We start from the raw sequence: 284,676 nt of genomic DNA on the forward strand, positions 1-284,676 counted from the left end.
AGCAGCTGCGCCGGCCCCTGCTGGCCCCCCGACTGTCACGGATTATCACAGGGACCCTGGGGACAGGGGAGGGCACATCTGGATCCTGTTACAAGGCCTGGCTGGGGGTCTGGGGGCGGGGGTGCTAAGGCAGCAGAGCGCAGGGCCTAAATGAGTTTCAGAACCCCAGCGGGGCCCTCGAGTGGGCTGCTGAGGGGCTGAGGGGCTGCAGGCCCAGGCTGAGCAGGAAAGTGGGATCAGAGCCGGGCAGAGAAGCCTTCCTGAGCCGCCGGGGCCAGGCAGGAGGTAGGATTATGGAATTAGTTCAGGAGGGAGCGCTGGGCAGGGCTTGGTGAAGGTGACCCCAGGCGGTGGCCCAACCAGGCTCCATCCCCAGCTCCCCAGGGAGCATGGGGCACCGGGGCCTCCGCAGGAATATGGTTTGGTTTAGGGGCCAGCCCCGCAGAACAGGTCAAATCAAATTCAGCTTGAAATTCCAGGCCAGTCACGGCAGCCCAGGTGAGGGCCACGTGCCAAAGTCAACAACGAGGCCGGGAGAGGTTGTGCAGGGTGCAGGCGGGGGTCTTTACCAGACAGCATCCTAGGGGCTTCACTGCTGTTCAAGGCGGTTCCTCGGCCTGCGCTGCTGTGTGCTGGGCGACCAGAGAGGGGGTCAGGAGAGGACGCCCCATAATGACGGTTTTCAAAGTCCTTTCGTGCTTGGAGAACACCCAGTTGTTATGGAAACCCCCAAAGCGGGCACATTGGACCCATGGGAAAGCAGAGGCTCAGGGAGGTCAGGTTAAGGGACCACTTCCTGGCGGAGGTGAACCTCAAGCTGGAAGGGGGAGAAGGCATTGCAGGCAGGGGATTCAGCAAGAGCCACGCCACCAAGGCAAGACAGGCCACGTGTGGGGTAGGTGCCTGTGGGGAGTGGAGGGCTTGCCTGGGGCCATGTTAGGGTCCGCTAGGACCAGGAGGCCGAGGACTGCTTGTGAAGGGTGTGAGAGCCAGGGTAACGGGTTAGGTCTCCGTCTTGGAGACAATAGGGAGTCACTGAAGGTTTCTGGGGACGGCATTGAGAGATTAAGAGATGTGATCTCAGAAGACTTATCCAGGCAACTCCTGTGAAACAGGTTAAAGAGTGAATACGGCAAGGCAGGCAAGCAAGTACGATGTCGGCAGGGCCCTGACTGCATGGGCCTCAGGGCGGAGATACCTGAAGAGAAGGAAATAAACTAATGCTTCTTTTCATTTTAGCTCGATGTTTCCTGGGGTCTGCCCAGTGCAGACCGCAGTTCTGAGCACACGTGGTGCCTGCACAGGAAGTGGTATTATTATGCCCATTTTATAAGTGAGGAAACTGAGTCACAAAGGGGCCATTGGCCAGAAGGTCCATGTAAGCTAGTAATTGGCCGAGCCAGGGCCTGGGGTGAGGATTTCTCCATTCTCTCAGGGTGACCCCATCGATCACACTGCCTCCCCGCAAGTGCGTGGCGGAGATGGCAAAGCCAGCGGTGAGGTTCAGGTAAAGGGCTCTGGCACCTTAAGGGTCAGGGCTGGACTCCGAGGCTCTGACATACGCCTCCTGGCCTTCCTCAGCCTCCATGGGCTATGCCTGCCCTCCAGATGCTCAGCTCTCAGTCACGGCCCTGAAAGCTAACGCTCAGAGTCTGTGCAAGACACACCTCGGACCGCGGGCAAGTGGTTCAGGTGATAGCAAGGGGGTGAGGTATTAATTCCCGCTCTGTTCTTTCATCTGGGAAGGCTTCTTAGCCCAGGAGACGTTCCAGGGCAGGAGGCAGAGATGGGGAGGTGGAAGGGAGGCCGTGCTGGACTATGGTTGAGATCATGGGCTTTGGAGCGAGACCCCGGTTTTGCATCCAGGCTCTTCCTTGTACCCGCTGTGTGACCTTGGGCAGACTGCTTAACCTCTCTGAGCCCCAGTTTCCTTGTCTATCAAATAGGAATGGTGATGTCTTCCCCTCAGGGTCTTTGCAAGCCTTGCATGAGGTAATACACAAAGGAGTCATCCCCAGGACTCGGCACACAGCAGGTAATTAACGGATGCTCCTCTGGTCAGGGCCTGATGAGGGCGGTCACCGCGAAGGTGGAGGAGGTGAGGGCAGTGGAAGTGGTGAGGGAAGAGGTCGTGATGGATGACCACTGTGACGAGACCACGGTGGAGCCGGAACCAGAGGGTCGCCCCACCCCTCCTCACGCTTCTTCTAGAAAAACCTCATCTTCATTGAGCATCACGGTCACCGTCCTGAAAGTGTTACATGTTGGCACATTGGTCCTCCCCAGATCCCTATGAGGGATCATCCCCATTTCACAGCGAGGCAGCCAGGCACAGAGAGGTAAAGTGGCTTGCTCAAGATCACACAGCTCTAGGTAGCAGATCCAAGATTCCAGCCCAGGTCTGCCTGACTGCAGGGCCCACACAGCTCACACTGCCTCCCAGCCCCCGGTCCATCCAAGACTTCACACCAACTCAGCTCAGGTTTAGGAGTGGAGTCACAGGGAGCGTCTCAGTGTTCATGGGTCCAGAAAGATGGTTTGGCTGGCTCTGCAGAGAGGGCCCTCATGATGCTGTCTGCCTTTTTATGAAGTCCTATCAGAATGGCAGAAGAGTCTTACAGTTAAGAAGCTTCATACAGAAGCCAGATGGTGGGTTCAAATCCTACCTCTGCCATCCACTGCTGTGTGTTCCTGGGCAGGTTGCCTAAGCTCTCTGCGCCTCTGATTCCTTCCATGAGGAAATGGGGTACATGATAATACCTACCTGACTCTCCAAGAGAGTTCCCTGTTAAGTGTGCTTTAGTGTTTTCAGTATATTTGCAATATTGCTTGGCAGATGGCAAGCCTTCAATAGATGGATGCTCTGGCCTGGGTCCCAGCATGATATTAGGGTTCTGTGGCTGTGGGGTGGGGCGCAGTTGCCTCTTGCCCGAGGAGGAACCATTAGGGAGCTGAGACCCGGGCCATCGCTAAGGCACTGTCATCTCAGCGTCTGCACTTTCCCTCCACACCCCCGCTCCATCCTACACAGCGTCCAGGAGGCCACCCAGGCCTGACCACACCTGAGATTCCCAGAGAGCCCCAGACTTGAGGCCACACCCTGACTGGAGGCCTGCCACCCTGGAGGCCTTTCTTCCTGGGGCCCGCCTTGAGTGGCCATGGCTGGGGCGGAACCTGGTTCACTGTTCTGTGCCTGTGGGCTGATGCCCTACTGTGCACCAGGCACTGTCCTTGGTACTGAAGATCCAGTGGAGCCCAGAGTCCCTGCTCTTACAGAGCTCACATCCCAGGGGAGCTGTGAACGAACACGACGTGGGGTGAAAGAAAGCATGTGGCGACCTGACAGGCGCAATGAGGAGAACAGGGTGGGCCAGAGCGGGGAGAGCGAGGAGGGAGCTTCCTGGAAAAGAAGACTGATTGCAGGCGTCTGGGAAAAGCATCTTGAAAACTAGCCCCTTGTACTTCCCCTAAACATTTGCTCAGTAAAGTGATGAAACTACACAGGTTCACAATGAGCATAGAAACTGAATTCTTGGTAGGCAACATTTTACAAAGCCAAGAATCACTTGATAAAACGTCCTTGCCCAGGAACCCGCCTAAATGACGGCCAGCTGGGCTCTGCCTTGGCCTGCCTTGCTGAGCCCAAGATGAAACCCACACGCTGACAGACCTCGGTTTCTCCAGCTGTAAAATGGGGCCATAACCTCACCAGGCCACCTGGTAAAATGGCTCGCTATGCACAAGGGAGCCCATAGAAAGCCTTCAGATAGCTCACCCCCAGCCAGGCAGTCACTGTGCAGGAAGCAGCGTTGTTGAGCACCTGCTGGATATACCACATGATGCTCACCACTGAGTCAGCTTCCGGGTGCCCCGTCCTCACCCGACTCTGCCACCCTCTTCCAGGTCCCGGGCTGCAGGGGCGCTGGACTCTCAACCAGGGCTCAGCCCCTCAGCCGCCTGGCTGGGCATCCCCAGGCAGGAACGGGCAGGCGGCTCCTTTAAGGCAGGCCCCAGCTGGGCTGCCTGGATATTGGAGCCGATGAGATTAGGCGGCAGAGGCGCAGGCCGGCCAGATGCGCCTGAGCGGGGCCTCGTTATGTATTCATGAGCTGTGAGGAAAAGAAATAAAAGGGTTCATTATCGCCCAAACTGTTACTAATGACATGTACCTGGAGCCCCAGCACCTCTGGAAATCTAATGCGACACACTCGGAGAGAAGATATATTCCCGGGCCCTGCGCGCCGCCGATGGAAAACGTCCCCTCCCCACCCTCCCTCATTGCCATTCACTGGGGCGACATTTACAATTCTTCTGCCATTATGTCTGACCAGGGCCTCTCAGCCTCTGTCACGACCCGCACATTAGCTGAAAATTGGAAATTCCACAGCGTGGCCGTGGCCGTGGTGGGCTGGGACGCAGCGAGGCGCGGGGACCAGGCGCGCCCTGGACTGGGAGAGTGGGCACCAAGGGGCAGGGGCTCCAGGGACCAGGAGAGCAGCGCGCCAGCCTCCGGGGTCCTGCTGGCCCTGATCTGTCCCCAGCCAGGTCGGCACCAAGCCCAGCCCGGGGCTGCCAGAGCCCTCGGGGGCCGGGGGATGATCCTTGCCCCATTGACATATCTGCTCTCACCCCCATCCTGCTGCGAGCCTGTTGAAGCCTCCTGCATAACCATCCCAATCCTTTGTTCCCTCAAAGGCTCAGCAAACAGCTAGGAGCAGCAGACAGGAAATGTGAGTCCAGACCTTAGTTTGCAGGAGGAGTGTGTACTGGGAGCACTGCGTGGCCACCGTCGCACTCGCCCTTCACCAGCACCCTCGGAAGTGGGCTCTCTGTTGAGCTCCATCTTACAGGCAGGAACATCCAGGCTTGGAGAGGTAAAGTGTTTGCCCAAGGTCACACAGCTAGGAAGGAGCATACTGGGGATTTGAACCGGGGCTAGGGTGCTTCTGGGAAATCCCATGGACAGAGGAGCCTGGGGGGCTACAGTTCATGGGGTCGCAAAGAGTCGGACAGGACTTAGAGGCTAAACCACCAGGGTGCCTCTAAGGAATTGGACCTTGCTCCAGCACCACATGAAAACCCCAAGTTCAAGGCTAAGAAGTTTTCTCAGGCAGACCTCAGCTCACCATGATGAGACATCTGGGACGGGCACCTCTAGACTGCCTGGACCAGCTGTCCCACGTGACAAACCACGGGCTTCTGTTTAATGCACGTTCATGGAAAGAGGCAGCTGCCTGTCCTGACGGCTATGCCCCAAGGAGCTGGTGCCCCATCGCCTGGGTTTTCTGCATCCTCTGCAGTGTTTAGCACGCCTGGACGACTTAACTGTCCCATGGGCTTCGGAGGCAGAGCTAGAATGGAATGAGAGACCCAGAGAAGACTGGTGTGGGCCCTACCCAACGTAGAGTTTTGAACAGGAATTACAGATCAAATGAGTGCATCATGAGAAACGCTGGGCTGCAAGAAGCACAAGCTGGAATCAAGATTGCTGGGAGAAATATCAATAACCTCAGATGTGCAGATGACACCACCCTTATGGCAGAAAGTGAACAGGAACTAAAGAGCCTCTTGATGAAAGTGAAAGAGGAGAGTGAAAAAGTTGGCTTAAAGGTCAACATTCAGAAAACGAGGATCATGGCATCTGGTCCCATCACTTCATGGGAAATAGATGCGGAAACAGTGGAAACAGTGTCAGACTTTATTTTTGGGGCTCCAAAATCACTGCAGATGATGACTGCAGCCATGATATTAAAAGACGCTTACTCCTTGGAGAAAAAGTTATGACCAACCTAGATAGCATATTGAAAAGCAGAGACATTACTTTGCCAACAAAGGTCCGTCTAGTCAAGGCTATGGTTTTTCCAGTGGTCATGTATGGATATGAGAGTTGGACTATGAAGAAGGCTGAGTGCCGAAGAATTGATGCTTTTGAACTGTGGTGTCGGAGAAGATTCCTGAGAGTCCCTTGGACTGCAAAGAGATCCAACCAGTCCATTCTGAAGGAGATCAGCCCTGGGATTTCTTTGGAAGGAATGATGCTAAAGCTGACACTCCAGTACTTTGGCCACCTCATGTGAAGAGTTGACTCATTGGAAAAGACCCTGATGCTGGGAGGGATTGGGGGCAGGAGGAGAAGGGGACGCCAGAGGATGAGATGGCTGGATGGCATCACTGACTCGATGGACGTGAGTTTGAGTGAACTCCGGGAGTTGGTGATGGACAGGGAGGCCTGGCGTGCTGCGATTCATGGGATCGCAAAGAGTTGGACACGACTGAGCAACTGAAATGAACTGAACTGAACTGATAGTATTTCAAATAAACAAAGAATTACTTTTGGTATGAGTATGTCCCAAATATTGTTTACCTGTAATTCAAATTGACTGGATGTTCTCTATTTTTATTTGTTAAATCTGGCAGTTCTTGCTTTGAAACACCGCAAACTACCCCACGAGGAGCCTGCTTTACCTGGGGCATACAGAGTTGGCACCCCAAACCACTAGTTCCCAAGTTCTTAGAAATTTCAGCTAGAGATTCTGTTTCCCAGACCTCCTTGTGGTGAGGTCTTGTCACACAAGTTAATTCTGGTCAATGGGATGTGAATAAAAATGACATTGAACCCTCTGGGTGACGCTTTAAAAGGAAAGAACAGACACTACTCTTGCCCTTTCCCGTTTCCTGTTTGGTTGCAGATGAGATGGCAGAAGCTGCAGCAAGCATTGTGGACCCAGAGGTAAAAGTCACATGCTAAGGGCGGCAGAGCTGCCTCAGCAGGGCTGAACCACTTATTTCTGGAGTGCTGCTGCCGCTACTGCTGCTAAGTCGCTTCAGTCGTGTCCGACTCTGTGCGACCCCGTAGACGGCAGCCCCCCAGGCTCCCCCGTCCCTGGGATTCTCCAGGCAAGAACACTGGGGTGGGTTGCCATTTCCTTCTCCAATGCATGAAAGTGAGAAACGAAAGTGAAGTCGCTCAGTCGTGTCCAACCCTCAGCGACCCCATGGACCGCAGCCTTCCAGGCTCCTCTGTCCATGGGATTTTCCAGGCAGGAGTACTGGAGTGGGCTGCCATTGCCTTCTCCGTCTGGAGTATTACTCAAGGTAAAAAAAAAATTAAAAAAAAAAAAACTAAGTTATTTAAGCAACTGTATTGCTGGGTTTATTTTTTTCTAGTAGCTTAGCCTATACCCCAACTAATACACTCTCTCAGCAAGATGCCAGACCCCATGAAGGAGGGACTTAGACTTATTCATTGTTATCACACCAGTGTGTGTCACCAGGCAAGTCGTTAATAAATATTTGTTTCACAAGTAAATGAGTGAATAACCTGGATGACCTCTAAGGGTATGTTAACAAATAGTTGATTAATCAATTAGCTACAATCATTAACATTTAATGAAAGCTTACTAAATCATTTTACATATGCATCGGCTCCTACGATCCTACCCTAAGAGTAAGATCCCTACCCTTTGAGGTAGAACCATTTACATTCCCCGTTTCACACATGAAGAAAATGAGGCAACTTCTCCAGTTCAGAGAGCAGATGGGTGGTGGAGCCAGGGTGGAGTCTGACTCTGGGGCTCCCTCACTTGACTTCATCCTGACTCCTGTTAGAGAAAAAATGAGCAAATGGGTCAGGGACCGGGCAACCGCATAACGTTATTCATACATTTACTCCTTTATTCAACAAATATGTTACCAAGTGTGTGCCAGGTACTGTTCTAGAAGCAAGGGACTCAGCAATGAGCAAGACAAACAAAAAATCACTCCTACAGGTTTAGTCGGGGGGACAGACAATGAACAAGATAAATAAGTGAAAAAACATCGTGCTGCTGTAGGATTCCATCTATGTGAAGCTGAAGAACAGGCAAAACTAATCTATGGTGATAGGAATCAGAACAATGGTCGCCTCTGGTGGGAGGGTTGGCTGGAAGGGGCGTGAGGCAGCTTTCTGGGGTGATGAAAATGTTGTATATCTTGACTAGGGAGGCGATAACATGGTTGCATACATATGCCCAAACTTTTCAAACCATGCGTGTAAGATCTGCACATTCTACTGTACATAAATAAAGTCTCAGTAAAGAATAAGTAAAAACTATATGTGGATGGATGGGTTCCCCTGGTGGCTCAGTGGTAAAGAATCTGCCTGCAGTGCAGGAAATGTGGGATTGATCCCTGGGTTGGGAAGATCCCCTAGAGAAGGATCAGTATTCTTGCCTGGGAAGTCCCATGGACAGAGGAGCCTGGCAGGCTATAGTCCATGGGATCGCAGAGAGCTGGACTTGGCTTAGTGACTAAGCAGCACAGTATGTATGGAAGATACACATGATATACGGCGGCTCCAAACACTAAGAAGAGACTAAAGAAGGAAATCGGGGCTGGGGGATTGGGGTCTTACATAAAGGTGTCCGTGGAATGAAGGAAAATAGAAGGAAAAGAGGGAGGAAGGAAGTGAAGTCAGGGAGATGAAAGTGAAAAAAGAGACAGATGGGGGGATGGGGGGATGAACCAATGAAGAAATGAGAGAATGAGAGCCATGTGTTGTCCAAAAGGGGTGTTCACAGTGGACGTTCACCACTGCATTTTCCAGAGCTTTGGGCAGTCAGGCTCCAGCGTGGGAGGGGCAGGGGCAGCTGCTGTTAACAGTCGGGAACAGCCTCTGGCATGGGCTTCTGACAAGGAGTAGGGTGAGGCGAACCCCTAGGGCCTGGGGTCTAGGAGAGAGACATCGTGGGACAGAGGCCCCAGGACAACTGCTCTCTAACTGGGGAAAGGCGCCCCCCACCCCGCTTACCCAGCTCCCCTAATCCCACTGTTTCTGCAAACACCCTGCCCCACATCACCTCCCCAACAACAAACAGCACTGGCCCCACTGGAAATCCATACGGAAAAAAAGTGACTCCTGGGCTTCCCTGGTGGCTCCGTGGTGAAGAATCCACCTGCCAATGCAGGCGATGTGGGTTCGATCCCTGAGCTGGGAAGATCCCGCATGCCGTGGAGCCGCTAAGCCCATGCATCACCAGCACTGCGCCTGCGCTCTAGGACCCGGGAGCCCCGGCTGCTGGCGGCTGCGTTCCCTAGAGCCAGTGCCCTGAAACGAGACAATCCACCAGAGTGAGAAGCCCGTGCTCCACCACTAGAGAAAAGTCTGTGCAGCGAGAAAGACCAGGCAGAGCCAAAAATAAAAATAAAGAAATAAAACTGAATTAAAAAAAAATGATTCTTAAACCCTTCCTCACACTATGTGCTGTCATCTGCATGGACTGCAGCTCTAAGGGTGAAGGTAAAATCATGAAAGTTTTACAGGAAAGGGGAGACCACGTCTGTGGCTGGACGCAGGCGTAGCTTCTTCAACCTGTCACGAAACGTACTAACCATCAAATAAGCAAGTATAAACCAGACTATGTTAAATCAAGAACTTCTGTTCATCAAACGACACATTAAGAAGGTGAAAAGCAACCGACAGAAAGGGAGAAGGTACTTGCACATATTAATATTTGACAAAGGACCCATGTCCAGAAGGTTAACTTTTTCTACCAATAAATAAGAAATAGAGAAACCCATATAAAAATGGCCGAGAGACTTGAACAGAGCTCTCCAAAGAAAATGTCCATGTGTCCTCATCACAGCAGTTGCTTGTTTCCCAGAAAGACTAAGTTAAAATGCTGTATTTCTCACTACTAAAGCCTTTTTAAAGATTCTCATTTATTTCTGACTCGAACACAAGTAGAATTAGCTTGCTACGTGGAAATGATTAAGAAGTAGATCGTTTTTTTCAAAACCAAACGTATGGTTCCCAAAGGGGAAAGGTGGTGGGGAAGGGGTAAATTAGGAGTTTGGGATTCACACACACACACACTACTGGATATAAAATAGGTAATCAACAAGGACCCGCAGCACAGCACAGGGAAGTCCACTCAGTGCTCTGGGACAAGCTGTATGGGAAAGGAAGCTGCAAAGGAAGGGCATGTGTCTGTGTACCGCGATCACTGTGCTGTTCTCCTGAAACTAACGCCATCTGTGAATCAACTACTTGCTGTCGCTGTGCAGTCGCTCAGTCATGTCCCACTCTGCAACCCCACGGACTGCAGCCCGCCGGGCTCCTCTGTCCATGGGATTTCCCCAGCAAGAACACTGGAGTGACCTCCCAGAATATTGTAAATAAAAGCAAAAATAAACAAATGGGACCTAATTAAACTTAAAAGCTTCTGCACAACAAAGGAAACTATTAGCAAGGTGAAAAGGCAGCCTTCAGAATGGGAGAAAATAATAGCAAATGAAGCAACGGACAAACAACTAATCTCAAAAATATACAAGCAACTCCTACAGCTCAACTCCAGAAAAATAAATGACCCAATCAAAAAATGGGCCAAAGAACTAAATAGACATTTCTCCAAAGAAGACATACAGATGGCTAACAAACACATGAAAAGATGCTCAACATCACTCATTATCAGAGAAATGCAAATCAAAACCACTATGAGGTACCATCTCACGCCAGTCAGAATGGCTGCGATCCAAAAGTCTACAAGCAATAAATGCTGGAGAGGGTGTGGAGAAAAGGGAACTCTCTTACACTGTTGGTGGGAATGCAAACTAGTACAGCCACTATGGAGAACAGTGTGGAGATTCCTTAAAAAACTGGAAATAGAACTGCCTTATGACCCAGCAATCCCACTGCTGGGCATACACACTGAGGAAACCAGAAGGGAAAGAGACACGTGTACCCCAATGTTCATTGCAGCACTGTTTATAATAGCTAGGACATGGAAGCAACCTAGATGCCCATCAGCAGATGAATGGATAAGAAAGCTGTGGTACATATACACAATGGAATATTATTCAGCCATTAAAAAGAATACATTTGAATCAGTTCTAATGAGATGGATGAAACTGGAACCTATTATACAGAGTGAAGTAAGCCAGAAAGAAAAACACCAATACAGTATACTAACGCATATATATGGAATTTAGAAAGATGGTAACAATAACCCTGTGTACGAGACTGCAAAACAGACACTGATGTATAGATCAGTCTTATGGACTCTGTGGGAGAGGGAGAGGGTGGGGAGATTTGGGAGAATAGCATTGAAACATGTATAATATCATGTATGAAACGAGTCACCAGTCCAGGTTCGATGCACGGTACTGGATACTTGGGGCTGGTGCACTGGGACGACCCAGAGGGAGGGTAGGGAAGGGAGGAGGGTTCAGGATGGGGAACGCGGGTATACCTGTGGCAGATTCATTTCGATATTTGGCAAAACTAATACAATATTGTAAAGTTTAAAAATAAAATAAAATTTAAAAAAAATGTTAAAAAAAAAAAAAAGAACACTGGAGTGGATTGCACTTCCTTCTCCAGGGGATCTTCTCAACCCAGGGACTGAACCCGTGTCTCCTGAATTAACAGGCAGATTCTTCACCGCTGAGCCACCAGAGAAACTCTACTATACTCCAATGTGAAATAATAATTAAATTTTAAAAATATGAAAATTGCTCAATGTCATTAATCCCACAGCCAGTCCCTCCCATCGGGAAGCTCACACAAGCCTCTTATCCTCATCCATTGGAAGGCAGACAGAAGAAGCAGGAACTACAGTCCCAGAGCCTCCAGAACAAAAACCACAGTCACAGAAAGCTAACCAAAACGATCCTAGTCGTCAGGGAAACAGTTAAAAACAGCAGCACATGAGTGGGGAAGAGAACAAAGTGTTGTCGAGGCTGTGGACCGGCTGGAACACTTGGACTCTGCTGTCCAGGGTGGAAACTGGTCAACCGCTGTGGAAACTGTCAGGCATTCTCCATGGAGCTAGCCTCAGTTAAGTTCAGTCACTCAGTCGTGTCCAACTCTTTGCGACCCCATGAACCGCAGCACGCCAGGCCTCCCTGTCCATCACCAACTCCCGGAGTTCACTCAGACTCAAGTCCATCGAGTCAGTGATGCCATCCAGCCATCTCATCCTCTGTCGTCCCCTTCTCCTCCTGCCCCCAGTCCCTCCCAGCATCAGGGTCTTTTCCAGTGAGTCAACTCTTCCCATGAGGTGGCCAAAGTACTGGAGTTTCAGCTTCAGCATCATTCCTTCCAAAGTATACCCAGGGCTGATCTCCTTCAGAATGGACTGGTTGGATCTCCTTGCAGTCCAAGGGACTCTCAAGAGTCTTCTCCAACACCACAGTTCAAAAGCATCAATTCTTCGGCACTCAGCCTTCTTCATAGTCCAACTCTCACATCCATACATGACCACTGGAAAAACCATAGCCTTGACTAGACAGACCTTTGTTGGCAAAGTAATGTCTCTGCTTTTGAATATGCTATCTAGGTTGGTCGTAACTTTTCTACCAAGGAGTAAGCGTCTTTTAATATCATGGTTGCAGTCACCATCTGCAGTGGTTTTGGAGCCCAAAAAAATTAAGTCTGACACTGTTTCCCCATCTATTTGCCATGAAGTGATGGGACCGGATGCCATGATCTTCGTTTTCTGAATGTTGAGCTTTAAGCCAAGTTTTTCACTCTCCACTTTCACTTTCATCAAGAGGCTTTTTAGTTCCTCTTCACTTTCTGCCATAAGGGTGGTGTCATCTGCATATCTGAGGTTACGGATATTTCTCCCAGCAATCTTGATTCCAGCTTGTGCTTCTTCCAGCCCAGCGTTTCTCATGATGTACTCTGCATAGAAGTTAAATAAGCAGTGTGACAATATACAGCCTTGATGTACTCCTTTTCCTATTTGGAACCAGTCTGTTGTTCCATGTCCAGTTCTAACTGTTGCTTCCTGACCTGCATATAGGTTTCTCAAGAGGCAGGTCAGGTGCTCTGGTATTCCCATCTCTTTCAGAATTTTCCACAGTTTATTGTGATCCACACAGTCAAAGGCTTTGGCAGAGTCAATAAAGCAGATAGATGTCTTTCTGGAACTGTCTTGCTTTTTCCATGATCCAGCGGATGTTGGCAATTTGATCTTTGGTTCCTCTGCCTTTTCTAAAACCAGATTGAACATCTGGAGGTTCACGGTTCATGTATTGCTGAAGCCTGGCTTGGAGAATTTTGAGCATTACTTTACTAGCGTGTGAGATGAGTGCAATTGTGCGGTAGTTTGAGCATTCTTTGGCATTGCCTTTCTTTGGGATTGGAATGAAAACTGACCTTTTCCAGTCCTGTGGCCACTGCTGAGTTTTCCAAATTTGCTAGCATATTGAGTGCAGCACTTTCACAGCATCATCTTTCAGGATTTGAAATAGCTCAACTGGAATTCCATCCCCTCCACTAGCTTTGTTCGTAGTGATGCTTTCTAAGGCCCACTTGACTTCACATTCCAGGATGTCTGGCTCTAGGTGAGTGATCACACCATCATGATTATCTGGGTCATGAAGATCTTTTTTGTACAGTTCTTCTGTGTATTCTTGCCACCTCTTCTTAATATCTTCTGCTTCTGTTAGGTCCATACCATTTCTGTCCTTTATCGAGCCCGTCTTTGTATGAAATGTTCCCTTGGTTAGGACCCAGCAGTCCCTCTCCTCAGTACGCATTCAACAAGAGTTCTTGCATTCCCAAAAGCCATTGGCCAGCATGCCTTTGGCAATACTATTCATAGTGGCCCCAAACGAAACTACCCAATGCCCACTGACTGTGGAGCAGATAAATAAGTGGATGTCCATCCACGCCACAGAGTAGGACACTTCCCAGCCGTGAGAATGAATGAGCGGTACAGCTGCACACAACAGTTGATCAAGTAGAGCGTCAAGGAGAAACCAGGCAGAGCCGGTGTATACTGTGCAATCCATTTCTGTGAAAGTGGTTCCCCTCCCAGACGGGAGGGGTGACTGGCAGGGGCATGAGGGGGGCTTCTGGGCAACACTCTGTTCCTTGATCCGAGTGCTGGCTACACAGGCGCGCTCAACCTGAGGAAAACCCTTCCAGCTCTACGCTTATGATTTACACTCTTTTCTAGGTCCTGTATCAATAAAAAGGTGTTTTTTTAAACTTTAAAGTCACAATTTGGCTACTTACGGCCAGACTCAGCCAGCCAGCCCCTTGGTACCTTGAGATGGCATCTACTTTTCCAAACATTCTGAGGTTTCAGTGACAACTGGCTTTCTTTGTAGTTGCTCAGTCACGTCTGACTCTTTGCAACCCCACGGACTGTAGGCCGCCAGGCTCCTCTATCCATGGGATTCTCCAGGCAAGAATACTGCAGTGGGTTGCCATTCCCTGCTCCAGAGGATCAGGGATCGAACCTGGGTCTCCTGCAGGGCAGGCAGATTCTTTACCATCTGAGCCACAGAGAAGTCATTCTTCTTTGTAGTTAGGGGTATATTTTTCCAAGAATGGCTTTCTCCTTTTTTTGTGGTTTTTGAGAGGGAAGCAGAAATGTCTGGTGACATAGGGTCGGCGAGAGGCCGTGGACACTTCTGGCCAAGGAAGGGTGTGTGGGGCTCCCACTCTACATCCCCTGCACTCTGGGACTCACTAATCTGCTGTTATCCATCCAGTGCTTCTTACCCTTCTGTCCTGGGAGCCCATCCCAGTACTTGGTTCAATAAATGAACAAATGCGTGTAAACATAAGTGAATGAATGAAACAAATACTCCGTTCATAGCGCCTCTGATGCTGGTTACGCACCCTCAGTCACGAGGCACTCATTCCCTCTGGAGGGTGCGATCACCGCAGAGCTCCAGCTATGCGAAGCCTGCCCTGGGATGAAGCCCCCACCCCCTTCCCATCCTCCTTCCATTTCCTCAACCTCTCCCCCAGCATAAACCTCCTAAACCTCCCCTGGGTTCGGGAGTCCCAGCCACCTCCCCGCACACGCCACCTGTCAAAACCAAGGAAGAGGAGGGCTTGCTCAGGCCGGGGGTGGGAGGAGGGTGGCGGGGGTTCAGAGATCACCACGGGCATTCGTTCACTCTCTCACGTCATCACCCGTTCATCAGACCTCCTCTGGCCGTCATTCCTGGCTAGACCCTGAACCAGGCATTAAGAACAGAGATGAATAAAAATCGATTTGCCTTCAAGAAGCTCACAGTTCAGTAGGGATGAAGCTAACAGGTCAAGGTGCCTGTGCAGAGCCTGGCCACACTGGGAGCTGGATGGGTGGTTGAAGGGAAGAGGGTACCTGGAAATGCCAGTCTAAGGGGAAGAGAGATTTGTAAACAAGCGATCCCATCCACCCTGAGCTTGCAGTCAGCCCTCCCCCTCCCCCAAGGGGAGCCGCTTTCGTGTTACTACTTACTACTCCCACTGACAGCCGCGCCCTAAGCGCTGTGCGCTTATCATCCCAACTCATCGTCCATCTCACAGACGAGGAAGCTGAGATGGTAAGTCACTTTGCTCGGGACAGACGCTGCTACCGAGTGGGGAAAACGGGATTCAAACCCTTAATTGTCTGAACTAAGAGCCTAGACACCTCCATGCGAGTGGAAGAATCTGGAGCATGGAGGAAGGACATCTGCACTGATCTTGGTGGAGTCTATGGAAGGCTTCCTGGAGGAGGGGGCCCTCGATCTTGCTCCTGAAGGATGTTGAGAGACTGATTGCACACATGCAACAATGCCAGGAAAAAGGAGCAGGCTGACCTGCTGTGGGCCTGCCCAGGAAACCAACTCTGTGTGCATAACAAACAGCCCAGGAAGTCAGCCTGCTCCAAGTCGGCCTCCAGGGAAACTAGCCTGCCACCTGGAGCGACAACTGGCGACACTGAGCAGTAACTTGAAAGCAGTCAGCCCCACACGGCCAGGACCTGATTGATAACTGGCTGCTCCCTCACGCTTGCCCTCACTTCCAGCCTAGGAACAACCGAGCGTGTTACGTCTCTTCAGTTGTGCCGGACTCTGTGTGACCCCATGGACTGTCGCCCGCCAGGCTCCTCGGTCCACGGGGATTCTCCAGGCAGGAATACTGGAGTGGGTTGCCATGCCCGCCCCCAGGGGATCGTCCCGACCCAGGGATCGAACCTGAGTCTCTTAGTCTCCTGCATTGGCAGGCAGCTTCTTCACCACTAGCGCCACCGGGGAGGCGCCTAGGAGCAACCAGAGGAGGCCAAGCGTGCACCGTTGACCCTGGCGCAGGACGCCCTGCTTCTGATCAGTTCTTCTGCAGACTCCCTGTGCCAGCAGCCTTCAATCTGGACACACCTAAAGCCTCCCCTTTCTCCCCGTTATAAAGCTCCCCCGCTTCTCTGCTGCCTTTGATTCTCTGCCGAAACACAGTGACGGTGGCTGCTTCCTTGCTACCGCAAGCTAAGAATAAATAGCCTTGGTTTTTCTCCTTGGCTGTGCTTGCTTATTTCCACCATGTGCAGGACTTTGCCGGGTGGCACAGACAGGAGTATGTGCAGGGCACAGAGGCGTGAATCAACCAGACACGGAGGAGGGGGAGACCAGAGACGAGGGACGAGGGTGGGAAGGAGCCAAGAAAACGCCTACTCAGCTAACAACGCCCAGTGCAGGAGGCCTCCTCTGCCCTCACACGAGGAGTACCTCTGGGGTCTGCAGAGCCCAGGTGGACCCGCTCAGCGCATGCTCCCCTGGGAGACCCGGGGGCAGCTTACCTCCCCGGGGGGGATGCATGGTGGGCAGCCCTGTCGCCCAGCTGCGGATCCCGGGCCCAAAGTCCTCCCTGCTCCTGCCCAGCGCTGCACCCCACGCTCACGTGTCAGTCCCGTCTTCTCTGCTCTCGCTGCCCTTCCTGGCTGTGCTAACAGGCAGCGGCTGGCAGAGCGCTCTGATTTAATCAAGGCTGGAGACAGATCCCCCCGCTGCCACTGCTTGTACTGCCCGAGGCCCAGGACGCTCAGATTAACTCCCAGGATGTCACAGACACTGTTCCGCTGTGTTTGTCATCTTCCCCAGCCAGGTGTGAGGTTTCCCAAGGCCCTGGACACGAGGTCTCAGCGTCTGGGCCCAGAGGCGGCCCCCCACCACCGCTGTCTTCACGTAAACCTCCCCCAGTTCAGGTGGACAGGCTGCGAGACTCATAGACTAGATGGGGGGCCTTGGGCAGGACTCTGATCCGAACGTCTGCATCTGGGATGGGGAGGGGCTGAGAGAGACAGATGGGGCCTGGGAGACGAAAGATCTGGGTTGGAGTCTCAGCTCCACCCAGGGGGTTATTAAGCTCCAATTTCTGCCCCCAACAAGTGTCACCTGATCGTGCACTGCAGGCCAAGGACGGGGAGGTTGCTCCAGTGAATAAAATGAGGCTGGTTCCTGCCTTTAGGTCGGCACGGTTCTCTGCGCCTTGTTTCCCTCATCTGCAGAACGGGGCACTGTATCTCCCTGGACCGCTTCACAGGGCCATTGTGAAGATCCTGGGAACTTGTGAATACGGCCATGTTGGGGCAGCAGCTTGGAAAGAAGACCCAACATGGAATCATGAGGTCTGGGTTCAAGTCCTGGGCAGCCACAGCTAACAGGAACTTGGGAAAAATCTCTGCCCCTCCCCGAGCCTGTCTGACCAGCTGCAAAGCGGGGAGAGTACAAAATAAGAGCTATTCACTACTACATGCCTGGTCGAAGCACTTCACAGGTATTCAGTTCAGTTGCTCAGTCTTGTCTGACTCTTTGCCACCTCATGGACTGCAGCACTCCAGGCCTCCCTGACCATCACCAACTCCTGGAGCTTGCTCAAACTCATGTCCATCGAGTCGGAGATGCCATCCAACCATCTCATCCTCTGTCGTCTCCTTCTCCTCCTGCCCCCAATCCCTCCCAGCATCAGGGTCTTTTCCAATGAGTCAGCTCTTCGCATTAGGCGGCCAAAGTATTGGAGATTCAGCTTCTGCATCAGTCCTTCCAATAAGGCGTGCTCTGCAGGTGTGAGGCTCTTTAAGTATGCGTTTATCCAGCTGTTCCAGGTCTCAGTTGCCACCCACAGGAACTTTAGGTTATGGCGTGTGAACTCCTCATGGCAGCGTTTGGGATCTAGTTCCTTGACCAGGGATCGAGCCCAGGCCCCCTGCGTGGGGAGAGCGGAATCTCAGCCATTGGACCATTAGGGAAGTCCCTACAGATGTAAATTATTGGAAGCCCCACCACCTCCTATTTTACAGATGAAAAAAGCTGAGACTCAAGAGGCCAAACCCTGGCAGCTGCTGGCACTAGGTACAAAGCCAGGCCATCTGGCTCTGAAGCCCACTCCCTTCGTCTCTCATGTCCCACCACCTCTCACCTGAAGCCACATCCCAGGTCCCTGAGCAACTGGCCCTGAGGACCAGGCGTCCCTACGCCTGCCGCAAAGTTCACGTGAAACAAAGCCACCAGCAGGGCTCCGCTGGGATCCGCAGCAACCAGGCCTGATTTCTTTCAGAAGTTTCTTGGTATGCGTCTTTTCCATTTGTTGGTTTGCTTGTTTTTTTTTAATTAGACTAAGAACTCTTCCAGAGTCAGGGCTCTGTCTCCACCATCAAACAGCTTTCTCAGGGCAGGTCTCTCCCATGAGACAGGGAGTGCCTCAAAACAGGGCCTGTATCTCCCCATCGTTCTGGGAGTTCCTGGGGTGAGCAGAGCATTGGTTCTCAGCTTTGCGCCTGCCCATCCTTAATTGTTCCAATTTCCCATTGAGGGGGCAGCCATTCCTGGAGACATCTGGTCTACCTCCTCAGGAGCCCCCACCTGCTGGGTGACCTTCTCTAGGCACCCCAGGGAAATGAAATACCCTTTCCTAAATTACTGCCAGAGTTGGTCAAGTCTATGAAAACTGGAGCTAGGGGCATTGGCTGTGAAAGTGCTAAGAGTTAATTCAATTAGTTAGAACGTGTGAAACTGGGGTGTCCGGCTTTCCGGCAGCCACAGCCTCACAGGCTTCTGCTGGACTTTCCGCACCTCTGCCAGAGCTGCCCAGCTCCCGGATGAAATCCTAGCTTCTCTTCCACCTCCCTCCCACTCCCTGTGGCCCCCGCAGTTTCTATTTACACAGAAGTGAAGGCTAGGAAGGATGAGCAGGCGCAGTCCTATCAGGAGAGCCACGGCCTGGCCCAAGGCCAGCCAGCAAGTCATGGATCCTGACTCCCAGTTCCAAGTCTGCATTTGAGTGTGCTGTCCCCTGCCTGGAGTGCTCTTCCCCCAGATCTCTGCTTGGTTCCCTCCTCCTCATCCTTCAAGTCCCTGTTCAAACATCGGCTTCCCTGATCACAGCATCTCAAGCACAGCCCCACCTGCTTCCCTGCTTCACTTTCCAAGTGCACTTGTCACCAGATGACACAGTCCTGTCTACGCACTTCCCATGATTCTGCTCTGGACTGTCAGCTCTGGGAAGGCAGGGCGTGGCTGCCTGCCGCTTGTCCCTCCTAGTGGCCATCATGCCACAGCACCTGGCATTTAGTTGCCTCAATAAGTCTTTGTGGAGTGAATGAAGGGGGTCCATGAAGACCCTATCGCCTGAGACTTGGGCCTCTTCTGCGGATGTGGCAGGGGGGTACCAGGGGCTGGCACCACAGGCTTCATCACGTGGGCTTCCCACGGCCCAGCTGCGGCTGAGGCAGCCTCTGATTAGGCCCCAATTAGCAGAGAAACCTTTCAGCCATCCGCTCCCATTATTTGGTCAGATTTTAGCTGTGAAGTCTGGCTGATGGCCAAGAAGGTGGTCTCCAGAGAGGCTGCTGGGGGAGGAAGCCTGGGAGGTCTCAGTGACATGACTGTCAGAGCTCTGGCAGAAAGGCTGGGCACGGTGTGGGGAAGGGGTGCAGCAGTCAGGGGCGAGGGGGGTCCACAGCCTGGGATGTCGCCTGGCCCTCTGTCACAGGACCAACCGTTCACGCATCCCCCCCCCGCCCCCCGCTTCCTTGCTCAACTCTGCCTCTGTCACCACCATGCTGTACGGCCTGGGCTGGTCACTTGCCTTCTCTCTTACCTGCCTGATTGCAAAGTGAGAGGAATGCACACTTTAGGGGCTCCTCCAGCTGAGGAATCCCGAGATCGCATCCAGCTGCAATTCACACTTGGTTTGGACATACAGGGACGTCCACCACCCCCTGCCTCTTCCCCTCTCTCTCTGACCCAGCCTCCACCCTGCAGCCAAACTCAAAAATCTGTCTCCTCTGCTGCCTCATCTCGCCACCAACCCACCCGTGTCTCCTCCTCCTTCTGCTGGGAACGCCCGCCTCCTCCCCGCCTGCTCCCACCCGGGTCGCCCCCTCACCCCCCTCCTTAGTTTGTCTTCAGGGCTTTCCCCAGCTCCCCTCAGCTTTCCCCCTGCTCCCCAGATCCAGACGAAGAGAGGCGCTCCTCCCCTGGGTTCCCAGAGCACTTTGTTTCACCATCCACACAACCTGATCCCGTTGCTCTCGACTCTTATCTTGAGCACATCTAGCGTTGGGCTCCAGCAGTTTTGTAAGCTTCAGAAATTCACTCTCCGCAGACTATTTGGGTTTCAATCGCAAGTCGGTAAATAACATAAATAAATAATGCGGTCAGTGGTTCCCAAGCAGAATCAGACAGTGTAGCTCACTGCTCCCACGACAACAGTCTGAACACCGCCTGCCTCCGCGGCCCCGGTGCTCAGCAAAGGGCCCGACAAATGACGACGACGCTGACAGCAGAGCGCGTGGATTTGCTGAGCGTCTTCTCTGTGCCAGGCGCTCTGCTCTGCTCTTCATGTGACTGTCTCCTTCAGCCCTCACAATAACCCTATAAGAGAAGATTCGATAACTACCCTCATTGTAAAAGGAGGCAAGCGGGACTCAGAGAAGTTAGGTAACTTACCCAAGGTCACACAGCAAATGGATGGCAGGGCCAGGGTTTAACCTCTAAAAGCCTGGCCACAGGAGATGGTCTCTTTCTGAGAATGTTATGTGCTTCCCTGTGCTCTAAAACACTGTAGTCGTTGCCAAAGAAGTACGGATGTGCTGCTGTTTAAATACTCACCTATTGAAGGACATTTTGGTTCTTTTAAACTTTTATTACACATGAACATTCATGTACAAGTTTTGTGTGGACATCCGTTTTTATATCTCTGGGCTAAAGACCCAGGATGGTAATTGCTGGGTTGTATGCTAAGTATATGCTTAGTCTTTTGAGAGACTGCCAAACTATTTTTCAGAGTGGCTGTACCACTTACACATTCCCACATGAAAGCTCCTCAACATTCAAAACCCTAAGATCATGGCGTCCAGTCCCATCACTTCATGGCAAATAGATGGGGAAACAATGGAAACAGTGACAGATTTTATTTTCTTGGGCTCCAAAATCAGTGCAGATGGTGACTGCAGCCATGAAATTAAAAGACGCTTGCTCCTTGGCAGAAAAGCTATGACCAACTTAGATAGCATATTAGAAAGCAGAGACATTACTTGGCCAACAAAGATCTGTACAGTCAAAGCTATGGTTTTTCCAGTAGTCATGTATGGATGTGAGAGTTGGCCCATAAAGAAAGCCGAGCACCAAAGAATTGATGCTTTTGAACTGTAGTGTTGGAGAAGACTCTTGAGAGTCCCTTGGACTGCAAGGAGATCCAACCAGTCCATCCTAAAGGAAATCAGTCCTGGGTGTTCATTGGAAGGACTGATGATGAAGTTGAAGCTCCAATACTTTGGGCACCTGATTTGAAGAGCAGACTAGTTGGGAAAAGACCCTGATGCTGGGAAAGATTGAGGGTGGGAGGAGAAGGGAACGACAGAGGATGAGATGGTTGGATGGCATCCCCAACTCAATGGACATGGGCTTGAGTAAACTCTGGAACATGATGGACACGGAGGCCTGGCGTGCCACGGTACATGGGGTTGCAGACTCAGACACAAATAAGCGACTGAACAACAGCAGTGAAGTTATGGGGAGACTGGGGAGGGCAGTATGAAGAAGCCTCCGTGAGAGCAGCTCAGAGACGTGCAGCGAAGCCTCAAAGATGGTCCACGCTCTTTGATCCAGGAGATCTGCTTCTGGGAATCTGTTCCAGGGAAGTGGTGTATTAAATGGGCCATGATTTATGCACAATGATGTTCATCGAAACCTTATTTATAATAATAGGGAGAACAGGAGAACGGTGAAATTAATTATGATAAGGGGCTATGCAGTCATCACGAATAGTATTTATAGAGAGTTGGCAATAACACAGGAAGCAAGGCCTAATGGTTAGTGCTCGGTAAAAATATCAGGATTCAGGACAGCACAGAAGTGCATGAAAAGATGCTCAGCATCACTAGGTATATAGTTCAGTTCAGTTCAGTCGCTCAGTCATGTTTGACTCTTTGCACCCCACGGACTGCAGCATGCCAGGCCTCCCTGTCCATCACCAACTCCCGGAGTCCACCCAAACCCATGTCCATTGAGTCGGTAATGCCATCCAACCATCTCATCCTCTGTCGTCCCCTTCTCCTCACACCTTCAATGTTTCCCAACATTCGGGTCTTTTCCAATGAGTCAGTTCTTCACATCAGGTGGCCAAAGTATTGGAGCTTCAGCTTCAGCATCAGTCCTTCCAGTGAATATTCAGGACTGATTTCCTTTAGGATGGACTGGCTGGATCTCCTTGCTGTCCAAGGGACTAGGTATTAGAGACACGCAAATTAGGACCACGATGAGGTATCATAATTAGAACAGATAAAAATATATAAACAGTGACATGAATACTGGTGAAAAGGATAAGAAGCTGGAGCTCTCACGTGGGAACGTAACGTGGCACCGCCTCTCTGGGTGATAGTTTGTCAGTCTCCCAAAACACTAAGCGTGCGCTCCCCATGCTGTATGCTGCTTGGTCAGTCGCTCAGTCGTGTCTGACACCGTGCGACCCCGTGGACTGTGGCCCGCCAGGCTCCTCTGTCCATGGGATTCTCCAGGCAAGAACCCTGGAGGGGGTGGCCATGCCCTCCTCATGCTTACCACACAACCCAGCAATCACTGTCCTGGGGATTTAGCCCAGAGATACAGAAGCTGACGTCCACACAAGACCCTGCATGTGAACATCCATGTGTGATAGCAGAACAACCAAAACGTCCTGCAGCCGGTGACTGTCCAGTCAGACAGTGGCACATCCACACCGTGGAATACTACTTAGAAAAAGGAGCGGGCTGTGGGTACAGTCAACTGCTGGATGAAGGTCTAGAGAATTTTGCTGAGTTAAAAAAAAAAAAAGAGCTCAAAAGGTTACATACTGTATGCCTCCATTTATACACCATTTTTGAAATGACGAAATCATAGAGATGGAGAACAGACTCGTGGTTGTCGGCTTAGGGCTGTGGGTGAGAAGAAAGGGGGTGCAGAGAGGGGGAGGCCCTTGTGTGCCGTATCTTGATCGTGGCTGTGATTAGGCAGTCTACGCCAAGTGATGAGACGGCAGAGAACTAGGCAAGTCCATGTCAACTTCAAGGGCAATGTCAACACATCAATTCCGGGTTTTGACATTCCACTGAAGCTAGGGGAGTTGCAACCACGGGGTGAAGGGTAAATATTTCAATTTAGAAAGGTTTTAAAAAGCAGGATTCAAAGTTTACGCGGCTTGGTCCTTGTGATGGAATGAGAGTTGTATGGAAGGGAGAGTCACCCTCCCATAATAAGCTGGTCAGCTTCATGAGCTCTGACCACTGCTCAAACATTATCTTACTCCCGCCACCTCATGCAAAGAGTTGACTCATTGGAAAGGACTCTGATGCTGGGAGGGATTGGAGGCAGGAGGAGAAGGGGACAACAGAGGATGAGATGGCTGGATGGCATCACTGACTCAATGGATGTGAGTCTCATTGAACTCCGGGAGTTGGTGATGGACAGGAAGGCCTGGCGTGCTGCGATTCATGGGGTCGCAAATAGTCGGACACGACTGAGTGACTGATCTGATCTGATCTGATAATCGTCTCATGACAGTGAAGGGAATTTTTATCCCCATCCTGCAGAAGGGGAAACTGATTCTCAGGAATCTGAGTGCCCATCCCAGGGCAGAACAGAGATATGAACCCAGATATGACTTTCGACATCTCCCCACTGACTCCACCTCAGGTATGGTTTATTTTCTTCTTTATATGTCTCTATATTTTCTCTAATAAGCATGTCTGACTGTAATAATCAGAAGAAAAAATAAGCAAACACTAGAAAGTGTTCCTTGGTGGGTTGCCTGTTTGTTCTGGAGCCTGTAGACCGCAAGTCTACAATTTCTGTCTCAAAGACACTCTATTCCGGCTGCTGGCGCGATGAGACCCACCTCAGGGCACTCTGGCCTGAATCCCACCCACTTCCCCATTGGAGACTGTGGGATCTGCAGGCAGAACCCTAGGTCTGCTCCATACCAGCTAGGAGCCCTCGGGCACAACAATAACCTGGGAACCTCAGTCTTCTCATCCGCGAAATGGGAATCAGTGACAGTTACCAACTCACAGCATTGTTACAAAGCCACAGAGGAATAAGATCAGACATTGTGTACCTACTGTGCAAGAGCATTCAGTTGTTGGGAAAGTGGAGCCCAGATTTAATGAACTGCTCAAATGCAGCCTGCAGCACATTGGGATAGGGAGAGCTAGGCAAACCTCAGGGATTGTTGCTGTTATCATCTCTGTCTAGCTGGCCCCAACACTGTGTATCCAGACGGGTGCGGTACCTTGGAAACTGGGTGGACCCCGGTGGGATGGAGCCTCCCTGGGAATGGTAGGCCCCAGAGGGCCCAGAGGAGCAGCCACAGCCCACAAGCTCAAAAAGACCCCAAAAGACCCTGCTTCATCCCTTGGTTTTCCGCACTGAGAATCAATTTTCAAGGGTGTTTCCCAGAAGTGGTCTGGCCTCGCTGGTGTCATTATTCATCTTCCCTGGCCTCCAGCCGTCTGCTGGCCGAATCCTCCTCCCCTGCTCCCCGCCTTACCACTTCTTGCATTTGGGGCCTGAAGCTGGGAGGGCAGCCGGGCAGGAGGCTGGTTCCTGTAAATGCCCCCGCCACCCCCATGGATCTGGAGGCCGGCACCCCACCCTCCCACCCCATATCCTGGCCCTCACGGGCTGAGGCCCTTGGCAAGGCTGGGCCAGGAATGCCATGCTGGGGCCAGGAGCGCCTTTCCCAGGCTGGGGCTTAGAGGAGAGTGGTCTGGGCCAGGCAGTCAGAGCTGGCGGGGAGAGAGACTTCCTGCCCCCGCGGGGGAGAGGGGACCCCTGCCAGCTTCCCATGCCCATCCTGGTTTGCAGATGTTCTGGGGGGGCATCCAGGGGAAGCACAAGGATTAAGGCAGAGTTGGGGGGTGGGTGGAGACGTGGCCAAGGATGATACAGGGAGAGCCCTAAGAGGACACAGTTACGGAGGACGCACTGTGGGGCCCCCGGTCCCGAGCAGCCCTCTCTGGGCGTCACCCCGCCATCTGCCCCCCAAGAGTGGTGCAAAAGGTGGCTGGCTTCACAGTACTTGCTGAGCATCTGCTCTGTGCTGGACCCCAGGGGCAAAGCCACACAGGAAAGGGGCCCCGCCCTGTGCTCTGGGAGCTGATGGTCTGCAGAGAAGGCAGGCATCAGTGAAGAGTGTGGGACCAGCAATGAGAAAACATGACTGACAGAAGGCAGGACCACCCCAAGGGAACAGGGAAGACTTCTCTGGGGATCAAGACTTGGCCTGGAATCCCAGAGGAGGGAGCAGCATGGGTGGGACAGAGCCTGCCACCCTCCGGGACAGCATCAGCCGGGGCAGCTGGTGGGTGTGTTGTGATTGCTGTTCAGTCACTAAGTCACGTCCCACTCTTCGTGACCCCATGGACTGCAGCACGCCAGGCTTCTCTGTCCTCCACCATTATGGTCCATTGAGTCAGTGATGCCATCCAACCATCTCATTCTTACACACACACAGCTGGTGTCTGGTGAGCGTCAAAGGCTGCCAGGGCTGGACATACCAACCTTCTGTAGGTCAAGGTGAGGATTTTCATCTTCAAGAACAAGCAGTAGCCACGGAAGGTGAAGGCAGGATACAAGCGGAACTTTGAAGTTTCGACCCAGAACCTGAGTGGGTAGGTCAGAAGAAAGAGGCGCTGCTGTGCCTGAAGCTGGTGCCTCTCAGCCCTCTTCTCATTCCCAGGGGTGCCTCAGTGGAACACCAGGGTTCTGAGGAAGCTAGCTTGGGAACCACAGGGCTGACCACCCTCTAAGGGCCCTTCCTGCACTGACATTCCAGGCTCTGTGAGGATTTCTAAAAATCCCCAAGTGGCACTCTAGACCATGATAACATCCACAAGTAAGGCTTTGACTAAACTCCCACCAGACCCCTCATCCCAGGGGGCAACTCACCAGCCCGTGGGTGTGAGAGCTCCTTCAAGTCTTAGAAGATGGAGCTGGAGAAGTGGGGCTGGGTGGCCCCCGTAAAGGCTGCTCCTTCAACTGTGGGCATGTCTCCCTCCCCTCCTGTTGGTGACCTTGTTGGCCCTTCAATACCCAGGTCGACTGTCATCTCTTAGTAAAGTGTCCCCAGCCCCTCAGGCAAAATACTCCCTCTCTTCCTCCCTCGGGCTCCCAGAACCCTGAGTGCCACTCCTGCAGCTGCTGGTCATCTGCCTGCCAGTGAGCCCCTGAGAAGTGGGCATTTGCCTGTATGTTCATTCATTCACTAGTCCAATAGGAGCTTCGAACACTGCGAGGAACAAGTTAGACAGACTCTGCGCTCTCAGGGGACTCACGGTTCTCAATGCGTTCTGCTCACGACGGTAAGACAGGGTCCCACACAGGGCCTGGCCCCATGGGTCCCCAGTGAGCCTTTGCTGGATAGCTGAATTGAAGAATGAAGGACGGTGGATAGAAAGAGGGAAGGAAAAGAGGGTCTGGGGGCTAAAGGGAAGGGGCAGAATGGAAAAGCCTTCATAGGGAACGTTTCGTGGGCCCCACCTCCCCTAGTCTCACCTGCCCCACATTGTGCCCCTTATTCTTTCCAACCTTGCCAGACAGCACAATCCCCTTCCTAACCCAACTGAACTGTGGGCAACCTCTTCCAGTCTGGCTGGAGTTTTCAAAAGGAAAACAAGGACAGGCACAGGCAAAACTCACGGATGTGTCTGCACGGCACAGACATCGTAAGGACAGTCTGGCTGGAGGAGCTGAAGAACCATCAGCTGTGCCATCATTTCAGTCCAGCTCAGTGAGTGCTGGTCCCAGGGAACAAGATCATCCACCAAAGAGCACCACCACCAACACCAGTGACAATGTTACCCCAACATCAACACCACTCCTCATCATGTCAGCACAGTCAGCACCACACCACCAACACCACCAGTCAGCATGTCAGCACTACCACCATCTCATCGCCAATAACACCCATCAGCATGTCAGCACTACCACCATCTCATCACCAACAAAACCTGTCAGCATGTCAGCACTACCACCATCTCATCACCAACAACACCAGTCAGCATGTCAGCACTACCACCATCTCATCACCAACACCACCAGTCAGCATGTCAGCACTACCACCATCTCATCGCCAATAACACCCATCAGCATGTCAGCACTACCACCATCTCATCACCAACAAAACCTGTCAGCATGTCAGCACTACCACCATCTCATCGCCAACAACACCCGTCAGCATGTCAGCACTACCACCATCTCATCACCAACACCACCAGTCAGCATGTCAGCACTACCACCATCTCATCGCCAACAACACCCGTCAGCATGTCAGCACTACCACCATCTCATCACCAACACCACTCCTCATCATGTCAGCACAGTCAGCACCACACCACCAACACCACCAGTCAGCATGTCAGCACTACCACTGTCTCATCACCACACCACCTGTCAGCATGTCAGTACTACCACCATCTCATCACCAACAACACCTGTCAGCATGTCAGGACTACCGCCATCTCATCACCACACCACCTGTCAGCATGTCAGCACTGCCAACATCTCACCACCACCACCACCTGTCAGCGTGTCAGCACTGCGACCGTCTCATCACCACACCACCTGTCAGCATGTCAGCACTGCCATCTTCAACACCCACACCAAAAGACACATATACGCCATGTTCATCGCAGCACTGTTTACAATCGCCATGACATGGAAGCAATCCAGATGTTCATAGACATGAACGGGTAAAGAAGTTGGGGTACCTGTATACAGTGGAATACTACGCAGCCATAAAAAGGAACACACGAGTCAGTTCTAATGAGGTGGATGAATCAGAGTCTATGATACAGCGTGCAGTAAGTCAGAAAGAGGAGAACAGAAAATGTATATTAACACATATGTGTGGAATCTAGGAAGACGGTACTGGTGAAGCCACCTGCAGGGCCACAGCGGCGATGCAGACACAGAGCAGAGGCTTGTGGACACAGTGGGGAACGGACCGGGTGGGACGAAGGAGAGAGTCGCGCGAAGCATCGGCATGTCTACCGTATGTAAACAGTAATTACCGTATGTAATCTTACCATGTGTAAACAGAGAGCCAGTGGGAACTCACCATATGCCCCGAGGAGCTCAGACCCGGCGCTCTGTGAAAACTAGTGGGTGGCATGAAGTGGGCGATGGCAGGGAGGTTCAGGAGGGTTGGCATGCATACCTGTGGCTGATGTTGTTGTATGGCTCATGTTGTTGTATGGCAGAAACCAACACGGTATTGCAAAGCAATTACCCTCCAATCAAAAAGAAGTAAATTCAATTTTAAAAAACACCCACAGCAGTACCAAGAACAACGTTAGTGCCAGCAAAGCAGCAGAAATCTTTCTAGCACCACCACCAATACTGACAGCAACAGTAATCATGAAAGCACCAGTAATCATGTCAGGACTAACCTGCACACCAAGAGCACCAGTATTCACGTTAGCATCACTCTCACCACCACCGCGCCAGGAACAGTGTTAATACCACCACTGCCGACAGGAGCAATCACGTTTGTACCACCGGCACCAACACCACCAGCACCAGTGATCGCTTCAGCACCGAGACTGTCGTCACTGAGACTGATACCATCAGCAACACTGTTTACACCAATACTGCTGAGACAGCTGATTCTTAGATAGGTGAGATAATTCTTAGGTCCTGGAGGACCAAAGGCGGGCTCTCAAGAAGGAGAAAAGGACAAACGTTTTTTTCTACCTTGCTTTGTCCTAGTCACATAAGTCATTTTTCTTAAAATCTGAGTTGTTATGACAACAATCTTTAAGACTAACTTTCTTTAAGCCCAGAGCTAATAGCTCAGTTCAGTTCAGTCTGTGACCCAAGGATATGTATTTCCTTAAGCTCTGTTCAAAAGATCATATAACAACAATGAACCTTGCTTGAAGGCTTGCTTCTCCTTCTCAACAGGAACCTCTGACTAATCTTGTTATCTTAAGAGGTATGTTGTGGGGGTGGGTCTGGTAAGACCTTTCTCTTGCTAGTTCTAATCTTGTTGATTTAAGATGCACGTTGTGGGAGTGGGTCTGGTAAAAGTTTATAGGGCCTTGATAAGACTGGTGAGGGGCACTCTCCACCCCCTTCTGATGTCTGTGTCAGAGGCTTTCTCTCTCCCTTTCTGTACTTTAAAAAACTCTGCTACACAAAAGCTCTTGAGTGATCGAGTCTGGTCCTTGGCCCCAAAGTTAACCTTCTTCCTAGGAGATCACATCCTTCACTGCAAGCTCTCACCACCACCCTTAACACCAATATCACTAATAATATCATTAGCAGCAACACCATTAGCACCACCAGTGATCACGTGAGCATCACACTCTCAGCACCAACACTGCCAGAAATGCTGTCGCACCAACACCAGCAACATGAACACGACCACTGTCAGTAACAGTGAAAACAACAACCTCAACACCAACAACTTCAATAACACCGATAGCAGCAATGCCATTTAAAAGTACAATACGAGCCCCTGGCCCAACCCCAATATCACCAGTCAAACCATTAACACCACCATCAATGACAAACTCAACACCAACTCCAGTTCCACACTGCAGACACCAACGAAGCTATTCCTCTCTAACAGCCACCAGTAACCACGTGAACACCGACACCATTGGTGTTAACCATCCCTGCCCACAACATCGACAACAGGAGCATCACCAACAGTACCACCAATTACACCACCAACGGCACCTCCAACACCACGTCACCACCACCACCACCAGCAACAATGATCACAACGACAGTCACACTGACAACGTCAACACTAATAGAAAAGCCAACAACGCCATTAACACCAACACTACCAACTGCCTGCTAACAGGCCGCCACTGACGGCACTCACCTGCGCCACGCCTCGTGGCCGGTCCTCACACACACGATCTCAACCCGTGCTCGTCCCAGCACCACCAGCGCCTGCTGTTTCCACCCGTTCTTTACCGACGAGACTGAGAGACTTAAGTGTGTTCAGAACAGAGTGTTGGAAGGAAACTGAAGCTTAGAGAGGTGAAGTCACTTACCCAAGGTGAAGAACATTGAGCAAGCAGTGGAGCTGAGATCTCAACCCCAGCAGTCTGGCTCCAGGGGCTGTTCTCTTAAACACTATGTTTTTTATATTAATGTATTTTAGTTCGAGGATAATTGCTTTACGAGCGTGATGGCTTTTGCTGTGCACCCACACGCATCAACCACAGGGGCACACGTGTCCCCCGTCCAGAGCCCCGCTCCCTCTCCATCCTGGGCCTCTCGGTTGCCCCAGAGCACCGGCTTCGGGCACCCTGCTTTAATTCTACTGCTTTCTTTGTCAATTGCCATTTTGGCTCACTTTCTGGGATGCTCACTCTTTTACCTTTTAAAAATGTTAACAAAACATTTTCTCAACACTCTAATCTTGCAATTAAGGTTATTGTCTATTTTATGTAAATGATCAAGTAAAACAATCTCTGTTCTGTAGAAAACACCAAGATTCAGGTGGATCTTCCATATGAGGGGCCGACCAAATAGGTGAATGTGAAATTTCTCTAAATTCCCATGTAGCTTGTGGCGTTGTGAATTCGTGGATTATTGGAGCATCAGAGGTTTTTGTGTTTTTTTTTAAGTATCAGGGAAGACTTAAATAATAAAGCATAACTTGGCACGAAAAGAACGAAGAAAGAACGCTGGCTCCTGACTCCCAGCCTCATAGTCTTCCCACTGTCTTCACGCCTGTTTCCTCTGCCTGGAAATCCTCCCTGAGCCCGCTCCGTGAGCTTGGCCCAAAATCTCTTCTCCCTGGCACTTCCTGGCCTTGAGACCTAGGTGAGTCTCTACAGACCTAAGATCTTTCTTTCCTCGCCCGTCCAAATGCAACAGTAAATCAGCATGTCTGAGTGTGATGGGCAGACTCCCAAGACAACGTATGTAAGTCGTCAGGCCAGGCCCCCGACACCCAGAAAGGAAGGTGTGAGTAGCAGCTGTTATTCTTACTGGGGTTGGCAAGAGAAAAAAAAATGTTCTCATTCTGTAGATCCGGGCCCACAGCATTCACAGGGTGTTGGGAGCAACGACCACAATGGTAACAGCCAGCGCTTGTGGGGGCCCCCTGCCCCGCCGCTGTCTCCAGTGCAGCCCTGGAGGACTCTGAGGTTCAGGAATGATAACTGATGAGCAGACCTGGGAAGCGGCAAGGGTGAGATCTGAACCCAGCAAGTCAGCCTCAGCCTGTGCTCTTAATCACTGGCCTGTATCCCCTTCGGTAACATAATTAGCATCTGCTGAGCGTACACTCTGTGCTGGTGTTTCCCCATGTTTTATCTCTAATCTTCACAATAGCCTTGCAGAGTAAACACTGACCCTGAAATGACCTTGAACTTGGGCTCCCCACCTTGGCCAGTTCCAAAGAAGGGCTCTCACCTCCACTGTCTCCCACCTCCCCGCCTCCAGGCCTGAGGCACCCTGACTACCCAGGAGTAACCAGTGCTCCAGGGGCAACGCGCGTGGGCCCCTACCCCACACACGTCTACCCCAGACGCGGTTCAGACTCAGAAGATGGTGGATTCTAGGTCTGCTCCTCTGGCTTCCGGGCCGCCAGGGGTCCACATAGCCCGCTTAACCCGGTCACAGCCTCAGGGGAGCCCAGAAGCCGGCCGTTGGGCTTTTGGCATCCCCACCAGCAGCTGCCCAGGCAGAAGGGTTTCATCTTTCCAGGCTGGATGGGAGAATCCTGCCCCCACCCCTGTGTTCTTGTTCCCAGCGAAAGACCTTGGCAGGACCCCTGATCCTTCTCCTTCTCTGGGACGGATGGCTTCCAGCTGCCTGCTGCCTGGCCTGGGAAAATTCCTCGGAGCTCTACAGGTCCCGGGATCTCTGAAACCTGAGTGGCCCCTCCGGAGCCCCAGCCTTCTCGCTCCGCCCCACCCAGGGCTCCCTCGGGCACCATTTTCTTTCAAATCTCCTGCCCTGTTCCCCCAGCAAACCCCCGATGAGAGCTGTCCCAGAGACAGAGCGAGTTCACCCTGGGAGGGGCTCAAAGCACACGAGTTCTCCATCCTGCTTCACCGAGTGTGTTGCCAGGCCCGGTGCTGGGCACCTTACAAACTGAGAGCTGATGCTTCCAACTCACTTGTGAGTTTGAGGCTTTACCAACAGGGAAAGCGAGGCTCGGGGAGGTGAGAGGCTCAGTCCCAGTGCCGATCATCGGCACATCTGGGGAGCAGCTTGGCTCGGTCCAAGGTCCTCCACCCCTTCCCTGTCCAAGCCCCTCACCACACAGTTTGGAAAACAGGAGAGGTAGCTTGCCGAGGGGACAACAGTCAGGGGTGTCTAGGCTGGGCGTGAGCCCAGGGACATCTGACGTAGGCCCCTCAGTTCCGTTTCAGTTCTCAGCTCTGTCTACCTCCCCGCCAGCAAGTTAAAACGCATCTCTGGCCTCATGCCCCTTGCCCTGCACTCTATTCCATCTCTGCCTCGTTTTCCACCTCCAGGCCCTCCTCCACCCTGGAAGCAGAGCGGTTCTTTGTGGAATGCAGGTCTGGGCTTGTCTCCCTCCTGCTCTAGCAACCTTCAGTAACTCCCATCGTTCTCAGGACGAGTCCAGGTGCGTGGTCCTCAGTGGTCGAGCTCATCTTCCACGTGCGGCAGAATCCGCATCCCTGCCAGCCCCTTCCCCTGTACAAAGCTCCCCAAACACACCCAGCCCGCCGGGGCTCCAGGCCCTCAGCCTGGTTTGCCTTTCTCCTGCTGTCTGCGGCCCACATTTCGCTGCCCCCTGTCCCGGTTCCCCCCCACCAGCCGGGGCGGCTCCCTTCCCCTCTGCAGATGCTCCAGAACCCACCCACCACCCTTCCCAGGAGGAACACAGTGGAACACCGCCCCTGAAGAGCCCAGGCCTTGGGCAGAGCCCGACTCTCAGGGCAGCCTCGTCACCCAGGCAAAGTCGGTGATGCTCAGAGTCTGCTCGGGGACAGAGGTCCACCCCGGGCCCTCCCCCAGCGCGGCCTCCGTGGAGGACGGGAGCATACTCTCAGGGAGAGTGAAGGCAACAGGTGGCAGCCCCGCCAGCAGGGCCGTTCCCACACGCGGCCGCCAGCTGGGGAAGACGGATGCGCCCTCCCTGGCCGTGGAGCAAGGGGGCTCATGTCACCGGGAGCTTCACATCCCGGGCTGGAAAGGGCCATAAAATGCTCTGGAGCCAGACACGGGATCCGGGCCATTTTTCCAAGTCGTGGGAGATCCAGGATTTTTTTTTTGGGGGGGGGGGGTGGAGCAGGGGTGGGAGGGAAGAAAAAAGAGAGAAAAAGGAGAAAAGACCTTCCACAGTGCTGTCTCCTCTCCCTTCCGCTTTCTGGTCCCCAGGCACGGCCAGGAGACACCCAGGGCTCCCCGAGGCGACGTCCTGCCCAGCGTACATCGTGGCTTGCTCTGTCTGTCTCGGGCTCTGTCCGCCCTTGTCCAGGCAGAGCTCTCTGGGCCTTTACCTGCTTATCTGCCAAGTGGACCCAAGGGCCCCAGACCTCTAAGAGAGGCCCCTTCCAGCTCTGTTCTTCTACAAGCCTGGACTTATCAAGGGCAGGGGCGGGGTTCCAATGGAGTTGCTAAAAAGCTGAGTCAAAACCAAAGAAGAGAAGTGGGTTTCTCCCCCACCCAGGTGCCATGGAGTTGGGCACTCAGTTAAACATGGGGTAAATGCGGGACCTCTTCCTGGGACTCACTTTTCCCTGCTGAGATATGGGTATGAATGTGCCTTTGATCCTTGAGAGCTGGGTCGCTGAGCGCTAAGTGCTGGACTCGATGCCTGCTGAGGGTTCACACATGGATCTCTGCATCTCTGTTCACAACCCCCTGCAGGGTCACAGATGGGCTGTGAAACGGAGGTTAACAGCTTGACCCAGGGTCACCCAGAGGGAAAGGGGTTGACACTCTCAGGCCAGATGCTATGGCCCATCCTGTGTCCTCCCAAAAGAAGGGACTCGAGCAATGCCAAAGGCTCCGAGCAAAGCCAAGGGGGGGTGGGGGCGACTTGGGTCCAGCAGGAGGGACCGGTGGCCCCTGGCCCTGCAACCAGGGCTGAACGTCCACTTGGCCGTCGCAATGCCCACACTTCTTTAAAGCCCTGGGGGCCGAGAGGCAGAGGCCCACCCCGGGCCATCCCCCTCAGCTCTTGCCTCTCATCCCCTCGCCCCTCATTCCACCTGGCGCCCCAGGCCGCCTCCCTCCTTCCCTCCTTTCTGTGGCCTCTTCACTGCTTCAGAATCAAAGTACTTTGGTAACACACACACCCCCATCTCAGCTCCTTGAAGATAAAGACCTGTCATTGCTTTCTCGGGCCTCCAGAGCACCTGCCTTCAACCATCGTTAACTGAGTACCTACTATGTGCCAGGCCCTGGAGACGCAATGCGTCTCCTTCAGCCCAGCTCCTTCCCTTATGGAGCTCACATCCTGTTGGGAGGGATGGGCATGGATAAAGCCCCTGGGACTGTGCCGAAAACCAGAGAAAACTGACCAGGACGCTAAGGATGGTTGCCTTAGGGTGCTTGGAGGGGAGGGGCCGTCTCTGTAAAGAGATGATGTTTGTGGAACTTCCTGGCAGTCCAGTGGGTAAAACGCTGCGCTTCCAATGCAGGGGCCACAAGTTCAGTCCCTGGTCGGAGGGATCCCTGCACGCCATGCAGTGTGGCTAAAACTAAAACTGAAGAGATGATAGTTAAGCTGAGACAGAAAGTATGAAGAAGAGCTGGCTCATCAGTCCCCAGGACACAGCGCCCGTGGGAAGCGAAGCCGACTCCAGGTTTGGGTGGCTCGACCCTCCCACCAGGGCTTGGTTTCTTCTCCTCCCCAGGAGCCCAGGAAGGGTCCAGGGGAGGGTCTCGTAGCCTGAGGCCCAGCCCAGGAGAGAGGCAGGGCAGGTGACCCCTGGGAGGACCTCTGCAGCTGGGGGAGGGGTGCTGCCCCCCACCTGCTGGGCACAGAGCCCCTCCCTGTGCCAGTCCAAGGCTCCCCGAGGCCTGCCTGCCCACCGCACTGACTGGGCTTCAGAAAATCGATTTTCTAACAGCCATCCATCAAACAAGCACGTCCAGCTGCTGGTGTGACACCCGCGTCCCCAGAGCCTCATCCACCTGAGGAAAGTGCCCCAGCCCCCCGGCCCCCACCTCGCACAGCCCCCTGAAACGACCTCTGCAACTCCAGGAGCTGGTAACTGCACACCAGACAAAGCTCCTCCCCTGCCACCCCGCCCCCACCCCTCCTTCCATCAGCACTGAAAAGGGCCTTCGGGGTCACCGAGTTCTCCCCTCCCCACCTCATGACCATAGTCTGCTAGAATACCCCTCAGTGACGGGGCACTCAGCCCCTATGGTGCAGCCACAGTGATAACAAACGGGGAGCATCTGGGAGTGTCATCATTTTAAGCTTCAAGATAACTAGGCAAGGTGACATTATTCTTCTCTTTCCAGGGACGAAAAAGCAGGCTCCAAGGTCACCCAAGCCACATTCCACCCCAGGGCCGGCTCACCAGGGCGGTGACACCAGGCCTCTTTCGTAATGCCAACAAGACTCTTCACCCTGGGTTTCTGCCACCAGCCTCGGGTCTCCAGGAGCCTACATGGTCTCCTTCCCAGGTCATTCTCAAGGGCTCCAAGTTGGAGCAGTGCTTCAGGCCACCTCCGAGCCTCTCCACTTCCTCCGCCAGGGTCCACCAGCTCTGCACGGTCTGTGATCTGGGAGGATGGAAACTCCTCTCGGGGCCTTAGCTTCCCTGCCTGTAAAAGGGAAGTTGAAAGAGCTCAGGCTTTGAAAGAGCTGCTGCTGCTGCTAAGTCGCTTCAGTCGTGTCCGACTTTGTGTGACCCCATAGACGGCAGTCTCTTATTATGGATAAACTATTCCATGGGTCTAGGAAGGACCTTGCTATAAAGATGGTGGGGCCCAGGGCCAAGAATCGAATTTCACCCCTGTTAAAGACGCTAGGGTAACCCCTAACAAGGGAAGCAGGAAGCTGTTGGGATTCCCAGATTTGAGCTGATGAGTAAACCCAGAGAGGGGAGGCACCCTGCCTGAGGTCACACAGCCACGAGTGCACAGACCTTGGGTCGGAACCACCTTCTAATCCACTGGCGTTCCTGCAAGTTCCTGGGGGCCGTCAAGACCCCAGTACGCCCACCCACCTTTCCATCAAGTCCCTCCATTACCCCTCGAGGGATCTAGTCTGGCAGGGTTTTCGGGAGAGCTGTGCCCACCACTGGCAGGAACAGGATCACAAAGGGTTAAGGCTCTGCCCGGGTCTGCCTTGATCCTCCTAAGCAGGCAGGACCCCAGGCGGAGCGGGGGCTTGGGTTTCATGCCACCCCTCCCTGGCCTGGCTATAAAATATGATCGTGTCTTGCTGCTGATTGATGGTCTGGGGGGAACCTTGGGGAGGTGGGCTGGTGTGAGATCAGATTTTCAAGGGCTCAGCCACTGATATTCTATCCGAGGACTTCTGGAACCCGCTGCGGGCCCACATCCACAAGCCCTGTGAGTCTTGGAGGAGGCTGGGGAGTGGAGAGGCCAGACAGAGCATCCTCCATGGCCAAGCCACAAGGCAAAGGGTCCCTGGGCCCAGCACCGGCCCTAGAATGGCCCACAGGGTCCCCTCCAGAACTCCTAGGAGGACTGGTCCAGGCAGCCATTCATCCCTTTGTTCATTCACCTATTCGTTTCTCAAATACCTACTGCGCCTGGTGAAGAGGTCCGAGAGGTGAGCAGAACCAGAGTCCCTGCCTCATGAAGTGTTCCTTCTCAAGGCCCTAAAAGACCAGCTCTGAGATTTCATTTCTAGGCACGGCGTGCAGGATTGAGGAGCAGTTCAAGGGTGGAGTATGGACTAGGGCTTGGGCTCTGCCTCCAGGCTGACCTAGGCTCAAACCCCAGCTCTGCCACTTAGGAATTAGCCTTTCCATGCCCCATCTGTAGGATGGGCATGCTAACAGTGTACTGGAGTTACGGTGGGAAGCAAATGAGGTCATGAATATGGATGCTAAGACGCTTCCGTCCTGTCTGACTCTTTGTGACCCCATGGACTGTGGCCTGCCAGTCTCCTCTGTCCATGGGATTCTCCAGGCAAGAATATTGGAGTGGGTTGCCATGCCTTCCTCCAGTGGATCTTCCGGACCCAGGGATTGAACCTGAGTCTTACATTTCCTGCATCAGCGGGTGGGTTCTTGACCAGCAGCACCATCTGGGAAGCCCTGGTAATGAATGCAGCGCTTAACAGCAGGCCCAGGCACTTCCCTGGTGGCCCAGTGGTTAAGAATCCACCTTCCTACGCAGGTGATGCCGGTTCAATCCCTGGTTGGGGAACCAAGATCCCACAGGCCACGGGGCAACTGAGCCCACACACCACAGCTACTGAGCCTGAGCACTCTGGAGCCTGCACGCCACAACTCAAGAAGCCCACGAGCCACAGCAAAGACCCAGCACAGTCAAAAATAAAAATACAAAAGGAGACAAGCATACACAAAAAGGCATATCGGGCCCGGCATCACGAGTAAATAGTGTTGCCCCTGATGCTCTCGGATCTGGAAGAGTACTCGGCCCTCTGTGTGAATAAATGAATGAATGAATGCATGCATGAAGCTGACGGGCCAGGCTGCACAGGGTGCAGGATATCTCATTTCACTCCCACCATGAAGACGCAATGCAGAGAAACAGAGTCTCGGACAGCAACGTGCTGATGAAGGGGAAGAAAGAGAGAGGGAGGGAGAGAACAGGGGGGCTCTGCAGCCCCAGGGACATTCTGGGCATAGCTCAGAGAGAAACAACCTCCACAGACCATCGTGAGTCCTCTTTTCACGCTGGGATGTCAGCAGCCATGGGTGCCTAGAACCCAGCATGGAGACACCTAGGTCAGCGCCTGAAACACAGGGCTTGGTCTTCAGAACAGCCCCGCTCAGGTCTGCCTCCAAGGAACCACGCTGGGAGAGAGATGTTCAAAGCACAAACCAGACCCCACTGAAGACTCCCCAGGATCCCCCAGGCCTCACTGAAGCTCAGCAGGACACCAGTGCCAGCTTTCCTGGGGAGCCCCTCAGGGCTACACTGACCACCCGGATCCCAGGCCACACCCCCTCGGGGACATCCATCGCGCTCATGTTCCGCCCGCCATGTTGCTCCATGTGTTGCTGTTCAGCTGCTCGGTCATGTCCGACTATTTGCAACCCCACGAACTGCAGCACACCAGGCGTCCCTGACTTTCACTGTCTAGCGGAGTTTGCTCAAACCCACGTCCATTGAGTCAGTGATGCCATCCAACCATCTCATCCTCTGTCGTCCCCTTCTCCTCCTGCCTCTAATCTTTCCCAGCACCAGGGTCTTTTCCAATCAGTCAGTTCTTCACATCAGGTGCCCAAAGTATTAGAGCTTCAGCTTTAGTATCAGTCCTTCTAATGAATATTCAAATAGGGTTGATCTCCTTTAGGATGGACTGGTTGGATCTCCTTGCAGTCCAAGGGACTCTCAAGAGTCTTCTCCAACACCACAGTTCAAAAGCATCAATTCTTCTGCACTCAGCTTCCTTTATAGTTCAACTCTCATATCCTTATATGACCACTGGAAAAACCATAGCCTTGACTAGATGGACCTTTGTCAGCAAAGTGATGTCTCTGCTTTTTAATCCCTTGTCTTAGGTTTGTCATAGCTTTTCTTTCATGGAGCAAGCATCTTTTAATTTCATGGCTGCAGTCACTGTCTGCAGTGATTTGAATGTGCAGGTTTGAGAGTCTGGCTGCCCGGATTCAAATCCCACCACCTTACCTAACAACCTTGGTGAGTCACCGCCCCTCTCTGAGCCTCACTTCCCCTCTCTGTTAAGCGAGGATAATAATGGTGAAACAGTGCAGACTGTTGGTTCCGTATTTACCCTGGCACATAGGAGGTGCTCAGTTAGCCTCTGCTGACTGTATGAGTGATTGTCACCTCCGTATCTGAGCACATCCCCCACAAACGCACTAAGAAGGCAGACGAGCCCCCAGCCGCAGCTGCCCCTCAGCCCACCCCCAGTTCCTCTCTTCTGAGCACCCCCAGTCCCCCGGCCCCCGGGTCCCTAATCCATCCCGGAGTGACACGGAGCAAGTGCTCCACCCCAGCGTCTGCCTGCTGCAGGGGGCCGGAGGATCACACAGGCCTGGAGAAACCCAAGCCCCTAGACCCAGCGGAATGTCAACAGCAGATTAGACCTCCTGCTGTTCCCAGGATCCAGGAGAGGAGGCGGGGCTCTCTCCCCCGAGTTCTCCCCCCACCTCAGGGGAGGGACAGGTGTCCAGCCCACCAAAGCCTAGAAAGCCAGAAGGCTTGATAGAGCCTCTTCACTCATGTCACGGACGCTCAGAGAGGGCAAGGGGCTTGCCCGAGGTCACACAGCGATCTCACTCAGACCCAAGGCCAGATCTCAGCTTTGTGTTCCCAGGGCTCATCATCTTTCAGTCGCAACCTCATTCTATGACGTGCTCTGACCGTGACTTTCAGCAGGTCAGCGAAGATTTTCGCCCTCCTTAACCCATCAGTTAATGTCCTCTGTGCCTCAGATATCCTAGACTGATGCACTCCCAGCCCCGCACTCCCCACCCCAATCTCAGAGGGTCCCCCCAAGTCTCTTTGGCCAGGTGTTCAGGAAGGGTTTGAAGACTGGCACCCTCAGGGACCCTGGGCATTTCTTGGGCAGGTGAAGGGGTTCTCGTCCCTTAGCTGTGGGGGGGTTTCATATTAAAACCCGTATTTCTGGCCTCTCTTTTGAAAGTGCTCAGAGTGCATTGCTCCCCAGGACCCACGCCACCGCTTTGCCCCTTCATGGGAGCGTCACAGTCTCCTCAGGCAAGTCAGCCTGCTGGCAGCCTCTTAAGGGCAGGGCTTCCCAGGGGTAGGGGAGGGCTGGACTAACAAACGAACCTTTCAGTTCAGTCCAGTCGCTCAGTCGTGTCCGACTCTTTGCGACCCCATGGACCGCGGCACGCCAGGCCTCCCTGTCCATCACCAACTACCGGAGTTCACCCAAACCCATGTCCATTGAGTTGGTGAAGCCATCCAACCATCTCATCCTCTATTGTCCCCTTCTCTTCCCACCTTCAACCTTTCCCAGCATCAGGGTCTTTTCAAATGAGTCAGCTCTTCGAATCAGGTGGCTTCAGCTTCAGCATCAGTCCTTCCAATGAATATTCAGGACTGATTTCCTTTAGGACAGACTGGTTGGATCTCCTTGCAGTCCAAGGGACACTCAGGAGTCTTCTCCAACACCACAATTCAAAAGCATCAATCCTCTGGCACTCAGCTTCCTTTATAGTTCAACTCTCACATCCATACATGACCACTAGAAAAACCATAGCTTTGACTAGACAGACCTTTGTTGGCAAAGTAATGTCTGCTTTTTAATATGCTGTCTAGATTGGTCATAACTTTTCTTCCAAGGAGCAAACTTCGTTTAATTTCATGGCTGCAGTCACCATCTGCAGTGATTTTGGAGCCCCCAAAAATAAAGTCTGTCACTGTTTCCACTGTTTCCCCATCTATTTGCCATGAAGTGATGGAATCGGATGCCATGATCTTAGTTTTCTGAATGTTGAGCTTTAAGCCAATTTTTTCACTCTCCTCTTTCACTTTCATCAAGAGGCTCTTTAGTTCCTCTTCACTTTCTGCCATAAGGGTGGTGTCATCTGCATATCTGAGGTTATGGATATTTCTCCCAGCAATCTTGATTCCAGCTTGTGCTTCCTGTAGCCCAGCATTTCACATGATGTACTCTGCATAGAAGTTAAATAAACAGGGTGACAATATACAGCCTTGACGTACTCTTTCCGTGATTTGGAACCAGTCTGTTGTTCCATGTCCAGTTCTAACTGTTGCTTCCTGACCTTGATACAGGTTTCTCAGGAGGCAGGTCAAGGTGGTCTGATATTCCCATTTCTTGAAGAATTTCCCATAGTTTGTTGTGATCCACACAGTCAAAGGCTTTGGAGAAGTCTATAAAGCAGAAGTAGATTTTTTCTGAAACTCTCTTGCTTTTTCGATGATCCAATGGATGTTTGCAATTTGATCTCTGGTTCCTCTGCCGTTTCTAAATCCAGCTTGAACATCAGGAAGTTCATGGTTCACATATTGTTGAAGCCTGGCTTGGAGAATTTTGATCATTACTTTACTAGCATGTGAGATGAGTGCAACTGTGCAGTAGTTTGAACATTCTTTGGCATTGCCCTTCCTTGGGATTGAAATGAAAACTTTTCCAGACCTGTGGCCACTGCTGAGTTTTCCAAATTTGCTGGCATATTGAGTGCAACACTTTCACAGCATCATCTTTTAAGATTTGAAATAACTTAACTGGAATTCCATCACCTCCACTAGCTTTATTCATAGTGATGCTTCCTAAGGCCCCCTTGACTTCGAATTCCAGGATGTCTGGCTCTAGGTGAGTGATCACAGCATCATGGTTATCTGGGTCATGAAGATCTTTTTTGTATAGTTCTTCTGTGTATTCTTGCCACCTTTTCTTAATATAATATCTCCTGCCTCTGTTAGGTCCACACCATTTCTGTCCTTTATTGAGCCCATCTTTGCATGAAATGTTCCCTTGCTATCTCTAATTTTCTTGAAAAGATCTCTAGTCTTTCCCATTCTATTGCTTTCCTCTATTTCTTTGCATTGATCACTGATCTTGATAAACTAATCTTTATTGAGTGTTTAAAGGCTGTGCCAGCCATTGTTCTGGGCTCATCACATTCATTAAGATCTTTAGTCCTCAGAGTAATGGGAGCGCCTGTCATTCTCTTGATGAAGATTCCAGACTCAGAGCCATCTGGCGCACAAAGACCACAGTCCAGGAATGGCGGAATCGGAACTCGTGTCCAGCAGCTCCTACCAGCTCTTGTTCACGGCGCTGAGGCTACCGCTTCCCGGCACGTTCTCCCCCTCGCACCATTTCTCATTGGCCTCTCCTGTCTTGTCCATTCCCCCGAAGCCCTGGAGGGCCGCTGAGCTTAGGGAAGACCGCCTCGTCCCACTGCCGGCATCTGATCCTGGACCGATTTGCTAGGAAATTTCTGGGGTTCGACTTCTACCCCACATGTCCTTTGTCACCCCACTGCGTCCCCGTGATGCTAAGACAAATGACAAGGGTCTGGCCAGGCCATCTTCTCCCCTCATCGCCTTCCTTCCTCCCCTAAGGCGCACAGGAAAGCCACTCCCTTTGCCCCGACTCTCCCACACTTCCCTGCCTCCCACCCCCGCTCGCTAGGCCCCTGCCCAAAAACCCCTCCCTGCCCACTTCCCCAGGCCCACACCTTCCCCTCCCAGCTGCTGCTGCTGTTCAGTCGCTAGGTCGTGTCCGACTCTTTGCGGCTCCACGAACGCAGCACGCCAGGTCTCTATATCCTTCCCCATCTCCCGGAGCTTGCTCAGACTCATGTCCATTGAATCAATGATGCCATCCAACCATCTCATCCTCTGTCATCCCCTTCTCCTCCCGCCTTCAATCTTTCCCAGCATCAGGCTCTTTTCCAATGAGTCAGTTCTTCACATCAGGTGGCCAAAGTACTGGAACTTCAGCTTCAGCATCAGTCCTTCCAATGAATATTCAGGACTGATTTCCTTTAGGATTGACTGATTAAATCTCTTTACAGTCCAAGCGACTCTCAAGAGTCTCCTCTAGCACCAAAGTTGGAAAGCATCCATTCTTTGGCGCTCAGCTTTCTTTACCGTCCAACTCTCACATCCGTGCATGACTTCTGGGAAAACCACAGTTTTCCCCTCCTAGGCTCTGCTCAGGTACATCCTTCCCATTCCGATCAGACTTGACCTCCCACTCTCTCACAGACACAGATTTCGGAGCAGACAGACCTCAGTTTGAGCCCAGCTCTGCCACTCACCTGCTGCGTCCCTTCATCCTCAGCACGCCTCCCCTCCCCAGCTGTCACCCGAAAGTGAGTCCCGACTGTGCTGGGATTTTGTGAGGATTCACCCCATCCTCCCTTTAACAGCTCCTCATTCCATGAGGATTCAATGTAACAAAATTTGCAACATATCCACCACACACTAGGTGCTCAAAAAAAACTTCCAAGCTTGTTAACCTTTGTCTGCCTCTCTTACCTTACGCATTATGTTTTAAGCACCCTGAAGGCAGGGTCTTATTTTTGTTGCCCTTTTTTGCTTCTGGGCCTAGCAGGCCACCTGATGCATAGCAAGGAGTCCATAATCTGAATATTCATAGAGAAGCATGAGTCCCAGGGCCCCAGGGTTTGGACCCAAAGTGTGCTTTGCTGTCTGACAGCACCAGGGAATCTGGGCAAGGGGCCCCAGTCTGGGAGTCAGTGTCAGAGTCAGGTAGGCTGACAGAGGAGATACTCCACATTCGGGCTCCCAACAACTTGCTCACATGTGCGTGCTGAGTCATTTCAGTTGTGTCCGACTCTTTGCGGCCCTCTAGGCTGCAGCCCGCCAGGCTCCTCCGGCCATGGGATTCTCCAGGGGAGAATACTGGAGTGGGTTGCCACGCCCTCCTCCGGGGGATCTTCCCGACCCAGGGATCGAACCTACGTCTCTTCTGTCTCCTGCACTGGCAGGCAGGATCTTTACCACCTTGTCAGGAATTTGTCGAGCACCTGCTGCGTGCTGGCTTTGTTCCAGGAGTTCGCGTTACAGTAAACAGAACCCACGAAGTCCCTGACCTCAGAATATTTACATTTTACATCAAGGAAACAGATCATAAACTCAGAAGAAATAAGCCAGGTGGTTTCAGATGCTAGAAAGTGCTATGTAGAAAGACCAGCCCAGTGAGGCGATCGGAGAGCACCATTAGCAAGGGTGGGGAGCCACGGCTGGCTGAACTGACCAGGAGACAGCCAGGAGTGGGTGTAGGCAAAGCGTCTCCATGCAAAGGCCCTGCGGCAGGAATAACCGTGGCAGGAATAACCTCGGCGGGTTCGACACAGAGGAAGAAGGACCCTGTGTCTGAAGCAAGAGAGCGGACGAGAGTGAGGGGACAGCCCAGCCCGGGGGAAGAGATGAGAGCCGCGGGAGGCAGGCCCGCCCAGGGGTGGGGTTCAGGAACCTTCCTCTGAGAGCATGAAGGCTGCAGGGAGCGGGGTGGCGATGGATCGGATTCCTGCTCTGGAAAGCTGCCCCTGGCCGCGGAGGGAGAGCAGAGGCAGAGGCCAGCAAGGGGGCCACAGGTGTTATGGGGGGAGGACGTGGGGGCCGGCCCCAGCACGGCGCCCACGAGAGGGGGTCGAGACCTGGGAAACATGCAGGAGGCGCCGCCCACTGGCCCCCGGAAGGGACGTGGGGGGCAGGGAAGCCACAGGCTTCCCCCACAGCCAGGGGTCTGTGGACCTGTTCACGGGCTGGAGCCTGGGTTCAACAGGTGTCTGGAGAGGTTTGGTGCTGTTGCCAGTCACCGCGCGACTAAGGCCAGCACTTCTGCTCTGAGGCTCAGTGTCCACATCTGTAAAATGGGAGTGAGAACTGCTACGCGCAGGGAGGGTGGTGAGGGTCATGTGAAATCTGGTCAAGGATAAAATACCATAAAATAGAAACTAGAAGAACGAGAAACTGTGCATGAGACCAAAAAGCAGCAAAGTATTCTCAGTGCCGCCATGACCACGCTTCCCTGCCCCCGGTCCCAGCTCGCTGCACCTCCTGCCGAAAACCCCCACCCTGCAACCCCTGGCCCACACGCGCCCCGCCTTCCAGACGCAGCTACTTGTGGTGGACACGTAACCCTGCAGGAGGCACCCTCGGTGTAGCTAAGACGAATCCACACCCACCATCCAGGTCAACTCCTGCCCGGAGACAGGACGGAAGAGGTGGGGGGCATCACTGGGGCAGCAGAGAAGGCCTGAGCTCTGCAGCCGGGACGCCTCGCTCCTGTTACAGGCTCAGGTTCACTGACTCCTGTGTGACACTCAGCTGGTCGCTGACCCTCTCTGGGCCCCGGTTTCTCCTTCCGTAAAGCGAAGGGACTGGGCTAGAGGACACCCAACAGCCCTTCAGCTGCGACCCTGCCAGAAGCCCGTTCCCCTGCTCCTCCGTCCCGCTCAGCAGCTGGGTCTCCCAGACTCCCCGGGAGGGCCAGCTGGCCACACCTGGGGCCGGGCTACCGGGGTGGGCCCGCCATGGCCCGGCTCAGACCTGGCCAGCTCCCCCACCACCTCCAGCCCGCACCCCCCGGCTTCCTCTCGCCTCTCCCGGCCCAAGCTCCGCCGAGTTCATTGGTCCCCAGCCCCGACCCCTTTGGGAAAAGCAGAGAGGGGAGCCCAAGGTCCTTGAGCCTCCTCTGCCCCGCCCCCACCCTACCCAGAACAGCTGTCTGCCTGCACCCCACCGCCCCGGGATTACCAGGCTCCCAGGGGCCCCAGAGGAAGCGGATCACATTCCTGAGGGCCTTATGTCAGGCTCACGGCTTCCCGCTCCCCTCTCCAGACCCCCCCTCACCACTGGCTCTCCAGACCCAGCCCTGCACGTCCTTCTGCCCGGGGACCACGGAGGGCATGGCGCCAGCCAGGCCTGGCACAATCCCACCTGTGCGTCTCCCACCTGCCTTCTCTAGACCTCAGTTTTCTCACCCATAGAGACAGGGCTTCCCTGGTAGCTCAGCTAGTAAAGAATCCACCTGCAATGCAGGAGACCCCGGGTTGATTCCTAGGTTGGGAAGATCCCCTGGAGAAGAGAATGGCTACCCACTCCAGTATGCTTGGGCTTCCCTGTTGGTCCAGCTGGTGAAGAATCTGCCTGCAATGCGGGAGACCTGGGTTTGATCCCTGGGTTGGGAAGACGCCCTGGAGAAGGGAATGGCTACCCACTCCAGTATTCTTGCCTGGAGAATCCCATGGACAGAGGAGCCTGGCAGGCTACAGTCCACGGGGTCGCAGAGTCGGACAGAACTGAGCGACTAAGCACAGTGCAGCAAAGCAGAGGATGGTTAAAGAGGGGCACGTAAGCCCGTCACCTCCACCGCGCAGCCACTTCTTAGGGGCTTTGTACAAACATATCTAATCCTCACAAGATTGCTCTGATGTCCGTAGGTCCCATCGTTATCACCTCCATTTTACAGACAAGGAAACTGAGGCACAGAGAGGCTGAGTGGATTACCCGAGGTCACACAGCTAGTCCATAAGATTCAAAGCTGGGGTTCAAACCCAGGCCTTCCTGGCTCTGAAGTCCACAGGCTTAATTACGCTAAAGTGCCTGCTCGATAGGAGTTAGTTCCCCTCGCCCCTGTCCCCTAGTCCTCACCCGCTCCCCACCCTTGTGGTCACGTCTGGGAAGAGCTCTGGGCAAGGTGAGGTTCACACCACGGCTCTCACCTGTGCCCCTTAAGCCACGCTCTGCCTCCCCTGGCTGTGTGACGTTAGGCGAGGCATTTCCCTCTCTGGTCGTGACGCACATCCTGGACAGGAACATCAGCATGGGAACGCCGGTGCAGAGGGGCCAGGCAGACATGCTTTTCGGGGCTCTGGGGCCTGCAGAAAGCTCAGCCCCTAGAGATGCAGACAGAGCGGGGAGGGAGGCTGGCAGCTCAAGACACACAGCAGATAGATCGTAAACACGTAAACAGAAGGGGAAGGAAGGATCCTCAGACACCCTGGTATAAGTCCTCACAAACCGACTCAACCCTGCCGTGACGTGTGCGAGCCCAATACCTTGAGGGCGTCTTCTGCAAGGTCACCACCGGCCTTCTAAATTGAGTCCAAGCATACCCACTGTGTCCATCTCTAAAACGGGAGCTAAATCTCTTTGGAGTCGTGGGGAACCCGGGGACAATTGCGAGGGTAAGAGCTGGCCCAAGGTCACACAGGATCATGGCAGAGCTAGGCCTGGAACCAGGGCTCCAGCTGGAGACTGGGGTTCTCACACAGCACCTGGCATGTCACGGGGACACCAGGCACTGTCTCCTTCCTCCACTGGCCTCGGCTTCTGTCTCTCCAGCCTCCTCTCTCCCTCCCCTTCCGGTCCCGCTCCTTCCTGCCTCTCACCATTCCCTGAGCCCCGAGCACACCTTTCCTGCCCAGAACCACCTTCCACTCGGAGCGTTTGCTGAACCTCCATCCCCTGCCTCTCCTCTGATGCGAACTACGCACCTGACATCTGGCCGCCTTGTTTTATGCAGTGTGTGTGCGTGTGCGCGTGTGTGCGTGTGTGCACATGTGTGTGCGTGCGTGTGTGCGTGTGTGCATGTGTGTGTGCATGTGTGCGTGTGTATGTGTGCATGTGTGTGCGTGTGTGCGCTTGTGTGTGTGCACGCTACTTTATTGATGACTCCTGAAAGCAGGGCTTCCCACGTAACGCTAGTGCTAAAGAACCCAGCTGCCGGTGCGGGAGACCTAAGAGACAGAGGTTAGATCCCTGGATCAGGAGGATCCCCTGGCAGAGGGCATGGCTACCCACCCCAGCATTCTTGCCTGGAGAATTTTATGGACAGAGGAGCCTGGCAGGCTACAGTCCATGGGGCCACAAAGAGTTGGACACGACTGAAATGACTTCACATGAAAATTAAGGGTTCTATTTATTTTTCCCCAAAGTGTGCTGGCACCAAGCACATCACTGTTCCTTTAACTGACAGGCTGAGTTAGTAAACTGCAGTGCCCTCCGTCATCATCATAACCATCACTTCACCACCATCAACTACACCTGTGGTAGGAAAGGCACCGGCGTTACCGTCTTCATCTCCTTCGTTACAAATGCTACCGTGGTCACCCTCAGCAACGGCAACGGCCCAGAGGCCTTCACCACGAGGCTGTTGTCTCCATGACTGCCCTCCACACGTGTTTACCCGAAACCTTAGGTGGGCCAAGCTCTGTGCCAGGAGTTGCCCCTGCATGCCCTCATTTGATCATCATAACAAGCCTAGTCCCAGCCCTGCACCCACGGGGTGGATACTCTTGTACTCATTTTGTTGTTGCTGTTGCTAAGTTGTGTCCAGCTCTTTGCGACCTCATGGACTGCAACATGCCAGGCTTCCCTGTCCTTCACTATCTCCCAGCGTTTGCTCAAACTCATGTCCATTGAGTAAGTGATGCCATCCAACCATCTCATCCTCTGTTGTCCCCTTCTCCTCCTGCCCTCAATCTTTCCCAGCATCAGGGTCTTTTCTAATGAGTCAGCTCTTCACATCAGGTGGCCAAAGTATTGAAGCTGAAGCTTCAGCATCTGTCCTTCCAATGAATATGCAGGGTTGATTTCCTTTAGGATTGACTGGTTTGATCTCCTTGCTGTCAAGGGACTCTCAAGAGTCTTCTCCAGCACCACAGTTCAAAACATCAATTCTTCGGCTCCCTGCCTTCCTTGTGGTCCAGCTCCTACATCCTTACATCCTTACTACTGGGAAAACCACGGCTTTGACTATATGGACGTTTGTCAGCAAGGTGAAGTCTCTGCTTTTAAATATGCTGTCTAGGTTTATACCCATTTTACAGATGAGAAAACTGAAACTCCAAAGAGTTTCTTGAATCTCTGAAGTAATAGAAACAGGGGAGGAAACCAGGCTTGTCTGACTCCAAACTCTATCTTCTTAAACATGCTTTGTACCATCACCTCCAGATTGCGGCAAAACCGCCACTGTTTTTCACAGCCTAGAAAAGTCACCAGCATCCGCGTCATTCTGACCCTCACTGCCAACACCAGCACCACCGCTGCCAAGACCTGCTGCCATTCGCCTCTGTCACCGCTGCATCGTCACCACCACCCCATCGTCACTTTTAGACTCAGCTTGGTGGACATCAGCCTAAGACAGAGGAGCACGCCTGGACCCTGGCCTCAAGGAGCCACATCCACTCCCATCATCAGGACCTTTTCTCCCTGCCCTGGCCTTGCCACCTCATCATACGAAGGATGACCTGGGGAGGAGCGGTTTTTCCACGATCACGGAAGAAAAGTTTTCATGGCCCAAAATTCAGGCCTTTGTTTGACTGCATTCCACCAGCATTCGTTCAGCCATTCACGCAATTCAATCAGCATTTCCTGAGCACCGTCAGGTGAGCCAGAGGGACTCAGAAGCAAACAAAGCAGAGGCAAGGCCCCCTCCGATGGAGTGAGGAGGACAGCTGTCGAATAAATCATCACAGGAGGGACGGAGCACCAAAGAGGCGCGCTGAGCACAAAAATGGGTTGGGGAAAAAATGAATAAAAAGGAGTGGAATGGAATAACTTAACCTAGTCCAGGAAATCAAGAGGGATTCCTGAAGGAAGTAACAGTTAAGCTGAGACCTGAATGCCAAGCGGGAGTGAACTGAGTAAAAAGGAGATTGTGCGGGAGCTGCTGGCAAGGAGTTCTGGTGAAGGACGCAGCGTGTGCAAAGGCCCGGAGGCGGGAAGGCACCTCTTCCTGGAGGAGTTGAAGGGAGCCCAGGGTGGGTGGTGCAGGATGACCCAGAGGGAGGCGGAGGTGACCGGAAATTGAGGCAGCCCTCTTGCCTCATGGGGAGCAGGAGGAGAGTGGGGTAGGAAGCAGGGGGTGGTTCTTTCTAGAATTTGGAAAGAGCATACCCAGTCCTGGAAGAAAGGGCGTGGGCAACCCAGCATGAGGCCCAGAGGACGCAGCTCAAAGTGTTCATGGGAGCCGATGAAGGGTGGTGGGCGGTGTTGGCAATTATCAGGGAGAATCGGTTGCTCGGGCCGGGGCCTGCAGAGACACAGACACCGTGTCAGGCCTGTGACCCGAAAGCATCACCCGGCCGCCAGTGAGTGAGCAGAGCCCACGGGTGCAGGCAAAGCCGGGACACCCCCAGTAAGAGCAGGGCCCCTCGGAAGATGCTGGCATGGGGAAACGAGTGGGTGTGCTCGTCTGGGCTCCTCTGCACGGACACAGCCCAGCTCCCAGAGACACAGCGGGCAGGCGGCGAGGGAGGCTGGGCCTTAGGAGGAAGATGTTCTGCAGATACATTTTAAACATGCAAATCAGAAAGGGAGGGACTCCGGAGACTGCCAAAGACCCACTCCCAGGGCACAGGAGAGCAGAGGAGGGGGCTGGCGAGACAGGCAGAGGACGAGCCCAAGGGGGGCGGGGGGCGGGGGGCCAGGGGCCTTGTGCCAACCTGGCACCCTCCTGGCCACTCCTCCGCCCCAGGAGCCACCTCTCTGTACAGCTAGCTGGGTGCCTGTCCCTCCCACCCCCCAGAGAAGTGTGGGCCAACTGGGGCACCTCAAAACCATGTTTCCAAGCAAGTATCTACTCTGTCACGAGCTTTCCCACATCTCATCTGGATTTCTGGCTGTACCTTCAAAGTGGGTCTGATCCTACAGGTGGAGAAACCGCAGTTCAGAAAGTTAAGGAGCCCAGGCCAGGCATTCAGGTGCCTAAGTAATCAGCAGCATAGCAACAGCAACTGCCAAAGTGGCTCTGACGGCCACCTGGCTGACCCCGTGCCGAGTCCTTGGCGTGCGCCATCACGTCTAATCCTCAGTCCTGTCTGATGCTCTAAGAAGCTTCATCAGCCCCATTTATAGACAGGGAAACTGAGGCTCTCAGAGAAGTAACTTGGCCAAAGTCATCCTGCCAATAAGAAACAAGCTGATATCTGAACTCTTTGTCTGAACCCGGAGACCTTACTCTCAAGATCCACCGTGGTGAAGAAAACATCTCCAGGTATCAGAAAATTCCCAGCTCAGGGCAAGCGTTGGAAGTCACAGGACACAGGGAACTGATGGGAAGGACAAGAGCTGGAGGAAGGCTTCCTCCGGGATCCAAATTCAAGCCACAACTTCCTGGGCCCCTGTGTTCCCAACCTCCGGGTGTAGGGAGGAGTCCAGGAAGTCTCCACCGCAGGTAGGCAAGTCCCGTTCTGCAGAACCATCAGTTCCCAGACAACATTCTCTGCATTGTGCCTGGGCCAGCTTTCGAAAAAGCATTTTTTTTACATTAATTTCATTTATTTACTTTTGTCTGTGCTGGGTCTTCGTTGCTGTGCAGGCTGTCTCTAGCTGCGGTGTGCGGGCTTCTCCCTGCGGAGCTTCTCTAGGTGTGAAGCACGGGCTCCAGAGCACAGGCTCAGTAATCGCGGCTCGCAGGCTCACAGGCTCAGTAGTCGCGGCTCGCAGGCTCACAGGCTCAGCAGTCGCGGCTCGCAGGCTCGCAGGCTCAGTTGCTCTGCAGCCTGTGGAGTCTTCCCGGACCGGGGATCGAACCCTCGTCGCCTGCGTTGGCAGGTGGATCCTTAACTAACTTTAAAGGGCAAATCAGCTCAGGGCCCGCCTGCTTAACCCTCTCTGTGGCTTCCCGGTTGTTCTGAGAATAAAACCCCAAGTGCTCGCCATGGCCTGCCAGTCCCGGCTCTGACCTCCAGCCACCATCCCAACAGCCCCGGCTCGCTCCCTCCTGGCCCCAGGCCTCGGCCCCAGGGGTGTCCCCTGGAGACACCCTCCCCGCCTGTCGCAGCCCCCGTCCCACTCTTCCTGGCGCGCCCCTTGGTCTGAACGGGTCTCACTGACACTGCTCCTCCTTTCCCGTCTCTCACGGAGCTTGGCTCTCGTGAGCGCAGGGGCCACGTCTACCCTCTGCGTCTCTGGCATCTGGAACCACCTGAGGCACACAGCAGGTCTCAGGAAACGCAGGCGGGATGAATGGGGGTGGGCAGCGCCCAGCGAGGCTTCTTGCACCAGGCAGGGCCAGCACGCGGGGAAACCGAGGCTCCCAGCAGCCGACTCCTGACTCCTCGCTGCGGGCAGAGGCTGCACTTGCCCCAGAGCCAGGAATTTTCCACTGCCCCAAGCTGCTTCCTTTGACAACAGGAGTCCATGACCTCTTTCCCTTATCCCATCCTTGATCTTGAATCTGCCCCCTGGTCCCATCCCAGGCTCGGCGCCTGACACTCACCAGCATCGCAGCCTGTCAGCCAGGCCTGCCTGGAGCAGAAGCGGTTTAGTGACGAGTCTCAGGTCTGGACTTTTGCTCAATCTCAGCTCTGCCAGCCCCCCCAGTTTGACCACAGTCAAGTTTCTCTACCTCTCTGATCCTCGGTTTCCTCCTCTGTAAAAGGGGGACATTAGGTGGATGTTGACGGTTGGATGGCATCACCGACTCAATGGACAGGAGTTTGAGCAAACTCCGGGAGTTGGTGATGAACAGGGGAGCCTGGTGTGCTGCAGTTCATGGGGTCGCAAAGAGTCAGACTCACTGAGCAACTGAACAAGGAGGATGTTAGGTGAGAGTGCGTGTGTGAAGGGCCCTGAGTCAGCGTGTATGAACGTGGCCCCTTAGTACCCGTAATTCCGAGCACACAATGGGATTATGTGACATTATTACGGTTTCAGCACCGCCTCGTCCTAACTCGAGGACCCCCGGGTCACTCCTTGCCAGGCCAGGGTCTCTGGCGCCAACTAAGAGGTTACTTCGTCTTTGCAGCCCATCTGTCCATAGCCTCGCTATCCCTCAGACAACTTACTTCCTTCTGCTCCTCATCCGTCAGCCCAGCCCAGCGGTTGCCTGGAGTTCGTGATTCCCCGCCAAGCGCACGCACACCACCAAACACACCCGTACGGGCAGCCACACACACACACACCTCCCCACACACAGCTAAAGGGTCGTGCCCAAAAGGACAGGGTGACGAGAGCTCACACACACACACACCCACTCACACGTGTGCACCGGTCCCCACATGCTGTCCCTCTCGTGTGTGCGTGTACAGACACACCCACTTGCACTCTCGCTGACCACAGGAACCCACCCAAGCATCCCCTTCCGCAAGCCTCCTCCTCTCTCACACCCCCGCCCGGTAGGACCCCCGCCACGCACGCTCCACAGAAGTGCACGCGTGATCAGTGAAAACAGCCCCGGTACTTGGCACCAGGCAGGCAGAGGAGATCCAGCCAGGCCACCCCAAAGGAAAGCAACCCTGATTATTCACTGGAAGGACTGACGCTGAAGCTGAAGCTCCAATACTTTGGCCACCTGATGCGAAGAACTGACTCATTTGAATAGACCCTGATGCTGGGAAAGATTGAAGGCAGGAGGAGAAGGGGACGACAGAGGATGAGATGGTTGGATGGTATCACCGACTCAACAGACATGAGTTTGAGCAGGCTCTGGGAGTTGGTGATGGACAGAGAGGCCCGGTGTGGTGCAGTCCATGGGGTCACAGAGTCGGACACGACTGAGCGCTTGAACAACGACAGGGGAACAGCCTCTGTGTGTCCTGTGTGTGAGTCTGCCCTTCCCCAAGGCAAGTGACGGGCGATGGAAAGTGAACCGGAGAGTCTGGCCTCCCCGGAGAGGAGACCCCAGGCGCCTGCAGCCCTGCAGGCCCTGGAGCTGGGAGCCCAGGAGATGCCCAGCCTTCCGCTTGCCCAGGAACGGGGTCAACAGCACCATCTGCTGCCAGCTTCTGGAATTGCCCTTCAGAGAGCGAGCCTGGCCCTCAGCGGACGTTCTGGAAGGAACCGAGGTCCGAGAACAAGCTGAGGCTGCAGGGACCCCTCCGTCCCACAGCCTAGAACGGGGCCCCTGGTCAGAACCTTCTGGGAAGCTCAGTACCCAAGCTGGGGCCCCGAGGCAGAGAATTATGAGATCCACTGGTCGCCCTGGGAAGAGGGGCACGGCCATCTCACAGAGGGAGACGTCCCATCTTCTCAGTGATGGGAGAAATGCTGGGTCCTTCCCAGGACAGGCAAGCCCATTGTACAGATCACATCATCTCCCACATGGATGGGCACACCCGACACCCCGAGAAAGGGGCTGCAGCGTTGGTGGGGGGGGTGGGGGGGTGGGGGGTGGCCCAGGCAAGAAGCCGCAAAGGAATGAGAGCTGGAGGGAGGCCACGGGTGGACGGGAGGGGGGCCTGGCTGGCTCTGGCACCACGCTCCGCTCCCGCTGTGTGGCACCTGCTGAATGTGGGAGAGAAGCAGCCTTAGAGTGGAGATGGGCGGTCTGCCATTATACAGATGGGAAGACTGAGGCCCCAGGGAGAAGGGATCCCCAAGGCCTCAGGAAGCAGCAGCCAGCTAGGAACTGGTCTTCGGTGCCCCGCCCAGCACTCTTGCCTCCCCTGTGGTGGCCCCTTCACCCTCTTGGGTCCAGAATTACCCTTTCTACGGTGGAGGCTCTTTTCACGTCCCTGGAGAATAGAGCTGAGTTAGGCCCTGAAAGGGTCTGGCAGGCCCCCTTCCTGGGTTTCTATGATGGCTCAAATGGAAAAGAATCCACCTGCAATGCAGGAGACACAGGAGATGGGGTTTGATCCCTGGGTCAAAAAGATCCCCTGGAGGAGGAAATGGCAACCCACTCCAGTATACTTGCCTGAGAAATCCCGTGGACAGAGGAGCCTGGTGGGCTACCGTCCATGGGGTCGCAGAGTCAGACACGACTGAGCATTCAAACTCACATATACACACAGGCCTCCTTCCTAGAGTGGAGGCTGCTGAAAGAGGATGTGGGAGGCCTGGGCACAAGGCAGGTTCTACCAGGTTCCTGAGCCTGGTCCTGGGCCGACCCCTACCCCTGCCTCCCTCCTTTTAAGTCACGGATGTCATAGCTCTTAAAGGGCTGAGGGATTTTAATAGTAATGATCAGATGCTAGGAGCCACTGTTTATTAACAGGTTTTTTTTGGGGGGGGGGTGGGGCGGGGGTTGTTTGCTTTTCAGCCACGTCACCTGGCACATGAGATCTTAGTTCCCCGACTAGGGATCGAACCTGCAGCCCCTGCAGTGGAAGCACCGAGACTTAACCAGCGGACCACCGGGGAAACCAGGAAAGCCCCTGTGACGCTGAACCAGTCCTTTCCCCCTTGGCTCTGGACCTTCCTGTTGACTGAGCCTGGAGAGAGTGAAAGTGAAGTTGCTCCATCTTGTCCGACTCTTTGCGACCCCATGGTCTGTAGCCCGCCAGGCTCCTCTGTCCATGGAATTCTCCAGGTCAGAATAATGGAGTGGGTAGCCATTTCCTTCTCCAGGGGATCTTCCCGACCCAGGGATCAAACCCAGGTCTCCTGCACTGCAGGTGGATTTTTTACCATCTGAGCCACCAGGGAGGCCCCCATTACCAGTTTATTAAGGACCTTGGGGCCATCCTCCTACAGAATGGATCCTTCTTCTCCGATCAACAGATGAGGAAAGCAGGCTCAGCTTGGGTGCACTGACCTGCCCAACGTCACATCAGGCCCAAGTGACTGGTCTCATCCTCAAGACAGCAGCCCCCAGCCCAAGCCCCTCTCCTCCGCCCCCACTGCCGCATACGGGTCGGAGTAGCGTTTGCATCTCGAATCCATTCAGCAGTGCTGGGGTCCCACTGCAACACGGATGTGAAAACACCCAGAATCTCATCAGCAAGTGTTTCTCGAGCACTTACTATATGCCAAGCACCACCCCAAGCATTGAAGGTACAGCAGAGAGTGAAACAAGTTAAAAAAAACTCCCTTCTCCTGGGGAGACAGATAAATTAGGTAAGTCAGCAAAGACACATCCTGCCAGATTTTGATCCAGGCTGTGGGGGAGAAACAGCAGAGTCAAGACAAGGAGCCCGGGTGTACGGGGCGGAAGGTGTGGCTGGGACAGGAGGAGGCTCCGGGGGTGTGACTGAGAAGGCGGCGTTTGAGCAGAGACCTAAAGGAGGCAAGGGAACAAGCCACGTGGGTGTGTCTTCCAGGCCGAGTGAGAAGCCTGTGCAAAGGCATTGAGGTGGGCCGTGGGGTCGCTGTGTTGGAGCAGCAGGCGGCCGGTGTGACTGGGGCAGGACCAGCAGAGAGGAGCAGAGGAATGAGTCAGGGAGGCCGGGCAGGGCCCTGTGGGCCCCCGCAGAACTCTGGGTTTCCCTCTGATGGATGGGAGCTGTTTCAAGCAAGGAAGTGGCAAGACCTGATGCGGGCTTTGAAGGGCACTTTGGACACTGTGTAGTTAATAAACTATAGAAGTGGCCTGGGCAGAAGGCGGGAGACCCAAGTGGCGCCTCCCAGGAGCCCAGGGATGTGTCAGGCTGGATGGGTCTTCTTTGTGATTCATTTTAAAGATAAACACACCCACGCAGCTGTGAGTGAACCCACCCTCGGCTGTAGAGGAACCAGCTCCACAAAACCCTTCACTCTGGCTCCTCTGACCCCCCACGTGTTTGCACCACACACAGGGTGGAGAGTCACCCAGGCCTGCCCGGGTGGGTCACTAAGGCAGCCCCGTGCGGATGGCCTGCTTCCCCGCGGCCCCAGAGGCAGTCCTGGTGCCTCCGGAAGAGACAGCTGAAACCCTCAGCTCCTGCCCAACCCTTCATTATACAAGAGGGGAAACTGAGGCTCAGAGTAGCAAAGGGGCGTGTTGCAGTGACAGCTAAAGAGACAGCTGAGACCCTCAGTTCCTGCCCAAACCCTCATTATAAGAGAGGGGAAACTGAGGCTCAGAAGCAAAGGGGCTTGTTGTAGTGACTCAGAAGTTGAAACGGGGACCCGGTTTTCTGACTCCCTGTCCAGGGCTCTCTCTGCTCTGTGTCACCCGCCCAAGGCCTGGCCCCGAACGACTGTGGTGACAGAGGGCCTAGGGCCTGGTCAAACCCACCCGCCCTTCTCTGGAGAAGGGGGTGGATGACGCGGGACTGAGAGAAACACAGCTTTGTCCGCCGGACTCCATCCCCATCCGACTCCCTCCTGGACCGATCCAGTCTAGTCAGAATCTGAAAGGACCCAGATCTGACAGAGAAAAAGGCCGACATACTGCTGGTGTAAGAAAGGACCACTGACCTTGGCTTCGGGCCTCTAAATCAGAGACTTAACGAAGACATTCCACTCCGAAGGGAAGGACTGGCATTAACATCCTCACCACCATCACCACCACCGCCACCATCACCACCACCACCAGCATCACTACCACCAGCATCATCACCATCACCACCACCGCCATCACCACCATCACCACCACCACAACCAGCATCACCACCATCACCATCACCAGCATCACCACAACCACCATCACCACCACCACCACCATCACCAGCATCACCACCACCAGCATCACCACCACCACCACCACCACCACCACCACCACCACGGCAACCAACACCATCAACACCAGCTTCAGCAGTTCAATCAATACCCTCACCATCATCACCACCAATACAATCACCACCATCACCATCACCACCATCACCACCACCACCATCACCACCATCACCATCACCACCACCATCACCACCACCACCACCACCATCACCATCACCATCACCACCACCACCACCATCACCACCACCACCACCACCATCACCACCATCACCACCACCACCACCACCACCATCACCACCACCACCACCACCATCACCACCATCACCACCACCACCACCATCACCACCATCATGACCATCACCACCACCACCACCACGGCAACCAACACCATCAACACCAGCTTCAGCAGTTCAATCAATACCGTCACCATCATCACCACCAGCACCACCAATACAATCACCGTCACCACCACCAACACCATCACTACCACCACCATCACCACCACCACCACCACCACCATCACCACCATCACCATCACCAGCATCACCACCACCACCACCACCACCATCACCACCATCAGCACCACCACCATCACCACCACCATGACCACCATCACCATCACCACCATCATGACCACCATCACCACCATCACCACCACCACCACCACCATCACCACCACCACGACCACCACCATCACCACCACCACGACCACCACCACCATCACCACCACCACGACCACCACCACCATCACCACCACCACCATCACCACCACCATGACCATCACCACCACCACCACCACCACGGCAACCAACACCATCAACACCAGCTTCAGCAGTTCAATCAATACCGTCACCATCATCACCACCAGCACCACCAATACAATCACCGTCACCACCACCAACACCATCACTACCACCACCATCACCACCACCACCACCACCACCACCATCACCATCACCACCATCACCACCACCATCACCACCACCATCACCACCACCACCACCACCATCACCACCACCATGACCACCATGACCACCATCACCATCACCACCACCACCATCACCACCACCATCACCACCACCACCACCACCATCACCACCATCACCACCACCACCATCACCACCACCATGACCACCATGACCACCATCACCATCACCACCATCACCACCACCATCACCACCACCACCACCACCACCACCACCATCACCACCACCATGACCACCATGACCACCATCACCATCACCACCATCACCACCACCACCACCACCACCACCACCACCACCATCACCACCACCATCACCACCACCACCACCACGGCAACCAACACCATCAACACCAGCTTCAGCAGTTCAATCAATACCATCACCATCGTCACCACCAGCACCACCAATACAATCACCGTCACCACCACCAACACCATCACTACCACCATCACAGCACTGACACCATCGCCACCAAGAGCACCACTGCAACACAGACAGTGTCCCCACTGGCACTGCCACCACATCACCACCGTCAGGACCGTCCACACCTGGCCAACCTTTCCACCGTCACCACTCAGCCGGATCTAGGTTGGGTTACCCGGGAGAGCAAACGGGACCCCCTGCAAACGACACTGAACTCAGGAATCTAGCTGGAGAGAGTGAGACTGAGTCTCGCACCCCAGGGAGAGCCAAAAGGCTCAGTTAGTCATCAGGGAATAGAGCTGGGAGGCCTGGAGGGACCGAGAGTTGGGATGAGCGATGCAGTAGAAGCAGTAGCTGAGACCCCACGCAGAGCAGGGTAATTCTCAAGGCTGACTAGAAGAAAGAGGGACCAGCAAGTCTGAGGAGCATGGAAATGGACTGACCATCGACCACATGGGACATCAGGGAAGGGAAGAGAGGAGCCCTTAGAGGAGCCCACTCGTGAGATGAAGGCCAGGAGGGAGTGTCTTCTTCTTCTTCTCAGAGTTGGGGTTCAGCAGGCAGGAATCCTATCCTGGGCAAAAAACAACAACATTGTAACATCATGGCTTCCCACTCTCTATCATAACGACTGTCATCACCATGGCAACCAGTCTCATGAATGACACCTTCATCACAGCTATGGACACTCTCACAGCCCCACAATTAGCTCTGCCATGATCCCAGTGTTCCTGCCCAGTAGGCCCAGTAGGCCTTCCCCGCTACTTCCCTTGCAACAGAGCTCCCAAGTGTATTTGATGGATGTGGGCTGGGTTTTCCCAGAAGCAGACCCTGAGATAAGTGGGCAGGTTTACTGGGGAGAGCCCTCAGCGTGGACACCTGTGGACAGGAAGCAAAAGTGTGATTGGGTAGAGGAAGAAGCTGGATACAGAGCCAGCTCAATAAAGGCCTTGGCTGACCCCACAAGGACCTCTGAAGAGGGGATGGTTCTCTACACTCGTCCTGCACCATACCTAAAGAGGCCTGCCTTGACATTCCTCGAGATTCCCACAGCTTCCAGTCATTGCTTGCAAGCTCCCCACTGGAAGAGGGTGTGACTTTAGGCAAAACAGTTCTCTTCAGCCAGGAGCCATGTCTAGGGAGGACTGAGGACTATTGGCAAGACTGAAGGGGGATCTGGGTGATGCTTTACATGTCCACCAGAGTCCACTAAATTCCACACTCCCACCCTCCCTTGTAGCAAGGTGTGGCCAGATGGCTAAATTCTGGCCAACTTCATGTAAGAGAAAATTACGTTTGCCCCCTTCAGGTTGTTCCTGAAAAAGAGTGAGCATATAATCTTCTTCCCACTTACCTTTTCACTGCTGGGTTGCAGATGTGATGATGGGAGCTGGAGCAGCCACGTTGGGCCTTGCGTTGGAGCCGCATGTAGAGTGTGGCAGAGTAGCCCACTACTTCTCAACTGCACACCCCCAGATTGTTACCTGGCAGAGGAACAGCTTCTGCCGTGCGTAAGCATCTGGGTGTCTCTGTTGTCGCCTGCTCTCGTTGACTGTAGCTGAGGAGCCGTCACTTACGTCACTATCCTGACAACAGTGTGACCGCTGTGTTCATCACCAGCAATGCCAAGTGCGGCTCCAGCTTCAGCCCCGGCTCCGCTGCCCACTGGCTCTAAGACCCTGGACAAGTCACTACCCCTTTCTGAAAATACGTAGTTTCCTCTTCAGAAAATGCATAGTTTGTAATAGATAATTTTTTGTGCGTTGCAAGGGTGTCATAAGGATGAAACGTATGCTGTACGCGGCAGGAGCCACGTGTGTTTATATGGAAGGTTTGCCCGCTTCCACATCTCCCCACCAGCTCTGAATCTAGAGCTGACTCCTCGGTGGCAACTATTGCTTGTACTGCACAGCATCAGTACAAAGGTCACACAATGTTATCCCTACCCTAACCACCAGAAGCACCACTTCCACTTTTATTTTAGAGTCAGAAGACCGGGATTCAAATACCAACTCCATCTATTACCAGATGAGTGACTCAAGACTCCCCTGAGCCTCAATCCTCCCATCTGTAAAACGGGAATAATAACAACCCCCATGCAGAGACTATGAGAGTGAAACAGGAAGATGAGTGTAAAATGCTACACACAGCACCTGGGTCCAGGTGACACTCATGAATGGCGCCTGTTGTCACTGTCACGGCTGCTGCTTACCTCCATCAAACACCTCCAGCTCACCAACACAAGAAAGCCATGATGCAGATCCTCCCTGGGTCTGGAAATGTGCTGGGTGGGATGGGAGACCCCTCCCCTTGCGGGGGCTCATGATTCGTGTTCAAGGAAACGGCCCTGGCACTACAGTGGGCCACAACTCCAGGGCTGGGGGCAGGGACCAGGCAGAGCTCACACAGTCCAGAGTCCACAGATGCGCAAGGCTGCCCGCCCTGAGACTGCAGGTCACAGGCAGAGGCGCTCCTGAACGCACAGGCGCATTTCAGAGATCCCGACCAAAGGGAGGTCTTGCGGTCTCTGATCAAGACAGTCCGGGTAATGGTTCAAAGCAAAATCGTGGGCATTAACCTTACACCAGGCCTGACCCTCGCTGACGGCTCAGCTCTGCGCTAAGGCACCAGGTGTGACCAAGCTCCACTGATCCTCTGCAGACCTGGGGGCTTCCCTGGCACTCAAGTGGCTGAGACTCCGAGCTCCCAATGCAGAGGGCCTGGGTTCGATCCCTGACCAGGGAACTAGATCCTACGTGTTCCAACTAGGGTTCACATGCTGCAACTAAAATCCCGCACACCACAACTTTAAAAAACCAAAATCTCACGAGCCACAGGGAAAATCCCGCACACCACAACTTTAAAAAAACCAAAAATCTCACGAGCCACGGGGGAGACCCCATGTGCCACACTGAGACCCAGCGCAGCCAAATAAATAAAGAAGTATTTTTTAAAAAATCAATCCTCTTCAGGAAGTACACATCTGTACTTCCACCCACGTGCTAGGAAGCCTCCTTGGCAAAACTACCTTCTCATTTCAGTTCAGTTCACTTGCTTAGTCGTGTCCGACTCTTTGCGACCCCATGAATCGCAGCACGCCAGGCCTCCCTGTCCATCACCAACTCCCGGAGTTCACTGAGACTCACGTCCTTCGAGTCAGTGATGCCATCCAGCCATCTCATCCTCTGTCGTCCCCTTCTCCTTCTGCCCCCAATCCCTCCCAGCATCAGGGTCTTTTCCAAAGAGTCAACTCTTCGCATGAGGTGGCCAAAATACTGGAGTTTCAGCTTTAGCATCATTCCTTCCAAAGAACACTCAGGACTGATCTCCTTTAGGATGGACTAGTTGGATCTCCTTGCAGTCCAAGGGACTCTCAAGAGTCTTCTCCAACACCACAGTTCAAAAGCATCAATTCTTCAGCACTCAGCTTTCTTCACAGTCCAACTCTCACATCCATACATGACCACTGGAAAAACCATAGCCTTGACTAGACGGACCTTAGCTGGCAAAGTAATGTCTTTGCTTTTCAATATGCTATCTAGGTTGGTCATAACTTTTCTTCCAAGGAGTAATATCTTTTAATTTCATGGCTACAATCACCATCTTGAGTGATTTTGGAGCCCCCAAAAATAAAGTCTGACACTGTTTCCACTGTTTCTCCATCTATTTGCCATGAAGTGATGGGACCAGATGCCATGATCTTCGTTTTCTGAATGTTGAGCTTTAAGCCAACTTTTTCACTCTCCTCTTTCACTTTCATCAAGAGACTTTTTAGTTCCTCTTCACTTTCTGCCATAAGGGTGGTGTTATCTGCATATCTGAGGTTATTGATATTTCTCCTGGCAATCTTGATTCCAGCTTGTGCTTCCTGTAGCCCAGCATTTCACATGATGTACTCTGCATGTAAGTTAAATAAGCAGGGTGACAATATACAGCCTTGACGTACTCCTTTCCCGATTTGGAACCAGTCTGTTGTTCCATGTCCAGTTCTAATTGTTGCCTCCTGACCTGCATATAGGTTTCTCAAGAGGCAGGTCAGGTGCTCTGGTATTCCCATCTCTTTCAGAATTTTCCACAGTTGATTGTGATCCACACAGTCAAAGGCTTTGGCATAGTCAACAAAGCAGAAATAGATGTTTTTCTGGAACTCTCTTGCTTTTTCCATGATCCAGTGGATGTTGGCAATTTGATCTCTGATTCCTCTGCCTTCTCTAAAACCAGCTTGGACATCTGGAAGTTCACAGTTCACGTATTGGTGAAGCCTGGCTTGGAGAATTTTGAGCATTACTTTACTAGCATGTGAGATGAGTGCAATTGTGCGGTAGTTTCCGCATTCTTTGGCATTGCCTTTCTTTGGGATTGGAATGAAAACTGACCTTTTCCAGTCCTGTGGCCACTGCTGAATTTTCCAAATTTGCTGGCATATTGAGTGCAGCACTTTCACAGCATCATCTTTCAGGATTTGAAATAGCTCAACTGGAATTCCGTCCCCTCCACTAGCTTTGTTCGTAGTGATGCTTTCTAAGGCCCACTGGACTTCACATTCCAGGATGTCTGGCTCTAGGTGAGTGATCACACCATTGTGATTATCTGGGATGTGAAGATCTTTTTTATACAGTTCTTCTGTGTATTCTTGGCACCTCTTCTTAATATCTTCTGCTTCTGTTAGGTCCATACCATTTCTGTCCTTTATCGAGCCCATCTTTGCATGAAATGTTCCCTTAGTATCTCTAATTTTCTTGAAGAGATCTCTAGTCTTTCCCATTCTGTTGTTTTCCTCTATTTCTTTGCACTGAAAACTGAGGAAGGCTTTCTTATCTCTTCTTGCTATTCTTTGGAACTCTGCATTCAGATGCTTATATTTTTCCTTTTCTCCTTTGCTTTTCACTTCTCTTCTTTTCACAGCTATTTGTAAGGCCTCCCCAGACAGCCATTTTGCTTTTTTGCATTTCTTTTCCATGGGGATGGTCTTGATCCCTGTCTCCTGTACAATGTCATGAACCTCAGTCCATAGTTCATCAGGCACTCTATCAGATCTAGGCCCTTAAATCTATTTCTCACTTCCACTGTATAATCATAAGGGATTTGATTTAGGTCATACCTGAATGGTCTAGTGGTTTTCCCTACTTTCTTCAATTTAAGTCTGAATTTGGCAATAAAGAGTTCATGATCTGAGCCACAGTCAGCTCCCGGTCTTGTTTTTGCTGACTCTATACAGCTTCTCCATCTTTGGCTGCAAAGAATAGAATCAGTCTGATTTCTGGCTGGCACCTAATTCCACCAGGTGCAGTGTGCCACCCATTACCCTCAGTGCTCCTTTCAGACAAAGAGTGACTTTTGCCTCTTATGAATTTATTCTGTGAGGTTTTCCCTACAGCAGGGTGGGTCAGGAGGGATCTGACAGATGATGAGGGTACCGAAAGGGGACGGGAGCATACTAATGACAGTTTGAAAAGCTCACCGTTTTGCCACAATCTGAAAACAAACTGAGACAAGGCATCTGGGTAATGACCAACCTAGACAGCATATTAGAAAGCAGAGACACTACTTTGCCAAGAAAGGTCCGTCTAGTCAAGGCTATGGTTTTTCCAGTGGTCATGCATGGATGTGAGAGTTGGACCACAAAGAAAGCTAAACGCTGAAGAATTGATGCTTATGAACTGTGGTGTTGGAGAAGACTCTTGAGAGCCCCTTGGACTGCAAGGAGATCCAACGAGTCTGTCCTAAAGGAAATCAGTCCTGAATATTCATTGGAAGGACTGATGCTGAAGCTCCAAAGCTTTGGCAACCTGATGCGAAGAGCTGACTCATCTGAAAAGACCCTGATGCTGGAAAAGATTGAAGGCGGGAGGAGAAGGGGACGACAGAGGGTGAGATGGTTGGACGGCATCACCGACTCAATGGACATGAGTTTGAGCAAACTCTGGGAGTTGGTGATGGACAGGGAGGCCTGGCGTGCTGCAGTCCATGGGGTCATAAAGAGTCGGACACGACTGAGCGACTGATGAACTGAATGACAGTCTCCGCCTCCACATCTCCTTGCCCGTCCATTGGCCGTAATCATGGCCGTTATGTGATCCGTCAGTGTCAGGCCGGGTCATGTGACTTCCTCTGGCCAATGAAATGTGGCCACTGCAAACAGAGGCAGGCTGTGCTTTCTGCCTCCGCTGCTCCCTCTGCCGTGAGAGTTGCCTTTTTCAAAGCAGGCTTGCTCCTTCAGCCTGGATCCTGAAAATAAGATACCCGGAGAAGAGCTGAGACCAGCCCACAGCTCCCTCGTAATGCGAGAAGGAAAGAAATCTTTGCTTTTGTAAACCATTTTGTAAATCTTTACAAATCACTTTGTAAATCTTGGCTTCTGTAAATCCAGGGAATGCTTGTCACGTAGCATAATCCAGCAAACACTGACTAATACAACAGCTAGCCTTTCTACAGCAATTACCATGGGCGAGGCACAGTCTGCATACATAACCTGTATTATCTCATTTGACGCCCACAGCAACCTTGATAAGATGGTTCCTATTATTGTGTTGGCCAAAAAGTTCATTCATGTGGCTTTTTCCATCATGTCTTACAGAAAACCCAAATGAATGTTTTGGCCAACCCAATGTATTAGCCTTGTCTCACAGATGAGGGTGGTAAAGCTCTGACACATTAAGTGTCACATCCAGGTTCGTAATGGGCAAAGCTGGGATCCAAATGGAATCCATCCACCTTGAATGACACAGGATGGCTTTTCTCCCATTTTACAGATGGTGAAGCTGAGGCTCTGAGGGGAGACCACACTTGCCCAAAGTCACACGACTGGAGCCAGTCCCTTTACATCATGGGGCCCACTGCAACTCAGGCAGGGGGTGAGGACCGAGGTCTCCCCTCTTTGAGTCCGTAGCCTCCCACCGGGTGCCTTGCCAGGGCAGGACCGCTGGCTCTCGGATACCCCCAGTCACAGTGATGCTGGGATGCCACCCTCCATGAGCCCTTCCCTCCCCGTGAAGCCCACGCTTACGTTTCAGGAGCCCAGGCGCCCCTCCTGCGCACAGCGGCTGCGAACAGCGCATCTGCCCAGGCTCTTCAAAGCCTTTTGACACTTGCTAATATCCTGCCGCTTCTGTGCACCGCAGGTCTGGTTTGCATTAGCACCTCAGGCCCCGCGGTGGTCAACACAGGCCCTGGGCTCCATCCAGAAAGTGTCAGACTCTGCTGGGGCTCTTCTGACTACTTATCTGACGTGGAACATCGAATGGTTTGATCTGCCAATTAGGCACCCCCGGAGCTGCTAACTGGAAGCAGATGGGCCTGTGTATTACCATGTGGAAAACTCCGCACGCCTGTCTTCCCGGCAGAAGGGGCGTGTGGGGCCCGGCGCTCCTCTCTGGCCCGCCCCACAGCCCTCGACGGCGGCAGGCTGTGTGGCCTCCTGGGGGAGTCCCGGGGTGTGTGCCGGGGGTGTGAGCTTCAGGGAGAGTCAGTCTCATCCCCCGCTCCCAGAGAACCGGAGAGAGTCCGCTTCTGGTTACATGTGGAGCCAAGGGGTGGCCCACCCTGGTGCTCTCAACCCCAGAGCATCACAAGCCTCTGCCAGTGCCCTCCAGCAGGGCCCAGGAGACCTGCATGCAGCGGGTCAGCGCCGGGCACCGGGCTGGGCCCCGAGCCTGCCCAGAGCAAGCAGGGAAATGAATGCCTTCTGGGGCCCCTTCTGACCCTTAGGTGGCCTGGACCCACCCACCCACAGCTTCCCCAGCCTGTGGCCGCCTGAACCAGGAGCCCCTCATGCCCCCGGGGCCAGGCCAGCCCCCAAAACCGGGAGCCCCTCATCCCCCCGGGCCAGGCCGGCCCCCAGGAGCCCTCGGACGGCCCCACGTCCCCGGCCGCCTCGGGCTCAGCCGCGTCTACGCTCACCAGGAAACGCTTCTCAAAGGGCCTCCCTGCCTCCTCTCTCAGAGCATGGGGCCCGCCCCCTCCCTTCAGAAGCCCAGCAAGCCCCGCTCTTCGGTCCAAGCCCAGGCGCCCTACACCCAGTGGGCTCTGCCAGGTGTCCTGCTGAGAGCGCCACAGCACAGCGCGCGTCACCCTCACGCGGCCCCAGGACCGGCCCCCCAGTCACAGGAGAGGACTGACCCTGGGGCTCACTGCGGGGCAGGCTGCCTGCTCTGCCTCTCTAGGCCTGAGTCTCTGTCTCTCTCCCACCCCTCCCCCTCCTCCCTCCTGTCTTCTGTCTTCTCAGTCTCTCTCTCCTCTCCCTGCCCTCAGCCCCTTCCCCCCCACCCCACAGCTCACCTCCCACTCTCAAGCCCGGCTCATCTCCCCTATCCCCATTTCGGGCCTGCCCGCCCTCCAAGCCTGCCTCGCCTGGCCGGCCGCAGAGAAAACTTGGCCCCTGGAGATGAAATTGGACAGGTGAGCAGGGTCCGGACTTTGAGGGGTCTGATTGGCACACAAAGCGGGTGGAGCATGACTGTACGTCACTCAGTCGGCCAGAGTGTGGATTTAGGGGAGGATTACAGGGACCTCGGGCTTCCCTTGTAGCTCAATCAGTAAAGGATCTGCCTGCAGTGCAGGAGACCTGGGTTTGATCGCTGGGTTGGGAAGATCCCTGGAGAAGGAAATGGCAACCCACTCCAGTATCCTTGCCTGGAAAATCTCCTCCTGGGACAGAGGAGCCTGGTGGGCTGCAGTCCATGGGGTCGCAAAGAGTTGGACACGACTGAGTGACTAACACTACAGGGGCCTCGGAGAGGGAAGTTGAAGAGGTCCTCACGGAGAGAGGGTCATGGGTCAGAGAGTAAGGAGGGGACCCAAGGAGAGGTCCGCTCGGTGGTCACAAGCAGGTCCTACGAGCCATCGGGAACCTTTGCCTATTTATCTGTTTCTCTTCATTCGTTCATTCTTGGCTGTGACGGGTCTTCGTTGCCGCGTGCGGGCTCGCTCTGGTTGCAGCAAGCACGGACTCCTCTCCTTTGAGGTGTGTGTGCTTCTCACAGTGGGGGCTTCTCTAGTTGGCGAGCACAGGCTCTAGGGTACTTGGGCTTCAGCGGCCACAGTGCATGGACTTAGCTACCCTGTGGCACGTGAGGTCTTCCCGGACCAGGGATTGGACCCATGTTCACAGCACCGGCAGGCAGATTCCGAACCACTGGACCACCAGGGAAGTTCTAGGTAAGAAATTTTAGACCAAAAAAAAAAAGAAAAAGAGACAATCCAGGGAGGACACAAGAGCTGTACCCCCTCAGTTACTCCTTGAACCCAAACCCTAGCTCCCACACTTACGAGCTGGTGACCCTGAGCAATTTAAAACTCAACATCTCTGAGCTTCAGTTTCCTCTTCAGGAGGGTAAGGATGCTTTGGGTTACAAGGGGCAGAAACCCAACTCAGACCATCTTGAACGATAATGGACTTAAATGGACTCGTGAAATGGGAGATCTCAGAGGCGGGGCTGCCTGTAGGCAAGATCCACCATCTCAACAATTTCCAAGGACCCAGTTTTTGCATCCTTCCACTTGGCCTCTAAGGCTGACTTGCCTTGCAGTCCTGCAAGAAATTCCCCCGGCTCCCGGGTCGACAGCCTTGCTGGCTCCTAAAGAAAGACTCTGTCCCAGCAAATGTCCTGAGGGTCATTCTGATTGGACCAATCCAGGTCATGCGTCCACCCCAGAGCCAATCCCTGCAGCCAGGGGAAGGGTGTGTGTGGATTGGTTGGCCTGAGTCACCCGCTCCGTCCTCCAGAGCCAGGACACAGTCAGCTTCCCTAGAACCACACAGAGCTCCCTTGGGAGTCCAGGGGCTGCCAGGGAGGGAGAGGGGGAGGGATGCTGGGAGGTATCCGAGGTGGCCAGCGAGGGTCACTGGTACCCATCAGGCAGGGTCATCATGGGGATTAGAAATAACACGTATGAAGCACATAACGCCCAGGAGGTGCTCCTTCAGAGGCCATTCTTTTTGCTATTATATATGAAAGACCTTCATGAGAAAAAGGAATGAGTCTAATGTGTGGTCCCAAAGGATAAAACTAGCAACCATCGATGTTTTGAAATCCCAGAGAGCTGGGTTTTCATTCACTCTAAGAAGAATTTTCTAACAACTAGCATTGTCCTCAATGGGCCTCCCATCACTGGAGGGGAACAAGCAGGGATTAAGATCTCAGCTTGGGGTAGCTACAGAAGGAGGTGAGCAGCAGATGCCTCTGAGGTTGGGGTGATTCCAGGATTCTCTCTCTAATGGTGGTCTAGAAGGCAGAACCAGGAAAAATGAGGTCATTATCTCTTAGAAGTGTTTAAACCAAAGCGTCAGAAGCTTGTGAGAAAAGAGAATTAAGAGCTTAAAACTCCCTGAGCCCCTGAAAACCTGGTCCCCAGGGCGAGGAGGCCAAGACTTAGACACATCCGTGAACAGACTGTGCAGAGCCGCTCCCTGGAAGCTCAGGGCCCTAAGTGGGCTCAGCCGAGATGCTGGGCTCCCACTGGAGGCGAGTGGAGGGGACAGAGAAGGGATGGTCACGCTGACGGTCCATCCCTGGGTCTTCTCCCCACAGTCTCCAGCCCTCAAGCTGAGCCCCAGGAATGTGGGCAGAGAAGGCCGGTCACAGAGGTGAGGGGCAGCCCCAGGCAGCCTGAGGAGAGGGGAAGCCAGCCCACGCAGGGGACACAGCAGTGGCCAGCGGGGAAGATGAGGTCAGGGTCCCCCACACCTAGCCCCTTCCACACCTGGTCCTGACAACCAGCCACCTGTTCCCTTCACCCATCCTTCGCTCTGCAGCCTGCCCACCTCCCCCCCGATTCCTCCCCACCCCAACTCAAACTTCCTGCCTTCCCAAGCTTCTCTGTCCTTCAAAGCTCTTTTCAAATGTCAGCTTCCCCCAAGGTCTTCCCTGGTAACTACATTCACAAGCCATCTCCCTAAACTTTGAAGCCCCCACCCTCCAGCACACCAACGTGCCCCCCGACCGCAGCCTACATGATAAGGTTCCCCTCCACCAGCGTTCCAGGCAGGGCGCCCTGGGTCTCACTGCACAGAAGGTCACATTCCAGGGGTGAGCTGTGTGGGGTTGGGGACATTTCATAGTCTCTTTGAGTCTCCTTTTTTCCCATCTGGGACCCATCCCAACCCGCGGATCAAACTCCAGTCTCTTACATCCCTGCACTGGTAGTTGGGTTCTTTACCACTCGTGCCCCCTGGGAAGCCCGTACACCATGGGCACCAGGGTATAAAAAGGGAGCACAGCTTTATTTTGTCCCTGACGGTTCTGGCGACGTGGATTTGCAATGCTTGGCATTTACTGTGTACCTAATATATGCATTGGGGCTTCCCAGGTGGCTTAGTGGTTAAGAATCTGCCTGCCAATGCAGAAGCCGCAGGAGATGCAGGTTCAATCTCTGGGTCGGGAAGATTCCCTGGAGGAGGGCATGGCAACCCACTCCAGTATTCTTGCCTGGAGAACCCCCATGGACAGAGGGGCCTGGTGGGCTAGCGACCATGGGGTCACAAAGAGTCAAACGATACTGAAGCGACTTAGCACACACGCACACACCCACAGTAGCAATGCTGGGACTGAAACCAAGATCTCCGATTCCACGTCTCTGTTCTCAGGGGACCTCTGGAAAACAAGGAGGAAACTCATCTGTTTCACCCAAGTAAGGTTTATTCACAAGCATTTATGTGCTCAGCTGTACTCAGAGATAACAGAAAGGCTGGGCCCTCAAGCTCCGGGAGAATCTGGGGGATGAGACTCGGACACACGGACAGCGAGTGAGCGAGGCCGGGTGGCATTTTCTGAGCTCCCATCCGCCCCTCGCTAACCCCAGCCCAGCCCACCAGCAGGCATCCCTTCACCAGGAGTCAGCAGCCGGAACCTGCAGGAGCCCACCGTGACCACCAGATGGCGGCTGCAGGCTGCCAAGCTGGACTCCGTCCTTGGAAGCCGGTAGGTCACCTTGGGTGGTTTTCTAGGATGGAGTACAGCACCTGGCAAGCTAAACAGCTCAAGGGAAAGAGATAAAGGGCAAATGTACCTAAGCATCCATCACTGGGTGGGCAAAGATGGCCAGGACACACAGAAGCCTGGAGGGACAGCCCATCAGAGACCAGGCCCAGGCAGCAACAGGCGAGGGTGGCTCCCCTGCCACCACCTGGCTCCATCTGGAGTTGAGTGAGCCCCCTGGCCTCCACCTCCCGACGCTCAGCCCCACGTCCCAGAGGGCAGACAGTGGAGCCCTAGTCCTTCCGCATGGTGTAGCCCTGAATCACACTGTTGAAGTAAGCCGGGGTGTTGCGCTCCGGGTAGAAGAGAATCATGTAACACTTGGGGCCGAAGTAGCCCAGGCTGATGCCCAGGAGGTTCAGCACAGTGACCAGGAGGTCTAGGATGGTGACCAGCACGCCATTGTAGACGGCCATGAAGGTGCAGAGGAAGACGGAGGAGGAGAAGTAGAAGGTCATGCAGAAGGTGATGAACTTGGCCTCGTTGTAGTTGGTGGGCAGCTCCTTGCCGGTGTAGGCGAAGCCGAAGCCCAGCACGGACAGGAGCAGGTCCAGGCTGGTGTTGACCAGCAGCCCCCGGTGGTAGTTGGGGTTGCAGGACAAGATCATGATCCTGGGGTCATCGGGGTCCACGCGAGTGGTGGGCATGGTGGTCGTGGCCAGGACGCTGCTGGCCACAATGACCAACTTGAGCATCACGACGCACGCCACAAAGACATAGGGCCCATGGTAGCGGCCCCAGCAGCCGTAGGCGCGCGGGAGGCGCCGGGCCATCTTGAAGACGCAGACGATCTGGAAGGAGCGCACGGTGATGCAGGAGATGCAGATGGTGAAGCAGAGCGTGAAGAAGGCCTGGCGGAAGATGCAGGACCACACCGTGGGCGGCCCCACGTACACGGGCACCGCCGTGTACGCCATCAGCAGCGGCGCCAGCATCAGGAAGCACATGGGCCCGCCCGCCGAGCGGACCACGGGCGTCCGAAAGTGCCTCCAGAAGATGATCACGATGGCCAGGGTGCTGAGGAAGCCCAGGGCGGCCAGCATGACCACGACGATGGTGGGGGCCTCGTCCCATTCGAGGAAGGCCAGCTGCCGCTTGAAGCAGGAGGTGTCTTTCCTGTGGGACCACTCGGAGCTTGGGCAGGGCTGGCAATCAAATTCATCTGCAAGAGCCCAGGGCAGCTCCTGTCAGCTAAACACGCCTTCTCAGCACCCACCTTCTCCAGGGCTGCACCAGGCCTGGTCCCCGTCGGAGGGAGACAGAGCTACGGGCCACCAATGCTCACTGAGTCCCTGACACCCCCTGGCTCATCAACCCCTCACAGCAACCCCATTTCACAGATGAGGAAACTGAGGGTCAGCTAGTTAAAGTCACAAAGCCAGGAGAGTTACAGAGGCAGGATTTGAACTAAGGTCTCCCTGACTCACTCAGTTGGTAAAGAATCTGCCTGCAGTGCAGGAGACCCCAGTTCAATTTCTGGGTTGGGAAGATCTGCTGAAGAAGGGATAGGCTACCCACTCCAGTATTCTTGGGCTTCCCTGTTGGCTCAGCTGGTAAAGAATCCACCGGCAATGCGGGAGACCCGGGTTCAATCCCTGGGTTGGGAAGATCCCCTGGAGAAGGGACAGGCTACCCACTCCAGTATTCTGGCCTGGAGAGTTCCATGGACTGTACAGTCCATGGGGTCGCAAGGAGTCGGACACGACTAGCGACTTTCACTGACTCCTGGACTCAGCCTAACAACTGTAATCTTTCTTTCCAAGATCTCATCCTCTGGTGGGAGATATACAGTCCTCAGTCCTTGGACACCTGTGTCCCCGGGGAGACTGCCAAGACTCTGCAAAGGGGAAAGGCCTGAGGGAGACCCCCTCAGGGCAGGGCAGGTGCAGGGCCCGTGTGTGGACCCTGGAGTCATACCTAAGGTTTGGTTGAGGAAGGTGCCCGGGAGACAGTCAATACACTCGAAGCAGCAGGGGTGCAGGCCCACCGGCTTTTTCTTCTGCCCAGGTTGGCAGCTTCTGGAGCACATAGACACAGGGATCTGGGGGGCGGAGGGCAGAAGACCCTGAGTCCTCCTTCCCGCTCTCTGGGGGCCCCTCCTCTCCCATCGCATCCCCAGAAGGATGCTCCCAGGAGGGAAACTTGGCCCTGTTGAGGAGGGGCAGGTGCCAGGACTGCGGCTGGAACTGGACCATCATAGAGATGCTCTTAGCTTTGCCCAGCAAAGACCTAATCTACCTTCTTCAGGACACAGCACTCAGCTGCTGAGATGGAGACCTTCTGAGGTTGCTGAGTAAACAGTGTGTGACTCTGGAGCTCCTAGAAGTCCTCTTATTTCTGGGAGGGTGGGGGGGGAGGTGGAGAACTTGCCTGAGGAAGGATCTGGGAGATGGAGAGAATGAGACCCTGGATCCAGCCTTGCCTGAAGCCTCACGGTCAACCCTGGAGTCTTCCATGATGCAAGGCAATAAGTTAACTTTTTATTTATATCACTTTCTGTCACTTGCCACCAGGAGTCCTACTTAATGCAGCTTTATGGAGGGGCAGGGTTGTCTGGAGAACAAGAGCCAGCAGGCAGTGGCCACGTCTATAGGTTTTACTGCTGTATTCCTTAGAACAGAGGAGGCCGCCAATGACTGTTTGTTAAGTGAATGAATTACAAGTAGAGGAAACAGTAAGAGCAAGGGGGTGGACGAGAGGCAGGGGTTGGCATTTTCAGAAAGAGGGTGTGTCTAAGCCTGGCTGAAGCCAGGATGCTCTGGGAGAGGGTGGGGAGAGTGGGAGGTTGGACTAAGACACTAAAAATGTAGGGTCAAGGGGCCTCAGCCATGCATGCTTCTTGAGTGGGGAGTGGCCTGATTAGATTCGGGTTGTATAAAAATTATCCTGGCTGCGCGTCACTGGAGCGGCAAGCGGCCAAGAGGAGCTACCCCATGTCCAAGGTCAGTTGCAGTGGCTGCGCTTTGCTGGAGCAGCCGTGGAGAGATACCCCACCTCCAAGGTAAGACAAACTCCAGTAAGACAGTAGGCACTGAGAGAGGGCATCAGAGGGGCAGACAGACTGAAACCACAATCACAGAAAACTAGCCAATCTGATCACATGGACCACAGCCTTGTCTAACTCAATGAAACTCAGCCAGGCCATGTGGGGCCACCCAAGATGGACGGGTCATGGTGGAGAGGTCAGACAGAATGTGGTCCACTGGAGAAGGGAATGGCAAACCACTTCAGTATTCTTGCCTTGAGAACCCCATGAACAGTATGAAAAGGCAAAATGATAGGATACTGAAAGAGGAACTCCCCAGGTCAGTAGGTGCCCAATATGCTACTGGAGATCAGTGGAGAAATAACTCCAGAAAGAATGAAGGGATGGAGCCAAAGCAAAAACAATACCCAGTTGTGGATGGGACTGGTGATAGAAGCAAGGTCCGATGCTGTAAAGAGCAATATTGCATAGGAACCTGGAATGTTAGGTCCATGAATCAAGGCAAATAGGAAGTGGTCAAACAGGAGATGGCAAGAGTGAACGTCAACATTCTAGGAATCAGCGAACTAAAATGGACTGGAATGGGTGAATTTAACTCAGATGACCATTATATCTACTATTGTGGGCAGGAGGCCTTAGAAGAAATGGAGTAGCCATCATAGACTACAAAAGAGTCCAAAATGCAGTACTTGGATGCAATCTCAAAAACGACAGAATGATCTCTGTTTGTTTCCAAGGCAAACCATTCAATATCACAGTAATCCAAGTCTATGTGCCAATCAGTAACGCTGAAGAAGTTGAAGCTGAATGGTTCTATGAAGACCTACAAGACCTTTTAGAACTAACACCCAAAAAAGACATCTTTTTCATTATAGGGGACTGGAATGCAAAAGTAGGAAGTCAAGAAATACCTGGAGTAACAGGCAATGGCCTTGGAGTACAGAATGAAGCAGGACAAAGGCTAATAGAGTTTTGCCAAAAGAATGCACTAGTCATAGCCAACACCCTCTTCCAACAACACAAGAGAAGACTCTACACATGGACATTACCAGGTGGCCAACACTGAAATCAGATTGATTATATTCTTTGCAGCCAAAGATGGAGAAGCTCTATACAGTCAGCAAAAACAAGACCGGGAGCTGACTGTGGCTCAGATCATGAACTCCTTATTGCCAAATTCAGACTTAAATTGAAGAAAGTAGGGTAGACCACTAGACTATTCAGGTATGACCTAAATCAAATCCCTTATGATTATACAGTGGAAGTGAGAAATAGATTTAAGGGACTAGATCTGATAGACAGAGTGCCTGATGAACTATGGACGGAGGTTTGTGACACTGTACAGGACACAGGGAGCAAGACCATCCCCAAGAAAAAGAAATGCATAAAAGCAAAATGGCTGTCTGAGGAGGTCTTACAAATAGCTGTGAAAAGAAGAGAAGCAAAAAGCAAAGGAGAAAAGGAAAGATATGAGCATCTGAATGCAGAGTTCCAAAGAATAGCAAGAAGAGATAAGAAAGCCTTCCTCAGTTTTCAGTGCAAAGAAATAGAGGAAAATAATAGAATAGGAAAGACTGGATATCTCTTCAAGAAAATTAGAGATACCAAGGGAACATTTCATGCAAAGATGGGCAGAATAAAAGACAGAAATTGTATGGACCTAACAGAAGCAGAAGATATTAAGAAGAGGTGGCAAGAATACACAGAAGAACTATACAGAAAAGATCATGATCCAGATAATCATGATGGTGTGATCACTGACCTAGAGCCAGACATCCGGGAATGTGAAGTCAAGTGGGCCTTAGAAAGCATCACTACAAACAAAGCTAGTGGAGGTGATTGAATTCCAACTGAGCTATTTCAAATCCTAAACGATGATGCTGTGAAAGTACTGCACTCAATATGTCAGCAAATTTGGAAAACTCAGCAGTAGCCACAGGACTGGAAAAGGTCCGTTTTCATTCCAATCCCAAAGAAAGGCAATGCCAAAGAATGCGGAAACTACCGCACAATTGCACTCATCTAACATGCTAGCAAAGTAATGCTCAAAATTCTCCAAGCTAGGCTTCAACAGTACGTGAACCGTGAACTTCCAGATGTTCAAGCCAGATTTAGAAAAGGCAGAGGAACCAGAGATCAAATTGCCAACATCCACTGGATCATCGAAAAAGCAAGAAAGTTCCAGAAAAACATCTATTTCTACTTTGTTGACTATGCACTAACCCTTTGACTGTGTGGATCACAATAAACTGTGGAAAATTCTTCAACAGATGGGAATACCAGACCACCTGACCTGCCTCTTGAGAAATCTGTATGCAGGTCTGGAAGCAACAGTTAGAACTGGACATGGAACAACAGACTGGTTCCAAATAGGAAAAGGAGTACGTCAAGGCTGTATATTGTCACCCTGCTTATTTAACTTATATGCAGAGTACATCATGAGAAACGCTGGGGCTGGAAGAAGCACAAGCTGGAATCAAGATTGCCATGAGAAATATCAATAACCTCATATGCAGATGACATCACTCTTATGGCAGAAAGTGAAGAAGAACTAAAGCATCTCTTGATGAAAGTGAAAGAGGAGAGTGAAAAAGTTGGCTTAAAGCTCAACATTCAGAAACCTAAGGTCATGGCATCTGGTCCCATCACCTCATGGCAAATAGATGGGGAAACAGTGGCTGACTTTATTTTGGGGGGCTCCAAAATCACTGCAGATAGTGATTGCAGCCATGAAATTAAAAGACGCTTACTCATTGGAAGGAAATTTATGACCAACCTAGACAGTATATTAAAAAGCAGAGACATTACTTTGCCAACAAAGGTCCATCTAGTCAAAGCAATGGTTTTTCCAGTAGTCGTGGATGTGAGAGTTGGACTATAAAGAAAGCTGAGTGCCGAAGAACTGATGCTTTTGAACTGTGGTGTCGGAGAAGACTCTTGAGAGTCCCTTGGACTGCAAGGAGATCCAACCAGTCCATCCTAAAGGAGATCAGTCCTGAGTGTTCATTGGAAGGACTGATGTTGAAGCTGAAACTCCAATACTTTGGCCACCTGATGCGAAGAGCTGACTCATTTGAAAAGACCCTGATGCTGGGAAAGATTGAGGGCAGGAGGAGAAGGGGACAGCAGAGGATGAGATGTTTGGATGGCATCACTGACGCAACTGACGTGAGTTTGAGTAAACTCCGGGAGTTGGTGATGGACAGGGAGGCCTGGCGTGCTGCAGTCCATGGGGTCACGAAGAGTCGGGCATGACTGAGCGATTAAGCAACAACAGCATCTATTTTCCGGGATTAGCATGAGAGTTGAAGTCTTCAATCCACGCATGTCCTGAGCCCCTTGGCCCTGAGGAGCCAGAAAGCCCTGAACGTGGGCAGTTCTCCGTCAGGGAAGAAGGCCAGGACCCCAGACGATACACCCACTCATAGAGACGCCCCCAGTTATCAATAATGAACCCGGGTCAAAGGGCCCTCCCACCCCAGCTCCAGCCCTGGGGCCCCGCCCCAGGCCCCGCCCCCAGGCCCCAGGACCTTCCCACCCCAGCTCCAGGCCTGGGGCCCCGCCCCAGGCCCCCTGAGGCTGACCGTGTTGTTGGGGGTGTTCCAGGAGATGTCATGGATGTGCTTCAGCTGCCGCTTGGATGGCTGGTAGGAGGCGACGCTCCGAAAAGGGTTCTGGCTCAGGTCCCATTGCCACTGGATGATCTCCAGGTGCAGGGACAGGTCCCCTTTCTCGTTGAAGAAGATTTGGTGGCCCAGGAGGGTGAAGTTGACCTTCCTGATCTCCAGAAGCAGCTAGAGGGGCCCGAGGGAAGGGAAGTGGAGCTGGCATCAGAGGTCAGGCCAGACCCCGGAAAAACTCTACCAGCCCATGGGCCTTGATTTCCATGTCTATAAAACGGGGCTGATAAAACTGCAAAAACGTGGCGGTCTGGAGGCAGTGGCTGAGAGATCTGACTTAGAGCCAGATACGCCAGGGTTTTCGCAGCCCATCTACCTCCTGCTGTGAGGCCCTGGACCTGTCACTTAACCTCTATAAACCCGATTCCTCTTCGGCAAAGCGGGAGTCAAAAAAGCCTGATCTTCTGGGCTCTGAAGCAATCAGTGAGTGAATATCCACTAGAGGCTCAGAACAGTGCCTGGAAAATAGTCAGCACTCACCTCCTAGGAGACGCCAATATGATTCCTTTTCCCTGCAAGTCATTTTGGTCATCCCTCTGTGACCCAATACCTGGGGTTCAGAGTCCATTGCCTCTTCCACCTGCCTGGATCTTCCCTGCCCCCCTGGGTCCTGCCTGCCACCCCACACTTTGGAGCTAACTCTCGTTAGGAGAGGATAAAGATGGGGGTGGGAGGTGGCTGAGCAACAGAGTGGGCAGAGTTTCCAAACTGTGAGAAAGCCAGTGAACTGTTTAAGCAGAGATGTCTGACAGTGGGCAGAAAGTGTACATCTCTGGTCTGCATCTCCTCTGCCCGGCTAGGTCCTCAGTGAACCCTTCTCTGCTTTCCGAAGGCGCATGGCAGAATGCGCCTATGCACATGTGTAAACCAGGAACGCACAGCTTTCAATTCCAGGTCTGAATCAAGGCGAGGTAGAACTGGAACAAGAAGATCAATAAACCTGAGAGCTGATGGGACGCTACAAGCCCAGCCTCAGCGCCTTCACCCTGGCGAGGCTGTGTGGGGAACTGGGGCTCCCGCTGCCTGCGGAGATTCCTGCTAGAGAATGTCACCCAAATCTTGGTCCCAGGACAGATTCTCGTGGATGGGGATGATTAATTTTTAACAAAGGTATTCTGTTTTGTCACCACGAAGGACTCCTACGTGCCTGGAGGCAGGGCGTGCGCCCTGGTCTCTTCCACTCACTTGCCCAGAACCTCACCAGAAGGTGAGGCCGGAGCTGAGCGCTCGGTGGTCTCCATGACAACCACGGACTCTGCGCCTGCTCCCTGAGGCCCCTGGTACCCAGCGGCCGGACCTCACCTGCCAAGGGTAGACCACATCCCTGCGGCAGCCGCTCTGGCTGCAGCCCAGGAGACTGTGCAGCGCGTGCGCCACGGCATAGACGGAGGAGTACACGCTGTAGACCACGCGCTCACCGGAGAGCGTGAGGATGCTGTTGAAGGACTCGGTGGTGTTCAGACAGGTGTCGCACTCCTGGTTGCAGTTGGCACTGCTCCTGTTGACCGCGGGCCGACCCACCTGGGAGCGGCGCACGCGGAACTCGCTGAAGCCCGGGATGGGCACGCTTTGGGTGGTGATGCCCAGGAAGGTGCCGGCGCGCTGCAGCTCGGTGAGGTTGTGCAGCACCGGGTCGATGGCCCAGGACTCGGAGGCGATCCACACGGCGCCCGTTAAGTTCTGGCGCAGCACCTCGCGGAAGAAGTTGTGCAGGGCAAGCTCCGGCGAAAACACCACCACGACGCGCGCCATGCTCTGCTGCAGCTTGCCCACAATGGCCTCCAGGCGCTCCTGGTCCTGCGGCGTCATGGTCTGGTTGGGCTGCGGTGTGGGCAGCGTCTCCTGGAAGGCGATGCAGATGTCACCGTGCGCCAGGCGCTGGCTGAGCAGGTGGCTGTTCTCGCGGCCGTAGTCGTCGCCGCTGGCCAGCACGACGATCCAATTCCAGTGGAAGTGCAGCAGCATCTGCACTATGGCCTCCGTCTGGTGATCCGCGCCCGGCACGGTGCGTAGCACCGCGGGGAACCTGCCCTTGTTGCCCAGCTCGTCGTTGATGGCGCTGTACGTGATCTGCAGAGCGGAGGGTCCTCGGGCATTAACAGGGGCTTCCTCCTTCACCTCCCTTAAGCCTCCATCCAGGTTCCCCCTCCCCCCGCTTCACCTGCCACCCCCACCCCCGCCCCCGCAACGTGGCCCACCTCCCTTAACTTTGACTTGACTTTCCCTGACGTCCCTGGTGGCTCAGATAGTAAAGCGTCTCCCTACAATGCGGGAGACCCGGGTATCTCTGGGTCGGGAAGATCCCCTGGAGAAGGAAATGCAACCCACTCCAGGACTCTTGCCTGGAGAATCCCATGGGATGGAGGAGCCTGGTAGGCTACATACAGTCCATGGTTTGCAAAGAGCCGGACGACTGAGCGACTTCACTTTCCTTTTCCTTTTTCCCTTTCCTCCACTGCTCACTTCCTGTCACCCTGTATCACATCCTGATTTGCACTGGTCCCTCCGTCTGTCCCCCCAGAAGGTCAGCTCTATGAGGACAGACTTCTGTGCCTCCACAGCTCATCACCAACACCTGCAATGGTGCCTGGCTCGGCACGTGCTCAATACACACTCATTACATGAGTGAAAGAGTGAGTCCAGTCCTGACTGGATGTTTCAGGTAAGACTGTCAACATTTATTGAGCACCTACAATGAGTCAGAACCTTGGTGCTTGATGTCATAAAAACGACAGTAACAATTACAGTATTTGTAACTGCCCACTGTTGGCCGAGTCCTGTGCTAGCGGCTCTTTAACAAGCAGATATTTTATGCCATTTATGCCTTTCTGATCATGATGAGGAAACTAGAATAACAGCAGTAGTTGTGGCCACCAACTCCGCTCCTCTTGCTTGGAAAAGCTCATGGACAGAGGAGCCTGGTGAGCTACAGTCCATGGGGTCGCAAAGAGTTGGACACGACTGAGCGACTAACACACACACACACACAGTAATTCTACAGCACTTTTGTGAGGACCTGCCATGGGCAGACTCCATGCTAGGAAGCTATGCAGAGTGGTACAGGACGCTTTCTGAGCTTTCATTCTCGTGCAAGATGCTTTACATAACAAGGGCAACATTACTGACTACCTACTGTGTGCTAGAAATTCTTAGCTAGGGTGAATGCTTTAATCTGCAGACAGTCCAAAGATAGGACTCTTATCTCTCCACTTTAGAGATGCAGAAACTGAGGCTTGGGAGAGTTGAGAGATTGGCTCGAGGTCTCACAACGGCCAAGATTCAGAGGCAAGGTGCACACCAGGTCTGTCTGCCTCCAGAGCCTGAACTCTCAACCAACAGGCTGGCTGCCTGCCAGGGCTGGGGGGGATGTCCTGACCTTGCTTCTGCTCCCCCAGGCATCCCCTGTAGGTACTGGTCAGGGTGGTAAGCCCTCTGGACAAGCCCTCCTCGGCAGCCCCAGGGCCTCACCTGTGGAAGGAGGAAGAGGGAGAGGAAGTTGGCCACAGTCTTGGTGGACTCGGAGTTGTCGGGACCTATGATGGCCACCACGCGGGGCACATAGTGGCTGTAGTCCTCCTGGATGGGCAGGAAGTAGTCATCCTGTGACAGGAAGTAGAGCGCGGGCTGGACGTTGTTGGACATGTAGCAGGAGTCCACCATCTCGTAGCCCAGCAGCACGTTGGGCAGCAGGCTGCTGTCATTGTTGATCTCCTCCACCGCGAAGCGCATGGCCTGCATGAGGTTGTAGCCCAGCACCTTCATCTCATACCTGGAGGGGCCGCCGTGGGCGGGGTGGGCAACAGGTCCAGGGTGGGAAGGGGAGGGGAGGGGGGGCGGGTGAGCCAGCCTGTCCCTCATGCCTGCAGTAGAAAAACCAAGGCATCGCCCAAGAGGGAACCACTCCAAAGGGTGCTGGCGTCATTATATCATTTTCACCACTCCACAGCTCTGGGATCACCATCGTCCCTGTGACCACCTCTGACACCAGGACCTCTGTGGCCATCAGTCACTTACCACTTCTACCAGCACCAACATCCCTATGGCCTATATCATCACTCAATCAACGTCCATCAATGTGACCATCATCCTACCATGGCCTCCACCATCACCATCACCACCATGACCATCATCACCTGTTATTTCTATTGTGGATATCATCACCATTGCCATCATGGGCACCATGTCTGAAACCATGATTATCAATACCACTATCATAACCACCACCATCATCACCATCATGACCACCACCATCACCACCACCACCATCACCACCACTACCACCACCATCACCACCACCACCATCACCATCATGACCACCACCTTCACCACCACCACCATCACCACCACCACCACCACCATCACCACCGCCACCATCACCACCACCATCATCACCATCATGACCACCACCACCACCACCACCAATACCATCATCACCATCACCACCACCATCACCATCACCACCATGACCATCATCACCTGCTATTTCTATTGTGGATATCATCACCGTTGCCATCATGGGCACCATGTCCGAAACCATCATTATCAATACCACCATCATCACCACCACCATCACCACCACCACCACCACCACCACCACCATCACCACCACCATCCCCACCACCACCATCCCCACCACCACCACCACCACCATCCCCACCACCATCCCCACCACCACCACCATCACCACCACCATCACCACCACCATCACCACCACCATCACCACCACCACCCCCACCACAATCCCCACCACCATCACCACCACCACCATCACCATCACCATCACCACCACCATCACCACCACCACCACCACCATCACCACCATCACCATCACCACCACCATCCCCACCACCACCATCCCTATCACCACCATAATAATCACCACCATCACCATCACCACCACCATCACCATCACCACCACCACCACCACCACCACCAACACCATCATCACCTGCTATTTCTATTGTGGATATCATCACCATTGCCATCATGGGCACCATGTCCAAAACCATCATTATCAATACCACCATCATCACCACCACCATCACCACCACCACCACCACCATCACCACCACCATCCCCACCACCACCACCATCCCCACGACCATCCCCACCACCACCACCATCACCACCACCATCCCCACCACCACCACCATCACCAACACCATCACCACCACCACCACCATCCCCACCACCATCCCCACCACCACCACCATCACCACCACCATCACCACCACCACCACCACCACCATCCCCACCACCATCCCCACCACCACCACCATCACCACCACCATTACCACCACCATCCCCACCACCATCCCCACCACCATCCCCACCACCACCATCACCACCACCATCACCACCACCACCACCATCCCCACCACCATCCCCACCACCACCACCACCACCATCCCCACCACCATCACCACCACCACCACCACCACCATCACCACCATCACCATCACCACCACCATCCCCACCACCACCATCCCCATCACCACCATCACCATCACCACCACCATCACCATCACCACCACCATCACCATCACCACCACCACCACCACCACCACCAACACCATCATCACCTGCTATTTCTATTGTGGATATCATCACCATTGCCATCATGGGCACCATGTCTGAAACCATCATTATCAACACCACTATCATCACCACCACCGTCACCACCACCACCACCTCCATCATCACCATCATGATCACCACGAGGACCACCACCACCACCATCACAACCATCACCATCGTCACTACTACCACCACCTCTACAATCACCATCACCACCATCACCACCACCACCATCATCACCATCATGACCACCACCTTCACCACCACCACCATCACCACCACCACCACCACCATCACCACCGCCACCATCACCACCACCATCATCACCATCATGACCACCACCACCACCACCACCAATACCATCATCACCATCACCACCACCATCACCACCATGACCATCATCACCTGCTATTTCTATTGTGGATATCATCACCATTGCCATCATGGGCACCATGTCTGAAACCATCATTATCAATACCACCATCATCACCACCACCACCATCACCACCACCATCCCCACCACCACCATCACCACCACCACCACCACCACCATCCCCACCACCACCACCATCACCACCACCATCCCCACCACCACCATCACCACCACCATAACCACCACCACCACCACCACATCATCACCATCACCACCATCACCACCACCACCATCACCACCACCATCCCCACCACCACATCATCACCATCACCACCACCACCACATCATCACCATCACCATCCCCACCATCATCACCATCACCACCACCACCACCATCCCCACCACCATCCCCACCACCATCACCACCACCACCATCCCCACCACCACCACCACCACATCATCACCATCACCATCACCACCATCACCACCACCACCACCACCATCCCCACCACCACCACCATCACCACCACCATCCCCACCACCATCACCACCACCACCACCACCACATCATCACCATCACCATCACCACCATGACCATCATCACCTGCTATTTCTATTGTGGATATCATCACCATTGCCATCACGAGCACCATGTCCGAAACCATCATTATCAATACCACCATCTTCACCACCACCACCACCCTCACCACCATCACCATTGTCACTACCACTACCACCTCTACAATCACCATCACCACCATCACCACCACTTCCATCATCACCATCATGATCACCACCAGGACCACCACCACCACCATCACAACCATCACATCATCACCACCACCACCATCACTATCATCACCATCAGCACCATCACCACCTCTACAATCACCATCAGCACCTCCTCCTCCATTACCACCACCACCACCACCACATCACCACCGCCCACCATCACCACCCTGCCACCACTGCTTCCGGCCTTATCCTGGAGACTCACTCCTTGCACTTGGGCACCTTCAGGTAGTTGAGGTGGACAATGCCCTTCACATTGGCATGGAGGGTGAAGAGGCCACCGAGGAGGTAATCACCAGGCAGGAAGAACTCTGAATTCTCCGCTGGCTCAGCCAGGGTTTGCAGCAGGAAGAGCAGGGAGCAGGCTGCCCTGCCCTGGGGTCCCATGGCTGGGAAATGGAGGTCTCAGAGGTGGCTCTGCCTCCTGGAGAGCTGACAGCCTGACCCAGGGGATTTGCACAGACATTTACATACTGCTCCTGTTGCTGTCCACGGGGCAGGAAAGCACCTGGGACAGGTAGAGAGGTTAGTGGGCTCTGGGGAAAGAGGAGGCTGGGATTAGGATGAGCCTTCTGTCACTTGGATGAGATCACATCTTCCTAATGTTTCAAACATTTGGGAGCAAAGGACATTCAGTTCAGTTCATTCGCTCAGTCATGCCCGACTCTTTGTGACCCCATGGACTGCAGCACGCCAGGCCTCCCTGTCCATCACCAACTCCCGGAGTCTACCCAAACTCATGTCCATTGAGTCGGTGATGCCATCCAGCCATGTCATCCTCTGTCATCCCCTTCTCCTCCCCGCTTCAATCTTTCCCAGCATCAGGGTCTTTTCTAATGAGTCAGCCCTTCGCATTGGGTGGCCAAAGTATTGGAGTTTCAGCTTAAGCATCAGTTCTTCCAATGAATATTCAAGACTGATTTCCTTTAGGATGGACTGGTCGGATCTTGCAAGTTGCAAGGGACTCTGAAGAGTCTTCTCCAACACCACAGTTCCACAGCTGTGAAGGACATAGATGCTCCCGTTAGGAGACAGAGTAGGGGGACAAATGGAGCCCGCACTTGAGCCTGGCCCAGCTGGGGCTGGCACGCGGTCCTGTGTCCCACGCCTGGCTCATCGTAATTGTTCTAAAACAGCAGCCCCAATACTAAGAGTCAGGCATCACCCTGAGAGCTTGTCATCCACCTCTCGTTCACTGCTCACAATAACTGGGACTGTTGCCAACCCCATTTCACAGATGAGGAGACTGAGGCAGAGAAGCTAAGAAACTCACTGTCAGTTGTACAACCAAGAGAGCTGGGGTTCAAAACCTCAAGGCCTGGCTCTTAACCTCCATGCCATGTTACATCGAAAGGGCCTTGCTTTAAATATATATATATATATATATATATATTCATTTATTTGGTTTCGTTGGGTCTTGGTTGCAGCAGGCAGGACCGTCACTGAGCCAGGTGGGAGCTTTGGATCTTTCCTTGCAGCGCCAGACTCTCTGGTTGCGGTGCGGGGGCCCAGTTATGGCACTCCAGCTTAGCTGCTCTGCGGCATGTGGGATCTGAGATCTGCAACTAGGAATCAAACCCACATCCCCTGCACTGCAAGGTGGATTCTTAACCACTGACCACCAGGGAAGTCCTGAGGGCCTGGCTTTTGATAAAAGCAGCACAACAGCAGGCAAGAGATTGGGAGGTTGGGGGCAGGGACCGAGGGGCGGGCCTCTGTCATCCCGACAGTCCATCGGTCAGCTCTGCAGAGGGACGCTGCTGGGTGTCCCGTCGATCCAGCACCCAGGGGCAGGCATTGTGGCAGAAAGGAAAGTTAAAAATTCCTAACGTTGATGGTGATTCCCCCCAAGGAATAAGATGGAGGGAGACGGCTCCAGCAAACCAGGAACCTGCTTGGATCAGAGATCCTTGTCCACAGAGTGCTGCTTTGGTCCTTTCTGGTCCCAACAACGCACACGTTCCTTAAGGGCCTGCTCTGTAATGCCCAGACAGGACGGGTCTGTCACAGGCCCGAGCCCTGCTCGTGGGGCCCAGGGTCGTGGGGGGAGGAGGCTCTAAGGGACACAGAGGGGATTGGAAACCCAGCACTGTCCCCCTGCACACCCTGCCGAGTCCTGCCGCTCCTTCCACAGTCCGCTGGAGCCTCGCCTCCTCCTAGAAGCCTTGTGTGGCCCCAGTTCACAGACACTGTTTCGGGTCTGCCCTGCAGTGCCCCTCCCGTCCAGACCAGCGCTGGGCCCCCAGGAGCAGACCTATGTCCTTGACCGGCTCCTGCTGAAGCATGAGTCTACACTCCGGGAACCTCGAGGTAACCTGACTCCAGCCGGCCTGGACGGGACATCTGCTCTGTGTGCTGTGCGACTGTGGGCAGGTTACTCAACCTCTCTGAGCCTCTTTTTCCTACCGAAACAGGCCTGATAACTCCAGCCTCATGAGATCAGTGTGGGAATCAGGTAAAACGGCGTATGTGACCTGCAGGGCGCACAGCAAACCCTGGGGAAAGGTGAACTGGCCAGAAGTGCGAGATTGTCCTTTCCTGTGATGAAGTGAGCGGGCACTGAGCCCAGCTGAAAGAGCCCGAAGCGTCCCGACGTTACCCTGAAAGGTGCTGGCTGTGCCTGTAGCAGTTCCAGAGGGCCCACCCCCTCCTGCGCCTCTGAACACCCCTGGGCTAGAGTCAACCACAGACACTGAAAACAAAAGGAAGAGACCCCTGGTGCTCTGGAAAGATGCGGGGCTTGCTGTGTGACTCAGGAGGCTGTCCGCCACCCTCTCCGGTAAACCAGTGGGCGGAGGGGAGACCTGACCCACAGGATGAAAGGAAGAGCCTGGAGGCGTGGGCTCTGGGCCTGGCGCTGCCCCCCTTCTGGCCTCAGTGTCCTCATCTGTACAACGGGGAGGCCCTCTTTGGAGAGCCCACACCCACCCTGCGTGCCAGCAGTCAAAGCCCAGCACTCACGCACCTGTATCCTGCTGGCTCTCTCCAGGCCCCTCCCCTTTTGCCTCATCCCAAACTCACACCCTCACCACCTCCTGTCCGGACCTCTCCGTCTGCCTCACCCTGACACTTTCAGCCCCTGCAGGACAGCTCTGAGTCTCTCCTTCCTCGGCTCCAGCAGCCCCGGGACTCCGTCCTGCTGCAGGACCACGGCTGAGCCCCTGGCCTTGGCGCCCAGGGCCTCCCCAGCCCGGCCCGAGCTCAGCTGCTCTTCCCCCTGCTCGCCTCTGTTCCACGCACCTCAAACCACACTGGCCTCCTTGGAATAGGGTCCGTGGTGGCCTTCTAGGAGCCGCCGAGACCACGGCCCCTTGCCCTGCCAGACTCTTGGGAAATCAGGAGGATTATAACTAAATAGCACCCTTCCCAGGGTGTGTACGCCAGGCATGGTGCCAAGCACTTCATAGGTTCGGTATCATTTAGTTTGTGCAACTCCCAGCCAAGTAGTCATTTCACTCCCATTTTTTAAATGAGGAAACTGAGCTGAACAGTTAAGCACTTGCCAAAAATCACACATCTAATAAGTGCTGATGCTAGAAGTCATTCGCTGTGCTGCACAACTTGTGGGATCTTGGTTCCCCAACCGGGGACTCAACCCAGATCCACAGCAGTGAAAGCGCAGAGTCGTAACCACCGGCCGCTAGAAATCAGTCCCAGGCTGCCAAGCCTTCAGCTCTCTTGCTACCTGGTTTTTTGTGCTCTGCCCACAGGAGCTGTCACTGCCATGCCCACCATGAGGCTGGGGAGAGCTGGTGCCAACCTCCCCCAGTGCAGGCCCCACCTCAAGGCCGAGGTGTTGGGAAGGACACGTCCAGGCACAGCGAGTGTGTGCGTCAGTTTGAAGAGGGGAAGTAAACGAGCTGGTTGCTGGGTGGCCCTCGAATGTTCCGGAGTCTCCCAACCAAGTCAGGTTATTTAGCAAAGCTTGGGAGTAAGGGGATGGTAGGGTAAGAGAGTATCAAAGTTAACTGGAGCCCTCCAGATGTGGGGTCGTGGCAGACAAGAGTGGCTGAGAAAGCCGTTCGTCCAGAGGTCACTAGCTGAGCCCCCTACGTGGCAGGGCTGGGTAGGGTACAAGGGCCATAGTTGGGACACACAGAGGACATGACTCCTGGTCTGCAGACAGAAATCAGGCCCCTTGTGAGGGCACCACTCATTGGTAGGTGCCAGGGGTACCAGGGCCACCCATAGCGTGGCGTATGGTGTCAGAGCTAAGAGGGCCTGCAGAGCTCCAAAACCTACCCATTATACAGATGCAGAAACTGAGGCCTGGAGCAGGCCAGTTGCCAAGGGCCAGAAAAGCAAGTTGATTTCCCCTGGACTCCAATCAAGTCAAAAGCATGTCAGGACAGCTCTGCAATGCCTTACGCTGTGCCGGCCACCAAGATGGGGTAAGGAGAAGGGGTGGTGTGGGCCGGCCAAGCGCTCCGTGGGGGCAGCAGCCAGGGAGCCTGGGAGGAGGATGGCAAAACGAACCCAGGTTATTTCTGTGGTAAACACGCTTGGAGGGCTCGCCCCACCCCAGGGACAGTGTGGGCACCCGCCATGCTGGAGGGCTCGCCCCACCCCAGGGACAGTGTGGGCACCCGCCATGCTGGAGGGCTCGCCCCACCCCAGGGACAGTGTGGGCACCCGCCATGCTGGAGGGCTCGCCCCACCCCAGGGACAGTGTGGGCACCCGCCATGCTGGAGGGTTCGCCCCACCCCAGGGACAGTGTGGGCACCCGCCATGCTGGAGGGCTCGCCCCACCCCAGGGACAGTGTGGGCACCCGCCATGCTGCCGTTCTGTTTTACTCTCACCACCGTTCAAGGTGCTGCTGTGAGCTCTCCAGTTTTCAGAGGTGTCTGAGGTTTGGAGAGGAACAGTGACTGATTCAAAGCCACATGGCAACCATGCGGATTGGAGGAAAACAGGACCCTGACAGGGGCTCCCGGGAGGAAGGAGCAATGGGGTCCCCTTGCTTAGTGTGGTCAGTGCTGTGGTCCGTGCTGTCAGTCTGCACGGACGATCCTCTCTGAAGAGCGAAACCTACAGAAGGAAGGAGCTCCGGACGGAGAGTCAGAAGTCCTGGTTCCGGGTTAGCTCTGCCCCCATCGGAAGGCTACCCCTGGGCCGGTGGCTTCCACTCTGTGGACCTCAGCCTCCCCATCTGTAAAATGGACTCAGTGCGTCTTACAATTTCAGAGGCAAGGATCCTTTTGAGATCCTGACAGAGTCCTGGACACTAATGCATATACCCACAAATGCAGCCATGCACCCAGGTCCAGAATGTCACGTGGCTCAGGCCGTGATTCATGAGATGACCTGGGCTAGATGATCTCCAAGGTCCCCTCTGATCTTGATGTCACCTAAGAGGGGCGAGTGGGTGAGGCTTGGGCACTGGCTGTCCCAAGGACAAATGCCAGGGGAACCCTGAGGCTGCGGCTCTCCTTCAGGACTGCACATACTGCCCATGCACACCGCGTGGGGACCCAGGCGACCGTCATGGGCCGGTCCGGGGCCTGAGTTCCCCATGCTCACACCTGTGTGGGCGCTGGTTGCCAAAGTGATGGAGAACCGTGACCGACTTATGCAAAGTCCATGGGGCAGGGGCCGGCCGTGGAAATGGGGGCCCAGAGAGGATGCCCATTTGCCTTGCATCTGCTTCCCAGGATGCTTGCGGAAAGGAAACGGCTGTGCTCGCTCTGGGCTGGAGGGGGCTTCCCTGAACCTCCCTCCTCCCCCATCATGGGGGTTGGAAAGGGGCTGGAGCATGGGGGGCCCACGAGGGGCCTGACCCCAGGGGCCTGGGGGGCTGCACCAGCTGCTCTCCCCGACCCCATCCTTGCGTACCCTCTGCTGGCTTCCCTGCCCACCTCCCCTCCCTTTCCCTCTGTCTCTCTCCTATCAGTTCTACCTCCTCCAGGACCCAGTGGGGCAGCTGGAAGCCTGGCTCCAGTTCAGCTGCCCAGGCAGGGGTTGGCAGGCAGGGATTCCCCAAGGAGCCCCTGAGCATCTGCTTGGTTCAGAAACACCCTGGAACAGGGCACAGGGGGGCCTCAGAGCTGGTTCTCAAAGCAGCCAGCCTCGCCAGTCACGCCTCCGAGAGTTCAGATGTCGAAAGTGGAGTGGGCACGATGATCCCTAGAAGCTGGGCGCCAAGGAGTCAGCGAAGGCCTGAGGAAGGACTCTGCTTGGTGGGGACACCTTCTCGAGTACAGAGATCCACTCGAGCCCCCTTTCCAAACTTTGTTGGGTGACCTCAAGCAGGCTCGGTCTCATCCAGAAAACGATCTGAAGATCCCAAATGACCACAAGTCCAGTGAGAGCCAGAAAGGTGATCGTCACTGAAGAGAGCGTGAAGGGCTGGGTGAAGAGCGCTGGTCTTGCTCTGCGGGCTCCGGAGTGCCCGGCCTGAGGCAGTGGCCAGTAACCACCCAGCAGGCTCTGAGTCCACTCAGCTTCACCTGTGAAGTGGGCACAGCCGCCCTCATGGAGGCTGATTAAATGAGATGAATACGTGAAGCCCCTGCTTGATAAATGATGGTGAATATTACACTGCAGCGTCGATGGCTTTGCTCCTAGCGTGGAGCTGGCATGCTAGACATTCTCGATTCTAGGCCCGATGAAGGCCTGGGGTCTGTGACTCTGTCGGACTCTCCTTCCTGAGACTCAGATCTCACCGACCTGGGTTCCAGTCCTGGCTCTGCCACTTACTGGCAGTGTAACCTCTTCTGGGCATTTATCTCCCCACGGCTCTCCTTCTGACGACGTCTGCCCGGGTGCATGTGAACCCCAGCAGAACATCAGCTCCCTTGCTTCACCCCAGCCTCTGTGCCCCAATGCTTGCGAGGCTGAGGGGTGCCTGCCGGCCACCTGGGGCCTGGAGAGAGGGCACAGCAGAGCTCCAGGAGAGAATGCTGAGGTGCCCCGGGCACCTGAGGGTCGTGTGGCATCTGCTCCACCACACAGGGTGGCCGTCATCAACCTCGGAGAAGGGGCACAAGGCTGGCTGCCTGTCTCTGGAGCCACTGTCTGCCATGCCTCCTCCCACCCCCTGGCTGGATGGCTCCTGCCCAGAAGCCACTGGATTCCTGTGAGAGGCCAGGACAAGCAGGTGCTGGTATAGCCGGTGGGAACAAGTTCTGCTCTAGCCTCTGCCCCTGCCCCTTACTGAGCAGGTCTCCCTGAGCCTCAGTTTCCTCATCTGTGAAATGGGGCCAAAATAACACCTCCTTCCTCCCAGGCTGGTGTGGTCCAAGGTAATTAGCAGGAGCACCAGCCCATGGGATAAGGAAGCCCAGCTTCAACTCCTTTCTGACCGCAGGCACCCAGGCCGATGGTGTTGAGAGAGTGAGTGAGGGTACGTTCTCCTTCACTGAGCATCTCATCCTGGGCAGGTCATGGGGCCCGGTGTGCACGCACGCTCAGTCACTTCAGGCTGGTCTGACTCTGCGACCCCATGGACTGTAGCCCCCCAGGCGCCTCTGTCCATGGAATTCTCCAGGCAAGAATACTGGAGCAGGTTGCCATGCCTGCCTCCAGGGGATCTTCCCGACCCAGGGGTTGAACCCTCATCTCCTGTGTTTTCTGCATTACAGGCAGGTTCTTTACCTGCTGAGCCGTCGGGGAAGGCCATGGGACCTGGCACTTGGTTCTAAAACTTGTCATTTGATCCTCAGGTCCTGGAGAAGCGTCAGATCTGCAGTTGGAGGGGCCACGGCACCGGCAGGGGGGCTGAGGCGGGCATTCGCACCGTGCTCGGTGGCCAGGCAGGCAGGGGTAGGGACAGAAACACAGACGGCCGCCGCCTCCGGGTGTGTTAGCTACCTCACCCATCCGTTCCTCAGTCCCCCGTCTGTAAAACAGGCCCAACGGAACACACCTTCGGGGTCCCAGTGAGGATCTGAGGGTCTGACGTCTAGAGCACAACACCTGCGTTCAGTGATGGCGGCTCTCACTATTTCCTGCGCTGCCTCTAGACAGAGAACATACAGGAGCTGTGATGATGGGTGCGAGGGCGGGTGAACTGATGAAAATGAAGACGTGGCTCTGTGGAGAGGGTGGGTCTGCAGCCTGCTGCTTCCCCCCAGAGCCCCGCTCCCCGCAGGAGCTTCAGGTCTGCCCGGCGACTGGGGCACAGGTGGCCCCTAATTTCCTTAGCGTGCACGCCCCACTGGCAGCCCGTGGGCAGTGGTGTTGGGGACATCCGGCCTCAGTCAAATGGTTCACGCTCCAGCCCAGACCTGCGGCTGGGCTCCGGCCGCAGCAGGGAAATGAAGAGGCTCCTTGGGCCACTGTGGACACGGGGACTTAACTGTGGTGAGCATGCAAAGAGGCCTCGGGCACGTGGGTGGGCACTGGGCCCCAAGCCTGGGAGACAAGGAGGGTAGAGAAAATGGAGTGAGCAATGAGCCACCCCCTGCCCTCATCCGGTGGAGTCAGAGGCACTGGGCTGGGAGGAGACAGCACAAAACATCCTTACAGGCACAGCTGGGAGTCAGGGAGGGTGACAGGGGGCGGGTGGGGGGGGTGGAGGGGGTGGGTGTGGCATCCATAGCCCGGGTTCACACTCAGCCCTTGACCAACCCGCTGTGTGACCTCATTCAACGCGAGTGCCACAGGCCTTCCATAAAATGTCGTTAACAGTTCCCTGGTGAGGTCAACATCAACGTCAAGGCTCTACTGAGGCTAGAGGGGGAAGCACGTGGCCAGCGGTCAGCCAGCTGTCTCAGTGCGCCCGTGAATAAGTCACTCCATTCATTCAGAAACGATAACAGGGCCTCAGTATCCCTTTCTACAAAATACAGCTGCCTCCTTTCCCTGAGCTCCCACTATGTCCCTGACTGAAGTCTCCCCACTCTCTCCTGACCCCATCCCTCACTCTCTCCTGACCCCATCCCCCCAGTCTCTCCCTGACCCATCCCACACTCTCCTGACCACATCCCCCGACTCCTGACCCCATCCCCCACTCTCTCCTGACTCCATCCCCCACTCTCTCCCTGACCCCATCCCCCTCTCTCCTGACTCCATCCCCCACTCTCCTGACTCCATCCCCCACTCTCCTGACTCCATCCCCCACACTCTCCTGACTCCATCCCCCACTCTATCCCTGACTCCATCCCCCCTCTCCCAGACTCCATCCCCCTAGTCTCTCCTGACCCCATCCCCCCACTCTATCCCTGACTCCATCCTACTCTCCCTGACCCAATCCACCCCCCACCACGTCTCTCCCTGACTCCATCCCCCACGCTCTCCTGACTCCACTCCCCGCCACCTCTCTCTCTGAGCCCAGTCCCCCCACTCTCTCCCTGACTCCATCCCCCCATTCTCTCTCTGATCCAGCTCCCCTGGCACACGTCAGTGGCAGCCCTGAGTGAGCCTGGGTCAGGGCTTTGCCCAGGGTAGAGTCCCTTCCCCTCCCTCCAGGTCTAAGATCCTCACCTCGGACAGGGGTGGGAGATGTCTATGAGGTTCAGGAACACCTCCTTTTACACTACTAGGGGTGAAGGCAGGCCAGGACGCACCTGTCCTCCCCTGCAAGTCAGCTGGCTCAGGTGGAGTTTGGACCTGTGGATTCTGGGCTCAAGCTAACTGACCATGGTCGCATCCCGTCACATCACCTGGCCAGCAGGCAGATTCTTTACCTGCTGAGCCATCCGGGAAGCCCATGGGACCTGGCACTTGGTTCTAAAACTTGTCCTTTGATCCTCAGCTCCTGCAGAAGCCTCAGACCTGAGGCTGGAGAGGCCACGGCACAGGTAGGGGGTCGAAGTGGGACGTTAGCGCCGTGCTCGGGGCGCCTGCAGCCTTGTGTGGACATCTGGGTGGAGGAGAGAGGGTGGGTTTTGGAATCAGACAGAGCTGGGTTTCCAGCCTGGCAATGCCACACCTTGCCAAGTCCCTTCACTTTTCTGCACCTGTGTTCTCATCTGCAAAATGCGGGCAAGGCAACACTCCTCCATAAGACGGCTGTGCATGAAAGAAAATAGATGCAAAGTCTTCGGCACATGTATGAGTCAGGGTCCTGAAGAAAAGCAGAACCTCTAGGAAGGCACTAGAGACAGACACGGAGAAAGCTTGATCATAAGGAAGGAGCCCATATGATCATGGAGGCTGCAAAGTCCACAGCGCAGAGTGCTGAAATGCAGGCCAGAAATGCAGGGAGGAGCCGCTGAGTCCAAGGCAGCCACTGGCAGAGGTCCTTCCTGCTCAGGGGAACATATGCCCGGGCAGGGGGCGGGGCGGGGGTGGGGGCGGGTGGTGGTGGTGGTCAGTCTTTGTTCTCTTCAGGCCTTCAACTAATTGGATACGGCCCACTCACTTACGGACAGTAATCTGCTTTCCTCAAAGTCCACAGATTTAAATGTTGTGTGTGTGTGCTGAGTTGCCTCAGTCATGTCTGACTGTGTGACCCCGTGGACTGTAGCCCGCCAGGCTCTTCTGTCCATGGTATTCTCCAGGCAAGAATACTGGAGTGGGTTACCATGCTCTCCTCCAGAGGATATTCCTGACCCAGGGATAGAACCCATGCCTCTTATGTCTCCTGCTGCTGCTGCTAAGTCGCTTCAGTTGTGTCTGACTGTGTGACCCCATGGACTGTAGCCTGCCAGGCTCTTCTGTCCATGGGATTCTCCAGGCAAGAATACTGGAGTGGGTTACCATGCTCTCCTCCAGGGGATCTTCCTGACCCAGGGATAAAACCCATGCCTCTTATGTCTCCTGCTGCTGCTGCTAAGTCGCTTCAGTCATGTCTGACTCTGTGCGACCCCATAGACGGCAGCCCACCAGGCTCCCCCATCCCTGGGATTCTCCAGGCAAGAACACTGGAGTGGGTTGCCATTTCCTTCTCCAACGCATGAAAGTAAGAAGTGAAAGTGTCCGACTCCTAGCAACCTCATGGACTGCAGCCCACCAGGCTCCTCTGTCCGTGGGGTTTTCCAGGCAAGAGCACTGGAGTGGGGTGCCATCGCCTTCTCCAATGTCTCCTGCTAATCTCATCCAAAAAACACCTCCATGGAAACATCCAGAATAATGCTTAAGTAGACCCCTGGGCATCATAACCCAGCCAAGCTGACCCACGAACTTAACTATCACAGCACTTAATGGTGGTTGTTTTAACAATGGGTAAACAGGTTAACATTGTTGAATCATTAATTCCATATCTGGCATTGCTCTGAGCACTTATGTGAATTAACTCATTGAATTCTCAAGACTGTGTGTGTGTGTGTGTGTGTGTGTGTGTGTGTGTACCCAGGCCCTCAGGCTCTAGAGTTCCTGCCACTCACATAGGACTTTCTGCCATCAGGGCTCACCCTTCCTTCCATCACATCACGGGCACTGTGCCCCTGACACCCGGTGCCATGTTGGCAATGTCACCGGACTTAGAAGGTGACCAACCCCCACCAGAAAGACCACCAGTTTGGTTAAGGAAGAGGCATTTTATTAGGTGGCATCAGGGCAAATCCCACGGCCGCCTCACAGTGCAGAACTAGCAGAACCAGGACCGCCTCCGGCCTGCCCGCCGCCCATCCTGGCCCCCATGAGAAACAAGCCTGTTGGCACCAGGCCCAGCCCAGACTGCGGGCCATGGCGTGACCGTGCACTGGGGGAACAGCCACTCCAGCCCCACAGGGGCCCCACGCCAGCCCTCGGAGGTGCCTGGAGGGCCCCCTAAAAACTCTCCTCAGAGTCGCTTCTTACCTGACCACCCAGAACCCACCCAGGATGCATCTGAGTGTCCCCCGATCAGCTGCATCGACGAACAGGCCTCCGAGGGGCCAGTCCACACACAGAGCCACGAACATGCCAAGGAGGAACGATTCTACAGGTGAGCCTCAGCCAGGCCAGATGGGGACCCGAGGTGAGGTCTTGGGGCACTGGGGAAGGTAGGGGCAACATCTACCTGGGCCAGTGGGCACTGAGCTCCTGCAGGAAGCCCCAGGCCACAGGAGGCTCTCGAGGCAGAGCCCAAGAGCTAAGGAAGTGGCAGGAAGGGCCCCCAAGGTCTGCCAACCTCACAGGCCCAACAGGAAGGACTGGCACCTTGGCAGGTAGACTGCAGAAGCCCCCCAGCCCCATCGCCTGGAGACCGCCAGGAATCTGAGGGCCTCTGAGAGCTCAGGCACTCGGGAGCAAGGCACACGCGGTCTAAGGCGTTTGGTTGGGCGCAGGTACCTGCTGGCACAGGCGGGTACCTGCTGGCACAGGCGGGTACCTGCTGGCACAGGTGCGTCTGGGCAAAGAGCTAGTGAGCAGCACGAACCAAACAGGGCAAGGCCAGCTGGTGCCCCCACGACCTGTGACCACAACGTGGCAGCCTGCAGGCCACCCTGGTCACCCCTAACCCTGGAGACCCGGAGAAGCCAGGGGCCTCGGTGGGTGTGGCGTGCCAGGGCGCCCAGAGCTGCCTCCTCCTCCTGCAGATCCACGCGCTTCTCCACTGCCACGCCCCAGGTCCCTGAGACCCTGGACACAGCAGAGAGGAGCGAGAAGGGGACTGATGGAGAACCAGTTAGGCGCCAAGGTCACACTCACCAGGCGGAATTTCTAGGATACTCTTTGGGGGCAGGGGTGGCAGCCCTACACCTCCCCACAGCGTGATCTCAACCCAGAGCCCACAGCTGACTCTAAGGGGTGGTACAGGCCAGGACGCAGGCCGATGCGGGGCAGGGGGCAGGACTTGGGCCTAGAAAGTCGCCCCATGGGGGCAGGGTGGAAGCACGGGGCGTGGTCAGTGCACTGAGGTCAGTCGTCTGGACGGACGGACGGCGGAGGCGCCAAGAGGGCTCACTGCATGTACGGGTAGCGCCAGTCCCCCAGAGGCCGGTGCGTCTCCTTGATGACCTGGGGCGACGTCCACCGCAGGACATAGTGGGGGCCGCCCGGCTTGTCATTGGTTCCTGTGGAAAGACAGCTCTGTTTGTCCCCCGACAGATACAGCAGCTCTGGGGAGAAAGGAGAAGGGGCGGGGAGGAGCAGACGGAAGGAACGGGCAGCAGACAGCTAAGCCAACCCTGACACGGCGGCCAGGGCTCCCCGAGTGCCTCTGGGCAGAGGGCACGCAGCCGGCGGTCGGGGGGCAGGCGCCGGCGAGCAGACAGGACGCCCAGGCTCCCCAGGTCCCCGCACCCCACCTGCACGGCGTGTCCGAGAGGCAGGAAAGCACAGTGGAGGGCGCTGGACAGGGAGCGGGGAGGCCCAGGTTCTGGCCCCGGCTCTGCCACTAGGCACCGTGACCTCTGGCAAGTCCCTGCCCCTCGCCAAGCCTCAGTTTCCCCATTTGTAGACAGGAGGGGGCTGGACTGCAATGGCCTGGAAGACGGTAAGTTGTGTTTACTTGCTAAGTCGTGTCCGACTCTTTCTGACCCCATGGACTGGGAGCCAGGCTCCTCTGTCTATGGGATTTCCCAGGCAAGAACACTGAAGAGTTGCCGTTTCCGCCTCCAGGGGACCTTCCTGGCCCAGGGATCAAACCCGCATCTCCTGCACTGGCAGGTGGGTTCTTTACCACTGAGCCACCTGGGAAGCCGAGATGCGGGTGCTGGACCCAAATCCTGGCTCCACCACTTCTTAGCCACGCGCCCCCCGGGCCTCAGTTCTCCCCTCTGTAAAATGGGAAGAGCACGGGCAGCACAACAGGGGGCTGTCGGGAGGACTCAGTTCGCACAGGGCCTGGCCCTCCGTGCTCAGCCGCCGGAGCTCCTCCTGTGCCTCTTAACACCCTCGAGATGAAGCAGCAAGGGTCTCCCCCAGGACCTCACCCCCTGCTAGAAAGGAGGACCCGCTCACCCGAGGCTCGGGCGCCCCCAAAGGGCTGCTGGCCCACCACCGAGCCGGTGGACTTGTCGTTGATGTAGAAGTTGCCCGCGGCATGCCTCAGCAGCTCTGTGGCCTCCCGGAGAACGTCCCTACAAGGCAGGGCGGCGCTAAGAGGGCGGTTGCCAGCGCTGGGCCCCTGCCCTCGGCAGCTCGGGAACCCCCCAAGCCCCAGCCTGCCCCCACAGGTTCCAACCCCGCCTTCCCCTCTTAGAGGCAGACGCAGGGAGGCAACCAGTGCCACGGAGAGAAGACGGGGCGAAGCCTCAGCCCAGCGTCATGGTGCCCAGGGGGCCCTCCACCAGGACCTCCACCAGACGAGGGCAACGCCTGGGCCCAAGCCCCGCCTTCCGCCCTGAGCCCCGCCAGACCGGGCGGCGGGCCACAGGCACTGACTGTCCGGCCCCGGCCCTAGAGGCCTGGCTTCAGCAGCCAGCAGTGCGGCCCCAGCACCAACGCTTTACCAAGGAGCCTGCGGCCTCTGTCTACCTGCCGGCCGGGGCGGAGTGAGGGGCATGGAGAGCAGCAAGGGCACGTTACTGCTGGGATCCGCGTCCGGGGTGGGCTGTCTCCGGGGACAGGAGGACGTCAGGACTGGCGCCGAGGGGCCGCGGCCACTCACTTATCCTGGGCGAACACTGCCCCCGTGAGGCCGTAGCTGGTGGTGCTGTCGACCAGCCGCAGTGTCTCCTTGTATTCCTCGTCCGGGTAGACGTACACGGCCAGCACGGGACCGAAGATCTCCTGGAGAGAAGCCCCAGGGTCGGGCCCCGCCTGGACCCGTCCCCGAGGCTTCCGCCGCATCCCCCCGCCCCCGATCCCCTTCTCAGCCCAGCAGCCTGGGCCAGGGCTTGCCTTCTGGAGGGTTCTCTCCAGGACGGCTCCTACCCTGCCCACCCCACCCAGCCTGGCAGAAGATCCAGAGACCCTCTGTCCTCCCTGCCAGCCAGACCCACCCCCAGAGCCAAGAGTCCAGGCCCTTGGGAGGGGGACACTTCTGGCAACAGGCGGCCAGGGGACTGCCCTGTGACGTCACCCGGGGGCTGGGGACACTGTCATCCTGAGCAAGTGCCTAACTTCTCAGAAGCTCAGTTTCTCATCTGTAAAATGGGAACGACACACCAATTTCCTGGCCCACGCTGACGACTCCACAGATGTTAGAAGCTGAGACAGCTGTAGGGGCCTCCGGGGCAGCAGGCAGTCGGTGCTGTGACCTCAGCCCGGCCAGCAGTGTCAGGGATCTGGGGTCAGGAGGCCTGAGCCCAGGGCCTGGCTCTGCTCTCCCCGGGGGTGAGGCAGGCCCCTGGCAGGGCCGTGCCGCGCTCAGCTGTGAGACGGGACAACGCCCGGAGACGCTGCCCTCCCAGCCCCTCCCGCCCCGTCACCTCCTTCATGATGGGGTCCTGGGGGTCCTTGGTCTCGACGATGCACGGTTCCACAAAGTAGCCCACGGAGTCGTCACACTGGCCCCCGGCCAGGATGGTGAGGCTGGGCGAGGAGCGGGCGTGCTCCAGCCACTTCCGGATGCGGCCGAAGGACTGCGGGATCGGGGCGGGGCGTGTCAAGGGCCAGCTGGAGGCCGCTCCCAGCAGGAGCCCCCAACACATCGGCCCCAGATTCTGAAGGGGGCGAAGGCAGGGTGCAGGGGTGGCTGCGAGCAAACAGGGCCTGGCTAAGCAGGGCAGAAACAGGACTGGACGCGCAGGCTCGTGTGTATGTGTGTGTTAGAACACGCACAGAAAGAAAAAGAAAGAGTCCGGCTCTTCGGCCCCGTGGACTGTAGTCCACCCGGCTCCTCCAGCCACGGGGTTTTCCAGGCAACAGTATGGGAGTGGCTTGCCATTTCCTTCTCCAGGGGATCTTCCCGACCCAGGGATTGAACTCTGGTCTCCCGCATTGTAGGCAGATGCTTTACCGTCTGAGCCACCAGGGAAGTCCAAGAACATGTACACTTACATATAAACATCATGCAAACATACATACATACAAATGAGTCTTTAGGTTTAGGTGTGCAGGCACACGTACGCCTGCATTACATGTTTCTGCAATGCAGACCACACACGTGCCTATCCACGTGTCCACACGCGTTGCCGGATTCGTCTGTGTGTGGAGATGTGTGTGCGTGCAGCTGTGCGTGTGTTTACACAGGTGGACCTACGTGCATGACCCCACACAGAGGTCTACGTGACTGTGTTCACGGCTGTGCGTGTACCTGTGTTCACGGGTGTGCGTGCAGGTGTGCGGGCGAACACGGGCACTTTAAGGGGGCCTGGAGGCAGGGTGTGCAGGAGGCGAGCTCCTCTCTGGGTAGGGATGCCTCTATTCCTTCCAGGGCTGGCGGGGGCGGCAGGGGCTGTGTGCATGGATCTCAGGCTGACCTGCTCGAAGCAGCAGATCTGGGTCACGCTTCCCGCCCCCCACCCAGCACAGGCCTGGCACCCCCCTGTACCTTGGCATCAATCACGGCAGAGAAGAAGGTCCCAAAATCCTCTGCAGGCTGGAGGCAAGGGAGACACGGATGGAGAGGAGGTGGCCATTGGCGTGAGACAAGAGGAGTGCCCCCCCCCGCACACGGCACCCCCCCAGCGGCCAATCCCATCAGCCCCCCGCTGGGCCGCGGCAGGAGGCTGAGCCACTCACATTGCCCACTTTGATCCCACCGAGCTCCTCCAGCAGCCGCCCTTTGATCTGCGGCCACAGCGAGCGGGGCGCGTAGAGGCGGGAGCACGCTGAGCACTTCTGGCCGCCGTACTCAAAGGCCGAGCGCAGGGTCCCACTCACCACGCTGTCCACGTCGGCCGAGCGGTGCACGAAGTGGAAGTTCTTGCCCCCGCACTCTAGGGGGCGGGAAGGGAGGGGCACGCGTGGGGCAGTGGGCCTTGGGGCCGGCCCCGGGGCCCAACATGCTGCCTGCTCCTGCGCACAGGGGCCAGCGAGCAGACCCCAGGACGGGCGGAGGAGGCCGTGAGAAGCCATACGCCCTGGACACTGACCAGCCAGGCCTGTCCTCCCACCCTACAGATGGGAAGACGGAGGCCCAGGCACGGGCGAAGCGCACCAGGAGGCGTCGGGACCAGCTTTCCCATTTCACAGACGAGAAAGCTGAGCCTGGGGATGGGAATGCTGCCTAACACAAATAAGGCAGAGGAAGGGCCAGAACCCAGGGCTCCCGGCAGCAGGCACAGCTTCCTTTGAGCCTTCGCCTGATCCCCAGCCGGGTCCACGGCCAGGGCTGGCTCCTCTCCCCTCCGCATGGCGGGGACACCCCTCCCTGGTCCCCTTGGTGTGAGAGAGCCCAGGGAATCACGCCACCATCCGGGCCTTACTACTTTCTTCCTTCAGTTAAACATCAGCCGACAGCAGCTGGTGTTGCAAAGCACTCACTACCCGCCAGACTCAGTTTCAAAGCACTCTGCGCCCCTTTCACTGAAGCCTCGCAGCAACCTCCCGTCATCACCCCATTTTAAAGACAAGAAAACTGAGGCACGGAGAAACTAAGTCGTGTACTCAAGGTTGGGAAGTGGTGGAGTGAGCCGCTGTCTTTCTCCTTCAGGGAGATGGTGGGAAGGAGACTGAACTGAAAACCATGCACAGCTGACCCAAGGGACTCACTGTTTCCCAGCTTACGAAGGTTGGACGGGGGTGTGCCGAGAGGCTGGAAGTTAGAGATGCTACCGCTGGCCCTGAGCAGAGTCACCTGCCCTGACACCCCTAACAAAGCCCCACCAGCTTAAGAGGCAAACGATTACATACAGGATGGATGAGCAGCAAGGCCCCTAGCACAGGAAGTATACTCAGTGTCCTGTAACAAGCCATGATGGAAAAGAACACGACAAAGAATATACAGATGCATAACTGAACCGTTCTGCTGTACAGCTGAAACTAACCCGATACTGTGAATCAGCCCAATTTGTAAATACCGCAGCCTAAGACTAAATCAACCATACTTCACTAAAACTTCTTTTAAAAGCTCCCACCAGCTCAGGAGTGGGGTCCAGTCTCCCTGTGGGTCCCGCTTCACTTCCAGGAGCGAGAAGGCTAGGCCAGCAGCCCCAGCTCTGCCCTTACGGCACTGTGACCCACTGGGGCCCCTGTCAAAACAGGATTCTGTACCCCAAAGAGCTTCAGAGACACTACACACCAACCCTGGCTCTTGCACATTAGCGAGTTAAAGGCTCTGAGAAGTCCTGCAGGTAAGGAATCCGTTTCGCTTTAAACACAGTGCATGCCAAATGTCCTTGGCCACAAAGCTGTGGGAACATTATTACTTCAACAAGACCCATCCCTGCCGAGCTCTCAGCCCCGTCTCCTGCCCCACCCCACCCCCTCTCCCAGCTACACTGGCCACGTCTCTTCACACACAAGCTCATTCCCACCTCGTGGTCTCTCCACTACCCGTTTCCTTGGCCTAGATCTGGGTGATGCAACCTAATGCAACATGGGAGTCACGAGCCCCGTGCGGCCATTTAAATTCAAACTGATTAAAACTGAACGTAACTTTCACTTCCTCAGTCACAAGAGTCCCGTTTCCAGAGTGCTGCGGCCACACGCGCTGAGCGGCTACCCTACAGGACCACACGGTGAAGCCCATGTCCATCGTTGCAGGAAGGTCCACTGGACGGCGGTCCAGCGTCCGCACCCGTGACGGTCTGCTCTCCAGACCTCGGCGAGGCTCATTTCTCTCCACTGTTCAGGTTTCCGCTCAAATGCTCCCTCCTTGAAGAGGCCCCCCACCCTGGAGTCACAGCCGCCTGCCACACCCAGCCTCCGGGCGGCCCTGCCTGTCACCTCTTTGCTCTCCTTTAATGAGCCACGGCCCTTCTCACCCCACGACGACGTCATTTATCCAGCTGTTTACTGCCGCCTCCCACGGCTGGAACAGAAGCTGGTGACGGCTGGGTCTCTGGCTCTCATCACCCTTGCATCCCCACCTCCAAAAAGCACCCCTGCACAAACAGCAATTCCCTTGCTGCATGAGGAATGGATGAGAAGTGCGCGCTCTGAGCCAGAAGTTCTCGGAACAACCCCCGGGCCTGCCAGGGTGGGGGCTCCAGGCTGGAGTGCTCCGCCCCTGCAGAGCCCCCCAGCTCCTCCTCTCCCACGACGGCCGCGGCTGGGGAGGGGGCCCTTACCTCCAGCCAGGCGGGGGAAGGTCCGGAACCGGTCCAGGTTCTGGGCCACCTGCTTCCACAGGTGTTTGAAGGTGCTGAAATCAGAGGACAGAGTGGGGATCAGGGCGCCGGGCTCAGGCACCTGCGCAGGTGAGGGGCCTGCTCCCCGCCCACCCGACTAGAGGGCGGGGTACAGGGTCAGCAGCCCGCTGGAGGCTGGCGGAGGTGACAGCTGGCCATGGGCTGCGTGCAGGGCCTACGAGGAGGCAGCAAGGGGAAGCTTGGCAGCAAGGCAGGGCAGAGAGGGGCCCCGCCCCCAGGCCAGGGGGCTCCTGTCCCGACCCAGGCGCACACAGCTGTGTGATCTTGTGCCCAACACTTCACCTCTCTGGGCCTCAAGTTCATGCCACATCTGGAATCGGGCAAGAACAATTTCGCTTGGTGGGGCCGTCTTGGGATGGCTCTGATGTGAGTCAAGTGCTGAGGACAGTGCCGGGCATGCCGCGGATGCCTGACGGGGCACACACACCACCAGCATCTGTGAGGAGCACCTCGAGCTCACACCCGGGCCCAGGGACCAGGGAGCATCCTGGGAGAGGCGGCTCAGGCCCCCGCCTCCTCCCGGGGCTCCAAGTGTGACCAACCTCAGCACCACAAAACAATAAAAATGCTAATCACCAGGGAGCTGGCAACACAGTAGCTGATACTAATTTATGACTTTCCCACCTTGGAGCCCGCTGCTCACCAGAGCATGGCAAATGGGGGCCAGGCCCGCTCCGCCCGCTAATAGGCAGGGACCCGTGGGGCCCGTGGCTGGCGGAGAGGGCCTTTTGGAAAACCGCCCTCCTCAGCAATTCTAACGCGGCCGTCGCCACCCGGCAAACCTTGGACGGGGTGGGTGGGACCCTGAGGTCAGCAGAGAGGGCAAGAAGCCACCGCGGCGAACCCAGGATACCTGGGAGACCCAGAGCAGAGGCCCCGACCTCTCCGTCCACACGACCCGCGGGGACCTCAAACTCACGGTGACCAGCTTCTGGTCCATCTCCTTCCCGAGGCTCCCGGGTGCCCAGCCGTCTGGGGAGCCCACCTTGGTGAACAGTGCCCCCTCCAGCCTCGAGCCTGGATGTCCCCACTGACCCCCGACCCCATAGACAGGCGATCGAGTCTCCCTGCCACCTCCTCAGCCCATCTCTCCCGGCTCCCACCTCTCTACCCGGGTTCAGGCGTCGCTCTCCCTCTCCAGATCCTCCTAACCTGTCTCCTGCTCCCAGCTGTGAGAGACGTGTGCTCAGGGCAGCCAGAGCCATTATCTAGGTCAGAGGCTGCACACGCAGGCCCCAGAGGGGCTGAGGTTGTCCAGGCATGCGGAGACGCAGGGCCTGTCGGGATGGCGGGGAACCAGAGACCACCCACCCGTCTCCAGCCCGTGGTGCCACACGGAAATGCAGGCCCCGGGGGACCGGGTTCGCAAGTGAAGCCCCATTTGGATTTTCACATGAAAGTATCCCGGTGGTACACGGCTGTCCATCCCTATTAGGAGTCAAAGAACACAGAGCCACTGGCCAGGTCCAACTGGAGAGCGAGCACTATACTCGCTTAAGTCTGACTGATTCAGCCACTCCCTCTAAAGAATCTGCTTGCAATGTGGGAGACCTGGGTTCCATCCCTGGGTCAGGAAGATCCCCTGGAGAAGGAAATGGCAGCCCGCCCCAGCATTCTTGCCTGGAGAGTTCCATGGACAAGGAGCCTGGTGGGCCACAGTCCAAGGGGTTGCAAAGAGGCAGGCACGACTGAGCGACTGACACTGTCGCGCTCACTGTCCTGCAGGTAACCTTCCACGGCTCCTACCATCTTCAGGATAAAGTCCAAACACCTTCACGGGTCCTGCAGTCACAAGTCTAATCCCTCCAGAGGCATTTCCCTGATGGTCCGTGGTTGAGACTCCACACTCCCAATGCAGGGGGCCCGGGCTTGATCCCTGGCCAGGGGGACTAGATCCCACATGCCTCAGCTAAGACCCAGCGAGTCACAACAAAACAAAAACAAGCCCCAGAGGCAGGACCTGACCCTCCCCGCGCTCACTGCCCAGCTTTGGCGTCAGCAGAGCCCAGCAAGCACAGGGCTCAGTGAACATCAGCTGAGTGCACGAAAACACGGCTGTGACCAAACCACGTGCCGCCCCCACCCTCTGACCCTCAACCCCAAGCTGCCCACTCCAGCCTCACGGGACTGCGTCCACCTCCCAGAGCACAAGAGCCTCAGCCTTACGCCTCTGCACGTGCATTCTCCCGCCTAGACTGCTCTCCTCCACCTCTGCCTGGCCCACTCCTCTGCTTAGACGCCACCTTCTCCAAGAAGCCTTCCTGACTTCTCCTCCAATTCATTCCAAGCTCCCCTCTGTCCTTTCTAGGGTCAGAGGTGGCATCAAAATCCGTGTCGCCAAATACCTGTAGGCTGCTCCTGGCCTGTTGGCCTGTGACCCTCTTTCCTGTCCACTAAACAGTCTGACCCTCACAACGACTCTGCAAGGTAGGAATCAGCACATATGCAGGCTCAGAGAGGTGAAGGGGCTTACCCAAGGGCCACTGAGCGAGGAGGCGGGACACAGTCAGTGCCTGGCCCCTGAGTCACAGCCCCGGTTCTCAGACAGAGGTTGGGAGGCCTGGGGAGCATCCCCAGGCTACCCTGCCCAGCCCTCCTTGGGGACTTACGGCACACTGCCTGTGAAGTTGATGCCACACAGGTGCTCTGAGCTGGTGACAGTGTCCCCGAAGGTGGGCCCATCGGCTGGCACAAACTGGATGATGTTGGGGGGCAGCCCGGCCTCCCTGAGGATGCGGTAGACGGCATAGCTGGCCAGCATGGCAGTGTCGCTGGGCTTCCACAGGACTACGTTGCCCTGCCCGGGAGGCACAGTGATGACTCACAAGGCCGAGGGCGGCCAGCAGCCCCGACCCCCACCCTACCCCAAGGTACAGCCATCCCTCAGCTGCAGCCACCAGGTAGGTCCCAGTGCAGGCCAGGATGTCCCCAACCCAGCCCCAATCCCCCAGGTGCTGGGCACTGGGCCCTCAAAGTCCTTGCGAATGAGCTGACGCCCTGCCCTGCCTGCTCCCACGCTCTGGCCAAGGCTCCCTTCCTCTAGAAGTTTGTGCCAACTGATCCTGCCAGCACCCTTCAGGCAGGTCTGTTCTGGGTGTTTCCAAGTTGCCGGGCGCCCACGGGGTGAGGTTGGGACAGCACGCACAGGCCTCTGTCTGCACGTGTTCTGGAGGAGGGCACATGGGTGCTGGGTGTGTGCACGTTTGTCTGAGCACAGACGCACGAAGACGGGCCCGTGCACGAGCACCTTCCAGATCACCCGCCGCCCTGACCGCTCAGCCCTCCTGCTGCTCCCTGGGTGACCCAGGCCCCCCAAGGTGGTGAGAGAGCTCCCCCACCAACTCAAGGGAGCTCACAGCCACCTTCATCCTGACCACGGCAGTGGAGCCCTCTGACTTCAAGACCACTGAGACAAACCAAGCCCAAACCTCTACCTGTTTCATCATCTATTAGCCGTGCAACCCTGACGAATAAGTCCCCGGGCACAGAGCAAGCATTCAGAGGTGAGCTGTAATTATCGTTAGCAGCCCCTGCGTAACACTAATCCTGCACTGGGCCAGACCTGCCTGCTGTTAAGACGAGTCATAACACGGTCTCACTTGCTCTTCCCAACCCTGTAACGTAAGCTTTTCTGTTATTTCTATCTTGCAGATGAGGAAACGGCCTCAGAGGAGGGCAGGGGCCGGCCTGGGGCCACCCAGGGAGAGTGGGGCAATGGGGACCCAGATCAGCCTCCGACCCTAGAAGCCTCTCCAGGCGGCCAGCTGCCTCCACGTTTTGTGCCTCTCCCCACAAGGGCGGGGCCCCAGGGCTTCGACGTGGCCTCCTGACTGTTGAGGGGGAAGCGATGACTCGGTCCTGCCACCCCCAAGTCCGCTGTCCACATCTCACCATCAAGGCCGGAGCCCCTGCCAGGTTGCCGCCGATCGCAGTGAAGTTGAAGGGGGAGATGGCCGCCACGAAGCCCTGGGGAAGAAGAGGCGGTGAGGCCAGGCCCAGGGCTTCCGGCGGCTCCCCGCCCACGCCACCCCCGGGCGGTACCTCCAGCCCCCGGTACAGCATGCTGTTGGTGCTGGGCGGCACGCTGAGGGGCTGCTCGCCTTCCAGCTCCATGGCGAACTTGGCATTGAAGCGGAAGAAGTCGATGAGTTCAGCCGCAGCGTCGATCTCCGCCTGGATCACCGTCTTCCCCTGCCAGGCGGGAGGGCCCCAGGGTCAGCAGTGGAGGACCTGCCTCCGGAGAGCCCTCTCCCGACCCTGGACCCTGTGCCCGCAGTCACTTGATGCGCATGTGTGTTTGGGAGAAAGAACCAGGGGACCTGAGGACTGCAAACATCAGCCGTGGGGAAAGGCCTCTGGGCGGCTGGAGTCGGGCTCTCCAGGATCTGGCACACCCTCGCTGCACACGCGGTCGCTGGTGGCTGCTTGCCCTGCCCCGGACGCCCCACCGGGGAAGGGAAACTGCTCCTGTCTGCCTCTCTGCGCCTGCCCACTTTCCGCGCGGCCACCGTACTTCCTACGAGCTGCTGAGTCTTAGGTCAAATAAACAGGCATCTTCCTTTGGTCCTGGAGTGTGTGTGCCTCTTCCTGCCCAGGCATGGCTCACCTGGGACCCTCTGGAGACCCAACGTCCACCCGAGGGGGCTCGGCTCTATCGGGAGACACTGGGCTGGTGGTGGGGGTGTCGTAGCAGCTCTGTGCAGCAGAGGGCGCTCTCGCTACAGGCTGGCGACCTGGCAGGGCTGTGGGCGCAGCCTGAGCCGTGGGCGGAGCCAAGATCCTTACTGTGAAATGAACCCTCTCCCTCTGCTCCTTCCCCGCACTCTGTGCTCCAAGTGCTACCTGCCAGCTCAATAAGCACTCACTACAAAAGCGCTTATCAGGAGCTTCCGTGACTCCACGCAGACACAGAGCAAGACCCAGAAAGAAAGACAGAAAACACTAACGTGATTGCTAAGCCCAAAAAAGCTTGTAAAGACGCAGCAAACACATATGAGGTCATCATCACACCCCGATGCGGCCTGAGCTGTAACCAAGGAAGGAGCAGCATGTCGCGAGAGGCACAAAGGTGGAACCCAGTCCTTGTGGACTGGTGAGGTCCTAGAAGTCTCACAGAGGGGGTGTTCCTGGGCTAGACCTTGACAGTTAAAGAGTTCACAAAGTAGGGGAGTATTCCTTGGCGGCTCAGTGGTAAAGAATCCGCCTGCCAATGCAGGAGACACGGGTTCGAGCCCTTGTCCCGGAAGATCCCACATGCCTCGGAGCAACTAAGCCCGTGAGCCACGATGACTGAGCCTGTGCTCTGGAGCCCAGGCGCCCCAACTACTGAGCCCATGGCCCCGAGCCTGTGCAGAACAAGAGAAGCCACTGCAATGGGAAGCCTGCATCCCACAATGAGAGAGTAGCCCCTGATCGCTGCAACTGGAGAAAAAGCCCGTGCGGCAACAAGACCCAGCACAGCCAACTAAAAAAAAAAGTTCACAGGGCAGAGAGGACAGGGAGCATTCTAGCCGGGGGACCTAGGCCAGAGACTGGGGTCGGGATGTCTGTGGTGTCCAGGAGCCTGGCTAGGTCCAGACTGGTGATGTCGTGGGTGGGATGGTCTGGCAGGAAAGGGCACAGCAGCTAGCCAGCTGGACAGAGGTGGGGATGGAAGGGCCGTGGGGGCCGGGCTCAGGACTTGGGACATGACTTGCAGCCAGACAGCGAGAGCTCGGTGGTTCATATGCCTGGAGTGACCTGCGGGGGGTGTCACAGAGACCGCTGTGAGGCCTGCAGGGGCCTGAGAGAGCCTGGAGGGCTGTGTGGGGCCACTGTCAGTCCAGGCAAAGCACGAGGGCCTGGCCCAGGGCAGGGACAGATGGACACGAGGGGCTGCTTACAGAGGAGGGCATGCAAGCGTAGTCCAAGTCACCTGGCCTGTAATATATATGGGTCTGTCAAGGCTATGGCTTTTCCAGTGGTCATGTATGGATGTGAGAGTTGGACCATAAAGAAAGCTGAGCGCTGAAGAATTGATGCCTTTGAACTGTGGTGTTGGAGAAGACTCTTGAGTCCCTTGGACTGCAAGGAGATCCAAGCAGTCCATCCCAAAGGAGATCAGTCCTGGGTGTTCATTGGAAGGACTGATGCTGAAGCTGAAACTCCAATACTCTGGACACCTGATGCAAAGAACTGACTCACTGGAAAAGACCCTGATGCTGGGAAAGATTGAAGGCAGGAAAAGGGGACGACAGAGGATGAGATGGTTGGATGGCATCACTGACTCAATGGACATGAGTTCTGAGCAAGCTCCAGGAGTTGGTGATGGACAGGGAGGCCTGGCGTGCTGCAGTCCACAGGGTCGCAAAGAGTTGGACACGACTGAGCGCCTGAACTGAACTGTCCTCTTTCCTAGGCCTGGTGGGTCCTGGTGACCCATGCAGCAATGTCTGCCGAACTGGACGAGGTGCGACCCCCACAGCCCCCACAGCCCCGCGGGTGCCTCACCTGCCCCACCATGGTCTTGGCCAGGACCTCGGCCCTGCGTGGCCCGCTCAGCAGGTCGGCTGCCTTCAGGAAGACTTGCGCCCGGTCCGCCACAGGCTTCAGGTCCCACTCCTTCCTGGCAGCCAAGGCGGCCCCGATGGCTCTGTGGAGCAGGGCCTGATGAAGAGGGAGAGGTTGGGGGCTTCCTCCCATGGCAGCAAGGGAGCAAGAGGAGCGATCCGGAGAGATCACTATCCACCCAGGGAGGACCCCTATCTCCCTCCCCCTGACAGTGGCATATGCTGGGTCCCACAGCCAGCTGGGCTGCCCCAGGCTCGGAGCCTGCCCCCCTCCAGTCAGGAGGAGCCCAAGGCGCCTACCAGTGGGTCCCATGCCAAGGACTCGCTCCATTTCCCCTCATGGCCTCCCCCAGCTCCCGGAGCCTGGTACTCCCAAACCCGCGGTTCAGGGCCTGCAGCCCATGAGGTCAGGACCTGACCTCGTCCTTGTCGGGCCAGAGCTGCAGCCAGAGACAGGCCCCTGCTGGCATCCCAGCTGCCAACCGCCCTCATCGGCACGTGACGCCAGTGCCTCGACCCCGCGCCCTCGCTGGCCTTCCCTGATGCCAGGTCTCTGCCCCTTTCTCTCCGCGATGCCTCCCGTTTCCCAGGCTCAGCCTTCCAGAATCCCCTCCCCCAATCAGGGCATGCCCCAGCCCTGGCCCAGGCAGCTCTCATTAGGCCCACGTGAGCCCTGGCACACCTGGCCTGGCCAAAGACACCTGCCCAGGGACACCCTCAGTGCCAGCCCTCCTACCCCAACCATGGCCCGAGAGGGAGGCCGTAACTGACCTCCACCCCCACGGCAGCAGAGGTCAACTCACCAGGCAGGCCGCCAGGGACTCACCTTGTCTGCGTAGCAAAACTTGGCCACCTTGTGTCCATGGTTGAAGGGCTGCAAGGAGAGAGCAGGGTGAGGCTGATGTCCACGAGGGAGGAGCCCTCCCCAGGCGGGTGGGGACGGAGCCGGGCTCAGAGCTTGCTGCCAGGCCAGAGTCCTCCACACGCTCGCTCTCCCCGCTCCAATCCCCAGGAGTTGCGTGGGGGCAAATGAGGAGCTCACAGATTTGGGCAGACCACCCCCCACACACACGCCCCTCGGATGCCCACTGAGCCTCATGTGGAATCCTTAGGGCTTTGTTCCAAGTGTTCCCGTGGGGTCCTACACAAGACCTTCCCTGGCCTCCCTGGACACCCACCTGCTGCAGACTCCTCATCATAGCCCCCTACCCACCTTCCCATCCCAGCTCCCCAGCTGCCCATGGGCACCTGGCCCTCCAAACATCTCTGTCTGAACTCACTTCTGCCAAGCCCACACTCTTAACCCCTCCACCAGCCTAAAATCAGGAAGCATTCTAATGAGCCATGGGCTTTTTCTCACCCTCCTTCACCCTCTCCAATGGTTCGTTCCCCAGGCTCTTGGAAGAGGCTCTGAACCACAGCCAACAAGAATCGCACCGAATGCTCCGACCCCACCAGCTTCCTCCCTGCTCTGCAGCTCCCCCAGCCTCCTCCTGACTCTGCACCTGTGACCCCTCAGCTGGCAGTAAGTCCCCAGCCCATCTCATCCCCGCGGTTCAACTCAGATGCCACCTCAGAGGCCCGTGGACCGCCCCACCGTAAGTGGCCTTCACATCCCCAGCCCTCACCTGCGCTTTCCACAGCTCCTCTCACATCTGGAAATCTCTCGTTTGTCTCTCTGCTGACACGTACCCAACCTCACTCTCCCCAATGTCGGCTCCGTGAGGACAGAGCCATCTACTGTGTTCATCTGTGTCCCGGCAGCCAGCCCCCCTGGGTGTGGGCTGAGGGCACTTGGATGGATGAATGGGTTTTATTATCATGATTTATAAGTACCTCCTGACTCTTTGTGACCCCATGGACTGTAGCCCACCAGGCTCCTCTGTCCGTGGAGTTCTCCACCCAAGAATCCTGGAGTGGGCAGCCGTTCTCTTCCCCAGGGGATCTTCCCGACCTAGGGATCGAACCTGGGTCTCTTGCCCTGCAGGCAGATTCTTTACCTAATCTGAGCCATCAGGGAAGCCCCATAAGTACCCCCCCCCCGCCCCGCTAGAAAGAGCTAAAGTCACCCTTTTGGAAATTGTCTTCCAACTTTAAAAAGGTTTCTCGCTAATAATGCCAAGGAGTAAATTGCTTCATTTACGCGCCGTGGCACTTACTTTGCAACTGGTTGCGCCGCACAAAGCTGGAAACCCCACGTACAGCCCTGACATCAGAACGCAGACACACGTGCGCTCACACAAACACACATTCCACTTCTGCGCGTAGCCAAGCTGGCTGTTTGCTCTAAGCCTTTCTGGGCTACAACTGTCCCTGCCGTGACAAGGGATAAAAAGACTGGAATGGGGCCTCTGCCTGCAGTTGAAGTCGACCCAGGGTTCACCCTTAGGCGGATGCAGACCTCCATTCAGCCGTGAATCCTGGGCAAGATCCCAGCTGCCACCAGGGTGTCACTCTCGCCCTTGAACAGACGGACAGCTGGGGGCACAAGTGCGGATGCTATTTCTTAACCATCAAGCCCAGGGACTTGTTAGGGAGAACAGGCTGTCTATCGCGGCCCCATTTCTAGCAAAATCCCCGCTGAGAGGAAGGCTGAAGGAGGGTGCTGGAGGGATATGCAGACCCGCTCCGGCTCCGGCCGGGGCTCCGAGAGGCCTGCACGGCCCAGAGAGGAGAGAGGGCTGAGCGGAGAGGGCTGGGGCTGTAGGGACCGGGGCGCTGGCGGCCGGACCCGCACAGGGGCTCACGGGGGGCCGCTCGTGTGGCCACACCTTCCTTCTCCCAACAGAAGCTGGATGTTCGGATTTATACATGAAATGGCCCCGTCTTTAGGTTTCGGAGATGAAGCTCCCAGTGGCTGACTTGCAGCAGGAGCTCCAGATGGAAAGCCCAGCCCAGCAGTGGACGTGGGGCCTGCAGGGTGACCTGTGGGCATCCTTGGGCGATGGGCTTTGATATCGCACCCAGACGCCAGTGGGCGAGAAGCAGCCCCACGGAACATCTGTGTGGGAGATGAGGATGCTCGTGGGGATGCTGCTTGTCACATCACTGCGTCCTTCTGACTCCTCCACAAGAACTTTCTCTCCAGGCCCAGCCCCAGGAATGGCTGCGTTCCTCCAACTACACAGGTGGGATGTATCTCAGGAACATTCTGGCTAGGGTCAGTGATGTGGTCTCCTCTCCCCTACAAACCAGGGGGCCTAAAAGTAAGTTTGTGGCCATCTCCAGCAAGGACCCAAGGCTTCACAACGTTGTGGCCATCAGGTCAGAGCAAGAAGACTATCTTGCTGCCGTATGTTAATTAGCACGCTGCTTCTAAAGCCCCTTTAGAAACAGTCAGGGTGTGAATGGATTCACATGAATCGAAATCAAGGGGTTCCGACGGCAGTCCACTGGATAAGACTCTGCGCTCCACTGCAGGGGACATAGGCTCGATCCCTGGTCGGGGAAACAAGATCCTGCATGCTGTACAGGCATGGCCAAAGGTTTTTAATAAAAAGTGAGTCAAATCAAGGGACTATGGTTCCGGGGAACCTGGATCCCTCATCCCTGTTCCATGTCTAACTGTGCCACCCCAGGGGGGCCACTGACACCTCGGAGCCTTTCCCGATCTGTAAAATGGGCGGCTAACCTCCTGCTCTTCCAGCCTCCAGGGGAGTGGCAGGGACTGCAGAAGTTTGCGCAAAGGGGCCAGGGCCTCACAGCTGTGTCTGCAGATGGAGCCTGGGCTCCACCAGGAGGCCTTCCAGAAGGAAGCGCCACTTGCCACGCCCAGAGAGCTCACCTCTGCTGAGCTCATGGTCACTTAGACCACTGGTTCCCAAAACACAGCAGGGCTTTGGTGACTGCCTTTCTTTGGAAGAATATCTTCTCTTTTATTCAAGTATACTGTTTCAGGTGTATAGCACAGTGATTCAGTTAAATATATATGTATATGTAACTGAATATACATATACATTTTCAGATTATTTTCCATTACAGTTTATTACAAGATGCTGAATATTGTTCCGTGTGATACGGTGAATCCTTGTTGCTTACCTGTTGTATATATAGTAGCGTATGCCTGTTGTAGAGAGTAGCGTGTGCCTGTTGTGTAAAGAGCAGCGTGTCTGTTGTGTAGAGAGTGTGTTGTGTATAGAGCAGTGTGTGTCTGTTGTGTAGAGAGCAGTGTGTGTCTTTGTGTAGAGAGTATATAGCGTAGTGTGTGTCTGTGAAGGGCAGGATCTGCTTTGATTCTGACTGTGCCCTTGCTTCCTGCTCTCTAGGTGGTTAGGGGGTCAGCTTTGTAAAGCAAAGGCGAAGCTGGGGGCACTTGCTGTTTCTAACCTCCCCATGGCAGGCGTGATGCCGGCACCTTTTATGAGCGTCCCCCAAGGTTGCCTTTGGAAGTTTTCCACCGGTCCTCGGAATTCAAAAGCCCACGGTGGACTCGAAGCCCCTGTGGAGGCAGAACCCCCGAAGAGCGTGTTTATGTGCCCTGGGATTCCGGGGAGCGGCCAAGCCCCAAGGCCCGCTGGACTTACCGACGCCTGGTACCGCACATCCGAGGTCCAGACCTCCTCGTCCCCCACCACGCACGGGATGGCCTCCGTCCGGCCCTTCAGCTCCTTCAGGGCCTGGGGAGAGGACAAGAGGCCATGCGAGCCCTTCCTTCCCTCCTGCTGCCCACCAAAACCCCGAGGCAGGGTCTGCAAAGCAGCCCCGGAGAGAAGGGAGGGGGGTCCGGGGGCAGAGACACATCCTCCCGATCGGCCCCGCCCCGTTATCTCCTGGCCTGCGACAAGCCAAGGCCGGTGTTGCCAGCTTGTCCCATTAGAGAGGAGATTTTAAAAACTGGGTCTGAAATTTACGTGAAATCTCACAATTTTAAAACCCTCTTATTAAGGGGAGAAACTCTTTTGGCTGTGCTGTGTGGCTGGTGGGATCTTACCCAACCAGGGACGGAACCCCACCTTCAGCAGTGAAAGCACGTCCTAACCACAGTCCAGGGGATTCCCCGAGGATGTTTCCAAGCACAAACTATCTGCAGACTCATGACCCCTGACCTGGGACCCCAAAGAGGCCCAGGTGGCCACCCTGCCGCTCCCAGGTACCCCCGTCCCCAGCGCACGGCTCTGCCGACTCCCGGGTGCTCCCAGGGCTGGGGGCAGGGGCACGAGGGGGTGGGTGGCTGCGGGCGCAGACAGGTCTCGTGGGAGCTGCTGAAGGCTGTCTCCACCAAGCCCTCCAGGCACTACTGGGTGCCCCTCACTGTCCCCATTACCTTCTGCAGCGCATCTCGCTCAGGACTGCCCTGCGTGAACGCCAGCACGGGCTCGTTGGCCACCTGGAGGGAGGAGATGCACCTCCGACACAGCCTGGCGGGGAACAGAGGCGCGCAGGTCAGCAGCGCCAGCCCCGGCACCCCGTCACCTTCAGGGGGACCTGGGCTGCCCAGAATCTTGAAATGCAAACCCATTATAGAACTGGGGGATGAGAACCGGCCTTGGAGTCCAAAACCAAAGTTCAAGCCCAGGTCCTGCTACTGTGAGTCCTCAGACACCTGACCTGCCTCCTCCGAGCCTATGTCTCCATCTCCTAAATGAGAATCGCCACAGAGACTCACACGGTTGCTTGAAGTTGGAATTCACAGGTACAGAACCATGCCTGGGTGTTTTTCACATAAAGCAGGCTTAATCTCCACTTCCCCACAAGGTGGACTTTCTCCCAAACAGACCCAAGTTACTCCTTTCTCTAAGTAGCAAAGTCAGCACATACCACAGCTCAGTCTCATCCGGATGGGAACCAGCTGAGAGCTCCTTGGCACAAGGACGTGAGTTCCGGGTGGGCAAGAACACCCAAGGGGAGGGCCGTGAACTCGGAGGGGTGCCCTGAGCTCGGCTCACAGCCGCAGGGAGGGCTGCTGTGGGCGTTCAGGGTCTGATTCCTGGGGACTGAATGCCAAGGACTCCTTGTTCTGGGGACCCTATTCACTCTTGACCCCATGACCTCACTGATCGGTGACCACCAGTGGTGCCATCCCTAATGTGTTTGGGGGCCCCAGGGTGGGTCGGTCACCCCCTTCATGGACTGGGACAGGGGGCTGGGGGAGGGCTGAAGAGGGAGCCGGGTCAGCAGATGGAAGCTGCCACGTGTGCGTGCTCAGTCATCCAGTCGTGTCTGACTCTTTGTGACCCTGTGGACCGCAGCCCACCAGCCTCCTCTAGCCATGGAGTTTTCCAGACAAGAATACTGGAGTGGGGTGCCATTTCCTCCTCCAGGGGATCTTCCCCACCCAGGGATTGACCTAGCATCTCCTGCAGAGGCAGGAGGATTCTCTACCACTGAGCCACCAGGTAAGTCCAAGCTATTACCTATAGAATGGATAAACAAGGTCTTACTATGCAGCATGGGAAACTATATTTAGTAATCTCTGGTAAATCATAATGGAAGAGAATATTAAAAAATGGGTATATATAATCTTATATTGGTGAAAATGGTATATAAAAAATACCATTTTATATAACATACTTAGATGAAAAAAATATATATAAAATACATATACAAAACGTTATACAAAATAACACACACTTAAATGAAAACACTTGTTAATAAATGCAGCCTTAAAATTTTCCAAAAAGAGTCCGTCCTTCCAGCGCTGGAGGAACCTCAGCAGTAGGCCTTCCCCTCCAGGCCTCAGTTTCCCCAGCTGTAAACGAGGGCAAGAGCGATGACAAAGGCCCTGGAGGACACACAGGGAGCATCAGCTTTGGTAAAACCATGGTGGCGCCGGAAGGGCCTCACCGGCGGCCTGCGACAGAAATACGGTGATTTAGGTCCTAAATGGAAGGGGACTCGTTCAAGGCCAAGATCAAGAGAAACTTAGGTTCAAGTCCAGAAAAACCCAGCTCTGTCTCCCTCCGGTCAACGCCCCATGGGCAGAGCCTGGGAGGAACACGCCTGCAGGTGGACCAGTTGGTTCCCGGTCACGCACACCGCAGGGACCGCAGGCCTCCGGGGGTGGGGTGTGAGGGGGAGCCCGTTTCAGGACTGGGGTGACGGCAGCTGATTTGGGGAGGGATAAGGACGCGGGGGCTGGCTCTGGTCAGCAAATGCAGCAATTCCATGGTGGGGTGAGAGGCAGCAGCTCCTCCCTGGGCAAGTGGGCGCTGCCTGGTATCGGGGGTGGGGGGCACAGAGACCTCTGCTGGGCAGTCTGAAGCAGCCTGGCCCGCCCACCTCATCACAGCCCCTGGGGAGGGCATCTGAAGCTGAGGGCTTACGCACGAGAGAACCAAACAGTCTGGCTGTGAATGTCGGGCACTTTTTTACCTTTCTCACTGAGAAGGGCTCTGGGCTCAGACACCCGGCCTGGAGGCCTAAAGGAAGGACATCACACTAGGCTGTACGCGCAGGTCGCCGCTGACCCCACCAGGCTGCAAGGCAGCTTGCTCATCTGGAGGGACAGCAGTGACCGAGACAGTGACCCTGTGACTGCACGCAGCCGGCCTCCAGTGCGGGACCCGGGCAAGAAGGGAACACTCGGGCTTCCCTGGAGGCCCAGTGGCTAAGACTCTAAGCTCCCACGGCAGAGGGCGTGGCTTCAGTCCGGGCTTGGAGAACCAAGACTCCACGTGCCGCCTCGGGGTGCAGCCAAAGTAAGAATAAAAATTAAAAAAAAAGAAGAAACACAACTGTGACTGAAAAAGCGAGTGTCGGTCGCTCAGTCACGTCCGACTCTTGTGACCCCGTGGACTGCAGCCCGCCAGGCTCCTCTGTCCACGGGATTCTCCAGGCAAGAATACTGGAGGGGGTCACCATGCCCTTCTCCAGGGGATCTTGATCCCCTGGGTGGGGATCAAACCCAGGTCTCCTGCGTGGTGGGCAGATTCTTTACAGTCTGAGCCACCAGGGAAGCCCAAGACTGAAAGGACAAGAACATAACTAAGGAGGGAGGAGGGCGGGGCTACTTCAGCTGGGGTGGTCAGGGAGGGCCTCACGGAGGAGGTGACCTCTGCCGGCCACCTGGAGGAGGTCTGAGAAGAGCTGGGAAGAGTGTTCCAGGCAGGGGGAAGAGCAAAGGCCCAGAGCAGGGAGGACAAGTCAGGAAGAGCAAGAGGGGGCCTGTGCAGTGGAGGTTGGGGGGGTGGGGGGAGGGCCGGTCTCCTAGGACCCCACCCCCACCCGCCCATGAGCTCTGGGGCTTTCTCCTCCCTCTCCTCCCCGTGAGCCCCAGCTGCACCCACCACACCCAAGGAAGCGAGCATTCCTCAGGCCCCACCCTGCCCCAACACAGGAAGAAACGCAATGCGGGGCCAGCTGGGCCTCTGGTGAGCTGTGCGGCCTGGTGCCCGCGTCCTCAGTGTCACAGGGGGACCTGCATCTCCTGGGGTCGCCCTACAGATCTGAAGAGAGACCGGTGCAGAGCTTCAGGTCTGCGCAACGAAGGAAAATCCACTGCTACGGTGGGGAAGACTGCAGAGGCCGGAAAACTCCAGCAGCCACAGGCCTCAACATCCTGGCAGGAAAGAGGAGGGCACTGTCTTCCCCCTTCCCCACCCTCCACCATCTGGAAGGTTCCAGATGCCTCTCTCTGGGCCTGAGTAGCAGTGTCTGTGTGTTAGTCTATCAGCTGTGTCTGACTCTTTGTGACCCCGTGGACTGTAGCCCACCAGGCTCCTCTGTCCATGGGATTCTCCAGGCCAGAATACTGGAGTGGGTAGCCTTTCCCTCCTCCAGGGGATCTTCCCGACCCAGGAATGGAACCGGGGTCTCCTGCACTGCAGGCGGATTCTTCACCAGCTGAGCCACCGGGCACTCAGCAGTAGCAGTGACTCAGCCACCACCTTGTCCCCCTCAAGCCAGGAGAGCGCCGCCGCACGCTGGACCGGGCGCCAGGAGGTGGGCAGCCCAAGCCCTCTCTGGAGCCCAGGGCCTGGCCGGTGCGAAAAGCACAGGCTCCACGGGAAGCAGACATCTTGGGCGAACCCCACACCTGCTGGAGACCTCACTGCATTCCCACACTGCACTGTAAAAACGCGGCAGGCCTCTGTTTCCTCATCCGAAGAACGGGGGACCCATGCTCCCTGCAGGGTCACTGTGAGGATGACAAGCCTTGCTCACTCGTCTTGCTCTTAGGTTTTCCTAAGAAACTGCAAAGGTCTTCCAGAATGCTTACTCCACCAGGCCAGGCTTTCTAAGGCAAACTGGTTCCCAGACCCTCCCAAGGCGTCCAGGGGCTCAGCAAACACTGCTGGAATAAATGCAGCCCTGGGTCCCACCCGGGGCTACCAGCATGGTTCCCTCCCCACTCTCCCACCCCAGGCCACATCAGAAGCGGGGCAAGTCTTCCCCAGGGCAGAGGGCCACTGTGACCTCAGGATCACATGCCTACGTGGCTGGCTGGCTGTTTGGAAAGTGTCCAGGCCCTGGCCCCACTGTCCACTGGACTGTCCATCTGTCTGAATGTAACGGAGGGACCAGACATTAGTTCAAAGATCAGCCTCAGAGCCTGAGTCAACTAAGAGCCAAAAATAATCTAGGAATGCCTGACAAGCCTTTTTTTTTTCCCCTTGGCTCACGGGCCCTTAGGGATAACACGAGCACCCTTCCACTGGCTCAGGGGAAGGCAGAATGAAGCACTTGTAGGAGCTGGGGCTTTTATGAGGATCTGCAAGGCCCTTCCAGGCAAGACTGTGTTCCTCACTTACTCACTCATTCATGCCGTCAGCATACACCTTTCCCACAAGGCAAGAATGCAGAGATAGCTCAGATGAGGTCAAAGGTCTCACCCACCCACGTGTTCATCACACCTGGCAGGTGCCTGGCTCTGGGATGCAAAGGCGAGTCCATCCCGACCATCTTAGAGCAGCTCTCAGCCCTCCCGCTTCAGGAAAGAAACATAAGGCAGAGTCAGGATTTGACTCAGTTTCCCCTAACCACCTGGGGTGCCGCTTCTCACCTGGTGACTTCACCGCCTGAGTCTGAGACCCCAGCTACCCTGACCCACCCTCTGCATGGGATGACTCACCCATCCTTTTAGGATCTGAGCTAAAAAGGCTGCAAGACCAAAACATCTCCTGCAGCAGGGAATGTTGAGCTCTGAAGTGTACAAAGGGGAAAACTGACGGGAAGTGGAGGCGCCTGGGCTCCCAGGCCACCCCCAGGCCTCCACCCTGGTCACCCCAAGCCTCCACCCAGGTCACCCCAGGCCTCCACCCTGGTCCAAGGCACCATAGGCTTCCACCTGCACGACTGCAATAGCCACTCCAGCTCCACTGACTCCAAGCTCCTCTTGAAACCACTGGAACAAAGCCCCATGGCCCACCCAGAGCAGGAGCTCACAAGGTGAAAACGGCTGTGAAAGCCAAGGTTGCTCCGTGTGCCCGACTCTTTGCGACCCCAGGCACTATACAGCCCATAGTATTCTCCAGGCAAGAATACTGGAGTGCGTAGCCTTTCCCTTGTCCAAGGGATCTTCCCAACCCAGGGATCAAACCCAGGTCTCCTGCACTGCAGGCGGATTCTTTACCAGCTGAGCCACCACGGAAGCCCAACCAGCCCCTGTCCCACCCAGGGCAGGAGCTGAAAAGGTAGCAGCTACCAGTTTCCATAGTTTTAACATGAAAATCAGAGAAGGCAATGGCGCCCCACTCCAGTACTCCTGCCTGGAAAATCCCATAGGTGGAGGAGCCTGGAAGGCTGCAGTCCATGGGGTCGCTGAGGGTTGGATACGACTGAGCGACTTCACTTTCACTTCTCACTTTCATGCATTGGAGGAGGAAATGGCAACCCACTCCAGTGTTCTTGCCTGGAGAATCCCAGGGATCGGGGAGCCTAGCGGGCTGCCGTCTATGGGGTCACACAGAATCGGACACGACTGAAGCGACTTAGCAGCAGCAGCAACATGAAAACGTCATCAACACAGAGAGAGAAAGGGTAAGTAAGTGCTCAGCTCAAAACTACCCAGTGGCTTCTTGTTTCTTCTGCAATAAAGAATCCGAATCCCCACTGAGGCCTCCAGGTTCGTTTCCCATCCCCACCCCACCTCCCACCCTGTCAGCAGCAATCCTGACATTCTGGCCTTCCCGCCCCTTCCCTCACCCCCTCTGCAGGGGATACTAGCCTTGCCCAGCCTGGATGGGGCCCCTATCAGATCACCTCACAGACGACACCCCTCATCACACGACTTGGACTGTCTGTGTTCCTACACTGCAGCGAGCATCCAAGGAACATCCTGAAAACAGCACACAGCTGGACACCAGGCCCCCAGGACCGGGCTCCTGGAGGCAGGTCCCCAGGAGCTGGAGTGGGGGCAGCCAAGGCCAAGCAGAGGACTGGAAAGGAATTCGCCCTTCCTTCCTTCAGCTTCTGGGCTTTTCAGCTGTTATCTGAGACCTGATAAGACCAATCCTCCTAATCACTGAGATAAGGGGCTGGGGGTGGAGGAAAGCTGAGAGAAAGTGCAGAGCCGTGCCTGAAGCTCAGGATAAGCTGCCCTGGAAAACTTCAAGGAACTTTTCTGAAGCATTTATGGTATGCCTTGTGTGGTGCTAAGTGATCACCCTACAGATACGTCACCCTGCAAACTATTACTACATCCATTTGATGGACAGGGTTGGGGGAGGAAGCTGAGGTTCAGAGAGTAACGGCTCGTGGTCACAGCTCTCGGAGTGACAGCATGCGGCCTGGGAGATGCGCTCTGGCAGAAGCGCCTAGAGGGCTTCCCTGGTGGCTCAGTGGTAAAGAACCCTCCGCCTGCAATGCAGGTTTGATTCCTGGGTTGGGAAGATCACCCACTCCAGTACTCTTGGGCTTCCCTGGTGGCTCAGACGGTAAAGAATCTGCCTCAATGCGGGAGACCTGGGTTTGATCCCTGGGTTGGGAAGATCCCCTGGAGGAGGACATGGCAACCCACTCCATTATTCTGGCCTGGAGAATCCCATGGACTGAGGAGCCTGGCGGGCTGCAGTCCACGGGGTCACAAAAGAGTCAGACAGGACTGAGCGAGTAAACGACGACAACAAGGTGGAGACCCTCGGCCAGCTGATGGGACGGGTTCCTCCTCTCTTCTCCCTTCAGGAAAGAGGCCGCCCCGAGGTGGGAGTGACCTAAGGTGCCTACCAGCCCTGCCATCTCAGCTCTGTTTTCGGCTGTGCCATGCAGCATGTAGGATCTTAGTTCCCCAACCAGGAAGGTCCCAGTGCTGGCCACTCTTCAAAGTGGGTTTAGCACACGAATTCATTTACTCTCTAGGACAATTTTCAAGGTAGCTACTATTAATCTTTCTTTTCTACATGAGGACAAGAGACAGCACAGAGAGGTCAAGGAACCTGCCCAGGGCCACACAGCAGCTAACAGGTGGAGCCAGGACCCACCCCGGGCTGTCGCTGGGCCACTCCAACAGCAACTGTTGAGCACCAGCTGTGTGCTGAGCCAGCTGCAGGGCACCAGAAGCCGGGTCCCCCCAGGTCTGAGTGCCGGTGCTGACTGCGGCCTGAGTGGGGATCTTCACAAGTTTAGAACCAAGTATTCCAATCACTGGAGGTTCTACTTATTCCTTTACTCAATTTATTCACAGAAAACACACTGGGTCCCAGGCCCCCCGCAAGCCATCTGTCACTTCCTCTCTAATCCTCGGGCTTTCTTGTTGCTGCTCAATTGCTAAGTCACGTACAACTCTTTGCGACCCCACGGGCTGCAGCACGCCAGACTTCCCTGTCCTTCACTGTCTTCCGGAGTTTGCTCAAACTCACATCCTTTGAGCCTGGTGCAGCACGGCTGTGGATAGGATCACTCCCGTTTCACAGGCAGGGCACTGGGCCCAAGGACAGCCGGGCCACCAAGCGCTGAGTGAGCACAGGTTCACCGGAGGAGGACACTCAGGCAGGAAGCACCGACCTGGGCACTGCTTGAGAAACCAAAGGGCAGAGCATGGCCAGGGAACAAAGGGACGTACCAGGCTCCTGGCCGGCACAGCATCAGGCGGCTGGGACAAGCCGTAGGTGGTTTTGAAGTTAGGAAGACTAGGCAGGCGGAGAGGCTGATTGGCAGCCAAAGGCACCAGGATTCCTGCAGGCGAACTCCAGCCCACGAGCCCCCTAACGTCGGAGGGCCAGGCTCGAGTCATCGCTGGACCGCGGCACCCAGTGAGGTCTGATACGAGAGTATATAAGGGAGTATTGCCAGGAGCCAGCGTGAGGAGCTCCGCCCGTGGCAAAGGTCATGAGGAAGGAGGCTCGGCATACGCAAAGGCAGATCGAGCCTCAGGAGTCCCCCTGGAAATCCTCGAGCATCTACCCCCCAAACCAGAGTCTGCCTACTTTCTGCTTTGGGCTCTCACCTACACCTCTGACTTTACGGGGGGCTGTCCCCCACCACCTCTCTCTGAAAAAAAGAGTTAACTTACAGCTCCAGTTAATAAAGTTCCTGGGCGTGACAAGGGTGCTTAAACTGTCTGAATACAGATCCCTTTGAGTAGTTAAAAGATTGATGAGAAATTGTATTGGTGAAGGGTTTTTCACTTGTTGGGCCAGTGTTTGCTGCTAAGTCTCCATATCCCTTAACTGCTGTGTCCCTGGCAGTGTATTGATTAATATAATTGGTGTAAGTAGTAGCTTTAATGTTTGTAACCTTGGACCCTTGAGTTAATTCTTCTTCTTGTTATAGCCCACCACACCTTTGCCCTATAGGAATGCAACTTTATCTAATGCTTTTGGAGGGTGGCGCCTGACTAATCACCCTTAGAGAAAAATAAGTTTTCTGAAGAAAGGGTCTTAAAATGTTAACAGGCCTCCGGGGTAGAGGATGATGCAAATCACCTAAGCTTTTGCATATGATAAGTCTGCAGGAAGAAAGCCTGGCTTACTGCATGACTCTACCCCTTCCCCCATTATCCTCTATGCACAACTTAAGGTATAAAAACTACTTTGGAAAATAAAGTGCGGGCCGTGTTCACCGAAGCTTGGTCTCCCCATGTCGTTCTTTCTCTCATCTTCTGGCTGAATTATTCAGCCTCTTTTCTCCACTGAATCTCCTCACTGAGTTATCCTTATTTAACCACTCTTTATATCCTTAATTAACGCTTAATTAAGCAGTTGTTTCCTGATCTCGCCGACGCCGTCCTGCTTCGAATTCCCTGGATCCACCGGGGCTGGACCCGGCACTTACTCTAAGGTTCCCAGGTGCCGTTTAATTCTTGTATTTATCAAATGTACATACAAGTAGAAACATGTGCCTTGGCTCTTTCCAAAGAGAATTTGCAAAGCCTTCCCTAGTGGTCCAGTGGTTAAGAACTTGCCTTCTAGTTCAGCGGACCTGGGTTCCATCCCTGGTCAGGGAACTAAGACCCCACATGGCAGAGGGCAACCAAGCCTGAGTCCCACAGCTAGGAAAGCCAGAGTCCCAAACGAACACCCAGCACAGCCAAAACCAGAAACAAAAGATTCAGGAAAAAAACAAAAAACAAAGATGTTGCAGAGGACGCCCATGACAAAGCTAATGAAAGAGAGAAAGGCAGAGAGAAAGGCAGTCAGTTGGGAGCGCTGGCGTTCACCAGCTTAACACCTTGGACAAGTTTTCCTTAACTGCACAGGCCTCAGTTGTTTAGTCTGTGAGATGGGGACAGTAACACGTACATCACGGGGCTTCCCTGGTGGCTCAGTCAGTAAAGAACCTGCCTGCCAATTCGGGAGACCTGGGTTCAATTCCTGGGTTGGGAAAATCCCCTGGTGGGGGTCATGGCAACCCACTGCAGTATTCTTGCCTGGAGCATCCCCACAGGCAGAGGAGCCTGGCGGGCTACAGTCCATGGGGCCACAAAGAGTTGGACACAAGAGTTGGACACGACTGAGTGACAACGCCTAACACCTACATCACAGGTTGCTGAGGAGCTAAATGAAATCATCCGCATAAAAGTAAATGGTAGCCCTGAGTGACCATCGCTGGCCCATCCGTAAAGGCCAGCTGTTCATTGTGATCGTCTCCCAGACTGATTGTGATAAGTTTCTGTTGACAAGGAAGGAATCACATGATCATTCTTTCATTCACCAAATGTTTGCTGAGGGCTGACCAGGTGCCAGTCACAGTTCTAGGGCCTGGGGACATATAAGGGAGGCAAGCTACAAAAAAGCATCTGCAGAGGAGCCCATTTTTATGTTGTTTTTCTAAAGCACATGTATTCCTGGGCCTCGAAAAGGCTACTCGTCAAAGTAACAGCGTGGTCGCCTCTGTGTGGCGAGCTGCCAGATCACCTTCATCAGCTTTTCTTGCTTTATCTGTACTTTGTACAGTGGACTCATACTAATTAAATAAAAGAAAATCCACAGTCAAGAGTGTGTTTAGGGACTTCCCTGGTGGTCCAGTGGTTGAGAATCTGCCTTGCAATCTACGGGTCAAAGGTTCAATGCCTGGTCAGGAAACTAAGACCCCACACGCCACAGAGCAACTACACCAGCACACGGCACCTAGAGAGTCCGTGAGCTGCGATGAAAGACCCCGCGCGACACAACTCAGACCTGACGCAGCCCGATAAATAAATATTGTAAAATAACGAGAATAACTGACCAACACTTCAGAAGTCCCTTGGACAGCAAGGAGATCAAACCAGTCCATCCTAAAGGAAATCAGTCCTGAATATTCATTGGAAGGACTGATGCTGAAGCTCAAGCTCCAGTACTTGGCTGCCTGATGCGAGGAGCTGACACATTGGAAAAGACCCTGACACTGGGAAAGACTGAAGGCAGGAGGAGGTGGCAACAGAGGACAAGATGGTTGGATGGCGTCACCGACTCAATGCAGGTGAGTCTGATGTCCAGGAGACAGCAAAGGACAGGGAAGCCTGGCATGCTGCAGTCCATGGGGTTGCAAAGAGTCAGACATGACTAGGCGACTGAACAAATCACTTAAAAAAAAAAAAGTATGTTTAACACTTTTGAGATTCCGGGCACTCCAGGCAAAAAGGGAAACACTACAGAACATCACCTACCCCAGGTTCCCAAGAGACGGTTTTTGTCAGCACTAGAATTTCACGTATAGGACACCGAGAGTTATCACTAAAAACGTTCTAAAACTGCTTCTCCATAAATGCAGACACGGCATGCCACAGGTATACGCTAAGAAAGAAAGAAAGCGAAGTCGCTCAGTCGTGTCCGACTCTGCGACCCCATGGGCTGTAGCCTACCAGGCTCCTCCGTCCATGGGATTTTCCAGGCAACAGTCCTGGAGTGGACTGTCATTTCCTTTCTGTCAAATAATTAAACAAGTGGCCAAACACCAAAACTATTCTAGAACCGTGGTTCTCAACCAGGAGCGACTGTGCCCCTCAGGTGACACTTGGCGATGTCTAGAGACTTTTCTTGTTGTCATGACTGGGGGGTGCTATGGCATCTAGGGAGTAGACGCCAGGGACTCTGCTAAACATTCTACAACACACAGGCAGCCCGCACAACAAAGGATTATCAGACTCAAACGTTAATACTGCTGAGGTTGGAAACCCTGTCTTGGGGCATCAAGCCAGCTGCTATATCCAAAGAGGTAACCTGAGCCAGCAGATCTGGTTGCAAAATGCTTTTTCTCCACTCAGGAGGCATGAGCCTGGAGTCAGACAGAGGGTAATTTTATTGCTGTTGTTTAGTTGCTAAGTCATGTCCAACTCTTTGCGACCCCCATGGACTGTAAGCCCACCAGGCTCTTCCGTCCCTGGGATTTCCGGGGCAAGAACAGTAGAGTGGGTTGCCATGTCCTCCTCCAGGGGATCTTCCCCACCAAGGGATGGAACCCACATCTCCTGTTTTGGCAGGCAGATTCTTTAACTGCTGAGCCACTAGGGTAGCCCTTAGTCTCAACATTTTTAACAGGCAGATAAGTTTCCCCTCAGTAAAAACGGTAATAATACAGGGCTTATCTGCACAGGGCCAGGCCTATGGTACTTGATTGCTTGATAACTACTGCTGTTATGAGCTTTCCATCCAACCCGCCCACCCCGCCCCAGCCCCCATCTCCCCCAGAATAGAGGTGTTTTTATACCAGACATTAGAGGGCTTTTTAGTTTGTTTTTTTTTTTTTATGTCTAAGGCTTTCTTCCATTAAACTGAAAACTCTTGGGAGGCTCCCATCCTGGGTGCCCCTCCCTACAGCGTTTAGCACACCACAGAGATACTCAGTAAACGCGTGGACCTATGTGGCTTCCATCAGCGTCTGAGAGGGGTGGTCTCAGAATGCAGGGAAAGGCCTGCAGATGAGGCCGCGCTGAGGATGCAGCGAGCAGGGCCCCCAACCTCAGTTTGGAAAAAGAGTCCTCGTCCTTGTCCTCTTCCCTATTCCCCCAGCCACCACCACAGAGCACACACAGCTGCACTGAAACGCATCCGCGCCCAGGGCACCCCGTCCCGTTCCTCGGGACACTGATTAACTCGGGACAGGTACAGCTGAGCAGGGGAGACGTAACTGATCGGTCCTAGGGGTTAGGCAAACAAAGCCCAAACTGGGGCCAGAGCTGCCCACTCTGAGAGGGAGGTGGACACATGGGTCCGTAGAAGCACAGCTCACCCAACTGTGAGCCCCTCTGGGGCAGGATCTGTGTCCAGCCCACCTCCTCCACCAAGCCCAGGGGGTGCCGAAGAGGGCTCTGAGGACAGGTGTCACTGAGAGGGCGAAGGTCCAGGAATCCCACTCCACACTGGAGGGGTCTGCAAATCTGGGTTTGCAGGGCAGCTCCACTCGGACTACTACACCTCAGTTTCTTCGTCTGAATTTCGGAATACCAGCTATCCGCCAGTGAAGTTTAGACCCGGGTGACAGTGACGATCATGATCAACAGCAACAGGCACTGCCTCCATGCCAGGCACGCTCCAAAGCACTTCATGTGTCGTAACTTACAGATCGTCACAATAAGGCACGTAGGCCAAGTGTGCAACTCAGGCTTGGCATGTCACACGTACTCCACAAATATTACTCCACCTATCAGAAGAAAGGAGTCCATTTTTCTGACCAACTGCCGCTGCTGCTGCTAAGTCGCTTCAGTCGTGTCGGACTCTATGCGACCCCATAGCCAGCAGCCCACCAGGCACCCCCCCCGTCCCTGGGATTCTCCAGGCAAAAATACTGGAGTGGGTTACCATTTCCTTCTCCAATGCATGAAAGTGAAAAGTGAAAGTGAAGTCGCTCAGTCGAGTCGGACTCCTAGCGACCCCATGGACTGCAGCCTACAAGGCTCCTCCGTCCACAGGATTTTCCAGGCAAGAGTACCGGAGTGGGTTGCCATTGCCTTCTCCGACCAACACTTGACTTGAAAAAAGGGGAAGGAGAAAAGAGAGAAACAGAAATGCCAGTCCAGAGGAGAGAGGGAACCCCAGGGAGGGTCCTGAATGTGAAACCAAGGGTGGGGAGGAGAGAAACGAAATGTGCTTTAAAAAAAAAAAAAAAAGAGGTGCCCTCAGAGGAGGAGGCTGTACTCTAGCGGCGCGCAAATGTCTTTATCCACCGGAGAAAGACGAGGTGATCAAGTGGCTCCTTTCTCAGCGTGGGGGAGCCAAGAGGGCACCGAACCACCCCACCCCACCCGCCGGTGGGCAGGACCCCTTAGCTATAAAAGACCTTTGGGAGATGGACACATCGCAGGAGGTGGGTGTCGGGCGGCATCAGAGGAAGCGACCCCCGGCGGAGAGGAGCCTCTGGGAAACCCGGAGGGGGTCCGGCCCGGAGGGAGCCCGGTTCGGGGACGAGGGTCGAGCCCGGTGCGGGGGCGGGGGTGGAACCCAGTTTGGGGGTCCGGCCCGGAGGGAGCCCGGTGCGGGGGCGGGGGTGGAACCCAGTTTGGGGGTCCGGCCCGGAGGGAGCCCGGTGCGGGGGCGGGGGTGGAGCCCGGTTCGGGGGTCCGGCCCGGAGGGAGCCCAGTTCGGGGGCGGGGGTGGAGCCCGGTTCGGGGTCGGGGGCGGGGACGGGGGGCGCCCAGAGACTCCCGGGGCCCCGGGGCCAGCAGGCGCCCCTTGGCCTGCCCGGCGCTCACTCACCCGGCCGCCCTCCCCCGGCGGGCCAGTAGGGCGCGGCAGAGCGCGGCCGAACGCAGCAGCATCCCGGGATCCCCGCGCGGCCTCTCGCTGGACCGTCCCGGCTTGGAGCCACCAGAGGGCACCGCCTCGCCTGGAGCGCACCATCTCGGCGGGCTGCGGGGGGGGGGGGCTGCCGCCTCGGCCGCCCTCCAAGTCGGGTCCGGCCTAAACGCCTCTGTTTGCCTCCTGCTAGTAGAAGAATTCTACCCCGAGGGCCTGACGAAGGACACTATCATGTGACGCAAGGCAAAGCAGCCCAAGAGCGAAGCCCCGAAGCGTACGCGTTTCCCCCTTTCTTCCTGTATGGTATGACCCAGTCGCCCTCCGTCGGGGGTCGGGGGCAGGAGGGCGTGAGCTCCATCCACCAATCACAGTGAGCCATGAGAGCTCCCAGACCAATCAGAGGGGCGGTCAAGTTGCAACCTGCTTAGGCCGGGATTAGAGGGGCAGAAGCAGCCAATGAGAGAGCGGGGATGGGGCACGTGTGAGGCGGGGCGGAAGGACTGGGGTCTACGGGTCAGGTGTCGCTGGAGGCCCTACCCGGAGGCTCTCGCTGCCCTTGGCGGGGGGCTGCCAGACTCTTCCACCTTGCAGAGGGCCTCGTCGTGGCCGGCCCCCGGCCTCACCTCGGGGGCTGCAGCCTGGCTTTAGCCTCCTGGTAGGGACGCAGCCGCCCTCCACTCCCGACCTGGAGCGGAGCCACCCAGCTTCCTAAGGCAGAGCGCTTGGACAAATCGGTCTACTTCCTTGCAGATTACGATCAATGTAAGATAAAACCCGAGCCAGTCTGCGATCGGACGTCCCTTCAAAAGCTCTGGACGCGGAATCCGTTTTATTCCTCTGCTTTAGTTTGGCGCCCCGGACCAAAATTTGAATTTTCTCTCCGGGAAGCTGTTTGCACGAACACATGAACCTTATTAACAACTCAGATTCTGAAGTTCTGAGGATGGAATCTTAGGGGCCCGTTCTATTCCTGAGGTACTGTTAACAACTTTCCCAACGCTCTCTTCTAATGTATCTGTATTTTCTCCAGCGGTGTGTACCGAGAACCTGCTTAGGAGTCAGAGTTCCGATGCTGATCGTGGTTTCTCCCTGTGACGTTGACCAAATATGTAACTTTCCTGGGCCTCAGTTCTGTGTCTGTAAAATGGGGGTAATAATACCCACCTTAGAACTTCCTCATTATTTCATCATTACTCCTCTTTATCTGGGAGGCCACACTCTTTAAGGCATTTTGGAGAATTTAAACAAAAGAGTGGGGAGTGGGAAAGCAAACTTCAGTCCTCCTCTGGTGGGAGATTGGTTCCCAGAGCCCCTGCAGATACCAAAATCCACGGATAATAGTCACTTAAATAAGATGGCACAAGTTAGCTTGCTCCATCGGAGAATGGAAAATTTGCAGATTCAGAGGGCAATATGATTAATAGGCCCTCAGTTCCAAACCAGGCTATGCTAGTTCTCTAGTCTGTGATCTCTCTGGCTCTCTTCCCCTTCTATGGAATCTGTATAATTCCTGCTTTAACTACGTCCAAAGATTTTATTGTGAGATGTGAGGTGATGTAAATTTTCCCTATTTGATCACTAATCAGCCAATGACTTTTAGTGTTTATGTGGCCCGTGTCCTCTTTGCCCCTCCCCCATCACTTTATCCTTAATTAAAAAAAAAAAAAAGGCATCAATTTTAAGACATTTCACTTTATTTAAAAGAAGCCAATATACAGGATATAAAGGGCATGATATTTACAACAATACAGTAAACAGGTTGGTTTCCGGTAGGGTCAGTAGTCTTTCAGTGAGTATAAACCCCCCTTCCCCTTGACGCTAAACCCAGCTGGCAGACAAAGAGCAGCAGTGGGGTGGGATGGGACTTCAGGACAGAAAGTCCGCCCGGATGGGGCTAAAAATAATGTAGATGTGAAAATGTCCACGAAGGAGTCTATGGGCGGAGGGTGCCTCTTCCTCGTTGCTTTGATGGCTTGGCAGGAGGAATGGTGAGGGGTTTGCCCGAGACTAACACACAGCCCACCCCGAGCCTGGAAGTCTTCCACTCATTTCTCAGCTCTCTCCCAAATACAGCTGACTTGGCAATGGATCTTGGCAGACCAGAGTCGGAGCAACTAATCAGAGCCCACCCTCTGAAGCAGACCTTGTCCCCCACCCAGCACCCCCTTTCCCTCCCACCACCCTACTCCGTTCTGAATTCCCCACTGCCCACCCACTACCACAAATGCCCATCCCCTGGCCTTCCAATGACCAAGGAGCTGGGGGATCAAGGGACAGAGAAATGGGGTGAGGGGTGACCTTTGCGCTGCTGAAGCCACCCATGGGTATGGATGAGCAGGTGGTGAGGATGAGGAGAAAAGCTGAGGGGTACTGTTATATTAAATCCAGCAGCAACATGCATCTCGTCCACAGAAAAATGCTGGGCTACCATAACTGCCTACCCTAGATTTTAAAAAAACCTTTCCTTTCATAAAAATAGATGAGAGTCTCTTGCTTTATAAATAGATTACATTTAGCTTAAGTTATACCTTATATGACCCCCTGCCCCACACCCTCTCCCCCATCCCAAGCCAAAGTGGTTTGATTCGCCAGGTCATCTGAGCTCCATCCATGGAGCTAAGTCCATGATGGACAGGCCAGTCAGAGACCTCTAGACATATTGCCACAAGAAAACAAAATGTGTTGACTTGTCAATCATTTTTTTCCCTGTTCAGAAGCTCAGAAATGTGTGTGTATGTGTGTGTGTGTGTGTGTGTTCCACAATCAGGGAGCCCAAAGGAAGCTACTCTCCCTGCCCCTCCCCAATCCTCTCTTTTTATAAAACCCCCCAAAATAGGAGAGCAAAAGAGGGCAGCACAGGAGAACCCATCTGAGAACAATTCTGAAATACCAATGTCAATATGACACTGGGCTAAGACATAGAAAACCAAAATAAAGTATTTACATCTTTACAAAGGACGGGCCAGTTGGTCCTAACTGGACCTGGTGCTGCCCCAGCGAGCGTTGGGGTCTTTCTTGGCAAGCTGTGAGCCCATGGCAAAGGGGGCAAGCGGGGCCCACTGGCAACGAACTCAAAAAAGAACTTGGTGGGGAGGGAGGCAGCCAGGCCAAAGCCCAGGACCACACCCGAGAGGCAGGTCACTAACACTCTTGCTGTCCCCCCATCCACCAGCCCCAAATCCTTGCTCCCCAGGGAGAGCAGCTATTGAAAACCAGCAGGACGGATCTTTCTGGCCAGCATCTGACCCTGGCTCCTGCCACTTCCATACTTCCTAGATAAATTCAGAGTACCCTAGTCCCCAAAGACAAATATCCTATGTATACAAGGGGGGGAAGAAAAAATAACACCACTGGACAGCGATCACCACAGTAACCTTAGTTACCCCTAAATACTTCTATTGTTGCCTTACTGTCGTAACTCTAACCATCACCCTCCCACCACCCCGAGGCAGGCTTCCGTTCTGCCCACCTGCCCACAGCACTCCTCAATGCCTCCCTCACCCTGGGCAGAGGAGGCCCGGGGGCGGGGGGCCGGTTTCCCACCCTCCCAGAAACGGAAAATCTTTTCAGCAGCTGAGGTCCAAGCCCAACTGGGTCTGATAACCTTTGGTTAAAATAAAAATAAAACAACAATAACAATAACGACAATAATAATCTGTTTGAACCCTGTAACCTTTAGAACAAGGGTCAGTGAGAAGGAGAGGAAGTGGGTGATCTCTCCTCCGAAACCTCGTCCCTTCACGTACCTAACGAGGGACTATCTGGCTGAGAGATGCTGGGAATGGAAGACGTTCAGCCAGACTTTTACAGGGAACCAGCAGGGGGTTCCCCCACGAAAACAAAACAAAGCAAAAAAAAAAAAGAAAAAACTCACAATAAAGGCCACCAAGTTCTCATAAATAAAAAGTACACACCATCACTAACACTCTCCTCTCTCTCCATATATATATATATATATATATATTATATAATATGAATATTATATACAATGGTTTTAAGACTGCAAAACAGGTGGGGAAACGGAAGAGAGAGGAGGCCCTTACAGGTCACTGGTCCTCTGGGGAGGAAAGACGGGAGTCCTTATCTCAGAGCCCCTCCTCTGCCTGCAGACACAGGCCGTGGGGTAGTAAGGAGCTCTGGTCCTTGGGCACATTTTGCTCCTCTGACCTCCAGGGGGAGCTCCTGAGCCAACAAAACCAAAAATCCCCAATCATACAAGGGGATTGGTAGTAGTGAGTAGCGGGTCCAAAAAGATACTTAAAAAAAAAAAAAAAGCCTGCTCTGCGGGCTCCCAGCTGAGATTTGAGGGTGGCCTCCACACAATGCCCTCTGACTCAGGTCCACTCAAGTCTGGAGAGATACTGGCTCAGATTAACTCTCCAACGGATCAATCAAGCAGTGAATTACGGTAGAGGTGAGCGTGTGTCCATGAGCGTGGCTCTCAGGTGAGCTCCCGCTCCGGCCACCTCCTCTCTGCCAGCAGTCCCTGCTGCCTCCCTCCGCTTCCCTTTCCAGTGCCCGCCGGTGGCCAAACAGTGGGCAGCTGGGGCACAGTGGAGAACCAAGATGCTGGCAGGCAGTACTGACCCAGCTCCCTGGAGGAGGCGGTGGCTACCAGGCCTGGCCCCCTCCAGACTTTCTCACAGAGAAATTTCAGATCTATAACCCCTTATTGTTGGCTGGGGGAAAAAAAAAAAAAAACATCAGGGCAATAAAAGACATTCCCCACCCCCACCCCCGGCCTATCTCCCCAACCCACAGAAGTCCCAAGAAAGCAAGCAGTCAGGTGGCTGAGGTCCTCGGGACCCCCACCTCGCTATCAACCTTGACCAAACCCCCTCCCAAGTCAGTGCTCACCCGCAGAGGCTGCGAGAGAGAGAGATCACCCTAGCTTCCGCCTCCTTCCCAGCTCCAGGGGAAAACCAAGGAGCTAGTTGGGAGAGGGCCCGCCTCCCACAATGGTATAAGGCAAGCTGCTTTTTTTTGTTTTTTTGTTTTTTTTTGCATAGTAGTTTAAACACAGTGAGGCTCCACCTTCCCCCACAGTGCCTTCTCCCTCTGCTTTGCCACTCGATCCAAAACGAAAAGAAAAATTTGTCCTTCCCTCCCTCCTTCTAGCCTTCTCCCCACTTCAGTAAATGACGTGCCCTCGGGAAGTCCCCACCCAGGCCTGGAAAGGTGAAGGCAGACAGCGCCTTCCTGGGGGGCAGGTGGACCATCCCAAGTTCAACTCCAGCAGGGGCGGGAAGGCAGAGCTCATGGCCAATCAGAGGAGCAGGTGGGAGGGTAGAAAAAGGCATTGACCACACCCGGGGAGGCCCCCGGCCCTCACCTTAGAGTTTTGTATAAAAACACCTGCTAGGAATAATTCTTTGGAGCTCAAAGTGGCTCAGCTGAAGGGAAAAGGCACAGTTAGCGCTGCATCGTCGGACAGAAGTCGCACTTGTAACGTGGAGAACGATAGAAATCGACAGCACCATTCCTCGGGTGGGTGGGCGGAGGGGGCACTGGGTGGGTGGGGGGGCACTGGGTGGTGGTGGGCCGAGAAAGGAAGGAAGGAAGCAGCGGTCCCTGGGGGCCTCCAGAGAAGGGAGGGCGCAGGAAGTCTGCGTGGTCAGGGCTGGGAGCCCCACTTCCTGGCCCCGTGGGGAGAGGCGTGCAGAGGCCCCATTGCCAAGACCACCAGGCACGGGCTGGGGGGGTGGGGGGGCGTGCCTCAGTCATCAGCTGACCATGGGCTCCACGTCCGCCTCCCGCTCAAAGTCGTCCTGGATCTCGTCTGTACTTCCTGAGTCGCTGCTGGCCACGGAGCTTGGGGATGGTGAATTCCTGGAAGGGCGCAACAGAACAGGAGACCTCAGAGGGCAGCCTGGGGCAGACAGCAGGAAGGATGGAGCAGCCCCTCCTGGAAAACCTAGCCTCCACGGGGGATCCTTGCCGAGACCCACCCTCTCTGCTTCCCTTAGAATCTTCGAAGTTCAGGGCTTAAACAAGGCTCTTGAGACCTCGTGCGATGCCCTGGTGCTGAGCACTCCATGGGAGCAGGAACCATGGGTCCAGTTCAACTTCTACATTCCCATCATCTGGGCAATGAACTCAGAGCCCAAAGGGAGGCCACAGAGAAGAGCGGTTAACAGCGCTGGGTTCGGATTCTCAGCTTATCACTGCTGAGCTGGGGGACCTAGTGCAAGCTCTTTACCCTGCCTACACGCACACTCCTCGATCCAAACAATGGAAACACCAGAAGTGGGCTCTGGGAATCAGTGAGCTGAAGGTAACATGCGAAGCCCCTCACACACACACACAAAGCTTCCCCCCCTCTTCTCCGTCTCTTACGGCCCAAATGGTGCAAGAACACAGTCACAATGAGAGAAACGATTATAATTAACATATTTGTGCTTCAGGCCAAGCACTGTATTTGTCATTTTATCACTAACATGTCTGTCTCCCCTGAAAAGGGGCTCCCCAGGTGGTTCCATGGTAAAGAAACCACCTGCCAATGCCAGAGATGCGGGTTTGATCCCTGGGTCAGGCAGATCCCCTAGAGAAGGAAATGGCAACCCACTCCAGGATTCTTGCTGGGAAAATTCCAGGGACAGGGGAGCCTGGTGGGCTATAGTCCGTGGAGTCACAAAGAGTCGGACACAACAGCAACTGCACACACGCACACACACTCCCCCGAAAAGCTGCATGTTCCCTAAGGGCAGGAGCTGTCCTGTGCTGGCAAGGAAAGAGGCCTGATGCGTGCTGGTCTCCTGGGGACAGACTCATGTGCCAGTGGGTTAGAAGATGGGAAAGGAAGGAAAATTGCTTCCTCGGGACCCTGTAAGCCCCGCCCACCTCCCCCACCCACCAGCTCAGCAGGAAGTGGGCCTTGCACAGAGCAAGCCTTCTCAAAGTAGCCTTCCACAGTCCCACAACAATGGGAACAGGGTGGTTGTGCGAGTCACGTGAGAGTAGATGTGTAAGGCACACAGTAGGTGGCTAACGGTCATTGGACGCACAGACAGATGGGCTGGCAGATGGAATCTCCAGGCTGCAAGCTGCAGCCCAACACCCCCCACACCCACGCCAGGACACCAGCCCTGCGTCAGCAGGGAAGACGAGCGCGGGGCGGCACCTGTCCGCGGAGCCTTTGATGAGCCGGCGGCAGGTCTCCATCTGCACGTCCAGGCCCCGCTTCATGCTGCACATCTCCATGTACTCGTGCAGGTGGCGGTTCATGTCGCTCTTGGCCGTGGCCAGCTCCAGCTGAGAAGAGCCAACAGGGGAGAGAGGGCAGGCCCCGTCACCCTCACAGCAAGCCTCGCGGCGACCTCACACCCTCGGCGCCGGTGGCACTGGGGCCATCGCAGGGCACCACACCCTCCGCTGGGGTAGCCCTAGCAACTCTGGCCTTGGCACTCCTTCATGCGGACTGCGTTAGAAAAGGGTGCTCACGTTTCTGACCCTTCTCCTCAACCGAGGGCTCCATCCCTTGGGGAGGAGCCGGACTTCCCTTTCTCCCGCCTGACAATGACTGACTCTCACAGACAGGTGTGCCAGGCACACACACCTAGGCTCTGGAGCAGGGAGAACCGGGCTTGCAGGCCACTTCCTGGCTGGGGGTCTCAGGCAAGTCACTTGGTCTCTTTGACCTCATCCCCTCCTCTGTAAAATGGGCACACAGTGCCCACTGCACAGGGTGGAGGCACCCAGGCCCCCTTGGGTACACACACAGGGTATGAGAATGCCGACGGAGGCGTATTTTTAAAGGGCTCGGGGCCCAGTGTCACTTGATATCATTCAAATGTCAGTTCCCATTATTTTGAGATCACCATGTCAGTCAAATAACTTAAGAAAAAACCTCTCTGGGGCAGACAGGTATCACCACCCTCATTTTACAGATTAGGAAACTGAGGCCCTACCCAAGAGAGGGGTGACCCGCCCAGCACCAGGCCAGGAAAATCAGTGGGTGTCCTGACTCCCAATCCTGGTGCCTGCGTTGCTATCCCAGCCCCTGTTCACACGGGCACTTGATCACTGGGGGCCTTGGGCTCACGACTGGGGGACATGAGCGAGTGGGCGCCTCACCTCAATCTGGCCGATGGTCTCCTGGTACTCCTTGTCCCTCGTCTTGAAGAAGGACTCGGTCTCGTGGATCAGATTGCCCAGGTTTTCCTCTTGCTGGGGAAACGGAACAGAGCGGACAGCTTAACCGGGTGGTGGGGGCTGCCGGGAAAGAGCGAGGGATGGGGGAGCAGGGAGCGAGGCGCCCGGGCCGCCTGCCGGCTCACCTCGCCCTGTAGGTCGAGGCTCGGGTTGCAGTTGGTGAAGTCCTCCCAGAGCAGCAGCGTGTCTTCGTTCTCTTCCCACGTCAGGCTGTCACAGTCATCGTCGAAGTCAAAGGTCTCCCGCCTGTGGGGGGCACGGGTGGGCATGAGTGAACAGGCAGGCTCCAGGGGCCCAGGCGGCAGGGAGCACGGGGCATGGGGAGGGGCCTGCCAGGTGGCTGTCCAAAAACATGAGAGCAGTAGCCAGAGGGGACACGCGCCTTCTCCATGGAGCGCAGCTCTTCAAATGCAGAATGTATTTATGTATTATGGATACAAGTTAAAATGCATATTCCTAACAACGCCAGTCTTTCATTAATGAAGACTAAAGATAACATCTTGTGAATGGTTTCCATTCATTTAACAACTCATTTCTGGAGCCCCTACTATACCTGAGATGATTCACATAATCTTCTCTGCAACTTAGAAAGGTGGGTATTATTATTCCCATTTTACAGATGAGGAAACTGCAGCTCAGAAAGAATAAACTAGGGCTGAAAGCCAGATCTTTCTGTTTTCTATGGCTTTTTACTCTCCATCAAAACACAACCACAGGACCGATCACTAGGCATATATTAAAGTGTGATTCATTCCATCCTCACAACAGTCCTAAGAGGTCAGTATGATTGCTAGTCCCATTTCACAGGTAAGGAAATTGAGGCTCAGAGGGATTAGGTGGAAACTTCTAGAATAACACATGCTGGAAATCGGATTTGAATGCAAATGCTGAGTGATTTCTGGGATTCCCTATTCACTAGAACTGGCAATAGGGTAATACACCATGCAGGTCTATCTGGGACCGAGGGAGTTCTGCAGATGTACTGGTTACCCCAACTGCAGGGGAGTTCCGCCCAATACACCCATTATTCAGATGGGAAGGCTGAGGTCTGCAGGAGTAAGTCACTTGACCCAGTGAATCAGCTGGAGAGGCAGACGTGGGTCCCAAGTCCTGATTCCCATCCCAGGGCTCTCCCCGCTGCCCACACTCACTCCTTCAACAACTTTCTGGATCCTATAGTGCACCGTTCCCAACCTGCTGGGGCCACTGGGCAGGGCCCAAGAACCTCAGGAAAAGCGCTGTCCAGAGCGCCCCCTCGAGCCCAGCTCCCCACCAAAAAGCAGTTCCTGCGGGAGCCTGTAGGTGGCTCCTGGCGTCCGGCGACCAGAGCTGGGACCCGGGTGCCCTTGGAGGCATTGCCCGCCCCTTGGCCAGACAGCTCCGGGCAGGCCCCTGGGTCAAGGGTCGACCCATCACCACATCGCATACTGGACTGCTGATTTCACTTCCTTCCCGGCGGCTGGGACCAGAGGACAACCCTGGCTGAGTAATGGAGAAGGAGAAAGGACAGGAAGCTGGACAAGAGGAAGGACTCAGAAGAGGCGCCTCCATCCCCCCAGATGTGGGGGGCGGGACGAGGAAGAGGCGTGGCCATGGTGCAGAGAAAGGAGTAGATTCCTCCCCTTCTTCTGGATCTGAAGCCCAAGCAATTGATTTTGACTGAAACAAAACAGCCCTGACTCGGGCGCAGCTATTCAAAGACTTCAGAGGAACTGGCCGGTGGCAGCTTCTGGCTGGGTCTCAGCCCAGAGCCAGCAGAGAGGTCGGTGGGAGGGGGCCAGGGCCCCGCTCAGGGTGCGGTGTGATGGCTTTGGCGAGAACTGCCAGGGTGGAGGGGTGATCAGAGAATTTTGTTTTGCTTTAACTTAGGCAGCTTGACCACCAGATCAATTTAACTGATAGGTTTAATACTAAACCCAGTTCAGACCTGTCAACACTCAGGTGCCCGTTTTTGCAGCATGGCAAAGAGCACACGTGGACCCAGGAGCACAGCCTTTTAGCTCACTCCACTTGCTCCCCCACCTGGCCCGCCCGCTTTCTGGGCAGGCTGTGGATTCCTGGTGACCTGATGAAAACCTGGGAAACAATTTCTTCAAAACAGCCCTTTAATTCAACTGAATGAGCCCAGCCAGGGTTTCTGGGGCCTAAACCCAGCTGGACACTTAAGAATGCCCACAGCAACCTTCGGAAAACCTAGACCTGCCCAAGGGTTCTCTCCCAAAGCCCCTCTCCTCAGTGAAAGACAAGAATGTGCAAAGGGAGGGGTGCGTGTCTGCACGCTAAGCAGCTTCAGTCGTGTCCGACTCCTCTGTCCATGGGACTCTCCAGGCAAGAACACTGGAGTGGGTTGCCATGCCCTTCTCCAGGGGAGCTTCCTGACCCAAGGATCAAACCCGTGTCTCTTACATCTCCTGCATTGACAGGCGGGTTCTTGACCACTTGCGCCACCTGGGAAGCCCATGAGAAGGGGTAGGGGTCGGGGGGTGTTGAAAGATGAATCAAGAGCCTAGGAGTCTCCTTGTTACCCTCAAAACAGCAACCCCTGCTCTCCGCAAACACAGCGCCATCCCAGTTCCGTTTCAAGGGAACAGGAACCACAGGGAAGTGTCACGCAAACCCATCCCACCTGGGTCCGACTCCTGTCTTCCTGCCGAGTCACCAGGGTGGGGATGGCGTGGCAGGAGAGACAGAAAGAGGACACAGACAGCACTAGACCGAGATCCAGGCTCTGTCCCGACCCGCCTGCCCTCTCTGAGCTGTTTCCTCATCTGTGATGAAGGGCTGGGCGGAGTGAGCATTGGACTCTACTACCCTCGGCCAGCCCCAAGCATGGCAGGAAGGGTCTGGAGAGGCCCGGGCCCCTGGCTTCTAAAATGAGCATGATGGCAGGGGCACCGGCGACTGGAGAGGCCCTCCTGGAGGGGCACCGTGAGGGTGGCGACGGCTCATCTGAGTCAAGCACTCAAATCCAGCCCTGCTGTTGGGACACCCAGGACTCCTGGGGAGGGACAGCAGGCCAGGAAGCATGCTCGGCCGTGAGGCTCAGAGACCAGGGGGTTGGGGGAGAAGGAAGTGGGAGGGAAGATGGAGCCCTGGGCCAGGGCTCAGGGGACCAACGGCAGGGGACTCTGGGGAGAGGGCCGGCAAGGGCAGGCCCGTGGGGCGGGGAAGGTAGACTCAGAGACGCAGCCCCAGCCTGCTGTCTGACCACAGCCCTGAGCTGAATCAGCCCCTGCCTGCAGCCGCTCCCCTCCCCACCCCGCGCAGGACACCACGTGGATGCGAGCCAGAGGAGGGTCAGGACTGCAAGTGTGGCATGGACTCACCAGGGCTGCAGTGGATCCCTGCCCCAGACAGCCGTGCCCAGCTAGTTCCCAGCAAACCAGCTGTCTGCAGAGGCCAGAGCGGGCTGCCCAGGTGCTGGTACTCATTGTTCTTTAGTCACTAAGTCATATCCGGCTCTTTTGTGACCCCATGGACTGCAGCCCGTCCAGCTCCTCTGTCCATGGGATTTCCCAGGCAAGAATACTAGAGTGGGCTGCCATTTCCTTCTCCAGAGGATCATCCCAACCCAGGGATCGAACGCGAGTCTCCTGCACTGGCAGGCAGGTTCGCGAGCCACCAGGGAAGCCCAGGTGGGCAGCATGTGACAGTTTCCCATCGTGGCAAATTTAAGCTATCAGTGTGCCCCTGCTGAACCTGAGTGGGCAGACATCAGCTTTCACGAGCTGGTACAAACCGGCTCCAGCCCACCACTGGCCACACGAGAGCCCAGACTCTGCCACTGACCCAGGCCGCCGCTTAACCCAAGGGAAAAAACATTGTTTTTACTTTGTATGGTGATAAATGTTAGGCTTACTGTGGTGAGCATTTCACAATATACACAAATACTGAATCACAAGGTTGCATATCTGAAACTAAAATAAACTTACATGTCAGTTATATCGCAATTTAAGGAAGAAAAAAAAACTGTCCACAAATATGACCACTATTTGGCTTCCCCAGTGGCTCAGCAGGAAAAAATCTGCCTGCCAAGCAGGAGACGTGGGTTCAACCCCTGGGTCGGGAAGATCCCCTGGAGAGGGCAATGGCAACCCACTGCAGTTATTCTTGCCTGAAAAATCCCACGGACAGAGGAGCCCGGTGGGCTACAGTCTATGGGGTCGCAAAGAGTCAGACGCAGCTTAGCGACTAAACAACAGAAATGAGCACTATTACCAGTTCGGCCTTTTCTGAAAATGTGAAACTCCCCAAATTCTAAATGTTGAAAATGAATCCAGATTCTCTCAGAATACCACGCTGGCCAACAAAACATGTGGAGGCTACTCGTCAGCCAGCCCAGGGCACCGGTTTGCGTCCCTTGCCCTCGCAATCTGGGGAGACAGAGAGGAGCTCCGGGCGCCAGGGCAGCCAGGATACTCACAGCTGGTTAAACATGCGCTTCATCTCGTCTGTGATGTTCATGGAGCCGACCTCGTCATCTGAGAACCGGTTCACCTCCCCATCCTGCTCGGAGATGTCGTCGTCAGAAGCCACCTTACGCTCTTTCTTTTTGGGGACCACCTGACCCGGGAAGAGAAAGATAAACGTCACTCGGCAGCCCTGCGGGAATGGGGGGCAGGGTGGACTGGGAAGGGAGGCGGTGTCCCGAGGCACGGATGGAGCGCGGCTGGGGCGGCCACTGCCAGGAAGGATGCAGGTCCTCTAAGAAGCAGGTGGCGTTAGCAGGAAGCGTGAGGTGGGGAGGCATGCGGGACGGAGGAACAGACGGCCTGGCCCCTTCCCTGCCCTGGGAGGCCTGGAGATTCGGCCGGCCGGACGTCTCAGAGCTCCCCGGAGAGACAGAGAAGCCCTTACACAGGTCAGATGGCTCCATGCTTCCCAGAGCCCTCCTGCTCCCATGCAAAGGCGACAGGTAGGCAGCCCCGGGTTCAACGAGCTTCCTCCACTCCAAGCAGACAAGACGCAACCAACCAGAGGGGCAGCAAGAAGGCACCCAGGGGAGCCCAGACCTCATCCCACTACATCCAGAGTCACACACTTAAAGCCAACAACACACTGCTCTGCCCTGGGCTCAGGCAAAAGCCAAACCACAACCCCAAACTCAAGAAGCAGCCTTTAGAGAATGACAGACGCCCTTCAGGCAGCTGGACCAGACCCCAAGCCCTCCCTGGAGGACACTCGCCAGTGCTAACCCATCGCCTTCACTCTGGACACAGACGCCTGCTCGCTGGGGGGTAGGGAAGTGGGGGACTGAATGAGTCTCAATGTGGGAATGAAAAAAGAGTCAACAGGCCAACAGTTCCCCTTCTGAATTCTGAGGCTTGAGGGCTAGGGCTCAGGCCGGCTTGCCTAGGGCTCCCACAGTCTGGCCAGGGCTCCCCGACCATGGCCCTGGTCCCCGGGCTCCTGCTCCCAGGAGAGACAGGAGGCAGGGCAAGCGGCCCAAGGTGGACAGACAGACTGAGCCCTGGAGGGTCCGGAGACCTGAGTCCTCGTCCCAGCTCTGCGGCCACGTTCTTCCAGGAGCCCGTCACGTCGCCCCCCCTACCCCCCTGGTGAGTGGTGTCCTCAGACGTAGGATGAAACAAGCGGTCAGCCTCAATGATGGAGTCATACATGCCTGTGAGCCTATGCAGTCCCTGATTCTACACTTCCCTGGGAGGCCGGAGCGTTGGGCAAAGGCTACCTGGGGGTGGGTTGGGGAGGCGGGGAGGGACGTGGGGCGGAGTGTGAGGGGCCCGGGGCAGGGTGGCCGGGGCGGGTGGCGGGCAGTGCCGGCTGGTGAGTGGGGCGGCCCTCATCACCTGGAAGATCTTGGACACGTCTTCCGAGTTCCGCTGCTGTGCGACATCGCACAGCTTGGCCGTGATATCGATCCGGCGGCAGATGTCCATGTCCACCTTCATGGCCTTTTCTTGGATCTTTGTGTCCAGGTCTGTCATGGGCTGCAGGGAGGACAGCAGGGGGTTACGTGAGCTGGGGGGGGCCCCAAGCAAGGGGTGGGGGGGAGGCACCCCCAGGCTCCGGCTGGATGGAGGGGTGGGGAGACCCCCCAGATGCTGGGCAGGAGGTCCCCGCAGTCCGAGGGGGGTCCTGCAGCCTTTGCTGGGCGTGAAGGGTCGGGCCAGCGGCTCGGGGTCGGGGCAAGGGGCGGGGGGACGTGGGCACCGTGGGGACCAAGGAAGACTGCATTTGCCAGTCTCCCTAAGGGCCAGAAGGCACCCTCTCAGCAGACACGGCGTCAGGGTTGGTTTTGTCCGAACAAGGGAAAAGAAAGACGCGTCCCAGCGCTGAAAGGCCGCCCTGCTCCCGCAGCGGGTTTGCCCCACCTCTCCCCAGCAAAGATTCCTCCTAGGCTGACAGTGGGGGCTACCTCGGATGGGTGGGGATCACCCAGACCCCGGTAAGGGGGGCCTGCTGCCCTCTTCCAGCCACCCCAGCCTCACACCGCCCAGGGCAGAAGCCACGGCCGGCGGAGGCACACATCCTGGGCTCTGTCTCCCTCCTGCAGTCTTTCTCTACATACTAACCGCGGCCCGAAGGTGGCAGGAAACCAGGTCCCCAGCAGGAAGGAGGCCCTTGCTGCTCTGCCAACAGCTGCCCCCCGCCCACAGTGACTCAGAGGAGCTCCGACTGTCCCAAGGACGCGCATACCGGCCAGTCCCGACTCAACAGAGCAACCTCAGGGAGGCCGCTGGCTCGGGTGGCCTTTTGGGCCGGCGCAGACCAGACCCGGGGTCCCCTTCAGCCTGCCATCGGCATCCCCCACTCCCAGACACAGAGGCCCCCGGCTGCCCCCGCCCCCCCGCCCCCACACTGGTGAGCCGGCGGAGTCGGAGCGAATGCACACAGGCTGTCAGAGGAGCCCGGGGCGGGCGGATGGGTTAAGCAGCTGATTAATGCATCTCTACTCAGACCACGGGAAGCAGAGGGTGGGGCGGGGAGGGGGGCCTGATCTCTGATGCATCCGTCATCCTCACAGGTCAAACACAGCCAGCCAGGACTCTAACTAGAAGCCGAGCTCTGGAGCCTCGGAGTGAATGAAGCATTCTGCATGATGGGTGGGGGAGTGGGGGGGGGTTCATGACACCTGGGGGGTGGCGGCCGGAGGCACTTACGTCACTCATGAGTCCCTTAAACACCACCAGCTCGGCCTTGAGACGCTCAATCTTCTCGTTCATCTCCTCCTGGATGGCTTCCGCCTCCTGCGCTGCCTACAAGGAACGGAGACCGGGGAGGGGTCAGGGGGGGCTGGGTGGGCTCCCTGATGCGGGGCGGAGAGGCCAGACACCGGGCTTTAGAGCCCCAGATGGATGCCTGACATCCAACCATGCCGGGTGCCTCTGTGCCCCAGGGGAGGGGAGCCAAGACCTTGACCCAGCCTGGCTCCCCGCTCAGCCCTCACTTCACCCCTCGGCCTGAAACAATTCTTTTCTGAGAACTGTAAATTGGATGGAAAAATCCATGGCAGACGTTGAGAGAAAAAGTAGATATAAAAGCGATTCCAGTAGGTCAAAATAGCAGGTCAATGTACGTCAAAGTGCCGATACATGACCATCTCCGATCTCCAGAATGGCAACATCATGCGTGTCAACCTCACTGAGCGTGCACACCCAGGGGCTGTACATGTACACACAAACGCCCAGAAGGTCACGCGCCAACTCAGCAACAATGGGGCGGGGAGAACCGGAGGCTAAGTTTTGTTTTCTTCTCTGTGCTTCCCTGAACTTTCCAAGTGTTGGCCCGTGAACATGTTACGTTTGTAAAGTAAAAAGACCTTTTCTCACAAAAGAAAGCAGGGCTGGGGGGAGGGAACCTTCATGCTTTTCCTTCTACACGTTATTTTAACCATTCCTTGACGTTGATGTCTTTTAATGTCTCCTTGACATTATTTTAATCCCTAACTTCCTTAGAAGATCAACGCTTATCTTCTTTCTTTCTTCTTTGGTTATTTATGTAGGCGATCCATGCTTTAACTATCAGAAGGCGATGTTTTCAGTGTTAAAAACAGTCACCCATGGCTTCTCACGGGGTTGCCACTCTTGTGTCCATTTGGCAGAGAGGAAAACAAAGCTGAGAAGGTCAAGTCTGCTGCCCGGGGTGCACCATCAGCCCATGTGAAGCAGGGCCCAGAACACAGAGCCACCAAGCCAGAAAAGCCAGAGGCTGTCCTCACACCTGCCGTGGAGCACCACTGGGGCTGGGAGCCCACCTGGCGACAAGCCCCCCAGCCCTTTCCGAGGCACTTGGCCCCAAGTCCAGTCCTGCGTGGCTGAGACAGCAACAGAGCTCTTGTGCCCAGGCTTTTCTGCAACTGTGTGCCGGGGGTGCCTTCCCAGCCCCCAAGCAGGGGCGATGGGAGAGGCTCCTGGCTCCACAGAGGAGAGGCTGAGCTGACACAGCCCAGAGGCTGTGCTGGGAACTGGCCCCCAGCCCCGCCCCTCGACCGCGTGGCTCGCCCCCAGCCTCTCCCGGCCGGGACCTCTTACCTCCTGCAGCGTGTCCACCATGGTCTGCAGGTTCACGCGCTTGGCGAGCTCCTCCTCCCACCTGCAACAGCCAAGAGGGACAGGCGGTCAGAGGGTGGCCTCTCCCGGGCAGCCCACCCCCAGGCACAGTGCCAGCACCCGCCCTGGATCGCCCCCGCGCTGGCTGAGGAAGGTGCAGCAGGGACTCCAGCCCTGCCTGTGTCCCGGAGCTCCCAGGCAAGGGGGCGGTGGGTGGATGCACGATGCCAGGGGACGAGCGCCAGGCTCCGGGCGTGAGCACAGCCCCGAGGGAGACATGGGGGAGGGGCCCCCGCCCCGCCCCTGTGCGCTCAGTGCAAGGTGCTGCCCATATGCCGCTGCCCCTTCCATTCCCGTGAGACGCGGTCCTGAGGCTGTTCTCAGGTGTCAGGATACACCCAACACCGCGTTCAGGCTCTCCTTTGCACCCACAAAAAACAAACTTTTTTCGTGCCAACCATTGCAATCTCAGTCAATCTGTCATGCCACCTACCCTAACCAACAAAGACATCTCCCACGTAGCTGTTATCATCCCTTTCTTACAGATGAGGAAACTGAGGCTCAGAGAGGTTACATATCTTGCCCAAAAACACACAGCTAGTTAGGGGATGGGGTTGGACTTCAAACCCAGGTCTGTTTTATTACATTAAAACAAAAAAGAGATATAAGTCTCACTTATTTAATGCCTGGGCTTCACTGCCGGCTCAGATGGTAAAGAATTGGCCTGCAAAGCGGGAGACCTGGGTTCGATCCCTGGGTAGGGAAGATCCCCTGGAGGAGGGCATGGCAACCCACTCCAGTATTTGTGCCTGGAGAATCCCCACAGACAGAAGAGCCTGGTGGGCTATAGTTCATGGGGTCGCAGAGTTGGACACAAGCACATTTCATGCCTAAGTGAGGGTGAGGGCAGGCAGGGCCAGGACTCAGACTCGCTGGGGGCTCCAGATCGGGTGCTGGTGACCCTGCTGGGCTCCCCGTGGACCGTGGACCCCGGGGAGCCCTGACCCCCTCCCCACCTGCTGCCCCAGAGAGGTGGGCCCTTCTCCAACCGCGGGACAAACAGACGGGGGGCTTCTCTCTTTCTTCACCCTGGGGCTTCCTCCCTACATAGCCTCAGAACAGGCAGGTCTGAAGCCTTGAGGATGCTGTCGGGGCCAGCTAAAAATAGGCCAGAGGGGAGGGATGGCTGAAGAGCGGGTTACGTCACTGGCTTTTGGAAACAAGAGAAAACGGATACTGTTTGCACACACAGAGGAAAATTCCTCCCCTTTCCCACACGAGACACAGACGGCCCCGGGCAAGGCTCCCAGAGGACACACACACTCCCCCCTCCCTTTGGTCTTCACCAGCCCCCGGCGGTGGCGGCCGGGCCTCGATCGGCAGTGGGCGGCAGAGTTCAGAACCCCGTGGGCAGCGGGGCTGGGTGGGCGTCCTGGAGTGGATGAGAGATACAGAGGGACCCAAGGAGGGGCAGGGAGAGAGTCTAAGAGTCTGACCCGGGCAGGACTGTCTCATGGAACACTCCTGTGGCACAAATGGGGACACCGAGGCCCTGTGTGTGAGAGGAGCCTGCCCAAGGTCACCCAGCATGCCATGGGCAGGGCCAGGAGTCCAGGGAACAGCTGGGGAACGGGAAGCCCAGGTGGAGAGAAGCTCAAGGCTGCCCCCAGCTCGCCCAGCCGCACAGGGTGTCCAGGGCTGCCCTCGAGCGAGGCCGAGGCCCAGAATACAGGGCCCGAGCTGAATCATCCCTCCTGGCCACGCTGCCCTGAGGTGGGCAGGGGGCTGGCTTCCAAAGCTGCTGAGCAGAGCGGGGCCAAGGGAGGGCGCTGACCACAGCCTGGCCCCCAGGGCCGGCCTCACTACTGCGTTCCTGCAGCAACAGCCAGATAAGGGGGGGCGGCAGGGATGGGATGTGGGCACCCAGGGGCATCTCACCCCCACACACACACCAGCTTCTCAGAGGAGCCTCTGGGATGAGGCCAGCCCCCTCTCACTTTTCCTTTTCCTGGAAGCAACCTTCTCGTGAGGAAGGTGGGGCAGCGGGTCAACAGACCCATTGAACAGACAGGAAAAGTGAGGCCCAGCAAAGGAGAGCAATGTGTCTCAGGTCAACGCAGAGCGAAGACACAAGCCACGTCTTTGGATCCTCAGACACAGGAGTCGCAGTAGCAGCAGCCCACTGATTGGCGAGCACCACTCGAGTCCCCTGCACTGGGCTCAGTGCCCTGGACACATCTCATTGGCTTGCATCTGACCTCTTAACCCTCTCCTGTAAAGACATTTTCCCCAAACCCATTTTGCAGATGAGAGAGCTGAGGTTCAGAGAGGTGTGACCTGTCTAAGGCCACAACCAACCAGTCAGCAGGGATGGGACTTCAGCCAAGCTCACGCTCTCACTGGGACGAGCGTGGGCGTCACCCGGGGACCGCGCTCACGCGCAGAGTCGGCTCAGCAGGTCTGGGGCGGGGCTCGTTTCTCATGCGCTCCCCAGCGGAGGCGCTTTGGGGGCCCCCTCACCTCGCTACGCTGCAGCCCAGGTGAGCCTGTACAAGCGATGTCCAGAGCTGGATGGGTGCACGGCCAGTGCCCCTGCCCCCAGGAGGCCCAGGAAGGACCCCTGTGTGTTGGCAGCAGCTGGCTTGACAGACCGAGCCCGCTGCCCACGCTGACCTCCCCTCCCGGCCCGCGGCGGGAAAGCTTGGCTCTGCCCGCTTCCACGTTGACAGTGCAGAATCGCTTTGCCCTTCAGCTGCTCTGGCTGACTGGGGTGAGAGGATGGGTGAGCGATGTTTCTTGAGGAGCCCCAGATGCCCTGCATTCACGGCAACTCAGCCGAGGGGGAGGGAGCGCCAAGCTGAGCCAGAAACTGGTCAACCAAGCTGTGGGCTCCAGGACATTCCAACACCTGCTTCCCAGGCCCGTCCCCTCCCCTGCCCTGGCTCTGCTCACGGGAGCTCGGTTTCAGCAGGAGGGGAGTTTCAGGCATCGGGAGCAACAGAAGCACAGACAGGCCAGCAGGAAGCCAGGGACAAGCCAGCCGCCACCAGGAGGGACACGCGCATGGGGGGCCGGGGAAGCCAGGGACAAGCCAGCCGCCACCAGGAGGGACACGCGCATGGGGGCCGGGGGCTGCTGAGCACACAGTGGGTGAGAGGCTGCAGAGGGACTGCCTCCCCGTGGGAAAGGTGGGAAAAGGAAGGCCCAGCGTACCCAGGCACCCAGGCAACGCCAGCCAAGGCAGGGCAGCCCGAATCATTTCCATCCACCTCTGCCTTTCCTGACCCACCAGCTCATAAAACTTCCAAACTCTTTTTTCTCTTGAAGGGAGTGGAGAGAGGGACAGGTATTGGTCACTTTCAGGGTGGTGAACACCATGCTGGGCCTTCATAGACACATAAAAGATAAACTATCACTTAATCCTGCCCTAAGGGTGGTCCCCATTTTACAGGCAGAGGAGACAGAATCAGAGGTAACCCGATTCCCTTTTCCCACCCGCCACTTCAGCCTCCTGAAATCTATCCATTCTCCCAGGCCTGTCTCACATGTCATCTCTCCTCCAAACCAAGGCAGCCACTCCCCTGGCTTTCCCTCCTTGAGCCCAGGCTTGACCTGGCAGGCCACAGGATGCCATCATCCCCAGGGCCACTTAGCAGCAGTGTCTTATCCACGGAGCCAGCCCACAATGCCAGGGACAGCAGCAGACCACCCTCCGTCTCCTCCACGCCGAGGCGTGCTCAGGCCCAGGTCTGGCTCACGCTCCCACCAGCCCACGGGGACTCTCTCTGGCCCCCAGCATCCTCCCACTCTCTCCCCACCTGCGGACGCCCTCCAGCCACAGCTCTCACAACGGTCTAGGCTGTGGATGCTCACGAAGCAGGCAGGATGGATGATGGCGGTGCTGATGCTGGCGTGACCGGGCGGCCCCCACGGACGGGGCGCTGACGGTGTGCCCGGCACCACCCACAGAGCCTGCCTTCAGCTTCACAGGAACCTCTAGGCCGGGTTAGATCATCTCCACGGGACTGATGAAAACACTGTAGTCCACAAGCATGAGGCACCTCCCCCAGAATCACACAGCGGGCCGGGGGGCTGGGGTAGGGGGAGGGTGCTACTCTACAGAAACAAGAGACACGGAATTTCCAGAAACGAAGGCTGAAAGGGCCCAGAGTCCACCTAGACCACACCTCTGAGTACACAGATAAGCAAAGTGAGGTGCAGGGGCGCCCAGGGCGTGGACAGCGGGGCGGGCGCCCTCCCCTGCCCCGGCCAAAGGGCTTCAGTCTGAACCCCGGCATCTGCTTCCATCGCTCGGAGCCTCAGTCTCTCCATCTATAAAGGAGACGGAGTGTGAGCCCAGCACCCTCCAGGGACGCTCAAGAAGAGCCATTCTGCCCCTACACTCTGGGCCCAGACCGGGGAGCCCACAGGGGCAGACATGCGTGCAGACAGCAGGGCCAGCTCCTCCAACACCCGCCTCCAGAGGTCTCGGGCACCTGCGCCTGGCTGGTCGGGGCCCAGAGCCGGGGAGATGCCGGTTCTAGGTGGGGAAGCGGGTACAGAGGGGCGCTGCACGGGCCGGGTCTAAAGCGGGGGTCTGGCCCCTCCCTAGCAGTTCCTGATAACTACTTCCATGCTCCCTGCACTAACCCCAGCCTCACTTGTAAGGAGTCACACAGTTGTTGAATGGATTTGCTGAATGAATGGATGGATGACCCAGGTGGCAAGCGCCCTCCCCAGCCGGGGACCCTTGGACGGCGTCCTCAGTCTGAGCCCCAGCCTGGGGGCCTCGCCACTTAGCTCCGACCGTCCGCTTGGCTCCAGAGCCTCCCCCGGGAGAGGCCCCGCGCTGCGGGGCGGGCTGGCCAGGCCGGAAGCGGGCTTGGAGAAGGAGAAAGCGTGTCTGTCCCGCTCTCCGCAGCTCCAGGCCGGGGCAGAAGAGCAGGGAGGTCAGGGCGGCGGGTGGGGGGAAGAGATGCCTCCCCGGCGTCCACACGGGCTCAGCCACTGTCTTAGCAGAAGGAGCGGAGGCAGCCGCCCACCCAGCCCCCCAGCCCCGGCCAGATGTGGTCGCCTGCATTCCTGCGGACCCGCCGCTGGGCCACGTGATGGACGGGAAGTCTGGGCAGGCTGCTGGGGGGAGGGGAGGCACGGAGGGGCCAGCCCCCGACCCCCACCCCCAGCCAACGACAGGGCCAGGGTCTCCCTGCCCCCACGAGCTCGGGGTGACAGACTCGCAGGAAAGGGGCCACAAAGCCCGGCTTCAGAGGGGCGGAAGGCTGGGCTGAAGTCACTGGCAGAGGGACTGACTCACGGCTGCTTCACTTCCTGTGGGTCACAGAAAGAGGCTCCGGGGCTCCAGCTCCGGAGGAAAGCGAGTACAGCCCCGCAAAACCATTGCAGTCCCAGGGACAGCCCGGAGGCCTCTGGGGAGAAAGTCCTGGGGACCCCGGGGCGGGGGCAGTGGGAGACCGGGTCAGCATGCTGTCCCTGCTGCTGGCTGGCTGTGTGCCTCTGGGCGGGAAGCGCAGCCCCTGTGAGGCTGTGAGAACACACGGGGTCCAGTGGTGGGGTGCAAACGCCCAGCCCCTCCCCTGACACAGACAGCACACTGCAGACGCTCCGAGGCTCAATTCCGACTGCAGGATCCCACGGCTGGCTCCAGCGGCCAGGCCTCCGGGGGGCTGGGAGGCGCCGCAGGAATGGTCCACACCTTGCCAGGGAGGGCGAGCCACCGGCACGCCCAAGCCAGCTCACTCAGGTGATGGGAAGCAAGCTCAGGTGAGGCTGGGCCAGAGCCATGGGTGGAAAACTTCATTCGGGGCCAAGCGTGGGCCCTGCCTCCGGCGGCGGGCAGGTGGGCAGAGGACAGTTTGCACCCGGGGCCCGGGGAGCTCACCCCATGTCATGTGACTCCGGCCGGGGGCCTGCTGGAGCCATGCTGCCCACCTGCCTGCCTGCCTGTGGGCCTCTGCGCTGCCCAACCACCCACAGACGCAGAGAGGTGCCCCTGGCCTACCCACGCGGATGTGCCTTGCCCCAGCCTCACGGCAGAGCCTGAGCCCCGAGTGCCAGCTCCTTGTGTAGACTAACGTCTGAGCTGGAGGACCAGGCAGACCAGAGCGACCCTTCCTCAAACACAGTTTCGCGGAAGCCAGCGGGCTACAGATCAGAGCGGGCATTTGGCAGGCCCCTACCCGCTGACTTCTGCCGGGCCCCCTAGAGAGCTGGAAATTCACAGACGGGTCAACTGCCCCCTCCACGCCCCCTCCTTGCCCAACACCACAAACAGTTCACGGCAGAGGCAGAGAGAGAAACACAGGTGAGCAAGAGCGCGGCGGGAGCGGGTGGGCAGCCCAGCAAGGACGCGCGTGGGCCTCCATGGCCCGACTTCCCGCTCTCGTCGGTACACTGCACCTTCTCTCTGCAGTCACCGGCGGGGCCGGGCCCCCAGCCTGTGCGTGGACAGGCCCCTGGCCCCCCGAGCCCCGCTCGCATGGGTACCTCCCAGCGCTGCCTCCCCCGCTCACCATCTCCTTCCCCGTGGACTCCGGCGCTCCCATCCGCACCCAGCCCCTGATCCGGGGAAAAGGGATGCCTCCCAGACGTGCCCATCAGAGGCCCAGCTGCCCAGCTGCACTCTGCTGCTCAGAGGGAAACACAAATTAAATGCCAACTGATTGTCTCCGCGGAGGAGGTATTAATTTAATGTGAACACTTAACCAGGGCAGCCGATTCCATTACAGCCGGTGGTAATGGCCCAGGCAGGCCGGAGCACAGGCTGGGAGCTGGTGATAGGCTGGGTGGAGCAGCCACGTTATCAAGTGTGCGCCTCTTCCCAGCAAGCGGGCACCGCACACACGCGCGTGTGCATACGCAGACACACACGCACAGGCGCGAACTCGCTCTCAACTTGAAATCGAAGCTGCCTCCAGGGCTTCCCGACAGAGGGTGTGTGCAAGGCTACTCAGGGTGGGTGGGGGTCTCAGGTCTGCTGGGGAGCACCCTGTGGAGGAGAGGGTTCTGGGCTAGAAGGGGCGGGGACCCTGGCTCGAGTCCAGCTCTGTCGCTAACTCACTGCACGAACCCGGCAAGCCCTTCCTCCGCTGGGGCCTCTGGTCCATAATACAATCTCTGAGTCCCTCTAGATAAGACCTGCACACCCTGGATGTGGCCCTTCCTCGGAGCCAGAAAGAGGAGACAGCCTCAGGGACATCACTGCTACCCAGAGTCACCCAGGGTGATGGCATCGAGCCACTGGCCCCTGCCCTCAGCACCCATGACCAGCAAGCCAGGACTGGGGTGGCAGCACGCGTTTCTAGAGTAGATTTTTACTGGAGAATAGCTGCCTCATGATGTCGAGTTGGTGTCTCCTACATGGCAGAGAGATCAGCTGTCTGTATACACAGGTGCCCCCTCGGGCCTCCTTCCCATTCAGGTCACCACAGTGCGTTAAGCAGAGCTCCCTGCGCTACACGGTACCTTCTCCTTAGTTATCTGTCTCATTCACAGCGTCAGCAGTGTATGGGCTTCCCTGGTGGCTCGGGGATAAAGAACCCAGGAGACCCAGGCTCAGTCCCTGGGCTGGGAAGATCCCCTGGAGGAGGAAGCGGCAGCCCACTCCAGGATTCTTGCCTGGAGAATCCCATGGGCAGAGGAGCCTGGAGGGCTACAGTCCACAGGGTCACAAAAGAGCCGGACACGACTGAGCATGCAGCACACGCACACATCGATCCTTCTCCAGTTCCTCCCACTCCCTTTTCCCCTTTGGTATCCACATATTTGTTCTACGTGGGTCTATTTCTGCTTGGCAAATAAGATCATTCATCCATGTTTCTAGAGTCCACACATAGGCGCCAATACACAATATTTGTTCCTCTTCCTATGCATTGGTTCAGCCTTTGTCCACTCATCCATTCCATGCTTGGTTCTGGAGTGCGTGCCATGAGCTGCTCAGGCCCGACAGAATCAAAGGTGACGTGAGCCTCCACCAGGCCCTCTGAGCAGGGCAGCAAACCGAGAGGCCGCCCGCTGGTCCCCGGCCAGAAACCTCAGTTTCCCCCTCTGTGGAAAGGCGGCGGCAGCCCTACCTTGCAGGCTTCATGGACGTTAAAAGCACTCAAGGGAAGGTAAACAGGCACCCTTCTGGACGAGGGCCGTTCTCACCGCTGGCATGGCCCAGCCTGGCCCTGTCTGGGAGAGGCAGCGACAGGTGGGTGTGCGAGGCCCGGACACCCAAGCAGGGACACGTCTTCACCCTGCCCCGACCCTCTGTGGATCTAGAAGCAACTGAGAGGGGCTGGCAAGTGAATTTTCCCAGCCAGGCGGTGAAAGCAAGCCCGGCCAATGGACAGCAGGGCTGAGCTGCATGGAGTCATTCCCACTCGCCCTGCCTGTTCCGGTGACCACGGCTGCCCTTTACCGGGCAGCTGGCAGGCCTCCGGGGCACTCCGCGGGTGGTCACCAGGCCTTGAGAGAGGCGGGGAGGAAAAGACTGGCAAGTCTGTCACTGGACCGCAGCCCCCAGGCCCACACCCCCTCGGGCAACGAGGCAGCCAGCGTCAGTGCAAGCTACCCGGTACCGGGTCCTTTCTCTCTTTTAAAAAAAAAAAAAAATTTTATTTGGTCACACCAGGTCTTAGGTGCAGCATGCGGGATCTTTACTTGCAGCACATGAACTCTGAGCTGCAGCACGTGAGATCTAGTTCCCCGACCAGGGATCGAACCCAGGCCCCCGCACTGGGAGCGTGGAGTCTTAGCCACTGGACCCCCAGGAAAGTCCCAGTGTATCGGCCCTGTCTCTGCCCAGACTTACTGTGTGATCTCGGGCAAGTCCCTTCTCCTCCTCTAGCCTCACTTTCCCGTTCTTGATGCAATGGTGTCAGACTGGGTAAGGTCAAAGGGCTCCCCCAGTCAGGCCAAGAAACAACTCCCACAGTGCCTAGACAGACACCCCATGCCATCAGGAAAGCCATCTGATGAACCACAGAGACTCAAAGCAGCCGGGACACCAGCCTTTGGGTTCAAACCAGTGTGTCTGCTGGAGAGGGGGGCAGGGGTTCTGAAGTCAGAGGTCCTGGGGTCAAACCCCAGCTACATACACTCCTTGCCCCTCTGTGACTGGCCAGAGACCGCCAACCCTCTCTGAGCTTTGCTAAGACCACCCACCTCGCAGGGCTGTTTGCAACTAGTCAACGGACCCGTGATGACAGGTGCAGTCCGCGGCTTCACCCTCGCGACCTCCCAGCTGCCGGTGGTCAGAGCGACTGGGAGCGTGGGCCCAGGCCACACTGCAAGTGACGGGGCCGGACCTGAACCCAGGACTGGCTGACCCCACAGCCTCTGTGCACCGTAGTCATCACGTGGACGCGATGGGGAGAATGAGCCAGACGCCGCCGCCACCTGGCTGGGGACGGGGGCACATGGCGGGGGCGGGGGGCGGCCGAGGGAACGGAGCCAGATGCTGACACCGCGGCTTCCACGGCCAGCAAAACCCAGCCAGTGACCTGCTTCTGCCCTCCCCGCCCCTCGACAGGCCCCAGGAAGGAACGGGCACTGCTCAGGCTTAGAGGTCTGTCCTGACGAGGATCACCATGGCAGCAGGCAAGGCTAAGGCAGGAGGAGTCCCTTGGTCTTGTGGGGTCACCCCGGCAGGCACTGAAGGTCATTCTCCCAGGTCCAGACGCCCCTGCTCATGTGCCCCCCGTCCATCCCAGGCTCCAGCTGTTTACACCAGCCTTCCGTTCCAGTTACCCAGCGTCCACATCTACCAGGTGGCCAGCGTCACTCCCGCTTTGGTGCCGTTTATTGAAAGCCCCTTTGGAGACCCGGCAGCTCTGTGGATGCCAGTCACCCAGAGCTGACGGTTGGGGGGCAGTGCCCTCCTTGCAGTGCCTCTGTCTACAAACCACACCCAAGTGGCACTGACCCCCTCTCCCCAGGCAAGCAGGCCACTACGAGAAGTGGCTCAGTGACCACCTCCCGGGGAGGAGGAATCTGCTTCCCAGAGCGCAGGCCCCCGTCAAGTTTCTGGGACACCACTTCCAACCTCTTCCAGGCTTGCAACACCTTCATCACCTCCTCCAGGAAGCCCTTCAGGACTTCCCCAGAAGGAGGCACTCCACCCACCTAAGTGTCTCCAGCCCTGGCACGTGCCTTCCTCACAACATCTGGGGTACTCTAAGTGTTCACTTCTCTGCCTCTCTCATCAGACTCTGCTCTCCTGGAGAAAGGGAGGACTTGCTCTCACTGTAAAATGCTTATTTCGTGCTAGACTATTCACTTACTCTCACCCTGGCTCTGTGAGGCAGGCGTTACCCTTCCCACTTTACAGGTGAGTAAACCGAGGCCCAGGGGAACCGCCTTGCTCCAGGCCAGGCCCAGGTCCACCTGACTCCCATGTCTGAGCAGCCTGGCAGTGGTAAGAATGTTCCACTGGTTCTGTAAACCCCACTCCCTACCAGGTCTCCCAACACACTGCTCGGGAAACACCCCCAAATGACCCTGCCAGGGTCAGCACTGGTGTGCAGCCCTGGGTCATGGCCACTGACTTGGAAGCCGGCCGCTTAGTCTGTTGACTCACTTCCTGGGCCCCCGGGTGGAGAAAGGCCCTAGGGGTCCCCCTCCACCGGCCATGACGGACCTGCCCACAGCCTGCTGCCCATCCCGCCCCCAGAGCCGGCTGGAGCAAAGCCCCGAACCTGCCGTGCGCCTGGTTCCCGTCTCAAGGCAGGGGCTAGCGGGAGCACCTGCCTTGCGGAGCTGGTATATTAAATGAGTCAGCATCCGCCACACGCTCAGCCCAGAGCTTGGCTCCCAGTAAACAAGCCCTCAGCTCAATGGATGGGCACTGACGAGCCGCAGAACGTGGGCTCTACGCTGTCTCTGCTGCCGTGAAGAACGGCCGGCTCAGCCCGGGGTGGCAGGTCTGCGGGGTGGGGGTGGCCAGGGCCCCAGGCACCAGGCAGGACCCCCAGGCACCAAACCAGAGTCCTCACTCCAACGCCCGGTGACACGCGGGACTCTCAAACGAGCCTCTGGGGGCTTGCCTCATCTCAGAAGGACGTCTCACTGCCCTCGTGCCCAAGCTAGTGCCACACCCTGGGGCTGGCACGAGTCAGGCGCCGAGGACGCCCCGGCGAGCGGGTGTGGGTACTTCTGTGAAGCCCAGAGCAGCAGCCTCAGCATCTGCTGCAGCCCAACCCCTCCGGCTGTTGCTTTAGATTCCATCTCCTTTTCCCCACGACAGATTCAACAAACATTTCCCAAGTGCCCACTTAGGAGCACAGGACTGAATTAACAGGACTCTCCTCCCTGTGCAAGAGGAGTGATGAGTCTCGGGGCTCCCCCCAGGTGGGACCTCAGCCCCGCTCCCCAGTCGTGGTCCTCAGTCCCCCCAACCCATCAAGGGCCAGAAGATCAGGGCACTGCTGCCTCATGCCCTGAGACTGGGGACGGAAGAGGGTGCACACCCCAGGCTCTTGGAGAGGCACCTTCGCTCTGCCCGTGAGTGAAGGGGCCCCATCTGGGCGGTCCCTGCCCACTGGAACCCAGGGCGGGAGGGAGGAAGGCACGGCTCCACCAGCACACGGGGAACACTGGTGGTCTCCAGAGACAGGCTTGCGGCTGGGGACGGGGGTCGGGGAGACCTGTCCCTGTGCCCTTCTGTACCTTTTTCTTTAATGATAGTAAATACTCAGAAAATTTACCATCCTGACCATTTTTTAAATTTTCTTTCTTTCTTTAGGCTGCTCTGGGTCTCTGCTGAGGCGTGGGCTCTTCTCTAGCAGCAGAGAGTGGGGACGACTCTCCAGCTGTGGTGCTCAGCCTGCTCGCTGCGGCGGCTTCTCTTGTGAAGCACGGGCTTACCTGCTTTGAGGCAGGTGGGGTCTTCCTGGACTAGGGATCAAACCCGCGTCTCTGGTATTGGTAGGCAGATTCTTTACCGCTGAGCCACCAGGGAAGCCCCATCGTAACCACTGTTAAGTGAGCAGCTGAGTGGCATCCAGCACATTCCCACTGCTGTGCAGCCACCACCCCCGCCCCTCTCCAGAGCTCTTCATCTAGCAAAACCAAAACTCTGCCCCTTTAAACGATAACTCCCTGGTCCCCCTCCCCCAGCCCCTGGCAACCACCATTCTACTTCCTGTCTCCAGGAATCTGACTGCCCTTAGGTCCTTTACTTTAGTGGAATCATACAGTATTTGTCCTATCGAGACTGGCTTATTGCACTTAGCATAATGTCCTCAAGGTTCACCTCTGTTGTAGCATGGGTCTGAATTTCTTCTCCTGTATCTTTTAAATTTTCAATCATGTAATGCATCACTAGTTGAGAAAATCAAAGTCATTAAGACAAAAATACCCGCTTGTTTTCCCTTTGTTTTAAACTGCCCGTGTATTTTACAATGATTACACAAGAAACAGAAAAAAAAAAAAAAAAAAAAAACAACAGGTAAGCCAACAAACAAACAAAGGAAAACTAAGAACTGTGTGCTTTTCCTACTTAACAACACACAGCAAGCACCCTTCCCAGCAGGTAATACAGTGGGTGACTGTGTATCTCCTGGGCCCTGCATCTTGGCACAGATTTGCATATTTGTCCAGTTATCTCCATGGAGTGGGTTGCTGGGTCAAGGCTTCCAGTGTAGAAAAGACTTCTCTGCCCCTCAAAAGTGCTGGGTGTGACAAGGCTGTTCTCTCACGGGGCTCAGCAGCTGCCCATGGAGCCGAGGAAAAAGCTGGGTCCTCACCCCAGCTCAGCTGTTGTGTGCCTCAGTTTCCCAATTAGTCAAAGAGTCCAAGGGTTGCCTCTCTGTTGGATGGAGGAAGACCCCATCGTAGATACTGTCCTTCTTCACCCTCATGGGGTGGTACTCTGCCTTTGCCAAGGAGCCAGGGCCGGGCGATCAGGCTTGCATGAGAAACAGGCCCCATCACCTCTCTTCCGAAAGGGCAGACATGCCAACCTTGTGTGTGATAAGCCCCGAAGCGAGTGACCACGTGCTAGGGTGGGGAAGCCATGCCCCCTGGTGCCTCCAAGCCCCAGGCGTGCCATGCCGCATCATACCTCGAAGCCTTTGCCCGTGCCCGTCTACTCAGCCCGGAAGCCTCCCTCTACACGCCCGCTTCGTCATTTGCCAACTTCAGGACTCAGCTTGTATACCCCCTCCTCCAGAAAGCCTTCCTTGGCTCCTTGGTCAGGATCAAGTGCCCCTCGTCTGTGTTCCAGAGACCCTGGTCACTCGCTACTGAGGCTGTCTCCACCTGTTGGGTTTCCCCTACTTAACTCAGCCCTTGTAAGATGAGACTCTGGCTCCCAGCTGCAACCCCAGAGTGCAGCATGAGCCTGGCACACAGTAGGCACCAGATACATGTTCGCTGGGTAAAGGGCCCCTGGAAAGGTCGCCTCCAGGGCTTTCCCTAAGAGGCCCACTCTGGAGTCAGTGCAGCACCTGCTCAGTGGGGCCCTGGACATGACCGCCCTGCCCTCCCTCCACCCCCAGCCTCAGTTTCCCCACGTGACTCTGCAGTCCCCACCAGCTCTCCTGCTCTCCCCCAGCGGTCCTGCTCCCTCGACGGGACGCCGGGCCCACCTCTCCCGGGGCAGACGGCCGGCAGGTTAGTGCTCACAGCTCTCCAACCCTAGCACTCGGCCTCTCTGCCTGGGCCTGGCAGAGCGGACCCCCACACACCCCCCACCCCTAGGGTCAGCAGCTCTCGGCCTCAGGGACTCCATCTCTTGTCCAAGTCCAGGAGCCAGGAGGGGATCCAGCCACCCAGACCAAGGAGCGGGAGGCCCCAGGGGTCTGTGACCCGGGAGGCCAGGGGAGCCCCACCCGAGGACGTGTTTATAGCTTGGAGGAAAAGCAGCAACTCCCAAGGCTATTTTGGAAACCTAATGTGCACGTTGGGTCTCTGTGTTTATGTCGACTGCCCGTGCCGCCCTGCAGGTAAACGCATGGCCCTGCGGGTCTGCAGCTCAGTCGCCCCGCCAAGCCCGCATCACTACTCACTCCACGCCAAGCACACTCCGGCCAGCAAGCGGCGGGCAGCCAAGAGGAGCCCAGGAGGCAGCACTTGGCACACACCCCATTCTGGGTTCAAACCAAGGCCCTGCAGCCTTGAGCAAGTTGCCTCTCCGGGCCTCAGTGTTCTCTTCTGTGAAATGGGAAGGGATGACCCCCTCTTGGATTAAATGAGGACTGGATAGCATAAACAGGCTCCAGGTGTAACAATTAAAAAAAACAAAAAACGCAGAACACGGGTCCCCAGCACCTCAGAATGGGAACATACAGAAGCCCAGGCCTTTGCACACGAGGAGCCCGGAGCTCAGGGGAGTGAAGCGGCATGCCAAGGTCACACAGCCAGGGTGCCGGGGTGCTGGAGCCCAGAACCCGCGCTTCCTGCCAAGCCCCTGCTGAGGGGAGCACAGCCCTGAGCAATCCCCGGGGACGGAGGAAGGAAGAGCAACAAGGACCCGGGAACCAGATACAGGCACACGCGAGGCTGTGCCACAGCGGGCGGAGCGTGGCCCACCGCCTGGCCCTCCCTGCGGGGCGGTGTCCTTGTCACGGCCGCCCGGGAGGCTGCGGGCACCAGCGGGACAGGCAATGAGACCCGGTTCCCCGCGCCGAGCGGGATTAGTGACCACACACCGCTCAGGGGACGGACTCCTGGCTTAACGCCAGCCGCCAGCCACCTCGCAGCCTGACATTCAACTTTTTTTTTTTTTTTTTCACTGCACTGCTCAGCATGAGGGATCTCAGCTCCCCGGACGGAGACTGAACCCCCTGCAGGAGGAGCACGGAGTCTTCAGCCCTGGACCACCAGGGAAATGCCCCTGACGTTCAACTCGATGTGAGCCCGTGGGCAGGACGCCGGGGCTCCCCCAGCACACGCACGCGCACGCGCACGCACACACGCACACGCACGCGCACGCGCACAGCATTCCTCCCACCCATCCACAAGGCTGGGTATGCCTCTCAGAGGACAGAGAGAGGTCAAAAAGAGCAGAGAAGCTTCTGCGACAGGAACACCCCAGCAGAGCACCTTATAGGAGCCGCTAGCCTCCTCATCCCCATTCTGCCGATGGGGACACTGAGGCTCGGAGAGGTAAGGTGACTTGTCCAGGTCTCATAATCATAATAGTTAACAATACGAAGAGTTAGCATGAGACGTGCATTATCAAGTCATTTAATTCTCACAGGAGCCTTATGAGGTAGATGCTACTAAGTATGCCCATTTTACAGATGAGGAAACTGAGGCACCGGGAAGTGAAGCCACATGTGCAAGGCCGCAGAGCTCAGAAGTGGTCCAGGCAGTCTGGCTCCAGAGCCCAAACTCATACCCACCAGACGCACCTGCCTCTGCCCTCTGTACAGAGCCGCAGATGCTGCGGGAGAACATGGGTCTCTCTGATCCAGGGTCCAGCTGCCCTTCTCTGGGCCACGTGGCCTCATGACAAGAAGGAGAAGGTCAGGGAGTGGGACCTCAATCTCCCAGGGGTCAGTGAGTGAGTGTGAGTGCTCGGTCATGGCCGACTCTTTGCTACCCTGCGGACTGTGGCCCACCAGGCTCCTCTGTCCATGGAATTCTCCATGCAAGAATACTGGAGTGCGTCGTCATGCCTTCCTCCAGGGGATCTTCCCAACCCAGGGATTGAACCCGCATCTCTTGTGTTTCCTTCATTGACAGGTGGATCCTTTACCACTAGTGGGAAGCCCCCCTCAGGGGTCAGAGCGGATCCAAATGGCATCCGCTCCAAACTGTAAGAGCAAAGCACAGAGACCCCCACCCTGGGCCCCGCTGGGTCCTGACAGAGTGGCCCCTGAAGCGAGGGTCTCCTAGGCCTGACCCAGCCCCCAGGACCCTCAGATGGGCAGGGTTAAAGAGTCTCCAGTCCCCCAAGCTGCCCAAATCCTGCCCGGTGCCCAGCCCGGGGGGAGGCAGAGGGTCACCAATCCCAGCCCTGCCAAGGTACCAGCAGAGATTCCCTTCTCAACTCAAACCCATCTGGGGCTTCTGTTCCCCCCAGACTTGGTCCTCCAGCCACACGGCACCTGGACTCAACAAGAAGCCAAGAAGGAGGTGGTCCAAGGCTGAAGGATGAGGAGCAAGAGCCGGGGGCGGGGCGGGGGGGGCGGGGAGGGGGGGCGGGGAGGAGACCCCTCACACAGCCACACTGCTACCCCTTATCTCCAACCCTGAGGTCAACAGACAGACTCAGCCACACCCCAGCGGGTGGCCTGGTAAAAGTGACTCTGCTTCTCGGAGCCTCAGTCCCTCATCCGTAAAATGGGGGAACAACAGTACCTGCCCCACTGGGCTGTGAACATATACAAGATCACGAACACCGAGCATCTCACGTTACTTCTCACTTTAGCGAGTAGACCTCAATTCCAGCAGCTGGGGCTGGGGTGGGGCCGGGGGGTTGTTGTTTCAGGGTCCAGGGTTCTGGGCTTGACTGAGATGCACCATTCTGCCCCTCAGAGGCTTCATTCTCTGGGTCCTTCTCCCCAGTGCTGGGGCTGGGGTGCTTGGTATCCAAGTAGCCAGCACATACAGGCCCTTTACCCACTGGATGAATGAATGAGCTTGTGGGCTGGAGCCCCACGGGCAGCAGCAAGCAGGCCTGGGTGTATGTCCCACTCTGCCTGCATCCCAGATGGTCCCGGGACCCATTCACTCAAGGAAGCTCTGACCACCCCTGGGTGCTCAGGCTCTCCCTCTGCCAGCCACCCCCTCCAGGCAGCCTGCCAGGGCTGGGCCCTTTCCCAACCTGCCGGCCTCCCAGGGACAGACGGCTGGTCCACGCCCACCCCAGCAGGCCCACAAAGGCAGCAGGCAGCCTCCTCCTGGTGACTTGGCCTTGGGACAGATGGATCTTGGTGTGACGTCTGCCAAGCCAGCTGGCCTGGCTGCTTTAAGGGGCCAGGATACCAGCTGGGAGTCCTGTCCCAGCAGGCAGGGCTCTTAACCCCTTCCTGACCCTGCCATGAGACTCGGCGTCCCCCTGACCCCTAATCACTGTCCATAACGGTCAGGCCTCCTGCCCTCCACCCTCGGAGGTGAGGGGCCTCCCAGGGAGAGGCTTGCTAAACGGGAGTCAAAAAGGCTGTGGAGTGAAAGGGAGCCGCAGGGCAGACAGGAGTGGAGGAGGTCCCACCACTCTGCTCTGAGGCAGGCCCGCCCGCCAGGAGTCTGCAAATCCAGAGGGCAGGCAGGAGGGTGCTGGATCCTGGCCGGGGAGCCCCATGGAGCCAGCTGCCTTGCTTCCAGGATGCCCATCCAGGCAGAGACTGCCAGGTCCAAAGGCCGTCAGCTACCTTTATCTGGCGGAAAAACCCACTCCCCAACCCAATCGCCCAGAAACAGCACTGGCCTGCGAAGGAGACCCAACCCCAGCAGCCTGACCGAAGGTGCCAGACATGCTGCTCAGCCTCTCTGGGCCTCAGTCTCCCCATCAGGAAAGCTAGGCCTGGGAGATCCCTGGGCTCCAGGGCCACTTTCCGTCAGAGGGCGGGATGACTCCAGGAGAAGGAATGTGCTTCCTCCCCTCCCCACCCCCAGGAACTCGTGGAATCCTAGAGGGACCAGTCAGATCCTTTCTCCACCAAGAGCATGTCCCAACCACGACTGGAGCGCAGGCATGAGTCAAGAGGACTTCAGACAGAAAGAAAGGAAGCTTCTGGGATTCAGAAGGGGACTGATGAGGCCTGCAGAAGGCAGGGAGGGTCTTCACCAGGCAGTGCCCCACCCAACCCCCTACTGGACAGACTGCTAAACAAAGGGAAATGCAGCACGCGGGATCGGGGCCAGAGACCAGGAAGGGTTTCCCAGCGGAAGAGGCTACAGAAGAATTACAGAGGATTACAGAAGATGCCTCGAGGGGAAAGCTCTGGAATGTCCTTCCCAGGCAGTAAAATCTCTAATGGGATTTGCAGAGGTCCTACCCTCAAGGCCAGAGAGGAACAGATGACCGCAAGAGACCCTCTGCAGACAGCAAGCCAGTCTCCACAGCAAAGCAGGGCCTCAGAGTCTCTGCACTTGGGTGTGCAGCCAATCTGATGTCCCAAATGGACAACGGAGTCATCTCAGGGCACAGCACAGCCAGGTTCAGCTGCGGCCTGGGGCCTGCATGCCAGTCCAACCAGCATCTCAGGACAGAAGCTGCAGAGGACTTGAGAAAAGCCCAAGAACACATCAAAACAACCAAGGAGGGAAGGACAGGGCCAGAGGGCTGCCAGCCAGGAGTGCAGCTGCCTGTCAGCCCAGCAGAGATGCAAGAACATGGGACTGGGGTCCACAGACGTGGCCCGAGTCCCAAGTCTGCCACCAACGCTGGGTATAACCTTCAGCAAGTGACTAAGCCTCTGAAAAGTGCGTGTTGGGGGAGAAATGAAGCATCTCTAAGGACTCTTGCAGCTCTGATTTAACAATAATTTGGCAAACTCCCTAGGGATAGGAGTCTGCCATCATCCCCAGAAGCCAAGCATAGGGCCAAGCACAAGCACTCTAAAAATGGTGGACGGATGGATGAAGGGATGGATAAATAGAGAGGAGGGTGGATGGATGGAGGGAAGAAGGGATATATGGATGAATACAGGGATGGATGGATGGATGAATAGAGAGACAGATGATGGAAGGATGGATAAATGGATGGATAGATGGATGGATGAATAGATGATAGATGGATGGATGGATAAATGGATGATGGATGGATGGGTAAATGGAGGGATGGATGGATGAATAAATAGAGAGACAGATGATAGATGGATGAATGGATAAATGGATGATGGATGGATGGATGGGTAAATGGATGGATGGATGGAAGGGTGGATGGATGGATGGATGGATGGATAAATGGATGGTGGCTGGGTAAATGGATGGATGGATGGAAGGGTGGATGGATTGATAGATGGATGAATAGATGATGGATGGATGGATGGATGGATGGATGGATAAATAGATGACAGATGGATGGATGGGTAAATGGATGGATGGATGGATGAAGATGAATGAATAAATAGATGATGGATAAATGGATGGATGGATGAATAAATAGACAGATAATAGATGGATGGATAAATGGATGATGGATGGATGGATGGGTAAATGGATGGATAGATGGATGAATAAATAGATGATGGATGGATGGGTAAATGGATGGATGGATGGATCAAAGGGTGGATGGAAGGGTGAATGGATGGATGAATAGAGAAGGGATGGAGAGATGGATAAATGGATGGATGGAAGGGCAGATGGAAGGGTGGATGGATGGATGATTAAGTGGAGGAGTTCCTGAAAAAGAAGAGCAGAAGGTCTTCAGCGTCTGCTGGAACGATTCCTTACTCTTGCCCTCAAGGCCTCCCTGGAACCACCTTCCCAGGATACAGACCTCCCAGCATCCAACCCCCCTTCTCTAATTTGTACACAGAGGTGTACACACCTACGCACACATACTTAAATATGCAACAGGCTCCAAGCACTGTGACCCAACTCTGAATCCTGAGAATGGAGGCTCTGGTTCCCAAAAACCGTGAGACCTATCTGCTCCAGTCTATCCCCGGGGTGCCTCCACCTCCTGAAGCACCCTCCCAAAGCTGGGTCTGGAACGAGGCTGGACAGTGGTGGAAGCCCAGTGACAATCCTCTAAGACCCAAATTCACACGCCAGCTCTGCCCCTTTTCAGGCCACGGCAAGTGACAAGTCGCTTCACCTGTGGAGACTCGGTTTCCCCGTCTGCACAGTGGGCACAACCACACCCACCCTTCAAGAGTCTTGTGAGGTTTAAGAATCTTGTGCAGTAAAAAAAAATGGCTGTGAAGTTTTAAACTGTATCAGCCACACGGGATGCTCTCGGGGAACCATGAGGGGAATATTACGGGGTTCCAAGATCCTGGCTTCCTTCTGGGAGGCAGTGAGGGCGATCCGAGCCTCCCAGGGCTTCTCTGCTTGGGCCCTGTGATCCCTTCCACCTTGTTTCCCACCTTGGGGGTGGGTGATAGCCAGGACTTAAGCCCAGAAGCTACAAAGCAGCCTTTGTCTCGGAGACAAAACCCTAAACCGGCTGCCTTGACGTCAGCCCTGGGCAACCAGTGCCAGGACAGCCTTCAGCATCACCCCTCTGCCAAGGTCTGGGAGTGAGGGCTTCACCCACAAGCCCCGGCAGAGACAGCCTGTGGGCTCACAAGAACCTGGAAGCCACCTGCCCGTGGCTGTAAGAAGGAACAGCTGCCCCTGAGGTGCAAGACAGGACTTGACCCCCGTCCCCTGTATCTGAGGCCAAGGGCCGGGGCCAGGAACACATACCCATTCCTCAGCCTGGGAGACTGAGTCAGGGCTGAGGCTAGAAGAGTCCACCAGGTTCAGGTTCAAATTCGAGCTCTGCCCCTCCACACGATGAGACCTCAGGACAGGGCTACGTCCTGAGGCCGCCTCCGCATCAAGCTGCTGGGACTTGGGAGGCAGGGACAGAGAGAGACTGCCCGTTCAAGACCACCCTCCAACAAGGCCCCTGGAAGCCTCAGGGTCCAGGGGATACAGCGCGCTGGTCGCAGCCTTGGGGGCCAGGTCTTGCCCTACAGTGACCCTCTGCCGACAGCCTGCTGGGGAGGACGGGGGATGGGACCTCCTCTTGGCTGGTCAAGAGGGTGGCTGGGCTGGGGAAGGGAAGTGCTCTGAACACAAAGGCCACTCTGCAGCCGGAAGCGGAAGCGGGAGGGCCGAGTCTCTGCTCACTGTGTGGGGCCTGGGGGCTGGGGAGGCAGGGCCGGGCTGAGACAGGCACAGAGCAATAGCAGCTCAGGGGCCTGCACCACACTTGGCCCTCGGTGTGCCCCATCTCACTGAAGCCTCACTGCAACCATGAGCTACGGCTGTCAGCCCCATTTTACAGATGAGAAAACTGAGGCCTGGGGTGGTGATGCGAAACCCAGGTAGTCCCACTCCAGGATCAGAGCTCCCACCCAAGTGAAAGCCCTGATCACAGGCAGACTGTATAACCAAGGAAGAAGGAACAAATCGTTTCTTTTTAAAGCCCCATGGATCAACCCTGAGTGTTCATTGGAAGGACTGATGCTGAAGCTGAAGCTCCAATACTTTGGTCACCTGATAGGAAGAGCCGAGTCATTGGAAAAGACCCTGATGCTGGGAAAGATTGAAGGTGGGAGGAGAAGGGGACGACAGAGGATGAGATGGTTGGATGCCACCACTGAGCAAACTCCAGGAGATTGTGAAGGACAGGGAAGCCTGGTATGCTGCAGTCCATGGGGTCACAAGGAGTCAGACATGACTTAACGACTGAACGACGACAACAACAATGGATGTATTATGCCTTAAGGCCCAGAAAGGAACAACCTATAAATTAGGGACCCCTGAACTCAGCCTCAGGTTAATCCTGGCTTGTCTGTAGCCTGGTGAGCGTCAGCCTGTCTCCCAACATGAACGAGTCCTAATGTTGTAAACGTCAGTATTTTATTTAAAGGCAAGTGTAAAACCAGTTGCAATGTAATATTAAGATTTTCCATAGCTAATTGTATAAACGTCCAAACATAGTACTTGCCAGGGCAGAGCCCCAGACTGCGGACTCAAGAAACACGGTCGTTGTGGGGACTGGGGGATCAGCCTTTGTAGTTCACCCAGTTCCTCACTATGGGCAAAGTCCTCAGACCTCCAACTCCAGGGCTCACTCCAGAGAAGAGGGGATGGGAATGGCCCTCACTGGGCCAGGCTCATCAACAGTGCTGTGGGTCTTGCTGTCCCATTTTATACCAGAGGAAACCGAGGCACAGAAAAACGCACAGCTGAGCACACAGCTGGCAGACAGGGTCGGCCGGTTGGCCAACATCCCAAGACGTGAGCATCAGGCTGAGTTTAGGGAGGTGCGTCCTGTGACAAGGAGACGAACCCAAGACAACCTCGGATATCTCCTGTGCAGCTCTGCAGCACCGGGGACCCAGCTGTCTGGCCAAGAGGCAGGGTTCACTCGGTCCCTGTGGGCGCCACCTCGACAGGCTCCAAGACTTCTTCACTCTAAGCTCTCTGACCTCTGGGAGTTTTCCAAGCCCCTCCTTAAAGGACCAGCAGCCTCCGGAAGGATCCCTTAGCTCAAGGGTTTCAAAGGAACCCTGTTTAGGGACTGGGCTCTAGCCCCTGCTGTGCTATGTGAGCTCAGGAGAGCTGCTCTCCTTCTCCGGGCCTCAGTTTTCTCATCTGTAAAATGGCCGTGGGTATTTAAGTGGGAGTAGAGAGCAAAAGATATAACTCTGAGGGATGAACTCGCAGAAGGTCTTCTTCAAAAGACAGCAGGCACATCTAGGTATCTGGGATGACAGGAGAACGATGTCTCCTGGAAGCAGGGGAGGGACTAGATGATCTCAGAGAAAGCCTCAAACCATCTGGGCCCACCAGGAGGTCAGAGGAAGGTGTGCGGGAGGGCGGTCAGCTGGGAGAGTAATGGTGAGCCGCCTAGTCCCCGCAGCCCCGAACTGCGTCTAGAACCGCGTCGAATCCTAGGCCTGGACCTTGATGGTGGCCAGGGAAGCTGAGGCCCCCGGGACGGCACTGCCCTCTAACCCTGCAGGTACCTCTCTCACCAACCTCCTCTGCCCCCCACCACGATGTCAAGACCCTAGCCCCATAGTGCAAGGGGTGCGGGGTAAGCAGAGATGGGGTCCTGACCCCAGGGTGCTCCACGTCCAGAGGGGAGAGACATAGGCTCCTGGCCCCACGCTCACAGACACACGGGCTCATGGAGCCTCGCGGGAGGCAAAGAGCTCCCACCCAGGCCTGGCATCGAGCAGGGGTAAGAGACCAAAACAAGGAAGAAGAGAGAGGGAGAGAGGATGAGAGACAGCCAAACTGAAGACAGGGAGCCCAGAAGGGGAGGGAGGGGCGGAAGGGGGAGGGAAAGAGCAGGCAGGCCTGGCAGTGTCCCGACGCTGGCGGCCGCCCGGAGCCACCAGCCCGGCCCTCTCAGCTCCCAGCCTCTGCACAAACAGCTCTCTCCGCCTGCAGCACCCTGTGCCCCGTCTCTTCCACTCTTACTCGACCTTCCGAACAAAACTCAGCTGCTGTCTCCTCCAGGAAGCCTTCCTTGACTAGCCTTAAGCTGGCTCAGCTGCCTTCCAGAATCACTGGGTTTCAGGCACTACAGAGTCCCACCAGGGTCCTCTCTGGTCCAGCATTCTGACTTTGCAACGGGCTTTCCCTAAATCGATTCTGGTCTCAGTCTGCCCCTCTTCCCCGGATGGCCTTCTACCCATTACTACAGCTGGCCAGGGCAAGTCGGGGAGGTACCCACGGGTCCTGGGAAGATGTCCTGACCCTGCCCAGAGAGGAGCCTGTCTGCCGGAGAATTTCACAAGGTCCACTTAGACCAGCAGCTCTTCCCCTCCCCCCAGACGGCCAACAGGCGGCAGTGAGCCAGGAAGCTTCTTAAATAACCCAAGTAATAAAAGTGGCCAATTAAGAGGGTGGAAGGCAGTGTCTCCACTGCGGGGGTGTCTCTCCATTGAGCTGCAGACGCGCAGGGGGCTGTGTGCAGGAGCACATTCCGAAGTCGGAGCACGGAGGCCGGAGAGCGCTGAGCAAGCATCTCGGAGCCAGCCCCTGCCCGGCGCAGCCCAGGCCAGGGCCCCAGCGCCCCCCGCCCCTCCCCACAGAGCCCGCGGCCTCGCTGAGCTTCATCACGATAGCTGCCCGTGCCTCAGCGCAGTCCTCCCCTTTCTCTCGCCACTCATGCAATAGGGCTGGTGGTCCTCATGCCGCAGATAAGAAATCAAGGTCTCCCTCAAGGTCACGGGGCTGATAAGCGGTGGAAACACTCCTGGACTCCTCTCTCCCTGACCTCCAAGTCACGCACAAAGGCTCTTCTCTGAGCTGTTTCTTTTCAAAGGTTTTGTCCAGCACCCCATCCCAGCTTGACTTGCGACCAAGGGAAGATGTGCTATTAAGGCAAGGTGGGGACAAGACCTTTCATGGAACTTCAAGTGGCCCCTGGTTGCCCAGGAAGCTGGAGAAGAAGCGTCTGTGTGGGTTTGGGCCCAGGGCCTCCGAGCATGGTCATCACAGGCACAGCACGCGACAATTTATAAAATGCTGCCACAGGGATCACTTGGTTTAATCTGCCAAACAGCCTCATGAAGCCAGGTTTATTACCCCCATTTCACAGCAGGGAAAACTGAGGCTCAAAGCAAGAAAGCTGCCTGCAATTGATATGCCCCTTCCTGGGTACCACAGAGTGTAAGAGGTTGGGTCTGGAGCCTGACTTCCTGGGTTTGAATCTTGGCTTGCTGCTTCCTGTCTTGGCCCTCAAGGTCTCAGTTTTAGCATCTCTAAAATGGGCCACTGATAGTTTGCAACTCATAGGGCTATTGTGAGGTTCCACGAATTAAACTGCTTTGAATAGCACCTGGCAGAGTGTAAATGGTATAGGAACATTTTTTAGCTAATTAATTACTGTTTACTGTGCCCGTAGTCTGCATGGGTACTATTTGGGCAGGGATTGTAACGTGGTATTGTCCCATTTGCCTGGTTCCCCAGACCCTGGGCTGCTGAGGGCAGGGGCTGTGCATGCTTCACCCCAGTGCCCAGCACGGGGCCTGGCACAAGGTGGGTGCCCAGCCACTGTCCAGAGAACAGAACTCCAGCTTCTCGGACACCCATACCCAGCAGTCTCATCTTCCCCACCAAGAGACAAAGGATGACTGTAACAAGTTCCCCATTCCCTGGCGAAGTTCACAGCACCCACCGAAAGCAGAAGTCAGACCTGAGCCCAGGGCGCAGGCCGGCTTCCCTCCGGCCACCGGAATGCCCGCTGCCCTCTCCTGCTTATCATCAGGCAGGGAGAGCCCCTGACCACTGCCCAGGGGGCCCTCGGTGCTGGGCATGACAAAGGAGCATTAACTTGGAGTGTGAGCCCCAGATCCTGCCCTGGGTCGGCAAGTGAATTCTCCTTTCTGATCTAAATCAGATCACATGGAAAGTGCTCGGCAGGTAATGATTCGTGTTCCCTGCTCACTCTCCCTCCCTCCTTCCCCACCCACCTGGATATGCCAACTAGGAACTCTCCCCTACCCAGAGCTCGGTCCTCAGCGGTCCTCAGCGAGCAGTGGGGCTGGACCGCCCTCCAAAGCCGCCCGGGAGGCTCATCTGCTTGCCCCTGGCACTGATTCATTGGCTTCACAAGAAAATAATTACTCTTAAGTCACAGCAGGAAGTCCTCCCCGCGTGGCAGCCACCTCCTGTTCTGCCACCGCTGCAGCATTGCTGTGAGGCGGGGAGACCCACCCCTCAGCCTGCCTCCCGCCTGCCTCCCGCCCTTCACCAGCTTCAGGAGCCTTCAGCATCTTTCCGGGGAGGAGCCTGAACCTGGGGTCTGGAGACCCAGGCTGCCCTCCTTTGAGATCTGGGGCAGATGTCTTCACCCTTCTGAACCTCTCATCCGTAAAATGAACAGTAATCAATTCCCACTTCTCGGGATGGCTCTAATAAATAAATCTCACTTATTGAAAAATTTCCTCCCAAGGCCTAGCACATAGTAGGTACTCAATGATGGCGACTAACCCATTATGATTTATTTTAAACCTTTTGGCCAATGTTTCCACATCCCACGGTTTCAGTTGATTTTTATATCCACCCTGGGAAGCAGAACTCATAAGAAACTTTATCCCCATTTTACAGAGCAATTCATCAAGGCACAAGAGATTAAACAGCATGCACAGAATCCAGGTCACTCTAGGAAAGTCACAGACACCAGTCTTTCCGTGGTCCCCACTGCCAGGTGGGCAACGGGAAGCTCAGCCCACAGCACAGGCAAACCAGGGCCATGACCAGGGTGCCCCCGGGCCCCTGGGCAGCTCTAGCTGCCCCCTGCCACACCTGGGGGGCTCAGCCAGGCCACAGCCCCCGGAGGGAACCAGTGGCATTTGCCAGGCTTAAGTACTGAATGACAACTACTCTTGTACCAGGAACTAGGGCAAAAAACCACATCCTGCCCAGGAAGCCAAGCAGGGGTGCCCATTGGGGGTGGGAGGGCACTGCCCTGGCAGGCATCAGCAACCTTCACCAGCCTCGTTTCTGGCCTAGAATCTTCTAAGCACCTCACAGCCAGTCATGCCCAGAGGCTGCACCACCCCCAGATGCTGCCAGCAAGGTCAGGGACCACCCTCTCCCCAGGGCCCAGCCTGGTTCTTGACTTCTGCCCACCTCACAAAGCTGGCACTACCCAGCCCTTAGGGCGCCCACCCTTCCGCCCTGTGAAATCTGGCCATGTAACTCTTAGAACTTCACGGTCTACAATGTGCTGTAGCCATGTGAGCCCATGGCCTGTCCTTCGGTGTCGGGACACAGATTTCAGCAACCCCCTTTTCCAGATGAGAAAACTGAGACTCAGGGAGACAAAGGGAAAGCCATCTGTATATCCCGTGCTGGGGGCCCAGTGTTTGGCATCAGTAGATGGGTTTTCATTCAAACTTGTTGGAATGATGTGTCAGGACCAGAGTCCTGGTCTCCCGACTCCAGATCCAGACCTTTCGCTCAACAAGCCGCAGGCCGGCCAGATGTAGAGTCCACGTGTGTCGGTCACCCATGGCCACGCAGGCCTACTGGGGCCTGCCAGCACGCAGCAGCCAGGCACACAGAGCCTCCCTCACTGCACAAGTACTTGCTCAGCTCGGACGCCGGCCAGAACCTGGCTTGGCTCTGTGTGTACAAGATGAAGAAGGCAGACCCGGAGCCGGCCCCCACAGAGCTTACAGTCGAAGGAAGGGTTAGGGTTAGGGTAGCTACGTTCAGGGTGGAGGGTGCTGTGCCAGGGGAGGCAGTGGGCGCTCAGGAATGCCCGACGGAAGGTCAGGGGAGAGCCCAGGGAACGACAGGGCTGCCTCCCTCCCTGCCGTGCGCCTGCAGCCATCTGTGACCTGGGAAATAACCCGAGCGCCCGGCCGCAGCGCATCAACAGGATCAAAAGCCAGGACTCCGCAGGCAACGCCCACAGCCTCCGCTATCACTGACTCGTGGCACGGTTCAGATGAATTCCCCTGGAAGTCCACGCATCTCCTGGCGGCAAAGGACGTGTGCAAGCTCTCTGTCTACCCTTCTGTGTCCTTCAAATCCCGACACGTGTGGAGATGCAGGCACGGGCTTGGAGAGAGAGCCTGACGGCGCATGTGTACATGAGCGTGTGCGCACGCGTGTGTGTGTGTGTGTGTGTGTGTGAGAGTGTGTGGCTCCGCATCCGGTGGCCAAGGAAAAAGCCCCGCCTCGAATTCCTGGGAGAAGGAATCTTTAGCGTCAGCTGTCTCCCTGCTTCCTGCTTCCTTTACTTTTCTGGGACCTCATTCCCTTCCTTCTAGCGTAAGGCTCTGAAAATCCCTCCCAAATTTGTCCCCAGAGAGCCTGCCAGCCAAACCAAGAGATGCTGGAAGACGAAGGAGCTAAATGGAGTGGGGTTTGTGTGTTTCTTTTAAAGGAGGCTGGGAGAAAGGGCAGGGGGTGACCGGAGATTTCCGGAGACACAAATCAACCAGTAAGAGTAGGAAGAACAGTCTCCTTAGATGCTGGACAAAGAAGCAGCCCTTTCTCCCTCCGCCCCCAGCACCATCTCTGGCGCCTTCCAGGGGACAGAGAGCGACGACGTGTCCTGAAATGGATGTGCCCGGCGTCCAGTGCCTTGCCGAGAAACCCTTGTAAAATGAAAGGAACAGATATCGCTGGGGGTGGGAGGCGGGGGTGCTCTGGGATGGGGGATGTTCCGGGAGCCTGCCTCATGTGCTTACCCCAGGCGCTGACTTACCCCCTTCTGACCTCTAGGGGAGTTAGTCTCCCTCTTTCACAGATAGCAGCGGGCCAGTCAGCTCAGAGAGGCCACGCAACTGCCCACAGTCACGCAGAGACTGGGAGAGCTGGGATTCGATCCATGCTTCCTCCAGCCAAAGCTGCCCCCTCCCCCACCGGGACAATCAGAAATAAAGAAGCTGTATCTGCAGCGGCTTCAGAAACAATGGAAGTGCGGGGAAAGAAGTCCTCTGAGCAGCCTTCTGGGGAAGTCTTGTGGCTTTGGGGCACTCGGGGGCCAACACCCTCCTGCCTGGGGCGTGATGGCAAAAAGACAAGGGACAGTCCAGCGGGCATCCCCCCAGCCCCTTTCTGGAGCTCTGCATTCGGGCTGACAGCCCGGCCCCTTCCGGCTCAAGATCAGAAATAGCTGTTACAAAAGTCCCTCCCATCCCCGAAAGTAGCTTTTTAAAAAATGCTTAAAGGCAGACACATAAAAAGGTGGAGAGCGTTCTGCCAAGTCCCGACAGAAGGCAAATGGTGCAGGCATCGCCTCGGGGCAGGAAACAAAACTTTCCATGACAGATGGACGTTCTGCCTGTCTTTGTGGGTCAGCTCCCTCTGGGCCTCAGTTTCCCCGTCTCTAAAGTGAAAGTATTCCGCTGAATCAGCAATTTCTTTCTTTTCTGCTAAACTGTAAAATGCTTGGTTTCCAAACAACTCTCCCGCAGAATATCAATTTGAGAGCCACGAAAATGGAGCTGCTGTGGTTGATGGGGGCGAAATCCTAGGTGGTCTGCCCCTAGCTGTTCCCCAAATCACCTCACAGCACCCTGCTCCAGATCCCAGGGCTCCAAAGAGCCCACCTGAAAACCACCAGGCTGAAGGATCACCATGGTCCTCCAGGACCTCAAACAGAGCTCCAGTGAAAACAAACCTAGACCTCCAGGCAGACTGGAGTCGGGGCACAGACACTCAGCAACGTGCAAGGGCTGGGAACAAAACCAGCCCGGTCCAAACCATGCTGGGCCTGGGGCGGGAGAGGGGGCGGCCGGGGACAGAGAAAGGCCCCCCTGCCCTCCCAGGAGGCAGACAGAGCAGCCCTGACTTGGACCCTCCAAGTCACAGACAGAAACGCTGAGCGAGCTGGGAGGGAGGGCCTATAGGAAGCCTGTTGGGTATAGAAGATCTTCGGCTCAGAAAGAGCAGCGCCTGGCCCGAGGTTACACAGTGCCTCACAGCAGGGTGGGGTCTGGAGAACTCCAGGCACTGGAGTCTGGGTCCCTAGGATGCCCATTCTGAAAACACTCCGCCTGCCTAAAGTTCAGCTACATTCGGCAGGAATCTCCCAGGGAAAGGCCCCCAGCCTGCAAGCTCAGAACAGGATATTTCGGTGACACTATGTGGAGACAGGGTGCCGATGTTTGTTTTGGTTTCCAAATCAACGCTTGACAACCTTGTCAGCTACGGTTTCAGTGACCACACTTCCCGCATGGTAAAGAGCTCGGAGCTGATTGGCCCAAGGGGAAATCAAAGCAGGAGTGAACAGGGTGAGCCCAGGCATCCCAGGCCAGGGGCTCTGGTTTGGGTAAGCGTTTCCAAAACATGGATCCTATACCAATGACGCACATGAGATGATGTGCGCTGGTACACAGAAGGTAACTTTTTAAATTTACATTTTATTGACTATGTGAGTGCGTAAACAAAATGTGGTCTACCCACATGGAAGAATATCATTCAGCATTACAAAGGGATGTACTGCTGGTATGAGCTACAGCCTGGATGAATCTCACAAACATCATCTGAGTGAAAGAAGCCAGGCAAAAGCGACAACATGCTGCCGGACCCCGTTTATATGACGAGTCTACAGAGACAGGAAGCCGGTCTGTGGCTGCTGGGCTGGAGGAGAAGTGCGGATTCACTGCAGAGGTGCAAGAAAGATCTTTTGGAGATGATGTGAGTGTTCTAAAACTGGACTGTGCTGATAGTTGCACAGCTCGATGGATTGACTAAAAATCATTGAACTGTATGTGTAAAACGGGAGAATTTTGCGACATGCAAATTATACCTCAATAAAGCTGGCTGAGATGGCTGGATGGCATCACTGACTCGATGGACGTGAGTCTGAGTGAACTCCGGGAGCTGGTGATGGACAGGGAGGCCTGGCGTGCTGTGATTCATGGGGTCGCAAAGAGTTGAAAACAACTGAGCAACTGAACTGAACTGAACTGAACGCTGGCTGAAAATTTAACGTTCAAAAAACTAAGATCACAGCATCTCTGGTCCCATCATTTCATGGCAAATAGAAGGGGAAAATGTGGAAGCAATGGCAGATTTTATTTTCCTAGGGTCCAAAATCACTGCAGACGGTGACTGTAGTCATGAAATTAAAAGACACTTGCTCCTTGGAAGAAAAGCTATGACAAACCTAGACAGCATATTAAAAAGCAGAGATATCACTTTGCTGACAAAGGTCCATCTAGTCAAAGCTATGGTTTTTCCAGTAGTCATGTATGGATATGAGAGTTGGACCATAAAGAAGGCCTGAGCACTGAAGAATTAACACTTTCAACTGCGGTGCTGGAGAAGACTCTTGCAGGTCCCTTGGACAGCAAGATCAAACTAGTCAACCCTAAAAGAAGTCAATTCTGAATATTCATTAGAAGGACTGAGACTGAAGATGGAGCACCAATATTTTGGCCACCCGGTGGGAAAAGCCAACTCATTGGAAAAGACCCTGATTCTGTGAAAGACTGAAGGGGCAAAAGGAGAAAGGGATGACAGAGGATGAGATGGTTGGATGGCATCACCGACTCAATGGACATGAATCTGAGCAAATGCCAGGAGATAGTGAAGGCCAGGGAAGCCTGGCATGCTGCAGTCCATGGGGTCGCAGAGTCAGAAACGACTTAGCAACTGAACAGCAACAACAAAGCTGTTTAAAACATTTTACAAAAATAATAATAGAGATGGTGATACGTGACTATGGCCGCGGTTCATGGAGGCAGAACCCCAAAAGTTCCCAGCTTGGAAAACACTGAGCTACACAACCAAGGTTGCCCTTTGGAGAGGCAGAAGAGAATCTCCAAGGCAGCGAGTTCCTCCAGGTGGACAGGGGAAACTCTGGAAACTTTCCTTCCCTAGGACAGGCTCTTTCTTTTGGTCACCTCTTGGGACCCCATGCTAGATATCCTGGAAGGATCTGAAGCCTTCAGTGGCCAAGAGCCCAGGTAAACACACTGGTCTCATTCTCTTATGAGCATAAGATCAGAAGCGGCCTAGGAGTTCAAACTCAGATTTACATATTGCCAAGGCTGGGAAGACTCTTTGAGATCATCTAGTCCAGTGCTTCTTACGCTTTTCAAAAAGGTTGATCATACGCCTGCCCTCTTCCCAAAAGAAAATCCTATGAGAAACCCAAATAAAGAAACAAATAAATACAGAATATTATTTGTATGAATCTATTGTAGGCTCAGTGAGAAAACAGTCACCAGTCCTTGAGGTTGACGAGCCCATTTTGGTCTGTTAACACTTAGAACTAGGATTATGGTTGACAGGTCCACCTTCAGTTTAATTCTATCTCGGGTTTGGGCCACAGAGTATCAGGAAAATCCTGACTCACACAGATTAGTAGCTACAAACGGGACCAGCTTTTAGCAGTTTGCTTTCTGATCTCAGAATATTCTTCCGATGAAGAGAAGGCGGGGGTGGCTCTAACTTGACTCTGAACCAACAAATCAACGTTAAGTCGACTTCCAAGAGTTAACAGTAAGAACTCAAAAGTGAGTGAGCATATTTTCATGACCATTTGATATTTTTTTAAACATCAGTTTTTATTTAACATTCAAGGAATGCCTACGGCATCTCTGAGGCAGCCTGGAGCTTCAGGGACACTTCTAGCCCACCCTCTTCTCTCCTTTACAGACAGGGCAACTGAGGCTCGCTCAAAGGAGGAGGCAGATGTGCTCTGGCAAAAATCCCACTTGAGCCCTGAATCAATTTCAGAAAAGATGCATCTCCCCAATTCACCAAAAAAAAAAAAAAAAAATGGGGGGAAGAGAAGGTGCACACGCCCCCTACAAGGGTGGGAAGAGACACACACTCACCCTCCACCTGTCTCAGCAGCGCCCATGTCATTCCAGGGCAGCACCAGAAGCTGACATCACACCCCACACCCTGGGTGCAACTTGAACTGGGCATTGCTCAATGCCAATCCATCTCCCTCTAGGACTGGGCACAGTGTTTCCATCTCCTTAGTAGCCAGGTCCGAAAAGTGCGCACACACACACACACAATAAAACAAACACCCCACAAGCCTGGGGCATGACGACACCATCGGCAGTGGCAGACCAAAGGGCCCTCCCAGTTTCACCATCAAGAGCAAGCGCCTGTTTCCCTGCCCCACCCCAACAAAGCAGCCCACACAGGGCAGAGGGGTGGCCTCCCCATGGCAAGGCACCAGGCCATTCTCGAGTCCTGCAGAGAGACAACCAGACATTTCCCCAGGAAGCCAGGCTCTGCATGGGAGACTGGAGACTCTGGGCAAAACTGCCCCCTTACAGCTTGACAAAGAGTCTCTCATCTTTAATAACGTCAATCTGATTACTTCATACCTTCCAAAAGGCATCACCGGCCTACTCGCCCCTTATACAGCTGTGGGTGGATTTTATCATTCCCATTTCTCTGATGAGTAAACAGGCTTCCAAGTAGTTCAGTGACCACTCAGTTCAGCCAGAGGTTCTCACTGGCAGGTGCTGGAGGTGGCACTTGAATCCTGCCCAGTGGCCAGCCCACCCAGGTGAGACGAAAAGGGAGGAGACCCATGGCCAGCTGTCTGTGCTCTCGTGAGCACTAGGACACAGGAGCGGAAGGAAAGATGCTTCTCAGGGCATCCTCCAAGCCCTGGGGATCAGAGCCACAGTTCCCAACGCAGAGATGCCCATGCCTGGGACAGCAAAGGGCCCTGCTCCCTTCCTGAGACGCTACAGACAAACCCCTCTCCTCTTATCAGTAGGCCGATTAGGTAAAACTGACGGCCAGGTTGCGGGAAGGAGACAATGTCAGTTTCCCAGCTGGGAATCCAGGCTGGGCAGAAATGTGCTAGCCAGTTCAGCAGGCAGTCTGTGCCGCACTCCAGCCAGATCTGGTGGTCTGGGTCCATTCACTGTCCAGGCTTCCAGCCTAAGGTTATCTTTGCTTGTGTAGATAACTCAGTCTTTAGGGCTGAGTTTCTTGGGGGTCCAAAAAAACCATGAGAATTCGGGGTAGGGAGAAGAGAGGTGAAGGGAGGTGTTTCTAAAACTCGTGGCCAGTCTGATGTAGGTCTTGTTATCCAGTCCAGCCAACCGGACACGAGAGAGCTGGAGCAAGACAGCGGACCCTGGCCTCAGCGCACAGACCCAAGCACTCTGAAACACTTGATTTTTTTTTAAATTCAAGGAAAAATAGAAAGTTAGTGGATTACTTAAGAGTTGTTTCTTTTCACCCATTGACAGAGGGGAGCCCACTTTCTACATCCTTGGGGAAAACACCTAAGTTGGAAGACAGACTGGCCAGGAGTATCTCACATCCCAGCTTCACCATCTATTAGCCAAGACCCCTCAGGCAAGTCACTAGCATCCGTGCCTCGGTTTTCTCATCAACAAAGCTAGGATAAGAATGCCCCACACTTTGTGTTGCCATGAGGATTAGGTGACATCACATAAAACACCTATGGTCATTATGTCACCTAGAAAACAATGTGCCTGGTCCGGTGACGGAGCGGAGGTGTCCCCCACGGTAGTCAGCGCCGGTCCCCATCCTCGGAACTAGAAAACCGAGTTTTCCAAGTCTGCAAACACAGCTTCCAGCCCCACCTGCTAGGACCAGCTGGCCGCCCACCCCCTACCCCGGCCCCTCCGGAACGCACACATTCCGGGGCCGCCAGACCCGAACGACCCCCAACCCCCCACCAGGGAGTGCGGGGGGGGCAGGGCGGGGTCCCACTCACCTCCGCTTGTACTCGTCGCGCTCGCGCTTCACCTTGGCGAGCACGTTGTAGAGCGCGCGGATCTCGGGCGTGATGGTGTCGATCTGCACGCCCACGCCGTCGGGATGCACCCACGACACTCCGGGGCCCTGCACGGTCTCCACGCCGCCGCCGCCCGTGCGCCGCACCTGCGTGTAGCTCCAGATGGTCCCGGGCAGGCGGCCGTAGTACTGCGGGTGCGAGCCGCCACCGGGAGGCAGGCCGCCCAGGGCCGCGGCGTGGTTGGCGTTGGCGCCGGCCGCCGCGCCGCTGCCCGGCCCGCCGCCGGGAGCGGGGGGCCGCAGCAGCTCCGGCCCGGTCTGCACGGCCTGCTCGCGGGAGAAGGTCTTGTAGCGCAGCCGCCGCTCGCGCTCGCTCTGCTGCTGCTCCAGCTGCTTCTCCAGCAGCCGGTTGCGCCGCTCCAGTTCGTGCACCTTGGCCAGGAAGCAGCGGAAGCGCACGTTGAGCCCCTTGAGTAGGTGGATGTTGGAGCCCAGGTCGTCCCGCAGCGCCGCCGTCACCGGCGACGGCCCGGGCCCGGCCCCGCCGCCGCTGCCGCCCCCGCCGGGGCAGCCCCCAGGTCCGCCGCCGCCGCCACCAGGCGGGCAGCCGAAGGCCAAGGCCATCTCTCCGAACAGCAGCGAGTTCACCATGCGCCGGCCGCGCGGCTCAGGGCCCAGGGCCCGCGGCTCTAGGTGCGGCTCCAGCTCCGGGCAGGGCTCCCGGCGCGGCCGGGACAGGGCGGACGCGGGATCCAGCGCGGCTGGCCGGGCGGTTCCAGATGCGCGCCAGACGCGGCCTCCGCGATGTCGGCGAGCCGGGCCGTCCCCGGGTGTGGGCGCCGCGGCGAGGGAAGGGACTCGGGCAGCAGTGGAGGCCGCGGCGGCTCGCAAGGGGCGGCGAGGGTCCAAGTCCCGGCGCCGGGGGCTGTCGGAGACACTGTGGAAGCGCCGCGGCAGCCGCGCTCAGAGGACTCTCCGCGGGCACTGCCCCTCTGCGGCGGGCCCCGCCCACTGCAGACCTAGGCCCCGCCCCCGGACGCGCCCCGCCCACCGCGCCTTCCTCTGCGGCGCTCCCGGAGCCAGAGGCCCTGCCCCCAGGTCTCGCCCCGCCCACCGCGCCTTCCTCTGCGGCGCTCCCGGAGCCGGAGGCCCCGCCCCAGGCCCCGCCCAGCCCACCACTGCGGCGCTCCCGGAGCTGGAGGCCCCGCCCACCCCGGTCTCGTCCCGCCCACCGCGCCTTCCACTGCGGCGCTCCGAGAACCGGAGGCCCCGCCCAGCTCCGGACTGGACCCCTTCCTCCCCTGCGCCGGGTCCTGTGGCCCGGCCCGGCTCCGATCCTTCTCCCGGGGACACGGCCAGCAGAACTGCACCAGGCATGCGGTCAGGTGGGATCGCCGCAGAGCCAGCCCGGCCTCTTAAAGGGACCGGCGGCCTCGGCAGCGCTCGCTTCCCCCTCCAGGGAGTCTCCTCCCCCGCGGTCTTTGCCAAGGAGGCTACCCTTTTCTTCCAACCACCCCAGATCCCGCGGTCCCCCATTCCTGCGGAGTGAGGGGGACCTCGGTCCAGAAGGGCTGGGGACCAAAGCATCCGAAGGTGCATTCGCACCCACCCCCAGTCCAGCGTGGCGCGGCCTCAATCGACCTTCCCCGGATGAGGCGGCGCTTGCACCGGCACGTCGCCCACGCAGTGGACCCAGGAGGGCTCCTCCACCGCTTACCCCAGCCTCTCGTCCCGAGATAGGCCTAGGCTATACCGAGCCGGCTGGTCCTCGGGCCCAAAGACGGACCGCGCGGATGCTGGGGACCTGCGTAGGGAAACTGAGCTGAGATCCTCCGGCACGTGATACCTGCAAGCTCAGCCTGGGCTGCTACCACTCCCCGGCCCCGAATGATCACCTCCCCACCACCGCACAGGCTGAGATGCAGCTGGCCCCAGAGTGGGGGTCCATTTCATCAACCGCGTGGGGGGCACTTGAGGGCAGAACAGATCTAGAGGGCGGCGCCGACCCAAAGACGCATTCATTTATTCACTCAAACCTGTTTTCAGATTTACCACCCTAAAAAGAAAAGTTCTCCAGTCTCCTGGTGTCTCTTAAGGTGTTGGTCGTTAAGTCGTCTCTGACTTTTTGCGACCCCACGGACTGTAGCCTGCCAGGCTCCTCTGTCCATGGGATTCTGCAGACAAGGATACTGGAATGGGTTGCCCCTCCCTCCTCCAGGGGATCTTCCCCTCCCAGGTATCGAACCCCTCTCCTGCACTGCAGGCAGATGCTTTACCACTGAGCCACCAGGGAAGCCTGGTGTCTCTTAAACCAGTTTGCACACATCTCTGATTATTTTTTGAATACTGATAATAGTTCCCATTATTGAATGCTAAGTATGTATCAGGTGCCATACTTGTTATCCCAATATTACAGAGGTCGCTGAGACCAGTGGAGCAGTGATCCACCCCTAAACACACACTGTAACCTGCCTACACGATGCGGCTGGCCTCTTGTCCATTTCCCCAGTCGAAACCTCAGAGGGAGGTGACCCCCACATTTGAACGCCTGGGGCTGGCAGTGTATGCATTTAACCAGATACGTGGCATGTTCCACATTCTTTCGGCTGCATTTTTTGAATTGCAATTAAATTTTTGTCCTATTAACTTAATGTGTTTGTTCTCTCTCTTTGTGTGTAAGCTTGAGGGCAGGTACCCTTTCTCAGAGGGACAAAGGCTTTGTGTTCTCAGTGACAGAAGAGACATAAAGGAAACACGGGCATGCTCTGGGGTGAGGTCGTGGCTGTGATGTTAGTTGGCTATTTTTGATTCAGTCACAAGAGCAAACCCCAGGTTTCCTTCCCTCAACCCCAGCTCCTTGCTCCATTCCAAACATAGGCTCACCTTTCCAACACCCCCAGCAGAAACTCACCTGTCTTAAAATCTTTCTTTGCCTTACCCAACCAGATGTGATGACTGCTCTTTGGTCTTTGTTCTCTCCTCTCTTGGTAATTTTCTTGTTTATCTAACCTAAAGAATCAAAGCTGTTTGCCTTACAGCAGGAGTTCACGGATTCCCCAGGGTGGGGTGGGGATTGCTAAGGATAGAATTCTGCAAAGTCCATGATATAGACAAAAGTTACATTTTTATTTTCACTAGTACCTGAATCTGGTAAAGCATCTGCCTGCAATGTGGGAGACCCGGATTCGATCCCTGGCTTGGGAAGATCTCCTGGAGAAGGAAATGGCAACCCACTCCAGTGTTCTTGCCAGGAGAATCCCACAGATGGACGAGCATGATAGGCTATAGTCCATGGGGTCGCAAAAAGTCGGACACGACTGAGCGAGCTTCACTTCACAGTACCTGAATCAGTTCAGTCGCTCAGTCATGTCCAACTCTTTGCCTGAATGCTATTTAGTATTTCCTTTGATCATGAATGCAGGCAACAAGAAGTCCCTGTGATGTTATTACTAATAGAAATCACAGGTATTTTCACATCACCTTCAGTTTTTATATATCTCAAAGTATCATTTAAGCTACCATACTCTTAATATCATATTCAATTCACCAGTAAATCTTACTTAATGTATTAATAAACATGTTACTATATCACAATTTCTTTAGTATTTTGATAGTTGTATTTTAGTAAAATTGTTACTGGTGTCTGAATGCAATATTTTAAAAATTATTATGAGATGGATTCACAGGCTTCCCCAGATGCCCAAAGGGCCTTAACCCACAGAAAGGGTTAAGAAGCCACACCTCGGGAGCAGTTCCTTGCCACCTTTTCTCAGACAGATCTGTCCTGCTAACCACAATGCCCTGGAATCAGGGTGTGAAGCCCTCCTGGAGGGGCCAGGTGGGGTGGGGGCACCTAACTCTGTTCTGGGCCTGGAGAGACCCAAACAGTCCAAGATCATTTACTGACCTCCTGCTTCAGCACAGACCTTGCGCTAATTCTGGGGAAACAGCCGAGAACAATGCAAGAGCTCCAGAAACCCTGGGGGAGCTCGTGGAGACAGACAACACCTCACCCCCAACAGTTGCTACTCCATACCTTCCATCAGGCCAAGGGTCTTGCGCCAATACTAGGTCAAGTTCAGCACTGAACCTCCATATCCCAGCATGATGCCTGGCACGTGACAGGTGGTCAACAAGGATGAGTTTAGGTAAACAACTGGACGAGCTGTTGGCACTGGAAAAAAATCCCTGTAAAGTACCTAAGAGGTATTCAATACATATTAGGGTTTCACATTTTAATTACATTTCTTTGATAACTTTATTGAGGCATTTTTTACATATCATGTAATCCACCCATTTCAATGGTTTTTAGTACATTAACCAAATTGTACAACCGCCACTATAAATCAGTTTCAGAAGATGTCATCCCTCCCAGTAAGATCTCTTTTACTGTTACTGTTTCCGCCTCCCGCCCCAGGCAACCGTGATTGTCTCTCCCTCTCTGTAGATTCGCCTTTTATGGACATTTCCTATAGATGGAATCATACAATGTGTGATCCCTCTCGCCTGGCTTCTTTCACCAAGTATCATGTTTTTCAAATTCACATTATAGCATCCGTAGGACCTTCCTTTCTATTGCCAACCTCTTCTAAAATTTGGTAGTTTGAATTTTGCATTACCTTATTTACTTTTCTGCACATCAATTCCTCATCTGGAAATGGGCCTAATAAAAATATCTACCCGGGGACTTTCCTGGTGGCCCAGAGGTGAAGACTTCACCTTCCAGGGCAGGGGGTGCAGGCTCAGTCCCCAATAAGGGAGTTAAGATCCCACATGCCTTGGGCCACAAAAGCAAAACATAAAGTGAGCAATATTATAACAAAAATTCAATAAAGACTTAAAAAAAAAAAGAATACCTACCTGGGAGGGTGGTTAAGGGTTAAATGACTTAATGCATATAAAGCCAGCACGCAGTAAATGCTCAGTAAAATGTTAGCTATTATCACCATTATTTCTTTTTCATTCTTTTTGCTTATGCCAGTGTGAAAAGCCCATAAATGTCTCAAGAAGCAGGGCAAAAAATAAGCCTCTCCCACGATCCCACACCCGGTGGCCTTCCCCGTCATCTGAGCCCAGTTCTGTTGCCAGGAAGAATGAACTGCCCTCTCCCTTGCATCCCCCATTCCCACCCCCAGGCTGCAGTTTCTAGAACATTCCCATCAGGTGTCTTCACGGCGAAATGAAAGACAGCAGTAAAACAGGGCTGCACGGAGAAAAGGGAGTGGCTATTAGTCCCACATGGAGCTCCAGGTGGAAATTAATCCTTTAAAAGGCACAGGCAAATTCTTGAGAGGGCCCATCTCTCCTCCCCCCAAACAATAATGACAATAACAACAGCCAGAAAAAAAAAAGAGCTGGCAGAAAGGGTGACTCTCGCCCATCCCAGCAGCCACGGCACGCTGCCCAGCCTCATCCCTCCTGGGCACCTCCAGGCTTACAGGCGGCTTAAGCTACCTGTTGGCTCAACAATTATTCTGGGTGGGTTTGCCTTCCTCGAAAAGGGCGTGGGTTTCACCGACGTCAGGGCGCCAGAGTGTCCCACTGGCTGCCCAGACAGCCCTCTTCTTGGTCAGCAGAACTCTGGTTGCTCCCAGGGCCTTCTCCAGGCCTCTCTCACGCAGGCCAGCTGGGCGGTATGGCAGTGTGGTTACAGGCAGGGTGTGCAGGGCCAGGCTCAGTCGATCACTGTGTGGCCATGGGCAAGTTACTCACCTGTTCTGTGTCTCAGTTTCTCCCTCTGTAAAATGGGATGGTAGCAGTATATGGGGTTACCATGAGGACGAAACAAGTCCACATGGCTGAGAGCAGTGCCTGGCATGCTTTAAGTGCCAGTTATCGTGAATCAACATTCCTCAACCCCCTGCCAGGAACCGTTCTGGGGGCGGGGGGTCTTTGAGCTCCATGTGACAGGAAGTAAAGGCTGAGGGTTGCAGAAGCCTAACCAGGGCCATGCTGGATCATTCTAGAGGGAGCCACAAATTTGGATAGGCCCTTGCTTTTAGGCCTTCTTCCATCATTTCCAAATGACTGCGCCTGTTAAACATCTTCTTTGCATGGGTGCCAAGTCGCTTCATTTGTGTCCGATTCTTTGCAACCACATGGACCGTAGCCTGCCAGGCTCCTCCATCCATGCGGATTCTCCAGGCAAGATTACTAGAGTGGGTTGCCTCACCCAGGGATCAAACTCATATCTCTTATGTCTCCTGTGTTGGCAGGTGGGTTCTTTACTACCTGGGAAGCCCAGTATCTTCTTTACCCTGACTCGATCACTAAACCTCTGCATGTTAAAGACCCTTCTTACAGATGGGGAGCCCAAGGCTCAGGGGGTAAAGAGCCTATCCCAAAACACAATTCACAGCACAGTTGAACTCTGAACCCAACTTTGAACTCCAAGCCCCATCCATTCTGCTCCTGCTCTAGCCTCTTCCTCGACCACCCAAAGATGGAACATTCAAGCATTGATCTGAGAAGTGAGCCCCTGAAGTGATTTCTACCATCCTGTTCCATGGTGTTGGCCTTCAAGTGAGTAGAACCGGGCACGGAGAAGCGACCAGCAGGGACATCGTCAGACGAGCCCAGAGCCGCGATGAGAAGCAACACCGCACGCTCCCACGTCCGGGTCTTTACACATGCTGGTCCCGCCTCCAGGGACACCAGTCCCCTTCTCGCTGACTAGCTCTCACTTATCCTCCAGATCCTGGCTGTAGCAGCACTTCTTCATTTGCTGTCTTGTTTCGACCTTGCATTAAGGAATGATGTACATTCAACAAATATGTGTACAGCTCGATGAATTCCTACACATGCACACCCTAGGGTACTCCACACCCAGTTTATTTCCCGCAAACAGAAATCTCCCTGGTGACCCCTTCCAGTGACACCTCCCAAAGGTGATTGGGCTCTGACGTCTCTCACCATGGATTCCCTTCTAGCCTCATGGACAACAGAATCGGACAGTACGTTTTTTCACTTCTTTCGCTCAGTCTCATCTGTGGGAGACCCACCCACGCAGTTTGTGCTGCTTTGCTGGGTCACATCACGTGCTATCAACACATCACAGTGTATTTCTCCATTCTACCATGGTGGACATGTGGGTGCTTTCTAGTTTGGGGCTATTTGAAGTAAAGCTGCCAAGAGCCTTCTCATTTCTGTCTTTAGGTGAACATAAGCATTTGCTCTTGAGGAGAAACTGGGGAATGGGATTGCTGTGTGGCAGGGGTTGTGTATGTTTAGAGTTAGTAGATATAGCCAGACAGTTTTCCAAGTTGGCCATCTAAATGTATACCCCCAGCAGCAGCATATGAGAATTCAGATTGCTCCAAATCCCAGCTAATTGTCTTGTTGTTTGGTCACTAAGTTGTGTCCGACTCTCTGCAACCCCATGGACTGTAACCCGCCAGGCTCCTCCATCCATGGGATTTCCCAGACAAGGATACTGCAGCGGGTTGCCATTTTCTTCTCCAGTGGATCTTCCCGACCCAGAGCTTGAACCCCATCTCCTGAGTCTCCTGCACTGGCGGGCGGGTTCTTTACCACTGGGCCACCAGCTGTTTCCTTGTTCAATCGCTCAGTCGTGTCTGACTCTTTGTGACCCCATGGACTGCAGTGCGCCAGGCTTCCCTGTCCTTCACTATCTCCCAGGGTTTGCTCAAACTCATGTGCATTGAGTTGATCATGCCATCCAACCATCTCATCTTCTGTCGCTCCCTCCTTCTCCTGCCCTCAATCTTTCCCAGCGTCAGGGTCTTTTCCAATTAGTCATTGGAGCTTCAGCTTCAGCACCAGTCCTTCCAATGAATATTCAGGGTTGACCAGGCAAGTCCAATATTTAGTACAGTCAGAGATCAACACTAGGATTTACTGTATAACATAGGGAACTATATTCAATATCTTGTAAAAACCTACAATAGAAAATCATCTGAAAAAATATATCAAAAAAATCACTTTTCTGGATACCTGAAACTAACACAATCTTGACAATCAACTCTACTTCCATAAACATATTTAGCGTAATCAGTGCTTTTTTATTTTAAGGGTAGCACTTCCCCTAGAACCGCTCTGCACCCTCAAAAGCAGGGTAGGTAGGGACCTCTTCTCACTCTTCCCCACTGTAGATTCATTTGTCCGTAGCATTCCCACTAATTCCTTGTCTCCCTCATGGCAGGAAGTGAGGGCTCCTTAAGGAAGGGAAGGAAACCATCTATCTCCTTGGAAGGGAGAAGCCAGGCCCTGTCACCCCAGCCCCAGGCCACTTGCCCTCTGCCAGTGCAGCCGGAAGTCCAGCCCCCAGCCCCCAGCCCCCGCAGGGCCCTCTCTCTGATGCACCCTACGCTATTTCAAGCCCTGAGCTTAATGAGATGGCCCCTTCCTGGATGTGTGGTGCGGGCCCTCTGAGCCTCAGTTTCTCTGTCTATAAAGCAGCTACCATGCCTCTGCCCCATGGGGTCGCGTTGTGCGCTGTGCGTGCTCAGTCTGTCCGACTCTTTGCAACCCCATGGACTGTAACCCACCAGGCTCCTCCATCCACGGGATTTTTCCAAACAAGAATATTGAACTGGGTTGCCATTTCCTCCTCCAGGAGATCTTTCGAATCCAGGGATCGAACCCACATCTCCTGCAGCTCCGGCATTGAAGGTAGATTCTTTACCCACCGAGCCATTTGGAGGAGCCCCTGTGAGGCTGTGGTAGGGGCTAAATGAAACACTATTACGTTCCTGGAAGGGAGCCTGACAGAGGTGGGTGGCTCTTTGCAGTCACTTGAAAGCCTGTCGCCCTCTGTCAGAGATGACCTCCCAGGCTTCCCTGTTCTGGTTGTCAGAAAGCTCTACAAAGTGCCCGGCTGCATGATGCAACACATCCATCTCTGCCCGAAGAGACAGGCCTCTGACCCCAAGAACCAACAGGTACTTCTCTCATTTCGCTCATTCCTCATGCTGTCCTTCTCAGATCCGTCCCAGTAGAACTAGTCTATGGGCCAGGCATCATTTCACATGGATCACCTCATTCTCTCCAAACCTCACCAATCTGAGGAAAGACTCTCATTCTGCTTTTACAGATGGAGAAACTGAGGCTTGGAGAGGAAAAGCTAGATTCTTTCCCTTGTCCCAGGGCCTGGCAATCTTAGGTCCGAAACCTTAAGCCAGGTCCTGCCTGGACACTGCAATGTCCACATCGACCTCAGGATGAGCAAGGACCCTGCAGCTGCAGGGTGTGGGTTGTTGCCAGGGAGGCCCTGGGAGTTCCAGGAGCAAGATGGGGCAGGACAGGGGCGTCTTCACCCCGTGGGGACCCTCCTGTCTCCTCCACTGGCTTGCTTTGCTCCCATTAAGAGATGAGCTGGGTAAATTCCCACATAACCCACCTCCGATTTCTGGTTTGCAAACAGCTTTTCACTTGCCAGGGAAAGCACTCAGAGGAGGCAGGTCCTCTGTGGCCTCGTGGTCCTGTTTCTCCTGAAACAGACACCCCAGTCATGGGGCTGCCTCGCGGGAGGTTAGCCAGCAAGGAATGAGTCAAAGCCCTTCTTCCCGGAGGCCTGCCTCTTCCAGGGCCATGAAAAGGAGGAATGCGTCTGAACTCATCCCAGACCCTGATGACAGGACCAGCTCCCTAATTGTCCTGAACGCAAGTTTGAAATGACTCGCCGCAGAAGTCACCATGTCAGCCTTGGTGACTTCCCCGATGGCTATTTCGTAACTGCAGAGTTTTCAGCCAGCCAGAGGCTTCCTTGGTCCACAACCTGCCCTGCACCTTCCAGCATAGCTCAGATGAGAGGCGTCACCTCCGTGTCCAGCAACTGGGGATTGACTGCTTAAGTCATGACATGTCCATAAGAAGTCATACTCAAGAAATCCTGAGGATAACACACACATCTTTATTGGCACGAAGGAGGTCCTCCAGTTATCACTGAAGGGAAAGGGCACCACTGTGAAACACTATAAAACCATATCATTTGTACGTGGGATCTAAAAACTGAGACTAGTGAATATAACAAAAAATAAACAGATTCACAGATACAGAGAACAAACTGGTGGCTACCAGTGGGGGAGAGAGCAGAGGGGAGGGACGAGACGCGGGCAGGGGGCCACAGGTGCCCTACTGTGTATATAAGGAGACATTGTACAGCCAGGGGATACAGCCAATATTGTGTAGGAACCATAAACTTTAGAAATTGTGAATCACTGTCTGTACGTCTGTAACTTATGTAATACTGCACATCAACTATACTTCAATTAAAAATTAATACAACTATAAAATCCCACTTTTAAAGTATTCATCTTTGGTCTGTGGCTCTGTCCACATGTATATACATGGGGGAAAATTCTGTAAGAACATCCCAAAGGTCAGCTGACGGTTTTTGTTCTTTTACACGCCTTTCAGTGTTTTCTGAATAATAACATATACGGATAAAGAACTAAAGAATCTCTTGATGAAACTGAAAGAGGAGACTGAAAAAGTTGGCTTAAAACTCAACATTCAGAAAACTAAGGTCATGGCATCTGGTCCCATCACGTCATGGCAAATAGATGGGGAAACAATGGAAACAGTGACAGACTTTATTTTTGGGGGCTCCAAAATCACTGCAGATGGTGACTGCAGCCATGAAATTAAAAGACGTTTGCTCCTTGGAAGAAAAGTTATGACCAACCTAGACAGCATATTGAAAAGTAGAGACATTACTTTGCCAACAAAGGTCCGTCTAGTCAAAGCTATAATTTTTCCAGTGGTCATGTATGGATGTGAGAGTTGGACTATAAAGAAAGCTGAGCACCGAAGAATTGATGCTTTTGAACTATGGTGTTGGAGAAGACTCTTGAGAGTCCCTTGGACAGCAAGGAAATCAAACCAGTCCATCCTAAAGGAGATCAGTCCTGAATATTCATTGGAAGGACTGATGCTGAAGGTGAAACTCCTATACTTTGGCCACCTGATACAAAGAACTGACTCATTTGAAAAGACCCTGATGCTGGGAGAGATTGACAGCAGGAGGAAAAGGGGACAATAGAGGATGAGATGGTTGGATGGCATCACCGATTTGCTGGATATGAGTCTGAGCAAGATCCAGAAGATGGACAGGGAGGCCTGGTGTGCTGCTGTCCATGAGGTCGCAAAGAGTCGGACACGACTGAGCGACTGAACTGAATTGATATAAATATATATGTGCATGTGTGCGTGTGTAACACATACAAAAACAGTTGCAAGTCACCACAGTGGTAAGGATATCAACACCATTATCTCTTAAACCTCACGTCATTTGACAAAGCTGGTCAAATTCTGCCTGAATTTTAAAATGAGCCCTTATTACATTTAAAAGGGAGCTTCTCAGGTGGTGGAAAGCAGTAAAGAAACTGCCTGCCAATGCAGGAGACATGAGAGACAGGGGTTCGATCCCTGGGTCGGGAAGATCCCCTGGAGGAGGAAATGGCAACCCACTCCAGTATCCTTGCCTGAAAAGTCCCATGGGCAGAGGCGCCTGGCGGGCTACAGGCAACAGGGTCACAAGAGTCGGACACGACTGAGCACAGCGCAGGCTTTTCAAAGGAGAGAAATAGAAAAGCTGTTTTCACTTCAGGGGAAAAGAACCCAACATTATTGTGTAAAATAAAAAGCACTGGGCCAAGTGGGAGATCTAAAGATGCGTGGGATGCGGACTTTGACTTCAAGAACTTTGCAGCCCCAGGTCCTGGAAGAACTAGACACGAGCTCACCTCGAGTAAGCAAGACCAAGAGAGGCAGCTGGCAGAGTGTTATAAGGACACGGAGCAAAACATGTCACTTCAGGGGCAATGAAACGATTTACTGAGCACCTACTATGTGCCTTCTGCCCAGAGCATCTTCTATTTCAGGCTCACAACAGCCCTTGCGATGGGCACAACTTCCACCACTGTACTCACGAGAACAGCCAGGCTCTACAAGGCTCTGGAATTTTCCCAGAGTTGCGAAGCTAGCAGCAGCACAGGTGGGAATCTGAAATTCTGTCTCCAAAGCCAATGCCTTCTCTCCCACTCCTCACACTCCCCCCATCCCCAGGGGACTGGGGTCAGGACAAAACAGCTTCTGAGGGGATACTGCAACAGCAGAAGAGGCAACAGCAGCTATTCTCTCTCCAGGTCTCCGCTGTCTCACCTTTAAATTGGAGGGCAATATACCCCACAGGGCTCGTGTGAGGGTTAAAAGAGAAACCCAACATATTGCCAGGCAGAGACACCAGAGACAGTCATGCCTATAAAGCATCTGGAACACATGCCTGATGCATGCTGAGTGCTCGGTTACATAGAGGCTGCAGTGGACTCTGGAGTCAGGTTGCCTGCGTTTGTGTCCCTTCTCTGCCACTTACCGTGTGATAGTTGGACAGGTTACCAATGGTCTGTGCCTCACTATCTCCATTTATAAAATGGGGTGACAATAAAAGTCCCAACCTCAGGCTTTTGTTAGGACAAGGAAGGGAAGGCATATAAGGGATTCAGACCAATGTCTGGCACGCGGTAGGTGGGTAATGAATGGTCGGTATCGTTATTCATATTACTTTGCGCTGCAAAGACTTCTGAAGCCAGCAGAGCCTGATCCTTGCTGGTAAGGGTTTTAAAGGACCGCCCCCAGCCTTGAAATGTAAACATCCCTGGGAAGAGCAGTAACACCACTGGTTTCCGTCTGCCAACCCTTGGAAAGATGAAGGCGATGGTGTCATAGGTAACGATGAGAGATGGAGATCCAGGGGTCAGGCCTCAGAGGGAAGGGAAAGAACCTCTTCCAGAAAAACCTAAACTGGGAAGAAAGGTCAGTTCGGACACAACCCTAACATTTAGCTTCTCACCCAGCCCAATGCTAGTAGCTCAAGATGAGGCAGAAAATGGCGAATAATTGTAGCTCATGTTGCTGAGTAGTTGTTATGGATCAGGCGCTTACCTGCCTCCGCTTTATTCACACAGGCAATCATTTGACCCTCAGGCGATGCTATGAGCACACGCTCACATCCCCATTTTACAGATGAGGAAACGGAGGCCCAGGAATCTCAACTGACTTGTGAACATCACACAACTAGTATGTGGTCCAGCCAGGGCTGCCCCTGTGACTTGCATGCCCCCCGGTTCAGTGGGTGGACAGACCCCTCCCTTTACTCCCTGGATCCCCACCTCCCAGGCAGCCAAGAAAAGCCTCTGCCACTGGGTTGGAATCCATCCTCGGGACCTTCGGCCTCCTTTGGAGACAACCACCGAGGTTGTCTGGGGGAAGGAGCTTGTCTGGCCGGTGGTCAGGAGTCCTCAGACCTCAGCCCTCCTCTGGGGGTCCCATTCGAGGTTAGCCACCATCCTCACCTATCAGGGGAAAGTCAGGCCCCCCGGCCCACAGGCAGGGCTGACATCTGTTTTGGAGGAGGCTTTGGGGAGGCACAGGTCACCCCCTGTGACCTGGATGGACTCTGGTCCCCTGACCTGGAGTCCAGGCCCGCCTCCCAGTGCCCAGCCATGCCACGGCTCAGATAAGAGAGTGGCAAGCAACCGGAGAGGCAACCGGAGAGTGGCAACGCTGTGGGCCCAGGGTCGCGGCCCAGGGCCAGTGACGCCTGTCCCTGTCCTGCTGCTCACCCAGGCGTGAGTCACCCTCTCAGAGCCTCAGACTTCCCAGCTAAAACATGGTGGGGGGCTCGGGAGAGACAGTCTCGCGGGGCCGTTCAGCTCCCCCCAGATTCGGTAGTTCTAGGATAGAGTTCTCTTCCTTCTTGGTGCTCACAAAGCAACAGGAAGACACGGTCCTTACCCTCAAGGAATTCGAGTGGGGCGGCAGGGACAGCCACCTCCCAGCCCTGTCTACACCCAGCGCCGAGTGTTACCAAGTCCAGGCTGGCACTGCCCACCACACCGCAGACCGATAAACCAAGAGACGAGTCAATAGGGCAAGGAATCGCGACTTTATTCAGCAAGCCGGCAGGCCGAGAAGATGGTAGACTCGTGCCCCAGAGACCATCAGGGCTCCTCTATGTAAAAGGGATGGGAGGAAAGTCAAACATTTCCTGGTCCCGGTCAGCCGCCAGAGTCACTCACAGGTGGGCCTGGTCAGGATGCAATCTGTGAGCTAAACAAAGGTATTTTAGCTTAATGTCATTACTTGGGAGGCAGGGTTCCCAGAGACGGACCATTAGGTATAATTTAAGCTTATGGGTAACATCCGTTTCGTGATTAACTTGTAATAGCATCCGAAGGGCCTTCCCTATTACACAAGTGTGTGACGTCAAGTTATTTTTCTCTGAGCCTCAGTTTCCCTCACTGTAAAGTGGGCCTATAAGAGCTACCCTTAAAATTATAGTGTTACCACATGAGATACACTTCACACCCACGAGGATGGCTATCATCCAAAAAAAAAAAAAAGGTGGGGGGCTGGAATTAACAAGTGTTGACCAGAATGTAGAGAATTTGGAACGCTCGTGCACCCCTTGTGAGAATATAAAAGGTGCAGACGTGATGGGAAACAGTTCAGCAATTTCTCAAGAAGTTAAACATAGAACTACCAGCAGTTCCGTTCCTAGGAGTATGTACCCAGGAATTGAAAGCAGGGACTAAAAGACATCCTCACCAGCGCTCAGAGCAGTGTTATTCACAGTAGCCAAGACCTGGAAACAAGCAAAGTGTCTGTCTATGGATGAATGAGTAAACAAAACGCGGCAAAGACGCCCAATGGGCTGTTACTCAGCCATAAAAAGAAGGGAGACTCTGACACATGCTGTCACACGGAGGAATCCAGAAGACATTATGCCAAGTGAAGTAAGCCAGACACGGAAGGATAAACATTGCCCGATTCCACTTACGTAAGGCATCTAGAACAGGCTTCAGAGACAGAAAGTGGAAGGGCGGGTACCAGGGACTGGAGGCAGGCGGAGCAGGCAGTTAGTATTTGATGGGTCCAGGGTACCAGTTTGGGATGATGACAAATTCTGGAAACGGTTACTGGTAACAGGTGCACAGTACTATGAATGAATTAAATACCACTGAGCTGTACACTTAAAATGGTTCAAACGGTAAATCACATGTTATGCATAGTTTACCAAAATAAAACTATACATCATTTTTTGTTTTTTTTTTTTTTTACCATTAGGAAAAAAAAAACCTTGGGGGCTGTTAAACGAGACAGGTGCACAACCCCCAGTTATGTTCTCTGGCAAAAGAGAAGTCATCCCCTTATATTTCCTTGCCAAGAAGGGACAAGAGACAGACCAAAGTCCACCACCAGCAAGCCATGCCCTCTGCTGAGCCCCGGAGCAGGCGTAGGGTGGGAGAGGGTCTGCAGGACCTGTAGACCCTACTGTCTACTCTCCCAGAACCCCGCCCCCAAGGAGGCTCCGCGGCCCAGCGATACCCACAGAGCATCAAAAGTGATGAATGACAAGGGGCAGAGTGCTCCCGGAGGCTGGGAGGAGCAGCAGCGGCAGGAGGGGATGCTGTCCATAAACCAAAGTCCTGGGGAACTCGAAAGCAAAGACAGGGACGGTGGGGCCAGGCTTCCTGAAGGAGATGGCCTTGAACTTGGCTTTGAAGGAGGCAGAGATGGGACACCCCTGGTTTCTTGCAACCCCTCTCCTTAGGCTGGATGCAGCAACGAACCATTTATGGAGCTTCTACTCAGCACTTACTCAGTCCTAACAGTGACCCTGTGAGGCGGCAGTAATTCTGCCCAAGTTAGAGAGAGGGAACCTGAGGCCCGGAAGACTGCACTTGTCTGGGGTGGCGGCCTAAAGGTTGAAACCCAGGCTTATATGGCCCCCAGATCCGTGCCGCCCCCACAATACAAAGCTTCTCCCCCAGGATTCGAGCGGGTCCCACTCCCCTCACGACCCCACCCCACACATGTGTGACTTCCACGCCAAGGAGGAGGCTGTGGATTTAAACCCGGATTTATACCTGGTTGGGGAGAAGTGCAGGTGGGCCTGGAACTCGTGACTGTTCTCTGAAATGGGGGCAGTCTTGGGTGGTCCGTGCCCTGAACTTGTGCAGTCTGTGGGACATTTAGCTGGTGTTGAAGAATTGTATAATGGGTATGGGAGAAAAGCACACAGTTTGGTGTCAGAAAAAAACAGTATCACACAGTCATTTAAAGAATTTTTTTAAATGGTGCCAAGCGATTGGAGGGGACCCAGGGGCGTCCAGGGCGCCTGCAGGGCTTTTGCTCTCAGCCTAGCCAGCGCTTGCAGCTGTCTGCTGTGTGACAGTTCATGAGCTATAAAGGTAAGTGCCGTGTATGATTCTGCCTGCTATTGTTACTTCATAATATGTAATAAATCCCAAAGGTTGTTTTCTAAATTTTAACTTTACCGGTGAGAAAAAAAACACATCTCAGGGCTAGATCTGGCCCCCCGGGAGCAAGTTCGCAACCCCTGAGTTAAGTGTTTTCTCCCAGATGGAGAGCACCCGGCCAGCGAAATGACCAGGGTGCCAGGATCCGTCTCCCAGCTGAGAAGAGCTGGCAGCAGGGGACAAGGACCGCCAGGGCTCTTATGGTCCAGCCCCTCCTCCTGCACATAGGTGTCGTTATCCGCATTACTCAGATGAGCCCCCGACGAGAGGCCCCGCATCAAGTCATCATCCTGGGACTTCCCCGGTGGCCCGGCGGTTAGGGATCTGCCTGCCAGTGCCGTGGGCAGTGAGTTCAGTCCCTGGTCCAGGAAGATCCTACATGCCACGGAGCAATGAAGTCTGTGCACCACGGCTACTGAGCCCGCACTGTAGACCACATGCCACAACTACGGAAATTGTAGAGAGCCTGTTCTCCAGAACAAGGGAACGGGCCGCCCTAGAGCCTATTCTCCGCAACAAGGGAAGCCCCTGAAATGCGAAGCCCAGACGTGGCATCAAGAGCAGCCCCTGCTCCCCATAACTAGAGAGAGTCCAAGCACAGCAACGAAGACCGAGCGCCACAGTTAATTAATCTTTAAAAGTCATCATCTCACTAGGGGCCTCAGCACCTCCAACAAATTTCCAACTCTGTTTATCTCATCTTCAAGAGCCTCCTGCAGGCCTCTGCCTGGAGCAGGGCAGGTGGGATCCCAAGACTTTCTCTGCGGCCTCCTCCACGGGGCCTCAGTTGCTTTCATGACCTTGACTCACTCTTGCTGCAATTTTAATTATTATTTTAACGATGCTTTTCAAAGATCTTTGACGGCCTTCAGGCACTAAGGTCTCATCAGCCCAAATTCACCCCCATTACTGTGATTAGTATTTTATTAACGGTAATAATTCCCTGCACAAGCCATCAACTTGTCATTAGGCGATTTCAAAACACTTGTCGAGGCTGGCTCACAGCAGGTCAGAGGCAGCGTTTTGCCTCCGTGATTAGAACTCAGCACACGCCATGAGTGGTCTCCACGACCAGGGCCGGGCGCAGTGATGGCACTTCCGATGGCGCCTCCCACAAGAGGATGTTAGGCCGTGCAGGATGCGGCATTCAACAGTGAGATGACCTCTTATTCATTCTTTTCCCATGTGTTTTCTTTGCATTTGACCAGGAGAAAGTCTACCTCACTCTATTTGTCCCTGGAATTTTTCCGTGTGTCTTTAGTACAGACAGAACAGACCCCAGGCTTGGACCCTTGGGCTGGACCTGGTGAAAATTTAATGAAGCCAGTTTGCTTTTCTAGGTTATTTTCACGGTCATCTTCTATTAAGGGATGTAAAATTTCCTTTTCAAATGAATTTATTTAAGTCATACAAGGTGAATCTAAAGAAAAGATTTTTTTTTAGTTAGAGGAGAATTGCTTTATAATGCTGTGTTGGTTTCTGCCACACAACAACTCAAAATCAGTCATAATTTTATATATATATATATATATATATCCCCTTCCTCTTGAGCCTCCCTGCCCCCCTCCCAATTCCACCCCTCTAGGTCATCACAGAGCCCCAGACTGGGCATCCTGTATTATATGGCAGCTACCCACTAGCTATCTATTACTGTATATGTGTCGATGATACTAAAGAAAATATTAAAGAAATAATAATCTGGGTCAGAGGTCAGCAAACTGGCCTGCATGCCAAATCTGTTGCACTGCCCGTCTTTGTATAGTTCATGAACTACAAATGTTTTTAATAAATGTAGAAGCTGCTCTGTAACACAGGGAGCCCAGGCTGGGGGAAGGGAGTGGAGAATAAAACATGAAGAATATTTGTGATACGTGACAAATACACGAAATTCAAACTGCAGGCTCCAGAAACCAACCCTTGAATTGCACACATCCGTGTTTATTGATTTATGTTTTACCTACAGCGGCCTCCTGCCACAGTGGCGGAGTTAAGTAGTTGCAACAGAGACCAAATAGCCCACAATGTTTAAAGTATTTATTACTTGATCCTTTACAGAAAAAGTTTTCTGACCCCTGGTTAAGGTGGTTGGCTGACATGGCCAAGATCTTGTGATGGTACCAGAGTGAGTCAATCCCTCGTCAGAACTCTAGGAGGTTCTCATCATTTGTTTCCACCAGTTTACAGGTGAGAAGGAAACCATGGCTCAGAGAGGTTTAGTGACTTGCACAAGGTCACACAGCCAGTCAGCAGAAAGTCAGAATTTGAACCAAGGTCAGACTCCAAAGGGGCATTTGGTGGGCAGGGTTGAACATCACGTATGCTTTGCTGATCTTTCTTGCCACCCATTCATTTTCTTCATGTGCCTCAAATACACCTAGTACTTTCTTTCAAACCTCTATACCTTTGTTCAGACGCCTCTTCTTCCTGTTAACTCCAGCAGGATAGCCCCTCCTCCAGGAAGTCTCTGCTATGGCCCATCCCTCCTGGACCCAGGGCAGACCTCCCTCCTCTCCCCTCCCAACGCTGGTACCTGCGTGTCGGTGGATTTTTCATCATTATTCTTTTTTCTTTTTTTCGCCTCATTGCACAGCATATGGGATCTTAGTTCCCCGACCAGGGATTGAATCTGTGCCTCCTGCATTGGAAGGCAGAGTCTTAATCACTGGGCTGCCAGAGAAGTTCCCATCGTCATTTCTTGATGACATGGCTCATCTGCACAGCTCAGGAAACGCCCTGGAGGGTGGGGATGGTGTCAAGCACAGAGTCCTAATAATTTAGCAGAACAAGACAGGCCTTCCTCGCCTTGCGCCTCGTCTCTGGTCACCTCACCTCTCCCCTGCTTCTGCTTTCTGCTCCTGCAGGACTGAACCACCTGTAATTCCCCAAACCCTTCGAGTTAGCTCAGGCCTCTCTGCCTATGCACGGCTGTTCCTTCTGCTGGAACATCCTCCCTGCCCCTTCTGCACCTAACTAACTCCTATGCATCCTTCAAAGCCCCAACCAGGCATCAGTATGGAGGCTGCTGCATACCCCACTCCCACCCCAACAGAGCAGACCCTTCCCTCCCCTTGGCTCTCCCATGACCCCGGCCCTGGTGAGGCCGCAGAAAGGGAGGCTTAGCCTGTGAGCTCCGGACAGTCTGGGGTCCAGTCTGGCTCTTCTGAGCCCTAGTTCTCTGTCATTGCCCCAGTGACTGACCTTGCTCTGCCTCAGCTGCTTTGCCTATAAAACGGGGGCGCTAACAGAAGGCTGCCCCTGGGATCACTGTGAGGCTTGGAGGCAAGGATGCCTGGGAAGACCGTACCTGGAGAGGCTCCATTACCGCCCGCTGTTTCATTCTTTTCCTCACTTCTTCTCTTTTATCTGGCTGCGCCAGGCCTCAGTTGGGGCACGCAGGATTTTCAGGCTTCACCGTGGCCTGTGGGATCTAGTTCCCTGACCAGGGATGGAACCTGGGCCCCGGAACTGGGGGCACGGAGTCTTAACCACTGGACCACCAGGGAAGTCCAGCCTCTCCTGTTACTGCTGCACCGTGATTCTGATTGTCAGATTCTGCTTGTCAGCCCTCCAAGTGCTGGGGGCTCTGCGAGAGCCGGGAAATGGCTCTTGTCTCCACGACTCCCCGTGCCCCGTGCAGCAGATTGGGGTGAGATGCTCAGGAACGATTTCCCTCCCCTTCCTCCTCCTCAGCTCCACCCCCACCCCTACTGCCCTCTGGACAAAGCAAACGGGCCCCAGGGTGGCATCAGCCTGCCCAAGTACAAGCCTACTTTCTCACGGGGGTCCCCAGCACAAATCCAGGGCTGCAGGTTCCAGGCTCCCCAGGGCCACCCTGAGAGCTGCCTCCATAGCAGCCCTTCCAGCCTATTGCAAATCCGAAGAGAGTTCCCCATAAACTTGGTTTATGAGCCAGGAAAAAGATCAAGATGCCTGCCTTGTTCCTGAGTCACTAAGACCTCAAAGAAGGCCACACCAGCGTCCTTGTTCCCTGTCCAGCCACCAGGCCCTCTCCTGAGAGTGGATCCCCCCCAACCCCATAAATCAGTAAAAAAAAAAAAAAAAAAAACTGCCTAGCCAAAGACACACCTAAATGCTGTCCTTAACAGCTGGGCTCAGGGCCAGTATGGCAGCAGGCAGAGCAAACCAAAGCTTCCCCAAACCAGAGTCCCCATAAACCTAAAGCAAAGGAGGCAGGTCAGCTGCCTGGCTGATCTTAATGACCCAGATAACCATGATGGTGCGATCACTCACCTAGAGTCAGACATCCTGGAATGAGAAGTCAAGTGGGCCTTAGAAGCATCACTACGAACAAAGCTAGTGGAGGGGATGGAATTCCAGTTGAGCTATTTTCAAATCCTACAAGATGATGCTGTGAAAGTGCTGCACTCAATATGCCAGCAAATTTGGAAAACTCAGCAGTGGCCACAGGACTGGGAAAGGTCAGTTTTTATTCCAATCCCAAAGAAAGGCAATGCCAAAGAATGTTCAAACTACCGCATAATTGTGCTCATCTCACATGATAGCAAAGTAATGCTCAAAGTTCTCCAAGCCAGGCTTCAGCAATACATGAACCATGAACTTCCAGATGTTCAAGCTGGTTTTAGAAAAGGCAGAGGAACCAGAGATCAAATTGCCAACATCTGTTGGATCATTGAAAAAGCAAGAGAGTTCCAGAAAAGCATCTACTTCTGCTTAATTGATTATTCCAAAGCCTTTGACCTTGTGGATCACAACAAACTGTGGAAAATTCTTCAAGAGATGGGAAAACCAGACCACCTGACCTGTCTCTTGAGAAATCTGTATGCAGATCAGGAAGTAACAGAACTGGACATGGAACAACAGACTGGTTCCAAATTGGGAAAGAAGTACGTCAAGGCTGTATATCGTCACCCAGCTTATTTAACTTATATGCAGAGTACATCATGAGAAACGCTGGGCTGGATGAAGCACAAGCTGGAATCCAAATTGCCGGGAGAAATATCATAACCTCAGATATGCAGATGACACCACCCTTATGGCAGAAAGTGAAGAGGAACTAAAGAGCCTCTTGATGAAAATTAAAGAGGAAAGTGAAAAAGTTGGCTTAAAACTCAACATTCAGAAAAACTAAGATCATGGCTTCTGGTCCCATAACTTCATGGCAACTAGATGGGTAAACAATGGAAACAGTGAGAGACTTTATTTTTTTGGCTCCAAAATCAGTGCAGATGGTGACTGCAGCCATGAAATTAAAAGACGCTTACTCCTTGGAAGAAAAGTTATGACCAGCCTAGACAGCATGCTAAAAAGTAGAGTCATTTCTTTGCCAACAAAGGTCCATCTAATCAAAGCTATGGTTTTTCCAGTAGTCATGTATAGATGTGAGAGTTGGACTATAAAGAAAACTGAGCACCGAAGAATTGATGCTTTTGAACTGTGGTGTTGGAGAAGGCTCTTGAGAGTCCCTTGGACTGCAAGGAGATCCAACCAGTCCATCCTAAAGGAGATCAGTCCTGAATATTCATTGGAAGGACTGATGCTGAAGCTGAAACTCCAATACTTTGGCCACCCAATGTGAAGAACTGACTCATTGGAAAAGCCCCTGATGCTGGGAAAGATTGAAGGTGGGAGGAGAAAGGGAGGACAGAGGATGAGATGGTTGGATGGCATCACCGACTCAATGGACATGAGTTTGAGTAAGCTCCAGGAGGTGGTGATGGACAGGGAGGCCTGGCGTGCTGCAGTCCATGGGGTTGCAAAGAGTCGGACACGACTGAGCGACTGAACCGAACTGAGATGTAATTTACATACCACAGGATTCACCCATGCATAGGGAGTAATTCAGTGTGCTTTATTATATTTTACAGAGTCGGGCCCCCGTCACCACAATCCAACGTTAGAATGTTGCCCGTTTGCAGTCACTCTCCGTTTCCCCACAGCCTGCCCCACAGCCCCAGGCATTCTTGGAACTGTGTCAAGTTGGTATAGATTTGTCTATTCTGGACGTTTCATGTAAATGGAATCATACAGCATGCGGTCGTCTGAGGCTAGCTTCTTGCATTTAGCATGCTTTTGAATTCATTCATTTTGTAGAGGTTTCAATATTTCCATCTTGTTTGTATTCTATGGAGTGAAAATACCAGGTTTTGCTTCTCCATCCGCCAGCTGATGGACGTTTGTATTGTTTCCATTTGGGACCATCATGAATAACCCTTCGATGAACATTTGCGTGTGAGTTTGGGGTGGATACAGGCTCTCATTTTTCTGAAGTGGGTAACCAAGGGTGGAATCACTGGGTCATAGGCTCCCGCTATGTCTACTATTTTGAGAAATTGCTTTTCCAAAGCAACGGCACCGTCTCACCTTCCCACCAGCTGTGCACGCGGATGCCATCTCTGCACACCCTTGTTGACACTTGTTATTGTCTGGTGGGTGTGAGTCGTGTCTCACTGTGGTCGTGACCTGCATTTCCCTAATGACTAAGGATGTAGGGCAGCTTTTCGTTTGCTTATTGGCCATCTGTCTATCTTCTTCGGACGCATATCTATTCAGATTCCTTTGCCCATTTTTTAATTGGGTTATGTGTCTTCTTCATCAGTCCCCTTTTACAGATTAAAGGACTGAGGCTCAAAGAGGCAGAGCAGCTAGCCCATAGCACCACAGCTTGTGGGGGGACCGGGAGCCTGACCCCTAAGTGCTGCCCTTGGCACCACTGCAGGCCACCTGCAGATCCCCATTTGACCTTATTCCCTGTGGGCATGTTTGGAGCTTGTTAGGAGTTGAATGGCTTTTTGGAACTGGGGAACTTGAGGGGGTCTGGGGGACATCCCTCTACCTTTAGAAGTCTGTGATGCCCAGAGAGAAAAGCACTTGGCCCCTGCCCAGCAGCCTGCGCCCCTCCGCAGCACCAGGACCCGGTGATAGCAGCGTCACTCTCTCAGGCCCTCGGTGTCGGAGGACGCGTGTCTTGGACCACGTGGCTGCACCCTGCCCTCTCCCCTGGCTCCTAAAGCCTCTCCATCCGCCTCCCTCTCTGCCCTGCACTTGGGAGCCCGGCCTGCTTTCTCCTGACCTCAGGCCTTGGCTCGGCTTCCTGGCCCCTGTTCTGGTTTTTTCTCCATGGTCCAGTGACTCCCCTGATGGCACTGGGGCCCAGCCCACCGGCCTGAGCCAGCTCTCCTCCAGAAGCCCCCTCGATCAGTCCTCTCAGCAGACAGCGTCTGGGCGCCTGCTCAGAGCAGGACAGCAGGGGCCCGGAACAGACGGGATATGGTCTGTGCCCTTGACAGGCGGATGAGGCAGAATCATAAAGGTTGACAGCCAGTGACGGTTTTGCTTTTTAGTTTGTTTTGGCTGTGCTGAGTCTTCACTGCTGCTCGAGGGCTTTTGTCTGGTCGTGGTGAGCAGGGGCCACTACTCTCCGGTCGCAGTGCAAAGGCTCCTCGTTACGGTGGCTCCTCCTGTCGTGGGGCAGAGGCTCTATGGTGCACGGGCTTAGCAGTTGGGGCACACGGGCTCAGCTGCCCCACAGCGCGTAGGATCTTCCCAGAGCAGGGACTGAGCCCAGGTCCCCTGCGCTGGCAGGCAGATTCTTAACCCCTGCACCACCAGGGAAGTGCCGCCAGTGACGTTTTACAGGAGCCGTAACGGATGAGAAAAGTCCGTACAAGGAATCGCAGGGTGAGGGCTGGGAGGCAGAGGGAAACATGGACAGACTCCGCATCGGAGGGCAGAGGCAGGAAGGGCGTGCCGGGCAGCAGGAACAGCAAGAGCCGTGGCGGGGAGGCGCCAAATCTGCGGAACTGCAAGCAGCTCGGGCTGTGGGTGTGAAGTTCGTACCCGGGATCTGGTAAAGCTGGAGTCATGGAGGACCTTGCCATACACAGGAATTTAGAGCGGTGGGAGTGAATAAGGGTTTTAAGATGGGGATGGACTTGGTCAAATCTGTGCTTTAGGAAAATACCAGCTGGTGATCCATGTCATCAAGTGCAATCCACGACTCTCCACGAGGTATTCTGTGGCTGCCGGCCCATCCCATCCCACTTCCCAGCCTGTTCACTCTCCTGCTCTCCTAGAAGAGCATTTCACACCTCCTCTCTCTCAAAGCTCAGACACCTCTTCCCCATCCTCCTCCTCAGCTAATGGCCTTCCTTCCTATATGCTAAGGAAGCAGAAGCAAGCAGAAGAGACGGCTCACATCCGTCCATCACTTCATTCCAATCTAGGTGACTCTGCTCTGCACTCCCACCGTGGTGTTAAGTGAACTCTCCAGCTTGCACCTGAGTCCCTTTCCTCCATCTGTGCAAGGGAGCTGTGTGTCCTCCCCATACAAGGACATCGCCCGTCAGCTGGCCCCTGTCTGCTGGGTCATTCTCATCACCATACAAATCTCTATCTCACCATAAAGTCATTTCTCAACAATTTTTTTTTTTTTGACCCTGCATCCCCTCCAGCAGTGGGCCCATTTCTCTGATCATTTTCACGGTACAATTTCTCAAAGGAGTTTTGGATGTTTCTCTAGACACATTCAGTTTAAAGAACGGAATCAATTCAAAGAATCACACTGAACATGGAGCGGGAGATTATAAAAGTACCGTGGCTCTCGGCTCTCGGCTGGGAGGAGGCAAAGGTGTACCTTTCTTCGGTCGTCCCGAATCCGGGTTCATCCGACACCAGCCGCCTAAAAATAATAAGAATAATAAAAGTGACCATGGACGTTTGAAAAAGAACCAAACAGAACTCCTAGGAGTGAAAAATATATCAAGTGAAATTTAAAAATCAATGGCTGGATGAAATAGCAGATCATGTAGAACTGAACAGATAATTGGGAAAACTAAAGATACATTTGAAGAAGCTTATCTAGAATGTGGAGCAGAGAGATAAAATTATAAACTACAGGAAAAAAAAACTAAAGACGTGGAGGATAGAGTGAGAGGGTGTGACGCACATCTCTTTGGAGTTCAGTGAAGAGGCTGAAAAGCAATCCTGCAAAAGATGCCCACTTCCTAAGGCCTGGGACTTGTACATGTTACCATATAGGGGATCTTTGTAGATGCAATGAAGAGCCAGAGGACAGGGAGGTTAGCATAGATTATTCTGAGCCCCTGAATGTTATCACTCATATTCTTATGAGAGGGAGGCAGAGGGAGATTGGACAACACACAGACAAGTCCAGAGGAAGACAAAACAGAGAGCGGTTTGAAGACACCGCGCTTGAAGACTGGAGCGATGCTGCTACAAGCCAAGAGGGTCGGCAGCCACCAGGACCTGTAAGAGACAAGGAACGTATTCCCCCTGCAGCCTCCAGAGAAAGCATGGCCCCACCGACACCTTGGTTTCAGCCCAATCATGTTAGTTAGGACTTTTGGTCTCCAGAACTGTGAACGAATAAATGTCTGTTGTTTTAAGTCACCAAGTTTGTGGTCACTTGTTAACAGCAGCCGGAGAACACTCATACAGTGGGAGAGAAGCTTAGCTGAAAAGATAACAGCTAAGAATTGTTTACAATTGAGGAAATACATGAATGATATGTATTGTAATACATGAAGCACAGTAAACCTAAAGAAAGGTCAAAGTTTAAATTCACACGTACGCATAACATAATGCACCTGCAGAATACCATTGTCAAAGAGAAGATACAGTCAGGGGGGAAACCACAGATGATTAACCAAGAAACACGGATGCTTGGACAGCTAACTTTTCAGTATTAACACCTATAGCCAGAAGACAGTGGAATAATGTTTTCAAAGGGTCAAATAATTGTCCTATAGTGAAAATAATTGTCCCTAAGATTGTATACCCAGAAAAACTCTTTCAAGAACAAAGAGAAAATCTTCAAACAAATAAATTGGGCGTCTTGACCACCAATAAACTTTTCATCAAGAGTAAGTCAGACAGAGAAAGACAAATATAAGACATCATTTGTGGCATCGAATAAAAAACGACACAAATGAACGTATTTACGAAACAGAAATAGACTCACAGATCTCAAAATCAAATTTATGGTTACCAAAAGGGAAAAGTCGGGGGACATGATAAATTAGAAGGTTGAGATTAACATACACACTGAGCTTTCCTGTGCTATGCTGTGCTAAGTCATTTCAGTCGTGTCTGACTCGGCAACCCTCTGGGCTGTAGCCTGCCAGGCTCCTCTGCTCATGGGATCCTCCAGGCAAGCATACTGGGGCAGGTTGTGGTATCCTACCTCCAGGGGATCTTTCTGACCCAGGGGTCACACCTGCATCTCCCGCATTGGCAGGCAGGCTCTTTGCCACTAGCACTGCCTGGGAAGCCCCACCATGGATACTTACAATACATACATACAATATATGCATACAGTAAGTAACTAATATGGACGTACTATATAGCACACGGGATTCTGCTCAATTGCTAAGTCGCTTCAGTCGTGTCTGACTCTGTGTGACCCCATAGACGGCAGCCCACCAGGCTCCCCCGTCCCTGGGATTCTCCAGGCAAGAACACTGGAGTGGGTTGCCATTTCCTTCTCCAATGCATGAAAGTGAAAAGTGAATGTGAAGTCGCTCAGTCGTGTCCGACTCTTAGCGACCCCATGGACTGCAGCCCACCAGGCTCCTCCGTCCATGGGAGTTTCCAGGCAAGAGTACTGGAGTGGGGTGCCATCGCCTTCTACGATTCTACTCAGTACTCTGTCATAATTTATATGGGAAAAGAACCTGAAAAGAATGAAAAAATATATACGTATAACTGATTCACTTTTCCGTATATCTGAAACTAACACAACATAGTAAATCAACTACGCACCAATTAAAAATTTTAAAGCAACTTTCACCCAGGGAACTTTAAAAAATGTACATCAGGTTGAAGGAAAATGATCCTAGATGTAAGGTTGGAAATATAAAATAGACCAATGGAAAAAAGGGCAACCATGCAGGGAAATATAAACCAATGTTAACTAAATAAAATATAATACCTGCACAAATTAATTTATCACTCAACGCAGTTTCAAATAAACTCCCAACCAGGTGTTCATGACATGGAACAATCTCTTTCTATAATTTACAAAGAAGGACACAGGGCCGAAAGGAGCTGAGACATTCCTGAAGAATTACCAGGAGGAGGACTTGGCCTCCCAGGCATCAGCACACACAACATCCAGGGGCCTCTAAGCCTTGGTTTAAAGCCCTAGTCATTGGAGTAGCGTGGCCTTGGCTCAGAGACAGACACACAGGCCAGGGATCAGATGAGCGCGTCCAGAAACAAGCTCAAGCGTAATGGAAATGTGATCTAGAGAAGCTGTGATTTTCAAAAATAATGCAGAAGATGAACTGTTCAATACAGAGAGCTACAATGGCTGCGTATCCAAAAGGGAAAGACGGAAATTAGATCCTTATTTATATAACATCAATTCCTTTGGCTAAAGACCTAAACACGCAAGGCAAAGTTTTAGAAGAAAGTAGAGGAAACTATGTTCTCAGGGGAGGAAAGGACTTTTTTAAAAGCACACCAAAAGCACAGACCTCATCAATAAGTTCCACTACGTTAAGAACAAGAATTCCTATTCACTGAGACACACCATTTAGAAAGCAAACAGGTAAGCCACAGACTGGGAAATGACTAGTTGAAATGCATGTACTTTACAAAAGATCAGGATCAGAATATATGAAAAGCTCCTAAAGAATCAATAAGAAAAAGATGACACAGCAGAAGAAGACTAGAAATGTAACCTAGCATTGCACAGACAAGGAGACGAGCACTGCCAATAAGCATTCGATCTCACCACGAATCAGGGAAATGCAAACCCAAAAGCTCCACCGTATGCCAATTTACACCCACCAGGTTGGCACCTGCACCAAAGTCTGACAATGCCAAGTGTTGTCAGGGTTGTGGGACAATGCAAGCTCTGTGCACCGCTGTGGGAGTGTTCATTCATGCAACCACTTTAGAGAGAAGCTTGGCGTTGTCTGGTCAAGTTCAGATGCGCGTATCTTCCAACCCAGCATTTCTATTCCGTGTGCCTCACCTAGAAACTCTTACACATGTGCATCGGGGGTGCAATAAATATTACTGGCAGCAGCCCTATGTCCACCAAGAGAAGGACGGAGGCATGACCTGTGGTTTGTTTGTACAGTAGAGTGCGTTACGGGGGTGAAAATGCACGCACGACAGCTCTACTCAACCGTACGAATGAGTTTCATAAACAAAACGTAGATCAAAAACATGCGTGCTGTAGGAAAATGCAGACAGCCCAATTCTGTTTCTGCAAAGTTCAAAGGCAAGCAAAACTAGACAATACGTTTCTTAGGACTGCAGCCAGCTGTGAGAAGACTATAAAGAAAGGGGCAAAGAAGTGACGAATCCAAAACTCAGGGTAGTTATTGCCTCTGGATGAGAGGAAGAGGCAGATCAAGGAGAGACATGGGCAAGCTTCAGGAGTTAACAATGTCAGCTCTCCTAAGTTGCAAGGCGGGTATATGCATTTATTATTATTATTTAATTTACATGTTTACATGGCTCAGTTCAGTTCAGTTGCTACGTCCGACTCTCTGCAACACCATGGACGGCAGCACGCCAGGCCTCCCTGTCCATCACCAACTCCCAGAGTTCACTCAGACTCATGTCCATCCAACCATCTCATCCTCTGTTGTCCCCTTCTCCTCCTGCCTTCAATCTTTCCCAGCATCAGGGTTTTTTCTAATGAGTCAGTTCTTCGCATCAGGTGGCCAAAGTATTGGAATTTCAGCTTCAGCATCAGTCCTTCCAATGAATATTCAGGACTGATTTCCTTTAGGATGGACTGGTTGGATCTCCTTGCAGTCCAAGGGACTCTCAAGAGTCTTCTCCAACACCACAGTTCAAAAGCATCAATTCTTTGGTGCTGAGCTTTCTTTATAGTCCAACTCTCATACGTGAGAGTCCAACATCTATACATGACCACTGGAAAAACCATAATTTTGACTAGACACACCTTTGTTGGCAAAGTAATGTCTCTGCTTTTTAATATGCTGTCTAGGTTGGTCATAACTTTTCTTCCAAGAAGCAAACGTCTTTTGATTTCAAGCCTGCAGTCACCATCTGCAGTGATTTTGGAGCCCAAAAACAAAGTTTCTCACAGTTTCCACTGTTTTCCCATCTATTTCCCATGAAGTGGTGGGACCAGATGCCATGATCTTCGTTTTCTGAATGTTGAGCTTTAAGCGAACTTTTTCAATCTCCTCTTTCACTTTCATCAAGAGGCTTTTGAGTTCCTCTTCACTTTCTGCCATAAGGGTGGTGTCATCTGCATATCTGAGGTTATTGATATTTCTCCCGGCAATCTTGATTCCAGCTTGTGCTTCTTCCAGCCCAGCGTTTCTCATGATGTACTCTGCATAGAAGTTAAATAAGCAGGGTGACAATATATAGCCTTGACGTACTCCTTTTCCTATTTGGAACCAGTCTGTTGTTCTATGTCCAGTTCTAACTGTTGCTTCTTGACCTGCATACAGATTTCTCAGGAGGCAGGTCAGGTGGTCTGGTATTCCAATCTCTTGAAGAATTTTCCACAGTTTGTTGTGATCCACACAGTCAAAGGCTTTGGCATAGTCAATAAAGCAGAAGTAAATGCTTTTCTGGAACTCTCTTGCTCTTTCAATGATACAACAGATGTTGGCAATTTGATCTCTGGTTCCTCTGCCTTTTCTAAAACCAGCTTGAACATCTGGAAGTTCATGGTTTATATATTACTGAAGCCTGTCTTGGGGAATTTTGAGCATTACTTTACTAGCATGTGAGATGAGTGCAATTGTGTGGTAGTTTGAGCATTCTTTGGCATTGCCTTTCTTTGGGATTGGAATGAAAACTGACCTTTTCCAGTCCTGTGGCCACTGCTGAGTTTTCCAAATTTGCTGGCATATTGAGTGCAGCACTTTCACAGCATCATCTTTCAGGATTTGGAATAGCTCAACTGGAATTCTATCACCTCCACTAGCTTTGTTCATAGTGATGCTTCCTAAGGCCCACTTGACTTCACATTCCAGGATGTCTGGCTCTAGGTGAGTGATCACACCATTGTGGTTATCTGAGTCGTGAAGATCTTTTTTGTACAGTTCTTCTGTGTATTCTTGCCATCTCTTCTTAGTATCTTCTGCTTCTGTTAGGTCCATAATGTTTCTGCCCTTTATTGTGCCCATCTTTGCATGAAGTGTTCCCTTGGTATCCCTAATTTTCTTGAAGAGATCTCTAGTTTTTCCCATTCTATTGTTTTCCTCTATTTCTTTGCATTGATTATTGAGGAAGGCTTTCTTATCTCTCCTTGTTATTCTTTGGAACTCTGCATTCAAATGGATATATCTTTCCTTTTCCCCTTTGCCTTTAGCGTCTCTTCTTTTCTCAGCTATTTATAAGTTCTCCTCAAACAACCATTTTGCTTTTTTGCATTTTTTTTCTTTGGGATGGTCTTCACATCACAGCCTCCTGTACAATGTCATGAACTTCCGTCCACAGTTCTTCAGGTACTCTATCAGATCTAATCCCTTGAATCTATTTGTCACTTCTACTGCATAATCGTAAGGGATTTGATTTACATGGCTGAATGTCCTTCAATTTAAAAAAGGAAACACAGGGTATTCCCTGGCAGCCCATTGGTTAGGGCTCCTCACTTCTACTGCAAGGGACATGGGTTCAATCTCTGGTCAGGCAACTAAGATGCTACATGCCAAACAACACAGCCAAAACAAACAAACAAAACTGTAAAAAAAATAAAACAGGAAATGCGACTACCACACACAGGCACCCATACTCTCTGGCAACCGTGAGGATGGTGTGGAGTCCAGAGAGAGAGACTGGAGAGGGGAGCCCGGCCACGAGGCTTTGCCTCTCTGGGGGCTTGTGAGTATCAAACAAAATCACGAGTGTTAAAATGCTGAAGAATGGTGCCTAGCCCATGATAATACGGTCTGTGTAAGTGTTCGCTCTTATCGCAGTGATGAGGGCTTGGTGGGGGACGACGGTTGTGGGGACAGGAGGAAAGGAATGTATTGAGAGATCTGTGCAGCTTGGGGTGATTGAACCGGGGGAGGGGTGAGGGTCAGTAATGACTCTATTATTTCATTATGTGTCTTTCATGGCAGTAAGAGCTCTGAGTCCTAACCGCTGAACTGCCAGGGCATTCCCTTGTTGTATTTCTTAATACACTTAGTATTTGCAGAAAGCCACACAGAGACCAATAGAGGAGAAGCAGAGGGGGCTTGCAGACCTGGTGGCTGTTGCTCATGCCGTGACTGGGTCACATGGGTGAGTCCTTCTGTTTTGGCTGCCCTGGGTCTTCACTGCTGCGCGTGGACTTTCTCTCGTTACAACGAGCTGGGGCTCCTCTCTGGCGGCAGGGCGTGAGCTTCTCACTCCAGGGCCCTTCCCGCGGCAGAGCGTGCACTCTAGGGTGTGCGTGTACCGCAGTCGCGGTGCTCAGGCTTAGTTGATCCACAACATGTGAAATCTTCCCGATCCAGGGATTGAACCGGTGTCCCCTGCACTGGCAGGCGGATCCTCAACCACTGGACCAGCAGGGAAGTCCGATGGTTATGTGTGTGTGCACTGCCCTGAGAAAAGTAGATTGGAAAGGTCGTCTAAAGGATGGGAGATCAAGGATTTGCTGGAGGCGCCTTCCCCAAGCCTGTCCTTGGAGCCAGGGGCAGATGCCAGAGCTCATGGTCAAGGCTGCTCCAGCCCTCGGGAAAACTCAGAGTCTAAGTAGTCCTCTTTGGGGCTCGCTGCAGAACCCTTCCTCCCTGCCCCTTCAAAATGGCCCTCCCTTATTTGGGGAGGTATACACATCTTTGGGGGCTTTCCAGGTCACTCAGTGGTAAAGAATCCACCTGCCAATGCAGGAGATGAGAGTTCAATCCCTGGTCTGGGAAGATCCCCTGGAGAAGGAAATGACAACCCAGTCCAGTATGCTTGCCTGGAGAATTGCACGGACCGAGGAGCCTGGCGGGTACAGCCCATGTGGTTGCAGAGTTGGACACAGCTTAGCTTAGCGACTAAACAACAACATAGCTTTTGAGGTGGCTACCCTTGGAAGTGAGATTCTCAGCGGTTAAAGCGTCTAAGCACATTCGTGTCAGAACCCTGTCTCTGTGGGCCTCAGGGGAACCTGACTCCTGAACTGGGATCTCCGAGGACGGGGTCTTTGAAGATGCTCCCGGGGGCCTTGGCCCTCCCAGCCACACGTCAAAGCTAACCTTGACGCAGGCTGCACGGTCCGTCCCTTCCCCCACCCACCCCCACTCAGACAGCATTCCCTCCCTCCTACCCTCCCAAAGGAAGAGAAGAAATGATCATCAAAGGCCAGTGGCCGCTGAAGAGGCAACACCAAGAGCCGCTGCACGCTTGGGAGAGAACGCTGCATCTCCTCCTCGTGGCTTCGGGTGGTCTACATGGTCAGAGAAACTTCTCCAGTAACCAACTATAGCCGTGATGCCTGAAAGCATAGTCTTATGGTTTGTCTTCCTGTTACTGGAACCGTAGATCAGTTCTGGAAGGGACTTCAAAAGGTCATCTGGGCAGCTCTGCCTCTGAAGAGCAACCTGGACCAGACACATCTCCTCTGTCTCTGAAGGTTCCTATGAGGGAAACGCCGCTGATGCTCTCTGGATAAGAAGCTGCTCTTGCAACGCCTTGAGGCAAAGGGGACCAGTCGGAAACATCCTGCCTTGGGCAGCCTGCAGTGGGTTCCCATTTATGGAAGGCGACGGGCACTGCAAATCAAAGGCTTTAAAAACAGCTTCAGCCCGCATAGTTTCCGAATAAAACGATCCTAAATAAACAACCGGACAGCTGAATTAAGATGCACTTATATTCTTACAAAGAAAGAATATAAATGAGCTATGTGAGGATTTAAATGCATGGCGGTAAATGCAAGCGGCACAGACCATTAAATACACCCATTAAAAAAAACTTGAAAAAAAGAAAAAAAAAGAAAAAAGAAAAAAAAACTTGGTTTGACAGAGAAAGACAAATATCATATGATATCATCTACATATAGAATCTTAAAGCGATACAAATAAATTATTTTACAAAACAGAAACAGACCCACAGACATTGAAAAGCAACTCATGGGGGAAAAGAGGGGGAGGGATAAATCAGGAGTTTCAGATTAACATATACACACTACTGAACATAAGGTGGATAACCAGCAAGAACCTACTGTGCAGAACAGGAAACAATAGTCAATATTTTGTAATAACCTATAAGGGAAAAGAATATTAAAAAAAGTATATATGTATGTTTGCTAAATCACCTAATGCCTGAAACTAACACAATATTGTCAATCAGTTATACTTTGGTATTAATTAATGAAAATAAAAATATGTAAAAAGTGGAAAAAAACTTGGCTTGAGAGAATATTGATGACATGGAGAGACACTCAAAACATAAAGCATCTCAAAAAATAGAATGTTCAATAGTCAATTTTTTATTTATAGAAAAGATGAGAAGCATGTTTAGTAAGATCTTAATAATGGCTGTCTTTGGGAGGTAATATAGGTATTTTACCCTTCACTTGCATAGCTGTACTTTCAGAGGCTTTGCAATGAATACAGATTAGTTTTAACTTTTTAATTATACAAGTAATGCACAAATGTGGAATGCGGGGTGACGTCTTCGAACGAAACATGTAAGGTCAGCAGATCTCTAACCACCACCCGCCCCAGGGTCCATCCTGTTCCATCAGTGACCACGTGAGGAGTTTAGTATCCTTCCTTTGAATCTTTTTCCTATGCATTTTGCACAGGTGTATATGCATTTAACACATTTAGAAATAGGCAGCATTCTTTCAGGGTTTTGCTTTCACAGATTAGATGCTATAATGTATGCACTGTGCTGATACGTAACTTGTTTTGCTTTTTCACTTACCCACAGACCTAGGAGATCTTCTCGTTGGTATAAGGAGATCTGTGTAGTTATTTTAACTGCTACATAGTATCTCCATGGTGGATCGCAGTTTGTCTACCCATCCATAACTGATGGATACGTAGGTTGTTTACAGTCTCCAACGTACAGACACTGGAGCCTTGAAATCCTCACTCAAGCTGATATACTGCAGGTACATACTCACTTCTCTAGAGATTTCTTTTTTTTTTTAGTTTATTTTAATTGGAGGCTGATTACTTTACAATATTGTAGTGGTTTTTGCCGTACATTGACATGAATCAGCCATGGGTGTACATGTGTTCCCCATCCTGACCCCCCCTCCCACCTCCCTCTAGAGATTTCTAAGGAACCAAAGCTATAGTCATGCACATTTTAAATTTAAATAGGTAACCCTAAAGTACATTCCAAAAATAAGATTTGCCTGGATTTTCCCACTAATGGTATTTAAGATACCTGCTCCTTGCCAATACACGACCTCATCATCAATCTTTTAAATTTTTTGTAAGAAAATAGGATTATTAAAGGTCGTCCTGTTTGGCCTCCACCTCTGACACTTGACTGGGTCTTTACTGTCCTCCAAGGGTCCAGCAGGCTTTCTCCCTCACAGTTCTGTGCTCAGTGCCCTGGGTGGCTGGGGTCACGTGTCTGAAGGCTGGGCAAGGAGTGCGAGTGGGCGGTAGGTGAGAGGGGAGGTCCCAGAAATGCAGGAATCATTTCCCAGCACCAAGCACCACACACAGACTACTGGTCTACCTCCAGAATAAACGTCAGCTCTGTCTGCCTCTTCTGACTTTGTCGCCACCACTCGAGACCCAGGCGTCCTCACCCATCACGTAAACCCTGAAACTCTCTGCCGTCGTCCCTGTCTTCCACTCTTGCCCTTTCAGTCCTGTTCATTTCCCACCCGACAGCCAGATGAAGCTTTCCCGACATGCACTTCAGATCCCGTCACTCCCATGCTCAGAGGCTTCCGATCGCTTCCTGCTGAACCGGGAATTGTACCCCAGCCCTTTTCCAGGGCTGCAGAACCCTGCACCCTCTGCCCTGCCCCCCACCCACTGGCTTCTTCTCTGCTCTCCCCCTTACTCACTACCGACCAGACACCTGGGTTGCCCTCCTACTCCACAAAAACCTCCCAACTTCCCCAGGGACTCCAGGGTCCCTGTCCACCTTGCTCCCTCTATCAGGGACACGCTTCCCATGCTGACGCCCACTCACCTTTCAGATCTCAGCTTAAACGCCATGTGGTCTACAGTGGGTCTTCCCAGCTTGTTCTAATTTTCCACCTTTTGCTTTCATGGCACCCATCACAACCAAAATGCAGAAGCTTATCTGTGTGCTCGTTTCCGATATTTCAGGTCTGTGGGGGTAGAGTCTTGTCCACCGTTTCTTTCCTGTATCTCAGCACCTAACGCAGTGCCTGGCACATACTATTAATAGATGGCTTGATGAGCAGCGAAAGCACGGATGGAAGGATGCACAAGAAAGGGGGAGGGGAGGTATCCTAGGAGCTGGGGAGGAAAGGGGGGGAAGTCAGGAGGTGCTCAAGGGAACCCTTGATCAGGAAGAAGCCCGGGAGGAAGGAGGCCTGGAGGTGGCTAAGAGGATGAGCATCCAATGGCACCTTCCGGCTGTGTGCTTTTCTGGGATGCAGTTCCCTCTGTGACCCCAAATCTCAGTAAAAGCCTGTGTTGCTCAGATGAGTGGTGCCTTGGGAAGAATTTAAAGGAAGATGAGCTGCTTCTGAGTCCAGGTGGGGCTAGAGAGACAAGGACAGCTGCAGGAGGCGAGTTCGAGATACACACCCCTGGGAATCCTTAATGATTCAGTCCGGGTGAGGACACCATGGGTCCCCATGGTGGGGACTCACTGAAGGGAGCAGTGACCCCCACACGGCTAGAGGAATTTGGTGTTTCCATTATTCCACCAGGTTCCCCATTTCCTTCAAGGGAAAAGAATATTAAGGAAAAAAACAGGAAGGACACCAACAATGAAGTGGCTTGTTCCTCTTAGAGGTGGGTGTTCAGGGGAAGTGAGCCCGAGCCTTGGCCTCAGCTGAGTTCTGGGTTCCAGTGCCAGACCTTCCTCTGCGTCTATAAAGTGGGCAGGACAGTCACTGCCTTCATCCAGGTGTCGACAGATGACACAAGATAACAGACTTCAAATCTTGGCTCTGATTGATGCACTTTTGACTTCGTTCACAGCAGGTGAGGGGAAGGGAAGGCACAAGCCCAATGCCAAGAGCAGGGACCCTGTGAGTGTGAAACCCGGGTGACTGCACAGGTCACGAGGCCCGGCAGCCAACTCTCCCCCCATGCAAACTCACTTCTGGCTTAATGCTCTGCTTTAATCTTGACAGCTTGAAATCCGTCATTTTTGAACAAGGGACCTTGCACTTTCATTGTGCACTGGGCTCTGCAAATTAGATTATGTAGCACGTGTGTGTGCACGCGTGTATGAGAGAGAGACAGAGAGAGAAGGATGCTGCTGTGAGTGATCAGCAGAGACATGAAGTGATGGTCTCATCAACGAAGCGATGCTAATTGATGGTAACACCCACCCTATGGGACCAAGCCAGCACCACACACCAGCAAGCTGAGACATCACCTAACAATAGCCCCCTCAGTTCTAATCATTAACAACCAAAACAACCCCTCCTAGACTTTGGGCTGGTACCCAAACACCCCACTCCCGCAGGCTGAGGCCCAACGCCCGGCCGTGCCAGGTGTGGGCTCCCTGCGAATCTTCCCGAGGACTCAACCAGCGCCGGAGGCTGTTTGCTGGTTTCTGAACAAGAGGCTCGCAATGTTCTCGCTCCCGCAAGCGCTGCCTGAACTACCTGTGGGCAGCCCAAATGCTGAGCTCACCACTGGACGAGATGGTGAGCTCCCTGAGGGCAGGAGCTGGGCCGGCATCTCCTCGGTGTTGCTGAGGCTGGTTGCTGCGCTTGGAACTCAGTGGGTGCTCGGGAAACACACACTGGCGTCACGCATGTTGTTCCACAGACACTTATCATCTGACAGTGGTGGCGGCCACAGGCAAGAGGAACGTAAGACAAAGGAATACAGAGAAGTCTGCAGTCTGAGGACGTCCCTGCTGGTCCGGAGGCTAAGACTCGCACTCCCAGTGCAGCAGGCTCGGGGTGATCCCTGGTCAGGGAACTAGATTCCACGTGCCACAGCTGAGAGTTCGCTCGCCACAGCTAAAGATCCTGTGAGTCGCAGCTAGGACCTGGCACAGCCTAAATGAATAAATTTTTTTTTTAATTAAGAAAAAAATTACAGTCTGAGCAAGTATTTGGACTCTTACTAGCAGAGGCTGTGCCTTCTGCAGTCTGGGACTCACTGCTGAGAAGTGGGAACAAGGAAGGGCTTCTCCTTCTAAATTCACTTCTACGTTGCTGCTTCAGTGTTCAACGCCTGCTCCAAACAGGGCATTTGGTGAAGAGGAGTGAGAGGCCCCTGACAGCGTCAGCAGACCCTGGCCCTGATCCCACTCAGCTCAGTGCCCTTGGCCAGACTACTCCCTCCCTGGACCTCACGTCCCCTCCATCAGGCGAGCTTACTGGATTAGGGCTGCATTGGCTGTCCAATACGGCAGCCGCTCACTTGAAATGCCACTAGTGAGACTGAGACACTGAATTTAAGATTTTGTTTGTTTTTAATTAACATGAATTTTAAAACTGATATACAATCAGTCATTGGAGAATTAGAATCATTTGGAACAAACAAACTTCAGGTTTTGGTTTTGACACAGAGGTTTTAGAATTTATTTTTGTTCACCGCCCCCCTCAAAAAAAAACCTTCAAAAAAAAAAATATCGGACTTTCTGAGTACAGGTGTTATCTTAAATGGCTGAATTATAAATAATGTCTCTGGTCAGGGTCACAGCTAGAGTTGGAGCTGATGTCCCACCTTCATTGTAAATTTGATAAAAATCTAAACACAGATGAAATGTTTCTGAAGAAATTTTAGCATTTGAAGAGGTGCGATAGTGTAAAATACAGATTTTGAAGACTTAGTATGAAGAAAGAACACAAAGTATCTCATTAACACTTTTTGCATTGATAAGATAATAGGATGAGCCAACAAAGGCCCGTCTAGTCAAGGCTATGGTTTTTCCTGTGGTCATGTATGGATGTGAGAGTTGGACTGTGAAGAAGGCTGAGCACCGAAGAATTGATGCTTTTGAACTGTGGTGTCGGAGAAGACTCTTGAGAGTCCCTTGGACTGCAAGGAGATCCAACCAGTCCATTCTGAAGGAGATCAGCCCTGGGATTTCTTTGGAAGGAATGATGCTAAAGCTGAAACTCCAGTACCTTGGCCACCTCATGCGAAGAGTTGACTCATTGGAAAAGACTCTGATGCTGGGAGGGATTGGGGGCAGGAGGAGAAGGGGACGACAGAGGATGAGACAGCTGGATGGCATCACTGACTCGATGGAGGTGAGTCTGAGTGAACTCCGGGAGTTGGTGATGGACAGGGAGGCCTGGCATGCTGCGATTCATGGAGTCGCAAAGAGTCAGATATGACCGAGCGACTGAACTGAACTGAACTGAACTGAACTTTGGCCACCTGATGCGAAGAGCTGACTCATTGGAAAAGACCCTGATGCTGGGAAAGATTGAGGGCAGGAGGACAAGGGGATGACAGAGGATGAGATGGTTGGATGGCATCACCAACTCAATGGACATGAGTTTGGGTGGACTCCATAACTTAGTAACGGACAGGGAGGCCTGGCGTGCTGTGGTTCATGGGGTCGCAAAGAGTTGGACATGACTGAGCGACTGAATTGAACTGAATGAGTTAAAAGACATTATGAAAATTAATTTCACCTGTTTCTCGGTTCCATTTTTAATGTGGGCACTAGAAAACTTAAAAGTTACATCTGTAGCTCAGAGCCTCCTTCTACCGGACAACACTGGATTAGGGAATCTCTAAAAGTACTTCCTTTTAAAAAATATTCTGACATTCGACAATGCAACAGTGCTGGGTAATTACTGAATTTTAGGTTTGCTTCTTCAGCATCGCAGTTCTTATCGCGTTCTTAGGTTTGTACCTCGACGTTCCAAAGGAAAACTGCCTCCTCTACACTCATCTCCAACTATAGGGATGGGCATATGACCAGGCCTGGCCAATCAGAAAAGAGCACCCTCCCTTTGACCACAGTGATTGGCTCAGATATGACACATGACCACCAGGCAGCATCAATGAGACGCCCGTTTGATTGCAAGATTGACAGCGAGTCTGGCGTCCTCCCTGGGATTATGGAGGGCGTAAAATGGAAGCCTAGGTCTGAAGGCAGCCCTCCTGCCCCTCAGGAGAGACCAGCCTGCCTTACAAGGAAGGCAGCACAAAGAAAGGAGGACCAGAGAGAGGCCGAGTCTTGCATCGCAAGTCAGGATCTATCCCTGGGAAAAAACAATTCCTTTTTGCTTAAAGCAGTTTGGATCGTAATTCTGACCCTGGAATCATGAACACCACCTAGACAGTTGATGATTCCCCTTAACTCAGGCTCAAGTGACTGTCTTCTAAAACTGCTGGGCTAGGGACTCCCCAGGTGGCCCTCTGGTTGGGAGTCTGCCTACCAGAGAAGGGTACCTGGGTTCAGTCGGGGAAGATTCCACTTGCTGCGGGCCTGCTGAACCCTTGCACCGCAACTGCCGAACCCAGGCTCTAGAGCCTGCCAGCCCCAACTGCTGAGACCCAGCCTCCCAGAGCCATGCTCCACGACAAGAGACCCCACCTCAATGAGAAGCCCACACACCACAGCTAGAGTAGCCCATGCAGAAGGAGGACCCTATGCAGCCTAAAATGAAATAAAATAAATACATGATAAAGTTTTTTAAAAATAAATAAAACCATGGGATGCCGTCCTCAGTTCAGTTCAGTTCAGTCTCTCAGTCATGTCCAACTCTTTGTGACCCATGGACTGCAGCACGCCAGGCTTCCCTGTTCATCACCAACTCCTGGAGTTTGCTCAAACTCGTGTCCATCAAATCAGTGATGCCATCCAACCATCTCATCCTCTGTCGTCCCCTTCTCCTCCTGCCTTCAATCTTTCCCAGCATCAGGGTCTTTTCTAATGAGTCAGCTCTTCACATCAGGTGGCCAAAGAATTGGAGTTTCAGCTTCAACATCACTCCTTCCATTGAACACTCAGGACTGATCTCCTTTAAGATGGACTGGTTGGATCTCCTTGCAGTCCAAGGGACTCTCAAGAGTCTTCTCCAACACCACAGTTAAAAAGCATCAATTCTTTGGTGCTGAGCTTTCTTTGTAGTCCAACTCTCACATCCATACATGACTACTGGAAAAACCATAGCTTTGACTAGACGGACCCTTGTTGTCAAAGTAATGTCTCTGCTTTTTAATATGCTGTCTAGGTTGGTCATAACTTTCCTGCCAAGGAGCAAGCATCTTTTAATTCCATGGCTGCAGTTACCATCTGCAGTGATTTTGGAGCCCCCCCCAAATAAAGTCAGCCACTGTTTCCCCATCTATCTGCCATGAAGTGATGGGACCAGATAACAAGATCTTAGTTTACTGAATGTCGAGTTTTAAGCCAACTTTTTCACTCTCTTCTTTCACTTTCATCAAGAGGCTCCTTAGTTGAGGCTGTCCTCAATCCTCTCCCAAACCCTGCCTTCTCATACTTGCAGCCTCTTCTCTCCTGGCCACTCTCTCACCTTCCCGTCAGCTGGAATAACTTGTAGTGACAGGAACCAGTCCCACTTGTCTTCCTGCATTTTCACATCCCTGCATTTCCCACTGCTTGGGAGATCTCCTCTCTCTCAGTCTCCACCCCCACTCTACCCCCTGCCTCCTAGGCTCTGGCAAACTCTTCATCTTTCAGGTCTGAGCTACTCTTATCAAGGTCACTGATGACCTCTGTGTTGCCAAACCCAGTGGTCACTTCTCTGTCTACCTCTTATGCAACTTTGACCACATTCCACACAACTGTTCCCATCTTCTTGAAACTTTTCTCTTGGCTTCTGTGATACCTTATTCTCCTCCTCCTACGTCACTGACCACTCCTCAATCTCTTCATTCGTTCCTTTATTCTTTCATGCTCCCCTTCAACAAATATTTACTCAGCCTACTACTTGCTGAGCCCTATGCCAGGTCCTAGGCAGTCACAGAACAAAGCCCTGCCCCGTGGAGTTTATATTCTAGGGCAACTCTCCTTTATTGATTCTCCACTTCTGCTCAATCTCCAAATATTGGTCGTGTGTGTGTGTGTGTGTGTGTGTATTAGTTGCTCAGTCGTGTCCGATTCTTTGTGACCCTTAGACTATAGCCTGCCACCAGGTTCCTTGTCCATGGGATTTCCCAGGCAAGAATACTGGAGTAGGTTGCCATTCCCTTCTCCAGGGGATCTTCCCGACCCAGGGATCGAACCCCAATCTCCTGCGTTGTAGGCAGATTCTTTACCGTCTGAGCCACCAGGGATCTCTTGTCATTTCCATCTTATCCAGTCTTGTGGCTTTAAATTCCATCAATGTGTTGCTGACTCCCAAATATTTATCCCTAGCCCTGGCTATTTGCCCTGAACTCCAGACTAATACATCCAACTACCTACTTGATTTACACTTAGATATCTACAGATTGCCTCAAGATTAATGTGTCGAAAACAGAAATGTTTATTCCTCAGCTCTCAGCCAGAACCTGTTTCTCCACCACAGTCAATGGCACCATCACCTACCCAGTTGCTAAAGAAGCCTAGGAGTCATTTTGATTCCTATCTTTTCTTCTCACCCTGCTCCCCATCTAGCTCTACCTCCAGAATGGACTCTGGAACTGCCCACTTTTCTCCATTTCCTCTCCTATTCCAGGTCACCCTCCTCCATCCCTGGACCAGTATTGTGATGACCTCTTCACTGGTTTTCCTGTATCCACTCTTACCCATCACCCTCATCTCCCCTTCTTCAGCCTGCAGCCGGAGCGATCTTTTAAAAATGTAAATCAGATCACATCATTCCTCTTCTTAAAACCTTCCATCAAACAGCATGGGAGAAGACATTTGCAACATTTATGAAAGACAATGGATTAGTAACTCGAACATATAAACAAAGAAATTAAAAAAAAAGAGAGAGGCTTGTCAAAAAAATGGACAAGGGATATGAACAGCCAATTCACAAGAAACTCTAAGAGCTAATAAACACAAAATTACATGTTTAACCTCACTTGTAATCCTGAAAACACAAATTAAAGCGAGTTACCATTTTACACCCAAAACACTGTCAAAATTTTAAAAGGCTGACAATATCAACAGTTGGCAAGGATATAAAGAAGTGGGAACTTTCAGATGCTGTTTATGGGAATATAAATTAGGATGCCAACTTTAAACAGCCATCTGGTAACTTCTTATAATGTTAGAAATGCACAAACCCATTAATTCTCCCATTTCAAAATCAGTTGAAATAGTAAAAACCAGGATGAAACCTAAATGTCTATCAATATGAGAATGAATAAATAAAATATGATATTCATGTGCCCAAATAATTCTATATAGCGCTGAAAACAAATTAGCTAAGTTCACTCAACATCTCTCAAGCATTTTTGGATGAAAAAAGGCACCCATAAAATTTGCTCAGGTGCTCAGTCGTGTCCAACTCTTTTCAACCCCATGGACTGTAACCCACCAGACCCCTCCATCTGTGGGATTCTCCAGACAAGAATACTGGAGTGGGTTGCCGTTTCCTTAGCCAGGGGATCTTCCCGACCCAGGGACTGAACCCACATCTCCTGCATTGGCAGGTGGATTCTTTACCACTGAGCTGTGGCGGAAGGCATAAAAAGACTGCATGCTTCCATTTACGAAGATTTAAAAATTTAAACTTCAAGAGAAAAATGATTTCCCATTCCCCTAACAGTGAATTCCTACCCAGGACCACAAGGCCTGTGTCCTCTGTCTCTTGCCTCTCTAATTCCATCTCATCCCACTTGCTTAGCTCCAGCATAGACAAGGGATATGTCCAAAGAGAATGCTGTTTTCAAGCATTCTTCAAGCACTGCATTTTCGTGCCCACCTTAGAGCCCTTCCATAAACTGTTCCCTCTCGCTGGCACTCCCCCTAAAGCAGGCTCCTCACCTCCAGACACTGTGTTTACCTATTTGTTTATACCTCTGTCTGACCCCATCAGACCGTGATCTCCAAAAGAGTAAGAAGCTTGCTTCTGTTGTTCACTGGTATATCATGAATGCATGGCATTTTGTAGGTGTTCAATAAATGCTTGTTGAATGAGTCATTGTGAATTCCTTTGGGAAGTCTTTCCTGCATTCCTAGACCAAGAAACATTCCTTCACTTTGCCCTTCAACAGCTTCCTGCTTGGCCCGCTCAGCTTTTCCCATTATGACTCAGCATCTCTTGATCTGGGTTCTAGACTGGCTGTCAGGGGAACCTGTGAACATCCTAAACTCTGGATCAAATTTCATATGCATGTGCTTATTACATCTTCTGGGAGAAGGTTCTTTGCTTCCATCATACTCTTTAAAGGGTCTATGCCACAAACGCACAGGAAAGTCTTCACAACACGGGTGTCTCACTCGCATTACCGTTTGACCAGGTCCTCCAGATTGTTGGCTGCTTGAGGGCAAGTCAACCACTGTTTTCCCAAACGCCAGAGAAGGGCCTGATGTGTAATAGATGAATTTCAGTGAAACCTTGAGTGAATGAATAAAGGAATAAATGCATGTTTTCAGAGTCTGGGTGGTTGTGGTTAGTTGCTAAGTCGTGTCCTAGTCTCTGCAACGCCAGGGACTGCAGCCAAACTCCTTGTCCTCCACTATCTCCCAGCTGCTGCTGCTGCTGCTAAGTCATTTCAGTCGTGTCCGACTCTGCGCGACCCCATAGAGGGCAGCCTACCAGGCTCCCACGTCCCTGGGATTCTCCAGGCAAGAACACTGGAGTGGGTTGCCATTTTCTTCTCCAACTATCTCCCAGAGTTCACTCAAATTCAGGTATGTGAGTTGGTGATATTATCTAACCATCTCATCCTCTGACACTCCCTTCTTTTGCCTTCAGTCTCTCCCAGCATCAGGATCTTTTCCAAAAAGTCAGCTCTTTGCATCAGGTGGTCAAAGTATTGGAGTTTCAGCTTCAGCATCAGTCCTTCCAATGAATAGTCAGGATTGATTTCCTTTAGGATTGACTGGATCTCCTTGCTGTCCAAGGGACTCTCAAGAGTCTTCTCCAGCATCACAATTTGAAAGCATCACTCTTCAGTGCTCAGCCTTCTTTACAGTCCAACTCTCACGTTTGTACATGACTACTGGAAAATCATTAGCTTTGGCTATACGGATCTTTGTCTTCAAAATGATGTCTCTGCTTTTTAATATGCTGTCTAGGTTTGTCACAGCTTTCCTTCCAAGGAGCAAGCATCTTTTAATTTTATGACCGTGGTTACTATCCACAGTGATTTTGGAGCCCAAGAAAAGAAAATCTGTCACTGCTTCCACATTTTCTGCTTCTATTTGCCATGAAGTGATGGGACTTGGTGCCAGGATCTTGATTTTTTTAAGACTGAGTTTTAAGCCAACTTTCTCACGCTTCTCTTTCATCTTCATCAAGAGGCTCTTTAGTTCCTCTTCACTTCCTGCCATTACAGCAGTATCATCTGCAAATCTAAGGTTGTTGATAGGTACCGGGTCCGTATCCACTCCCAGTCCCTTTGGGAGGCTGGACCTTGGTTCTGGGACAGAGAAGAGACAGAACGCTGGCCCCAGAGCTGGGCAGGTGAGCCTCTTAGGACAGCATCCTGGCCTGGCCTCTCCTCTTGCTCACCTGGGCCCAACCACGCTGATCCGTTACAGGTTTTTCCATCCTTGACCCGGAGCTGGCTGCACCCTCCTCTCTCCTCCTCACCCCGCAAGATGAACCAGCTTTGGTACCAAGGGTGTTGCAGCCAAGGCCAAGGCAATCGCCAAGCTCAGGCAGCCCCATGGAAACCCCACAACAAGGCACCAAAACAGAGACCAAACCCAGCCCAGAAAACTCCAGGGGTGAGGAGGGGCGCCTCTCCACCAACGACTTAGGAATCCAGGCATTCCGGTGGGGCCACCTGGGCCAGGGCTGTGGGATGCCCGCCTCCCTCCATATAAAGAAACCCCACGCTCCAACGCCCGTGCCGTCCTCTCGGGGGCCAGGGTCCTTCCCCAGGGCCGCCCGCACACCCCCCAGGTACGCATTTCCCTGAGAAGTTCATGAATGAAGTCCAGGCAGGCTGGGTCCTCAGGTCATCAGGAGGAATATTTAATGCTGTTGGCTCCATTGACTGAGGTCAACCGTGTGCCAGGCCTTGGGTGACATGACCTACATTTTGAAAAATTTAATCCTCACTATGTCTGTATCAGCCCCATTTGACAGAAGAGGAAACTGAGGCAGAAAAGGCCAAGTGGTTGGCCCAAGGCCCCTTGGCCAATGAGTGGCTAAGGCGAGATTCAAACAGGTCATGTGAGTCCTGTGACCTTCAGCTAAACCCTAGAGCTGCCGTCTCTAAAGCTGGTCACTTGGGGCTACATCTGATTACACTCAGGCCTCCCAGCAGCCCTGGCTAGGGGAATCACCATCATTTCCCTTATTTTATTCTATTTTTTTAATTAATTTTTATTTTATTTTGGAGTATAATTGATTTTGGCTTCCCTGGTGGCTCAGTGGTAGAGAACCTGCCAAATGCAGGAGACACAGGTTCAATCCGTGGGTCAGGAAGATCCTCTGGAGAGGAAATGGCAACCCCCTCCAGTATCCTTGCCTGGGAAATCCAGTGGACAGAGGAGCCTGGCGGACGACAGTGAGTGGGGTCGCAAAAGAGCTGGACATGACTGAGCGACTCAACAGCAGCCCTGGCTGATTTACCACGTGCTCGTCTCAGGTGTACCGCCAAGCGATTCAGTTTCACGTGTACAGACATCCCTTCTTTTCAGAGTCTTTTCCCACGTAGGTTGTTGTAGAGTGTTGAGTACGGGAGGTCCGTGTTGATGGCGGATTTTATATACAGGAGTGCATCTATTAATGCCAAACTCCTAAGTTATCCCTTCCCCCAACATTTCCCTTTTGGCCACCGTACGTTGGGCTCCGAACTCCGTGAGACTGTTTCTGCTTTGTAAGTCAGTCCATTCGTATCATTTTCTTTAGAGTCTGCGTGTACAAGTGGCATCGTATGGTGTTTGTCTTTGTCAGGCTTGCTTCACTCGGTGCGATAACCTCTGGGCCCATTCACGCTGCTGCAAATGCGTTATTATTCCATTTTCGCACTCTCATCCAGGTTTATCCAACACAGTCCTTTGACTCTCCACAACAGTGCAAACACAACATTAGCCAAAATGCCACAAAGTTACAACACTGTCAAACAGAAAATGTGTAGTCCTGACTATGATGAAAGTCAAAAAAGCAATGTACATGTTGTCAAGGGAACCAGCAAGACCGCCATGAGTATCAGCCAAACAGGGGGTTCTGGGAGGAGCCTGCAGAGCTGGCCTTCACCCTGCTCATCAACGTCAGAGAGAGGGAGATGTGGGGGTGTGTGTGTAACCCCTCATAATAACATGTAAAAAGGGATGCATTTTTAGCAACTAACAGTGAGTATTTGACCCTAGAGGTCAAAAGAGGACTCGAGCAGGAATGGCAGCTGCACAGAAGTACACCCTTTCCTGCCGGACCCTGCGGGCCAACAAGCAAGGGCATGAGCAGTGGAATGGAAAAACATGCTCTCGGGCTCATCCCTGCTGGCTTTGCCACTGACTTACCTCTCAGGAAATGGAAACGTGTGAGCTTTCCAGACAGAAAATTTAAGGGCACCTTTGTAAGTAAATCCCGCAGCGGCCGTGCCCGCCCGGCCCCCGTTTGTCCGGCCTCCACCCACGTGCGTGTGTCTGTGCTCCCCCCGGGAGAGGCTGGTGCGCAGGACCGTCTCCCCAGAGGCTGGAGAGCCTGGAGAACTAACCCTGTTGTCTGCACAGCAATGTGCTTCGTTGCTCAGTCGTGTCTGACTCTTTGCGACGCCGTGGACTGTAGCCCTCCAGGCTCCTCTGTCCGTGGGATTCTCCTGGCAAGAACACTGGAGCGGGTAGCCATGCCCTCCTCCAGGGGATCTTCCCCACCCAGGGATCGAACCCGAGTTTGCTGCACTGGCAGGTGGATCCTGTACCAGCTGAGCCACCAGGGAAGCACAACAATCAGCACTTGGCCCGCACGTGCTCAGGGATTTCTCTCCACAGCCACTGTGAGGGCGGCATCACACTCCCGTTTTATAGGTTAAAGAGCTCGAAGCCCAGAGAGGGCACGTGAGGCGTCACCCAGGAACAAGGAGCAGAGCAGGGGTCACTTGAGACCCCTCGCCCTTCTCTCCAGCCTGTGCCCGTGTGTCAGGATCTGGCCTTAGAGCAGCCATGGGTCAGGGATGAGATGAAGGCTTATCGAGGGTGTGTCCCCAGTCCACAGGCTGATGGTCAGGGAGCAGCATGTGGACCCTCGTTTAGAGGGAAGTGAAACGGAAACAGACGTTCCCCCGGATGTGCTCAGAGGTCTCGGCCAGATAACCAGGCCCGGAGGACTTCTGAGAGCCGCACGGCGGCCCCAGACGGGCTCTGACGGGAAACTGGGCAGAGAACCAGGGGCCCCGCCCAGGGATGGCCAGACAGGCTCAAGCCCAGGCTCAGGCGGCCCCAGGAACTAGCAGTGGGCCCCTGCCTGCCCTCCCGCTCACCCCTTCTGCTGGGACATAGGCACGTTGCCGGGGAAGCCGCATGCCAGGTAATGGGCTGGGAGGGCAGACCTCTCTCTGGTCTGGGCCTGGTGCGGGGGTGCCCGGCGCAGGGGTGCCCGGCCCGGCCCTGCCAGGCCCTCACCAGACAGCCAAGCACAAGGCCCCTCTCAGGCAGGCAGACAATCAGCCCTTTCAGTCCCAGGGCAGCCTGGCCAGCGTTCCCCGCACCTCTGTTTCTCCCTAGCTCCTGTGAGTGAATCACTAGGAGTTAATGACTCTGGGAACAGTGAGCGAGGAGCTGGTTCAAGTTCTTGAGTGGACAGAAAGCTGGGTCTGCTGATGAAGATCCATGCTGTGGATCCCCCAGGGTCACAGAGCCACAAACAGAGAGTCACAGAATCGACACCATGGAAGGGTAGGGCCGGAGCATCACAGATAGTTCGAGATTTACAAGTTGTTCTGATCACAGAACCATCAAAAGCCAATGTCCCAGAACCATCGATTATTGGAAGCCCAGAATGACCACCTTGGGGAACCAGAGACTTCCAGGACCTTCAACCCATTAGTTGTCAGAACCCAGCTTTTTTTATAAAAACATAATTTTATTTATTTACTTAGGGCTGTGCTGGGTCTTCATGGTTGCACAGGCTTTTTGTCTAGTTGCGGCAAGCAGTGGGGTTGGGAGAGAGGGCTCCTCTCCAGCCACAGTGCAGGGCTCTCCTGTTGCCATGGCTTCTCTTGCCATGGAGCACGTTCTCTGGGCACGGGGGCCGCAGCGGCTGTGGGACGTGGGCTCGGAAGTTGCAGCCCCTGCGCTCTCGAGCACAGGCTCAGCACTACTGGCACACGGGCCGAGTTGATCCGTGGCATATGAGATCTTCCCAGCCCAGGGATCGAACCCGTGTCTCTTGCATTGTCAGGCGGACTCTACCACTGAGCCACCAGGGAAGACCCAGAACCCAGGTCTTCAGAGCAGGAAAAGGCTGTGCTGTCTGAAGCTTCATTTTGCAGGTGGGGAAATTAAGTTCACTGATCATGGTCACAGATCTAGGGCTGGGACCCAGACCTCACCACTTCCCATCCTAGCTCCTTGCCCAGGGAAGTGGCAGCCTGAGCTCCTGGACACTTGGCCCCTGGGAATTGGTCTGGCCTCATTCTGGGAGATCATCTGACACTGTCAGGGCACCTATGGTCGAGCCCTTCTGTTGTGTCAAGATCTGAGGCTTTGTGAGCTCTAGGGTCAGGATGATGTGTTTGGCAAGTCTGGGCAGGCTTGGACTCTCTTAACCAATCCCTCAGTCCCCTGCCTAATACGGGAGAATTGTGCACCCTCATGATTTTGCCTGGGATGATGCCCAGTGGTGATCATGCAGGGGAGAGAGCCGGTCCTCCTAGGTTTTCAGACTGGGTTGCCACTGCCTCATCGGAGTCACTTCAGTTCATTGTCAAGCCATACAGGGTAATCCTGTCTCACTTCCCCATTACATGCTAGGCTCAGAGAAGTTGCTAAAATAATAAAGACTCTGTGCCCACCTTTGAGGCCCTCATAGTCCACGGAGATAGTCACATGTATTTTTGATTATATGTCAAGGCAGAATGTGATAGCAATAATCACAAAAGAGGCAGAAACTTAGAAAAGCTTTTTGAGAGAGGGGTAACATCTAACAGGAGCCTTTTAGAGAGCTTTTCCTTATGTCAGTTCCTGACTTCTGCATCAGACTATGATGCAGGAACAAGAATTAGGCTTACCTTGCCACCCTAAACAGCTAGAGAACCGACCAAAATATACGAAACAACTGCTTTCAAGCAATGAAAAGCAAGTGTGGCAGAATGTGATCCATGAGAGAAGAGAGATAAATATAATGGGGGTTGGGGGAGAGGGCTGATTGTCCTGGTTTTCCGCCTGGAGTCATACTCCAGACCATGGTCCAAGGAGAGGGAATCCCAAGAAGAACATACCAATCTTGCTGAGCTGAGCATTTGGAGTTTGGTGTCCAGAGACACAGCTAGAAGTTGTATGGCAAAGTTCCAGAAAGGAGGGAGCTGGGGAGCAAACGAGCTCCAGAAATCTGCATAGGACCTTCTAGAGTTGTTGTTGAGTACTAGAGTAAAAGTCCCTGAGACACAGCAAAGACAAATTGAACAATTCCCAGAGCTCACACAGGTCAGAAAACATTTGAGTTGCGACCAGCCAGAGTGATGAAAACTCAGTAAAAACCTCAAATATTCAGTGGAAAGTTCACAGAAGTCACATGTTAGCCATGGGCTAAGCCATCCCTAGAGTGAAGGCTAGTCCAGACCAGCCACAGCAAAGTTTGAAAACAGGCTTCAAAGGGATAAAGATAGTGTGCAAGTAACCTAGCCGCGTGTTACAACAAAGCCCAACATTATTTAAAAGACAACAAAACTGAGACACTCAACTATGTAACAGCCATCATGTCCAGCGTCCAGTCAGAAACTGCTGGATATGCCCCAAAGCAGGAGATTGTGGCCCATAGACAGCAGAAAAATCAATCCATAAAAATGGGCCCAGAGATGATGGAGCTAGATACAAAGGTGTTAAAGAGTTATTATAGTTACAAATATTTTAAATATATATATATAATCATAATAAGAAGAGGAATGGAAGATATAAAAAAGAATCAAGTAGAACCTTCTAAAATGAAAAAGAGACTATGTAAAATGAGAATTTTATTAAATGAGATCAACATTGAAGAAGAAAAGATAATTGACCAAATGTTCAATACAGTAATATAATCTACCTAAACTGAAGCCCAGGGAGAAAAGTAGATGGGAAGAAAATTAACAGAGCTTAGTGATCTGTGATATGACATCCAATGGTCTAACATAAGTGTAATTGAAGTCCAAGAAGGAAAGGAGAGGAGAGAGAAAGACAGAGAAAGAGACAAAAAGATAGGCAAAAAGAATACATTTGAAGAAATGATGGCTGGGAATTTTCTAAATTTGAGAAAAATTATAAACACAGAGATTCAAGAATGTCAAAAAAACTCCAGTCAGGATTGACATAAAAACCCCACACCAAGATACATCATAGTCAAATTGCTGAAAACAAGTGATAACAAGACAGTTTTAAAAGCAAACAAAGAAAAAAGGACGGGTCATATACAGAGAAACAATGATAAGAATTCAAAGCATCCTCATCAGAAACTATGTGAGCAGGAGACAGTGGAACCTCTCCAAAGCACTGAAAGAAAAAGAAAAAAACTGTCAACCTAAGATTTTATGGCCAGCAACAATACCCTTTAAACAATGAAAAGGAAATAACTTCTTCACAAAAGAAAAACAGAAGCGGAGAGAATCTGTCACCCGCAGACCTGCGCTACAAGAAAATAGTAAAGGAATCTCTTGAAGTGACAGGCGATTACTCTGGATGGAAACCTGAACGAAACTGAGGAGTAAAGGACAGAGAGATGATGTACGCGTGACTTCTCATCTGTTGACTTCTTTGAAAGATAGACAACGATAACAGAGGACAGTGGTGTTTGCAATATGTGTAAGAGCAAGAGGCGTGGCAACAGCACCCACGGGACAGAACGGGAGTGGAAACACTGTTAAGGACGCGTCTCACTCTCTCTGCTTCAGTGGGTTTGCATTGTGTCAACTCAGCCAAGCTGGAACTGTATTCCCAGAGTTTCTCTCCCTGTTCAGTTCCAAGTCGGCACGGGTCACGAGAGACACTACAACATCTGGTAGGTACAGTGACGCAGCAACCACTTGCTTTTGTTTTTGTCACTCTAAAAATTGGTGCGGGGACGCCAGGTGCAGAGCGCACATGCTGTAACTTAACTGCGGGGCCACCTTGTCATCACGAGGCAGCAGCCGAGCCCACAGCCCTCCAGGTCCTGCTGGATCATCCTGCAGTTTCTCCGATCCCTGGCCCAGGCGTGCTGCAGCTTCAAGATGAGAAGCCCCAGTCTCCCCTCTAGGTCATTCACAGCATCGAAGATGGCCTCTTGCAGGCAGTGAGAGAGGACGTGCGGGCGCTGCTTCGTTCCTGCTCCCCCTGCTCTTCCCCGACTTCAAATCCGTCTCCCGCTCCCAATTTCTTTCCCTTCACAGCCAGTAATATACCAGCACCAGGCACAAAGAAACCAGCCTTTTAGAAACTGTTTAGCCAGCTCCCTATCATTACATAAGATCAAATTTCTATAATAAATCCCTTGCTAAGTATCACTCCCAGTGGTTTTGTTTCTCTGTTTGAACGCTGACTAATAAATATGCAAAGTGTTCAAGTGTTATGTGATTAGTTAAAGATGCATATGATTAACCCCAAAGCAGCCACTGAAAAAGAAAACAGGGATTTCCCTGGTGGCCTAGTGGTTAGGATTCCAGGCTTTCACTGACGTGGCCCTGGTTCTATCCCTAGTTGGGGAGCTGAGATCCCACAAGCTGCGCAGTGTAACCAAAAAACAAAAAAGGAAAAGAAAGAATGAAAATAAAATGGATGATAAAAGATATATAACCAGGCAAGGGGAAGAAAATTAAGGAAGAAAAAAGAGATGGGAAAAATAGAAAGCTCATAGCAGAACAGTAGGTTTAAACTCAATTATATTGATACCTACATTAAATGTAAATTATCTAAACTCAGACAACATAGGCCTTCAGAACAAGGAATTTTACCAGAGATTAATGAATGAGAAATGGACCAACTAATCAAGAGAATATCTTACTCCTAAATATACATGTGCCTAATAACAGAGCTTCAAAAATACATGAAGCAAAAACCGAAAGGAGAAATAGACAAATCCACAGCGAGAGCTGGACATTTCAATACTCTTATAATTAAGAAGAAGTAGAAGAAGTAGACAGAAGGTCAGCAAGGATACAGAAGACTTGAACAGCACTGTCAAACAGCTTGACCTAATTTCCATTTGTACAACACTCCACCCGATAATGAAGTACGCTTTGTTTTTAAGAGCAAAACCGAGGTACACCAAATACTGGACCACACGATAAATATCAGCACATTTAAGAGATGAAATCACTGCACTGATGCTGGAGGGGGAGATAAAGATAAAGGGATGCACAGGGTTTTTCTTGGTTTTGTTTTTTTACTAAAAGAGAAGAGAAACTTTCCATATAACGCAAATGAGTCATCTTTTCACCGCTTACAAGTGATAGCTGTGGATTACTGCAGTGTATTTTAAAACTTAACTCCTTTCAAATCAGGCCATGTGTCAGAAGGGACTTCCAGGCCAGTAGAGCATGTTGTTGGAGGTCTGGACAACTTTTCAAAGGGAGGTTGCTGGTGATAATGACTTGAGTCAAGAAACAGGCCTGCAGATAGCTGGTGCCCTGAGCTCCTGTGATAAACCCCACTCCTACACTTCCTCTTGGGTGTCCACAGCTTATCTGTATGTCCATAATCAAGCCAAGAGAATAACACTGGCCCCTAGAGCTCCTATCTTTATCCCTCCTTCTCAAAGCTTCTATCTCTCTTGAAATATTCGTCTTAGTCAATGGCACCACTCAGAAATCTGCAGGTAGTCGAAACTCCTGCTTTCTTTTTCAGTCCCCAGAGTTAATTAATCACAGTCCTCGTGAGTCTTTTTCTCCCACTAATCACTTGAACTGTATTTTCTCCCCCCCCCCATCATCCCCAAGGCCAAGTCCAAGCCGTCTCACGTCTCACCTTATTCTCTCACTGCCTCCAACTCGCCCCAGACCTTCTCCTTGTTCTGCTCTGCCCTGCTTGCCAGTGGAATCCTAACTTTCATGAGCTTCGTATTCTAAAAGTCACACAAGAGGGGCCTTCCCTGGCGATCCAGTGGTTGAGAATCCAGTCTCCAGTGCAGGGGATGTGGGTTAGATCATGGTCAGAGAACTAAGAGCCCACTCGCTGTGGGGCAACTAAACGTGAAGACCGCAGAGAAGACCCAGTGCGGCCAATTTCTTTTTCAAGTCACACAATAATGCGTATTTCTCAACAGAAAATGTCTAATACAGGGAAGCAAAACCCAAAATACGTTACTTCATAAAAAGAAGTAAAGGCAAATTGTAATTTCCCACCATTATCAAACCATTGCAAATGTTTTGGACGAGCTACCTTCCAACTCTTGTCTAAACATTCATTTATATTCCTTACACAATAGGATTGCAGTAGATGTGCCATTAGGGTAACCTGGTTTGCTCAGGACAGTCCCCGTTTTAGCACTGAAGATCCTGCACCCCGGGAAAGCACTCTCCTGGGCAAAGTGCAATTGCAACTCTGCAATATATTATTTTAGGGCTTCCCTGGTGGCTCAGACGGTAAAGGGTCTGCCTGCAGAGCGAGAGACCTGGGTTTGATCCTTGGGTTGGGAAAATCCCCTGGAGAAGGAAATGGCTTCCCACTCCAGTATCCTTGCCTGGAAAACCCCATGGATAGAGGAACCTGGCAGGCTACAGTCCATGGGGTCCCAAAGAGTCGGACACAACTGAGTGACTTCACTTTCTTTTCTTTAACATATTATTTTAATATAGTAACAGCTTGCAATGTTAGTAATATACAACTTTATCTTCATTTTAATGACTGTAGGGATTCCAGCATGTGTCAATGTCAAAAGGACCTTTTTAAGGTACAAACCCACGTCTCTTCCATGTGCCAGCTTTTGAGGTGCCCCACAGTACAGAGTAGTGAGTTTGAAAGTGGGAGACGGGAGATGCATTTCAGGAGACACACAAGAAGAGCCACTGGGCACAAAAGAGAGAAAGTCCAGTATTTCTGTTTATATGTATTATTTTTATTTCTATTGGGGAAACTGAATTACCACATACAAATGAATGGAACAGGACCACTGTCTTACACAAACATTAACTCAAAGTGGATTATAGATTCCAACACAGAATGAACAGTTCAAGTTCTGGTTTTAACTTCACGTTTTTTGTTACATGATTCTCGTGCTGCCTTAGACGTTTTTTAAGTTAGCTACCTTAAAAAGTGATCTTTGGACTTCTAGGTGGTCCAGTGGTTAAGAATCCACCTGCCAGTACAGGAGACGTGGGTTCCATCCCTGGTCTGGGAAGATCGCACACGCTACAGGCAGCTGAGCCCGTGGGGCACAACTACCGAGCCCACACTCCAGAGCCCGTGCTCCACAACAGAGAAGCCACCGCCGCCAGAAGCCCACGCGACCCGATGAAGAGCAGCCCCTGTGAACCGCGGCGAGAGAAAGCGCACACGCAGCGGCGGAGACCAGTACAGCCTTGGTGATGATTTGGCACCGAAAGCAAAGGCCACAAAAGCAAAAAAAACAAGTGGGGCTACGTCAAACTAAAGAGCTTTTGCTTAGCAAATGAAACCGTCCGCAAGATTAGAAGGCAACCTACCAAACGGGAGAAAAGGTTTGCAAGTCATATACCTGATAAGAGGCTGATATCCAAAATGTATAAAGAACTCACACAATTCAATAGCCAAAAAAAAAAAAAAAAAAATCCAATTAAATGCTTGTATTTTTGTGTCTTATACATGATACATTTGTGTGTATGCGTATATAATTTATTCATGAATAAATCTCCATATAATGGGCCTTTTTTGTGTGTGTATTTTACAGCATGATCTTAAAAGTTGGGGACACTGGCCTAGCTGATAAAATACTAACTTGTAGCAGTTCTGGAATATCCAGCGTAGTTACAGCTTTACTGTTCCTCCGGCTTCATAGACCACCTACCCACACCCCAGCGAGTCACAGCAAACCACGTCTGTTCCCTAAATGTCCATATTCTCCCCTCCGAGTCTTTGCACAAGCTGTTTCCTCTGCCAGAATTTCCCACCACCCCACCCTCTTCACTTCCTGGCTAACGTGAACCTGTATCTCAAGACTCAGATCAAGTGACATCTCTGCCAGGAAGCCTTCCTGGGTACACACCCCCGTGTGAGCCCAACCCACCCAGACTGGGTGTCCCTCCTCTCTGTTCCCATAGCACCCTGTGCTTACCCACACAACACCACAACACTAACCGTATGAATTCACAATTGCCGGTTTATGCCTTTATGACTTTCTCAAGGTAGGGGACTGCCCTCGGATCTGGATTCCTAGTGGGCCCAGCCTGGTGCCCGCCACAGAGCCATCTCCTGGTAAAAGGCGGCAGAATGAACATTAACAGCATGGTATACACTGTGCTTTGCCACTGCCAGGCACTGGCTTAAGACCTTTAACGTGAATTCCACCCCCAAGAGCCAGGTATTTCTGTTGTGTCCATTTTATAGACGGGGAAACAGAGGCACCAAAAAGTTGAGTAACCTGCTGAGTTCACATAATAATTGGCAGAGCTTGAATTTGAACCCAGGTGGATCGGTTTCAGAACCCGTGCTATCAATCACTGTGTGAATCACTCAGTGAATGAGTGAACAAAGGGAGGAATGAAGGAAGAAATGAATGAACGGCTAAATACAGGAGGGAGTAAATGAATGTCCAGTGACCTGGCATCACAAGACCATGTCCAGCCTGCTGTGCAGACATCAATCAACTGCTCTATCAGTAAGATGCTTAGTCATTTTCCACTTTGCACTATTTTCAAAATTTTAGTCAGTGCTTAAGAAGGAACCCAAATCTTGGTTCCTAAAGAAAAGGATAGTGTAGGATAATTAAACAGATCATTTAGGAGTCCCACTATGGGATCAAAGACAGAGCGGGGATTTTAAGGGAGCTTGGGAGACTGTTGTAGGCCAATGACTACTCAGGAAAAGAATCCAGTAACCTAGCAACAGTTTACACTACTTTGAAGGAAGACCAGGTGCATGTAAGCGCCAGGCACACTCAGGCCACGAGCCCTGATTGTTAAAGCACAAGCCGGTAGCTGTGGGGTCTGAATCTTGCTACATGAAGTCAGGGAGTTAAGGGTCCTTGAAAAGCAGCATTTCTGCGTATAGTTAATACAGGAATACAAGAGAAAGGTGAAAAAACTAGGGGAAAGGGGAAATTACCCTGAAACCCGAGGTGAATTACCATATTTTATTATATGTTACCGCCCTTTTGCTAATATACATATGATTTCAATCACACCATGACAGTCCTGCTTAGACCATATAGGCTCAAAGGAGAACGAATGACGAAAGCCTTGGTGTCTGCCAAGAGTGAGGAAGAGGGTGGCCTTCTCCCCTCCCCACTTTTTCTTCGATTGTTCTCGGGGCTGCACTCCCTTGGTGGCCCGCTTGAATCTCTCACAAGCATCCTATGGCAATAAACTCACTCTCCACCTCTTTGCCTCACACTGAGCTCTTTCTGTGATGAGACGAAAGAACCTGAGCTTCAGTAAGTCCTGGCACCAGGTGAGGGGTTTTAATTAAAAAACAGTGCTTTCGAATCCCCCCAAGTCAGGGACTGTGGGGTCAAGACCCACCCTGAGGTGTGTCTGGGTTCAGGTCCCACCGAGGAGGGCAGTTTCACTTCCTCCTCAGCCTTTTACTGGCTCCAACAAAGCCGTCCCATCCCCAGCACTTCCTCCCTCACAGCGTGTAGGACTGTAGTGTTAGAGCTGGGGCTGCGCTGAGAACCCTTTATTCTGTAGATGGGACAACTGAAGCTCAGAGTGGCAAAGCAACTTGTAAAAGGTCGCACAGCAAGTTAATCGCAGAGTCGAAGTGGACCTGGCCCCGTGGTTTCCAGTCTGTCCCTCTTTACTAAACCACCTCTGTTCATCTGCTTTCGGCTTGTCAGTCAAACGGCATTTTGAGCAAAAGCACTGCAGAGAGGTTTAACGATTTCTTAAGTGCAGACACGACCCCAGATCTGCTTCTGTGTTCATTTGAAAAGGTCATGGGAATAAGGGAGGTGAGAAATTCAGGGCAGAAGTCCTGCGATTTCCTCCAGGCAGAGAAGTAACTGACACCATCACTGACAGCTCACCGCGTGCTAGGGGCGATGTGCTTCCTTGCGTTATCCCACTTAATCCCCTCAACAGAGATAATCACCCCCAGTTTACAAGCAAATTGAGGCTCAGAGAGGTAAACAGAGTGACTGACTCCAATTTTTCTGGAACCGTCCCTGTTTTACAACTGAAAATCCCATGTCACAGGAACCCCTCTGTCCCCGGCAAACTAGAACGTTTGGTCACCTGTGGGGTCAGTAGCCCACCCAAAGAATTGGATCCCAGAGATTCCAACCCAGACCTGACGCCAGGTCTCAGGCTATCACGCTGTGCTAAGCCTCTGGGTAAATAGATAAACCCAAGAGGAAGAAATGAGCACAAAGGCAAGCAAGTCGGGATGGAGCACGAAGTGGGCTGGAGGTGGGTGGGTACGGAGGAGGGGCAGCTCTGAAGGCAGGTCAGCCCTGGGTCGCTGTAGCTGAGTTAGGCCGTCTGGGAGGTCAGAGGCTGCTGGCTGACCTGCCAGGCCAGGACAAACAGAGGATGTTCTATTACTCCCTCTGTATTCCAGGAGGAGTCTGTTGACCACGATAACAGCCCTGTTATCTCGGCCAGGTCTCTGGGTTCTTGCCAGACAGTGACGACAGGGTTAAGATCTGAGGCTGTGACAAAACCCATCTCCCTGGCACCCTGGCAGGCTCCCCGTCCTCGCCTGAGAGCCTGCTTGTTGGGGCGGGAGGGGGGCAAGTAGAGCGCAAAAGGGCAGGGGCTCCCCACCCAAGGGGGCCCCCGGGAGACCAGGACCTCTCTGCTCAGATACTGGATCTCTGTGTTGCCAGGAAAAAGGCGTTGTGGTTGCGGACCAGCGGCTGGAAGCCAGACACGCCGGGTGCTGCCTCTTGCTACCCTCTCGGTCCGTATCACCTCCACCCGACAGAACAGGATGCAGAGGCTCAGAAGCTGCGACATCCAGTCACCCAGCACGGCAGTGACGCCGCGTGCCAGCAAACCCCGGCCCTCCCTGCCTCCCAGCCTTGGTGCCTTTCTCGGCACAAGGCTGTAAAGTGATGACACGAAGGTGGACTATGTCCCGGGAGCGGGTCTGTGCGATCCCATCCCCACACCACACCTCCGCCCCCTCCTCTACCTGGCTGACTCCTCGCCGTCCTTGGACACCCAGCTTGAGGGCCCTCGCCTGCAGGCAGTCTGCCTGATCTCCAGCCTGTTTCAGAACCCCCGGGGGGCCTGTGCTTGGGCAACCAGGGTTCTTACGCTTCAGGTTGTAGCAGATCCTTGTCAGTCTCCTCCTGCACTAGGGCGCCCAGGGGCCAAGAACTGATGGCCACCCCCCCCCCAGAAAAAATAAACAGATTTAATAAATTGCAAGATCATCTGTAACTGCTCCCAAAACAGTGGCATCCTGCAGGCAAGAGCCCACTAAAAATGTCTTCTAGCAGGCGCCTCTGCTTCACCCACTCCCCACAGCCCCACGACCCCTTGACCTTCATCTGTCACCTCGTGACTCAGTATGGTCCCTGGATCAGCAGCGTCAGTACCAAGGGCTTGTTGGAAAGGCAGAAGCTCAGACAACCCAGACCCCCGGCACAAAGCAGGGCTTCATTAACATCAGCTCTTGTTACAGGATTGGAGCCTTGCTCTAAAGCCTACTATGTAGCACCCATCATGCCCATTCCTAGTTGGGGAGCTGGGCTTCATGGAGGGGAAATGACTTTCTCCAGGTTTAACAGCCAGGACATGATAGACGCGGGTTTCAAACCTAGGGTTCGTGGCTCTCTCAAGCTGATGGAAGTTAGTGCTGATATTCCACATGGTGGAAAGACAGAGGAAATCTCCGTCTATCAAGCATGCACTCCTTGCAAAGCCCTTTGCCTGGCTCATCTCTTGTGATCTTCCCGACCCCTTTATGAAGTAGGGGGGTAGGCAGTCTCATTTTACAGACGAGAATACAAGACTCAGGCGGGCAGGGGGGATCTTGCTTGAGGACCACAGCCAGGAAAGGGCAGTACACGGGTGGAACCCAGTTCTGTTTACCTGAAGCCAGCACGCAGCCTGTTCCTGACCCAGAGGAGCGGAGCCGCGGACAGGGCCGTGGAGAGGGGGGGCTGCTGGTTCCCTGCTCCAGCTCCTTCCCGTCCTCCTTCCACTGTGGAGAGCCTGTGGCCTTGGGTCAAAATTCACACTTCCTTCCCCTTTCTGACTCTCTGCCTTCAGCTAAATTGTTAACCACTTCCAACAGAGCGAAAACACCTGCCTATCGGGGCAATCGGTCAGTCCCGGTGTATGACGTCACCACCAGCCATTTCCATCAGCTGCCGGCAGTGCCGGGAATCCCTGGGATCGCCCTCGTGCATGCCTGGGGCTCACCTTGCAGGCCCTTCTGTGTGCTCCTGGATGTGCGTCTCCGCAGCAGACAGCTCACAGGGGGATGAACACAGGGGTGCGACCTGAGACACCCCTTCCCGCGGCAGCCCCGTCCCTCTCACTGCTGAGATTTGGGCAGATTTCTCAGCTTCAGCTTCTCCATCACTAAAATGAGCAGGTGATCTCCCAAATATACAAACAGTTCATGCAGCTCATTATCCAACAAACAGCCCAATCAAAAAAATGGACCCAAGACCTAAATAGACATTTCCCCAAAGAAGACAGACAGATGCCCAAGGGGCACGTGAAAAGATGTCCAACACCACTAGCTGTTAGAAGAAAGCAAACCGAAACTACGATGAGGTGTTGCCTCACGAGCGCAGGATGGCCATCGCCAACATAGTCTACAAACAGTAAGTGCTGGAAAGGGTGCGAGAAAAAGGGAACTAACTCCCTTGCTCTGTTGGTGGGAATGTGAATTGATTCAGCCACTGTGGAGAAGTATGGAGGTTCCTAAAGAAGCTGAAAGTAGGACTGCCGTACAACCCAGCAGTCCCACTCCTGGGCACACACCCTGAGAAAAGCATAACTCAAAAGACACACGCACCCCAGTGTTCACTGCAGCACCTTTTACAGCAGCTGGGACATGGAAGCGACCTGGATGTCCATTGACAGATGAATGGATAAAGAAGATGTGGTATGTGTATCTGTATATATATATATATGAAATGTTGCTGCTGCTGCTGCTAAGTTGCTTCAGTCGTGTCCGACTCTGCGCGACCCCATAGACGGCAGCCCACCAGGCTCCTCTGTCCATGGGATTTTTCAGACAAGAATACTAGAGGAGGTAGCCATTCCCTTCTCCAGGGGATCTTCCCGATCCAGGAATCGAACATGTATCTTCTGTGACTCCGGCCCTGACAGTGGGTTCTTTTTTATATTTATCCATTTATTCATTTATTTGGCTGAGTCAGGTCTTAGTTACATCCTGCAGGATCTTTTGTTGCGGCTCCAGGACTCACCAGTTGCACGGGCTTATTACAAGTGGATTCTTTACCGCTGAGCCCTCAGGGAACCCCCCCCCCCCCCCCCCCCCGCCACACACACACACCAAGAATCAAAACAGGGCTCAGGACCGTCTGCGGGGTTAGCCGGTGAGTGTAGCAGTGCAGGGCCTGGAGCTGCAGGGAGGGCGCGAGGGCAGAAGCGTCGTTTAGAAGAAGACGTGGGACGTGGCCTCCCGCGGTGGCACTGTGTGCGTGCCCTGTGGAGGGGTGCCCGGGGGTGCCCGGGGCGGGGCAGGCAGCGCTGACTGCAGGCACCAAGGTGTGAGCAGAGTGCTAAGGGCAGCCTTTCCTCACCTTCTGCAGAAACAGCACCTGCGGACCCAGTGGACCCCGCGGGGGCCGGGAGCCTTGGAAACCAGCTCTTGGCGTGACTTCCCCAATTCCTTCAGATGGCCCTGGCCACTGGGGCCTCGGTGACTTCAAGAACGAGATACATGGGCTGCTGCTGAATGCAACCAGGATTTGTGAGCCCTGGGGGCCCAGGAGGCACCCTTGGACTCCCAGACCCAACCAGGTAAAGTCTGGCAAGGGCCAGGTGTCCGAGGGGCAGTGGGCAGCCGGACCCACTGAAACTTGGGTGTGTGCTATTAACACAAGCCTGCTCGTCCACAAGGCTGGAGAGACAGGTTCCAGATAAAGAAGGACTTGTACTCCAGAGCGGGAGGGAAGGGCCCCTGGATGCCCAGCTGGCAGAGCCGGGGCTTCAAGTCGAGAGCCCTGCCAGCTGCCCCCTCCCAGACCTGGACCCGGGGTGAAAGGCACACCCAGGGGGTGCCCCCAAGAAGCCCTTATAAAGTGAAACCTTCTCCCTGAGTCAGCCGGGGCCTGGCCGGCCCAGCGCGTTCACTGGAAAGGTATTCTCTTTCCAGCTCTTTGCCCTTTCACTGCTGGGGAGGTGAGGTCATCGCTAGTAAACACTCTGCCTTGCGGTGAATTTCCTCTGAACGCTCTGCTTCTGTTTAACACGCCAAACCTCAAGGGAAGCTGGCAGTTCAGAGTTGGACAAAGGGCACGGGGCTGAGTCGGAGGCCTGGCTCTGAGTCCCAGCTCAGCCCCTTTCTAGCTGTGAGAATTTGGCCAATGCAAGTCCCGTCTCTGGGCCTCCATGCCTCTGTTGATAAAATGAAGTCACTGCTCCTGGAAGGAGTCTAAAGAAGTACTCAGCGCCACACGCTCATCCAGTCAACACATGTCTACTGAGTGCTTACGTGTGCAAACTCTGTGGTAAGGACCATGGAGATCAAGGTGAGGTAACACACGTGGGGCTTCCCTGGTGGCTCAGTGGCAAAGAACCCGCCTGCCAAGGCGGGAGAAGGGGGCTTAGCCCCTGGGTCGGGAAGATCCCCTGAAGGAGGAAACGGCAACCCACTGCAGAGTTCTTGCCTGGGAAGCCCTATGGACAAAGGAGCCTGGCGGGCTACAGTCCATGGGGTTGTGAAAGAGTTGGACACAACTTAGCAACTTACAAAGAGCTGTGAAAAGAAGAGAAGCGAAAAGCAAAGGAGAAAAGGAAAGATGAATGCAGAGTTCCAAAGAATGCCAAGGAGAGATAAGAAAGCCTTCCTCAGTGATCAATGCAAAGAAATAGACAAAAACAACAGAATGGGAAAGACTAGAGATCTCTTCAAGAAAATTAGAGATACCAAGGGAACATTTCATGCAAAGATGTGCTCTATAAAAGACAGAAATGGTATGGACCTAACAGAAGCAGAAGATATTAAGAAGAGGTGGCAAGAATACACAGAAGAACTATACAAAAAAGGTCTTCAGGACCAAGATAATCACAATGGTGTGATCACTCACCTAGAGCCAGACATCCTGGAATGTGAAGTCAAGTGGGCCTTGGGAAGCATCACTACGAACAAAGCTAGTGGAGGTGATGGAATTCCAGTTGAGCTATTTCAAATCCTGGAAGATGATGCTGTGAAAGTGCTGCACTCAATGTGCCAGCAAATTTGGAAAACTCAGCAGTGGCCACAGGACTGGAAAAGGTCAGTTTTCATTCCAATCCCAAAGAAAGGCAATGCCAAAGATGCTCAAACTACTGCACAATTGCATTCATTTCACACGCTAATAAAGTAATGCTCAAAATTCTCCAAGCCAGGCTTCAGCAATACGTGAACCGTGAACTTCCAGATGTTCAAGCTGGTTTTAGAAAAGGCAGAGGAACCAGAGATCAAGTTGCCAACATCCACTGGATCATCGAAAAAGCAAGAGAGCTCCAGGAAAACATCTATTTCTGCTTTATTGACTATGCCAAAGCCTTTGACTGTGTGGATCACAATAAACTATGGAAAATTCTTCAAGAGATGGGAATACCAGACCACCTGACCTGCCTCTTGAGAAACCTATATGCAGATCAGGAAGCAACAGTTAGAAGTGGACATGGAACAACAGACTGGTTCCAAATAGGAAAAGGAGTATGTCAAGGCTGTATATTGTCACCCTGCTTATTTAACTTCTATGCAGAGTACATCATGAGAAACGCTGGGCTGGAGGAAGCACAAGCTGGAATCAAGATTGCCGGGAGAAATATCAGTAACCTCAGATATGCAGATAACACCACCCTATGCCGGGAGAAATATCAATAACCTCAGATATGCAGATAACACCACCCTTATGGCAGAAAGTGAAAAGGAACTAAAGAGCCTCTTGATGAAAGTGAAAGAGGAGAGTGAAAAAGTTGGCGTAAAGCTCAAAGTTCAGAAAACAAAGATCATGGCATCCGGTCCCATCACTTCATGGGAAATAGATGGGGAAACAGTGTCAGACTTTATTTTTTGAGGCTCCAAAATCACTGCAGATGATGACTGCAGCCATGAAATTAAAAGACGCTTACTCCTTGGAAGGAAAGTTATGAGCAACCTAGATAGCATATTGAAAAGCAGAGACATTACTTTGCCAACAAAGGTCCGTCTAGTCCAGGCTATGGTTTTTCCTGTGGTCATGTATGAATGTGAGAGTTGGACTGTGAAGAAGGCTGAGCACCGAAGGATTGATGCTTTTGAACTGTGGTGTTGGAGAAGACTCTTGAGAGTCCCTTGGACTGCAAGGAGATCCAACCAGTCCATTCTGAAGGAGATCAGCCCTGGGATTTCTTTGGAAGGAATGATGCTAAAGCTGAAACTCCAGTACTTTGGCCACCTCATGCGAAGAGTTGACTCATTGGAAAAGACTCTGATGCTGGAAGGGATTGGGGGCAGGAGGAGAAGGGGATGACAGAGGATGAGATGGCTGGATGGCATCACCGACTCGATGGAGGTGAGTCTGAGTGAACTCCGGGAGTTGGTGATGGACAGGGAGGCCTGGCGTGCTGCGATTCATGGGGTCGCAAAGAGTCGGACACGACTGAGCGACTGAACTGAACTGAACCAGCAACTAGACAGCAACAACAGCACACACGTGCGCACATGCGTGTGTTCACATGCGTGTGTTCACATACGTGTGCACACATACATGTGTTCTGTCTCACACACACACACATACACGGTTCCCACTGTCTGCCCTGGGAAGATTCACATTCTGGTGAAGACAGATGGGAATCACACAATCCTATAAATGCATGTTACAATGCGGCCGTGATGGGAGCTGAGCCCTGCGGTGACCCAGTCTGCAGTGTGCAGGGCAGGACAGAGGAGGCCTCCGGAGAAGCGATGATGGATATGGAAAACATGCCCTGGCATCCCCCAGCTGGAGGGCAGGTGGGAGCAGAGCCCGCAGAGAGAGGAAGACGCGGTGGTCGTCCCCAGCAAGGCAGAAGGCCCGCAGGCCTGAAGTGCGGGCTGGCGCCTTACGGGCCGCTGGTGCGGGGAGGGTGGAGCCAGCGCCCAGCAGGCAGCTTCCGGCCTGGAGGGTCCAGGTCAGCTCTTCCCCCAGAGCGTTGCACTGGCTTTGCAGAGACGTTCTGAAATATCAATGGGTGAGATTTAACTTGGGACAAAATCAGACACCACGGTCTCTTCGATGATAATGTGGCCCACAGGCAACAGGTATGGAAGAACTTACAACCGGAAACGTTCTCTCCCCTTCCTTTTATTTTTCTGATTGGAAAAATAAAAGGTGATTTTAGTGATAGACTGTGTCAGCCCAGGGAACAGGAGAGCAGTTTTCCGTAGGAGGCCCGTGTGAGCCCAGCTAAAGTCGGTCCTGAGTCACAGGGCCCAGTGCGCCTAGGGCAGCAGGAGCGGCTGAAGGGGGCCGGGAGGAGCCCTGGGTGGCTGCCAAAGAGGAAATCACACTGGCCGTGGTTCCCGTCCTTCCATTCTGAGCGCAGAAGGAGATTCAGATCCAGGTCTCGGCAATATTTGTCTTACAAAGTATACGTTATCTACAAGGAAACACGGTAAGCTCCTTGATGTCGATCGTGGGAATGATGTTTTTGGATATGACGCCAAAAACAAAGGCCACAAAACCGAAAATAAATAAGAGTCTCTACATCAAAATAAAAAGCTTCTGCACAGCAAAGGAAACTACCCACAGAATGAAAAGACAACTAACGGAACAGAAGGAAATATTTGCAAATCATGTATCTGTTAAGAGATCAACGTGTAAAATATGTTAAGAACTCATGCAACTCAATAGCAAAAAACAAATATGCCAAAAAAACCCAAACAATCTGATTAAGAAATGGGTAGAATTTGCAGCTATATGGATGAGCCTAGAGATTATCGTATTAAATGAAGTCAGACAGAGAAAGACAAATGGCGTGAACTTATTCAGTTCAGTTCAGTTGCTCAGTCGTGTCCAACTCTTTGCAGCCCCACAGACCGCAGCACGCCAGGCTTCCCTGTCCATCACCAACTCCCAGAGTTTACTCAAACTCATGTCCATCACGCCGGTGATGCCATCCAACAATCTCATCCTCTGTCGTCCATTTCTCCTCCCACTTACAATTTTCCCAGCATCAGAGTCTTTTCCAATGAGTCAGTTCGCATGAGGTGGCCCAAGTGTTGGAGCTTCAGCTTCAGCATCAGTCCTTCCAGTGAATATTCAGGACTGGTTTCCTATAGGACGGACTGGTTGGATCCTAGTGCTAGCTTACACTTTTTGAGCACTTATTATATGCCAAATCTTGAATCGAGTTCTTCATATACTCATCAGTTGATCCTTACAATGCTATTATGTGAAGTTGATGCCAGTTGATTAGGGCAGTGTTTCCAAAGTGTGGTCCCTTGGAATCAGCAGCATCAGCATGATCTGGAAATTTGCTAGAAATGCAGCTTCTAGGGTTCCCACCAGGACGTTCCAGATCAGAGACCCTGGGAGGTCAGCACCCCCGTGGGGGCCAGCCATCTGTGCTTTACCAAGTTCTGAGGGTGATTCTGAGGGTGATTCTGATATCCAAGCCCTGAACTGAGGTGACACGTGCCCCGGTTTCTCAAGGGCATCCTCAGAGTTGAGGCTTAAAAGTTAGGTCCCAAGTTGCTGAGTCACACGGGGAGCTCAGTCGGCACCCTGTGACAGCCTCGAGGGTGGGATGGGGTGGAGGGTAGAGGGGGAGGTTCAAGAGGGAGGGAATATACATATACTTGCGGCTGATTGGCGTTTTTGTATGGGATAAGCCAACACAATATTGTAAAAAAATTATCCTCCAAATCAAAATAAAGTTTTAAAAAAGTTATGCCCCAAACCAATCCAGCTAAGGCCTGATCGATAGCAGGTCTATAATGTGACAAAGGCAGGCTTTTCAACCCACTGCAGTGAGGGAGAAGACACAGCAAATGAACCAAACAGAAAAAGATAAGGCTTCCGGAGAACTCTGGAGAAGGGCGGCGTTCAGGTGGAATTGAGATGAAATGTTTTGATAGCATCACAACAAAGCAGGGCTGTGTTTGAAGGGACTGACCTCAGGTCTAGGTGGCAATGTGGACGCAGAGCCCTGTTCCCGTGGAAACCACGCGGTGCAGATAGACGGGGCGTGCTGTGGCCCTGCACCAGGGCTGGAGAGCCAGGCTGCTCCCGTGTGTCAGTGACTCAGACCCTGGGGCAAGAACGAGGGTGCTTCATTCATTCCCGCCTTCTCCAAGATTCCTACTGATAGCCTCTAACGCAGCAAAGGGTCGCCACTGGTTTTCACAGAGCTGTGTCTCAGTAGGAAAAAAGTGAGTTATGGCATCTTACAACTGCAGGGTCTCTGGCTGCAGGAGAATGGCTTCCCGGTTCCTCCGCAGCTGGCTCTGCTTCTGTCATTCCAGACCCACAGGCAGCCCGCCAGATTTGCGCCTTCTCAGTCCACGCCGGTTTCCACTTTCCCTGCTGGGAAGTGTTCAACGCATTATCACGCGTAAAGTGCCTAGAACACTGCCTGGCAAATAATGAATATAAACTCTAATTTTATATTGTATACAATATAAATTAATGTAAGTACATATAACATATATAAGATTATATAATTAATATAAATATGAATTAGTTAATTAATAAGGATAGTGGTTAGATAGGAAGAGGAGAAGGGTGTCTTTTCCTTTCTTTCCAATGAGACTATGGAATGAAAAAGTATCTCAGGGGACTTCCCTGGCGGTCCAGTGGTTAAGACTCACGCTGTCACTCCAGGGGGTTTGAATGAGATTCCTGGTGAGGGAAACTAAGATCTCGGATGCCACACAGCCAAAAAATCCTAAAAAGTATCTGCAGTCTCTGTTCTAGTAACAGAAAGACTAGATTAAGAAAGATTCTGAGTTCTAATTTCAGGCATCCTGGGGATAAAGAGTGGGAGAAGTGTTTATCGAATGTGTAATTTATACTGGGCTCTGAGCTAATTCATCTGCCCTATAAGCTGAGCATTGTTACTCTTTCTCTCTCTCTCTTTTTTGTTATTCCCATTTTACCCATGAAGGAAGATTAAGGTAGCTACCTAAACTCATCTAGGGGTTTCCCTGGAGGCTCAGGTGGTAAAGAATCTGCCTATAATTCAGGAGACTAGGGTTCGATCCCTGGGTTGAGAAGATTCCCTGGAGAAGGGAATGGCTACCCACTGCAGTATTCTTGCCTAGAGAATCCCATGGACAGAAGAGCCTGGCAGGCAGACAACTTTCAAACTCATCTAGCCTGTTAGTGATGGAGTCAGGGTTCAAGCCCAGCCATAGCTAAGAGCCTGAGACTTCATAAGCACCGATGCTTCAGGAACCTTTCGTTTTTCACTTGTAAAATGGAGGGGTCCCGGGACTTGCCTGGTGGTCCGATTGTTATGGCTTTGCTTCCCAAAGCAGGGGCTGCAGGTTCGACCCCTGGTTGGGAAGCTAAGATCCCACATGCCTCATGGCCAAAAAACCAAACACAAAACACAAGCAATATTGTAACAAAATCAAGAAAGACTTCTAAAAAATGAAGAGGTTCCAAGAAAATAGTTTTTAAAGTTCTTTCCCAGGTCAACATTCTCTCTGTATTTAAAACTCAGTGGTGACCACCCTCTCCAGAAAAAGTTCATGTTTGGAAAGATAATGGTACAAAGGTAGTTACCATGTATTCTTTAGAAAATAAAAAATGGGAAATAGCCTAAATACCAAACAATAGAGTGTGACTGGGGCTTCCCTGGTAGCTGGTAAAGAATCCGCCTGCAACGCAGGAGACCCCGGTTCAATTCCTGGGTCAGGAGGATTCCCTGGAGAAGGGATAGGCCACCCACTCCAGTATTCTTGGCTCAGATGGTAAAGAATCTGCCCACAATGCGGGAGACCTGGGTTCGATCCCTGGGTTGGGAAGATCCCCTGGAGGAGGACATGACAACCCACTCCAGTATTCTTGCCTGGAGAATCCCCTCAGACAGAGAGTTACAGTCTGTGGGGTCGAAAAGAGTTGGACACAACTGAGCGACGAAGCACAGCACAGCACAGAGTGTGACTAAGTAAATTAGGATATATTCATATAGTGGAACACTATGCAGCCCTTAAAACGATGTTGTCGAAGTAAGCCATGAACAAAAAAGATATTCCTGATGTACAGTTCATATACTCATAACATTTCATTGAAAAAAGATAGTTTAAAAACGTGCATATCATCTACAGGTTCAACACAATTCCTATCAAAATCCAAACATTTTTTGCAGAAATAGAAAAATCTATCCTGAAGTTCACATGAAATCTGGAGATCCATAGTAGCCAAAACAGTCTTGAAAAAGAAGTACAGAGGTGTAGGTCTCACGCTTCCTGGTTTTGAAGCTTGCCACACAGCTACTGCAATCAAAATAGCATGATGCTGGCATGAAGACAGACACACAGACCAACGGGAAGGCTAGAGAGCCCCCAAACAAACCCTTGCATATATGGGTAAATAATTTTGAACAAGGGTGTCAGAACCATCCAATAAGAAAGGATGGTCTTTTCAGCAAGTGGTATTGGGAAAAATGAATATCCACGTGCAAAATAATTGATTAAGTTGGACCCTTACCTTACCCTCTACACTATATGTACTAAAATTAACTGAAAATGGACCAAAGCTCTAACCGTCAGAGCTCAAACTATTAGAGTCTTACTAGAAAATATAGGGGGAAAACCTTTATGGTGTTGGATTTGCAATGATTTCTTGGATATGACACCAAAAGCATTGATAACAAAAGAAAAAAATGGATAAGTTGAACTTTATCAAAAGTAAAAACTTTCCTGCATCAATGAACACTATTATCAGAGTAGAAAGACAATGCATAGATTGGAAAAATAAATATTTCCAAATTATGTATTTAATAAGGGATTAATACCTGGAATATACAGAGAACTCCTCAGGGAGCTCCTTGACATAGGTCTGGGCGATGGTTTTTTTAAAAACTGATGCCAAAAGCAACAGAAGCCAAAAATAAAAGCCTCTCAAAGGAAATCATCAGGATTTTCCTGGCAGTCCGGTGGTTAAGGATCCCCTGCCAATGCCGGGCACGTGGGTTTGATCACTGCTCTGGGAAGATCCCATGTGCCAAGAGGCAACCAAGCCCGTGCACCACAACTGCAGAGCCTGGGGCCTGGAGCCCGAGCTCCGCGACAGGAGAAGCCGCCGCCATGAGCAGCCCTTGACCGCACCCAGGAGAAGCCCTGCTGGCTGCAACTGGGGAAGCCTGTGCACAGACTGAAAACCCAGCGCAGCCAATAAACTTAAAACTTTTAAAACTTTTTTAAAAAGTAAACCATCAACAAATGAGAAGATAACGTACTGCAAGGGATAAAATATTTGTAAATCGCATATCTGATAAGAAGTTAGTATCTAAAATAAATAAGGAACTCATGCAACTCAATAGCATAAAAAGCAAACCATCCAATTTAAAAATGGGAAGAGGAACCAAATAGATATTTTTCCAAAGAAGACATACAGATGACTGATAGGTACATGAAAAGATGCTCAACATCAATAATCATTAGGGAAATGCAAATCAAAACCACAATGGATTTCACCTCATACCTGGTAGAATGGTCATAATCAAAAAGGCAAGAAATAACAAGTGTCTGTGAGGACGTGGAGAAAAGGGAACCTTTATGTAATGTTGGTGGGATGTAAATTGGTGCAGCCATTAAGGAAAATATTATGAAGTTTCCTCATGAAATTAACAATAGAACTACCATATGATCCAGCAATCTCACTTCTGGGTATTTATGTGAAGAAAATTAAAACACTAACTTGAAAGGATATATGCACCTCCACGTTCATTGTAGCATTATTCACAACAGCCAAGACACGGAAGCAACTTCAGCGTCCATCAGTGGACGAATAGAGGAAATGTGGTGTGGGGTGGAATACTATACAGCCCTAAAAAAGAATGAAATCCTGCCGTTTGCAACATGAGTGGGCCCCGAGGGCATTATGCTAAGCAAAATAAGTCAGAGAAAGACACGCCATATGACATCACGTATATGTGGGATCTAAAACAGAAACAATAAAAGAAACTCATAGACAGAACAGACTGGTGGTTGCCAGAGGTGAGGGCAGAAGATGGAATAAGTGAGTGAGATGGGTCAAAAAAGCACAAGCTAAAGTCATGGGGATGTTATGTACAGCACGATGACTATTGTTAATAACACTGTATTGCAGATTTGAAAATCGCTAAGAGAGTAAAAAGCTCTCATCACAAGAAAAATATCTGTTACCATATAAGGTGACAGATGTTAAGTAGACTTACTGTGGTGATCATCGTAATGTATATAAATATCAAACCATCGTATTGCACAACCAAAACTAATTAATGTTGCATATCAATGATACCTCAATTTAAAATAAATAAATAACCCCTACATCTCAGCAGCAACAACAACAAAACGTCAGCCTGAGTTTTCAATGGACAAAGAACTCAAATAGCTATGTCTCCAAAGAAGACATACAAGTGACCAATAAGCACATGGAGAGTGCTCGACATCACTCGTCGTTAGGGAAATTCCAGTCAAAACTGAAATGAGATACCATTGCACACTCATTAGGATGTTATGAAAAACTAAAGATAACAAATGTTGGCGAGGATGCAGAGAAATCAGAACCCTTGTACATTGCTGGAACAGCTGCTGTGGAAAACATTACAGCAATTCTTCAAAAAATCAACCAGATGATCATGTGATCCAGCAATTCCTCTTTGCGTATATATCCAAAAGAAATGGGATGCATATATGCATACCGTATTCACAGCAGCATTATCCACAAGAGCCAAAAGAAGAAACAACCTCAGTGTGAAAGAATCCAAGATGAATGGATAAGCCAAACGCTGTCCATACATACAGTGGAGATGGTGGGATGGCATCACTGACTCGACGGACATGAGTTTGAGCAACCTCCGGGAGATAGAGGAGGACAGGGAATTCTGGCGGGCTGCAGTCCGTGGGGTCACAAAGAGTCGGACACGACTGAGCGGCTGAACAACAAACAGCAAAACAACGGGACATTATTATTCAGCCTGAACAGGATGGAAACTCTAACACATCTACGATGCGAATGAACTGCGAGGACGTCACGCTAAGTGAAATAAGCTGGTGACAAAGACAGATACTGTATGACCCTACTTAGATAGCGTAGTAAAATTCAGAGAGTCAGAAAGTAGAAGGGTATTTACCTGAGGTAGGAGGAGGTGGAGAGTTGCTGTTGAACGGGTACACAGTCGTTTTGTCTTGCTTTGTTTTGTGTGGGGTTTTATGGCCGAGCTGGTGGTGTGTGAGAACTTAGTTCCCCAACCAGAGACTGAACCCAGGACTTGGTGAAATGCTAACCACCGGACTGCCAGAGAATTCCCTGCGTACACAGTTGCAGTTGGGGAAGATGAAGTTTCTAGAGGTGGGTTATGGTGATGGTTGCACAAAAATGGGAAAGTACTTAATGCCACAGAACTGTATGCGTAAAAATGGTTAAAATGGAAAACGTTGTGTTATGTGCATTGTACCATAATTAAAGATATATCAAAGTATTCCATTTTAAAATGTATATGGCTGAAAAGATACAAAAGGATATATCTATAATGTTACCAATAACTATCTCTGGCAATTCATTATGAGTGATTTGAGAAAGTTATCTTATTTTCTAAATGTTTAAACTTGGTGAGCTGTATAATAAAATACAGTCCTGCAAAATTACAAAGGGCAAGATTTCTAGTAATGTCTTCATGAGAAGATAGAGCAATTTTTCTTCACAGAAAACAAGTATAAAACGAGACAAAGTCATTCTTCTAACAGAGTACTGGAAAATGACCAAAGGCAGGTAACAACTTGAAAAATCATTATTCAGGAAAGGCTGCTCACAGAGGCCAGGAACTGAAGGCCTGGGAAGGCCAGATCTCTCCAAGCAAGGGCAACAAAAACCCACAGCTTCACTGGGCAAAGATGGTGGGCATGGTTCAAGGGTGGCGTATTTAACAGGGAGATCTGAAAATGAGAGAGTCATATGTGATGATTACTTTATTTCAACTTGACTGGGCTCAGGGATACCCAGGTAGCTTGTAGCTGTTCCGTTGCCAAGTCGTGTCCGACTCTTTGCAACCTCGTGGACTGGAGCACACCAGGCTCCCCTGTCCCTCACCATCTGCCGGAGTTTGCCCAGGTTCATGTCCACTGAGTCAGTGATGCTGTCTCACCATCTCGTCCTCCGCCACCCGTTCTCCTTTTGCCTTCAGTCTTTCCCAGTATCAGGATCTTTCCCAATGAGTCGGCTCTTCACATCAGGTGGCCACAGAATTGAAGCTTCAGCTTCAGTATCTGTAATTAAATTTCACTCATTCTCATCCATTTCAGTTCACTGATTCCTAAGATGTTGATATTCACTCTTGCCATCTCCTGATTGATCACATCCAATTTGCCTCGATTCGTGGCTCTAACATTCCAGGTTCCTATGCAATATTGTTCTTTACAGCATCGGACTTTACTTTCACCACCAGACACATCCACAGCTGAGCATGGTTTCCACTTTGGCCCAGCTGCTTGGGCCCCTCCGCTTCATCCTTTCTGGAGCTATTAGTAATTGTTCTATGCTCTTCCCCCAGTAGCATTCTGGACACCTTTCAACCTGGGGGGCTATTCTTCTGGTGTCATATCTTTCTACCTTTTCGTACTGGATAGCTAGTAAACCATTGTTTCTGAATGTGTCTATGAGAGTGTTTCCAGAAGAGAGTCAGTAGACTAAGTAAAGAAGATAACCCTTGCCAATGCAGGTGGGCACCATCCAGCCCTTTGAGGGCCTGAATAGAACAAAAAGGCAGAGGGAGAGGGAGTTCGCTCTCTGTGCTCGAGCTGGGACATGCATCTTCGGCCTTCAGACACCAGCATTCCACGTTCTTAGGCCTTTGGGCTTAGACCGGGACTTCAGCCATTTGCCCCCTGATGCTCAGGCCTTCAGACTTGGGCTGAATCACACTGGCTTTCCTGGCTCTCCGGGTTGCAGATGACAGACCGTGGGGCTTCTCAGCGGCCGTTCTGGGGTGAGCCAACTCCTAGATTAAGTCTTCTCTTTATCTGTATTTATATCTATATATCCCACTTTTCTATTTCTCTGATGAATCCTAATACACCACAGAAGGCTAAGACAACAAATTCTTCACTCATCTTCAGCTGAATACTAAACTAAGCATCAGTGGGGCGTAACCCAGAGAAAAGGGAAGCCCAGGGACACTTGAAAACGTCCTCCCTCTTCTTCCTAGCCTGAACCTGGAACCTTTGAATGAGCTCCTCAACCCACCCAGAGCTCAGGTTTCAAAAGATTAAACCCTTATTGGCTCGAGGTGTCTGCGTATAACCTACGCCCACTCAGTGGCTCCTTGAACTACTCAGACATAGGGAAGGGCCCTAGAGAGCCAAGCTAAAATAGAAAAAAAAAATGAAAGTGAGAAAAAAGATTAGCAGGTTCATGCTGTGGGAGAGACAGAGGTTGCAGCTTGGGTCCAGGCAAGTTAATTGCCTACCAAAACAGAAAAATCAACAACTTCAGAAAAACAAAATAATCTAGAGTTGCCACAGTGTATTATCCACAACCTCAGGTTTTCAACCAAAAACTACTATACAGGCAAAGAAACAGGGAAGGTGACCCATATCAGGGGTGGGCGGGGAGGGGGTGGGGGAGGGAAGCAGTCACTAGAGACTCATTCAAAGTGGACCTAGATGTTGACTATACTAATAGATTTTCAAAAGCTGAAAAATAATATACATATGTTCAAAGAATTGCAAGAATATGTATTCAAAAAAGTAAAGAAAAATATGCTGAGTGAGAGTGAATAAATAGAAACTGAACACAGAACTAAAAAGTAGTTTAAAATCAAATAGAAATTCTAGAGCTAAAAAGTGCAGTAACTGGAGAAAAATGTTTAAATACACCAGCTGGGCGCCATATGAAATGTGAGATAATGGAAGAAAGAAACAATGAACTTGGAAGATGTATCAGTAGAAATTCTCCAAACTGAAAAGCACAGCTTGAGGGGAAAGACTGAGGAAACATCAACAGAGTCTCAGAAATCTTTAGAACAATATCAAACACTGCAACATATGTTTCATTACAGCCCCAAGAGAGAAAAGAGAGAAGTGGGGAGAAAAATATTTGACGTATAATGGCCCAGATCTTCCTAAATTTGGTGAAATACATTGGCTAAAAGACCCAAGAATATCAGCAAGAAGGATAAACATAGAGAATCACATACATCATAGTCAAACTGCTCAGAGACAAAGATAAAAACTCTGGAAGCAGCAAGAGAAAAAGACACACCACATATTGATAGGACACACACCACAATGACGTGACAGGCAGCTGAGCTCTCACCGGAAATAATGGAGGCCAGAAAACACTGGAGTGACATATTCACAGCACTGAAAGAGAACTCCTGTCAACAAAGAATAATCTATGCAGTAAACTGTCCTTCAAATTAGGGTGAAATAAAGACACTTACAGATAAATAAATACTGAACAAATTGGCTCCTAGAAGATCTGCATTATATTAAAAACTACAGGAAAACTGAATAAAAACGTCTAACCGAAGGGAAATGATACATGAAATAATCCAAACACACACGTTGGAACAAAGACCACTGAAGCTGGTAGCGGTGTGATGCAATCTCTCTTTTGTTTCATTAATTTCCTTCGAAGATATATGACTGTTCAAGGCAGAGGTTATTACACCGTGCAGCTAGGTTTGCAACACGTACAGATGTGTGTGCGCGCACATGCACACGCACGGGCTCAGCAGCTAGGTTTATAACACGTACAGATGTGTGTGCGCGCGCACGCACACGCACGGGCTCAGCAGCTAGGTTTATAACACGTATAGATGTGTGTGCGCGTGCATGCACACGCACGGGCTCAGTCGTGTCCGACTCTTTGCAACCCCGTGGACTGTAGCCCACCAGGCTCCTCTGTCCATCGGATTTCCCAGGCAAGAATACTGGAGTGGATTGCCATTTCCTCCTCCAGGAGAAATACCTGACCCAAGGATCGAACCTGCGTCTCCTGCATCAGCAGGCGGATTCTTTACCACTCAGCCACCTGGGAAACCCAGGTAGATATAATATCTATGATAATAATAGCACAGAGAAAGGAGGTAATTGAACTACAGTACTACAAATTTGGTGAAAGTTAGCCATTATTAATTTGAATTAGATTGTGATAAGGTGAAACATGCATATTGCAATGCCTAGAGAAATCACTGTGGTCAGACCATGAGCTCCTTATTACCAAACTCAGACTTAAATTGAAGAAAGTGGGGAAAACCACTAGACCATTCAGGTATGACCTAAATCAAATCCCTTATGATTATACAGTGAAATTGAGAAATAGATTTAAGGGACTAGATCTGATAGACAGAGTGCCTGATGAACTATGGACAGAGGTTTGTGACATTGTACAGGAGACAGGGATCAAGACCATCCCCGTGGAAAAGAAATGCAAAAAAGCAAAATGGCTGTCTGGGGAGGCCTTACAAATAGCTGTGAAAAGAAAATAAGCGAAAAGCAAAGGAGAGAAGGGAAGATATAAGCATCTGAATGCAGAGTTCCAAAGAATAGCAAGAAGAGACAAGAAAGCCTTCCTCAGTGATCAGTGCAAAGAAATAGAGGAAAACAACAGAATGGGAAAGACTAGCGATCTCTTCAAGAAAATTAGAGATACCAAGGGAACATTTCATGCAAAGATGGGCACAATAAAGGACAGAAATGGTATGGACCTAACAGAAGCAGAAGATATTAAGAAGAGGTGGCAAGAATACACAGAAGAACTATACAAAAAAGATCTTCATGACCCAGATAATTACGATGGTGTGATCACTCACCTAGAGCCAGACATCCTGGAATGTGAAGTCAAGTGGGCCTTGGGAAGCATCACTACGAACAAAGCTAGTGGAGGTGATGGAATTCCAGTTGAGCTATTTCTAATCCTGGAAGATGATGCTGTGAAAGTGCTGCACTCAATGTGCCAGCAAATTTGGAAAACTCAGCAGTGGCCACAGGACTGGAAAAAGTCAGTTTTCATTCCAATCCCAAAGAAAGGCAATGCCAAAGAATGTTCAAACTACTGCACAATTGCACTCATCTCACATGCTAGTAAAGTAATGCTCAAAATTCCCCAAGGCAGGCTTCAGCAATATGTGAACCGTGAACTTCCAGATGTTCAAGCTGGTTTTACAAAAGGCAGAGGAACCAGAGATCAAATTGCCAACATCTGCTGGATCACTGAAAAAGCAAGAGAGTTCCAGAAAAACATCTCTTTCTGCTTTATTGACTATGCCAAAGCCTTTGACTGTGTGGACTACAATAAACTGTGGAAAATTCTTCAAGAGATGGGAATACCAGACCACCTGACCTGCCTCTTAAGCAACCTGTATACAGGTCAGGAAGCAACAGTTAGAACTGGACATGGAACAACAGACTGGTTTCAAATAGGAAAAGGAGTACGTCAAGGCTGTATATTGTCACCCTGCTTATTTAACTTATATGCAGAGTACATCATGGGAAATGCTGGGCTGGATGAAGCACAAGCTGGAATCAAGATTGCTGGGAGAAATATCAGTAACCTCAGATATGCAGATGACACCACCCTTATGGCAGAAAGTGAAGAGGAACTAAAGAGCCTGTGGATGAAAGTGAAAGAGGAAAGTGAAAAAGTTGGCTTAAAGCTCAACATTCAGAAAACTAAGATCATGGCATCTGGTCCCATCACTTCATGGCAAATAGGTGGGGAAACAGTGGAAACAGTGGCTGACTTTATTTTGGGGGGCTCCAAAATTACTGCAGATGGTGACTGCAGCCATGAAATTAAAAGACGCTTGCTCCTTGGAAGAAAACCTATGACCAAACTAGACAGCATAGTAAAAAGCAGAGACATCACTTTGCCAACAAAGGTCCATCTAGTCAAGGCTATGGTTTTTCCAGTGGTCATGCATGGATGTAAGAGTTGGACTATAAAGAAAGCTGAGCACCGAAGAACTGATGCTTCTGAACTGTGGTGTTGGAGAAGACTCTTGAGAGTCCCTTGGACTGCAAAGAGATCCAACCAGTCCATCCTAAAGGAAATCAGTCCTGAATATTCATTGGAGGGACTGATGCTGAAGCTGAAACTCCAATACTTTGGCCAGCTGATGCAAAGAACTGACTCACTGGAAAAGACCCTGATGCTGGGAAAGATTGAAGGCACGAGGAGAAGGGGACGACAGAGGATGAGATGGTTCGATGGCATCACCGACTCAATGGACATGAATTTGAGTAAACTCTGGGAGTTGGCGATGGACAGGGAAGCCTGGAGTGCTGCATTCCATGGGGTCACAAAGAGTTGGACACGACTGAGCAACTAAACTGAACTGAACTGATCAAATTACCCATAATATTTTCCACAGAAGTAGAACAAGTTATCCTAAAATTTATATAGCATCATAAAAGATGCAGAATTGCCAAAGCAATCCTGAGGAGGAAAAACAAAGCAAGAGGCACAATCCTCCTAGACTTCAGAAAATGCTACAAAACTGTGGTAATCAAAACAGCATGGTGTTGGCACAAAAACATGCATGTGAATCAATGGACAGAACAAAGAGTCAAAAAAACAACCCCACACCTGCGGACAACTAATCTTTGACAAAGAGGAAGATTATACAATGGGGAAAAGACAATCTCTTCAACAAATGGTGTTGGGAAAGTCAGACAACCGCATGTAAATCAAAGAAGTTAGAACACACCCTCGTATCATATGTAAAAATAAGCTCAAATGGCTTAAAGAGTTAAACATGTGACATGACACCATGAAACTCCACAGGAGCTCATATGCAAAACACTCCATGCCATAAATTGTACCAATGTTTCCTTAGGTCCGTCTCCCAGGGCAATAGAAATAAAAACAAACAAATGGGACTTGATCAAGCATACAAGCTTTTGCTCAGCAAAGGAAACCATAAACAAAACAAACAGAAAACCCACAGAATGAGAGAAAATACTTGCCAATGATGGGCCCAACGTGGGCGTAATTTCAAAAATATGTAAACAGCACGTGCGACTCAAACCAGCAAAAGAAACAAGCCAATCAAAAAATGGGGAGAAGCCCTAAACAGACGTTTCTCCAAAGAAGACATACAGATAGCCAACGCGCACATGAAAACATGCTCCACATCGCTAGTTATTAGAAAAATGCAAATCTAAACTAGAATGAGGTGCTGCCTGACACGGTCAGAGTGGCCACGATTAAAATGTCTGTAAACACCAAATGCTGGAGAGGGTGTGGAGAACAGGGAGCCCGCCTACACTGCTGGTGGGAATGTAGGTTGGTGCAGCTGCCATGGAAAACAGTATGGAGGCTCCTCAAAACACGGAAAATAGAATTACCATGGGATCCATAAACCCTACTCCTGGGCATAAACCATAAACTAGAATTCAAAAAGATACACACACCCCTGTGTTCATAGCAGCATGATTCCCAACAACAAAGACAGGAAAACGAGCTACGTATCCATCAACAAGTGAATGGATAAACAAGATGTGGTACCGGCGGAATACGATTCAGCCGGAAGAGAGTGAAGTGATGCCAGTTGCTGCATCGTGAATGGACCTAGAGATGATCACACCAAGTGAAGTAAGTTAGAGAAAGACAAATATCATATGATATCACTTATATGCAGAATCTAAAAGTTACAAAAACGAAACTTATTTACAAAACAGAAACAGACTCACAGGCTTAGAGAATGAATTTGTGGTTGGGGAAGTAAGAATAGACTGGGGCTTTGGGATTGACATATACACACTGCTACATTTAAAGACAGATAACCCAGGCTCTACTGCCTATCAAAAGTAACTCAGCTCAGTACTCTGCAATAACCTAAATGAGAAAAGAATTAGAAAAAAAAATAGATACAGGAATATGTATAATGGAATCACTTTTCAACATACCTGAAACTCACACAGCCTTGTTAATCAACTGCACTTCAATCAGTTCAGTTGCTCAGCCGTGTCTGACTCTGTGACCCCATGCACTGCAGCACGCCAGGCTTCCCTGTCCATCACCAACTCCCAGAGCTTGCTCATGTCCACTGAGTTGGTGATGCCATCCAACCATCCAACCATCTCGTCCTCTGTCGTACTTCAATATAAAATAAAATTCTTTTAAAAAAGGAAAAAAATCTCTGAACCTCAAAAATGTTATAGTTGGCAAAGAAAGCCAGACAACAAAGACCACATACTGTCTGACCTCACTGACAGGAATTGCTATGAAAGGGCTTCCCTGGCGGTTCAGAGCGTGAAGTGTCTGCCTGCAATGTGGGAGACCTGGGTTCAATCCCCAGGTTGGGAAGGTCCCCTGGAGAAGGAAATGGCAGCCGACTCCAGGACTGTTGCCTGGAAAATTGCATGGAGGGAGGAGCCATGGGATCGCAAAGAAAAGCAAAACTCCAGGGACAGAAATCACATGAGTGGTGACCTGGGGCTGGAGATGCCCCATAAAGAGATGCAAGGGGATTCGGGCAGTGCCAGAAGCGCGCTGAACCTTGCCTGTGGGTGTGGATACGAACACGTACCGAAATTCATTGACTGTCTGCTTAAAGTGGGTGAAATGTATGGAATGCAAGTTAGAACCTCAGTAAGCCCGTGAGAAAACAGGAGACAAGAAATTTGTGATGGAATGAAGAACTGTGGGAACCAGGAGCAACGCTCTGACCCATCGTCACATCTGGGTTGACATTTGTGTGCTACGAATCGCCAGCTTCCTGGTCAAGGTTGGCTGAGAAGATGAGCTGCCATGGAGACGGTGCCCCGTCCAGTGGGGCAGAAAGGCATGTGACTGCGTCATTTCAAAGCAATGCGGCAAGGCTTCACCGGAGCTCTAAGATCCACAGACGCGCAGAGGAGAGAAGCATCAGCCTTTCTGGGAGAGGGGAGCCCTCCGGGGGAGCACAGGGCGTCCTCAGAGCTGGGACAGTGGGGACGTCAGGCTGGTGCTCTCCCTCCTCTTCCTGCCCACCCAAGTGCCGGACGGCTCTCATTTCTCTTTTCCTTAAAGTATTAAAACGTAACCTTGCCTAGAGAGTTCCCTGATACCTCTCAGAATCATTAGTCTCTGCAGGGTGTTGCAAACACTGGGTTGGGGACTCCCCTGGTGGTCCGGTGTTTGAGAACCCACCTGCCAATGCAGGGGACGTGGGTTCGATCCCTGGTCCGGGAAGATTCCACGTATCAGGGGGTTGCGGGGGCAACTAAGCCCGTGTGCCACAACTGGAGAGCGACCCACATGTGCCGCAGCTAGAGAAGGCCGCGCAGCAACGGAGGCACAGCACGGCCACAAAGAAGGAATAAAAAGGGAGCACTCTTCCTTTCAATAATAATTCTAAAACACCGGGTTGGGGCATCTCTATTCTGAGGGCAGCCGTGGTGACCAGCCTCCTAGATGCTGAGTCACTCTCGGTGCGGTCGGGGAGGGAGTAGGTAGCAAGGAGAACACTGCCAGCAAAGAGACCACCTGTGCAAAGGCCCTGTGGCAGGACCTGCTGTGTTCTGGGAACTGAGCAGAAGCCTGTGTGAGCAATGCCAGAAAGGAGGCACAGAGGTCTGGGGTACAGACTGCTGTGTCCTAGGGCAGGGCAATGTCTTGCGAAGTTATTCAGCTCCATTACCGTGTCTAATTGTCTCAGAGTCGCTTTGTCCCGGCTCCATGGGTAACCCCCTAAGGGTAGAGCCTGTGCTTCACATAGTTGCCTTATAAGCCTACAAAGGAGGGGAGGAATGTTTACCGCAAGTCTCCTCTGTAATTTGTGGGCGTTACAGCCTTCAGTTCTTACACGGTAAGTGATTGCATCATCCCCGTTTAAGGATAAGGCGACTAAGGTCCAGAGAGGGCGAGTGACTTACTCAAAGTCACACAGCAACGCAGAGCTGGGATTCAAAACACAGTCTGCCTTGCCCGAGCCCCGCACCACATCTAGTTCGGTACCAAGAGCCAAGAGCTGTCAGATGTCCCGGGGCAGTGAGGCTGGGCCTGGCCAGCTTGTTTGGCTCATTCCCTAAACCTCGAAACCAGGACAGGGGGCAGCAGGTGGGCAGCTGGCTCGCTGCCCCATTCCGCTGGCAGTAAGGACAGGCACGACCGTCTCGGGGTGACTAAGGCTGCAAAGATGTGCTGAAAGTTAGACAAGTGACTAAGAGGAAGGAAGGGTGTCCCCGCGCCGTCCCACCCCTGCCCCGCGCGGCCATTTCCCAATCCCTCTACTGGTTTGACCAAGTTGATGGGACAGAGGGTGGAGGGGCGTGTGGGCGCACAGGAGCGGCGGCAGGAAGCAGGCTGGGCCGGGAGCCGGGCATGACTGTGACAGCCTCCTGCCCTGCCCCACGCCCCCCAGCCCACATGGGGCTGCCCGCATCTGGCCTCGCTCCTCAGGCCCTTGGGGGCTCCCCCACTCCACGACGAAGCCCAGCCTCTCGCCTGGTGTCTGCAGGCGGCTCCCCAGGTTCATCCTCCAACCTTCTGCTCCTCCAAACTGCCTTTCCAGGCCCCATCTCATCTGCCCTTTGGCCGGGCAGGTCTCCTACCTCCTCAGGATTCCACTTCTGTTGCCCAGGAGTGTTGACCTTTGATTCTTGAAATGCCCAAACCAGCTTTTTCTTCGTCCCCAAGCCACCCATGGTTACCCAGCTCAATCCAGGGGACTCTAGCCAAGGTAGCCTGGGGTCTTGAATCGCCCTTCTGGGGACCTGTCCTGGCCCCTGGTGATCCTAGGAGACCCCCAGCTAAGCTCCCCTTGAAGCACCCATCACCCTCCCTGGCAAAGCCTGCGACCCCAGCCCCCGAGGCGCATAGGTGCAGTGCAGCTCAGGCCAGTGGGTCGTGGTGCCTTGAGCCCAGGCCTGTTTCCCCACTGGGAGCCTCTGGCACGTAGAAGGTGCCCAGGAGAAGCTGGGAGATGGAAGAGAGGGAGCAGGGAGAGAAGAAAGGGAAGGAGGGAGGGGGTGCTTCCCTGGTGGCTCAGCAGTAAAGAATCTATCTTCCGATGTAGGAGACACAGGTTCCCTCCCTGGTCGAAGCCCTGATCACCCCAGCTGGAGAAATAAAGCGCAGCCAAAAGAAATAAACAAGTAAGACAGGGAAGGACGAGCCCAGCCTGGTGCCCGCTCCTCAGATGTGTTGTTGAACAGAAAGAAATGATTCGAGATATATCTGCTTGCTAAGGGGAAATTTACCGCCTTCCAGAAAGGAAAGCCTCCGCTGCTTTTCTTATGTTGGCGGTGGTAACATGCGCGCACTGAGTTGTTTTCATGCGCGTGCTGAGTTTTTTTTTCCTAGACCAGAAGCTGGTGAACTTTTTCTATCAATTCAGTTCAGTTCAGTTCAGTCACTCAGTTGTGTCCGACTCTTTGCGACCCCATGGACTGCAGCACGCCAGGCCTCCCTGTCCATCACCAACTCCCAGAGTTCACTCAGACTCTCATCCATCGAGTCGGTGATGCCATCCAGCCATCTCATCCTCTGTCGTCCCCTTCTCCTCCTGCCCCCAATCCCTCCCAGCATCAGAGTCTTTTCCAATGAGTCGACTCTTCGCATGAGGTGGCCAAAGTACCGCAGTTTCAGCTTTAGCATCATTCCTTCCAAAAAACACCCAGGACTGATCTCCCTAAATAATTTAGGTTTGGGGGCCCACCTATGTTCTCCACAGCATAGTCTTCTGACCTTGGTTTGCTTTTAATTCTCTCTAAAGAGTCATTCTCAGCTCACAGGCTGTACGAAAACGCTGATTCTAGATGAGCCACAGAGTTACAGATGAGAATGTGGAAATCACCTTAAACCCCCATCCGGAAGTAACCACTGCCAGCATTTTGGTGTTTTTCTCGCTAGGCTCCTTTTGGGCATGTGTATTGTGTGTGTGTGTGTGTTAGTTGCTCAGTCGTGTACGACTCCCTGCGACCCCATGGAATACAGCCCGCCAGGCTCCTCTGTCCATGGGATTCTCCAGGCAAGAATGCTGGAGTGGGCTGCCATGCCCTCCTCCACGCGTATTGTGTATATTTGCCAAAATAGGACTATGTTCTGCATACTGTGTAGTAACGGGCTTTTTCAGTTGATAAAATAACGTGGGTCTAAGTCCACGCTGCTGAATGCGGCCGGCAGACTTCACTATTGTGGCCACGTCACACTGCTTACCGTGAGGCTAACGAGCTTTGGTATATCTATTGAGGGCAGATGGGTTGCTGCCTCCAAATCCTTGGTTGGTTTATTAAAGAGATGAAAAAGGCTGTGAGGGGATGGATCTCAGTGCCCTGGGTCCAAAGCACTGCTCCTATAGCAGACACAGAGAACGTGATGATTTTATCACATATTTGCCTCATTTCTCTCCAGCGAGGGCTGGTGGAGCAGAGAAAGGGAAGCGCAGACAGGCGCCTGCTTTGACCGCAGGGCTGATCTCACAGCAGACGCAGCCGCAGTCAACAGGGAGCCCGCGTTGGGGGCTGAATGCAGGCGATACAGCAGCCCTTAGCGGAGCATCCGGGCCGGTCTTCAGGCAGGAGACACTGGCTGGGCCAGTCACCAGCCGTCTGCCCCACAGGAGAACCTCCCACAGACGCGGCTCCTCACTTTCCAGATGGGCGCTGGATGGCCCAGCAGACATGAAGGTCCTGGAGGGCAGGAGAGGGGGGTCCTCCATGCAACCTAAGACCCTCCAATAACTGTAGGCTGGAAAGTGGTCCGGGGGGCTTCCCTGGTGACTCAGACGGTAAAGAATCCACCTGCAATGCAGGAGACCCAGGTTCGATCCCTGGGGCGGGAAGATTCCCTGGAGGAGGGCATAGCAACCTACTCCAGTATTCTTGCCTGGGGAATCCCTATGGACAGAGGAGCCTGGCGGGCTACAGTCCATGGGGTCGCACAGAGTCAGACACGACTGAGCGACTGAACTGAACTGAGCCTCCGCACACGCTCCTCCCTCCGACTGATGCTGTTCCCTCTGATCGTGTGCCCCCCCCCCCTTTTCTGGTGGCTTGGCGTGTTAGAAGGCTCGGCGGCTTCCAAGACTCGTTTCCAGGATCACTGTCCCTGACCACCAGGGCAGTCAGGGGCTGCCCCCTCAGCATACCCACAGAGTCGGGCACAAACAGTCTGGGGAGTGGGAATCTGTGTACACCTTTCCCTCGGCCCCGCAGGCATGAGGGCTGCCCATCTTCAGACCCCACTGCCTACGCCATGCCCGGCTCAGGGGCAGCCTTTGGCCAACAGCGGCTGGGTTAGGGGCAAATGAAAGCTGGCCGGGGGCAGGCAGACGGACCTGGGGCCCAGCTCCAATCACTGACCACCGGCCCAGGGGCCAAGTCCCCAGCCCACGTGCCGGCCGGGGTGCAGCCGGGGTGCAGCCCGCGTGCCAGTGCAGAGCGGCCCAGGCAAGAAGGTGCTTGTCTGAGAACTGAGCCAAGGGGTGACTTCACTGCTGACTCAGCCCCGCAAACACGAAGGTTGGGGCCGCCCTTCTCAGGAGGGGCGGCTCCCAGGACAGTTTTAACAGGCAAGGTGCAGGCTTGGGGGCCAGAAAGCGGGGCGGGTGAGTCAGCCAAGGGGAGCCGCCTTGCCCTAAAAAGGGAAGCGCTTTCCTCTGGCAGGTCTCTGCTGATCCCATCACACTCATTAGGAGAAAGAAAAGAAATAGGAGGGGAAAAGGCTCAAAGCCCAGAGCTGGCACTTCTTCCCGGCCGTAATTAACGATCATTCGGAAAGAATGGATGATGCCATCCCTGGTTTGCGCCAAATACAAGCGCCCCAGGTGTGCGGCACCGACGGCCCTCGACCCGGCCCTCCTCCCGCGCCCGCAACACCAGCTCCCCTTGGGTTGTCCTCTCACCCCCAGACCGGTCACACCCCACATGAGTCAGCCCCTTCCAGAGGCGGGGGGCATTTGCAGCCCTCTGGTCCTCCAAGGCAGACTTCCGCTTTCCCACCAAGGCATTACACCCGAGACCAGGGCTCCAAGCTGGGTTCCACGGCATTCCAGGCTCTGCTGGGGGCACCCAAGACGCGGGGTCGCCAGAGCTCCCAGCAGAGCCCGAGGCCGGTCCTGGCCGCCCGACTGTAGGGTGAGGACACTGAGACTGGGGACGGGGTGGGCAGGTCCTGGCCGCCCGACTGTAGGATGGAGACACTGAGACTGGGGACGGGGGGGAACTCGACACTAGTGAGCGGCTGCACGGGGCCCGGTCCTGCACGGACACGTCAGTGGTCACTCCCCAGAGCCCCCTCACGGGACGGGAAGGGAGGGCACCACAGCAGGCAGGGACCTGGTGGCCGTCAAGTGACGACTGGGCCCCACAGACAGAGCGGGGGGACACACAGGGTCTCTGCCCCCCAAGGCGGATCCCCCAGCCCTCCCAAGGCTGAGCAGAGGCCGCCAGCCACCAGGACCTGAGGGCCACCCTGTCTCCCACCAGGAGGTTCCGTGGGGACAGGGGGTTCACCCAGGGCCTCTTCACCCGCCCCGGGGGAGCCAGGCACGGACAAGTCAGTAAACCCCGCCAGCTGAGCCGGACTAGAGGCAGCCTTCCAGCCGGGCCAGGACCACCGGCAGAACTGTACCTTCCCCCCAAATATTTGAAGTCCTGACTCTCCGTATCTCAGAACGCGATCGTCTTTGAAAGCAGGTTGTTGACAGAGGTAATCAAGTTAGAATGGGGTCGTTAGGGTGGGCCCTAACCCAACACGACCGGGGGTCCTCTCAAGAGGGGACACCGACACATAAATCCTCAGGGAGAGGACAGCGTGTGAAGGCAGAGACCGGGGCGCTGCTGCTCCAAGCCAAGGGGACCCACGGACTGCCAGCCAGCCCTCGGGAGCTGGGAACAAGGCCTGGGACAGACACTCCCCCAAAGCCCCGGAAGGGACCGACCCTCCCGACACATCCAGCCTCCAGATGGGGAGACGATACGAATCTGTTACTGAGAGCCACCTGGCTTGTGAGACTTTGTTCCAGGAGCCCCGAGAAAAGAAGACAGTGGTTTTTGGGGAGCGTGGGAAGTGTGCACAGAGCCCTTGCCTGGAATCACGTCCTGTGCCCGTCGTCCTGACATTCTTAGTAACTTCTGGAGAGGGGCCCACGTTCTCACTTTGCACTAGGCCCTGATCATCACACAGGCCTTCCTGTTTTTAGAACTCTCTGGCGAGACCCCACCACAAGCCCAGACACCTCCCAGGCAGCCAGGGCCCCACGCAGTCCGAGGCCAAGCACTTGGTGGACCCGAGGCCTGGCCTCATGGGGGTCCCAGGGCAGTGGGCGGGGCTTCCCACCACCTCGTTTCCCTAAAGACCAGCTCAGGGTGGGAACCCCCAGTACAGCCCGGGTCGTGACTCCCCTGGGGGTCCACCGCGGGGGGTGGGGGCTGATTCCTGGTCGGAGCGCTAAGGTCTCATATGCTGTGCACGCGTGCTCATCGCTCAGTCCTGTCCGACCCCCCAACCCCATGGACTGCAGCCCGCCAGGCTCCTCTTGTCCATGGGATTCTCCAGGTAAGAATATTGCAGTGGGTTGCCATGCCTTCCTCCAAGGGATCTTCCCGACCCAGGGATGCAGCCTGTGTCTTCTGCGTGGGCAGGCGGATTCTTTACTGCCCGAGCCACCAGGGAAGCCCCTCACGCACCATGAGGTGAGGCCCAAAACTTAAAAAAAAAAAAGAAGAAAGGATAACTTGGATCAGGACTCCTGGGTTCTCTTGCCAACCCTACGTCCTTCCAACTGTGAGCCAAATCCGGCTAAATGTTAGACTCTGCCAACAGGCAGCTGCCAGGAGCCGAGAGGCTTGGCCACTGTCACAGCCCCTCCCTGACGCGCTGTGACCTCGTCCAACTTTGTCCCGACTCAGGTCACATCAACCAGGGTTTCCAGACCCCCCGCCCAGAGCACAAGACCACCATTGAGCACAGAACACTCAGGCAGTGCCTTCTGGGAGCCGGAGCCTGCCGCCGGGTATAAGAGTCAGTTTCTATTTATTTCTACTCTGAAGGACAAACAGATCCTCCTGGGAAGCAGGTCACCTCACGGTGGAGGATCTCTCAGCCACTTTTGCAGAGAGCTAATGCGTTTCATCCCTCGCCGGGTCTGGGATGCTCTCCCTTAGCCTGGGGGCAGCAGGGGATGGGAGTGGAGAAGGACAGGGGTCCGTTCCACTGGGATGCTGAGGTCCTGCCCGCAGCGTCATCGTGGACATCACATCGACCGCCGGCGACACAGCTGGGATGAGACCTAGACAACAATGACGCCGGGGTCACTGCAGCTCCCCGGTGACCCCCCACGTCCAACTTCAGCTCCAAGCTTCAGGACACAGCGGGCCTTCACCCACGCGGCCGGCTGAGATCCCCGCTTCTCGCTTTGCCCATACCTGATGATCTGGAACAGTGGGCCTGGGAGAAGGTGAGGCGCGGGAGGAGGGGGAAGACGGGAGAATAGCCCAGGGGTGGCAGCGGCCTGAGAACCGCCCACCAGCCCCGAGGCCCCCAGTCCAGACTTCCCCCCCCTCCCTCCCCAGGCCGGTTGTCCTGAGCACCCAGCAGACGCTGGCAGGCTCTGCCTCCCTGCTCTCCCGTTCTGTCCCTTTACCGAACACATTTCACCTGGATTACCTGTCTGCCCATCTCTCTTCCTGACCCATATAATGCATTCCTTCAAGCCGGAGGTTTTTGATCTAATATTTGGCCTTGTATGGGACCTGGCACAGAGGTGGAGGTATACGCCGAATCCTTCTGGGAGAGAACAGTCCAAGGAGGCAAGACAGTGTGGAAGGCCAGGCAAGAGCTGGCCATGGTTACACTGGATCGTCACTGCGGATCTGATGAGTGTGGTCAGACACTGGAGACACGGGAAAACGAGAGAATGAATGGGCACCTCCCCGGTGGCCCAGGGGTTAAGAATCTGCCTGCCAATGCAGGGGCCATGGGCTCCATCCCTGGGTGGGAAAGTAAGATCCCACATGCCCTGGGGCAGCTAAGCCTGCGCCGCAACCTCTGAGCCTGTGCGCTCTGGAGCCTTCGCACGGCGTCAGAGAAGCCCATGTGCGACAGTGAAAGATCCCGAAAGATCCTGCACGCCACAGCAAGACGCAGCCAAACACACACACAGACACACGCACACGCGCGATGAATGAATCAAAGGAGGAACGGCTCCTGGGCCCAGTGGAGGCACATGCCCAAACCCACTTTGCTGGTGAGAAAATCTGCAAGATGCAAATGGGCGGGAGACTTCTGCCCTCTTTTCCTTTCACCAGGATCTCAGCAAACTGGAATCGCTGTAGCCCTCCTTGGGAGGAGCAATCAGATAGAGACATTTATTAGGTAACCCCTGAGGCTCTCTTGGGCTGATTCCCGACCTGGACCCTGTGCCAACAAACAGGGAAAGGCCTGGACTCCCCACTCCCACCCCACCATGAGAGGAAAAGCTCATGCCAACCAGGCACCATGGGCAGCTCGCAGGCAGCGGCTAGAATAAGTTCCCATGAACTTATGAAGCCCCAGGGGACAGGCAGGGCCATGGAGGGACAACCAGGGCGAGTCTGCAGTTTTCGCTTCGTTATCAAGACCAGGCCTAGGAATTTCGGAAACTGCAGAGAGCAGTCATGTAAACCCCACCCCCATGCCTTCCCGGGACAACTGTTCTATTTGGACGCCTTTCCTTCCAGCTCTTTCTAGGTGTGGTTTTCTGCACAGAGAGGAGAGGACAGGCAGCACCGCCCCCCATGAGAGGAGAGGAGATGCCCGTCACCCCTCCCATTCTTGGGTTCCGCACGAGTCCCCGAGAAGTGCCTGGCACCCCTGTTTGCAGGCCTTCCCTGTGGGCCTCAGGCTCCTCCTGATCTCTGGCTGCTGGAACAACCCACACCCGCAAGAGTGTGTGCAATCCTCTTCAGAAACTCAGGGACTCTCAGGAGGGGGCGGGAGGGCTCTGAGGCTGTCCAAAGGAGCGGGGCATTGCCACCCTGCAGGTCTGAATGCAGCTCCCACCGTCAGACCAGGTCATCCATTCATTTACTGAGTTGGTCCATCGGTCAGTCAGCAAACCTTCTGGGGATCCAGAGAAAGGGAACACAGAGTCCCTGCACATTAGGAACGCGTGTTCCAGGGAAGGAGACAGACAACCAAGGAGATGATTACAGCTGGGTGTGCGAGAGGAGCGTGCGGTTGCTGACTCCCACAGTAGCCCCAGGGGCTCCCAGGGAACAGGGACTAGGCCTCCCTGCCCCCTGCTCAGACACCAGAGGGTGGGGACTGTGGGAGGCATCAGAGCAACGACTCCCCAAGGACACTCTGGAATCACATCTTCCATCGGCCTGGGAATCCTGGAGAGAATTCTACAGAGTTCCCCAAGAGTGGAAGGGCTGCACCTCATTAGACCAATCACTTGCTGAGGATGAGAAAAGCATGCTGTAAATTGGAAAACCCTGGGTGAAGCTGAGAGCGGCGAGGGCTCTCTCTGAAACCCTGGGTGAAGCTGAGAGCGGCGAGGGCTCTCTCTGAAACCCTGGGTGAAGCTGAGAGCAGAGAGGGCGCTCTCTGAAACCCTGGCTGAGGCCGAGAGTGGCGAGGGCTCTCTCTAGACTAGGATCCTCCTGGGAGCACGGGCTGTGCCTCCCTCATCAGACTGGAACCCCCTGAGTCCGGGGCTAGGCCTCTCCCATCCAATGGACGTTCGTGTTTTAATTCTGAAGCCCCAGAAGTTTCTGCACCTGGGCTGGGCTTAGTGAACCCACTTGCCCCGCTTCCGCTCCTGTTTTAATTCTGAAGCCCCACAAGTTTCTGCACCCGGGCTGGGCTTAGTGAACCCACCTGCCCCGCTTCCGCGGATGCTGCTGGATCATTCACCCTCAGCAGAAAGGCTTCACTGACTCACCCGAACACTTTCTGCTGCTTATAAAGGAAACGCGGCTGAACTCTGAGATGACATTTTTAAAACCGCTTATTCAGCCACAAATCATATATCACACAGTGCACGAAATACCTCTGACTGAAATTTATACTAGCGTGTAAATGACTTTATAACACGTACTTATCATCTTGGACCTAGAAGGAAACTTGGTGTTCCAGTTCTCACATGCAGGCGCTGCGCATGGAATCGCCTGGAAAACTTTTAAAAATATTAATGCCCATACTGCATTTCAGAACAGTTAAGTCAGAATTCATGGCACTGAGATCCAGTCATCCATGTGTTTGAAATTCCCCAGGGATTCTAACGTGTAGCCAGGTTTCAGCAGTGTTCTAGAAAAACCTCCTTCCCAATACAGGAGTCATAGTTATTTATTCCACAGACACGTAGGAAGCACCTATTCAGTGCCCCAAATCAGAACAGGCTCAACCTCTCCTACCGTGGCTGTTCGTTCTTGAGCCTTTTTTGGGGAGATTCTTCCAGAGATGGGGAGCCCACTCCTCGCAAGGCAGATCTGTTCCCAAGAGCTGGTTTTTAGGGCGTATGTCGGGAGGGAAGATGAGTTGGAAAGAGGAAACGAAGACGCGTGGGGTCCTACTGTGCGCCAGCAGTGGTGTGAGCTACTTCACAGGCACCGTTTCATTGAAATCTCACCACAGCATGGCCGAGGGGAACCTGGGGCTCCGGGAAGTGAAGGGACTGACCCCACAACTCAGCCTGTGGCTGGGGAGGCCAGACCCATACCACAGAGTGTCTCTTGTTTAAGGGAGACGGGGGCTGGTGGGCAGGGTGGGGTGGGGTGCGGCGGGGTGGGCACAGGCTAGGCTCTAAGTCCAGGTGTCTGGAAAGACCTTCCAGGTCTCCCATCAACTTCTTCTTTTAAAATATTTGTTTGTTTATTTGGCCGTGCTGGGTCTTAATTGCAGCCTGTGGGATCTTACGTCCCTTCCAGGAACTGAACCCCCATCCCCTGCATTGGAAGGCAGACTCGTAACCACTGGACCACCAGTGAAGTCCCTCCCACCACATCCCAGACACGTTCTCTGCCCCCGTTTTCCTTCCCTCTTATCCTTCAGGGCTGGGAGAGTATGGCAAACTCATTTGTCCAAAGTATTGGGGACCCAGGTCACAACCTGCAGCCGGGTAAATTTACACAGAAAGACACCCAAGCTGGGCAGGGCGATGCTCAGTGTAAAGGAACGACTCTCTAACGCGATTCAGTGAGATCCTGCTGAGTGGAGAGACACACTCAGGCATGGTGCCCCGGAATCACAACCCAGAGGCGACAGCCCGCCTTCCCTAACCCCATAATGGGCACATCCGTGCAGCAAGAGCCACCGGGCCCTGCTCCCTGTGCCCTTGCCGAACGCCAAGTGCCTTCCCCGCTGTATTTCCAGCCCTCACGGCAGCCCTGCGAACTCAGGAGCTTTGCACTTGCCTTACTAATAGCAGCAAGGCACAGGCAAGCCTGTCCCCAGAGCCTGCGTTCCTGCTCACTTACATCCACGTTGTTCAGTCTGCAGGCTGTCACCCACTCGTGGGGTGTGAAATCAGTGCAGTGGATCCTGAGCACAACTTTTTAATAGAATAAAGTGGAAGAGAGCTTAAAAAAAACAAAAAGCAGTTCACACAGTCATGGAAGGCTGCTTTCATAAAGCTGTGGTTTCAGGCGGGTATGTGTGCGTGTTGTTGGAAAATGGGGATGAAAATACATTTCTCACAGTGAGTTTAATCAAAACGTTCAAAAGTCATTGCCTCACACTGTTGTCTCCTGGCTGCTGCTGGAAAGTGGCTTCCTTTCTTCCTGGGAGGACTGAGCGCATAGGGTACTCCTCCAGGACACTCAGAGCAAGAGCGGGGGCAAGAAGCCGCCGTCACCCTCCACCAGGAGCTCATCCCGTTCAGATGTTCCAGGCTGGTTTTCCACAACCCCCACCTCCCAGCTGATCCCGGAGGCCAGCCCCAGGGGAAGGAGGCTACACGGCAGGCTGAGGGATGAAGGTCACACACCAGGAAGACTTCCACGAGAGAGTGCTGGAGTCCACAGGGAGCACAGCGAGAGGCGTGACGATACAGCCTGCATCCCGGAAGTCGTTTTTAAAATTTCTTTATTTTTTTTAACCCTTCCTTGAAGGTGAAATGATGAATGAAGCCGTAAAAGGAAAGATGACGTGTCCGTGGCTCCTTTTTCAATGGCACGGGGACAGAGAACGCAAGCAGACCACGTGATCCATCGAACCAAAACCCACTGTTGTTCTGCACGCTTACTGGTACTTTGCTGCTGCCGATTGTTAATTACTGACAGGTAACACTTGGGAGATTAATGGACCTCTCAGTCGAAACAATAAAGGCTATTAAACTCACCTGGCAGAGAGCTGAGAGCGAGTTTTGCTGTGCTGCTCTTCCTGCCGCTGGGTGATCCTACATCTCAGCCCTCTGTGTCCTCGGTCCTACTCACAACTATTCGAGACAGAATTCTGTGAGTACGTAGGAGGTCCTTTTTTAAATTAATTTATTTATTTTGGGGTTCTGCTGGGTTTTTGGCTGCATGGTCTTTTCTCCAGTTGCGGTGAGCAGGGGCTTCTCATGGCAATAGTGTCTCTTGCTGGGGAACGTGGGCTCCAGGGCTCGTGGGCTTCAGTAGCTGCGGTTTATGGGCTCAGTAGATACAGTCCCGGGGCTCTAGAGCACAGGCTCAATACTTGTGGCTCAAGGGCTTGGTTGGTCCATGGCCTGCAGGATCCTCCCGGACCACGGACCGAACCCGTGTCTCCTACACTGGCAGGCGGATTCCTTACCCGTGAGCCGCCAGGGAAGCCCCCTGGTGGGCCTGCAAAGCAGAGGCTGGTTTTCCATCTAGAGCAGCTCGGCCGCTGTTTTCTGCAGGCAGACGAGGTGAATGATGGGGTCTCGGAAATCCCTGCATTGGGCGATTCTTCAACCTCGTGGTTTGGGCAGAGGGCTGTGGCAGGCTGTGAGTGTGTGGGAGGAGGTGCGGGCGGGAAAGGGCACTGATCGTGGGAGACAGAGCAGAGCCACGGTCGCAAGTCTCCTTGGGCAGCCCAGCTCACCTCTTACCTCCTGAAGCAACAGGCGTTCCCGGGAAGAACCCTGGAGTGGGATTTAGGAGGCCCAGCTCAGCCAACAAAAACCCAAAAGCAAATCACACCCGTGAGCCTCACTTTCCTCATCTGTAAAATGGAATAATGGCCTGGACCAGCAGAGTCCAATCGAAATACAATGGGAGTCATGAGTGTTGTAGCAGCCACATAAAAAGTAAAAATGAATAAGTGAAGCTAGTTTCAACAATGGTATTTAACCTAACATACCCGAAACATCTTCAACCTGTATTCAATATAAAAAAGCATTAAGGAGGGAATTCGCTGGTGGTTCAGTGATTAGGACTCTGAGCTTCTACCGCAGGGCGCTCAGGTTCCATGCCTGGTCGGGAAACTAAGAGCCAGCATGCTGCAAGGTGAGGCCAGAAAAGGCAATAAGGGGATTTCACATTCTTTGTGCTCAGCCTTTGGAAGCTATGCCTTTGTGTATTTCACCCTCACAGCAGATCTCCACTTAGCCCAGCTATATCCAGGGCTCAACAGCCCCATGGTTAGTGGCTACCATGGTGGACAGCTTAGATATAGATAAGCTCTAGGGTCTCCTCTAAACCTATGTGGCTGGAGTAAAGGACCCGGCTAGGTTCCTTATACATTTGCCCGCTGTTGAGCCTCAGGGCCCTGGCTGGTCCCAGTGGCAGAAAACCATTCAAGTTACACACTTATGGGGTTACTTCAAGGGGCAATAAAATGGGTCATTGATTCTGGAATGACACAGACCTGGCTTACTCAGCTGTGTGCTCTGAGGCACCTCTTTGAGCCTCAGTTTTGCCATCTATAAAATGGAATAATAATAATAGCTAACATCATATAGCACACCATGAGCCAGGCATTGTTGTTCTAAGACCATTATGTGTATTAACTTCTCATTCAAGAGTCTAGCAGGCAGCATCCCCATTTTATAGGAGAAGAGCTGGGGTACAGGGAGGTTAAGTAACTTGCCCAAGGTCACATAGCGAGTGTGTAGAACTGCTAGGATTCAAACCTGGACCGCCTGGCTCCAGCGGCCCTACGCTGAACCCCACGTCCACACTCCTGGTCCCCCCAGGAAGCGGTGAAGATGAAGCGAAAGACTGCCCTGAAAGAGACGGCCACGGCACTGGAACCAGTAAGTGTGTGCTAAACTGTTGCCACTGCCCTTACCTGGAGAAGAGCCCCTGGGCGGCCTCCAGACGCCTGGGACACAGCTGGCTCATGACCAGCTAGGAGGCAGCCCCCTCTAAGCTTTCCTCGTGCCACTCCCAGCCAGAGGTTGAGAGGGGAATTCGGCTGGGAAGGCGTCTTCCTGATAGCTCAGGTGCGGAGGCCTCTGAAGGTGGATGATTCAGGGTCAGAAGCGCCTGGGGCTTGTGGATGGTGGGTGGGCTGTGGCGGGATGGCCCCAGTGAGAAAGGCAGCCCCGCTGGTTTCAAGGGACAAGCGAGGAGCCCCTGGGTGCCTGTCTGGGTTCCACGTCGAGCTTCAGAGGGTGGGGGATGAGAGCAACCTGGAGAAGAGGCGCAGAGGTCAAAGGGCCGTGACCTCGCAAGTGCCCTGTTGGCCATGGCAGTCTCCCAGGCCTGGGAACAAGAGATAGCTGCACGGGAAGATCCTTTCAGTTAGAGCGCTGTGTAGCTGAACTTGGCCTCTGATTTAAACTTCAGTTCAGTTCAGTTCAGTCGCTCAGTCATGTCTGACTCTTTGCAGCACGCCAGGCTTCTCTGTCCATCACCAACTCCCAGAGCTGGCTCAAACTCATGTCCATTGAGTGGGCGATGCCATCCAACCATCTCATCCTCTGTCATCCCCTTCTCCTCTTGCCCTCAATCTTTCCCAGCATCAGGGTCTTTTCAAACAAGTCAGCTCTTCGCATCAGATGGCCAAAGTATTGGAGTTTCAGCTTCAGCATCAGTCCTTCCAGTGAAAACTCTGGACTGATCTCCTTTAGGACGGACTGGTTGGATCTCCTTGCAGTCCAAGGGACTCTCAAGAGTCTTTACAACACCTCAGTTCAAAAGCATCACATCAATGAAGAGGTCAAAATCTCTGGCAGCAAGTGAGGCTGGATACAAGTGCTCTGCACCTTCTCTCAACCTCTTGCAGGGCTGGTCCCTCTCACCGGCTGGCCCGGCCCTGGCCCAAGGGGGCTCACCTCCATCACTTGGAGTAGAAAGGAGAAAGCCTGTCACTCCCAGCATTCCCAGCTCCAAGTCCTGGGATTCACTCTGATTGGTCCTGCTTTGGTCACATGTTCACCTCTGAGCCAATCCCTGTGGCCAGAGAAACAGAACGCACCAATTGGCTTAGTCTGAATCACGGGCTCCAGTCCTTGGTCCCTGCTCTGGTAAGAGAAATGGGAAAGGGGAGATGGATGCTTGGGGAAGCAGAGAGCAAGTCTCTATTCCCTCAGGCTCTGGTTCCATTTCTGCCGCTGCCTGGTCATGTGACCTGGGCCATCCATTCCCCTTTATAGGCTCAGTGGACTACAGTAAATGATTTAAAATCTTGACTTCATTTTTTTTTTTTTTTTAACTTTTTTTCAAACTCTTACATGGAAGTGCACTATGTGAGTCAGGTCCAACCGGACAGTCTGTCCTGGAGGTGGGGGAAGGGCGAGGCCCCTCGGCCTCCAGGCCCCCTTCCTTGCCCCGTAGGGGCCCCAGGATTCCCACTGTCCCCGCCACCCTGGCAGCCCACGGCCACCTGAGTCAGCATGAGCCCTGCACCTCTCCTGCACACCATCCAGGGAACCCTGGACACGGCGAGGTGGCAGCCGCAGGGTCTCAGTGTCCAAAGGGGAGGCTAGGGATTTGTGAACCCCACTTCCACCAAGGCCCAGCCCCTCAGTACCCTCAGCTGTTTCAGAAAGTCCCTGCCCCTGACCATGACCTCACCCTAACAAGGAAATGGTGGGCGTGGGACGGTACAGGCAGAGACTTTATCTCTGTGGGCGGCTGGGCCGGGAGCCAGGCTGGGGGAGAGAGGGTGACAGCTGTGAACAGAGCCACGTTTGACTCCAGAGGACAATGCCCTCCCAGTGTCCCCATAACCCCTTCCTGGTCCCCAGAGCAGGTTAGGTCAATACTGAGTTGTTTCAAGATGATCATAAAGAGTGACAGCCAAGCTCCTCTCCTACCCTGGCAATTCGCAGTGCGTAAAATCCTTTCCTGCTCTTTGGCTCAATTTTTTTTTTTTGTTTAAAAAATGCATTGGGGGGTTGCACCACATCTTGAAGTAAATAGGACCTTTGATCTTCGTTGCAGCCTGAGGGATCTGTAGTTGCAGCATGTGGGATCTTGTTCCTCGACCAGAGATCGAACCCGGGCCCCTGCACTGGGAGTGTGGAGTCCACCGGGAAGTCCCAGCTCAACTGTTTTTGACAACAGCCACAAGAGGCAGCAAGACAAGGGTTAGGTCCCATTGTGTGAGCTGACATTGACTGAGCCCCTGTTAAAATGTTAGTCACTCAGTCGTGTCCGACTCTTTGTGACCCCATGGACTGCAGCCCCCCGGGCTGCTCTGTCCACAGGATTCTCCAGGCAAGAATACTAAAGTGGGGCGCCATTCCCTTCTCCAAGAGATCTTCCCGACCCAGGGATCAAACCCAGGTCTTCTGCATTACAGGCAGATTCTTTACCATCTGAGCCACCAGGGAGCCCCTGCCCTGCGCTAAATACCTTGTCGACTCATGTCACCCTCAGTACTGAGAGGAGGCAGGCAGGCACTGTTGTTATCCCTGTCTCCGAAGAGAACCCTGCAGAGACTTGGGTAGGTGAGCCCAAGCCACTCAGCTGGACATGGCGAAGCTTCCTCCTGAACCCGTGTCTTCAACTCAAACCATACGAGGAGCAGTTGACGCAACCACAGCTGCTGTTTCTGTGGAAGAATAGACTGTCACCTTCGGCAAGTCCTCAAAGGACAGAATAGGAGAGAAGGAGTGCGTGGGAATTCTGAGGACAGAGCGATGCCAACACCGGGAAGCTGCAGGGACACAGATGCTGACTGGACCTGAGAAAGAACACGGTGACACCCAGAGCTGAGACCAAGGGGAGGGCAGCCTGGTGAGGCCGTGTGCGGGCGGAGGCTGGATGGCACCGTGTACCTGGGGTTCCCACACTGCTGGGGGCTGGGCAAACACGGTCCCAATGCTGGAGTTAGAAGTTTTATGTATTTCACTAGCAGACCCCCTGTCTCCGGCCTCAGCCCTCCCCACCCACTCTCCAGAGAACATCCCTCCGCTGTCTTCACCAAACTACCCGAAACTTAGCTGCATACAACCGCCACCTTATTATGCTCAGAGTCTTGTTGGTCAAGAGTGGACAGAGCCCATCGGGGATGCCCTGACCCCGCTCTGTGATGTTTGGGGCCTCAGCTGGGAAAACTCAATGCTGGGTGCCCCTGTGGGTGGGGCTGGAACCATCTGGAGAGGTCTTCGCTCACATGCCTGGTTGCTGATGCGGGCCATCAGCAGGACCTCAGCAGGGCTGTTGGCTGGACCACTTACCCAGGGTCTCTCCAAGCAGATGAGTTTGGGCTTCCTCCCAGCATGGCAGGCGGGTTCAAAGAACAAATATCCTGAGAGAGCAAGGTGGCAAAGCATTTTTATGAACTGACTTTGGAGATCACAGAGTGTCATCCACAAAGCTCCACCGTGTACCTAGGAAGCCCCTCCCGGGCCCAAGGAAGTGGACAGAGACCCCAGCACTGGAGGGGAGGAATGTCAAATCACGTTGAAAGAAGAGCAAGCGAGATTGGAGAGCATGCTATAGCCGTCTTCGGAAAAAAGAAAAAAATCCGCGACACAGGCCCCTTCGGATGGGGTTCCAGCCCTCAGCCTGGATGATGGGGTCCCACTTACGCCTCACTGGTCTCTGCACATGCACTTCCTTGGGACTAGAAAACTCATCCACCCATCCCAATCCACGCCCCCCTTTGCCTGGCCCAGCCCTACTTGCCCTCCACGGCTCAGCAGGGACACCACCTCCTCCCAGGAAGCCTGCCCTGAACCCTGCCCCCACCGCAGCCGAGATGGGGCCCCCTTTCGACCACAGCCACATGTGACCTGCTGGGTGCAGCGGCTTCTCTACTCTGCGATCTCTAATAAGAGGGTGGGCCCCACGAGGGCGTGAATGGTGTTCACCACGTGTCTACCACTATCTCCCCAGCACTGGGCCAAATTCCAGCCCCTTTCTGGGTCCTGCTGATGGACAGCCCACAGCCACTTCCCCCGGGAAGCCTTCCCGGGTTGTCCACGTGTGAGGTGTGTCTCCGGCTGTCCCGCAGGCCCCACTGCAGGCGTGTGGGAAGGCTGGGATGAAAGCCCGGCGCTCCGCCCCTGTTCCCAAGCCAGAGCTTGTTATTGCAGTAAAAGAGGCAGCAAATTACCAGACGGGCTGGGAGCTGTAATGATTAAAACAGCGTATTGTTCTTGGGGCTGCTAATTGCATACCTGAGAAATGAGGCCTGCTCAGCCTTGGTGCCAGGCCCAGCCTGGCAGGGAGCCAGACACAGCCAGGCGACAGGGCAGAAGGGGGTGTCCCAGGAGCAGCACATCCCCAAAGGGAGTGGCTGAGCAGCCTCACTGGGGGGCCCCACTGAAAATACAGATTTCCAGGCCCTGGCTCAGACCCACTAACGCTGTATCTGCGGGGGCAGGCCCAGGACCATGGATTCTTGACAAGCTCCCAAGGTGATTCTGAAGGTCCAAGCCTGGGTTTCTGACTGCCCCACCCCAGAGCCAGATGGAGGCCCGCCTCACTGGCCCAGTTCACCTGGAGAATGAGGCAAGGCTGAGAGAGTGGCTGCGGGGGAGGGCATGGAGAGGGCGGTTTCCCCGGGAACTCGGGTCAGATCTCTTCCATATGAGCTGGGGGACCCGGGGAGGGTCAGCTCGCCCCTCTGAGCACAGGCTGATTTTCCCGGAAGCCAAGGGAGCGTAGGCTCGCAGAGCCCCCTGAGAATCCGAGAGGGAGTTCACCAGGGGGTCCACCCAGCTGGCGTGTGTTGGGCCATTTACAGAAGTAAGATGCTTTGGTCTTCTTAGAGTCTCTCCAAATTGCGTAGGCTTTGGGCTCGCTTAGAATTGCAAGAGCCATCACAGGGTGCTGCGGGGATGGAAGGGGCAGATGTAGATCAAGCTGCAGCCCAGAGCCCGGCCACCAAGCGCTCAGGGAGAGAGCGCCTCCGCGTCCTCACCCGTGAGAGGGCCGTGGGGCTGCGGCTCCCTCCTGACGCCGTGCAAGCGTCCGATGGGTGAATACAGACGAAGCGCCCAGCTCAGCCCCTGGAGCAGGGCAAGCGCTCTGCACGCCTGGCCAGGCGTGACCCGCCGACGAGCAACCGTGGGACCCAGCGAGTGTGTGAGCAAGCGAGCAGGCCAGCTCACGAGGGACACGTGATGCGTGTGGAACCCTGTTCCCCGGAAACGCACAAAGACGCCGAGACCCCCTTTCGCCAAGCCAGTCTAAGAACCGGCCTGCCAAGGGGCAGGGGGCTGGGCTCAGCGACCCAGATTTCCTGTAGGTCAGGACAAGAGCGACAGAAAAGCCTGGACCTTGGGCCAGTGGTTTCTGGGAAGACACCTGGATCAGAGGAGGCTGGAAGGCTAGAACAGGAGGAGGGCTGGGGGCCGGAGTTTCATCCAGGGCAACCCCGCTCCCGTACTCCCGGTTCTACCAGCAATCATGAATGACATTTTCATGGAGGACTTCCTGGAGGAGGCGACTTTTGAGGGAGGGAAGTGACAGGGAAGGGCAGAAAGAAGTGCCAGCCAGGAGATGCGGGACGCCCGAGTGTCATCAGCGTCGCTGTGGACATTATGTGAGCACATCCTGTGTCAGGAGTTGCCCAAGCGCTGAGCCCAGATGGTCTCATGTGGGGAGTTCTTGTCTTCTGTTTATTTGCTTTAAATCCCATGGATGGAGGAGCCTGGTGGGCTGCAGTCCATGGGGTCGCTAAGAGTCGGACACGACTGAGTGACTTAACTTTGACTTTTCACTTTCATTCATTGGAGGAGGAGATGGCAACCCACTCCAGTGTTCTTGCCTGGAGAATCCCATGGACAGAGGAGCCTGGCGGGCTGCCGTCTATGGGGTCGCACAGAGTCGGACACGACTGTGGCAACTTAGCAGCAGCAGCAGCATACTAATAGTTTAAAAGCTTCGAAACAATGTCAAACTTGTAGATTTGCCCATGTAATACTAAGATCTTGTTTTCTGGCTCCTTTGGAAAGTAAGCTGCTGACCTGATACCACATCAGCCCAAGCTCACTGGCGTCTACTTTCTACGAGGACGTCTCCCTACACAGCCACGGCAAAACCATCGATCAGGAAGTTAGCTTCCGAAACGCTGTATCTTCTGCTCACCAGGCCCCGTGCTGGGTCGTCAACAGTCCTGGCGATGCCCTTTGCAGCCAAAGCACCCAGTTCACAGACCTGAGTCGTCAGTTTTCTCATTCTGGACGAGTTACTCACGCTCCCTTTCACAGCCCTGACATGGTTCAAGATTTCAGGTCAGCTGGTTTGTAGAGTTTGGGTTTGGCTGCTGTTTGCTCACGGCTGGGTGCATCTGTGCCAGGCCTCTCCCAGGTGGCACCTGCTTGGTTTTGAATTTGTTCCATCATGACACGTCCCCGTGTCAGCTGGGGTCCCTTGATGGAGGTGGTATCTGCCTGGTTTCCACCATCGAGCGAGTCTTCCCCGCTTTGTGATTAAGGAGTATTTTGTGAGGAGACGCTGTGAGACTGGGTCCCTATCACCAAAGTGTCCAATTATTCACTTATTTATAGCAGGGTGGACTCATGTTTCCTATTGCATTTAGCCGTTTGGCCTAATCCATGCTTAGGCTAATGCTCAAATTGCCCCAGAGCTGGCCAGCGGTTACCCCTCGAGTGAGTCCCAGGGCATTTGGGCACATGGCCACCGTTGTTTGAGTGGTTCCTTCACTGCTGGCACCACAAGCTGTTGCAGCTTCATCTCGTACTTTCCTCACCTGGAATCAGCCATGTCGCTAAGGAATCCGGGTTCCTTTAGTGGAGAGTGGTACACGGACGCCAGCTTGTGGGTGCGAACGTGCTCATCGCAACTGGGCGGCAGAGCGGGGGGCAGGGGCAGGAAACACCTCTATTCACACACACAGGTACGCTGCCGGGTAGGCGCATAACGCACACTTCCGCATCTGTAGCTCTAGCTCTCTCTCATACTGAAAGCTGTGTGTACCCACCGATCCCTCAACTCCCAGCGCGATGCCCCAGGATTCGTTTTCACGTTCTCCCTTTCCATGTCTGTATTCCCTTCTCTGCTGTGCAAGCCTGGGCTTCCCTGATCCTGAGCACATCTGCCAGGTCGCTGAACCACCTTGTGTGTGGGCCGTCTCCCACTCCCCCACCCCCCACGGGATGCCCTCCTCGGCCCCTCACTCGCCCGACTCCGGCGCCCCTCGCCTGGCCACCTTCCACATTCTGGGGGGCTCTGACAGCCCACTGCCCCCTCGCGGATGACCGTGTTGCCCTCTTGGGCTCTGGTACCCACACGAGGCCACCCTTCCACGGGGCAGCCTTACGCCCTTGCCCAGCTCTGACTGTCTGTCCTCCGCGACACTGCTGCCCCGTGGACACTCACCTCACCCGAGGAGGCAGCCAAGCCCAGGTTCAAACCCAGGCTGCCTGACACAGACTCTCATCTCTTCGTCGCTGGTTCTCTAGACAGGCCCAGGAAGGAGCACACTTTGTCTCCTGCCTGAATTTGCCCAACTCAAGGGAACTGAGGGAGCGTGCAGCCTCAGGCAGGACTGGTTCTGCTGGGCGGGGAGGACGGGGACCCCACCTGCCACCCCCCAACCCCGCAGGGCTGTACATCAGCCCCTCTGCTCCTGAAGCCCCGGGTGCTCCGGTCTACCCAGGGGGGCATTCAGGAATTGGGAGTGACCGGCCTGCCCAAGGCAGATACTCACAACAGCTCACCATTCTCTCAGCACTTGACAGTTTACAGAAGGCCTTGACAATCTGCTGAGTCTTCAGCACGGCCCTGCGAGGTAGAGATCCTTAAACCCATCTTACAGTCAGTGAAACTGAGGCTCAGGCTGGGGAAGAGATTCGACTGACGCCCGTATCAGACGCCAGGGGGGTCAGAATCAGAGCTGCACTCAGGCCCGATCCTCTGCCTCCCTGCCCCACCCTGCCTCAGCCCCCACCGCCCCGCTTTCCTCTTCGGGAAATGGCTCAGCGCAGAAGGTCCCCCGCCACCCCCAGCCCGGGCTGCTCCTGAGGACCCCGCAGGGCCTGGTTCGGGTCACAGGCGGCAGGGCTGGGCACTCCCACGTCTGTCTCTCGGAGCCACGGTCCGGGGCAGACACTACGGGCGGCTGTGGTGCCAACGACGGGGCAGGCTGTGCCCACACCCTCCCTTCCTGCGAACCCGGCCACCCACTCGCTTTCATGGGCACCAGCACGCTCGGGGTGGTCTGCGCTGTGCGGGGTCAGTACTCATCTGCCACGTTGTCCCCAGTGAATCCCACGGGCGCCCCGGACGGCCAGTGCCCTAGATGTGCCAGTCCAGCCCAGTCGGGGGACAAACACGGGGTCAGCAGGCGTGGGGCCAGGGCCCCCTGCCCCCACCGTGCGGGCGGCTCCCTGCAGGCGCTCGGGACTGTGCTCAGCCCTGTTGCAGGCAGGCCAGCCGGGCAGGCAGGTGGCACAGTCATTAGCAGGCACGTGTCCGGGGCCCAGAGCCGCCGCGTGGGAGCCCCAGGGAGTCTGGGCCACTCCTCCAGGGCCCGGGAGGGGCACCTGCGTGACTCAGCCCTGAGCTGAGCTCAGCGCGGAGCTGCTTCCCCGGCCCGCCAGGGTGCCACTCCCCACGGTGGGAACAGTCTCTGCTCCCCAGATTCCCCAGAAGGGGACCGAGTCCCCGCACGGCCGTGGCCCCGGCTCCGTGACACCTGCTGGGGTGAGTGGACGAATGCCCCGCCAGTGGGCCTCCACCCACCCCAGTGAAGGAGCCCCCTTACCCTCTCGTATGGATTCCAGGGGGCCACCCTCTCCCCCAGGATCAAGGAGAAAGTCATAGCCAGAAGAGGGGCCGTCAGAGCCCGGACCTGGACACTGCAAGCCTTCTCTGGCCCTGGGGAAGGCTGGGCCAGGCCAGATGCCTGCTGCCGTGGGCAGAGGGTGCACGTCACCCAGGCATGGTGAGCCCACCGCAAGTGGGAGGGTCGCTGCTGGGCACCGGCCGGCTGGCCCGCAGCTCACAACGCTGCCTCAGCTCTCCTGTCTGTAAAATGGGGCGTTTCTTTTTTTTTCAAATGTAATGGTATTTTTGTCTTTCCAACTTCAACTGAATTTCTGCTTGGTTTTCATTGGGGTTTTGCCCTTTTTATTTGTGGGGGGCCGTTGTGCTGCACAGCATGTGGGGTCTTAGTTCTCCAACCAGGAATCAAGCTCCGGTCTCCCCCTGCAGTTGGAAGTGTGGCGTATTAGCCACTGGACGGCCAGGGGAGCCCCGAGCCCATTGATTCTGATGGTCTCTGCTCTGTTCTCCAAGGAGCTGCGGCCCGTTGGCACAGGGCTGGACACACCAACCAGATGGGACCTCAGCTTCCACTGGGACTATGTCCCCAGACCTGGGGCTCCTCTTCATCTGTGGGGTGGGGGCAGATGGTTGGGGGCAGGGGCTGGCCTTTAGGGTCTGGGTGGAAAACAATCAGGCTGTGACCATGACTGACCCAGAGGAGCCTGGGAGCCCTCCGCACGGCTGTGCCCCAGTCTCCTTCCCTCGCCCTCGTGTTAAGCTCATTCAGCACCCAGACGGCGTAGCCCCACCGAGCGCAGGGCACTGGGCGTCCGCAGGCACAACGAACCCCTGGTTCCTGTAGCCTGTGAGCAGGCAGGAGCGAGTCCAGGCCCAGCAGATGGGGCTGGGGACAGAAACGAGCTGAGGGTTGTCCCAGTGTCCCTCAGGTGCCCGTCCTTGAAAGGGCAAGGCTGCCGGTGGCAAAGTCCTCCAGGTTGCCTAGTTCAGCACCAGGGGTACAGGCAGAACAGGACTGTACGCCTGCCCCTGGGGGTCTCAAGGAGCCAGGGAGCTGATGCTTACAGAAGCGATGCCCGCCAAGCCAGCACGGGCTGTGACCCAGGGATGGGCACTCGGGGGACCAGCTGTGAACACACCATCCGGTGGGTAAGTCCCGCGACTTCAGTGCACGACAGGTACCGCGGAGACAATGAAATGGGCAAGACGGTAGACAGCGATGCGGACGGTGTTGGAGAGATCCCGGGAAAGGCCCCTTGGGGGAGGTGGCACGGGATCCTAGGAGAATCTGAAGGAAGAGCGTTCTCCACGAGCAAAGGCCCTGGCTGGAAAGGGCCCGGCTTGTTGGGGGAGTCCAGGTAGGTGTGGGTTCAGCTGTTCTCTCACAGGCTACGCAGCCCCATGGCCTCCTGGGGGCACCTGCCGCAGCCCCACCCTGGCCCCTAGGAGCATGCACACGGCAAATTCTCTGCTTCTTCCATCTCCTAAAACTCAGCTGTCCTTACCTCTGTGTTGAATGCAGAGTCACAGATGAGAATTTCTGCCTCGGGGAGACCAGACCCCAGGCCATCAGAAGAGGACCAGTGCCTGCCCCGGGGCAGGCTGGGAAAATCCCAAGAGACAGGGAGGGACCTGAGGATCCCAGCCCACCTGTCTGCCTGGGCCCAGG

General features: G+C 53.7%; 3 protein-coding genes, 6 long non-coding RNA genes and 1 other non-coding gene across 19 annotated transcripts; 3 read left to right on the forward strand and 7 right to left on the reverse strand.

Annotated features, from left to right (window-relative positions):
• Positions 1-20,227: 20,227 nt before the first annotated feature.
• Positions 20,228-25,887, reverse strand: LOC147377256 (uncharacterized). Its single transcript, XR_015149480.1, has 2 exons — positions 25,783-25,887; positions 20,228-20,619 (listed from the first exon to the last, which is right to left on the reverse strand). It is a non-coding gene; the product is annotated as an uncharacterized LOC147377256 (long non-coding RNA).
• Positions 25,888-70,198: 44,311 nt separating this feature from the next.
• Positions 70,199-85,367, reverse strand: TAS1R2 (taste 1 receptor member 2). The gene is made up of 6 exons (XM_086364773.1): positions 84,169-85,367; positions 80,690-80,990; positions 78,524-79,291; positions 77,126-77,335; positions 72,473-72,596; positions 70,199-71,717 (listed from the first exon to the last, which is right to left on the reverse strand). Exons 1-6 carry the CDS (start codon positions 84,348-84,350, stop codon positions 70,789-70,791), a joined length of 2,514 nt encoding a protein of 837 aa, XP_086220899.1. The 5' UTR covers positions 84,351-85,367; the 3' UTR covers positions 70,199-70,788.
• A 9,998-nt stretch (positions 85,368-95,365) lies between these two features.
• ALDH4A1 (aldehyde dehydrogenase 4 family member A1) lies at positions 95,366-128,598 on the reverse strand. Its single transcript, XM_086364789.1, has 15 exons — positions 128,513-128,598; positions 114,787-114,880; positions 114,047-114,139; positions 110,350-110,397; positions 109,465-109,620; positions 107,017-107,166; positions 106,867-106,941; positions 105,585-105,772; positions 102,895-102,968; positions 100,403-100,599; positions 100,212-100,259; positions 99,148-99,300; positions 98,385-98,506; positions 97,736-97,854; positions 95,366-96,846 (listed from the first exon to the last, which is right to left on the reverse strand). Exons 1-15 carry the CDS (start codon positions 128,572-128,574, stop codon positions 96,734-96,736), a joined length of 1,692 nt encoding a protein of 563 aa, XP_086220915.1. The 5' UTR covers positions 128,575-128,598; the 3' UTR covers positions 95,366-96,733.
• LOC147377259 (uncharacterized) lies at positions 127,938-130,226 on the forward strand. The gene is made up of 3 exons (XR_015150146.1): positions 127,938-128,123; positions 128,745-128,857; positions 129,305-130,226. It is a non-coding gene; the product is annotated as an uncharacterized LOC147377259 (long non-coding RNA).
• A 3,783-nt stretch (positions 130,227-134,009) lies between these two features.
• Positions 134,010-179,986, reverse strand: IFFO2 (intermediate filament family orphan 2). 2 transcript variants are annotated; one of them, XM_086364803.1, is made up of 9 exons: positions 178,982-179,986; positions 145,198-145,258; positions 143,827-143,922; positions 142,513-142,653; positions 141,129-141,268; positions 136,831-136,951; positions 136,628-136,720; positions 135,675-135,805; positions 134,010-134,383 (listed from the first exon to the last, which is right to left on the reverse strand). In XM_086364803.1, exons 1-9 carry the CDS (start codon positions 179,650-179,652, stop codon positions 134,278-134,280), a joined length of 1,560 nt encoding a protein of 519 aa, XP_086220929.1. In that variant the 5' UTR covers positions 179,653-179,986; the 3' UTR covers positions 134,010-134,277. The 2 variants fall into 2 exon arrangements, with proteins under 2 accessions (XP_086220929.1, XP_086220932.1); XM_086364806.1 differs by lacking the exon at positions 142,513-142,653 and having other exon boundaries at positions 178,982-179,799.
• Positions 179,987-192,886: 12,900 nt separating this feature from the next.
• On the reverse strand, positions 192,887-239,397 carry LOC147377261 (uncharacterized). Of its 2 annotated transcripts, XR_015150154.1 has the most exons (5): positions 238,721-239,397; positions 203,858-203,943; positions 197,815-197,919; positions 194,892-195,000; positions 192,887-193,071 (listed from the first exon to the last, which is right to left on the reverse strand). It is a non-coding gene; the product is annotated as an uncharacterized LOC147377261 (long non-coding RNA). The 2 variants fall into 2 exon arrangements; XR_015150150.1 differs by lacking the exon at positions 197,815-197,919 and having other exon boundaries at positions 238,721-238,920.
• LOC147377262 (small nucleolar RNA U3) lies at positions 211,504-211,717 on the reverse strand. Its single transcript, XR_015153698.1, has one exon. It is a non-coding gene; the product is annotated as a small nucleolar RNA U3 (small nucleolar RNA).
• Positions 237,056-238,054, forward strand: LOC147377263 (uncharacterized). Its single transcript, XR_015150161.1, has 2 exons — positions 237,056-237,283; positions 237,508-238,054. It is a non-coding gene; the product is annotated as an uncharacterized LOC147377263 (long non-coding RNA).
• A 27,524-nt stretch (positions 239,398-266,921) lies between the features above and the next one.
• LOC147377264 (uncharacterized) lies at positions 266,922-269,288 on the reverse strand. 3 transcript variants are annotated; one of them, XR_015136439.1, is made up of 3 exons: positions 268,847-269,288; positions 267,595-267,820; positions 266,922-267,217 (listed from the first exon to the last, which is right to left on the reverse strand). It is a non-coding gene; the product is annotated as an uncharacterized LOC147377264 (long non-coding RNA). The 3 variants fall into 3 exon arrangements; XR_015136438.1 differs by having other exon boundaries at positions 268,969-269,089; XR_015136440.1 differs by lacking the exon at positions 268,847-269,288 and adding an exon at positions 268,168-268,303.
• Positions 269,289-271,861: 2,573 nt separating this feature from the next.
• On the forward strand, positions 271,862-280,506 carry LOC147377265 (uncharacterized). 6 transcript variants are annotated; one of them, XR_015136424.1, is made up of 5 exons: positions 271,862-272,366; positions 272,627-272,782; positions 274,052-274,111; positions 274,820-275,326; positions 276,246-278,369. It is a non-coding gene; the product is annotated as an uncharacterized LOC147377265 (long non-coding RNA). The 6 variants fall into 6 exon arrangements; XR_015136436.1 differs by having other exon boundaries at positions 272,250-272,370; XR_015136434.1 differs by lacking the exons at positions 274,820-275,326; positions 276,246-278,369 and adding an exon at positions 280,214-280,506 and having other exon boundaries at positions 272,230-272,366.
• Positions 280,507-284,676: the final 4,170 nt, after the last annotated feature.

This window comes from Bos grunniens, chromosome 2 (genome assembly GCF_055505025.1).
Source record: "Bos grunniens cultivar Pamir isolate PY7600 chromosome 2, Bosgru_T2T1.0, whole genome shotgun sequence".
NCBI classification, from domain to species: domain Eukaryota; kingdom Metazoa; phylum Chordata; class Mammalia; order Artiodactyla; family Bovidae; genus Bos; species Bos grunniens.

Coding starts and splice junctions, on each gene's coding strand:
- TAS1R2 (XM_086364773.1), bottom strand. CDS start 84,350: ATGGGACCCCAGGGCAGGGCAGCCTGCTCCCTGCTCTTCCTGCTGCAA. Junction 77,336..78,523: donor ATGTGGTCTACCCTTGGCAG/GTGAGGTCCGGC, acceptor GGGCCCCTCTAG/CTGCTTCTGGAGATCAGGAA. Junction 72,597..77,125: donor GGAACACCCCCAACAACACG/GTCAGCCTCAGG, acceptor TCCGCCCCCCAG/ATCCCTGTGTCTATGTGCTC.
- ALDH4A1 (XM_086364789.1), bottom strand. CDS start 128,574: ATGCTGCTGCGTTCGGCCGCGCTCTGCCGCGCCCTACTGGCCCGCCGG. Junction 106,942..107,016: donor TGCTGTACCGGGGGCTGGAG/GTACCGCCCGGG, acceptor CTTCTTCCCCAG/GGCTTCGTGGCGGCCATCTC. Junction 96,847..97,735: donor TGGGGGCGCCCGAGCCTCGG/GTGAGCGGGTCC, acceptor GTCTTTCCACAG/GAACCAATGACAAGCCGGGC.
- IFFO2 (XM_086364803.1), bottom strand. CDS start 179,652: ATGGTGAACTCGCTGCTGTTCGGAGAGATGGCCTTGGCCTTCGGCTGC. Junction 142,654..143,826: donor TTAAGGGACTCATGAGTGAC/GTAAGTGCCTCC, acceptor TCCTCCCTGCAG/CCCATGACAGACCTGGACAC. Junction 141,269..142,512: donor ACGTGTCCAAGATCTTCCAG/GTGATGAGGGCC, acceptor TTCCCGGGTCAG/GTGGTCCCCAAAAAGAAAGA.